We start from the raw sequence: 288,358 nt of genomic DNA on the forward strand, positions 1-288,358 counted from the left end.
TTCTGAGCCATGTGGATGAAAGGCTCTTGGTGCTGCAGCCAGGAGTCAGTGCTGTGGCTCTGAGGTGGGAGAGCCAACTTCAGGACACTGGTCCACAACAGACCTCCCAGCTCCACATAATATCAAACGGTGAAAATCTCCCAGAGATCTCCATCTCAACACCAGCACCCAGCTTCACTCAACGACCAGCAAGCCAGAGTGCTGGACACCCTATGCCAAACAACTAGCAAGGCAGGAACACAACCCCACCTATTAGCAGAGAGGCTGCCTAAAATCACAATAAGTCCACAGACACCCCAAAACACACCACCATATATGGACCTGCCCACCAGAAAGACAAGATCCAGCCTCATCCACCAAAACACAGGCACTAGTCCCCTCCACCAGGAGGCCTACACAAACCACTGAACCAACTTTAGCCACTGGAGACAGACACCAAAAACCATGGGAACTACGAACCTGCAGCCTTCAAAATGCAGACCCCATACACAGTAAGATAAGCAAAATGAGAAGACAGAAAAACACACAGCAGATGAAGGAGCAAGATAAAAACCCACCAGACCTAACAAATAAACAGGAAATAGGCAGTCTACCTGAAAAAGAATTCAGAATAATGATAGTAAATATGATCCAAAATCTTGGAAATAGAATAGACAAAATGCAAGAAACATTTAACAAGGACCTAGAAGAACTTCAGATGAAACAAGCAATGATGAACAACAGAATAGATGAAATAATAATACTCTGGATGGGATCAATAGCAGAATAACTGAGGCAGAAGAACGGATAAGTGACCTGGAAGATAAAATAGCGGAAATAACTACTGCAGAGCAGAATAAAGAAAAAAGAATGAAAAGAACTGAGGACAGTCTCAGAGACCTCTGGGACAACATTAAACGCACCAACATTCGAATTATAAGGGTTCCAAAAGAAGAAGAGAAAAAGAGAGGGACTGAGAAAATATTTGAAGAGATTATAGTTGAAAACTTCCCTAATATGGGAAACGATATAGTTAATCAAGTCCGGGAAGCACAGAGAGTCCCAAACAGGATAAATTCAAGGAGAAACATGCCAAGACACATATTAATCAAACTGTCAAAAATTAAATACAAAGAAAACATACTAAAAGCAGCAAGGGAAAAATAACACACAAGGAAAACCCCATAAGGATAACACCTGATCTTTCAGCAGAAACTCTGCAAGCCAGAAGGGACTGACAGGACATATTTAAAATGATGAAGGAGAAAAACCTGCAACCAAGATTACTCTACCCAGCAAGGATCTCATTCAGATTTGATGGAGAAATTAAAACCTTTACAGACAACAAAAGCTGAGAGAGTTCAGCACCACCAAACCAGCTTTACAACAAATGCTAAAGGAACTTCTCCAGGCAAGAAACACAAGAGAAGGAAAAAACCTACAATAGCAAACCCAAAAAAATGAGAATAGGAACATACATATTGATAATTACCTTAACTGTAAACGGAATAAATGCTCCCACCAAAAGACACAGATTGGCTGAATGGATACAAACACAAGACCCATATATATGCTGTCTACAAGAGACCCGCTTCATACCTAGAGACACATACAGACTGAAAGTAAGGGGATGGAAAAAGATATTCCATGCAAATAGAAACCAAAAGAAAGTTGGAGTAGCAATTCTCATATCAGACAAAATAGACTTTAAAATAAAGACTATTAGAAGAGACAAAGAAGGACACTACATAATGATCAAGGGATCGATCCAAGAAGAAGATATAACAATTGTAAATATTTATGCACCCAACATAGGAGCACCTCAATACATAAGGCAAATACTAACAGCCATAAAAGGGGAAATTGACAGTAACACATTCATAGTAGGGGACATTTACACCCCACTTTCACCAATGGACAGATCATCCAAAATGAAAATAAATAAGGAAACACAAGCTTTAAATGATACATTAAACAAGATGAACTTAATTGATATTTCTAGGACATTCCATCCAAAAACAACAGAATACACATTTTTCTCAAGTGCTCATGGAACATTCTCCAGGATAGATCATATCTTGGGTCACAAAGCAAGCCTCGGTAAATTTAAGAAAACTGAAATTGTATCAAGTATCTTTTCCGACCACAACACCATGAGACTAGATGTCAATTACAGGAAAAGATCTGTAAAGAGTACAAAGACATGGAGGCTAAACAATACACTACTTAATAACGAAGTGATCACTGAAGAAATCAAAGAGGAAATAAAAAAATACCTAGAAACAAATGACAATGGAGACACATGACCCAAAACCTATGGGATGCAGCAAAAGCAGTTTTTTTTTTTTTTTTTTTTCGGTACGCGGGCCTCCCACTGCTGTGGCCTCACCCGCTGTGGAGCACAGGCTCCGGACGCGCAGGCTCAGCGGCCATGGTTCACGGGCCCAGCCGCTCCGCGGCATGTGGGATCCTCCCAGACTGGGGCACGAACCAGCGTCCCCTGCATCGGCAGGCGGACTCTCAACCACTGCGCCACTAGGGAAGCCCGCAAAAGCAGTTTTAAGAGGGAAGTTTAAAGGAATACAAGCCCACCTTAAGAAGTAGGAAACATCTCGAATAAACAAGCTAACATTGCACCTAAACCAATTAGAGAAAGAAGAACAAAAAAAAAACCAAAGTTAGCAGAAGGAAAGAAATCCTAAAAATCATATCAGAAATAAATGAAAAAGAAATGAAGGAAACGATAGCAAAGATCAATAAAACTAAAAGCTGGTTCTTTGAGAAGATAAACAAGATAGATAAAGCATTAGCCAGACTCATCAAGAAAAAAGGGAGAAGACTCATATCAATAGAATTAGAAATAAAAAAGGAGCGGTAACAACTGACACTGCAGAAATACAAAAGATCATGAGAGATTACTACAAGCAACTCTATGCCAATAAAATGGACAACCTGGAAGAAATGGACAAATTCTTAGAAATGCACAACCTGCCAAGACTGAATCAGGAAGAAATAGAAAATATGAACAGACCAATCACAAGCACTGAAATTGAAACTGTGATTAAAAATCTTCCAACAAACAAAAGCCCAGGACCAGATGGCTTCACAGGCGAATTCTATCAAACATTTAGAGAAGAGCTAACACCTATCCTTCTCAAACTCTTCCAAAATATAGCAGAGGGAGGAAGACTCCCAAATTCCTTCTACGAGGCCACCATCACCTTGACACCCACACCAAACAAGGATGTCACAAAGAAAGAAAACTGCAGGCCAATATCAGTGATGAACATAGATGCAAAAATCCTCAACAAAATACTACCAAACAGAATCCAACAGTACATTAAAAGGATCATACACCATGATCAAGTGGGTTTTATTCCAGGAATGCAAGGATTCTTCAATATACGCAAATCTATCAATGCAATAAACCATATTAACAAATTGAAGGAGAAAAACCATATGATCATCTCAATAGATGCAGAGAAAGCTTTTGACAAAATTCAACACCCATTTATGATAAAAACCCTCCAGAGAGTAGGCATAGAGGGAACTTTCCTCAACATAATGAAGGCCATATATGACAAACCCACAGCCAACATCATCCTCAGTGGTGAAAAACTGAAAGCATTTCCACTAAGATCAGGAACAAGACAAGGTTGCCCACACTCACCACTCCTATTCAACATAGTTTTGGAAGTTTTAGCCACAAAAATCAGAAGAAGAGGAAATAAAGGGAATCCAAATCGGAAAAGAAGAAGTAAAGCTGTCACTGTTTGCAGATGACATGATACTATACATAGAGAATCCTAAAGATGCTACCAGAAAACTACTAGAGCTAATCAATGAATTTGGTAAAGTAACAGGATACAAAATTAATGCACAGAAATCTCTGGCTTTCCTATACACTAATGATGAAAAATCTGAAAGTGAAATCAACAAAACACTCCCATTTACCACTGCAACAAGAAGAATAAAATATCTAGGAATAAACGTACCGAAGGAGACAAAAGACCTGTATGCAGAAAATTATAAGCCACTGATGAAAGAAATTAAAGATGATGCAAATAGATGGAGAGATATACCATGTTCTTGGATTGGAAGAATCAACATTGTGAAAATGACTCTACTATCGAAAGCAATCTACAGATTCAATGCAATCCCTATCAAACTACCACTGGCATTTTTCACAGAACTAGAACAAAAAATTTCACAATTTGTATGGAAACACAAAAGACCCCTAATAGCCAAAGCAATCTTGAGAACGAAAAACAGAGCTGGAGGAGTCAGGCTCCCTGACTTCAGACTATACTACAAAGCTACAGTGATCAAGACAGTATGGTATTGGCACAAAACCAGAAATAGAGATCAATGGAACATGATAGAAAGCCCAGAGATAAATCCACGCACATATGGTCACCTTATCTTTGATAAAGGAGGCAGGAATGTACAGTGGAGAAAGGAAAGCCTCTTCAATAAGTGGTGCTGGGAAAACTGGACAGGTACATGTAAAAGTATAAGATTAGATCACTCCCTAACACCATACACAAAAATAAGCTCAAAATGGATTAAAGACCTAAATGTAAGGCTAGAAACTATCAAACTCTTAGAGGGAAACATAGGCATAACACTCTATGACATAAATCACAGCAAGATCCTTTTTGACCCACCTCCTACAGAAATGGAAATAAAAACAAAAATAAACAAATGGGACCTAATGAAACTTCAAAGCTTTGCACAGCAAACGAAACCATAAACAAGACCAAAAGACAACCCTCAGAATGGGAGAAAATATTTGCAAATGAAGCAACTGACAAAGGATTAATCTCCAAAATTTACAAGCAGCTCAATATCAAAAAAACAAACAACCCAATCCAAAAATGGGCAGAGGACCTAAATAGACATTTCTCCAAAGAAGATATACAGACTGCCAACAAACACATGAAAGAATGCTCAACATCATTAATCATTAGAGAAATGCAAATCAAAACTACAATGAGATATCATCTCACACCAGTCAGAATGGCCATCATCAAAAAATCTAGAAACAATAAATGCTGGAGAAGGTGTGGAGAAAAGGGAACACTCTTGCACTGCTGGTGGGAATGTGAGTTGGTTCAGCCACTATGGAGAACAGTATGGAGGTTCCTTAAAAAACTACAAATAGAACTACTGTATGACCCAGCAATCCCACTACTGGGCATATACCCTGAGAAAACCATAATTCAAAAAGAGTCATGTACCAAAATGTTCATTACAGCTCTATTTACAATAGCCTGGAGATGGAGACAACCTAAGTGTCCATCATCGGATGAATGGATAAAGAAGATGTGGCACATATATACAATGGAATATTACTCAGCCATAAAAAAGCCAAGTTGAGCTATTTGTAATGAGGTGGATAGACCTAGAGTCTGTCATACAGAGTGAAGTAAGTTAGAAAGAGAAGACAAATACCATATGCTAACACATATATATGGAATTTAAGAAAAAAATGTCATGAAGAACCTATGGGTAAGACAGGAATAAAGACCCAGACCTACTAGAGAATGGACTTGAGGATATGGGGAGGGGGAAGGGTAAGCTGTGACAAAGCGAGAGAGAGGCATGGACATATATACACTACCAAACGTAAGGTAGATAGCTAGTGGGAAGCAGCCGCATAGCACAGGGAGATCAACTCGGTGCTTTGTGACCACCTAGAGGGGTGGGATAGGGAGGGTGCGAGTGAGGGAGACGCAGGAGGGAAGAGATATCGGAACATATTTATATGTATAACTAATTCACTTTGTTATAAAGCAGAAACTAACACACCATTGTAAAACAATTATACCTCAATAAAAATGTAAATAAAAAAATACAAAAACAATCCATCCCTTGAGAAACAAAATGAATGAAAATGTATTGGCCTCTTTCATTACCCCAACAATAACAGGACTTCCTATTGCTATCTTCATTGCTCTAGTCCCAAGCATTGTATTCCTCACTCCTAACCCACGAATCCACAACCGCATCATTTCTTTTTTTTTTAAATACAAATTTATTTATTTAATTTAGTTTTTTAGGCTGCGTTGGGTCTTGATTGCTGCACATGGGCTTTCTCTAGTTGCAGTAAGCAGGGGCTACTCTTCATTGCGGTGTGCGGGCTTCTCATTGTGGTGGCTTCTCTTGTTGCAGAGCACGGTCTCTAGGCACACAGGCTCTAGAGCGCAGCCTCAGTAGTTGTGGTGCACAGGCTTAGTTGCTCCACGGCATGTGGGATCTTCCCGGGCCAGGGCTCGAACCCATGTCCCCTGCATTGGCAGGCAGATTCTTAACTACTGTACCACCAGGGAAGCCCAACCGCATAATTTTTTTTTTTTTTTTAACATCTTTATTGGGGTATAATTGCTTTACAATAGTGTGTTAGTTTCTGCTTTACAACAAAGTGAATCAGCTATACATATACATATGCTCCCATGTGTCTTCCCTCCTGCGTCTCCCTCCCTCCCACTCTCCCCATCCCACCCCTCCAGGCCGTCCCAAAGCCCCGAGCTAATATCCCTGTGTCCTGCGGCTGCTTCCCCCTAGCTATCTACCTTACTACGTTTGTTAGTGTGTATATGTCCATGACTCTCCCTCGCCCTGTCAAAACTCACCCTTCCCCCTCCCCATATCCTCAAGTCCGTTCTCCAGTAGGTCTGCGCCTCTATTCCTGTCTTATCCCTAGGTTCTTCATGACATTTTTTTCCTTAAATTCCATATATATGTGTTAGCATACGGTATTTGTCTTTTTCTTTCTGACTTACTTCACTCTGTATGACAGACTCTAGGTCTATCCATCTCATTACAAATAACTCAATTTCATTTCTTTTTAAGGCTGAGTAATATTCCATTGTGTATATGTGCCACATCTTCTTTATCCATTCGTCCGATGATGGGCGCTTAGGTTCTTTCCATCTCCGGGCTATTGTAAATAGAGCTGCGATGAACATTTTGGTACACCAACCGCATAATTTCTACTCAACAGTGACGAGTCCAATGAACATCGAAACAAATAACAGACATTCATAATCACAGAGGACAGACCTGAACACAAATACTTCGATCACTTATTCTATTTATTGGGTCAACAAATTCACTAAGACCCCTACCACCTTCAATTATATCCACAACACAATTCTCAATGCATTCAGGTCTAGCAATCCCTCTATGAGCAGGAAATGTAATGACTGGTTTTCCCCACAAAACAAAAGCATCCTTGGCCTATTTTCTTTTCTTTTTTAAAAATTAAATTAATTTATTTATTTATGCATGTATGTATGGCTGCGTTGGGTCTTCGTTGTGGCGCGGGCTTCTCATTGCGGTGGCTTCTCTTGTTGCAGGGCACGGACTCTAGGCACGCGGGCTTCAGTAGTTGTGGCACCCAGGCTCAGTAGTTGTGGCTCACGGGCTCTAGAGCGCAGGCTCAGTAGTTGTGGCACATTGGCTTAGCTGCTCTGCAGCATGTGGGATCTTCCCGGACCAGGGATCCAACCCATGTCCCCTGCTTCGGCAGGCAGATTCTTAACCACTGAGCCACCAGGGAAGTCCCCTTCCCTATTTTCTACCACAAGGAATCCCCAGTGCCTCTTATCCCTGTGCTAGTCATCATCAAAACTATAAGCCTATTTAGGCAACCAGTAGCCTTAGCCATACGTAACAGCCAATATTAAAGCAGGTCACTTACTAATTCACTGAATCAGAGGGGCAACTCTAGCAGTATTTCATATTAGGACCACCACAGCCCTTGTGACAGTCATTATTCTTATCTCACGATCCTCGAATTTGCTCTCCCCGCAATTCAAGCTTACATAGTCACCCTAATAGTACAATTAGTCCCTACATACGAACAAGTTCTGATCCAGGAGCACGTTCGTAAGTTCAATTTGTTCATAAGTCCAACGTTAGCCTTGGTACCCAACTAACACAATCGGCTATACAGTACTGTAATATGTTTGTAATACTTTTCACACAAATAATACATAAAAAACAAACACAGAAAATAAAGAAAACATTTTTAATCTTACAGTCCAGTACCTTGAAAAGTACAGTAGTGCAGTACAACAGCTGGTATACAGGGGCTGGCGTCGAGTGAACAGGCAGGAAGAGTTACTGACTGGAGGAGGGAGAGGAGGTGGGAGATGGTAGAGCTGAAGGATCGTCAGCAATAGGAGATGGAGGGCAAGCTGCAATTTCACTCACGCCTGACACTGATGGCATAGGTTCTGGTTCCTTGCTGGATTCAATTCTACCCACCCTCTTGCTTCCAGACATCCTGGGCTTGAAGTAAAGATACTGTACTACTGTACTCTATACACTACTGTACAGTAAAGTACACAAAAACACAACTGTAGAGGATGCAGGCATGTGACAGCGTACGCCAGACACGTGAACTAACTTACGTGATTGGACATGCAAATGCAAATGCACGTTCGCATCTTTGAAAGTTCGCAACTTGGAGGTCCGTATGTAGGGGACTTACTTTAAGTAAGTACTTACTTTAAGGACTTACTTTAAGTCTCCACTTAAATGACAACACACAGACCCACCAAACCCCTGCATGTCATAGAGTAAATCCTAGTCCCTGACCCCTTACAGGAGCTCTTCCAGCCCTCCTAATAACATCTGGCCTCATCACAGGATTTCAGTTTAATTCAATATTATTGATAGCACAAAGCTTACTAATACTCTAATAATATATCAGTGATGATGAAACATCATCTGAGAAAGCACCTTCCAAGGTCATCCTGTTACCAGTTGTTCAAAAAAGACTCCAATATGGACTCATTCTCTTCATGATTTCAGAAGCCCTCTTTCTTACCAGCTTTTTCTGAGCCTTCCATCACTCGAGCCTCACCCCACCCCTGAACTAGGCGGATGCTGACCATCCCAGGCCTCTGCCCTCTAAACCCACTAGAAGGACCACTTCTCAACACCTCAGTCCTATTAGCCTCCGGGGTACCCATCACCTGAGCCTGCCACAACCTCATAGAAGGAAACCAAACACATACGCTCCAAGCCCTTTCTATGACAGTTGCGTTGCATGTTTACTTCACACTTCTACAAGCCTCAGAATAGTACGAAACGTCTTTTACAATTTAGATGGTGTATATGGATCAACTTTCTTCATGGCTACAGGATTCCACGGCCGACATGGAATGATTGATTCTACTTTCCTAATCGTCTGCTTCTTACACCAATTAAAATTTCACTTTACATCCACTCACCACTTGGACTTTGCGGCCTGACATTTTGTAGATACAGTATGACTATTCCTTTGCGTATCTATCTATTATTGAGGATCTTACTCTTTTAGTATTAAATTGTACAACTGACTTCCAATCAGTGTCAGTATAATCCAAAAAAGAAGAAATCTTATACTGACATGAATCACAAATAGAGCACTAGCCTCACTACTTATATATATCGCATTCTGACCCCCTCCATTAAATATTTACACAGAAAAAACAAGTGTCTATCACTGCGGATTTGACCCCACAGGATTGGCACGCTTACCGTGTTCCATAAAATTGCTTAGTGGCTATGATATTTCTTCTCTTCAACTTAGAGATTGCTCTCCTTTTATTGTACCTTTACCCTGAGCATCCCGAACAAATAACCTAAAGACAATGCTCCATGAAAAGATGCTCAACATCACTAATCATCAGAGAGATGCAAATCAAAGCTACAATGCGGTATCGCCTGACACCAGTCAGAATGGCCATCATCAAAAAGTCTACAAACAGTGGGCTTCCCTGGTGGCGCAGTGGTTAAGAATCTGCCTGCCAATGCAGGCAACACGGGTTCGAGCCCTGGTCCGGGAAGATCCCACATGCTGTGGAGCAACTAAGCCCATGCGCCACAACTACTGAGGCTGCGCTCTAGAGTCCACGAGCCACAGCTACTGAAGCCTGTGCACCTAGAGCCCGTGCTCCGCAACAAGAGAAGCCACCGCATTGAGAAGCCCGCTCGCCACAACTAGAGAAAGCCCGCTCACAGCAACAAAGACCCAACACAGTCAAAAATAAATAATTTTTTTTAAAAAGTCTACAAACAATAAGGTGTGGAGAAAAGGGAACTCTCCTACACAGTTGGTGGGAATGTAAATTGGTACAACCATTATGGAGAAGAGTACGGAGGTTCCTTAAAAAACTATAAACAGAGTTACCATATGATCCAGCAATCCCATTCCTGGGTATATACCTGGAGAAAACCATAATTCGAAAAGATACATGCACCCCAATGTTCACTGCAGCACTATTTACAATAGCGAGGACATGGAAGCAACCTAAATGTCCATCAACGGTGGAATGGATAAAGAAGATGTAGTACATACATACAATGGAATATTAGCCATAAAAAAGAATGAAATAATGCCATGTGCAGCAACATGGATGGACCTAGAGATGATCATACTAAGCGAAGTCAGACAAAGACAAATATCATATATCACTCATACGTGGAATCTAATTTTTTAAAAAACGGACACAAATGAACTTATTTACAAAACAGAAACAGATTTACAGAAAGCAAACTTTTAGTTACCAAAGGAGAAATGTTCGGGGAGGGACAAATCAGGAGCTTGGGATTAATATATACATGCTGCTATATATAAGATAGATAACCAACAACGACCTACTGTATAGCAAAGGGAACTCTACTCAATATTCTGTGATAACCTATATGATAAAAAAATCTGGAAAAGAATGAATATATGCATATGAATAACTGGAATCACTTTCCTGTACACCTGAAACAACATTGTAAATCAACTCCACTCCAATAAATTTTTTTTTTTTTTTTTTGGTGGTATGCGGGCCTCTCACTGTTGTGGCCTCTCCCGTTGTGGAACACAGGCTCCGGACGCGCAGGCTCAGCGGCCATGGCTCACGGGCACAGCCGCTCCGCGGCATGTGGGATCTTCCCGGACCGGGGCACGAACCCGTGTCCCCTGCATCGGCAGGCGGACTCTCCACCACTGCGCCACCAGGGAAGCCCCCCCAATTTTTTTTTTAATGCTCATTTTAGCTCTGTTTCTAATCATACTACTAGCGACAAGCCTGGCCTATGAATGAATCTAAAAAGGGCTAGAATGAACTGAATATGATCATTAGTTTAAGCTAAAATGAATGCTTTTAACTCACTAGATTATGATTAAGTTCATAATTAGCAAGTGCCTTTAGTATGTATAAATATTATTTTAGCATGTACAGTATCTCTTGTAGGATTATTAATATACTAATCTCACCTAATATCCTCACTAGATATTATGCTGAGAAGGAATAATATTATTACAATTCATGATAGCAACCCTAATAATTCTAAACACACATTTCACTCTAGCCAGCAGAATACCCATTTTCCTACTAGTATTTGCAGCTTACAAAGCTGCACTTGGATTATCCCTGTTAGTAATAATAGGGATATAATAATAAGAGTAATAATAATAATCAAACATGGATGGCACCAACTAGGTACAAAATCTTAACCTTCTCCAATGTCAAAAATCATTATCCCTACAATTATATTAATACCACTAACAGGATTATCAAAGAATAATAGAATCTGAATTAACCCTATAGCCCACAGCTTACTGATTAGTTGAATAAGCCTCCTTCTTCTCAGCCAATTTAATGATAATAGCCTCAACTCTTCACTAGTTTGTTTCTCTGACTCCATATCAGCACCACTATTAGTTTTAACAACACGACTTTTGCCACTCATACTTCTAGCCAGCCAATCCCACCTGTCCAAGAATCCCTAATCTGAAAAAAAAACCCTCTACATCACCATACTAGCAATACTACAAATATTTCTACATAACATTGCCTGCTGTAGAACGAATCCTAGTTTATATTTTATTTGAAGCAACACTAGTTCCAACACTCACTGTCATTACCCGATGAAATAATGAAACAGAACGACTTCACACAGGACTTTCTCATTCTGCATGCTAGCAGGATCCCACTCACTCTGAGCAGCACTAGGACACATCCACAGTACTACAGGCTCATTAAACTTCTTAATAATTCACGGACACAGAGAACAGACTGGTGGTTGCCAAGGGGGAGGGCGGTGGGGGAGGGATGGAGAGGGAGGCTGGGATTAGCAGATGTAAGCTTTTATATACAGAATGGATAAGCAACAAGGTCCTACTGTATAATACAGAGAACTATATTCAATATCCTGTGACAAACCATAATGGAAAAGAATAAAAAAAGAATGTATATATATGCATAACTGAGTCACTTTGCTGTACAGCAGAAGGTAACACAACACGGTAAATCAGCTATATTTCAATTAAAAAATTTTTTTAACTTCTTAATAATTCAACATCAAACACAAATAATACCCGACTCCTGATCTAACATTTTCATGGGACTAGCAGGCATAAAACCTTCAGTGTAAAAATACTTCTCGACAGCCTTCACCTCTGATCGCCCAAAGTGCAGGATCCACAGTAGAAGGTAGAAGCCCCCAGTGCAGGATCCATAGTCCTTGCAGCCGTACTACCAACACGTGGAGGCTACAGCGTGCTATGGTCACAGCAATGCTAAATCCACTCACAGATTTCAGAGCATATCCCTTTCTCATCCTTTCCTGACGAGGACTAGTTCTCACTCGCTCCATTTCTTCACACAAACAGACTGACGGTCACTCACCACATACTCATCAGTCAGCTGCACAGCACTAGTCGTAGCCATTCTCATCCAAACACTTTGAAGCTAGAGGACCTGCCGCCCTAACAATTACCACCGCCTCACATCACGTATACTTCTCTCCCAGCAAACTCACACCACCAACGCATTCACAGCCAAACAATCATCCCAGCACAGAGGCCCACCAACACTCCTCCCATTCACAGCTACACGACGATGACCAGCAAGCCTTACAGATTTAGCCCTACCCCCAACTCTCATTCTCATTGGAGAATTTTTTTAATTGGACTATAGTTGATTTACAATGTTGTGTTACTTTCTGCTGTACAGCCAAGTGAATCAGTTATACATATACATATGTCCACTCTTTTTAGGTTCTTTTCCCATATAGGTCATTACAGAGTATTGAGTAGAGTTCCCTGTGCTATACAGTACGTCCTTATTAGTTATCTATTTTATATGTAGTAGTGTGTATATGTCAATCCCAATCTCCCAATTTATCCTCCGGTAACCATAAGTTTATTTTCTACATCTGTGACTCTATTTCTGTTTTGTAAATAAGTTCATGTGTACCTTTTTTAGATTCCACATATAAGTGATATTATATGATGTTTGTCTTTGTCTGACTTACTTCACTTAGTATGATCATCTCTAGGTCCATCCATGTTGCTGCAGATGGCATTATTTTATTCTTTTTTATGGCTGAGTAATATTCCATAATATATATTATTATGTGTATATATATAATGTATATATAATTATATATTATATAATATATATAATTATGTATATATAATATATTATAATATATAATACATTATAATATAATATATTATATATATTATATAATATATAATATATATAATTGTGTATATATAATTATATAATATATATAATAATATATATTATTATATATATTCCATAATATATATATAATATTCCATTATATATATTGGTATATATAATGGTACATAAATATATATCTTTATCCATTCCACTGTTGATGGACATTTTGGTTGCTTCCATGTCTTAGCTATTGTAAATAGTGCTGCACTGAACACTGGGGTGCATGTATCCTTTTGGATTATGGTTTTCTCCAGATACATGACCAGGAGTGGGATTGCTGGATCATATGGTAATTCTATTTTTAGTTTTTTAAGGAACCTCCATACTGTTCTCCATAGTGCTTGTACCAATTTACATTCCTACCAACAGTGTAGGAGGGTTCCTAGAGTACTACTTGTAGTAATGTCATCTTTCTCATGATCAAACATTACCATTATCCTCATAGGAATTAAAATAGTAATGACTGCTTTAGACTCCCTATAAATGCTAATCATAACACAACGAGGTAAATATATACATTACATTAATAACATCAAACCATCACCGACATGAGAAAATGCCCTTATAACTCTCCACCTCTTACCTCTTTTACTCCTGTCACTTAATCCCAAAATTATTTGGGGGCCCCTCTACCATAAATATAGTTTAAAAAAAACCCACTAGACTGTGCATCTAGTAACAGAAGCTCAAACCTTCTTATTTACCAAAAAAGCATGCAAGAACTGCTAATTCACTCCTCCATACCTAACAAGATGGCTTTTTCAGACTTTTAAAGGATAGTAGTCATCCCTTGATCTTAGGAGCCAGAACACTTGTGCAACTCCAAATAAATGTAATAAACTCATTTGCCTCTTTCACACAGTTACATGATTTATTTTAACACCACCAATTATAACAACAAACTCTAACATCTATGAAAGTAACATATATCCATCCTACATAAAAACCACTATCTCAGAGGCTTTATTACCAGTCTAATCCCCACAATATTATTCATTCACTCAAGCCAAGAAATAGTGATTTCAAACGGACATTGAGTCACCTTCCAAACCTTCAAATGATCACTTAGCTTCAAAATAGATGACTTCTCAGTAATATTTGTACCAGTAGCACTATCTGTTACATGATCTATTATAGAATTCTCAATGTGATATATGTATACGCAGACCTGAATATTAACTGATTTTTCAAATACTTACTCCTCTTTCTAATTACGATACTAATTCTTGGTACTGCCAACAATCTTTTCCAACTTTTCATCAGAGGAGGAGTTGGAATTATATCTTTTTTTACTGATTGGATGATGACACGGCCGAGCAGCTGCAAATCCAGCTGCCCTTCAAGCAATCTTTTTTTTTTTTCCTGCGGCCATGCCGTGGAGCTCGTGGGATCTTAGTTCCCCACCAAGGGATCCAAGCAGCCCTGTCAGTGAAAGCATGGAATCCTAACCACTAGGCCACCAGGGAACTCCCCCCGCCAAGCAATCTTTTATAACCGCATGGGAGATACTGGATTTCTTATATCGATAGCATGATTCTTATTCAACTTAAATGCATGGGATTTACAACCAATTTTTTTTTTTTTTTTTGCGGTACGCGGGCCTCTCACTGTTGTGGCCTCTCCCGTTGCGGAGCACAGGCTCCGGACGCTCAGGCTCAGCGGCCATGGCTCACGGGCCCAGCCGCTCCGCGGCATGTGGGATCTTCCCGGACCAGGGCACGAACCCGTGTCCCCTGCAGCGGCAGGCAGACTCTCAACCACTGCGCCACCAGGGAAGCCCTACAACAAATTTTTATACATAACCTAGACTACCCAAGCTTACCTTTCATAGGACTTATTTTCCAGCTGCAACTGAAAAACCCGCCCCATTTGGCCTCCCCCCTTGAATTCCCACAGCAAGCAAAGGCCCTACCCCTCCCATCCCCTCCCCCGCCCCCAGCCCTACTCCACTCAAGTACAAAAACGCAAGGCTGGTAACAGCATTTTTCTACTTATTCTCATTTACCCCCTAGTAGAAAATAACAAGTTCCTTCAAACAACAGCATTACGCTTAGGAGCAATCACCACACCCTTTACAGCAACGGGTGCTCTCACCCAAAACGACATCCAAAAAATGGTTGTTTTCTCCACTTCCAGCCAAGTAGGCCTCATCATAGTAACAATGGCATGAATCAACTTCATTGAGCCTTCCTGCACATTTGTACACGCGCCTTCTTCAAAGCCATATTGTTTCTATGCTCCGGATCCGTGATCCACGATTCAAACGATGAACAAGACATTCGAACAATAGGAAGTTTATGGAAAGCCGTATCTTTTACCGCAACATCTCTGGTCATTGGAAGCCTCGCGGGAACAGGAAGACCCTGCCTCACAGGTTTTCATTCCAAAGACCTAATGATGGAAACTCCTGACGCGTCATATACGAACGCCTGAGCCCTGTTAGTCACTCTCATCACCGCATCGCTCCCAGCTGTCTACAGCACTGGAATTCTTTTCTTCCTGCTCCCAGGGCAACCTCGCTTCTCTACATTAATTATCATCAGTGAAAACACCCGCTCTTAATCAATTCCATCAAATATCTATTAGCCAGAAGCAACTTCACTGGATTCGTTCTCTCCAACAATATTCCCCCACCAACAATTCCACAAATAACTATGCCTCATTATTGGAAATGAACTGCCCCGGCTGTGACTGTGTCAGGTTTTATTCTGGCCCTTGAAATCAACCTGACTACACAAAATCTAAAATCGAATTATCCTTCAAACCTCTTCAAATTCTCTCACCTCTTAGGATATTTTCCAACTCTCATGCACTGCCTCTCGCCATACTTAAATTTATCAGTGAGCCAAAAATCAGCCTCATAGTTTTTAAAAAAAAATTTATTGAAGTATAGTTGATTTACAATGTTGCGTTACTTTCTACTGTACAGCAAAGTGAATCAGTTATACATATATCTACTCTTTTTTAGATTCTTTTCCCATATACGTTATTACAGCATACTGAATAGAGTTCCAGTAGGCCCTTATTAGTTACCTACTTTATATATAGCAGTGTTCCTTTGCCTTTTTTAAAATATTGAGTATTTTCTTCATTTGAGAGTTCTTAACATATTATAGATATTACCCTTTGTAACATGCCTTGGAAATATCTTCTCATATTCTATGAATCATATTTTAACTTTGCTTCTGTAGTTACCCCAAGGTCAGAGATGTTCTCTACTTTCTAAAATGTTTAAGGATTTGCATCTTATATTTAGTACTTGCTTCTGCCTTGATTTTTGTGTGTGGTGTGAGTCTCTCATCCCCTCTGATTTATTATTTCAGTGAGCGACTCTGCTCCTCTAATAGACAATATTGCCCTTGTCATTTACCAGGTTTATGTATATGCCTGGGTCTCATGCTAACTTTCTTGGGCTATTTTTCCCCTTGCTCATACCACAGTCTTGATAAAAATCTTAATATCTGATATGGCAAGTTCTAAATTGTTTTATTCTTGGCACTTTTTTTAATTTTAAAGACTTTTTAGAGAAGTTTTGGTTTACAATAAAATGGAGAGGAAGATTACAGAGGCACTTTAGTTTTTATTATGAATTCTTAAGACGGATTTGGCAAGTTTCATTAAAAAATGAAAAACCTTTTTGATTTTTTTCTTGGAATTGCATTAATAGATTCATTTGTGGAAAAATGATTTATTATTGAACCTCACAGTCACGAACATAGGATCTTCACTGATTTAGGTCCTGTATTGATTTTCAGTACAGTTTCATGGTTTTCTTCATAAAAGTCTTGCCCATATTCCGTCAGGTTCATCCTAATTTTTGTAGCTACCCAGAATGGGATCTTTTTCTTTTTTTGGCCGCGCAATGCGGCTTGTGGGATCTTAGTTCCCTGACCGGGGATTGAACCTGGGCCCTCGGCAGTGAGAGTACGGAATCCTAACCACTGGACCACCAGGAAATTCCCCAGAATGGGATCTTTATTTAAAAATTACATACTCTGATTAGAATTGTGGAACAAGGATGGGGCTAATTTTGATTACTTTGTATTCAGCAATGTTGCTGGCATCTTTTTTTCCCTCTAATAATTTGGATTCCTGTAAGACATCTCACATTCTGGATTTATCTGTTTGTGTTCTTGTGTTATTTATCTTGTTCCTCTATTCCTAGTATTTCCTCAAAACAGAAAGCAAGCTCTAAAGTCTTGCTTAAATTCAGGTTAGGCTTCTTCTTATTTTAAGCGTTTCTTGTAGGTGATGCTGTGTACTTCATCAGGCAGTGTGTACCCTGACGTAGTGCCACTCTTAATGCACACTTAATCAGTGGGTTCAGGTGCTGACAGCCTGACTCCTCCCACTGTAAAGTTTCCCATCACCTTTTTAGCTGAAAAGTTTCATCCATTGACCTTTGTCTAAATCTGTTATTTTAGTAAGAGTTGCAAAATGGTGACTTTATAATTCTGTAATTCCTACCACTTTTATTAACTAAAATTCTTCAGTAATACTGTTACATTTTTAGAATGCATATTTGATTTTATACAAACATATAAATTTAATCAGTGTTCCTACCCATCTCCCAAACAAATCTGACCTTAGAATGAATGCCCATCAGTTCTTCCCATCTACTGCATTGTTGTTGCCTAGTCGTTTAAACTTATCTTGTTTTAACATCTCCCTCAAGTTAGCTATTATCGTTGTTTTATGCAATCATTGCTTTTTTAGACTTGCCAATGTATTTTATTTTTTCCTCACCGTTGCCTCTTTACATTCTACTTATTTTTGGATTCCATTTTCTTCTCACTCAAGGGTTAGTTGTCCTTTCAGCAAGAGTGCCCTTACACTTAAAAAATAGCTAAGCTGGATGGTGAATTCTAGATTGACAGTTTTTGTTTTTTTTTAAATCTCAATCCTTCAGAGATATTATTCCATTGTCACCTGGGCTCTAACATTGCAAAACAAAAATCTGCTGTGAGCCTACATTCATAGTAGGTCATCTTTGGTTCTTCTAAGATTTCATCTTTGCATTTGGTATTGAGTTTCACTGGAAGACATCCAGGTGGATTTATTTTCATGTAACTTGAGAGGGATGTGGTATGCTTCCTTAGTCTGAGGATTGATGTTCTTCATTTCTAGGAAATTCTCATTTGTTTTCCACTTTGAAAGAAGCTCTCCTTATTCTCCCTCTGGATTAGATTCTGCATCAGACATGCGTGGGACCTTCTCATTCCATCCTCTGTAAATTTTTTTTTTTTTATGAGAAATGTGTGTGTTTTTTTAAAACTATATTTATTTTTTGGCTGCATCACGTCTTAGTTGCAGCACATGGGCTCTTCGTTGCAGTGTGTGGGCTTCTCTCTAGTTGTAGCGTGCAGGCTCCAGAGTGCATGGGCTCTGTAGTTGTGGCACACAGGCTCCACAGCATGTGGGCTCTGTAGTTGCGGCACACGGGCCCTCTAGTTGTGGCGTGTGGGCTTAGTTGCCCCGTGGCATGTGGGATCTTAGTGCCCCAACCAGGGATTGAACCAGCGTCCCCTGCATTGCAAGATGGATTCTTAACCACTGGACCACCAGGGAAGTCCCATCCTCTGTAACAATGAACTCTTTACTATTTTCTAATTCTTTATCTCTCTGTGCTACATTCTGGATGGTAGCCTCAAACACTAATATTTTTCTTAAGCTGTACTTCACGTATTCATTGTATTTTTTTTTTTTTTTTTTTTTTTTTTTTTTTTTTTTTTAATGCGTTACGCGGGCCTCTCACTGTTGTAGCCTCTCCCGTTGCGGAGGACAGGCTCCGGACGCGCAGGCTCAGCGGCCATGGCTCACGGGCCCAGCCGCTCCGCGGCACGTGGGATCCTCCCAGACCGGGGCACGAACCCGTGTCCCCTGCATCGGCAGGCGGACTCTCAACCACTGCGCCACCAGGGAAGCCCAATATTCATTGTATTTTAACTCTAATTTACAGTATAGCAGCTCCATTGAGTTTTTAACTTCATTTACTTTATTTTCTTTAAGATTATTCTACGAAGATCCTAAGTTCTTTTGATGCTAATTCTCCTATTTGTTGGACTTACTGAATCTTCCTCACATTGGTTCCACTGTATCCTTTGGAAGTGAAAACTCCAGGTTTCCAATGGCTCAGCCCTTTTTATTTGATCCTCAAGTTCGACTCAACCACCTGTACACTTGGCCTAGCTTCTGAATACCTTTCCCAGCCACCAGTTACCCCCCTTCCCTCACAGTCAGAATATTTAACAGCTACAAAAAGATTGTTCCACCAGAAGCCAGTAGCCAGTTGGAACCTAATCCTGGCTCTGGACAAACCAATGTCAACCCATTGCTTCTGCCTTTGAAATCCTCTCAAGTTAGGGTTTAACCTAAAATCTACATGGGCAACAGAGAAGAAGCCAGATCTTTGTTTTTTGGCCACACTGCAAGGCATGTGAGATATTAGTTCCCTGATCAGGGATCGAACCCATGTCCCCTGCAGTGGAAGCCCGGAGCCCTAACCACTGGACCAACAGGGAATTCCCAGAAGCCAGCTCTTAATAAAACCAGCCTCTATGGAGCAGGAGGTATAGTTGGAGACCCTGAAGTTCTAAACCCCGCCTTGGTGCCTTCTGTAACTATCTCCACAAATAATGATGCATACTAAGTAACTCCCAAATTCAGTGACTTAACACTATGTATTTAGCTCATGAGTCTGTGGGTCATAGTTTAGGTTGCGTGGCTTTTCTTTCCTTGGCAGGGCTGACTTGAAGTCTGGGCATAGGCTTGCTCTTGGCTGGAAGCTCATGCTTCTGGATCATCTCTCTGTGAACAGGGGAAACCGGTCCTCCTCCATGTGCCTCTCACATCCTGCCAGCAGGCTGGCCCAAACATGTTCTCATGGCAGTGGGAGAAGCAAGAGGGACAAGCCCCAAAGAGAGAGTGCTTTTCAGGTCCCTGTTTTATCCTGTTTTAACATCCCACCCATGTCTCTACTTCCTTGGGCACATGCCCTCACAATGAAGGATGGTAGCTGCCACCCTGATGGGCATCCTCTGATTAAAGGCTATTTTCCCTCAAATGTGAATCTATAGGGGAATACGTTCAACTGAATGGAATACAGAAATTCTCTACTGATATGGAAAGATATCCAATTTAATATGACACTGTGCCTCTTGGTACAGATATAAGTAAGGCATATTGGGGGGGATCAAGCAGGTTAGAAGTTGAGTGTGTGCAGTTCCCTAAGCTTTCATTAGCCTATAGTTTGTTCGGGACATGAACAGACTACAGGCAGAGGGGGACCCCACCCCACAGTGCTCCCATGTGTATGTACAGAAGGTACAGGGGGCACTCGAGTAGTCATTCAACTCTCAAAGAATGGAAGCTCTCTGGAAGAGCAGCCTTATTGGAAAAGGAGACCCTCAAGAGCCCAGGGGCTGGACAATCCCACTCCTGGGCATATATCCAGAGAAAACCATAATTCAAAAGGATGCATGCACCCCTATGTTCATTGCAGCTATTTACAATAGCCAGGATATGGAAGCAACCTAAATGTCCATTGACAGAGGAATGGATAAAGAAGGTGTGGTATATACAATGGAATATTACTCAGCCATAAAAAAGAACAAAATAATGCCATTTGCAGTGACATGGATGGACCTAGAGATTGTCATACAAAGTAAGTCAGAAAGAGAAAGACAAACATTGTATAATATCACTTATATGTGGAATCTAGAAAAATGGTACAAATGAACTTATTTGCAAAGCAGAAAGAATCACAGATGTAGAAAACAAACTTATGGTTACCAAGTGGGGAAGGGGAGGTGGGATGAACTGGGAGATTGGGCTTGACATATATACACTACTATGTATAAAGTAGATAACTAATAAGAAACTACTGTATAGCACAGGTAACTCAGTGCTCTGTGGTGACCTAAATGGGAAGGAAATCTAAAAGAGAGTGGATATATGTAAATGCATAACTGATTCACTTTGCTGCCCAGCAGAAACTAACACAACATTGTAAAACAACTATACTCCAATAAAAATTTAAAAAAACAAAAACAAAAACTCAAAGGCTGGAATCAGTATGTTTTTCCATTGGGCTAACTCAGACCTTTAGAGTCATCTCTCCAATAAGCTACCAAAATGAGGGAGGAAATGAACCTCCAGGGCCATCCAAATTTGTCTTAATCCACCCCTGGCCCTGGGGCCCTGCAGCTGGGTTAGATGAGGGTGACATATTCAACATCACGAGAACTAGAAGATTAGGGGAAGGACATTTGAAACTGTTGGTCCATACTTGTAAAAGGGGGCAAAAAAAAAGTTACTCATGTCCCCTTGACCTCCGTGTATTTCTGGGGTCAGACATGTTCACACCTGATCAGTTGAGATCTGTCATCCCCCGCCAGGGATGAGCCATATCATCCTCCTTTCTGGACTCAGGAGTTGCCATTTTCCAATGTAAGTAGACAGTGGGCAGAGGAGGGTGGCCATAGAATACCTGGGACAAAGTGTCCAAGTTTGTCTACATAGATTTGAATGAAATGAAACATCCACCCAGTCATCTGTTGAGGTCAAAGCAGGTGCAAGAGTCCTTGAGTACCTAGGAGCTCAGGTAGATAGAGGCGGTAATCTCCTTGTGCAAGTTGTAAATAGGTGGAGACAGACCAACTGGCCCTGGGGAAGTCATCACTGAGGACTCTGGTATAGTTGGCAAATAATACAAGTCTTTGCAGTGAAGAGTTGCTTGTGTGATTTCTCACCAGGCATCTCAAGCTTTATGGTGGTTGCTTACCCATGGTGGACTTGAGCACAGTCCACTGGTCTGTGGTAGAGGTGATGGCCACACATGTTGGCTTTTTCCACGTATGTTTGACTCAACACTTTTCTCTAGATGTGGTTGCTTCATCTAAACATACATATAATGTAAATATTGAGTCTGTAATTAGTTATGTTTCCAAGGGGGATGCACCCAATATGTGGTATGTCTTTACAAGTCCAGTCCTGGGTGGCCCAAAGACCTGACCATTACAGCTAGGCCATTAGTGACAGCCCATGAGCTTATATACAGATATCGTTCATTAAGTCCTGGGGGGGGTGCACTCTGGCTAGAAGTCCCACCTTAAGTTCAGCTCATCACAAGGGGCATCCATTGCTGTGAGCCATCGGCCGTTTGCTCTCACTGAAAGGCTCTAGCATCATAGAGGACCTGCTCACCTTTGAGGCCAGTGGGCTCCTTTGTCACTGATTCTTGGCAGCTGGCCTTCATGAAACCAGCAGCCCAGTAGGGAAGACACCTGTTTGTAAAGTTAGTTAAAGGCTTAGGGGCTGGCCTTAATTGGAAGATCCATGATATTTTCATGATAGAACTTTCCTACTTATGGAATTTAGTTCAGAATTGCAGGATGTCAAGTTGGAGGCTGTTTTGATTAGAGCTCAGTCATTCTCACAGTCACTTCTCAGCGGCAGGAGAAAATTCTCAAGTTCAAAAGCTCAGAGTCCCAGGAGAACTGGAGGAGTGGGCATTACCAAAGGCCCCCTTCAGCTGTGCGGTTTGTCACAGACACCTGTACTTCCTCTAGGTCTGAAGGAGACAGAGGTGCTAGGGTAAGGCGTCTTTCATTGCTGCCCAAACGGCTTCCAAGATTATTGGTTATTTGGGGCCCTCATTCAAAGGTGGCCACATGTCTGATGACTTGGGGTGGAGGCTGTGGGAATATTTCCAGGTTTGGGATGTACTACTGTCTCCAACAGCCAATATGCAAAGTGGCCAGTTTGGGAGTGGGGCCCCTTTTTTGGTAAGCAGTGGCTACGACAAAGTTTGTCCTTAACTGATTGTGAAATGTCTCTTTGGCTGTGACGCAGCTCCCAAGATGGTTAGTTGGAAGGCAGGTCACTTGGATTTTGTCCTCATTGAGAGGCCCATCTGTCTTTCATCAGCTGTGCTTGGGTGATGCAGCAAAGTAGTTTTCTCTGTGGAGCCATTACAATGCCTGCATACCCAACCAACAGTTCACATGACACCAGGTGTGTCCAAACCACTGATGCTCTCTCACTGGAGAATTCAGGGCAATAAGTGTGCTGTGTGCTGTGCCAGGTGAAGGCAAACTGATTCCATCTGTCCCTCACCCCCCCACGCCCCCATTTAAAAAATAAAGTGTTAGCAGTACCCCAGGCTGCAAACTAAGGGCCAGGTATGATGGCAGCAGCACCTCCATCCACTTTGGAGACGTCGGGCACTGTGGAAATGAAATTGGCCACCTTCTTATTTAAGCGCCCAGAGTCCACAGTAAAACTCCCAGCTTCCATCGGCCAGACAGCGGGGTGCAACTTCTAAGGAAGCTTGGAAGCTATGCGAAGCACCCCTGGCCTTCCGAAACCTTGGGTGAAAAGACCTTGTACCTTTTCTTCCCCCAGGAAAAGGCACTGTTTCAAATGCTCGGCGAGCTTTATGGGGAAACCCTGTCCTCGGCTCTGCCTCTGACCCCCTTCCATGAGCCACCAACAGTGGACGCAATGAACGGATCCCGTGAGCAGGTTCTTACAAAAGAGCAGCAAGCACAGTCCAGACCCAAACCAACCAACCAAAACCCCACGAAACTACAGGCAGTATCTATAACAGAGTTTAGGAATATGTAGGGCTTCCCCTTGGGTGGGGATGCATCCCACCCCCCGATCCTATACCTGAGTCTTGTCCCTGCTTGTCTCGTGGCTGTAGTTTATCCGGCCTGAGTGGTATCAGCTCACGCTGAGTAGTTCTTTGCTGCATAGAAGCCGTGGACTCGCTCCAGGTTTCTGCCTCTGCTGGTCCGCTCCGCCCGCCCCTTTAAGGCTGTCAATCACCTGACTTGGCTTTTAGTCGTAAAATAGATGCATCTGTGCAGGAGTTTTCCTGGGCTGCCTTCTTCCTGGCATTCAGTAGCCTCATTACCCAGGACTTTTATTTGGTAGCTGACTCACCTCTTGTTCAAACGACTCGATCATCTGAGAATCTTAGTGGCTTTCTGTCCACCCACTTCTTGGGGTCCCTGGCCGTTCACTGCCCCCTTGAGGCTGTGTATTTTCTCTCCTTCGATGAGTCAGATGCTCAGAGCTCTGGCCACTGGGGCCGCCAATCTCCACTATCGCCTTCTGAGGCTGCCCCTGAGTAAGGCTGTTGGTGCAGCCGCCGCATATTGTCGGCTTGTAACCACAGATCCAGATGAACCATCTACGTGGGCAGTGAAGCCGGGAAGGAGAGAGAACCAGCCAGTAGGAGGATGCGCTGCCGAGTGGACCACCCTGTGTGATCATTTGCATGGTCCCACGGGACTGTCCTTGGAGACACTGTATAAAACCTGCCTCAGGACAGTCTGTCCCGGGAGAGAAGCAAGACAAATGTATCCACTGACTCCTATGTCCCATTAGCCAGCATCACCCCACGGGGCAGGAACTCCTGCACCTGCGGGCTGGACACCCCTGGCGGCGACCACAGTAAAGCTCTGGTGTGACAGTCGAGACCTGTCAGTGAAGCGTGCAGCCCAGCTCCGTGGTTGCGCTGGAGTGAAACTGGTCATAGCCCTTGCAGGGCAGGCACGCGGTGCCGGGGGGATTAAGAGATGGGGGGGGGGGTGGTGGCAAGAGGATGTCCAGTGCTTCCTAAAAGGCGGTGTCTGTTACAGCAACACTGCGTAAGGATGACATACAGCTTGGGGTTTAATAAATAACTGCCATACTTAGCTGCACTTTTTAGGCAATACATCAAGCGACGCTAGAATTATGTAATAAGAAAAGCAAAGGTGTGGTGGATGGTAGATTCGGAAGAGAAGAGGACCAGGGTGGGGGAATGGGAAGCGTGTAGTTACAGTTAAATGGAGGCTGCGGTCACGAACGAGAGGATTATGATTCATCTGAGCGCCTGAAGTCCAAATAAAGCGTGCAAGTTGTGCTTCTGTTCCCGAACCCTGGAGTCGGACGAACTGGGCTCCCCGCGGCCACCAAAAGGCGGCGCTGCGGGCGCGGGCGGCCACCTGCGGGGCCCGGTGAGTTTCCCGTTGAAAGGCAGGCCGAGCCCCCGGGGAGCCGCGGCGGCGCCGGGCAGTGCGCCTCGGGCTGGGGACCCCGCTCCCGCCCCCCGGGGAGAACCCGCCCCGGCCCATTGGTCTGGAGGAAGCAGCTGACTTCCTGCGTCTCCCCCCCCGCCCCGCCCCCCGCGCCCACCCGCCCCAGCACCGCCGCCCCGGGGGCGGGGTAGTAAACCTGGGGCCCGCAGGCCGCAGCCAGCCCCACGCAAGTTTTGTTTGGCCTAAAAATCCGGATTTTCACTTCGTTCAGTCACTTGGGGCATGAGGGTTTCTTTTTCCTTTTTACAGTTTTGGTCAGATCAATAGTCAGAGTGCCCATTTTCCTGGCGGCTATCACTCTTCAGAACTGAGCCCTGCGCGCTTCATACCATAGCATTTCCTCTTTTGCACAATTTTATATATTAATCATGGTCTTTTTTGGGCATAATTACTTATCTATACAGAAAATTACAGTAAATCCTCAACAAGCCACCAGTGGCCTCAGTCTCCTTACAAGGTCCAGAGGCACCAGATATTCTCACCGCGGTCTCCTGAGGAAGTTTCTCCCGGTGTCCGCCCCCTCCAACCTGGGCCGGTCGCTGTGTCCATTTGTCTGGTGCCCCGTGGGCAGCCTGGCAGCTCCCTTCAGTGCAGGGGGTGCCTGACTTTTTTTTCTTTTTTAAAGCAGAGAAATCCCCTTTCTCAATCAAAATCCCCCATGAAATTCCATTATATAAAACAGAAAATATAGTATTCATATAAATTACTCATTTACATTTATAACACTGACTTATTATGAAGTGAGTCTAGAAGAGTAATGGGATTAATTTGAAAAGCGTATGATTTGGAGGAAGGAGCTAACTGGGGCTGTAGCCTCATTTTCCATTCATTCCACTGCTTGGTGCTGGTGGCAGGAGTTGGAGGAAGCCTGGCTCGCCCAGGACGTCGTGGAAGGTTCTCAGCCACTCACCTCCCACTCCTGGTGTCTCCCTGGACCAGCCCAGGTGCAAGGCCAGCCTTCCCCAAGGGCTGCAAGAGGCCAGGAAGCCTGTGCTGGAACACGGCCGGCCCAGGGGTTCCCACCGTTCAGTGTTTGCCACTGATAGCAGAAGAGTGTGCGTTTTAAGATGTTAACATTATTTTGCACATAAAATCGACATCTGTGAGCTCCTCGGAGCACCTGTGAGAGTTCACAGGCTGCACTTCAGAAACCACTACAGTGGGGAAAAGATGGGGCTGAGAAGGGGCCCCAAGGTCTGCAGTGTTTCCATGGCAACAGAAGTTAGCTATCCTTGCTAAGGAAGAGGCCTGGGAGGTGGTGGCACAGGGAGTGGGACAGCTCTGGGTCACCTGAGCATCCTGGCTGGAGGCCCAGGCTGAGGGCCGAGCAGGTCACCATGTCTGGAAGAGAAGCTGCCAGGCCCACTGCAGCACAAGGGCTGTGTCAGGCCAGGGCCTCTGTCAAGAACACACTTGTGGGGCTTCCCCGGTGGCGCAGTGGTTGAGAGTCTGCCTGCCAATGCAGGGGACACGGGTTCGAGCCCTGGTTCTGGGAAGATCCCACATGCCACGGAGCAACTGGGCCCGTGAGCCACAACTACTGAGCCTGCGCGTCTGGAGCCTGTGCTCCGCGACGAGAGGCCACGATAGTGAGAGGCCCACGCACCGCGATGAAGAGTGGCCCCCGCTCGCCGCAACTAGAGAAAGCCCTCGCACAGAAACAAAGACCCAACACAGCCAAAAATAAATAAATAAATTTATTTTAAAAAAAAAAGAACACACTTGTTTCCTTCTCTGGGCCTCCTGCAGACACCAGGGCTACCCGCCTGTGGAGGAAACCAGCTGGCACAGGCTGGCTCTGGCCCCGCCCGGCCTGCCCCCCCAGAGGACCTGGACTCAAATCCCAGCTCTAGCCCTAACCTCACTTCCCCTCGGCTGTCTCCTTGGGTCTCCCTACTCCACGGCCCGACCTTCAGGATAGATGTGCTTCCTAGCAGGGCCCTCAGAGAAAGAGGCGGTACGATGGCTGCACGCCACCTCCTGCAGAGAGAAGCACAGCTAAGCTGTTTTCCAGAGCCTCTCAGTCTTTCTTGTGGGTAGTGAGAAAACGCCTGTGCAGAGGCCTGCCAGACAAAGGGCACCAGGTCTCTGCTGGCCAGGAGCTGCCTGCTCGTGGGAGATGATGTGGGCAGACCCACTCTGGTCTCATCTCCCAGTGTCCCTAGTGCCCCAGGTGCCAACACCCTATCCCGGGCCTACGGTGGCCACAATGAGCCAAGGCTGGCTCTTGGTCCTTGGGGCAGGTACCTGACTCCCATCCTTCCCCCATGGGTCCAGTCTTCCCTCCTGTCACACCGTGGCTTGGTCCCGCCCAGCTGTCTGTTCAGTGGGTCACTTCCCCGTGCTGCGACAGAGTTTGGCTTACGCCTGGGCACTCCCCCTGGGTGAGCAGCCCCAGAGAGCACCTGGTGTAGAGAAGACACACACGTCCTGCAGCCTGTATCCTTTAGACCTGCGACGCTTAGCTGTTAGAACACGGCGCTGGCCTCTGCTGGACTGTGGTGCCTGCTGTGGGGTGTGCGTAATTGGACCTCTGCCTTCCTCCATTTCCCAAGTAGCTTTGCAGCTACTTAGGTGCCTTAGACAGAAGGTCCTGCATTGCTTTAAAAAAAGAAAAAATTGTGGTAAAATATACATAACATAGAAGTTAACTGTTTTAACAAGTTTTAGTTACACAGCGCAGTGGCATTAATTACATTTAGATTATTGTGCAGCCATCACCACCGTCCATCTCCAGGATGCTTTTTTTTTTTTTTTTTTTTGCGTCACGGCATGTGGGATCTTAGTTCCCCGACCAGGGGTCAAACCTGTATCCCCTGAAGTGGAAGCACGGAGTCCTAACCACTGGACCACCATGGAAGTCCCAACCAGAATGTTTTCATCTTCCCAAATGGAAACTGTACGCATTAAACATTCACACCAGGGCCCCTCCCTCCAGACCCTGGCAACCAACCACCACTTTACTTCCTGTCTCTCTAAATTCTGCCTACGCTATGCACCTCATGTAACTAAAATCATACAATATTTGTCCTTTTGTGTCTGGCTTATTTCACTTAACACAATATCTTCAAGGTTCATCCATGGGGTAGCATGTGTCAGAATTGCCCTCTTTTTAAAGGCTGCCTGTGTTGCTTTTGAGTCTTGTGTAAACAGTACTGGCTTCCACCCTTTATATCAATTTACTTTGAAAATACACAAGGACTTCCCTGGTGGCGCAGTGGTTAGGAATCCGCGTGCCAAATGCAGGGGACACGGGTTCGACCCCTGGTGCGGGAAGATCCCACATGCCACGGAGCAATTAAGCCCGTGCGCCACAACTACCGAAGCCCGCGCGCCTAGAGCCAGTGCTCCACAAGAGAAGCCACCGCAATGAGAAGCCCGCGCATCCCATGGAAGAGTAGCCCCCGCTCTCCGCAACTAGAGGAAGCCCACGCCCAGCAACGAAGACCCAACACAGCCAAAATTAAATAAATAATTTATAAAAAAGAAAGAAAATACTCAAATCTTGAGGCCAGGACCATCTGCACCCTCCGCTCCTCTTACCTCCAGTGGGCCTCCAGGTAGCGCTCACTTCACAGCCTTCTTCTAACTTAATAAGAAATCCTTCTGCAATTGGCCAAGTCAACATTTTATTGAAAAACACACAAACAAGTACACAATGGTAACAACAAGAAAGGAGCCAAGACCTCCTATTTGGGGACAGGCTGACCGCATGGTGCTCCCGTAAGCCTCACTTTAAGAAAGAGGGTACCTTCAAGACCAGATTTCCAAGCGAGATAAATTAGGAGGTGGCTGTGTTTTCATAAGAGGATTTAAGGCAGCGCCCCTTCGAGGTCTGGGGAGAGGGGAAGGGTTCGGCAAAGTATTCAAAAACCACCCCTTCACCTTAACGAGGGGAGGGGGGCATCAGTCCCTGAGGCGGTTCTAAAGCAGGAGGGAGAGATCAGATTTCCCTGGAGGCTGCTTTTCTTTCCCGGACGGGGAGGAATATTCTCTGAGGAAGTGAAGAAAGTTGGCGAGAGAGGCTGGACCCGCTCAGGAGCCGGAGGAAGGGCCCGTCCCGCACCCACCGGCCCGGGAACCCAGACCCCGGTCTCTCCTGCGGCCGCCGGCTCAAGCTCCTCCATCAGCGTGGGTCACACGTCCTGCAGCGCCTCCTACAGGGCTGGCGGGCTGTTAGGGCATCAGACGGCGGCATCTGCGGAAGGAAACGGCAGAGTTGGGAGAGCTCGGCCGGCAGGGCCGCCCCACGGCTGCGCATGCGCTGCCTCCCCCCGCCCGCACCACCTCCCGTGGGAACGATGATTCCTCTCCCTGCTCCTCTCCACCCCAGGCCTCTTCCTCAGAGGGGCTGTAACTTCTTCAGCTGTTTGTTTTGGCTCTTCCTCCGTAATTTTACCTAGTATATGTATACTTACAGATTACTTTTAGACATTACCTATTAACTTTTTCGCATTCTTTTTTCATCATTCAATTTTTCTTAAACAGCTTCACAGACATATCATTCATATACCATACAGTTCACCCATTTAAAGTGTTCAATTCCGCCGTTTGCACTATATTCACAGAATTGTGCAGCTACCCCGATTTTAGAACATTCTCATCACTTCCAAAAGAAGCAACCCCTACCCTACTCTCTGTCTCTGTGGATTTGTCTATTTTGGATATTTTTCCTAAATGGAATCCTACAATATGTGGTCCTTGGTGACTGGCTCCTTTCACCTAGCCTTCTGTTAGCTTTTTGCCAGTGGGACCATTAAGATCGAAGCGCTGCTGTTGGCAACCTCTCTGCTGGGCAAGGTAAGGTGCTTCGATATTTTTAATGTATTTTTAAAAAACAAACAAAAAGAAGAAAGAAAGGAAGTGCTGGATCAAAGAAAGAAGTAAATTAACCGAAATAGCTGGTTTGATTTTCAGCAATTCTATTTTTAGAAATTTATTCTAAAGATAAAATATATTAAGTGTGTGTATAGGGATATATTTACAAGGATATTCATTACAGCACTGTTTAGTAGGAAAGAATTAAAAAAAAACAAACAAACGTAATGCCCCCAAATAAGAGACAAGTAAACTACGGCACCGACATGCAATGGAGCCAGTGCAACACCGTGGAGCCACGAAGGATGCCAGAGAAGGACACCTAATGATGTGGGGAAAGTGCCTGACAGGAGGCTAGGTAGGAGCAGAAGAGAAGGTTACAAAATAATACATGAACTCTGATCCTTTAATAAATGCACATGTGTTGGGACCTCCCTGGCGGTCCAGTGGTTTAGACTCTGTGCTTCCACTGCAGGGAGCATGGTTTCGCTCCCTGGTCGGGGAACTAAGATCCTGCCAGCCGCACGGGGCAGCCAAACAAACAAAACAAGCACATCTCTCTCTCTCTATATATACTCAGAGAGGAAATGCAGGAGGGAGAGACACCCAGCAGGTGCTATTTCTGGGTACTGTGATAATGGTTTTTATTTTTTTAAATTTCTTTTTCTTATTTCGATTTTCTAAATGTACTACATTTTATTTTTGTCATTAGGAAACTCATTTAAAGAAAACGCTTGGCCATCAGAGACGCAGAGAGACGGAGCAGAGGGTCCTCTGCAGCAGGGTGGCTCCCTACTGCCGAGCTCCAGAGCCTGTGTACCCCCGTGCCTGAGCAGAGGGAACCTTCTTGGTCATGTTTTCAGACCAGAACTCACCTGTTGACTGGGTCACGCACGAGATCTTGTAGGACAGCCACACGCTCGCCAGGCAGAGGAAGGTGGCCAGGAAGCCGAAGATCTGCACGGGAGAAAGGGGGCAGCAGACGCCCAGGCCAAGGGCAGTCACTCGGGCAGCCCCTTCTGCTGCTCATCCCTGGGCCTGTTTCCTATACCAGCTGTGGCTGGGAGGGAGCTCAGGGACTCAAGTGACCCGGCCACCTGTCCTCGCTCAGGTGTGGAGGTGATGCCCGGGCCCTGGCCGGGCCTGCAGCTGGGACACAGTCAGGCCTCCGGTCGCCACCCCTCGCCTCTTCTCTAGGCAGCTACCTGCCCACGCTCGGGTTTATGTTTACAACAGAGCTAGGGCCAAGCCACCGGACTTTAATTATCCTGGGCTAATAAGACAGAAGAAGGAGGAACGGTACCTTTTAATTTGGGTTTTTAACACATTAACGTTCAAGTGGATTTTCTTGGTGTGGTGGCACCATCTGCACTTCACCCATAAAGGCTTTCTGTCTGTCTGGCTTTACAGCTGTGTCGGAGCCAGAAGCTGAGGCCCCAATACCTAGTCTTAGGTTTGCATGTATTTCAGTAACATTAGGCTGAAGTAAGTTCAGGCAGTGCTCCTTTCCTTTCTGTGCTCAGCTGTGAGCACCTAGCCCAGAGCGGCTGCCTCATCTGTGATAAGGAAAGGGCCTCACGGTGGCGCATTAAATGATGGAGCAAGAAACAGGCAGGGACTCAGGTGTCTCTGCCTGGAACTTGGAAGCCTGCAGCCTCTCCTGACTTGTCAACAACACTGGCAGCTGCAGCAGCTAACACTGACTGAGCACTTACTTCGTACCAGGCAGTGTTCTAAGCCCTTTAAAGGAACCCGCACAGCTCTGCCAGGTGGGCACGGCTGTTACGTCTCCCCCCATTTTTCAGCTCAAGAAACCAGGGACAGGAGGTCAACTCTTCAGCCCAGGAATGTGGAGCCAGCAAGGGCCAGACCAGAGATCTGAGCCCAGAGTCCACCTCTGCTTGCCTGTTGCCCAGGTGTCCTCGGGCCCTCCAAGTGCACGGCTGGGAGCTCCCTGAGGTCCAGCCCAGGAGCAGCCAGACCAAGCGCGGGATCATCCAACCTAGCTGCTGGTTTCCACACGTGGCTGCCCGTCACCCCACCCCCGACCCCGTCCACTGCCGTGCCTCCTTTTGTACCAAGTGTCTGCACCACATAATCAGCCTGTTAGAGCCTGTCCTGGCCTCTCATTGTCTGTTCCGCACAATTAGCACATTATACACCATCCCAGTCTCCAACTGTCCACACTGCATAACTGAACAGTTTAATATCGGGCTACACAACGCTCCTCTGGATGACAGTGCCTTGTGTGCTCATTGTTTCATGTGCCCCGGCCTAAGCTAGATCGCCACTTTCTCATCAGCACGGACCATGTCTTTTCATTTCTCCTGGCCCCTTGCCTGGCCCATGCTTGGTCCTAGGCACAGAGATCGTGTACGACAAATGGGGTTTACTGGGATTCCAGGGCTAACATTGTCATGTGCCACCTCAATGAGGAAACCCAGTGGGAATCTCCCCGCGTGGTCCTGAAACACAGCGGGCGCCAAGCTCTTCTGTCCCCCCCTCCGCCAGCCTGCCTGCAGCTGGGCAGGGGGCAACCATTCCTCTTCTTGGAAACTGCCTGGGGAGGGGGGGAAGGTGCTTAGGGGGCAAGAGTGCTCAGGGGTTTGGCTGCCCCTCCGCGGTGACCTTCTGCCCCATGCAGACTCCACCCCTCCGTGGAATTCCAGGCACTCATCCACTCTTGGCCCAAAGTCCAGAGAATTTTGGTACCGTGCGGAAGTGAGTGACTATCACACAGAGAGCTTTTCTTCAAACTCATTTGAAAAGTGAGGCAAATCAGTTCTGGCCTACAGACTTCCAAACTGTAAACAATTAGCTAAATCAGAAATCAGATGACAGCAATCTATAGATCTTTTTACAATAATGTATATACACATATGTGTATCTGTGTGATAAACATATATCGCTCCCATAGCACTATGTTCTGTCCACTTCCATGCTACTTCTATTCATGTTAGCAGATGGGTCATAGATAAATATATATAGCTCCCATAGCACTATGTTCTGTCCACTTCCATGCTACTTCTATTCATGTTAGCAGATGGGTCAATTTTCACCTATGAAAGGTATAGGAGTGTTATTTCCTGGCCTGAATACTGTTAAAAGTCAGGAAGGGCAAAGCTAGGAAATCACGGCAGATTATCACTAGCTGATCACAAAAATGTTCCCCTGGGCTGGAAAAAGGCCTCAGAACCTTTCCCTGAACGGGGCTGAGACAGCCATGAGCAAATGACCAGAGTGAACATGAGAATTAAAACCTACTTGCCCTGTGATTTAAGGAGTGGCTGTAAGAGAAAGAGGCCTGGGCCGCTGGGGCCATTTGAGTTCGTAACAGCCCTGCCCATCCACCTTCTGACACCCTCCACCGTGGGCCCAAGTTTAAGGCTATTTGGAAACCACTGCTGGTGGATCATAGGTCCAGACTGATTCTGAGAAAGAAAGGCCCCAGAGAACAACCCCTTTGCTGCCCTGAGAGGAAGAAAATGAGCATTCGGAACAGGAATTCACTCCTGCCGCTTCCCGGAGAATGTCCTCACCGCTCCAGCCACCAGTCGGCTCTGGTTGTAACTCTTGGAAGCTGCCACGATGGACGCGATTAGGAGAAGCAGGGTACCGATTAAATAGTGCAGGAGTTCCTGGGGGCAAAAACAAAGCAGAGCAGTGGGTAGGGAGCTCCATTCCTGGTTCTCAGAGGCACCTGGGCATTAGGAGAGATGAATGGAGGGGAGGGAGTGACACTTCCTCTTCTCCCTGTAACACCCTGGCAGGAGCAGCGAAGCTCACTGGCAATGAGAAAGGAAGGCCAGCCAGAATGAGGCCACACAAGAGAGAAAAGACGCCAGGCAGGCAGGAGGAGAGGCGACAAAGAGAAAGGATGCTTCTCGGGTGAGGAGAGATGTCCCCTAAGGACCACTCCCCTCCTGAGGTCAATCTGTCCACGGTACCTTGACCTCCGGCCAAAGCTACTAACAAGCAAATGAGCTGCTTCTAACTCCAAGGATGGAGAGTTTAAATGAAGCTCCAGCTCTGAGAAGCAAAGCCCCTTAAAAAGATGTGTGCCTTTGCTTCTGCTTCAGAGAAAGTTCTGGGCTAGCAATGTGCTGGTTTTGGTGGCTGCCTGGAGGGTCTCCCCATTCCGTGAACAAAAGTCCTCCCAGTTCTGTCCTCATTTTGTCTTCCCTCTTCTTTTCTGTTGGAAGTGTGCCCTCAGGCCAGACTGCTGAGGGGTCTGCAGGAAGGGCTGACTCTGCCTTTGCTTCCCTTGGGTCCACAGGGGCATCCATTTCTGCCCCATTCACTCTCCATGATAAAATGGGGTCTTTGCAGGCCCTGGATGAGGCGGGGCCTCTATCATTCGACAACAAAGGAATGCTTCGCCTCATCCTTTCCCCTCCCCACAAACGCCAGATCAGAGGAGAACTGGGGCTTAGGGCCACTGACAGTGGGGTGTGCTCCCGAGAGAAATTTATAGCTGTCAAGGCTTATATTAAACATGAAGAAAGGTTTCAAATTAATAACCTAACCTTTACCTTAAGACACTGGAAAAAGGAAAGCAAACTAAACCTAAAGCAAGAAGAAAGAAGGAAATAAAGATTGGAGCAGAAATGAATGATACAGAGAACAGAAGAAAAATAGAGGAAATGAATGAAATCAATAGCTGGTTCGTTGAAAAGGTCAACAGAATAGCGAAACCTTTAGCTAGACTGATCAAGAAAAAAAAAAGAAAACATTCAAATGACCAGAATCAGAAATGAAAGACAGATGGGAATCCCCTGGTGATCCAGTGGTTAGAACTCAGTGCTTTCACTGCTGGGGCCTGGGTTCAATCCCTGGTCTCGAAACTAAGGTCCCACAAGCAAAGAGGTGTGGCCATAAATAAATAAATAAAAGCGGGGACATCACTACTGGTGTTACAGAGATAAAAAGGATTTTAAAAGAATACTATGATCAATCATATGCCAATAAGTTAGATAACTTAGATGAAATGGAGATATTCCTAGAAAGACATGCTACTGAAAATGACTCAAGTAGGAATAATCTGAATAAAATTTATAGCAAGTAGAATTTGAATTAATAATAAAAACACTACCCACAAGAAAAGCTCAGGACCAGGTGGCTTCACGGCAGAATTCTACCAAACATTTAGAGAAGAATCAATTCCAACTCTTCCCAAACTCTTCTAAAGAACACAAGAGGAGGGAACACTTCCCAGATCATTCTATGAGGGCAATATTACCCTACTAACAAAACCAAAGACATCACAGGAAAACTAAAGACCAATAATATATCTTATGAATACAAACGCAAAAATCCTAGCAAACCAAATCCAGCTCCACATAAACTGAATTATATACCACAGCCAATCAGAATTTGTCCCAGGAATGCAAAGTTAGTTACACATGTGAATATCAATGTAATATGCCATATTAATAGAATCCTGGGGGGAAAACCTACATGACTATCTCAATAGACAAAGAAAAAGCATTTGACAGATTCTAACACCCTTTCATGATGGAAGCAACAAAGCAGGACTAGAAGGTAAGTTCTTCTATTTGATAAACCTCCTACAAAACCCCCACCTAACATCATATTTAACGATAAAAGATGAGTGCTTTCCTCCTAAAATAAGGAACAAGATAATGATATCTGCTCTTGCCACTTTAATGCAACATTCAACTAATTTCTTGCAATGAGCCAAGAAAATGAAGCAAAAAGCATCTAGATTGGAAAGGAATGTAAAACTGTCTCTATTCACAGATGATATGCTCTTATAGATAGATTTGAAAATCCTAAGGAATCCACTAACAATCTATTAGAGCTAATAAATGATTTCAACAAGATTGAGGCTACAAGATCAATATACAGAAATCAATTGTATTTCTATCCACTTGCAATGAACACTCCAAAAATGAAATTAATAATTACAGTTGAAATAGTATAAAAAGGATAAGATACTTAGGAACACACTAAACAAAAATAGTATAAAACTCATACTCTGAAAACTACAAAACATTGTTGAAAGAATTTTTTTTTTTTTGCGGTACGCGGGCCTCTTACCGTTGCGGCCTCTCCCGTTGCGGAGCACAGGCTCCGGACGCACAGGCTCAGCGGCCATGGCTCACGGGCCCAGCCGCTCCGCAGCATGTGGGATCTTCCCGGACCGGGGCACGAACTCGCTTCCCCTGCATCGGCAGGCGGACTCTCAACCACTGCGCCACCAGGGAAGCCCAAGAAATTTTAAAAGATCTAAATAAATGGGAAAACCTCCCATGTTCATGGATCATGACTTAATATTGTTAAAATGGTAATACTCTCCAAACTTATCTACCGATTCAATGCAATTCGTATTAGAATCCCGGGTGACTTCTTTGTAGAAACTGAAAAGCTGACTCTAAAGTTCATATGGAATGGCAAAAATCCAAAACAATCCTGAAAAAAGAGGACAAATGGGAAGACTCACACTTCCTAATTTCAAAACTTACTGCAAATCCATAGTGATCAAGGTAGTATAGTAAGATCAGTGCAACAGAGTTGAGAGTCCAGAAATAAATCCATGCATTTATGGCCAACTAATTTTCAACAAGCTGCCAAGACCACTCAATGGGAGAAAGAACAGCCTTCCCAACAGATAACTGGGACAACAGGATATTCACATGCAAAAGAATGAAGCTGAATCCTTCCTTCATACTATATGCAAAAATTAACTCAAAATGGATCAAACACCTAAATGTAAGAGCTAAAAGTATGGAAGGCTTAAAAGAAAACACAGAGGTGAATCTTCATGATCTTGAATTGGCAATGGCTTTTTAGATATTATACCAAAACCATAAACAACGAAAGAAAAATATAAATTAGATTTCATCAAAATAAAAAACTTGTCCTTTAACAGATACTATCAAGAAAGTAAAGACAAAAAGAAAAGAAAAAGAAAAAATTATGGGAGAAAATATCTGATAAAGGACATTTAACTAGAATATACAAAGAACTCTTACAACTCAATAATAAAAAGACAACTTAATCAAAAAATTGGCAAAGGATCTGAAAAGACATTTCTCTAAAGAAAATATACAAATGGCCAAAAAGCACATGAAAAGATGACTAACACCGTTAGTCATCAGAGAAATGCAAATCAAAACCACAAGCTGTAACTTCACACTCACTGGAATAAAATCTCAGTCAGAAATAACAAGTGTTGACAAGGATGTGGAAAAATTCGAACCTTTATACACCGCTGCTAGGAATGTAAAGTGGTACATCCACTTTGGAAAACAGTCTGGCAGTTCCTCAAACAATTAAACATAGTTACCATGTGACCCAGCAATTCCACTCTTAGGTATATTCCCAAGCAAAATGAAAATATGTCCACACACAAAATTTGTACACAAAATGTTCATAGCAACATGATTCATAATTGACAAAAGGTGGAAATTCATAATTGCCACATGTCCATCAATGATGAATCAATAAACAAAATGTGGTATATCCTTTCCATGGAATATCAGCTATAAAAAGAAATGAAGTACTGATATATGCTACAACATAGATCAACCATGAAAACCCTCTACTAAATGAAAGAAGCTAGTCACAGAAGACCAAATATATGAGTCCATTTACATGGTATGTCCAGAACAGGAAAAGTTACAGAGGCAGGAAGCCAATTAGTAGTTGCTCAGGGCTGGAGGTGATGAGGGATAGGAGGTAACAGCTAAAGGGTACAGAGTTTCTTTTTGAGGTGATGAAAACATTCTAAAAATAACTGAGGTAATGGTTACACAAGTCTGGAAATACACTAAAATTCATTGAATTGTACACTTCAATGGGTAATTGTATGACATGTGAACTATATATCAATAAAGCTGTTTTTAAAAAGAACATAGTGGGAAGAAAAAACCCTAGCAATTTCTGACATGTTTCCTCAGACTCTGCCAGTCCACTTTAGCTGACAAATCTTATCAATACTCACACAGTGTAAATACCCATTACCCCTATCAGCTTCTTCCTTCTATGTTCCTCCTCCAAGTCACACACACACACACAGCCCATTTTCTGTCACTTGAGAAAACAAGCACTGAGGTGAGAGGCACAGCCTTCTTGTAGCTGGAAGGTGAGTTTTAGAAACCAGTGGGACATGAGGCATAGACGTGCACCCAACAGTGGGAAATTCAGAGCTGAAGCAGCCAAGGATGGTGCAGGAGGCGGGGTAGGCAGACAAGAAGGACTCCGTCAGGTCTCAGTGCCCAGCCTGCATCCTGGCCCGGCCACTCCCTTACCGACAGGGGCCAGCTGATACAGGTGAGCACACGGTACAGGCGGAAGAGGTGGACCAGGTAAAAGGCGAGAATCATGATCAAGTTGCAGATGGTGACCACTTCAAAGTAGCTGTAGGCACTGTAGCTGGTCCACACAGAGTTCCTCACGCAGATGAAGGCAATCAGCAGCGAGACCTGGGACGTGAACACAGAGACATCAGAGAAATGCCCACCCAAGATAGGCACCCAGGGAACGAACAACACCACAACAGAAACACAGACAACCACAGGGGACCGAGGAGCTGCCACAATCCAGGTTTACCCCATCACAAACTGGCTGGAACAGTGTAATTTCCCACAGTACAAGCTTTTGAAACACAAGCCATCGTGAACGCCAAGGGCGGCAGGGAGTGGTCTGTTCTCTCTGTTCTCTGAGGTCCATGTGCTGGCAGGATGCATCCTCAGGGAGAGGGCAGGAATTCTGGAAATAACCAGGCAGGACCACCTCCCTTATTTGCTGGACCTCCACCGAGTCAGCGTGATATTGAACCCCAGGTTTCCATGTTAGGTTGAACTGAAGGAAGTTGCCAATATTTGACTGTTTTTGACCCACCAAGATGTCAGTTCATACGTATAACCTACCAGCTGGCAGACAGTAAGCTACTGTCAACGAAAAATCAAATAACCAGCAAGCTAAGAAGAAAAGAGAATTGTATTCGAGCCAAACTGAGTACTATAACCTGGGAAACAAATCATCAGAAGCTCTGAGAACTGCTCCATTGATCAGGCATTAGAAATGCAGTTTTTTATATATTTTTAATACATTTATTTATTTCTTTTTGGCTGCATTGGGTCTTTGTTGCTGCCCATGGGCTTTCTCTAGTTGTGGCGAGCGGCGGCTACTCTTCGTTGCAGTGCGTGGGCTTCTCACTGCGGTGGCTTCTCTTGTCGCGGAGCATGGGCTCTAGGCGTGCAGGCTCAGTAGTTGTGGCGCACGGGCTTAGTTGCTCCACAGCATGTGGGATCTTCCCGGACCAGGGGTCGAACCTGTGTCCCCTGCATTGGCAGGCGGATTCTTAACCACTGTGCCACCAGGGAAGTCCCACCGTTTTATATATTTTTGAGACAAAGAAATTACGTATCATATTGACAGGTTAGCATTGTGTACACAGTTCCTCAAGTGTTTGGTTTTTTTTCAATTATGCATGTAGAGACAAACTTTTTAGTTAATGCAACCCCTTATAGAAGATGAAAAAGAAATATATTAATCATAGAATTCCAATGCTGGCATGTGAAGAAAGGGGCCAGCTTTTTCTCAAAGGCTGACCTCACCCTCCTGCTTTGAGGAGGTCTGGTTAATGTGTAATGCAGAAGCATACTGCCCGTGGGGTAAGGCCTACCACAAAGGGGGCATGTTATTTGTCGTTGCTGTTTTTGTTTTTTTCTGTTTGTTTGTCCTGCCATAGAAAATTTACGATTTTCCTCGTCGTTACCACTTACTGATGCTTGATGTACATGATCTCCTTGGGACTCCCCACAACTCTGCCAGGTCAACAAGATCACCCCCATGCTCATAAGGGGAAATGGAGGCACACAAGCCTCCATGATTAGCTTAAGGCTACGTCCACTGTAAGCTGCGGAGGCACGATTTGAACCTTAGTCTATCTGATTCCAGGGATCGTGTTCCTCCATGTCAGATGCAGCTTTGCCTTCCCAAAACTATGAGCCCTCACCACAAACGACCTGAGGAAGGCAGATGTGCCATCAAATGTGTGGGAATCCTGGCTACAAGGTGGTGCTTGCTCCCCCCTGGGCCTGCGCTGAGAGCTTGCTAAGTATATTGTTACATGAATGAATGAGCGTGCGGAATAAATAATGACCTAGTAATGAATGAACGACCAGGTCAATTATTAGCAACATAAGACGACCATGGAAGGGCAGACGGGAAGAGGGGAGAGAAGATGCTGAGTTTCTGGGAAGGCCACTCACAGAGAACAAAGTCTTGTTCACCCCACACAGGGGATAAACCAATAACACACAGGTGTTCAACGTATGTAAAGTCTCAGGGTCTATTTTAAAAGCACAACTAATTTAGGACAAAGGTTAAATATTTCACACTGCCTCTTTCCTACAGAACAGTGACTCTCCAAGGGTGTGTGTGTGTGATTTCGTGTCCTATGGGACATTTGGCAATGTCTGGAGACACTCCTGGTTGTCACAGTTGCAGGGGGGATGCTACCCACCCTCCACAATGCACAGGACAGGCCCCGTGATACAGAACTATCTGGCCTCAAGTGTAGCCTTCAAACTACTGTCCTACCGTGGAGAAACCCCGCTGTAGAAAATTGAGTCTACAATGAGAATTAGATCACGAAATGGATCTAATGCTGGTTAAAGAGGCTAACGCTGAAAACTCTATTTTCCAAAGCCCCTCATTGCTAGCATTCTACCAAGGTCCTCGGGTACAGGGACACCAGCTAGCGAAGAACACTCAGCTTAAGCCTAAAGTGGGCGTGCAGAGTGTTCTGCTTAACAGGTCAAAGCAGAAGAGTGTGGCCCTGACACACAGGGACCCTCAACATTTGCGTATTTCCCTTTGCTAATGAGCAGCGTGAGGATTTTCATTTTCTCAGTTCCTCTCCAGCCAGCCCGCCACAGTGATACAATGATTCACACCTTGAGGTTGTTTTAAAGCCTCAAAGGGAGGCTTTGCTTCACTCAGGAGTGTGCATGATGGTCAGAGCTCTGCTGCCCTATAAGCCCCCATTGCCAGGCCTCGTCTCTCTGGGGAGTCTGGGGGGTCTCCCCAGCCTTTCACTGACCCTCTCACACACACTGGGGCATTTTAATTCAAGGCCTGCCTTAAAATGCAAATAACCCAGGATTATGCAGTGGATTTCTAGGTGGAGAAGCTGTTTTGCACCTAATTCAAAGACTAGAATAATTTTTATAAGTCTTCATCTGTGACAAAGTCTGCAGACACGTGGGTGGTAGTTTCCCCAACCAACGAAAGGGGCCCGGGCAGGTCTTCCCCTCTAAGCCCCGGGGCTGAGCGCCGTGCAGCAGGAAGTACATTATTGCTCTACCCCAAACTGTCTCAGACCTCTCTGGGAAATCTGACTGTTAAATAAGACTTCCTGAATTCTGACCCCTGGGTCTCAGGCCGCCTACCACGTGCTCTTCTCCAGCAGAGCCCAATTTTGGACAATCTCGTTTAGACAGCGGATGGTGTGTACTTGTGTACATTACCAGAAGTGTCCTTTTTGCCGAAGCAGTCATTTATTACTACTTTAGCTAGCCAGCATCTTAGCTAGTGCACTTAAGAAAAAAAGAGAGACTTGATTGACTCTAAACTTTCCAAGAACTCCTCCAGGGCCAGTGGGTAACCTCTGCAAGTGCCCTGAATCCTCTAGACCAATACTCAGGGGGCAGCCAGGAAGGTGAAGCAGAAGAAAGAACAGACAATGGAGAGAAAAGGCCTGGGATGTGGACGACTGCCCCGCCCCCTGCAACCAGCCCTCTCATGACCTCTTCTTCCCCCACCCTTTTTAAAAATTTGAAGTAGAGTTGATTTACAATGCTGTGTTAGTTTCAGGTGTACAGCAAAATAATTCAGTTATATGTGTGTGTGTGTATATATGTGTGTGTACATATATATATATCAGTTATACATATATGTTCTTTTTCAGATTCTTTTTCTATTATTCAATATTACAAGACATTGAATATAGTTCCCTGTGCTGTACAGTAGGACACTGTTGTTTATCTATTAGGACCTTTTCTTGTTCTCAGTGAGAAAAGCCTGAATTCAGAGAAACTGAAGTGAAGAAGGCTGGGAGGCTTTTGGAAGACACATACGGTTCCGTTTATTCATTTATTTTTTCTTAAAAATTTATTATTAGTTTTTGGCTGTGCTGGGTCTTCGTTGAGGCACTCGGGATCCTCGTTGCGGCACGTGGGATATTTTAGTTGCGGCATGCAGATTTCTTAGTTGCAGCATGCATGCGGGATCGAAGCCGAGCCCCCTGCATTTGGGAGCATGGAGTCTTACCCACTGGACCACCAAGGAAGTTCTGGCTCTGTTTAGAGTAACGTCAATGTGATACCACCTAAAAGGACTCAATTGTTTCTCTGGGTGCTTCCTAGCTCCTCTCATAAAGGTCTGTTCTTTTTTTATTATTATTATTATCTTTTTTGGCCTCACTGTAGGAGCTTAGTGCCCCATGCCCCCTGCAGTGGAAGTGAAGAGTCTTAACCACTGGACCATCAGGGAAGCCCCAGGTCTGTTCTTTTATAATGAACTGTCATGAAAGTTGAAAATAAGGTATCTAACATAAATGTCCAGGGGTTTAAAAGTCATGTTGCAAGAACCCTCAACCCAAAGCCGGGTCTCAGACGCCCCGCGGCGCTGTCTGCAGACACTGGCTTTCCCTCAGACTAGAAACCACTTCCTCTCCCTCAAACTGTGTCCTTTCTGACCCCATGCTATCAGAATTCTTACCAGAAGGAAGAGATAATTTTTGTGAAAGCAGCAGTGTTTCAATTTCACAGGAGACGAAGCACACTGAACGTTACCTGAAAGAGACGATCGACCCCTGAGAGTTTTGGAACTAAAACAGGCTGGTCCCTAAGTCCACGGCCAGGTGCTAGGCAGCAGGCCCAGGCCTGGGTGGGTCTCCCTCAAGGAGGAAATGGAATTTTGAAGTCTAAGATGGACAAGTTCTGGAGAAGCCTCCAGAGGCAGTACTCAGGAGATGACCTCTGGTGGTCTCAGGGTCCCGGCTGCCTGTGCCCCGGGACATTCCCTCGGCAGGCCTGTCCCCCCACGCCCTGCCACGTCTGGGGCACTGAGTGTGCCTGTGTCTGGCTGCAGATGGCACCAGACACCTTTGTTTGAGAGCCCGGGGCTGGATGCCAGCAGGTCACCCACCCCACCCTCTCACAGGGTTTTTATTCTGACCTTGGGATAATGTCTCAGTGAGAGAGACAGGCAGGAGGAGAGAAAGTAACTGATAAAAGGCAACATCAAAAGGCCTCAGACCAACTCTAAGAGGCTTTTCTGGAAAAGCCCAGGAGATGAAAGCCAAGCTTGTTCAAAAAGTCAGAGATGTGGACGATGATGCAGGGATGGGAAACAGCCATTTGTAGATTCAAGCAGGCCCCTAGTGACTCTGCTTGGCAGCAGGCAGGCAGGCAGGAGACTCTGCAGTGTTCCAGCTGAGCTCTGCCCTGGGGCACGGGGAGACGCACCTGTCTGCTGGTGAAGCCCCCTCTAGGGACCAGGAAATGGCCCCGTGCAATCTCATGAACAGCCACGTGTCACAGGATTATTCATTGGTTATTAAAATCCACTTATTTTGCTTTCTTGTATTACAAAGATCACACGTCAAGTTGTAAAAAGCACCTTATGACACGTCTTGGAGCTCTTTAATGGCACATATATAGATCTACCCTTTCCTTTTCATCAGCTGCGGCTTCACTGGACTCAGGGTCTCTCAACCTTGGCACCACTGACGCTGACCAGGAGGATGTACTGTCGTGGGGGGCTGCCCTGCAAAATGCCTAGCTGCCACCCGGTCTCTTGTTTCACACGTGGATTTCCTTTCTGTCACACTGGCCCTCCTTGACTTGATGCTCCACAAAGGACAGCCCTTCGTGAGCACTTACTATACCCAAGCCCAGGGCTAAGCGCTCTACAATTTTTAACCAAGTTCATCCTCACACAGCAGTCCTGGAAGGTAAAAACTACTGTCATCATTTTACAAGGAAAATGAGGCACAGAAAGGTTAAGTGACTTGCTGAGAGTCACACAGCAGGGGAGTAGAGCCCGCTGGGCCCCGGCATGCGACGGCATGTCCTTGCTCCCCGCCGTGATGCTGCCCTGCCTACAGGACCTGTTTGTTTCTCTCCAGGACCGTTTCCTGGCTCTTGCCTCTGTTTTCAGCCAAGGGCTTGAACTCTCTGTCCAGTTCCCACTACGGGCGAGCACGGAACAGCCTGTGGGACCCCGGATAAAAGAAGGGAATCCTACCCTGATTCAGATTCCCACACACTCGGAGGCAGGGCTCTGGGGCTCCAACTCAGAAAGGTGGGCCCGTTAAAAATGGTGGTCATGTCAATAGGGTTACTCTAATTACATAATCAATACTTATTCAGTATAGAAAATTAATTCATACAGGTGTCTATTTAACAAAAATCACCAATAATCCCACTTCTCAGAGATAACCACCACCCCTGGTATTTTGGGGTATTTCTTTCCACATATGGATGTTATGAGCACATATGTATTATTTTTCCTTTTTGAAGATTGGATTACATGCTATATACAGTTTTATACTCTGCTTTGTAAAAAGATTAAGTATTTTACCATTTGTAGTCTCTCCTCACTCGGTTATTCTGCTTTAGAGCCCCAGCAAGCTGTGTATTTCACCTGCTTATTTCTGTTGTCACCCCCCGAACATAAGCCCCCTGATGATGGGGGCTTTGCTCTGTTTTGCTCACTGTTGTTGCCCCAGAGCCAGGAACCCTGAGCGGTGCGTGGGTTCTCCATAGTTATTTGTGGCTGGAATGAATGAATATAGTTTACGGTGCACCCCTGAGGCCTTCCACGTGCCAGGCACTGGGCAAGGCCACGCTCCTGCTGCCTCGTGCTGAGAGGGGGACAGAGAAAGGAAAAAGCATCGCCCTGGACAGGCCCTACCGTTTACGCGCGGGAGGAGACCAGCACGTTTGCGGTTCTCCTGTGCATCTGAAACAACTGCGAGCTTTAACCCCAGAAGCAAGGGGTCACCAGGGGAGCTGTGCAAAATACACACGCAGACCTTCAGGTGTGGATCAGGCCAGAGTGACGCCTTGACAAGCTGGCCACCCCAGCCGAGGCCACCGCGTTCCTCACTGGAGATGGGTCAGCTGTGGGCACACGGGCAGGGCCCAGAGCGAATTCCCTGCTGTACTCCCAGGGCCCAGCACAGAGGAGGCCTTCAGTGACGTGTGCAGAACTGCATTTGGGGTGAAACTGGATTCTCACCGGGACCCCGTAGTAAACATGGCCTGTGGGCGGACTGCAGCCTCTGCTCCGCAATCACGTCCCCTTGGCTCTCAGGTTACAGGAGGCAGCGCACTGGACGCAGGGGTTTGCTTTGGGGGCACAAGCAGGAGGGGGGCTGCCTTAGCAGGGCCACCACAACAAGCAGATGGAGTGCCCAGCAAGTGAGACACACCCTGAAACATTTATGGATGAGCCAGAACATAATATAGGAGCTGCTTCACAGTAATATGGGAGCAAGTGGGCATGAGGGGTCTTTGGGGGGTGATGGAAATGTTCTAAAATTGGATTACGGTGATGGCTGCACAACCCTGTCAGTTTACTCAAAATCACTTAATAGTATGCTTAAAGCGAGTAGCTTTTACAGTATGTACATTATGCCTCAATAAAGCTGTTAAAAATAACATGGGAAGAGTAAGGGGATGAGGCTGTATTTCAAGGAGGACTGGGCATGAATTGGTGACTGTTACAGCGGGTGATGAAGGTGACAGTGCACCCTCTAAGGATGCAATGAGGATTAACTTCAGTTAACACATGGAAAGTCCTGGTGCTTCACCCCAAATAAGTATGCAATGAACCGTGAAATAATATTAACAGTGAACTAACATGTGAGGGTTAATATTGAGCATGGGGGACTTCCCTGGTGGCGCAGTGGTTAAGAATCTGCCTGCCAATGCAGGGGACACGGGTTCGAGCCCTGGTCCGGGAAGATCCCACATGCCACAGAGCAACTAAGCCCGTGCATCACGATTACTGAGCCTGTGAGCCACAACCACTGAGCCCGCGTGCCACAACTACTGAAGTCTGTGCACCTAGAGCCCGTGCTCCGCAACAAGAGAAGCCACCGCAATGAGAAGCCCATGCACCACAACGAAGACCCAACGTAGCCAAAAATAAATAAATTAATTAAAAAAAAAAAAACTGAGCATGGGCTTGGGAGGCACTGCTGGGCTCAACACCAAATTGTCAAATATCTTTTAAAAATGCGTATTCTTTGACCCAGTAATGCCATCTCTAGTAAATTATCCTATTGAAACAGTGGTGGGTTTTTTTTCGTTTGGCTTCTAGTCTTGCAGAATCTTAGTTCCCCAACCAGGGACTGAACCCGGGCCTCGGCAGTGAAAGCGCTGAGTCCTAACCATTGCACCGCCAGGGAATTCCCCAGTGGTGGGTTTTCAATTGAGGAAACATAATATTAATTTAGGACAGGGGGAAACATAGAAAATACATTAAATGCTCTTTTTTAAGATTCTAAGATCAGGATAAAATCAGATGATGAGACCCCTGTGTGCAGCCAGAGTCCGACTCAGTAGGAGCTAGTGTTTCCCAGAGGTTCCCTGATGAATAACAAAAATTAAATAAAAGAGGGTGACTGCCAAGAATCTTCTCCAGGACAGGGGGAGCAGGGCAGGGTCCACAGCCCTTGCTGGGACGTGAGCTTTTTACAAAGTGCTGAAATAATGATGATTATTCTCACGAATGGCTACTACTCATTAGGTACCTCCCACGTGCCCGGGACAGGGTTGTGCTATTATGACTCCCCTTCTACAGATGAGGAAACAGATGTGGAGAGGTGCCTGCCCCAGGCCATAGAGCTATTTGCACAGAGATGGGATTCAGTCTTTTCCATCTGGCTCCCAAATGCAGTTCTTAACCACAGTACCCTGCTTCCTGCCTCTTTTATGTGTTTTTTTTCCCCCAAGCTGTGGGACTGGGCAGATGACTTCATCAGCAAAGCTTTAACTGTAAAGCTTTCCCTGAAGACTCAATGGCCTGTGGTAGGAGACGGGACGGGACCGGACCGGGCTGCACAAGAAGCTTAAACTCTCTGCAACCAGATATTCTGATTCCTTTGGCCTCAGCAGTGCAGGGTAAAGGGAACATCCGACCCCCCGTTAGCACACTGACTATGGCTGACTATGTTTTCCAAAAACGGCCACAGCAACATTTCCAGGCTCCTGTGCTCTTCCAGAACCTTGCTGCTCCCCACCAAGAAGCAGAATCCATCCGCTCCCCTTGAATCTGGGCAGCCTTGGCACCGCCTGGAATGTGGTGGGATTGACAGGGCAGGCCTCCCACGGCTGGGTTAGGGGCCCTGACATAGCTTCCCTGTGGCCCCCCCATCTGCAGATGCACCCCTGGAACTCTCCCACCAGAGGTCACTTGGTGAGGCCACGGGTGGGCATCTGGCCAAAACCCCAGCTAAGGGCTGGTCACCAGCCAGTATCAACCACCACAAGAGAGAAAGCTAGTCTTCAGTCATTCCAGCCCCAGCTCTCGAGGTCTCCCAGATGCAGCCCAGTCATCCTGGAGCAAAGACAAGCCCTGTTCACTGCATCCTGCCCAAGCTCCTGACCCACAGACTCTGTGAGCGTAGTAAGTGGCTGTTTTACAGCTACTAACCTTGGGCGTGATTTGCTGTGCAAGCACAGCAGCTGGAGCAGGCGCTTAAACAAAAAAAAAGGTCCCGCTTGGTCTGTTTTGAAAGTTGCATATGCATTGTTCTGGGTTTCGTGTTTTGATTCTTTGCAAGGGGAAGTTGAGGTCCGCTCAGAGGGCAGTGGTGTGCCCAGGTGAGAGATCACATCTGCGTCTCGCACCTGGCACTCTGGCTTAGACACGTCCCCTCTGCGGAGACGCTCTTGGGGCAGCTCAGCTGGAAGGCAGCTGTCGCCTCCGAGAACCTTGTCGCTGACTATTACATAACGAAGCGGCTGTAAAGGGGACGGCGGAGGATGGCTCGATAGATCCCCACCTCCGTCCCATATCGCATCTGAGAGGATGCTTGTCCTGGATCGTCCTCGACGAGAGGCTCTGATGGGGCAAAAACTGCTGGGCCTGGAGGCTCCGGGTTCGATTGAGAAAAATGAAAAATGCCAGTGACAGTCAGAGGCTACATCCTCGAGCTCTCGGTCTGGGCTTCCCTGCAGCCGTGGCATCTAAGAGGGAAAAGCAGGAGCCCAGGACAGCTGCCTTAGCATCCTCTCAGCCCACCCCGAGTGGCTCAGCTGGTGAGAACCACCTATTTATGCTTCCTGTTAAGATTTCACTTGAAAAGAAGATCCTCCTACCAAATACATCTATGTATTGATTTTCTTTACATTCAGGGCGGCAACTGTCTACACAGGGCTGAACACAGGCAGCTCCTTAAGTCTGGGGAGCGGGTACTGCCCACCATGAGCTCTGTGACCACACCACCTCCCACCACGTCACAAGACTCAAGCTGCTAGACTCCCAGAAGGTGACAGACACGTGGATAGTGCTGAACCCAGTTACTCCAGCTGAACCCAGCTCAGATCAGACTAGAAACTAACCTCGAGACATGGAAGCCAGCCCGGGTCATGATTAGCAGGGTCAACCCCAGCTGACCTCCGTCATGTGAGCAACAAACACTCATTGTTGATGCCACCAAGATTTTATGACTGTTTGTCATGCAGCAAAAGCTAACCGATGCATCTGTTTTCAGAATTTCCCTGGTTTCCCATTCAGGCAACCCCAGTTTTTAAAGTGGAAAGAAGAATAAATTATTTATTCAGTGATTATTTATTGAGTCCTAACCATGTTCCCAGCCCTGCTGAGGGACACACGGCTACACTGGTTTCCACTTTGCCAAAGACAATCCTACAGAAACCTTGATGCAGAAGAAAGGGTTATGCCACTCAGTACTTTGGCCAGATCCTGGGGAAGTAAATATTTGAAGAAGCTGTGCGGCCGGCCCCAGCAGGAGGCCTGGTATCCAGCCCTGGGCACGTGCCAGAAGTAAGCGCCTGCTGAATTTGAGAATGTGGGTGTGGGACACCTTGATTAAAAACCCAGGCAGCATGATGCCAAATCAGTGCCAGCCTGGGGGAAAAAGAAATCAGTCTGGGCTAAAAAAATGACAAAGCAAGTACCTAAGAACCATTAAAGGATTGTAAGCATGTGTCACTGATGGAAAACCACAGTGGTTAAGGATGCATGATTGTCATCTGGTATCCTGTGAGGAGTGGAGAAGGACGCCTGAGTGTTGGCCAAAGGCTACCTCCAATCAGAACGAGTGAGGCTGAAGGGGAACAGTAAAGCACGGCCAGCAACCATGATAGGTCAAATAGTCACTTAACAAACACAATTACTAATGGGCCAGTTAAGCTCGCTGGGCCTCAGTTTCCTCATCTTTAAAACGGGGATAGGGTTTCCCTGGTGGTGCAGTGGTTAAGAATCTGCCTGCCAATGCAGGGGACATGGGTTCGAGCCCCGGTCTGGGAAGATCCCACATGCCGCAGAGCGATTAAGCCTGTGCGCCGTGACTACTGAGCCTGCACTCTAGAGCCCGCAAGCCACAACTACTGAGTCTGCGTGCCACAACTACTGAAGCTTGTGCGCCTAGAGCCCTGCTCTGCAACAAGCCACTGTGATGAGAAGCCCGCGCACCGCAACAACGAGTAGCCCCTGCTCACCCAACCAGAGAAAGCCTGCGTGCAGCAACGAAGTCCCAACGCAGCCCAAAATAAATTAATTAATTAATTTTTAAAAAGTCCTTGCAGAGGTATTTTGGGAAGAATAAACAGGATGATGTTTGAGAAGCTCTTAGCACAGAGCAGCACTTAAATGGTGGTTCATCTAAGTGCAGCCAGTTGTCACCAGGAGATGAGCACAACGTAAGGACCGTTTAGACACCCATGCTGTCCAAAGGGCGAGGAGCCTCAGACCCAGACACAGGTACCTAAAAAGAAAACAGGGGACGAATGCCATCAGGGAGGTATCATCTGTGAGGAAGGATGCTGGAGGAGAGGAAGGCCAGGGCCGTCCTCTGTGAAGAGCGGGTGTGGCCCAGCGTGGACCCACGGGAGGCAGGATCTGAACACGCAGGGAAGGAAAAGGAGGCTTCCAGCTGAGGGAACCTGGTGGGAAGGCGTGGGGTTGGAAAAGCACAGGGCGTATTTGGGGACAGGTGAGTTGTTCTCCATTGTAAGCAAACCGCACAAGTGCATGACGGGAGCAGAGCTGGCAGGGGCGGGGGTCGTCTGATTCCAAGCTGAGGAAGTAGATATTCCGGGCAGGCAATGGGGAGCCAGTGAAGGTTACTGAGCAGGGAAGAACCACAACAGAACTGCAGGCTTGGAAAACGAATCTAGTGGATCTGGGGGAGAAGGGGTGCGGGGTCAGTTAGGAGGAGGCTGTCCATCCTTGCAGGGGACAAGGAGCGGAAGCAGACATTCAGCCAGAGGAGAGGGCAGGGGAAGGTGGGTGGCAGGGGACGGCAGGCGGCACAGATGTTCCGGGGACCCTTGGGGGTGGCGTGGGGAGCAGCCCCCACATCACAGCAGGCGGAAGCCAACAAGAAACTCCCCCTGCGAGCCCATTCGGGAGGGGGCTGCCTCGGATTCCTGACTGCTGACCACAGGCTCCAAATGAGCCGGCAGTCCCATCTGTCCAGACCTTGGCACAAAGCCACTCATGAAAGAAAAATGTGCCAGGCCTCCCCCTCCTGCGGGCCGCCAGCGCCCCCCTCTCTTGCTCTCTGGCCCAATTCTAGAGAACAACTCCCCAGAGAGGACAAGACCATGGGGCTGGCATGGACACCTCACCCCTGTCTTCTTCCCTCTCCAGCCACCATGTCCTCGGTTCAAGGGCACAGTTACTGTGACCTGCGCCCCTAGCTTCAGTGACATCACTCCCAAAAGCAGGCCCTTCTCTGATGCCTCGCTCTCCTTTGCTCTCTCACTTTCGAGTCACCTGTGTGCCCGGTGAAAACAAAGACTTTCCTTCAGAAAGTTCCCCACCCCCTTGACCTTCACTTACAAAATAATGGGTAAGGCTAGAACGTGGCCCCTCCCTACACTTCCCCTCACCAGGCCTGCAGGGTCACCCTGAGCCTCCTGGCTGCTGTAAAACCTGCCTGGTGGTAAGACACAGGGCCTTTCGGTCCCCACGGAGCAGCCCTGCCTCTGCCCTGGTCTAGATGCCTGTGGAGGAAGCAGGAAGGACAGAGACACGAACATAAAGTTCATCCTAAACCAAAGCCCCCTCTCGTGCACCTGCTAAGAGGGAACCAGACCACTCAGATAATGCAGCACAAATACACTGTCCCCAGGGCTGCACTGGGGCCGGGCCACAGAGCAGGACCTCAGTAAGGTGAGACAAGTGTCACCTTGGATCTGGAATCAAATGCTTCTTTTTACATCCTGTTTTGAATTGAGTTTCACTACGTTATGCTGTTCTAACACATGGGCAGAAGTGAGACACAGCTAAAGCCCAAAAGAGCAGCAAACCACAGGAAGAGGAATGAGAGACAAGGATTCAGGAACAACCCGCACTGGCTTATCAGTATGTGAATGTCTCAAAGAGAAGGTTCTGGAAGTGGGCTGGGTCATTAGTAAGCTGCTGGATCAACTCTTTCCAGGCTATCAAAACCCTCAACAAAATATTGGCATATTGAATCCAACAATCTATAAAAAAACATAAATGCTCAAGAATTAACTAAAGTTTGTCCCCAGGAATGCACGGCTGGTTCAACATTTGAAAATCAATGTATGTACCGTATTAACAGACAGAAGACGAAAACCCAAATACTCATATCAACTGATACAGAAAAAGCATTTGACAAAATTTCAATATCCATTTATGATAAAAGCTTTCAGCAAAACTAGGATAGCAGGGAACTTCCTTAACCTGATAAAAGGCATCTACAAAATAATCTAAAGCTAACAATGTACTTAGTATATGAGAGACTGCATGTTTCCCCCTAAAATAGGGAACAAGGATGTCCTCTCTCACCACGCTTATTCAACGTATTTCCCAAGGTTGCAGTAAGAAAAGGAAATAAAAGGCATGTAGATTGAAAAGGAAGAAACAAAACTTCTTTATTTGTAAACAACATGATTATTTATGTGGAAAATGCCAACAGAATCTACAGAAAAAGATTTCTAGAACTAATAAATGGGTTTAGCAATGTCACGGTTTCAAGATCAATACCCACCAATCAACTGAACCTGCAGATCTAACTGCCAACTGGTAGGAAATACTGGGGACTGAAGAACTTGTTAAGGACACTGCAGGGATGCGCTCAGACGCATCTACTCAATGGGATGTGAACCAGGAATGAATGAACAGCTTTATTCAAGAAATAAATTGTAATGAAAAAGAAGGAAGAGGAGGAAGCCGTAGATTAAAAGAGACTTGAGAGACACATGAACAAAATACAGTGTGTGGTTTTTATCTGGATCCTGATTTGAACAAACCAACTGTTTAGACACATACACACATAACTGCGGAAACATGAACAGACCTGGATATTTGATATTGCTTGTCTTTTAAGCTATGACAACAGTAATATAACAATATAATATAATATAGTAATAGTGGTCACTATTAAAAAGTATACATACTGAAATATGGAATCTAGGATTCGCTTCAAAACAATCCGTGGGGTAGATGGGAGACAGACATAAAACAAGATTGACGGTGTGCTGATAATTGTTTTAGTTGGGTGATGGATGCAGGGTCATTAGAATATTCTCAATATTTTTCTATTGAAAATTCCCCATTATAAAAACTTTAAAAAGCAACGTACAGAGAACTGTGAGTAGACCCGAACCATGGAATAATGCTGCGACCAGGGAAGGGTGGCAGCTGAACAGATGGTGTCAAGAAACTTTTTCCCAGTTTATCCTGTTTAGACTTTCAATGAAAGATCCAGATGATACAGGTAAATTAACACCCTCACTGCTTGATTAATTCCCCCAGCAATTTTGATGAGGCAGTCGACAACGATGGGGAAGCTGTCAAAGCCTAACAGAACCATGACGAACTGATTTCTATGGCTGACAGCGCTTCCATAACTCACCACTACCAAAACGCCCATTCTGTGAAGCAAGCAAGAATTTTTCCAAACTCTACGCCTTTGCACAGGCCATTCCCTCCTCCGGAACGCTCTTCCCGCCTTTACCTCCTGCCTCGCCATCATCCCATGCTCAGGTCTCAGCCTGGAGGCGCCTTTGCCGGGAAGGTCTGAGCACAGGCTGGGAGGACCCAGAGCACCCTCTGCCCCCTCCTGCAAAACCTTGGGTCCCTATACGAATCACACTTCAAGGATTCAAAGATACCCCGTCTTTTCACACCATCCCTTCCCTCCAGCCGGAGGCGGAGCTACACCTGCTGCTGGCCAGACCAGACAGCACCTGTGGAGCAGTTACCATTGCCTGCCATGTGCCAGCATCAAAACTTGCGAATGGATGTCAGCACATGAGAAAATCCCAGAGGCCAGAGCGGAGCACTCTTCGAAGCCCTGGGAACCAGAGGTTGTGGGGCTGAGATGGTGAAACAGGCACATTTAGCATCATTTCCAGAAGCAGGAGTCAAAAGCCAGCTTCCGAGCCCAGCACCAGTAGCTTTTAGTTCTTTTCATGGATTCTTCTAAAGAATGCTGCACTGCTCACACTTTGGATGGCACAGAGGACCAGAGTATGCCAAAGATATTTAAAAGGATTTCTTTAAAAGAGTCCTTAAAAAAAAAAAAGAAATTTAGAAGAGGGCCACTTTAGGAATATCTTAACAATTTATTTTCCTTCATCGTTTCCTTTTTATGTATTCACAAGAATATATAAAATCTCCATTTAGTTAAGTCTAAAGGAACTCTTTCAAGGAGCATAAAATAAAATTTCTAGGGACCTCCCTGGTGGCGCAGTGGTTGGGAGTCCGCCTGCCGATGCAGGGGATGCGGGTTCGTGCCCCGGTCTGGGAAGATCCCACATGCGCGGAGCGGTTGGGCCCGTGCAGCCATGGCCACTGGGCCTGCGTGTCCTGAGCCTGTGCTCCGCAGCAGGAGAGGCCGCAGCAGTGAGAGGCCTGAGTACCGCAAAAATAAAAAAAAAAAAATTAAAAAAAAAAATAAATAAAAATAAAATAAATAAAATTTCTAAATGATAAGAGGTTTGCATCCTCATATAGTTAACATTGGCTTCCTTTCCTAGCAGTGCCTAAAACAATGCGGCCTTGGAGGTGATGAAACACAACACCTGTATAGTGTCCAGATCTTCTGCCCAAGGGGAAAGGTTCTGATCAGCCTTGTTCACCGCTGTCCCCTCAACATCTGGCACAGGGCTGGGACAGAGGAAGTATCAAATAAATATCTGATGCAGTGACATGAAGCAGAGCCTCTGCCAGACAAAGAGCCACGACTAGGACCACACGAAGGATTATCACTCGAGCCAGAACTAGAAATCCGAAAGTGAGCTGGCTGCGTCAGGTCTTCTATTCTCTCAGCCTTTAATCCACTACAGCGATGCCATTGTTCAGTGTTTGCTGGTGTTGCTTTAAATTAGGAGCCCCGTCCTGACAGCTTGACAAACCAGCAGACACTTCTCTCATCCCTCAGCTCAGCTCTGCTTGCTTTGGCGTCGGAACCCCGTTTTGCGTGTGTAAGTCAGTGGAAAGCTGTTGACCCAACAACTAAATAAAACTGAGCATCCAGCTTCTCCCCGCAGGCTCCTGCCTCCTGGCCTGCAGGCCTGAAGCGACTGCCCCGGGCCCTTCCACAGCTGGGCCACTCCCCTCTCCCTCATTATCCCTATTAATGACCATGATTAATAATTATCATTACTGGGTCTTCTGAGGAGGTCCACGTCTCTCAAGCACTTCACCCAAGCTGACTTTTCTGAAAGGAGTGCTGTTACCAGAGGCTTTGGCAAAGAAAATCTTTCATTTCATTCAAAAAAAAAAAGATTCTGCACGGAATAGAGAACAGACTGGTCGTTGCCAAGGGGGAGGGGGTCGGGGGAAGGATGGAGAGGGAGGCTGGGGTTAGCAGATGCAAACTATTATACACAGAATGGATAAACAACAAGGTCCTACTGTATAGCACAGGGAACTACATTCAGTATCCTGTGATAAACCATAATGGAAAAGAATAATTTTTAAAAAGAACGTATATATATATATATATTATATATATATAATTGAATCATTCTGCTGTACAGCAGTAATTAACACAACACTGTAAATCAACCATATTCAATAAAAAATAATTTTAAAAAAAACCAAAAACAAACAAACAAACACGACAACAAGAAAAAAGATCCTCAGTGCTTTCTAAATTCCAGGCACCCTGTGGTGAACCCAGATAGGACGGTCACTGCCCCTACGCAGGTTCAAGGTCCTGGTAGAGAAGACCCACCACCAACAGGTAATGAAGATGTGAGCAAGGGGGTTTCAGCCAAAGAGGTTGCTGGGAAGAAAGCAGAACTGGGCAGCAGAACAGGGTGATGGGGGGGTGGCTGGGTGGAGTTGTGGGGACTACTTTAGATGCGGGGGTCCTTCAGAGGCAGAACGGGGAAGCAGGCCGTCTCTAGACCTGGGATTGTTTCTGTTTCCTTATCTTTAAATAGGAAAAAAAGGGGAAACCCACACGATCCAGTGGTTAGGACCCAGCGCTTTCACTGCCGAGGGCCCAGGTTTGATCTCTGGTCGGGGAACAAAGATCCTGTAAGCCGTGTGGCGTGGCCCAAAAAAACAAAACAAAACAAAGCCATAAATATGAAAAATACGGCCTTGGAGTCCTCTGCACACAGCTGACAGAAAAAGAGTAGAGAATCCTGCCTCTTAAAAGCCTCAAAAAGGAAGCGACAAATAACACTTCTACGCTCATTCCATGGGTGGGAGCTAGCTGCATGGCTGCACAGCTGTCGACCAGAAACAAGCCTGCACCCTGGGAGAGGGAGCACGGGTTTTTGGTCAACAGCTAAATACTTCAGCTGAACTCTGTATATGATGGCATAAATTACTGTGAACTAGGGTGCATGGCAAAAAAAAAAAAAAAAAAAAGGAAAATAACAGTAACTAAATGATAGAGGCTGTTGTGAGGAATCCCCCAAGCAATTTTAGCCGTTGTCCCAAGGATATTACATTTTTTTTTGGCCGAGCCATGAGGCATGCAGGATCTTAGTTCCCCGACCAGGGATCGAACCTGTGCCCCCTGCAGTGGAAGTGTGGAGTCTTAACCACTAGACCGCCAGGGAAGTCCCTTAAGGATGTTACCTTTGAGCTAAGCCATTTTGTTTTTTCCTTTTATTAACAGGACATGCAGTTAAGCTCAACTTGAACTATTACCTCCAGATAGGAAGTCTGCTAAAGGGACTTTTGTGAAAACAAAAGCACTAAAAGGGGGATAAGTCACCATGATCCAAACACTTTTCTTTCCTTTCTTTCTCTTTTGTCTCTGTTGTAGCCACAAAACACGGAGAATCAGAGGGTCCCTCCAAACCAACTTCAATATCCAATGATGGGGCTGCTCTGTCCTGGACTCTTCACAAATGTCAAAGTCACAAAAGATAAGAGAGACCGTTCCAGGTTGAAGAGATTACAGAGACACAACCACTGAAGGCAACACTAGACCAGAAAAGGACGTTAGTGGGTCAACTGGTGAAACCCGAATAAGGCTGATACATTGGGCCACGACAGCACTGGTGTCACTGATCTCCTGATGGAGGGAGCCACACTGCAGTTTGTAAGAGAAGGTCCTTCTTAGGAAATGCTCACTGAAGCACTGGGGACAAAAGGGCATCATGTCTGCAACTTACTCTCAAATGGTCCAGAGAAAAGTAATAACATGTATATAAATTAAAAATGATTAAACAAATGTGGCAAAATGTTAACGACCGGAGAACCTGAGGGAAGGGTATGTGCGGAGGTCCTTGTGCTGTTCCTGCAAAGTTTCTGTATATCTGGAATTGTTTATAAATAAAAAGTTACAAAAGTATATAGAGTTTAGAGACAAATCATTGGGCACTTCAACAAACATTTAAAACAGCAACTATTTCACAAGCAGTAAATTAAGCAGGGTTCACTCGACCATTTTAAGATGTATTTGAGCTGCAGTCTCTTATCTGTGAAGATCCTACTAGAACGCGGTAAAATTTATTTGGCATTCTAACAGTTTGCGGGAATTGGGGACACTTCATTCACTGTCTGTGGAAGGCCAGACAGCACATCTCTGGAACCCACTTTTCATCTTTTGCCTCCACCCTGCCATCTGAGAATGACTCTGATGCTCTCTCCCTTCAAGTTTGCTCTGTCTTTACGGTTCTGCTTTTCTCAGCCAAAATTCAAGGACCGCTTCTCTCTCTGAAGAAGCTATTAAGGAAAAAAATGTGCTAAAATAAAGAAGATGGAGGCGTAACTGCCAGCCAGAGTGGCAGAGGGTGGCCATCACCTCTGGCCATCACCTCTCCAAAACTTCATGCTTCTGAAAGGACAAACTAGGGACTTCCCTGGTGGTTCAGCGGCTAAGGCATCCACACTCCCAATGCAGGGGGCCTGGGTTCGATCCCTGGTCGGGGAACTAGATCCCACATGCATGCCGCAACTAAAGATCCTATGTGCTGTAACTAAGACCCGGCACAGCCAAATAAATAAATATTAAAATAAATAATCAATTAAAAGGACAAACTATGAAAAGTCTGCCCACAACGGACAGTCTTTAATTGGTTTATTAGTGTCCTGTGGCTGCTGTTACAAGTACCACAAAATTGGTGGCTTAGAACAACAGAAATTTATTTTTTCACAGCTCTGGAGACCAGAAGTCCAAAATCAATATAACTGGGCTGCAATCAAGGAGTTGGCGGAGCTGAGCTCTCTCTGGAGGCTTCAGGAGGGTGTGTTCCTTACTTCTCCCAGCTTCCATGGCTACTCTGGCCATCCTGGCTCATGGCTGCATCACTCAAGCTCTGCCCCATCTTCACATCACCATCGCCTTCCCCATAACCCTGCTGTTGAGTCTCTTATAAAAACACTTGTCGTGGGATGTAGGGCCCACCCAGAAAATCTAGATAATCATTTAAAGACCCTTAACGTGATTAAATCTGGAAAGACCCTTGTTCCAAATAAGGTAACATTCACAGGTCCCTGGGTTTAGGACGGGGATATAAATTTGAGGGGAGGGGGACCAGATGACCCACTACATCTGGAAATCAATTTTTTATCCCTAAATGACACTAAGACAATTATATGTTGAAATGGTGATCATAGCGCTAAATATAGGCATATCTTGTTTTACTGCATTTTGCTTTATTGCATTTTTTTTTTTTTTTGCGGCACGCGAGCCTCTCATCATTGCGGCCTCTCCTGTTGTGGAGCACAGGCTCCGGACGCGCAGGCTCAGCGGCCATGGCTCACGGGCCCAGCCGCTCCGCGGCATGTGGGATCTTCCCGGACTGGGGCACGAACCCGCGTCCCCTGCATCGGCAGGCGGACTCTCAACCACTGCGCCACCAGGGAGGCCCCTTATTGCATTTTTTACAATAGCACTGGCGTCACTGACTTCCTGGAGTATCTATTGGTGCCTGTTTTCCAACAGCATTTGCTCACGTCATGTCTGTGTCACACTTTGGTAATCCTTGAAGTATTTCAAACTTTTTCATTATTATTATATTTGTTATAGTGATCTGTGATCAGTGATCAGTGATGTTACTATTGTAATTCTTTCGGGGCACCACAAACCATGCCCGTGAAAGATGGTGAGCTTGGGACTTCCCTGGTGGCGCAGAGGTTAAGAATCCGCCTGCCAATGCAGGGGACATAGATTCAAGTCCCGGTCCGGGAAGATCCCACATGCCGTGGAGCAACTGAGCCCGTGCGCCACAACTACTGAGCCTGTGTGCCACAACTACCGAAGCCCGTACACCTAGAGCCTGTGCTCCTCAACAAGAGAAGCCGCCACAATAAGAAGCCCGCGCACCGCAACTAAGAGTAGCCCCCGCTCGCCACACCAGAGAAAGCCCGCACGCAGCAACAAAGACCCAACACAGCCAAAAATAGATAAATAATAATAATAAAGAAGATGGTGAGCGGGCTCCCTGGTGGTGCAGTGGTTGAGAGTCTGCCTGCTGATGCAGGGGACACGGGTTCGTTGCACCCGGTCTGGGAAGATCCCACATGCCGTGGAGTGGCTGGGCCCGTGAGCCATGGCCGCTGAGCCTGCGCATCCAGAGCCTGTGCCTCCGCAGTGGGAGAGGCCACAACAGTGAGAGGCCCGCGTACCGCAAAAAAGAAAAAAAAAAAAAAGATGGTGAGCTTAACCAGTAAGTGTTGTGGGGTTTTGTTTGTTTGCTGGGGGTTTTTTTTGGCCGCACCCCACGGCATGTGGGATTTTAGTTTCCCAACCAGGACTGACCCCATGCCCCCTGCAGCAGAAACGTGGAGACTTAACCACTGGACCACCAGGGAAGTCCCTGTTGTGTGTGTTCTGACGCTCCACTGACCAGCTGTTCCCCATCTCTCTCTCTCTTCTCTAGTGTCCCCCTATTCTCTGAGACACAACAATATTAAAATTAGGCCAATTAATAACCCTACAACGACCTCTAAGTGTTCAAGTGAAAGGAAGACTCACGTGTCTCTCAGTTTAATCAAAGCTAGAAATGATTAAACTTAGTGAGGAAGGCATGTCGAAAGCCCAACAGGCTGAAAGCTCGGCTTCTTGTGCCAAACAGCCAAGCTGTGAATGCAAAGGAAAAGTTCTTGGAGGAAAATTAAAAGTGCTCCTCCAGGGAATACACGAATGATAAGAAAGCAAAGAGACTTAATGCTGATATACAGAAAGTTTTAGGGGCCTGGTTAGAGGATCAAACCAGCCTCAACATTCCCTTAAGTCAAAACCTAATCCAGATCCAGGTCCTAACTCTCTTCAACTCTATGAAGCTGAGTGAGATGAGGAAGCTGCAGAAGAAAAGTCTGAAACGAGCAGAGGTTGGTTCATGAGGTTTAAGGAAAGAAGCTGTGTCCATAACATCAAGTGCAAGAGGAAGCAGCAAGTGCTGATGTAGAAGCGGCAGCAAGTTATGTAAAAGATCTAACTAAGATAATTCACGAGGTGGCTACGCTAAACCACAGATTTTCAATGTAGACAAAACAACCTTCTATTGGAAGAAGATGCCATCCAGGACTTTCATAGCTAGAGAGGTCAATTGCCTGGCTTTAGAGCCTCAAAGGACAGGCTGATTTTCTTGTTTGAGCCTACTGCAACGTTAAGTTGAAGCCAATACTCACTTACATTCCGAAAATCCTGGGCCCTTAAGAATTATGCTAAATCTCCCCTGCCTATGCTCTCTAAATGGAACAACAAAGCCTGGATGACAGCACGTCTGTTTACAACATGGTTTACTTAACATGTTAAGCCCACTGGTAAGACCTATTGCTCAGAAAAAAAGATTCCTTTCAAAATATGACCACGCGTTGACAAGGCACGTGGTCGCCCAACACCTCTGACGGAGATGTACAAAGTGAACGTTGTTTTTAAGCCTGCTAACAAAACATTCTGCAGCCCGTGGATCAAGGAGTCATGTTGACTTCAAGTCTTATTATTTAAGAAATACATTTTGTTAAGACTATATAGCTGCCATAGATAGGAATTCCTCTGATGGATCTGGGCAAAGTCAACTGAAAACCTCTGCAAAGGATTCACCATTCTAGCTGCCATGAAGAACATTCATGATTCATGGGAGGAGGTCAAAATAGCAACATTAACAGGAGTTAGAAAGAAGTTGATTCCAGCCCTCATGGATGACCTTGAGGGGTTCAAGACTTCAGTGGAGGAAGTCACTGCAGATGTGGTGGAAACAGCAAGAGAAACTAGAATCAGACGTGAAGCCTGAAGATGGGACTGAATTACTGCATCTCCTGATAAAACTAGAACAGAACAGAGGTCACTTCTTATGGATGAGTAAAAAAGTTGTTTCTTAAGGTGGAAGCTGCTCCTGGTGAAGATGCTATAAAGCGTGCTGAAATGACAACAAAGGATTTAGAATATTACAAAAACTTGGTTGATAAAGCAGCAGCAGGGTTTGAGAGGATTGACTCCAATTTTGAAAGAAGTTCTCCACTGGGTCAAATGCTATCAAACAGCACTGCAGGCCGCAGAGAAATCATTTGTGAAAGGGAGAGTCAATCTATGCGGCAAACTTCAGTTGTCCTATTTTAAGAAATTGCCACAGCGGCCCCGATCTCCAGCATTCACCACCCTGATCAGTCAGCAGCCATCAAACACCAAGGCCAGACCCTCCACCAGCCAAAAGATTATGACTCGCTAACGGCTAGAGGAGCATCTCTGTGGTGCACCTCACTCTCCAGAGCTCCCCGCAAGATCAGGTTGAGGCGAGACTTCTCAAACCCATCTGTCTAGTCCTCCTCTTGCCCTTGACTGCTGCCCTCACTCAAGGACCAGATGCACAAGAACGCCCATCTCTAGCTCTGCTTTTAGGGAAGTTGACTTCAACACTCCCTGTGATGGATGTTGGGAAATTCTAAGAAAAATGCTGGTCACGCAGGTCTTCTTGTTCCCTGGACTTTTCTGGTTCTTAACATCTTAAATAAAGTTCAGTGGGAGTCTAGAGCAGTGGAACTCTGAACCCTGAACACGAAGTAGAGTCTCTCAATGGCAATGAATGTGGAAGACCCCTGAAACCCTCTGGGAGATCACAGGAGATGTGTGAGACTAAATTACAGGACAGATGAAAAAATTTCCAAGAGCAGGCAACATCTGGTCCAGGAATTCTACTTTTAGGAGTTTCTCCTTCTGATTACCTTGTACACACACAGAACTATGATATGTACAAGGGTATCCACAACAGCACTATGACATAACAAAAGATGGGAAATAACCTAAATGCCTGTTGAGAGGGGACTGGTTAAATAAATTATGGTACATCTGTTCTCTGGAACACAACGCAGCTGTTAAGGAAAATGAGGAGAATGAGAATATACTGAACACATACAGAATTATCCCCAAGATGGAAAGAAGATGGACAAACACACAAACACACACACACACACACACACACACATCGAAACATAAAATAACTCCTGAAGGATATACAAGAAACCAGTATCACTGGTAGCCTCCAGGAAGGGAAAGCAAGAATTGGAGGACTTTTTGAACTTTAAAAATCTTGATCATGTGAATGTCATCTGTTCAAAAAAACCAAATACAATTTTAACAATTGTACAACCATAATTAGTTTGCATCAGGATTTTTATTTTTTAGAGTGGCTCTGGGAAGTGACCCTGGAGGACAGTGGGACTACTGGGCGGTAGAGGCCGTTCTTACATGTCTAGTAGCTGGACAGAAGGTATTTAAATTCCCCACACGGTTTCCTCATCTGTAAAGTGGAAGTACTGACACCCCTGAGGGATGCTGTAATGACGAGTGAGTTCTTGCATTTAAAGCATTCGGCATAGTGCCAAGAGCAAGAACTCAGCCAACAGATTTACTCCACAGGAATTCAATGACATGTGACCACAGCCCAGATAAAAACTTGTGTAACTGTTATTGTAAAAATGGCCACTGTACCTCCTGTCTCCTGCACAGCTGTTGCCCCATGTTTTTTTGCTAAGGAGCAGCCGTGAGAGCACCGGATTTGATGCAGGAGGCCCGGGCTTCTGTGGGTGTGTGAGACGTCTACTGCTGCATAACAAATTATCCCAAGTTGGTAGCTTAAAACAGTATTCACTTATCATCTCACAGTTCCCACCAGTCAGGAGCCCTGGCAAGAGACTTCTGCTCAAGGCTGCAGTGTAGGTGGTGGCCAGACTGGGGTTTCATCTGAGGCTTGGGGTCCTAACACAAGCTCACATGCTACTGCAGCTATAGGAATGAGGTCCCTGTTTTCTGGCCGGCTGTCAGCAGAGGGTTGCTCTCAGCTTCTAGACAGAACCTACAGACGCTCGTCACGCGCTCCTCTGCCAGGCCCTCTCCCAGCAACAGTACAGCAGGTCCCCTATGTACGAACCTCCAAACATGCGAACGTGTGTTCGCAAGTCCAATCACGTAAGTTAGCTCACGTCTGGCGTACACATGCGTGCATCCTCTACAAGTGGTTGTGCTTTTGTGTACTTTACTGTACAGTACTGTAGAGAGTACAGTAGTACAGTATCTTTAATTCAAGCCCAGGATATCCACAGAGATTCACAATGCAGGAAATGGCATGGGGATTTTCTTTATTTGAGGAGGCACTGTTAGTTTTTGAAGCACAGGACCTGAACATAGAATGGTACATAAAGGTTGCAGCAGCCATTCAAAATGCAACCCAGTGCTACCGTGTCATCCATGATGAGAAAAAAGGAGCTACTAGCAGTGATAGCTACTACTATCACTGGATCATTTTTCAAGAGGGTAGACAGAATTGAATCCAGCAAGGAACCAGAACCTGTGCCATCAATGTCGGGCGTGAGTGAAATTGCAGCTTGCCCTCCGTCTCCTATAGCTGACGATCCCTCAGCTCTACCATCTCCCACCTCCTCTCCCTCCTCCAGTCAGTAACTCTTCCTGCCTGTTCACTCGATGCCAGCCCCTGTGTGCCAGCTCTTGTACTGTACTACTGTACTTTTCAAGGTACTGGACTGTAAGATTAAAAATGTTTTATTTTTTGTGTTTGTTTTTTATGTATTATTTGTGTGAAAAGTATTATAAACCTATTACATTATAGTACTATATAGCCGACTGTGTTAGTTGGGTACCTAGGCTAACTTTGTTGGACTTACGAACAAACTGGACTTACGAACGCACTCTTGGAACGGAATTCGTTCATATGTGGGGGACTTAATTGTACCTCTTTTGAGGGCTGTCACCTGATTAGATCAGGCCTACCTGGAGATAATGTCCTTTTGATCAACTCAGAATCATGTGATTTAGAACCTTAATTACATCTGCAGCATCCCTTCACCTTGGCATATGACAGAACCATGGGAATGACATCCCATCATCGTTGCTATTTCTTATTGGTTAGAACAAGTCACAGGTCCTGCCCACTCTCAAGAGGATGGAATTACATAAGGTTGTGACTCATTGGGGGTCCCCCTAGGGTGTGTCTGCCACAGTGGGCTAGCCTGGGAGCCTGTCTGCCATACACAGACAGACAGACAGACAGCACACCATTGGGGGAAGGGTTGGGGCTTGGCCACACCTAGGCTCAAATGCTGGCTCCAGAATTTAATGGAATTTTTGAAACTTGGGCAAGTTACAAACCCTCTCAGCCTTCATTCAACCAACAGAAAGGGAGAATAAATAACAGTTATTAAGGGTTAAACAAAGGGAAACTGCATGTAAAATTGCCTGACATAATAAAGCAGACACCCGAACCTTAGTTCTCCTCTCAGGAGGAACTTAGGACTTAAACACAAAGATGATACTAATGGTTTCCTCTTAAGCCTTCCAGCAGCCCAGAGAGTAACATGTGAAACGCTTTATAAAATACGACGCCCACTGTCTGGCCTATACCCCAGTGAGGGGTTTTCCCCACTCTGGCTGAGTTCATCTCTGGCAAAAGGTGAAACTGTCATTAGTACCCGCTGTCACATCTCAGAGCACCTCCTTTTAGCTCTGCTACCGCCTGCCCACCAATGAGGAGACAAGTGGATAAGTTATGGTCCAACCAACTACCATGTGTAGTTATCACAGCATCCTTTTCAAATAAGGTTTAATCACATGGAAAAATTCTCATGGCATACTGATAATGAAAAAAAATAACTCCAAACTGTCCTTTTATGAGCTCAAGATTTGGACTCAAACTGCTTCGCTATTTATGGCTTTGTGACTTTGGGCAAGTTACCTAATTTCTCTGTGTCTCCTCATCTGTAAGGTGCAGATAATGATCGGACCTACCTATCGTGAGGATTAAATGAGGTCACACATGTAAAACACCTAGCCCAGTGGCTGCCACCTAACAGGAACTCAATGTGTGATAGATGCTATTATAATTAGTTAAGTATCACTTTCATCATTTGAGAGGAAAAGTTTAAAAAAGACTTCTTTATAAACAATATTAGCGTCGCTGCCACCTCCTTAGGGGAATAAAGAAAACCTAAGAGGAAGAAGTGAGTAAAGAGATATGGAGGGTCATGCTATACTTAATCGCTCCCTCTGCCTTCCAGAAGGTCCAATTTACTCTGTACCCGAAAGCCTTTAATTTCTCCCCCCTCCTTCTCATTCCCTTCTGAATTCCCTTCACTTTCTCCATCTCTAAAAAATGAAAATGACACCCTCTTTACTCTTAAATTTCACAGCAACCCCTTCCGTGAGTCATCTGTGGCAACCATTTTATAGACAATTTCTCTTTCTCTATCAATCAATCTATCCTTCTATTTATGTAAAGTAAAAGGCTGTTCAAGGGAAAGGAAGAGCCTTGTCACTGCCGCCGCTGCGAAGTAAAACACAAACCAGGTGAAAGGCTTTCTCAGCAGGACGCTGAGAAGCCTCACGGTGCTGATTTCCGCCAGGGAGCAGGACAGGGCTGCGCTGGGGAGAGGCCCCGTTCTCCTTGCCAGCCCTCATCTCTCAGGAAGACCCGGGGCTGGAGGACCAGCCGCCAGCACCAGGCCCTGAGCCAGGCCACGGATGCCAGGAGTTGCTAAGGACCCCAGAGAGGAATGCCCGGGAGTGAGCAGTGGGCAAAGGAACTGCTGAGCCAAACTGGTGACAAAGAAGGAGAGCATCTGGCAGGCGGCAGCGGGTCAGAGGGAGGCTCCCAGGCAGCAGGCCTGGGGCAGCACCTCGGGCAGATGGCAGGGGGAGGAAACAGATGGACAGCCAGGGGCCCGGGCAGGAAGCGCCAGCACTGAGAGTGGGGGATGAGGGATGGGAGGAAGGGAGCAGAGAGAACGCCTTCCCTGGTACAGAACTGAAATCAATGCACTGACCCACACAGGGAGGCCTCGGAATGTCCTGGAGGGTCTCCAGGACCCACTGTAATACCAGAAACCCTGTGCAACTCTGTCCAGACTCATGCGGGACCATGCACCAGCCCCATCCCCACCCTGGTCCCCCAGCCTCATGGACCCTCAGCTGCTGCTTGCAGCTGGACCATCTTCTCTGGCCAGTGGTTCCCAATCGGGGGTGGAGGGGACAGGCAGTTATTTGGGGTGCCCTGGAGGGGAATTCTTGCCCGCAGTTAGGAAATCCACATGCTCTGCAGCCTGAATAAATAATGCCTCATACCCGCGTGGTGCTATCATCCTTCCAGTGCACGCGGCTATTGCCGTAGCTTAAATACGAGTGCCTTTAAAAGTGTTTGATGATGGGCCGTGGTGCTATCATCCTTCCAGTGCACGCGGCTATTGCCGTAGCTTAAATACGAGTGCCTTTAAAAGTGTTTGATGATGGGCCGTGGTGCTATCATCCTTCCAGTGCACGCGGCTATTGCCGTAGCTTAAATACGAGTGCCTTTAAAAGTGTTTGATGATGGGCCGTGGTGCTATCATCCTTCCAGTGCACGCGGCTATTGCCGTAGCTTAAATACGAGTGCCTTTAAAAGTGTTTGACGATGGGCTTCCCTGGTGGCGCAGTGGTTGAGAGTCTGCCTGCCGATGCAGGGGACACGGGTTCGTGCCCGGGTCCGGGAAGATCCCACCTGCCGCGGAGCGGCTGGGCCCGTGAGCCATGGCCGCTGAGCCTGCGCGTCTGGAGCCTGTGCTCCGCAACGGGAGAGGTCACAGCAGTGAGAGGCCCGCGTACCGCAAAAAAAAAAAAAAAGTATTTGATGAAAAGAAACGCTGCAGTAGACGTTATACAGTTCTCATTTCATACTGGACATACAGAAGATGATTTCTCCAAGACCCCTTGCTTTTGGAAAGGACATGCGGCTGCTTCTGACCAATGGTATCACCTTTGAGCCAAAGAATAAAAGAGAACCTGTAAGATCCTTATGTGCTTATTATCTTCTTTGATTTCAGTTGAAGAAAGCATGTGTCATAGAAGGTGTCCCAAAGTCACAGTGGTGACTCCATTAGCCTTGCACCGTGTGACTTGTGAAAAAGATATATTTTCACACCAGCAACCAATGACTGATATAAACTCTGAAGAAATAATAAATCTTTTCTTATTCACCTCTAAAAAAATAAAATAAAAGCATTAAGAAATTCCCCAGTCCACCCATGTCACTGTTCCTTTTCCAAACCAGCAGACACCAAAAATACTACTATGACTTAAAATATTACTACTATCACATTTGGCTATAAAGGGACAACCATTGGTTTCTAGATGTTAACAAGTCTAGACAGTTATTTAATGCCAGCATGCCCAGCAGGGCAAGAGGCGCTCCATTCCTCTCTCTGTGAAAGGTGAGGGCCCTTTATCCCCGGGAAGTATTTACGGCTTTGCACACCAAAACTTCTCTACAGGGGAGTTCATCACTGTCTTGTTCGTGAATGGGCAGAACTGGAAGCTTCTTGAGCCACAAAAAGGGGGAGGGGGCTGGTCACACAGACTAAGGGACATTTGTGACTGGCTATAAAAACGCTACTGAAAACCTAATTGCAAACAAGTCTTAAGTGACACGAGAAATCATTCATCACATATTAAGCAAAAAAAGCATTTTACAACCTGTAGAGTATCACCCTTCTTTTGTAAAACCAAAACAAAACCAACAACCACAAATTATCTCTCTCCTATGAAATAGTAGAAAATCTTACTTTAAATATCAATCTTGGGGGAGAGGGAGTGGGAGACTCTAGTTTCTTCCCTGTTTCTCAAAGTTTCTACAATGAGCAAGTATTACTTCTGTTATTGGGAATAAAGCCCATAACTTATGTCTCATCATTTTTATTTGTTTGACCATTGATGGACAGCAGTTTCTTGTTCTTGGATCGGGATTGGGCTGGGGTCAAAGACTCTTGACAGTGAGGCTCTTTGCTGCCCTTAACTCTGCAGCTTCCAGGAAACAGGGCATGGGGGTGCAGGTTGCATTTGGGAACCAAATGATCTGAAACAGAACACGGAGGGGTGGGCCATTCTGGGCTATGCTAGCTCATTCTCCACTCACAGGTCTATTCACGGTTATATCGGAGGCTGCGATCCCCCAAAGTCTAACTCCATTTGGAATCCCGGCTGTGAATGTCCAAGGGAAGACCATACTTGCTCCGACCTCCTAGAAAGTCTTTAGGATGCTCTCTCTGGCCAGAAAACTCAGGCACTCTCCCCCGACTCACACACCCACTTCGGCTCCTTCAATCGTATTTCTGACAACTCACCTCTTTAGAATCGCAAATAAGTACTTGCAGTGCCTTCCTTCTATACTGAAATGAATAAGATGCATCCTGAATATGAGCCTAATCCCTGTGACAACCAAACAAAGCTTCCACAAAGTTCCAAAATGACCCCTAGGGGGCTGTACAGCCCCAGGTTGAGAACCATCACTTCAATGGTGGGTTGATATCGACATGATTACTTCTGGGCTAGTCTCAGAATAAGGACCATATCCTCAGCACTATCTGGCAGACCCTAGATGGGCTAGTCTTGGAATACTTCTCCAGACTCACCCACATCACTCCCAGCCTTGTTCCTTCCCTCCAACCATTATCACTACTCCTTCCTCCAGCCTCAGAGCCATTGTCTGTGCTCTTCCTTCTTTCGGTAACACTGTTCCCTCATCCTTCAAATATCCTTTCCTCAGAGAAGCCCATCCTTACCTCCCAGACAGGGCAGACCCCCTAGTTAATTCTCTATGACACTGAGGACCTCTCTTTCATAGCTTTTGTCCCAGTTTATAATTTTATATTTAAAATCATTTGATTAATACTTTCCCTATTACAGCATAAAGAGAACAGGAGCTGACCTGTCTGGTTTACTCTGCTTTCCACACTGCCCTAGCATATAGTAGGTGCTCAATATTTACTAAGTAAAGGAACCTTCTTGGAATTCCCCGGTGGTCCAGTGGTTAGGACTCCATGCTCTCACTGCAAGGGCCTGGATTCAATACCTGGTCGAGGAACTAAGATCCCACAAGCCCCGTGGTGCAGCCAAAAAATAAAAATAAAATAAAGGAACCTCCTGGAAGACACTTAAATTTCCATCTTTACTGCTTATGAAACTACACACTGATTCTCCTTCCCTATTATGGTTCTGCAAATGTCCCAGTCACTGCCGAAAGGATCTATCTTGTTAACGGCTGTATTCCACACGCCTTGCTTGCACAGAGGTAAGAAGAGAGCAGATGCTCAAGAAGTGAGAGAAGCCTCTTTCTATGTGTCAGGGTGGGAAGGGGAAGAACTGCCCAACACTGGCCCATGTCTCGCCCTACCTCCTTCCTTTCCACCACCCCAGCATCACCCAGCTCTGACTTACGCACACTGAATAAGGACGTGGAGAGGCCAACGGGGCACGCCCAGCCCGACACACCCAATTCATCTCTCAAGATTCAACTCAAATGTCACCTTCGTCTTCCCTCCATCCTTCCTCCCTTATGTGGGCAACCACAGAGCTTTCATCTCCCCAACCTGGGAGTTTGGGGACTTGTGCGTCTCCTCAGAACCAAAGATTCCTTGAGGGCAAGGGCTTTGTCAAATCCATCTGTTTCTGCAGAAATGGAGATGAACACGGCACTCACAAATGTCTGCTGAACAAACAAACTGATGAGGAGTGCTGGTGGAGCCCTGAGCAAGGCCCTCTGGATCCCTGCAGCTCAGGCCCCTCAGGGATCCAGGTGATGCCAGGAGACCCGGCTCCAGCTTACACTTTGTGAAGTTCCAGATGGACATTCCTTCCTCGAGTAGTGGACTTAGGGAGACTCCCAGAAAAGAGAAGAAGGAGGAGAATGGGGAAGAGATGGACAAGGGGCTCAGGCAGAGAGTCCTAAGTGGTCTCGCTGTTGTAATATGACCATCCAGCAAGGGCAACTTCATTCCCAGGGGCTCTGCTCAAACCAGCCTGCAGCCACACGGCAGTCCCCAGGGAAGGAAGATGTGAGAGTCTCTGGGCACAAAGAGAAGCAATCCTCCCAGTCTTTGTTCTCTTTGGAACAAGCGGCCCATCACTGTCACCTGCAACTTGGCACAAGAGCCTGATGTAAGAGGCTAGCTTAGGAGCTTAGAGTGAAACGGAGGTTTCTCTTCTCCATAATCTTTGTCCATTAAACTCATGGACCGAAACGGAGGATCTGACCGTGATTTTTCTCCACCAAACTCATCATTCAGCTCCTGATAACATTTTCCAATGCTCAGTTAAGGCCTGACCCACTCCCACCCATTTTTTTTTAAGGATGGGGAGGTAGGCTGGTCCCCTCTATTTGGCTGATCAGATCTCTTAGCCTGAACCCCAAAAATGCCTTGCTCAAAACCAACACAGCTCAGCATAATTCTTTTTGTTAGTAACTAAAATGCCTCTACTTCCTAATTTTTAGTCCATCTAGAAGCTCTTCTTTGAGAAAAGGGAACTAAGTCCCTCTTTCCTTCAGGTCTGGCCCAAGCAAGAAACCAGAGCCCCCTCTACACACACTCAGCACCCAGAGTAACAGAGCTGTGGATGCCTGGGCAGCCCTCACCCCGTGTCCAGGCCTGGGGCTGGCCCACCTTGGTAGGCCCTGCCTCTGGATCTGTGACCTTGCGTCTAACCCACATCCCTTCCTTGACCCCCCCCCCCCTTTCAAAACTACCACTTCCCCCTCACCATTCTGGCTGCAAACATGACAAGGAGTGGAGTCACAAAGAGCCCAGCCCAGTTTCAAAACTTACCGAACAAACGGGAAAGGTGTCTAAAATTTTTAAATTGTAAGGAAGAAAAACATGGGAAGGAGAACAGGCCGGGAAAGGTCTGCGCTGCTGGAGGTCCCTGCAGCGCCGGTGGCACTCGGCGCCCAGGCCTTCCTCCTGCCCGCTCCACAGTGACCCCCATTCCGGCGACTCCCGCTCTCCCCAGATAAGTACCGGCTCCCCAAAAGGCCTTCCCCATTGACCGCTGCCGTCCAACGGCCCCGAGAACCGGCCCGCCCTTGGAACTTGAGGGGCAGGGCCCGGGACGGCTGCCCCAAGGGTCCCAGGGCTTTCTACCCCAGTGAACGCCTGGCCTTCGGACCCCGCGCTCGGGCGAGGGTGAGCCCCGAGCAGGAAGCCCTGCGGCGCGGGGTCCGGGGAAAAAGGCGGCGGGAGAAGGTCGGCTTCCGCGGCCTGAGCGCCGCCGCCCGGCCGCTCTCCACCCCCGGCCCGGGTCCGAAGCGGCGCTGCCCGAGAAGAGGAAGGAAGACACACAGGAACTTTGGCCGTGGTTTCGGTCACCAGCTCGCAGGCTCCGCAGAGTGGCTGGAAAAACTTGGGACCTCCGAGAGGGGGCGGCGCGAACAGGCCTGCCGGGTGCGCCGAGTTCCAGCGCGGGGACTGCACGCGCAACTCGCCCGAGGAAGCCCCCTCCAACTTGACTTGGGCGGCAAGACCCCCGCCCGGGGAGCGATGCTCCCGCCGCGGGAGCGGCCCCTCCGCGGCCACCCCGTGTGACCCCGGCTCGCGCCCGGGCCTCTCTTACCATCTGCGCCACTTTCAGCAGCGCTGCGTGGGTGCGGGGGTAGACGGGGTCCAGCAGCCCCTCCGAAGAGCTCGCGCCCAGCTGCCCCGCGCCGGCCCCGGCTCCCGGGGCGCTGCCGCTGCTGCACGTGGTGCGGACGAGCCCGGGTCCGTGCGACATCGCGCGGCCCTCGCCGGCCGGCAGCCTCCAGCTGCCGAGGCCGAAGGCCAGAAGGGGAGAGGCTGGGTGGGGCCTCGGGGGCGTGGCTCAGGGGCGGGGTCCTGGAGTGGGGCGGGGCCCGCGCCCCCGGCCCGCGCTGAGGACGCCCACCCAGCCTCCGCCGGACGCGCGGGGGAGGGCCTGGCCCGCGTTCTCCGGAAAGGTGGCGGCAACCCCCGCCCTCTGGGAGGCGCGAAAGTTGGGCTGGAGGGAGGAGGGAAACGGACGCCCTGGGCCGTGGCCTTTCCGAGATGGGCGAGGCCAGGGCACAGCTGGGTCTCAGCCTCCTGGGATCTGGTTTGGGTGCGGCTGCGGGTATGTGCTAAGTGTACTTGATTGAAGTATAACTCACATACACTGAAATGCCCAAACCTTCCGTGTTCAGCTCCGTTAATTGTTCTGTATGTGTATGTACACCTGTGTAACCACCGCCCACAGCAACAAATACCGGGCCGATACCCCCAAAAAAGTTCCCTCGTGCTCCTTCCCTCTTTCTGTCACTATAGATTCGTTCTGCCTCTTCTCAGACTTGATGTACTTGAAATAATACAGAATATTCTCATTTGTGTCTGGCTTCTTTCACTCAACAAGATGCATCGAGATTAATCCCAATAAAGCTATGGTGAACATTCTGGTGAGATTTTTTTGGTGGACAGAAGCTCTCATTTCTCCTGGCAAAATACTTAATGAGTGGGTTTGCTGGGTCACAAGGTGAACATAGGTTTACTTCTAGTAGAAGCTGTCAAACAGTTAGAGATGCTACATTGCACTCCTTCCGGGTTACTTTTAAAATGAGCAAGCAGGACTACAGAAATGAAATGTTATCAGTGTTCTCTCTGAGCAGAGTGTCCCTGTGGCCAAACTTGATATATCTCCAAATGTTTCGAAATAACACAAAAAATCTACCTCATGACATCACTGGATGCCTGTGCTGTCCTGTCATCAGAAGACTGTCAATGTGGCAAAGTCTTGATAATTCTAGAATGTGGAGATAATCATGCAATCTCTGTTTTGACAAGTCTCCCAGGTGATTCTGATGACCACTCAAGTTGAGCACCATCATTGCCAACGTTGAGGCATTTCAGGAATTGTAATACCATGTTCTCTACTTGTGTGTACATTTGAAAGTTTTCATGACCAAAAAAAATTGCCTCTAATATCTGTTTTCTGTTTAGATAATAGTCACGGTGCCTTCCATTTCGTTCTCTATAAAACAAAGATAATTGCATCTCGGGGCTCCTGTGACAATGTGATAGCCGTGCAGGCGCTCTGTGACAGCTCCAGATGCATGTCGTTTTCCATACAGATTTACATCTTCACTTCTGTACTTTTCCAAGGCTTCGGAACCCATCATGGAGATGACAGGGGGTCTTTGTTGAAGTGAAGGCTTCAGGGAAGCAGAAAAACCCAGCAGTGGATAATTTCCCCTCCTTCCAGGGGCCTTCATCCAATTCTCCAGCAATCTTCTAAATCAGTGATTTTCAATGTATGGTCCCCAGCCCAGCAGCACCAGCATCACCCCGGAACTGGTAAGAAATGCAAATTCTTAGCCCCACCCACCCCCATCCACCCCAGACCTGCTGAATCAGAACCTCTGGGGGTGAGGCTCAGCAATCTGTGTTTTGGCAAGGTCGGCCCTCCACCTCCCACGTGATTCAGATGCATGACGGAGTTTGAGAACCACTGGCATTTCCGGAGTCCACTGGAGCTGAGACTTGGCTGGGTTTCTCGGACTGCTGTTGGCCCACGTGCCACCCAGCTTAGATCGGAAATAATCACTGCTGGTGGCCACTCTGTGTTAATCATTTTATCATGATCACTTAAAAGCCCGAGCGAGAGGCTTGGCAGCACAAGAGCTGCGTGCTGGCCCGGAGTGCAAGAAGAGGTTCCACAGACCAGACCTGCGGCCAAGTACACGGAGGTGTCTACACGGGGTGATGACTTCTTGGTGGGAAGGGCTGCCCCCTGGGGAGGAAGGGCTTTGGTGGGTGCAGGGCTGGGTGCACTCAAAAGAGTGAGGGGGCCCACCCACCTTTGCCATCTTGTCTTGCCACCTCTCCAGCCACATCTAGCAGCTTCCACTCCTTTGGACCCCATGCTCAAGCCTGAATGAACGTCACGCCCTCTGCTATATCACCCTTCTGAGTGTTTGTCTGAACTCCCTTCTCCACTCACTGATGGCTGGTTAACAGCTCTTTATCCTTCAGTGTGTGTGGTTGAGATGGCCCCTCCTCCTCCAGGTAGCCTTCCCTGACTTCCCACCACTTTCCAGTAAGGGTAAGGTGACCCTGGTGGTCTCCCATCATTTGATTAGGAAGTTGCATGGTGATACTGTCAAGTCATCTTTGGAAAATACCACCTGCCACGACTCCTATGAGGATTAGATAAATTAAGGCCTGGAAAGTCCTCAGCACAGTGCCTGGCATATAGCAAGTCCTCAACAGTGTGCAGGCTCTTCTGGGCCTTTATTCTGACATCCATGGCACCAATCACAATGCCTGGAACACAACGGTGCATCTTTATTACTTTTCAATTTGATAGTGGAAGAACCATTTATTTATGCTTAATTGCCATGAAGCCCAAGAATAATCGTGACTATCAGGTGTGACTAACAGGTCACATCAATTTCACTGGTCTATTAAATTAAAACTAAGTCTGAACATGAATGCTCACTTTGCATTATTTGTTGTGCATAAAGAATAATCTTCTACTTGAAAATGGGGGGAAACCTATCTGGAGATTCAAGAAAAGAGTAGCGTGGAAAGAGCACTGGATTCAGAGTTAGAAGACCTGGCTGGGAATCCAGGTGCCTTGGAGCAGGAATCTCCAGATCTGCAAAGCAGGGGGCGGCGCTGCTTACTCACAGGGCTGCTGTGAGGAGTGGATGAGATTACACGTGTTCAGGCATTTGGTACACGTTAGTGAACCCTGAAATAGGCTGGGATGGAGGACGGCTGTGTCTGGCAGTTTGGGGCACTGGCAGACGGGCAAACAGCATTCTGAGCCAGGGCCTAGCAAAAACCAAGCAAGCAAACAAAGCAAAAACCTCTGGGCTGCCCTTGGTTCAGACCTGCCCTTTTTGTTCATAAACCTTGACCAGCTTACATGCCTTGTACCATGTCCCTCCGATACCCCCAAGAAACGTCTGTAAACAACTGAGGGACACGAAACATTGCTAACGCTTGCTGCCCTGCTCAGGATGTTTGTACTTGGTTCCTGCCTACACGTGAGAATATGGCGCTGACTCACACAGGTGGTCCCCGAATGACCCCCACCCCCGCCCAATGTGTCTCTGGAAAGCCCACCCTGTATGGTGGATGTCACGTTGCAGACTGATGTCTGGCAGTGGTTGATGAGAGCATGGTGACACTGGATGGATCAGCAGCGGAGCTGACCTTGGACAATTTTCTCTCATTTTCTGATAATTTCCTGTGTGTTGCCGTGACTCCTCAAGTAGACTGTAGGCTCCCTGTAGACCATCTGCTTTGTGAATGCTCTCCACTGGCTGTGACTTGCTATGCTTTGGGGCTGTACATTTGCAAGAGTGGGGCAATGGAGGACCCCTAACTCCTTTAGCAGTGGGACAATCTGCATAAAGGTCCTGGTTTTATTTGCTTGACCTTTGGAATGAGGAGATGGGACTTTGGTTGCTGGTCTGCCCATAAGTGAAGTTATCTGGACCTCAGTGTTCTTATTCGTGAAATGGGCTGATAGCGCTCATTTTTGAGGTTCAAACAGAAATGGATCTGAAAATGTTAAGAAAGGTAACAAAGCAACATACAAATGTAAGGAATAATTAGCTTTTTGTGCTAACGTTTTCTATCAGCATCAGTATTCCTATGAAGTTATCAGGACAGGGGAGGGAAGGAAGGGGAGAGGGAGGAGAGGAGAGGAGGCTCTTTTTCCTTCTTTATCCATGAAATCTTTCATAAATGAAATAAATGATGACCAAAGATGACTACACTTCCCTTCAAAAGGAGACCAAGGAATGGGCATAGTCCTCTGAATGGTTTTTATGCAATGGCTCTGGTCACCTGCCCATAAGAGAACTTGAAGATGTTATTTTTTCCACAAATAATAAGGATCATTTTTTTTTTGACCTACTGAAACCACTGCCTTCTCTTGTCTTTTAAAAATATTTATTTCCTGATGATGAAGGTATTTCCTGCTCATTGTAGAAAATTGGGGGAAATTCAGAAAAAACAAAGAAAACTGAAATCACCCCACGATCCCACCACCTTTTACAGTTTGGTTTGTTCTGCCTTTTGTAAACTCCAAGGTATACCGCAAACATTTCCTGTTAAAAATTACTCACAAAGGGTTTTTAGTGGCAGCATTGGTTTTTTGTGTGTGCACAACTTATTTTTCTCCATTATATATTTTTAGGAAGACAGCACTTTAACAACTGCTCTTCGTTTTTTTTTTTTTTTTTTTTTTGTGTGTGCGGTGCGCGGGCCTCTCACCGCCGCGGCCTCTCCCGCCGCGGAGCACAGGCTCCGGACGCACAGGCCCAGCGGCCATGGCCCACGGGCCCAGCCGCTCCACGGCATATGGGATCCTCCCGGGCCGGGGCACGAACCCGCGCCCCCCGCACCGGCAGGCAGACCCCCAACAACCGCGCCACCAGGGAAACCCTGCTCTTCGTTTTAATAACCAATCTAGCAACCACAGTTCAAGCACAGCTTGAAAAATGTGTTAAAAATACAAAGTTAAATCATTAATGATGGTGACTCTGAATAAACTTGGGTTGTAGTGCATTCATTTCTAAAGTCTCATTCAATGGATTTAATTAATTATTGAATCATTCTCCTACTGTTAGGGTTTTAGGCTAATTTAGTTCTTTTCCCCCCCCATTATACATAAGACTAGGATTAGCATCTTTGTGCGTGAATCTTAGACTCCTAAGAGAAACATCCCCGAGTTCAAGGGAATGGATAACTTTTAAGGCTCTTCATATGTATAGTGAAATAGATTTCTGGAAATGTACCACTTCATCCCTACAGCCTATGTAGTTTTCACCTGGTTCCTTTCCTCACAGTACAGATGTTCTCTATCCACTACGCTGGAGGAGCTGGAAGCTCAGTGATGTCATCATTAAGAAGTTTCTTTCCCCCTCCATCTCTCTTCCAGTCACCTTCATCCCGCGACTGGCTTCTCCTTGTGGTCGCAAGATATTTGCCAACAACTTCCTGCCTACGCATTTCCTCAGAACTCCTTTCCCAGAACTCCCCAGCAAGCCTGGTCACGTGCCCCTGCCTGAACCAGTCGCTGTGGCTGAGGTGGGACTGGCTTAGGCCATCCCTAGAGCACAGTGGAGCTGGCTTTCCCTGAAGTTGCTGGGGTATAAGTGGGTGGTATGGATGTGCAATAAAAACTAGGGTAGTCGGATAACAAGAGGCGGGGAGAAGGGATGCTGAGGCAGCAACAAGGTCGGCTACGTCCTGGATGAGTTATTCTGAATATTCTAGAAAAAAGTCTGCCATTGACACAGGTTTTCTCAAAACACACCTTCCAAATGGAATGTCTCTTCAACTTTCTTGCCACTCACCCTCCTAAGTTTCTGAAAATCATCACCTCTAGATTGCCAAGCACTTTCCCCCAAACCTGAACCTCTTTTATATACACCGAACACCTAAGTTTACTTATAACAACACATATTCTAATCTTCCCCATTATCCTAGGTCATCAGCACTGGAACAGTTACCTCACCTTCCTTTACAGCTGTCTGCTTACAACTGGCAGCAAGAACATAGCCAGAACATTTATGTAAGGCCAAGTTAGGAAATACTTCTCAGGTTGCCCTGTTTCAGCGAAAGTGTGCACACGTCTGCCCCAGGCTTATATGGGCTTTCCTTGGAAATACGGCAGCTCTGGTCCCAGACCACCACGATAAGGCAAGTCACAAAAATCTTTTGGTTTCCTGGTGCATATAAAAGTTCTGTTTAGGGCTTCCCTGGTGGCGCAGTGGTTGAGAGTCCGCCTGCCAATGCAGGGGACACGGGTTCGTGCCCCGGTCCGGGAAGATCCCACATGCCGCGGAGCGGCTGGGCCCGTGAGCCGTGGCCGCTGAACCTGCGCGTCCGGAGCCTGTGCTCCGCAACGGGAGAGGCCACAACAGTGAGAGGCCCGCGTACCGCAAAAAATAAAAATCCTACCCATCACCTGAGCCTTCAGTGAGTCCTAATCTTTTTGCTGGTGGAGGGTCTTGCCTGGATGTTGATGCTGCTGATCAGGCGGTTGCTGAAGGCCAGGGCGTCTGTGGCAGTTTCTTAAAATAGGACAACAGTGAAGTCGGCTTCATCAATTGACTCTGCCTTTCACAAATGCCTTCTCCGCAGCCTGCAGTGCTGTTTGATAACATCTGACCCATAGATCTTCTTTCCAAACTGGAGTCAATCCTCTCAAACCCTGCCACTGTTTTATCAACTAACAGTCTGAACCCTCGGCTGTCATTTCAACAAGCTTCACAGCACCTTCACCAGGAGCAGACTCCATCTCAAGAGACCACTGTCTTTGCTCATCTGTAAGAAGCAAACTCTCTTCTGTTCAAGTTTTATCAGGAGATGCAGCAATTCAGTCCCATCTTCAGGCTCCACATTTAATTCTAGTTCTTTTGCTGTTTCCACCACATCTGCAGTGACCTCCTCCACTAAAGTCTGAGGGCTGGAATCAACTTCTTGCAAACTCCTGTCAATGTTGATATTTTTTACCTCTTCTCATAAATCAAGAATGTTCTTAATGGTATCTACAACAGTCAATCCTTTCCAGAAGATTTTCAATTGACTTTGCCCAGATCTGTCAGAGTAGTCACTATCTATGGCAGTCAAAGTCTTATGAAAAATGTTATTTCTTAAATAATAAGCTGAAATGTCTCCTTTATCCATGGGCTGCAGAATGGATGTCGTGTTAGCAGGCATGACAACAACATTATCTCATTGTACGTCTCCATCAGCGCTCTTGGGTGATCTGGTGCCTTGTCAATGAGCAGCCATATTTGGAAAGGAATCTTCTTCTGGGCAGTAGGTCTCAACAGTGGGCTTAAATAGTCAGTAAACCATGTTGTCAACAGATGTGCTGCCATCCAGGCTTTGTTGTTCCACTTACAGAGCACAGGCAGGGTGGACTTATTAGCCTAACCCTTAAGGTCCCTAGGATTTTCAGAATGGTAAATGAGCACTAGATTCAACTTAAAATCACCAGCTGCATTAGCCCATAACAACAGAGTCAGCCTGTCCCTTGAAACTTTGAAGCCAGGCACTGACTTCTCCTCTCTAGCTATGAAAGTCCTAGATGGCATCTTCTTCCAGAAGCCTGTTTTGTCTACACTGAAAATCTATTGTTTAGTGCAGCCACCTTCATGAATTATCTGATCTTCTGCACAACTTGCTGAAGCTTCTACATCAGCACTTGCTGCTTCACTTGCACTTTTATGTTGAGACGTCTTTTTTCTTTAAACCTCATGAACCAACCTCTGCTAGCTTTAAACTTCTCTTCTGCACCCTCCTCATCTCCCTTAGCCATCACAGAATTGAGATTTGGCTTAAGGGAATGTTGAAGCTGGTTTGATCTTCTTTTTATCCAGACCCCTAAAACTTTCTACATATCAGCAGTGAGTCTGTTCTGCTTTCTTATCATTCGTGTATTCGCTGAAGGAGCACTTTTAATTTCCTCCAAGAACTTTTCCTTTGCATTCACAGCTTGGCTGTTTGGCACAAGAGGCTGAGCTTTGAGCCTGTCTGGGCTTTTGACATGCCTTCTTCATTAAGTTTAATCATTTCTAGCTTTTGATTTAAACTGAGAGACATGTGAGTCTTCCTTTCACTTGAACACTTCGAGGTCATTGTAGGGTTATTAATTGGCCCAATTTCAATATTGTTACATCTCAGGGAATAGGGAGGCCTGAGGAGAGGGAGAGAGACGGGGAATGGCTGGTTGGTGGAGCAGTCAGAGCACACACATTTACCGATTAAGTTTGTCATCTTGTATGGGCATGGCTTGTGGTGCCCCCAAACAATGAACAATAGTAACATCAAAGATCACTGATCACAGATCACCATAAGAAACAAGAGAAAGTTTGAAATATTGGGAGAATTACAAAAATGTGACACAGAGACATGACGTGTGAAAATGCTGCTGGAAAAATGGCTCCTTGCTCCACATAGGGTTGCCACAAACCTTCAAATTGTATAAAAACACAGTATCTGGAAGTGCGGGTAAGGTGAAGCGCAATAAAATGAGGTCTGCCTGTATGCCTGGATTATTTTTTTCTGTGAAAATTCTCTCTTTTCAATTTAATAATTGTCTAGGGAACAGAAATACAGACTTTTAAATTGATTTTCTACCCAGGGCTGCATCTTCAGTTAGTGGTTTTAAATGTCTGTCCTCTACGCAGAGGTATTTTATGTATTTAAAATCTTTTGTGTGCTGATACCCTGAAGGGATTTTCCTATGAAGGGAGCAATTTAAAAATGTACAAAAGCAACTGACACTGAACATTCTTGTCTCTAGATTTGCTTATAGTTTTAAAATATTGGCTAAATATTTACCTTTGGGGGCTATGAGTTGGAAATAGCAATGGAGAGAGATTAAATGCCTAAAGCATTTCATTGATTTGCCATGAGTGTGGAAATACATCAAATTAAAACCCACCCGGCTCTATCAAAGAGAACGTGATGGTTCTGGAAGGGCTGAGAGGTGAATGCAGACAGCAGAGTGTAAGCACACCCTATACTATCCCTGTAACAACATTTTTCAACCCCAGAAACCTATTCTTCTTGTTATGCTGGCTGTGTTGCATGTGGCTTTGCTTTTGTTTTTTTCTTCTTTCTCGAGAGAAAAACTAAACCCAGTTCAAAACTTACAGCTTTAGCTGAATAACAGAGAATCATTTTGTTGTCTAAAAACCCACACTTAAAAATTATTCATGAACAAAGTCTCTCAGCATTCAAAAGAAGAGATAATTTCCTTTCAGCCAAAAACAAATGTTTTTTGGTTTTTTAGTGGTTTTTTGGGGTGAAATTTTAAGGCAACACAAAGGGTCATGCTCTTGAAAAGCCATATATAAAAACATGACAGCAAGTCCCCTCCGCATGGATGCAAATGAATCACTATCTCTTGAAATAGATCTCTTTGGCGCTACCGGTTCAGGAAAGGCCTGTGGCTGGTTGTGGTCTATTTGGAAGACATTTCAAAGTGGCTTATGAAATCTTTTACTCCAGAAGTTACTTGCTATATATGTGTCCATGATTACAGAAATCACACTCACACACCTCCACACAATCAATAAAAGCAGGCTTCTTTCTTTATGACTGTTTCCAGAAACAGACCTCTTAGGTTACAGTTTTTCTGCCTCTTATGGAGACTTGATTGCAATATAAAGTACTTTAAAAATCTACCAGGTAATGAAAGAGAATGTAAAAAAGAACATATGTGTACATATATATATATAACTAAATCACTTTGCTGTACACCTGAAACTAACACAACATTGTAAATCAACTATATTTCAATTAAAAAAAAAAATCCACCAGGTGCATGCAAGGTGAACATGCTTCTGGGAGTGTGAAAGGGAGAGATAGAGAGGCAGCACACACAAACCCTGACTAGTTATTTCAGCTCTTCTTGCAAAATCAGCGAGTCGGAGGCTGTCCGGGTGATGACTGGGAACACTGCTCCAGAAAGATCGCAGCCCCGGTCACCTGCAGGTCTGCGTCACTGAAGCTGAAGCTTCATGGCTACATGTGGGACCCAAAGAGGCCTCTCGTGTTCCCCACGCCCACCCACTCCCACCGTCCACCCCACCTCTCCCTCTTGGTGTCCCCTCCCCCCTACCTTTTTGGACACACAACCCAAGAACATTCTTCATTGTTCCTTTCAAAGGTCTGGGGTGGGTGTCATTACACACTGAAGAAATCCCAACTCTCCTTTATAGGGGGAAACAGAGCTTGTTGGCTAAGGAATTAGATGAACAGGAAAACCAACGCAAACAACACAACAGAAAGAAAACAGCACTGCCACAAGAGCAGAAAAGAGGCGGCCATGGGGCCATGTCCACAGAGTGCACGGCTGAACCCTCTCCCTATCATCAACTATACTAACGTTTCAGTGGTTTTTTGTTTTCAGTTTGAAAAATCACCCAAGATACACTGCCATTCCAGCAAGAACCATCTTGCCTAAAAAACACTTCCTCTAAGTGCACATCTGCCTTCAGAACACAGTTCTTCCCATGGTCTCATAATATCTAATAACAATGTTACAAAATATTAGGGCTTGGAGATTTGGAGCCTTTTGGTCCAATATGTTCCACCTAATATGGTACCTGTGTCTCTATGATCAGCAAGATGGTTTTTAAGGTACATGCAAGTATTTATCCTTTTAATGGTTATGAGCTTATTTTAATCTGTATTAGAAAAAATACCACCAGCACATCAGCCACTGTGCTCAGAGCACCACTTAAGGCGAGCTCATTACTAAGTTCTAAGGCTAGTGTCTCATTAGATGCTTTCTGTGCCAACCCATTGGCATGTGAGACTCATGCCGCCAGTGATCCCCAGACTTGGGGAGATGGGTCTCCCTGACCACGCTGGCCTGGGGGCTGTGGACAGTGTCTCCTGGCAATATCACCCCAGGCAACCCCATGAGGATGAAGAATTCCCCACAGCCCCCAGCTTCAGGCTTCAGCAATAAGTCTCCTTTCTTGAGTCAGACGCCACCATTACCCTGGATTGCGAAACATTTAATGAAAAAAGAATCTGGCATTTTTAAAAGTTAGGTTTACAAACTTGATGCATTCTTAATATTAGCAATTTATCTATTTCTAATACATTGCCTAAGAAAATAAGGTCTATGAAGACATCAACAAGATATTTAAGATTCATTATAAGCTACAGCACTTTGCAAATAAGTATCCAGTTTAATTATAACAAACCACTGTGAGCAAATTTAACTAAGTATATAAAAACATTAGTTAAATACAATTCTCTGGAAATATACATTATACCTACAGCTGTTTTTACAGGGAGAGTCTTGCTTTTTTTTTCCCTTTTAATTCTCAAAATGGCGAATCACTGTATGGTCCTGGATCTCCAAGCTATAAAACTGAAATATGTGTTTCCAGCATAGCAGATGGTGACCAGGAAGGCGAAGAACTGGAGAAAACAAAGCATAATAGAAAAACAAAGCATAATCAGCAAAAGTTGTCATTTCACCTCTACTGAATAATGCACTTATTGCATCCCTTGACTCCAAGCTTTCTCATCTAAACCTGCTTTATTGGTTCAATTACCTTCCTTCTGAAACAATTTCAGGCTAGGCTGTTTTTCTCTTTTGGAACCTATCTGGAAAGCCTGTAGTCTTATTCCAATACGCCCAGGGTGTTCACGTGGGGGTGAATATGGTGGTGTGCAACTGAGAAAAGCCCGTGTATTTCTAATTTAGTATCCGTGATTTTAGACCAAAGCTTAACCTCACACTGTCACAGGCTCAGTTTACACAAACAAGCTGAGTGGGCGGAAGGAAGCCAGGGGCCCACATGGGGTGTGAGTGCAGAGGCGGGAAAACGCCGGGCCCTCTCCTGGGGCAACTGCAGCACAGTTCCACCTGATTCTTCATTTTTAAAAAAATTTTATTGACGTCCAGTTGATTTACAGTGTTGTGCTAATTCCTGCTGTATAGCAAAGTGACTCAGTTATACATATATGTACATTCCTTCTCATATTCTTTTCCATGATGGTTTATCACAGGATATTGAATATAGTTCCCAGTGCTATACAGTAGGACCTTGTTTATCCATCCTATATATACTAGTTTGCATCTGCCCAGCTGATTCTTGCTGTGTGCTAACTTGAGCCCTGTGACTTTTAATCTCACATGGACCCACGCTCTTTACCTTTAAATAGAGATTTTGAGATATAGGTCAAGAATACGATGAACACCCATGGATCACCCACCAGCTTTAACATCATACTGTTGGTCTTCCTGTCTGTCTGCCTCCCGCCCCCATCACTTCTACTGCGGATGGAATATTATAAGGCCCACCTCAGAGAAGCTTTTAAAATTAGTTTTTTAGATTTGAAAAATACACACTTATGGTTTAAAAATGCAAACAGTACATAAATTAAAAAGTAGAAGCCCCTCATCCCACACTCCTCATGGTCCATCACAGTCCCTGGAAGGAGCCTCTGCTGGTGTCTATCTTCCTAGGCATCCTTAGAGCATGAACAAACATTTCTACTTCAACAAACAGAATCCCAGTGTGCTCATTTTCTGCCTCTCTCTCCCACTGACACTGTAGGCAGCAGAATTATTCTTAGAATCCCTCAAACGTTTTTTCTCCCTCAAACACTTATTTTGTTCTAGCATTTGGCCTTCACTCGAGCGGACTCTTTCAGCCTCTTTGTGCTCCAGGCCATCGGGAGGCCCCATGAGGCTCAAACCAGGAAATTCGCTGCCAAGGTGTCCCTCCCACAGGTGATGCTTTTCCCTGCAGATAACTTTGTCCTCCTCGCCCAGATCCTCAGCCGGCCTTGGGGAGGGAGGAGGAGACCGTGGGGATGAAATGCTCACTCACCGACGAGGCTGCCCAGCTGTTGAAGTTGTGACTGTCCCTCTCCGGGGAGACAGAAGACGCATCCACAATAGCGGCTGAGAGGTATAAGACGAAGGCACTGCCATTAAAGCACAGACCCTGGGAGACAGAGGCGCAGAGTGTTTAGGGAGCCTGGGAAGGTCCGGGCATACCCGGACCTCAGAAGCGGCCAGAAGCGCACCCCGGCTGTGGCAAGGGGCCCACCTGGACTCGTGAGCAGGGCAGGGGACAAGGGCGATGAGAAGGCAGCTCCTCGGCGCCTTGGGGGTACTCAGTGCACGCTGCTTCCTCGCTTACCAACGCTTTGAGGGGTTGCCAAGGGGCTCCTCAGTTGGAGCAGCAAATAAAATATCCCAACCAGAAGGCAGACGCGTCTGACGTTTAGCATCTGCCAGCAGCAAGCAAAATTTTCAAAATTTGTCTGTAAACATCTTAAAACTGGGGGAGTTTACACAGAAACCCAGATGTCTGGATTCCCTTAGGAAGGGAAAAAAACAACAACAACAGAAGATCTAGAGATCCTGGGAGCACATTTCCAGCTTACTTCTCTGTGAAGAATATCCTGCCGTTGTTTAAGTCAGTGCATATGGGTGGCAAGGATTCAACAGTTTACGCTCACTTGCATGACTTTCTGGTCTCTTCACATGCGTGAGTGTGGAACCCCAACGTGGAGGGGTCTCCTGACTGCTGGCCAGGGCTCTACTCACTACTCAAGCAGAGCACCCAGAGCAGGATGACATCAGAAAAAACTGCTGGATGGAAGTCGAGAGACATGGGCCCCATTGTGCGTGAACCTGTGCAAAGTCAGGAGGCTCCAAACCTCAGTTTCCTTAGCTATGAAATGGGGACACACCTCATGATGATAAATTCTGAAAATGCAAATCAGAGCATTTTAAAGCCAGGGAGTTTCGGAAGGGAGCAGTGTTAAACAAGAAAAAAAAAAAAAAGTAACATGAAAGGCGATATTTTAAGTTCTTAATGTAATAAATCAATGAAGGAGGCTTAGGTTTGGAGGAGAGACAGACTAATAGATGCTCTAGGCCAGAGGTCAGCAAAATAAGAACCCCGACCAGCAGTCAGGAGACCAAGACTTCGAGTCCCTTCAGAACTGTCACAAAATAGCTAAAAATACGGAAGTGGCTTTGGCACTGGCTAATGAAGAGCGGCTGGAGAGTTCTGAGGCATATGCTAGAAATATGGATGTTTAAGGAGATTCTGGTGAGGTCTCAGGTGGAAATGAGGAATATACGTTATTAGAAACTGGAGGAAAGGTGATCTTGTCTGAAAGGTATTCTAGTGTTTTGTGGAAGGGAGAACTTTAAGCAATGACACTGAACATTTAGCTGAGGAGATTTTTTTAGCAAAGTGCCGAAGGAGTGGGCTGGTTCCCCCGACAGCTTGGAGGAAAATGCAAAAGGAGAGAGATGAATTGAAGAAGGAATTGTTAAGCAAAAAAGAACCAGAACTGGGACTTCCCTGGCAGTCCAGTGGTTAAAACTCTGCACTTCCAATGCAGGGGGTATGGGTTCCATCCCTGCTCAGGGAACTAAGATCCCACACGCCGTGCGGCGCAGCCAAAAAAATAAAAATAACAAAACCAAAAAGAACCAGAACTTGAAGATTTGAAAAATTCTCAGCTCAGCCATATTGTGAAAAATGAGAAAGCTCTTTCAGAAGAGAACACTCAGGGTGTGGCCGAACAGCCTTTTGAGAAAGAGATTACAGGTACAAACCACAGATCTCATTGACCATCTCAGCAGAAGCCAGGAATAGGTAAGGGATTATACCAGTAGAAACATTACAAGTTTGAACTGAAGGGGATGCAGATGGGCCAAAATGAAGGAGGCCTCTGGAACTTCTTGGATTCTATGGGACAGAATGAACCACAGAACTATTTGACTGCGAAATAGCTTTATCTTTCACGAAAAGAATGAATCACCCGAAGGTGATTCAGAGATCATCAGGGCTGCCACTCTCATCGCGGGCCCAGTGGGCAGGCTGGTTCCTGCTCAGTTTCAAAGGGTGGGTTTTCTGTGAGGCAGGATGTCCCTACCCAGTGCCCCAGGGGCAGGGCCGCCCTGCAGAGACACCAGGGTGACAATGCTGCCCCAATGCACCAGGAAGGCTGAGCACTGAACCAAAAAAAAGGATTGTTCTGGACCTTAAGATCAGATGGAATTTGCCTCGTAACTTTTGGGCTTGCTGGGGACCTGTCACCCCTTCCTTCTTTCCTATTTCTCCCTTTTGAAATGGGAATGTCTATCTGTATCCGTCTCACCTCTGTATTTTGGAAGCACTCAACTTGTCTGGTTTCACAGGTTCATAGCTGGAGAGGAATTCTGCCTCGGGATGAACTGTACCTCAAGCCCCACCCGTATCTGACATAGATGATACTTAAAGGAGACTTTGGATCAAGACTTTAGTTGATGCTGGAATGAGTTTGGGGGATGTTGAGATGGAACGAATGTATTTGCATGTGAGATGGTCAAGACTGGGGGGGGGGCAGAATTTTTAAAAATATATTATTTTTATTGATATTAGTATAGTATTTTTTATACATTTATTTATTTTTATTTACTTATTATTTTTGACTGTGTTGGGTCTTCGTTGCTGCACACAGGCTTTCTCTAGTTGAGTCAAGTGGGGGCTACTCTTCGTTGTGGTGTGCGGGCTTCTCATTGCGGTGGCTTCTCTTGTTGAGGAGCACAGGCTCTAGAGTGCGTGGGCTTCAGTAGATGCGGCGCGTGGGCTCGGTAGTTGTGGCTCGTGGGCTCTAGAGTGCAGGCTCAGTAGTTGTGGTGCACGGGCTTAGTTGCTCCGTGGCACGTGGGATCTTCCCGGACCAGGGCTCGAACCCGTGTCCCCGCCATTGACAGGCGGATTCTTAACCACTGCACCACCAGGGAGGCCCGGGGCAGAATATTATGGACTGAATGTGTCCCCCCAAATTCATATGTTGAAGCCTTAACCCTCAACGTGATAGTATTTGGATATGGGGCCTTTGAGGTAATTAGGGTTAGAGGAGCTCATGAGAGTGGGGTCCCCCTGAGGGGGTTAGTATCCTTCTAAGAAGAGATGAAAGGGAGCTCACATCCTCTCTTTCTCTCTCTGCCATATGAGGACACAGCAAGATCAGCAGGCATCTGCAAGCCAGGAGGAGAGCTTTCACCAGAAACCAACTATACTGACACCTGATCTTAGACTTCTGGCCTCTAGAACTGAGAGAAATTTCAGTCATTGAAGCTTCCCATCTAGAGTATTCTGTTTTGGCACCCAAGCAGACAAAGACAGGTTCTGTAATCTACACATTTTCTTATCTATTCCCCCTGCCCCACCCCCAGGCTGTGACTCCCTTTGTAATCATGCACCCAGCATGGAGTCAGGACAAGAATCCAGTCACTGTTTTTTGTTTTTTGCGGTACGCGGGCCTCTCACTGTTGTGGCCTCTCCTGTTGCGGAGCACAGGCTCCGGACGCGCAGGCTCAGCGGCCATGGCTCACGGGCCCAGCCGCTCCGCGGCACGTGGGATCCTCCCGGACCGGGGCACGAACCCGTGTCCCCTGCATCGGCAGGCGGACTCTCAACCACTGCGCCACCAGGGAAGCCCAAGAATCCAGTCGCTCTTGACCACTCCTGCTCCCCCAAGTGAGGTCACCTAGTTGCTCTAACAGTGACTTTCATTTTTCGTTCTAACTCTTCACCTCTCAACATCAAAGAACTCTGGTACAAAAAGGGTTAAAGCCACGGCCCCAGGAGGGGTTTGGAGGACAGAAGATCTGCAGGGGCTATGCCCTGACACACCTGTTCCTAGATGACACTGTTTATAGGGAATTAATAAAACAAGAGTGTACGCAGTGTATCTCTTGATTCAGTCTTCTGAGGACCGGTTTGCTACTTTGCCTAAAAGGAATTCCTGGACCTTCCAACAATGCTGTTTCACACTCAGGTTTAAAACACCTGTGCTGGGTTCTCCCTGGCTTTGCCCTCTGCTTTGTTGGCAGAGACAATCCCGAATTGTCTGGAGAAGGACTAAGTTCCGTCCTACCTAATGGGCAGTGGACAGAAAGAACACCCATGGTTTCCTTACCACCGTGGTCCAAGGCACCTGGGGAATCCTGGTGTAGGTCATCGTTATGTAGATGATGAGGAAGAAGACAGTGAGGACCCAGTAAAACACAGCTACAAACATGACCCAGCCAAACGCAGGGACCCGGAAGTACTCAGTTCCAGCGATCAGTGTCCATACCAGCAGTCCCAGAACCTGTAAAAGAGAAAAGAAAAGGGAGGCGGAAGAGAAAATGAAGAAGGAGGAGGAAGTGGGGACAGAGAAAAAAGTAATTACAATTTTTACTCATATATATGGGTACATGTACCAAATGTGATCTGGCCGCAAGCTCACATTCTTGCAAATGCTAGGAAGGTAAAATGAATGAACGGAACAGGCAGGGCAGAGACCAGGACAAACAAGAAACCCACGCCTTGTTTCCGGGGTAAGTCTCTGCCCAGATCCGGCCAGTTGTGGGCTGGTTTTCTCGATATTTCTCCCACCCCCACCCCCAGGAGAACACAGAAACTCAAGTTTGTACATGATGATCTCGATTTTTAAATGTCAGCACTAATAAAGAGGGGCAAAACAACACACATCTGTGGCTGGAATCTGCTCCCGATACCTGCGAAGGGAACAAGATATAAGTCATGCATTTATTCCAACAACGGTCACCCAACTTCACTGCTGCTACAGAGCAAGACAAGCCCAAAGCCCCATCACATCACCACTGAGTGAAGGAAGGATGCTGGTCTACGCTGTGTGAATCTCTGGTCCTCAAGGAGAGAGGCCACGGCGAGGTGTGCCTTCCAGGGCCCAGGAGGACTTTATTCCTAACTCAGGAAAGTTGGCATCTAAACTCTATTCCCAGGAGGCAGCATCAGGCGTGTGGGACGGACTCTGGCAGCAGATCTGGCTGCTGTGTAACTCGGGGCAAGTGATTTCCTTCCTGTCTCAGCTCTCTCCATGGGATGTGGGACAAGACGTGAAAGTGACTCTGATCACAAAGCTGGTCATTCGGCATTGACACCTGAGCACCTGCCCTGAGCACATGCCACAGGCCGGGCTTCCTGCTCCGTGGGCCCCAAGGATAGAGCAGGGCAGAAACCAAACAGACCTGCTCACGCATGACTTAGAGTCTCATGGGGGGAAATATCTGAATAGTTACAGTTGTGAAAATGCTCTGAAGGAAATAAAGGGTGTGACAAGGGTCTGTGACGGGGGCTGTGACCTTTTAGGCAGGGACAACAGATGTCCGAGGGGGCTGTGCTGAGGAAGAGCGTGAAGACCCTGTGGGAGCTAGTAAGACAGGCAGAAGACACCGTCCCAGGCAGAGAGCATGGCATGGGCAGAGGGCTGCAGGGGAGGGGCCTTCTAGAACCTGTAGGAGAGTGGAGGACGTTAGGACATGGGTACAAGACGTTAGAGGGCTTGGGGAGGGTCAGATTACGTGGGCCCAGGACACCTAAGGATTTTGTACTTTATCCTAAGAGCTACAGGAGGATTCTGAGCCAGACAATGATAAGATCAGGTTAAGTTTTTGCAAGATCACTCTGACTGCATGGCGAGAACAGGCAAGCAGAGTCGGGGGTAGGGGTAGGGAAACAGTTCGGAGACTGCTGTAATAATCCAAGTGGAAGAAGAGGATGCGTCCAACACCAAGATGCTGGTGAATACTGGGAAGTGAGTGATTCAAGGGAAATTTCAGAAGGAGACAGAACCTTCACAGATTTGACAGATTCGATTAGGATAAAGTGGAATTACCCCCAGGTTTCTGGAAAGACTCCCCAGTGGATTAGGGTGTCACTTCCTCAGCTGGAAAGATGAAAGAGGAACAGGTTAAAGGGCTGACCTGGGCTCAGTTTACAACCTATCCAGTCTAGGGGAGCCAGAGACCTCAGGATGGGGTTAGAAGTGGACAGTCCAGGAGGAAGAGTTCAGGCCCCTCTTTAGGAAAGACTTCGTGTTAGGATCACTTAGCCCTCAGACAGGCTTCCAGGGGACCTTTTAAACTGTTCACTGAGTCAAGCCCACCTCCCTGGCAAGGTCTGGATGTCTGTGCTGGGGAACAGGGAACAGACTCTAAGTGCTGTTGCTTCCCCTCCTTAGAGCCGAAAGTTGATGTTCTTTTATCTGCTTGATGTCGTATATGAATTCCGAAGAAACATTTAATGGAGATGTATTTTTGTGTTTACATCTGTGGCAACGGAATTAATTGAAAGTGAAGCAGCACAAAACAGGATAAAATCCCAGGAAGTGCCAAGCCTCAACACCCATGGGGTTTTGGTCCGGAATTCATCACAACTGACAGGTGTGCTATTCCATTGGATCAGTAAGACAGGTAACACACCTCATCCAGCATGGCAGGGTCTGAAACAACAAGAAGGACTTCCTGATTCAAACTGAAGAGGTCAGAAGGGCCCTCTGTTGATTCACACAGGAAATAACCACAGGAAGAGCCACGGCAACGTGGCAGCTGTCTCTCCAGGAGGGTGCAAGAGTTTAAGAGCTGCCGGCGTAAGCTTGTGCCAGCTAAACAGGCTCAGCTAACAGCTCTCGGCTCTGAATGCGAAAAGGGTTTTCATTATTAAAGCAAGTGCAGTCCACTATCCAGAGACGCTGTCTAATGTGCTAGCGGTGGTCATCTTTTACACACAGAGATAATATCGCTAACTGAGCTGTCTCTCAAAAAACAGGAATCCTTGACCCAAGATCTTATCAGCAAACACAGGAAAAGAACTGTCAAGAAAACAATTACTCTACCCAAGTGAATTTCCTAGGCAAGTGAAATATATCCAGAAGCACACTTTTTGTCGCTCACTATAACCAATACTGATGAAAAGCACTCCACAAAAATGTTACTCAGCCCTGTGTGTGTGTGTGTGTGTGTAAGTAGATCTTTGTTTAGACTACAAAAATTGTTTTTTCACTGATAAACATTATTTTAAGCCAACCCTTTTTTTTGAATGGTAAATCTAAGACTTAAAGTTTAAGAAAGTGATAAGTGCAGGTAAAAATAAGCACAGCAGTATAAAAACTATATATAAAACACACAAAGAAGTTACAAACACCAGTTGTAAATTCTCGAGAAACCAATATAAAAATTTTACATTGAGCCTTCCTAACTTCTTTCGCTTGCATTTATAACTACCACCTGCAAATCCTTTTCTTTCTCCTTTAAAAATACGGATCACTCAGTATATGGTGCCTATAACTTGTTTCTTTCAGTCAGCCATGCCACCGAGGACCTCTTTCCAGATCTATGTCGATTTTAACAGCTGCCCAGTTTTCCATAATTCATGTAACCAGTTTCCTATGGAGAAAAATTTAAGTTGTCTCCTTTATGTTTGTACAAAAAATACCCAGGGAACATTCTTATATAATGTATACCTCTGCAAACGTGAATTCCAGGATAGATTCCTAGAAGTGGAATTTCTAGAATATTTTAAGCTTTAGAGGTATGTCAAATTACTCATCAAAAAACTTGTGCTAACTCATCCTCTCATCTGAGTATGTCTGCTCTTCCCTTCCAACCTCATTAAATGCCCAGGTTTTAAATGATTAAAAACCTGACTAAAGGGCTTCCCTGGTGGCACAGTGGTTGAGAGTCTGCCTGCCGATGCAGGGGACATGGGTTCGTGCCCGGCTCCCACATCCAGCGGAGCGGCTAGGCCCGTGAGCCATGGCCGCTGAGCCTGCGCGTTCGGAGTCTGTGCTCCGCAACGGGAGAGGCCACAACAGTGAGAGGTCCGCGTACCGCAAAAGAACCCCCCCAAAAAAAAAAAAAAAACCTGACTAAAAAACAAAACAAAAGAGACCTCATGTTTTGCCCTTCACTGCTTGACTGAAGTACAGCACAGAGAAAAGTGTACCAATCCTAAGTGAACAGCTCAATGAATTTTCACAAACTGGACCAACTTGTGTCACCAGCATCCACTCAAGAAAGAGAACATGACTAGCACTGCTGTGGCAGAGCGGGGGGTTCCATCACGTCTAGTTACTCCTTCCCTCCTCCGAGGGTCCCAACCCCCCTGGTTTCTGTCATCCTGTTTTGGAACTTCAGAGACATGGAATCCTATCGTCCATGCTCCCATGTTTGATTTCTCTCACTCAACATCATGAGTTTCATCCACGACACTGAACGTCATTTGTTCACTCTCTCAGCTGCCCAGCAATGGTTCTCAAACATCAGAATCAACTGAAGGGCTTGTTAACCTACAGGCGGATGGGCTTCCCCCCAGAGTTTGTGATTAGCAGTAGGTCTAGGAAGGGATCTGAGAATCTGCATTTCTAAGTTCCCAGGGGATGCCACTGGTTCAGGGACCACACACTAAGAACAGATGTACTGTATCCTTCTTGCTTATTTTAGTTTGCATTTTCCTGATCAGTCCTGAGGATGGAAGAGCATCTTTTCAAATACTTATTAGCCACTTCTAGTTCCGATTTATTGACGTTTAAAAAAAATCACTTTCTCACTGATCTGTAGAAATCTTTACATAACAGAGATGGTAACAAACTACATATGAGGCAATATTTTCCCATCCAGCTTTTTTAAATTCAGTCTTTAGTCACGTGGGAGTTTAACATTTTTACACAGTTAACTGGTAGCTCTTTGAGCCTTCTTCTATTCCTATGTACTTAGGAAGGGCTTCCTCAGCACAAGATTATAAAAATATTCTCCTATATTTTCTGATAGTTTTGTGTGTACGCTTAAATCTTTAAACAAACTAGAACTGAATTCTATATATGGGGTGAAGAAAGTCCAACTTTATTTTTTTCCAGCAGATGGTCAGGTGATCTGTTATCACTTACTGATGACTTCTCACATTTTGGGTCAGTTTCTGGAACCTTTATTCCACTCATCTATGTTGACTGCTGTGCCAGCACCAATTCCTGTAGCTTCAGCATGTATTTTAGGCTTTTAGGTAAAGATGTCAAAATGGACACATGAATCTAACTTTGTTCCTTTCCCAAACCCTTCTAAAATTATCATCAGAATGAGATGAATAGGAAAGGAGACAAAAGTGACACATTTTTGGAAGGGGCTCCCCTGAGTACCCAGCATAATGGATGAAAACGGACCCAACCGAGGTTCAGAAATCTCAGAGCCTCAGGTGCAAAGAGAAGATGTTTTGAACAATCAAAGAACCACCAAGGATCAGAAAACAGAAAGGCTTTTAACCTTTTCCAGAAGCAGACAGAATGTTAGAAAATAATGGCAAATGCTTTCAAATTGGAAAGTGGTTTCTAACCCAGAAGTTACCCAGGAAAATAATCAGTGAAGAGCAAGAGGCAGACTTTTTTTTTTTTTTTTTCAGATATGCAACATCTAAAAAGAATCCACCTTCCACACATTCTCTCTCAGTAATCTACTGAAGGATATGACCCAACAAAATGAGGGTATAAACTCTAAAAGAGGAACTATTGAGTAAACCAACAGAACGCTGTGGGAGAAAGGTGAGGGTAATCCCCAGAAGGAGGGGAAATCCAGGCATGACAAACGACCCAGGCACAGAAGGTATAACCCAGTCAGATCGGAGCCGAGTGACTCAAAAGACAGGGACTTCCCTGGTGGTCCAGTGGTTAAGACTTCACACTCCCAATGCAGGGGGCCCCGGTTCCATCCCTGGTCTGGGAAGATCCCCCCCATGTCGCAACTAAAAGATCCTGCGTGCCGCAACTAAGACCCAGCGCAGCCAAATATATAATAATTTTAAAAACCCAAAAACAAAAGACAGGCATGGTGAAGGCCATCACCACCGTGCCTTTTGTCACTTTACCTTCTTAACCTGGTGAGTCGATTAGGGAATCTGCTCCACCCCAAGTGAGGGAGGAAGCCAAGAAAGGGGAAGACAAGGGATCCAGGAAACCAGAAAGTCAGCCCAACAGAAAGGTAAAGGGAATTCCAAGGTGAAGGGAGATCCCCAGGAGAAATGCATCCAAGATAAAAACGAGAACTCTGATTATCTGATGGGAATGGCTTGTGGGAAACTTTACTGAAAGGCTATTAGAAAAACGCGAGGTGAATTAGCTACAAAGAAAAGTGAGCAAATTCTTAAAAAATATGTACGTTATTAACGTCACTAAATACCAGAAGAAACTATTAGCAGCTGTTTGTAGTTAAGTGTTCACTGTAACACTTGACTCTAATATTTACACAGAGATAACAAATACTGAATATTGACCTGAACAAATGATAACAAGGAGGGGAAAGCAATAGGGATGATGCAATGGACTGAATATTTCAATTAACTGCCTTGTGGAATGAGATTGATTGCCCCACCCACCCCGCTTCCTCAATGGTACCAGATATGTGTTTTTACTCTGAAGAAAGTTTTTTAAAACGGAAAACCTTCAACGTCATGACCTCTTGAGACCGTCAGTGAGCTGATTCCAACAGCCCTGCTGGACCCTCCGCATGCACATGCCCCCACGCAGCTTCCTTATTCTAGGGTCCTGTGAACCAAGGAAACAGATGCCTTAGACTTTTAAAAATCACACTGAAAGACACACTGAGTTTGTCTGTGAGTTCTCTCCTGACTCTGAACTTTGTGACAGCTGTTCTGCTGCTCAGAGGAGTTTAAAGGGTCTCATTTATTCAAATGTACACTGAGCATCTCTTATGAGCCAGGGCTTTTTCGAGGCACTACGGGTTGGCTGACTTCTTTCTGACTTTAGCCTGGAACTGGGATGGACGCCATCTGTCCTTCAGCCTTGAAAACAGGTGACTACTGACAATGAACTAGGCTACCCTGGGAGCAACGCACCAGCTGTTTCCAGCTGGCTTTGCCCTGGGGAGTTGTGTTGATCCAGGTGTGAGCTCAGCACACCTCCAAAATACCTCATTGGGCTTTAGATCATTGACCATATTAATTCCTTGCAATAAAGTGGCGTTGAAAACTGGCTACTGTAGACTTACTCTTATGTGTCCTGCAAGGAGAGAACCAAACAATATGACCATGCCAGGCTGTCTCCTCCTGTCATGTTTAATACCACACACACGTGACAACATTCAAACATTAAAAAACCTCACTGAGGGCTTCCCTGGTGGCACAGTGGTTAAGAATCCTCCTGCCAACTCAGGGGACAAAGGGTTCAAGCCCTAGTCCAGGAAGATCTCACATGCCGCGGAGCAACTAAGCCCGTGCGCCACAACTACTGAACCTGCGTTCTAAAGCCCGCAAGCCACAACTACTAAGCCCATGTGCCACAACTACTGAAGCCCACGCACCTAGAGCCTGTGCTCCGCAACGAGAGAAGCCACCGCAACGAGAAGCCCGCACACCGCAACGAAGACCCAATTTATTTAAAAAAAGACTCACTGAGTGTGCACTGGTGGTGCAATGATGTGGGAAAACAGGCATGGTTTCTGCCTCTGGAAAAGGTCCGTCAATGGATATTCGACTATGAACTGTGGTTAAGTCCTATGAAAAGAAACTAGGCTGATACAATAATGTAAAGCACAAGGACCCAACCAGGTCTGGATGGTCAGAGGCAGTTTAAGATTAAGTAGGTGAATGGGAGTTAGCCAGGCAACATTTGGGTGATGGAGGGAAAGCCAAGACTCTGAGATCTCAAAGACATCCCATCTGATGACATGAGTCTCCCACAGGCTCCGACCCAATACACGAAGGGCACATGGAAGTTCAGTTCCAGAGGAGACTGGCCCATGGCTTGGCATCGGATGTCAGTCTCCAGACAGCACCTTTTCTCAAAGTCAAGACTCATTCCATAGTGGTTTGAGGGCCAAAGAATGTGAATGCTGGAAGAGAAGTTCAGGAGATGTTTGGGATCAACAAGCTTAGAGCTAGTTAGTGGTCAGAGCAGAACCAAACATCTAGTCTGATGTTATTTTAATTTGTAGCATCGGGTCTTGATGCCTTCCTCCCCTTCTCCACTTCCCCATTCTCTGGCTGGGGTGATGCTAGCACTCGCGGTAACATCAGACTGAGAAGCAGAGCTGGCTCAGTGGGGAAATCAGGTACTCCAGATTCCGCCTGTCCTTGGCCAAGTTACCAACCTGAGCCTGTTTCCTTATCTGTAAAATGGGGATACAGAAACTTTCCTCATAGGGTTGTTGGAAGACAAAGGGAGTTAATATATGCACAGCAGTGCCTGGGATCAGCTGGGTGCTAGGTCAGTTATTACTATTATGCTAGTATTATTAACAGGGTTGACAGTGACTCCCGGGAAGCCGTCCCCTCCTCCTTTCCCAGTATCCTCTTCTCTATCTTTCAAGATTTTTACACCTGTATGGAGCCAAGGAGTCTTACCTATGTCCAGCTCCCGGACATATGGACTGAACTTGAGGCCTCTCCTATGGGCAAGATGCCCAACAAGATGCCAGGCTAAGTGAACCAGGAGCGTTTGACCCTTCAGCTCTGTCCTCTCTGCCTGTGTGGACACCCTCAATATCATGGTTACCATGTCCTCCATTCCTATTTGGTTAAATGGTACAATGCCAAGGCCATGTGGCCTGGTAGAAAGATTCAGGCTTTGAATTCGTACCAGCTGTGTGACTGGGCAAATAACATTTATCTCTTTAACCAATATTTTTTGAGCACTTACTATGTGCCCAGGCCCCAGGTAACAGTAATAGCATATTATGTCTTAGAGAGTAAGGAAGAGCTTTACATGCCTCGCTTCACTTTAACCCACACAGCTGCCCCCTGAATAACTTTCATCAGGACCGTTTTACAAATGGAGAAACAGGCACTACATGTTACATAACTTAGCCCAGACTTTTAACTATGCTGCCACATAATATCAATAACATGCCCCAAATCAGTTAATTTCTCTGTGCCTCAGTTTCTTCATCTGTACCCAGGGATAAAATGTATCTTCTAGAATTCACATGAGACAAGATGCTCTATAAATGATAACTACTATTGTGATTAATAATGTCAAAAACAGAGCATTTGGCAGACCACAAACCTGCCCTGAGGGCCAGCCACATGCAAGGCTGAAGAGGCCAGCACCTGCTCTGTTTTCTTGCTGTGCTGGTTCGGAGCGTCACCTAGAATGCCACCAGCCAACCCCTCCCAAGCTCAAGTCTCTGGGCAGAAATAAGCTCTGGTAAAATGAGCAGATGCCTTGATGCAAACCCATGCCTGGTTATGCAAAACAAAACTCCTCAGAGCTGCCCACTGATGCTGGGCCACCAGGCAGTGCTCGAGCTCATCGTTACAAAGCCTACTATCTGCTGGCCTCTCATGTGGCACCCTGGTTCATTTAAAATAGAGACAAATAGAAAGAAAACAGGGATGGCTGCAAATCCTATCTGCTCTGATGCTTTAAACATCCGGTTCAGAGAGTTGCTGTTTTTAACTCAATGAAGACCAAGAAACCCTGGAAGAAAGCTGATATATTACAGAGGTTGACATCAGAGCCGCCTCAGGTCAGCAACCACGCCGTGAGCACCTGCTACAAGCCAGACACAGTGCTGGGTGCTCAGGGTCCAAAGGTGAGCAGGGCACGAGTCCCCACCCCTGAGGACTCTACCACCTCGTGTGAGAGATGAACACAATCCACTTCCTTCTTTTTCATGGGGGTTGACAACTGTGGGCCATGGTCACCCGCAGCCCCGCTGCCTGTTATGTACAATCCACAAACATGGCCAATGCTCATCCATTTAAGCGTTATCTAAGGCTGTTTTCATGCTACAACAGCAGAGTGCATGGCCTTTGGCTGCAAAGCCTAAAATATCTACTATCTGGACCTTTACAGAAAAAATTTAGCCAATCCTGTTAACCGTCACACTTACTCTCTGCATCAGGAAATATACACACGTGCACATATAGTTGTTACATTTTTGTTTCCTGCATTGTTTCAAATAAACCAGATTATTAACACATTGAGCCAGAGGAGATGATAGGGAAAAAGCGTGCACCCTTTCCCTGCACCACCGAGGAACTGTATCATACTCAAGATGACAGCTCCCTACACCTGCTGAGTGCTGTCGAGTCACCTCCACGCCCCTTCCAGATCAGTAGTGCTTCTGTTCAGCAAGCATGGCGAACTTTTCCATTTACCCACTAGAGGGTGACCAAACACTGCTTACGAAAGATTTAGGAGCTACGGTCCCCCTAAGGTGGGATGAGACCAGAGTTTACCCATCTGTCTGGATAAGTTCCTACACTTGAAGCACATTCCACAGAGGTGGCAGGATGTGGAAGAATAAACTCGGTCTGGGACCCACCCATTAGACCCAGATGTTGCCTGGAAACAGATCTGACAAGAATGTACTCGGCTGGCTTGCGATAAGGATTAATTAATACAAAGACTTGGAAAGGCAAATTTAATCCATGCGCCCCGACTAAGCTTTACTGAAGTATGCTTAATACCTGCTGCTTTCTTCAACAAGAAACTGTGCCTCTTCAGGCCTCTGCTTCCCAATCTGGGAAATGGGGAAGACAGAGCTAGGAAAGTAGTTTTCAAATGGGAGTGGGGGGACCAGCACCTGGGAGATGCATATGTGAATCACCCGGGGGTATTTCAAACCACTTTCTTCTTGGTCGTCTTCCCACTTTCACACACCATGAGGGTGGGTGTCTCCCTCTGGCCCTGCTTGACCGCTCCTCAAGTACCATTACAGGAGGCCCTTGTGTGCTGCAAAGCAGAACAAAGCTTGAGGCCTACGTGATGCTAGTAGTTTGTGACTTAACCTTGCTCTCGCTTGGAACTTTAGTGTGACATCTATGATCAATTAAAGGCCTGCTCTCAGGGAAACCACAGAACCCCAATAGTCCCAGCAGGCGACTGAATGGAAATCTGCATACTGGGCTGGTTTTCAAATATATTTACAAGTTCTTTGACACACCTCTTGAGTACAGGCTCCTCTCAAATATTTCTGTTGAATGGAGTGTGGCAGAAATGATGCTACGTGATTTGGGAGGCTAGGTCATAAAAAGGATCCAGCTTCTCCTGGGCTCTGGGGAAGCTGGCAGCCACTTTGTGAGGACACTCAAGCAGTCTTGCGGGGAGGCCCACACAGAGAGGAACAGAGCCCTCCCACCAACTTGCCAGCCAGGCGAGTGACTGCCTTGGTGAAATGGATCTCCAGGCTCAGTCAAGCCTTAACTGACTGCAGCCCCAGAAGACACCTGACTGAGCCCTAGGAAAATGCCTGACCCAGAAATGCCCAGTTAAGTTGATCTTGAATTCCTTATCCACAGACACTGCAAGTAATAATACATATTTACTGCTGTTTAAAACTGTTACGTTTGGGGGTAATCTGTTAGGCAGTTATAGATGACTAATACACGAAGTTCATCCAATGTGGGCTTGTGTCCAAGAGGCAGGGTGGTAGGGAGGGAGGACCGAAGACCTAAGTTCGTCACTAACTTTCTGGCCCCTCTAAGCCTCAGTCTGTGCCTCCATGAGATGGGCATGGCACCATCTAGGTTGCTGCAGGGTCTGAAGGTGTTTTGTGACCTGCAAAGAGCTACATAAACAGCAGTGATTACTGGTCTCATACTTTTCTCCTCTAGGAAACATGATGCAATGCTTAGCAGAGCTGGCATCTTGGCAGTAAGGGTCCTAGAAATAAAGTGGGGTCTATTCCTGTAGTTAGAACTATGGGGCTCAGGGCATTAAGGATGTGCTAGAGGACACGCTGGTGCACTTTTCCTGTGAAGGGCCACATAGTAAGTATTTCGGGCTTTCTGGGCCATATGATCTCCATCACAACTATTCAGTTCTGCCCCTGTGGCATGAAAACAGCCACAGACAATATGCAAAAGGATGGGAGTAACCGTGTTCCACGAAAACTATTTACAAACACAAGTGGCAGGCTGGATTGGCTGGCAGGCTATCATCTGCCAACCTCTGCCCTCGAGCCTTGCTTCTCCAAGTGTGTGGTCCCCAGAGCAACAGTCACACCTCCAAGGAGCTTGTTAGAAATGCAGACTCTGGGACTTCCCTGGTGGCCCAGTGGCTTAGACTCCACGCTCCCAATGCAGGGGGTCCAGGCTCAATCCCTGGTCAGGGAACTAGATCCCACATGCCGCAACTAAGAGTTCGCATGCTGCAACTAAAGATCCCGCATGCCGCAACTATGAGCCAGTGCAGCCAAATAAATAAATATTTTTTAAAAGAAGAAATGCAGATTCTCAGGCCACCCAGCACTGAATCGACATCCCTGGGGGAGGGGTCCAGCCATGTGTTCTGAAAGCCTCCAGCAGCTCAGCTCTGAGAAGGCCCACCTTCCTTCCCTCCTTTCCCCCGAACCCCATACACCAGGGGCTTACGAGGGATCTTGGGTGACAATGACCTGATCAAAGATTTCAGGCCTCACAAAGGACACACATCGTCTCAATATTCTCCATGAATCAGTGAACAACACTGGATTCATGGTCCTGGGTCACCAGTAAGCAAAGGAGCAGTCAGTCCTGGTCAAATAGCTTAAGAGTCTTCAAGAAAACAGAACAAACTGTGTGGTAGCAGCACTCTCGGGGTGAAAGGATTGGGTTCAGTGATACCCAAAGGCCTCCTCAGTCCCTGAGGCTGAGGGAGCCCTTTGTGGCCAGACGCCAGCCCGGCTCCCAGCCCTGTTTGCTCCTTTCAGCAAAGTTCTTTGAATGCTGGCTTCCTTCCCTTTTGGTGAAGCGCTGGGGTATAAAAGGCAAAGGGCGGAAGGAAAAGGGATACTTTTTAAGGAACAGAAGAGAGATGAAAGGCTTATAGGGAAGAAGCAATAGGAAGGAGGAGAAAAAAGGAATTATGGGGAGTGGGGATCACTACAAAGCAGCACCTTCCTCTTTGACCTGGGGGGACCCTCCATCCCATCACAACGTAACTGTCTTACTCTCTCATCAGCATCAGTGTCTGCCTATGGTATTGCCAGTTACATCACTCATCTCATTCAGCCACACACAGCCGCATGGTGTAGAGAGTCATGCTCCCCAGTGTAAGGTCAGGTCCAAATCCACAGTCTACAAAGCCGGGTCTGAGGACTCCTTTCTGCTATAGAACCTCCCAGCACCGCCCACAGGAGCACAGCTCTGCTTGAGGTCAAGGAAGCATCTCACACGAACGAGCCTTCCTGTGTACTGACTCTACTGCATCTCAGGCCCCCTGTGGGCACATCCCCCCAGGGGTGGGGCTCCACCTCTGTCCTCCGCCCTTGAGGCACCAGGAGAAGGAGGAGGTCAGACAAAGCAGTTCAGACACTGTAAACGGTACAGTATCAGAAGTCACACGGCCGCTCTTTAATGTCAACCTTAAAAGCACAGTAATAAAAACCAAGCTAGGAGGATTATGAACCGCTTTCCTCCACCAAAGATGCTGAGCGCTCGACCCACAGCTGCGGTGTGAAAAGCCTAACCCTCACATTGAGGAAGCCGGATCAATGTGCTGGACGCTGGGGGCTCTGCAGCTCTCTGTACAGGCTGCTGTTCTATGCAGTCTGTCCTTCCCTCGGTCCACACGCCCTTTGGGTGTCTAAGTGACTCTAAGTGCAGGAAATAAGGTTGCGCATCTTTAGCTGAGGGCTCGGATCCCTCAGCAGTCAGGTCTTGCTTCCATGGAGCTGGAAAGGCACCAGTGACGTGCTCCCCTACTGGTCCAGCGGTTAAGAATCCGTCTTGCAGGGACTTCCTTGGTAGTGCAGTGGTTGAGAATCTGCCTGCTAATACAGGGTACATGGGTTCAAGCCCTGGTCCAGGAAGATCTCACGTGCCGCAGAGCAACTAAACCTGTGCGCCACAACTACGGAGCCTGCGCTCTAGAGCCCGCGAGCCACAACTACTGAGCCCTCGCGCCACAACTGCTGAAGCCCATGTGCCTAGAGCCCATGCTCCGCAACAAGAGAAGCCACTGCAATGAGAAGCCCACGCACCGCAATGAAGAGTAGCCCCCACTCACCACAACTAAAGAAAGCCCGCACAGCAATGAAGACCCAACACAGCCATAAATAAATAAATAAAAATAAAGTTCCCTTAAAGAAAAGAATGGGCCTCGGGCCTGGAACACAGCATTACCAAGAGATAAGGAACCCAGAGAGCCTGTGCAGGGCTTATCACCTTGTGTGGGAATATCTTTCCCTGTTTCAATCGCAACCACTGTTCCTTTGTTCTGCTTTAGTATGTACACAATGGCCCTCAGGCATGTCCCCAGCTTTCAGACTCCAAAGGGGAAGCGTTGGGGGCTTTCTGCTGTGGCTTAAGAAGGGCGTTCACAGGCCAACTGCCCTATGTTGGCCACCAGGGGGGACGGCCTAGGAGGAGGGACTGATGTCTACTATTGAAACTGATGTCTCTTCTCTACTTAGGTAAAGCGATGTCCCATCCAGTTGTGTTTTTCTTGGTAACTCCAATTCCAAGGTGCAGTGGCAGAAGTGTTTGAAGTGCTGCCTGAGATTGGTGATCAGTTCAAGATGTTCGCCTCCCTTGGGATTGAAAACTAGTGATGGTACTCAGCTTGACATCTGTCTTTATGTCATTTCCATACTGCTTTGATTACTGCAACTTTATAACAAGTTTTGAAATCAGGAAGTGTGAGGCCTCTAGCTTTACTTTTCTTTCTCAAGATTTTTTGGATGTTCATGATCCTTTGAAATTCTATATGAATTTAAAAATTTTTCTGTGCTTTGGTGCTGGGAAAACTGGGCAGCTACATGTAAAAGAATGAAATTAGAACACTCCCTAACACCATACACAAAAATAAACTCAAAATGGATTAAAGACCTAAATGTAAGGCCAGACACTATAAAACTCTTAGAGGAAAACATAGGCAGAACACTCTATGACATAAATCACAGCAAGATCCTTTTTGACCCACCTCCTAGAGAAATGGAAATAAAAACAAAAATAAACAAATGGGACCTAATGAAACTTCAAAGCTTTTGCACAGCAAAGGCAACCATAAACAAGACGAAAAGACAGCCCTCAGAATGAGAGAAAATATTTGCAAATGAAGCAACGGACAAAGGATTAATCTCCAAAATTTATAAGCAGCTCATGCAGCTCAATACCAAAAAAACAAACAACCCAATCCAAAAATGGGCAGAAGACCTAAATAGACATTTCTCCAAAGATATACAGATTGCCAACAAACACATGAAAGAATGCTTAACATCATTAATCATTAGAGAAATGCAAATCAAAACTACAATGAGGTTATCACCTCACACCAGTCAGAATGGCCATCAACAAAAAACCTACAAATAATAAATGCTGGAGAGGGTGTGGAGAAAAGGGAACCCTTTTGCACTGTTGGTGGGAATGTAAATTGATACAGCCACTGTGGAGAACAGTATGGAGGTTCCTTAAAATACTAAAAAAAAAGAACTACCATATGACCCAGCAATCCCACTACTGGGCATATACCCTGAGAAAACCATAATTCAAAAAGAGTCATGTACCACAATGTTCACTGCAGCTCTATTTACAATAGCCAGGTCATGGAAGCAACCTAAGTGTCCATCGACAGATGAATGGATAAAGAAGATGTGGCACATATATACAATGGAATATTACTCAGCCATAAAAAGAAATGAAACTGAGTTATTTGTAGTGACGTGGATGGACCCAGAGTCTGTCATACAGAGTGAAGTAAGTCAGAAAGAGAAAAACAAATACCATATGGTAACACATATATATGGAATCTAAAAAAAAAAAAATGGTTCTGAAGAACGTAGGGGCAGGACAGGAATAAAGATGCAGACGTAGAGAATGGACTTGAGGGAAGGGTAAGCTGGGACGAAGTCAGAGTGGCATGGACTTACATATACTACCAAATGTAAAATAGATAGCTAGTGGGAAGCAGCCTCATGGCACAGGGAGATCAGCTCGGTGCTTTGTGACCACCTAGAGGGGTGGGATAGGGTGGGGGGGAGGGAGGGAGACGCAAGAGGGAGGAGATATGGGGATATATGTATATGTATAGCTGATTCACTTTGTTATAAAGCAGAAACTAACACAGCATTTTAAAGCAGTTATACTCCAATAAAGATGTTATTAAAAAAATTTTTTTTCTGTGCTTTTGCAAAAAATGCCATTGGAATTTTGATAGCATTGCGTTGAAGCTGTAGACTGCTCTGTGTAGTATGGACATTTTAACAACACTAAGTCTTCCAATCCACAAACACAGACGTCTTTCCATTTATTTGTCTTCTTTAATTTCTTTCAGAAGTGCTTTGTAGTTTTCATTGTACAAGTCTTTTGCCTCCTTAAGTTTATTCCAAAGTATTTTATTCTTTTTGATGCTATTGTAAATGGGATTGTTTCTTAATTTCCTTTTCAGATTATTCACTGCCAGTGTATAGAAATGCAACTAATTTTTGTGTGTGGATTTTGTATCCTGCAACTTTGTTAAATTCATTTACTTGTTCTAACAGGAGCTTTGTTTGGTGAAATATTTAGGGTTTTCTACATACAAGATCATATCATCTGGGAAGAGAGCGAATTTTACTTCTTCATTTCCTATCTGCATGATAGGATCTGCATGATATCTCGCCTTTTATTTCTTTTTCTTGCCTACTTAGTTTGGTTAGGACTTCCAGTACTATGTTGAAAGAAGTGGTAAGAATTGCCTTTTTCCTCATCTCAGAGGGAAAGCTTTCAGTTTTTCACCATTGAGAACATTGTTAACTATGGGCTTTCATATATAGCCTTACTTATGTTGAGTTTGTTCCTAGTTTGTTGAGTATTTTTATCTTGAAAGGGTGTAGAATCTTGTCACATGCTTTTTCTGCATCAATTGAAATGATCATGCAGCTTTAGTCCTTCATGTGTTAATGTGGTGTGTTATACATTAACCTTCATATGGTGAACCATCCTTGCATTCCAGTAATAAATTCCACCTGATCATGATGTATAATCTTTTTAATGTGTTGTTGAATTGGGTTTCTTAGTATTTTGTTGAGGATTTTTTCATCTACGTTCATTAGGGATATTGGTCTGCAGGTTTCTTATAGTATCTTTGTCTCATTTTGGTATCAGCTCACCTCATAGAATAAGTCTGGTAGTGCTCCCTCCTCTTCAATTTCTGGGAAGTCTGAGAGGACTGGTGTTAATTCTCTTTTAAATGTTTGGTAGAATTCTCCAGTGAAGCCATCTTGTCCTTGGTTCTTCTTTTTTTGGGAGGTTTTTGATTACTGATTTAATCTCAGTCTAAGTTATATGTCTGTTCAAGTTTCTAATTTCTTCACAATTCAGTCTTAGAAGATTATATGTTCCTAGAAATTTATCTGTTTCTTCTGGATTGCCCAATCTGTTGACGTATAATTGTTTACAACAGTCTCTTGTGAGTATTTTAATTTCTGTGGCGTCAGATGTAATGTTTCCTCTTTCATTTCTTATTTTGTTTCAGTCTTTTTTCTCTTTTCTTAGTTAGCCTACCTAAGGATTTGTCAATTTTGTTGAATCTTTTCAAAAAACCAATTAAGTGTTTCTTTCTTGATGGTGAGGATCACATACCTCTCTAGCACACATATAGGTATATATTCACGGGTTTTAATATTCACTGATTGAAGGTTCACCTATTACTGCAACAGAAAAGAATCCACGGAGAAGGAGGCTAATTTGCCATATTACTGAAGACTGTCCAGGCAGTTTCTGTTATCAGTATATTCTACACTTCAGTCTTTTTGACCTGTCATATAAAAAATGAAAGTTCTCTCTACATTAAGGACAAGGAGAGGCCGCAGCACAGCTTATACAGTTTGGTAGTTTGGAATGGACCCTTCCAATTGCCTTCCAAAAAGCCCTCATGTGCTGAATCTGATATTTTGTAATTAAGAAAAATGCAATGGGATTATTTTGGCAATCTTGTTTGGGAGTCTCAAATTCAAACTTCACTCTAGCTTTTCTCCTAAAAGATGTTACCAAGTTGCTGTAAATCAAAATTTATTTTAAGAGCCTTAGAGAAGTGCCATTCACAAGAGGATGCATAAAATTCTGTTTGGGAGGATAATTGCCTTCTAACTCCATGTAAACTTGAGTTTTCTTAGACTGCATCTATTTATAGCACATCTGTGTGAAACTCCATTTTTTCCTCCTTCCACCAGCTGAATAAGGGGCACTAATATTACCGTACACCAGGACAACCAAAGAGATGGGCTTGCACGAGGCCAGTGCATGCAAGAGAAAAGGCACAGCTCTTTCCCTTGAAGGATGCTCAGTGTGGCCAGGGAGAGGAAACAAACAGAAAAAAACACTGCAGCACAGCCCAGGGTAAGGGCCTAGGAAGTGCAATCAGGTCAAGAAATGCTGAGAGGTTCATTCAGAAGGAGCAAAAAATGACTCTGGGTGCTCGGAGAGGACTAACAGCCTCAGGAAGGCCAGGATGGCAGGCAGTGGTGAGGTGGGGGCTTGGCACCCACCTGCTTTATTAAAGGATGTGGGCAAAAACAGAGGGTTGGCAGCGAGAGACGGGGAGGGACAGAGTGGTTGGGGCCACACTGTGGAGAGTTCAGGATGGCAGGTTAAGGAGTTCAGATTTTATTCACCAGGAGGGCATGACAGGACCAGAGGCACTTTTGGATACAGATATTTCTGGCATCGGCATTTCTGAGTTGGCACACCTTCAAAATCTCCTTTGGCAATGGCTGCATGGGGTGAACCAGTCATGTAATCGAGCACGGCTCGTCATTGGGAGGATCTGTTTCAATGTAATGTTGCCTGGACGGCCAGCAGGTCGGGGGAGTGCCGGGGCCCCTGCCGGGCTGCCCTCTGCACCACCTGGCTGCGTCTGCTTCATCTTAGGAGCAGACCTGCGTTCCTGAGGGAAGGTTCTAAGCCAGCTGTCCTGAGCCGGCTTATTCACGGCTCCCATTAAGTGTCTGCATCCTAGGTGATGACATCACCTACCACTGCTCCTGGGAGGGTAATGTCCCTCCACTCAGTGGGTTCAGATGCTCAACCCGGCATTTTACAGTCAGCCACTGGCCCCTGGGGACTTCCTTTGTGACTGTCCAGGAATACTGTACACGTGACTAATCTTGGGGAGGACGTGGCACTTTGCCACATTCCTTCTTCCACCAGCTGAATGAGGGGCACTAAGGTTACCGCACACCAGGACAACCAGAGAGATGGGCTTACACGAGGCCAGCGCATGCAAGAGAAAAGACACAGCTCTTTCCCTTGAAGAATGCTCAGTGTGGCCAGGGAGATGAAACAAACAGAAAACAACACTGCAGCACAGTTGTATGGGAAGCCACATTATCTTAGCATCAATTTTATCCAAAGATTTGGGGGTAAGTTAGGGCAAAAGTGCTATCACAGATAAATAACTTAATACCTGCTATAGACTGAAAGTTTGTGTCCCCTCCAAATTCATATGCTGAAACCTAACCCCCAATGTGATGGTATTTGGAGGTGGGGCCTTTGGCAGATGATTAGGTCATGAGGGTGGAGCTTGCACGAGGCCAGTGCATGAATGGGGTTAGGCCCCTTCTAAAAAAGTCATCAGGGGGCTTCCCTGGTGGCGCAGTGGTTGAGAGTCCGCCTGCCGATGCAGGGGACGTGGGCTCGTGCCCCGGTCCGGGAAGATCCCACATGCCGCGGAGCGGCTGGGCCCGTGAGCCATGGCCGCTGAGCCTGCGCGTCCGGAGCCTGTGCTCTGCAACGGGAGAGGCCACAGCAGTGAGGGGCCCGCGTACCGCAAAAAATAAATAAATAAATAAATAAAAATAAAAAAGTCATCAGGAAGCTCCCTCTTCCCTTCTGCCATCGAGGACACAGTGAGAAATCAGTCAATTATGAACTAGGAAATAGGCTCTCACCAGACACCAAATCTGCCAGCACCTTGACCTTGGACCTCCCGCCTCCAGAACTGTGACAGAGAAATCTCTGAGGTTACAAGCCACCCAGTCTACGGTATGCTGTTAAAGCAGCCGAACGGACGAAGACAGTACCTTTTCACTGAAAATCAAAACCAGAAATATCACAGAGGAGCAGGCTCACAGGAATTTTAAAAATAAAATATAAAACTCCCAAAAAAAAGAAAAATCCACCTGGGCAGCATCAAGCCTCACCCTCAGATCCCTGAGTTCACTCTCAGAGGTTGGGGAGATTTTTGGTTGAAAAATTTGATAAGCCCAGGCTTATAGAAACAAGACTTGTTAATTTGCATACTTACTGTCACATTTTCCTTCCACTGAGCATCTGAAAATGACAAGTCCCCTCCCCTTCCCTCCCCTGGGAGAAGCTAATTATCCGTGGCTCAGCTTGGACTTTTCTCTGAAGAACAGGCAACCATGGAGGTTTTTTTAAGGCTGCCAATAACAATGCATCTCTATTACTGGAACTTCTTCCCTGCAGCTGAGTTACACCTAGAAACCCCTTAGTTTATTTCACAATTTAAATAGGCAGGCGATGCTCCACCGGGCATGGTCACAAACCAGTGCTCCCATTAAAGCTGGAATAAGATGCTGCTGCCAAAGGAGCTGAAATTTTAAACAGTTCACCAAGCTCCTTCCTGGGCAAGATGATGTGACAGACCCCAGCCTCCTTTTCCCTTAGACAAGCTTAACAGTAATAATTCCTTAAATGAGAAAAAAAGGTCCACCCGCTATTTCCTGTGCTCTCGCAGAGAGGCCTGGCAGAGCTTCACATTAAGGGGAGGACACACAGGCCAATAAACCTGAGATGATTACACTAAATTGGCAGCAGCCCACTGGGGGCAGAACATTTTAACAAATAGGCATTTACAATATTTTTAAGAAGTCCATGTTGTCTTTGGAAAGGAGAGCCCAGAGAACATCTTTCACAGGGGATAACTAGAAGGTATTTGTGGATGGAAGAAGGTTTCCACCACTCACAAGGTAGGGCTCCTAGACGGGAGAAATGTTTTCACGTTACAAGCAAACAGCTTCACGACCAGGCCCCCGACACCACACTTTACTGTTCTTAAGTAAATGGTCCAATAGATCGAGTTGCAAGCCACCAGTGAAAAGTCTCATCATAGTGAACACAAAGAAATGAAGGGAAGGGCCCTGATGGCAAAATAAAGCCCAGCCAACTGAGTTGTAGAAACAGGGGGCTGGCATCCGAGTCAAAGTTCACCAGATATACCCCAAATTCACTTGGCCAGTTTCAAAGCCATTCATTGCTGCGTCTACCCAAATGTGTTGGCAACTAGCAGAACTGATCAGCCTTGGGCTGGGTCTGCATCATTTTACACGGGGGGGGGGGGGGGGGGGGGGGGGAAAGAAACAACTAGCATTCCTTGAGTCCATATTATGGGCTAGGGGATTCCTAAGTATCACCACCTATCAAGGCAACAACTTGACAATGTTGGTAATTTTGTCCACATTTTAAAATGCAGAAACAGAAGTGAGGATGGCAATTTGCCCAAAGCCAGCAGCAGGTGTAGGATCTGCACATGCTTTTCTGATTCTAGAGGCTGTGGTCTCTTAGAAGATCTTGGGCCGCCTCTTTGGAGTTATGCTCAAAAAGCCGGAAAGGGATGTAGCAGGTCAGACTCCTTGGATGACAGACACCGCTCTGTGACAGAGCCTCAGAGCTCTTGGGAGTCTCCCGGATACTAGGAAAAGCTTGTGATGACTCGGCCTCCGGTTCAGGAGCTACGGGGAACTATTTATGTGGGAGGATTATTAGGGGTAGAAACCACAGAGCTACATTATGGGTGAAAGTTACCAAGTTTGAGAGTCAAAGTCTGGCCCTGCTGGTGTAAATTTTAAAACACACTTTTTATACATAGAGCTTGTGTGTGTAAACGACTTAAGACGAAGATGGAGAGTCAGGGGAAGAAGCAGAAATGGCTGTTTTACCGCTGATGCTCGCTCCCAGAAACCCATGAATGCATCCCGAGGAAGCAAACTGGGGACAGGAAGCCTGGCAGATGAGTAGCAAGTGGAAAGCTACCAGGGCAGGTCCGCAACATCCACCCCGCAGCCCCGTCTCTGCCCCCAGCCCTGCCGGCCTCGGGAGCTTAGCAGCTGTCAGAGTGCAGTCGGGAGGACCAAACCTCTTCCAACCAAACCGCCTGAATCTGCTCCAGCAACCTCAGGCTGTTTGACAACCACTATGCTGGACCTCACTGCCTCCCTGCTGATGCGAAAGGTCAGGCCCCAGGGCTGGCACCTGGGCCAGCATTTATGGTGAGAGCTCATACGGTTCTCCAGGAGGTCCAACCCCACCCGCCCCTAAAACACCCACTTGGCACAAACAGGAACCAAGATTGACCAAGATGCCGTGGGGAAGGCAAGAAGCTCCCTCTGCTGTCTCCACCTCTGGATTTCTCTGTAACCCAGCCACAAAGAAGAAAAAGGCCACCCATGTTGCCAGTGTCAGTGCTCTGGCCACTTAGGGAGAGATGACAGCAACTCAAGTCTCAAGTCTAACTTCCTGGGGAAGGTCCAGGGGGTAAGACTCCCCGCTCCCAATGCAGGGGGCCAGGGTTCGATCCCTGGTTGGGGAACTAGATCCCTCATGCATGCCACAACTAAGAGTTTGCATGCCGCAGTGAAGATCCTGCACGCCGCAACTAATACCCGGCGCAACCAAAATAAATAAATATTTTTTTAAAAAAAACTTCCCGGCGACACCATTGATGGGCCGACTTGGGTCAGCTGCCCATCCCCAGACCACCCAACTGTAGCCATGGCTGGGTTTGGGGAGAGGTGGCTGCCACCATTGCCTCTTCCACTGCCACCATTTGTAGAGAGAAGGAAATTCCTAGAAACCCTGTAAGCAAAGAACTCAACAGGTGTCTGGGACCAGGACAGCATTAAAAGTGGCCCGGCAAGCAAGCTACCTGGGTTACCAATCCACGAGGACATTAAAACCCTCATGGATAAAATATTAAACTTGATGTCATGCAAAATGCAAATTAGCTTCATGCCAGCTCCTCAATGACTTTAAATGCTCCTAATAAGTTATAAACCCACCACTAAAGAACACTTGCAAGATGACCAAAAATAATGACCTACCTGATAACTCCAAGGGAAAAAAAAAAAGAGCCATCTGATTAATACAGAGCTAACATGCCGTGCAGAATACTCTGGATTGAACTGCCTGCTAACTTGGGTTCTGTAGTTTAGCTCTGGGACCTGTGGTTTTTCCTCTCAAACACACATAGTGCTCAAGTTCCAAGTACCATGGATATAGGCCTGTTTCCGGACTCCCATGGGAAGGGAATTCATCACTGAGCACTGAAGTCAGCAAACTTTTTCTGTAAAGGGCCAGAGAGTAAATATTTTAGGCTTTGCAGGACAGACAGTTGCAGTAGCTCATCTCTGTGGCTGAGGCCTGGGAGCAGCAGATACGCAAACAAATAGGCATGGCTGTGTTTGAACCAAGATTCCTGAAAACTGGCAGCAGCACAGATTTGGCCCCCAGGCTGTAGTCTGCCAACTCCTGATCTAGCAGATTACAGACACAATTTCCCTGCACCTAAAAAGCGGTTTGGGATACTATGGTGGGGCTCCCCTACCTGTGGGGCACGCTGCTGCTCACCAGAACATCTCCCTGAAGATGTCAGGACAGGATGTGCCTCTCCCTCTTGTGTCCCAGGAGGAAGGCCCGAGGAGTCAGTCCACACACCCGCACACGCAGGCCCACAGGCACACTTTCACCAATTGTGTGGTCCTCCCCCTCTCCCCATACAACCTTCTATTTTCAGCAGATTGCCAAGTGAACAAGCTGGTGCAAGACCCAAGCCTCACTTAGGTCCCCAATACCGTTTAAATAGCGCCACGTTTCCCTGGGAAGCATGCTGGCACGGCTTTTACACCAGCAGGAAAATACACCTCTGACTTGGGTGTTGCTTTTATTTATATTTATTTTTTTAATTTTTTGGCCTCACCACTTGGCTTTCGGGATCTTAGTTTCCCGACCAGGGAATGAACCCAGGCCCCTAGCAGGGGAAATGCAGAGTCCTAACCACTGGACCACCAGGGAATCCCCTTGGGTGTTGTATTTAAACCCTGTCTCCTTGTGGGTCATATAAATAAAACAGCTGGTCCTTAGCCGATACCAGCACTGATTTCTCAAGACCAAAGTAACTGCCGACATAGGAAAACTCCAGAAAAGGAAAGTCACCGACTATTGCCCAAGAAGTACAACAATGCTTTAAAATAAGTTTGGGGGGGGGGTCTTGGGTAGAGAAGGAAGGAAGCCATTAGCTGCTAAAGGAACCACTGTCCTAACCCCGAATGAAGGATGGGAAGAAAAATAAGATCACAGGGTCAAATAAAGTCACTTCTGTTTCCCAGTGATTTTGCGGGGAGAGAAACTAAGTTTACATGGAGTTTCAGAGATGAAAGGAAACCACACTGCCTTCCTCTCTCATCTCACCTACCACACCCCAAGTCCAGGACAAAAAGCAAAAACAGATGCCAAGGAAGAGGTTCAGGTACATCTCGAGGCATTGTAAATTAATCCAATGCTATTTAATAACAGCTTTATTGAGATGTAATTTACACACTATAAACCCCACCCATTTAAAGTGTACAATGCAATGAATGCATTTTAGTGTATTCACAGAACTGTACACCTGTCACCATCATTTTCGAACATTTTCATCACCCTAAAGAAACCCCCTCCCCATCAGCAATCCCTCCCCCTTTCCTCCCACCATCACCACCCTCGGCCCTGAGCAAGCACTGATGTACCGTCTCTACACACCTGCTTACTCTGGACATTTCATATAAATGGAATCATGCGATACCCAGCCCTTGTGCCTGGCTTCCTTGTTGCAGCATGTATTTTTTTCAATGGCTGAATAACATTCCATTGTATACCACACCACATGGTGTTTGTCTGTTTATCAGCTGATGGAAATTTGGGTTCTTTCCACTTTTTGGCTTTTATGATTCACTATCATAATGTTTGTGTGGACATACATTTTCATTTCTTTGAAGTCTGATTTGATTTCAGATGTACGAGGGAAACCGACTAAGGATCTGAGGGAGTGGCACCGTTTGGGGTCAGTTTAGGTTTTCAACAACAGACTCACAGATCTCGGGCGAGAAGCAGAAGTTTCTCGGGGCGCTCCCTCTCTGACACAGCTGCTCCAGCGGAGCTCGCCTGCAGGAGGACGTCCACAGGGGCCTCGACTTTCAAGTCCGCTCCGCACAGACTGCAGCTTCCAAAGCCTTTTATGTCAAGTATCCCAGTGTGAACTGACAAACCACTATTTCCACCAAGCGTTGTTTTTTTTGAGGATGGTTTTGACAGCTCTGCCATGCCTCCCTTCTCAGCAGAGCTAGTTTGCACCGATATCTGAATATTTTGTGGCGTTTTCCCCTTCTTAGCTCATTAGAGCGAGTGTTAAATGGAACAGTGGAACCACCGATGCAGGCGACAGCATCGTTAACTATGTGTTCACAGGATGGAAGTCAGTAGACCATCCAACTGAGAAGAACAAACTTCACACATAGAAAATGCTGGAAGTAGCTCTCTGGAGAGCACCTAAAAAGCAAGGTGAAGTGATGAGTGAAGTGGTAAAACCTTTTAAAGTATGGACTGAGAATTAACATTGCAAAAAAACCCCACCATGGTCAATTTTCAAATGAGACAGTATTGTGATGGCGGGTGGGGTAGTAGAGAGAAGCTGACTTAAGTTTTTTTTCTATTTTAAAATATAATATTTTCAAAAAATATTGAGTTAATTCCTATCTTTTAGAGCTACTCACCACAATGTTTATGGATGAAATGACATTTCCTTCAACATCTTCCTGGAGGAAGAATGGGTAGGAATACGGAGGAAACAATACTGACCATAAATTAATAATGAGTGGGATTGGTTCAAGTTGGTGGAGTAGAAGGACGTGCTCTCACTCCCTCTTGCGAGAACACCAGAATCACAACTAACTGCTGAACAATCATCGACAGGAAGACGCTAGAACTCACCAAAAAAGATACTCCACGTCCAAAGACAAAGGAGAAGCCACAATGAGATGGTAGGAGGGGCACAATCACAGTACAATCAAATCCCGTAACTGCTGGGTGGGTGACTCACAGACTAGAGAACACTTACACCACAGAAGTCCACCTACTGGAGTGAAGGTTCTGAGCCCCACGTCAGGCTTCCCAACCTGGGGGTCTGGCAACAGGAGGAGGAAATCCTAGAGAATCAGACTTTGAAGGCTGGCGGGATTTGATTGCAGGACTTCGACAGGACTGGGGGAAACAGAGACTCCACTCTTGGAGGGCACACACAGAGTAGTGTGTGCATCGGGACCCAGGGGAAGGAGTGGTGACCCCATGGGAGAATAAGCCAGACCTACCTGCTAGTGTTGGAGGGTCAGCTGTAGAGGCAAGGGGTGGCTTTGTCTCACCATAAGGACAAGGACACTGGCAGCAGACGTTCTGGGAAGTATTCCTTGGCATGCCCTCCCAGAGTCTGCCATTAGCCCCAACAAAGAGCCCGAGTAGGCTCCAGCATTGGGTCGCCTCAGGCAAAACAACCAACAGGGAGGGAACCCAGCCCCACCCATCAGCAGACAAGAGGATTAAAGTTTTACTGAGCTCTGCCCACCAGAGCAACAGCCAGCTCTACCCACCACCAGTCCCTCCCATCAGGAAACTTGCACAAGCTTCTTAGATAGCCTAATCCACCAGAGGGCAGACAGCAGAAGCAAGAAGAACTACAATCCTTCAGCCTGTGGAACAAAAACCACATTCACAGAAAGACAGACAAGACGAAAAGGCAGAGGGCTATGTACCAGATGAAGGAACAAGATAAAACCCCAGAAAAACAACTAAATGAAGTGGAGATAGGCAACCTTCCAGAAAAATAATTCAGAATAATGACAGTGAAGATGATCCAGGACCTCGGAAAAAGAACGGAGTCAAAGACTGACAAGAAGCAACAAATGTTTAACAAAGACCTAGAAGAATTAAAGAACAAACAAACAGAAGGAATCAATAGCAGAATAACTGAGGCAGAAGAATGGATAAGACACCTGGAAGACAGAATAGTGGAATTCACTGCTGCAGAACAGAATAAAGAAAAAAGAATGAAAACAAATGAAGACAACCTAAGAGACCTCTGGGACAACATTAAAAACAACAACATTTGCATTATAGCAGTCCCAGAAGGAGAAGAGAGAGAGAGAAAGGACCAGAGAAAATATATGAAGAGATTATACTCGAAAACTTCCCTAACACGGGAAAGGAAATAGCCACCCAAGTCCAGGAAGCGTAGTGAGTCCCATACAGGATGAACCCAAGGAGAAACACGACGAGACACACAGTAATCAAGTTGGCAAAAATTAAAGACAAAGAAAAATTACTGAAAGCAGCAAGGGAAAAATGACAAAAAACATACAAGGGAACTCCCATAAGGTTAATAGCTGAATTCTCGGCAGAAACTCTACAACCCAGAAGGGAATGGCATGATATACTTAAAGTAATGAAAGGGAAGAACCTACAACCAAGATTACTCTACCCAGCAAGGATCTCATTCAGAATCGATGGAGAAATCAAAAGTTTTACAGACAAGCACAAGCTAAGAGAATCAACATCACCAAACCAGCTCTACAACAAATGCTAACTTCTCTAAGTGGGAAACACAAGAGAAGAAAAGGATCTACAAAAACAAACCCAAAACAATTAAGAAAATTGTAATAGGAACATACATATTGATAACCTTAAACGTGAATGGGTTAAATGCTCCAACCAAAAGACACAGGCTTGCTGAATGGATACAAAAACAAGACCCATATATATGCTGTCTACAAGAGACCCACTTCAGACCTAGGGACACATGCAGACTGAAAGTGAAAAAGATATCCCATGCAAACGGATAGCAAAAGAAAGCTGGAGTAGCAATACTCATAGCAGATAAAATAGACTTTAAAATAAAGAATGTTAAAAGAGACAAGGAAGGACACTACATAATGATCAAGGGATCAATCCAAGAAGAACATATAACAATTCTAAATATATATGCACACAATATAGGAGCACCTCAATACATAAGGCAACTGCTAACAGCTATAAAAGAGGAAATCGACAGTAACACGATAATACTGGGGGATTTTAACACCTCACTTACACCAATGGACAGATCATCCAGAGAGAAAATTAACAAGGAAACACAGCTTTAAATGACATAACAGGCCAGATAGATTTAATTGATATTTATAGGACATTCCATCCAAAAACAGCAGATTACACTTTCTTCTTAAGTGTGCACAGAGCATTCTCCAGGATAGTTCACATCTTGGGTCACAAATCAAGCCTCAGTAAATTTAAGAAAATTGAAATCATATCAGGCATCTTTTCTGACGACAATGCTATGAGATTAGAAATCAATTACAAGGAAAAAAACATAAAAAACACAAACACATGGAGGCTAAACACTACATTACTAAATAACCAAGAGATCACTGAAGAAATCAAAGAGGAAATCAAAAAATACCTAGCGACAAATGACAATGAAAACATGATGATCCAAAGCCTATGGGATGCAGCAAAAGCAGTTCTAAGAGGGAAGTTTATAGCTATACAGGCCTAACTCAAAAACAAGAAAAATCTCAAATAAACAATCTAACCTTACACCTAAAGGAACTAGAGAAAGAAGAACAAACAAAACCCAATGTTAGCAGAAGGAAAGAAATCATAAAGACCAGAGCAGAAATAAATGAAATAGAAACAATAAAACAATAGCAAAGATCAATAAAACTAAAAGATGGTTCTTTGAGGAAATAAACAAAATTGATACACCATTAGCCAGACTCATCAAGAAAAGAGGGAGAGGACTCAAATCAATAAAATTAGAAATGAAAAAGAAGTTACAACAGACACCGCAGAAATACAAAAGCATCCTAAGAGACTACTACAAGCAACTCTATGCCAAAAAAATTGACAACCTGGAAGAAATGGACAAATTCGTAGAGAGGTATAACCTTCCAAGACTGAACCAGGAAGAAATAGAAAATATGAACAGACCAATCACAAGTAATGAAATTGAAACTGTGACTGAAAATCTTCCAACAAACAAAAGTCCAGGACCAGATGGCCTCACAGGTGAATTCTATCAAACATTTAGAGAAGAGCTAACACCCATCCTTCTCAAACTCTTCCAAAAAATTGCAGAGGAAGGAACACTCCCAAACTCATTCTATAAGGCCACCATCACCCTGATACCAAAACCAGACACAGATACTACAAAGAAAGAAAATTACAGACCAATATCACTCATGAATATAGATGCAAAAATCCTCAACAAAATACTAGCAAACAGAATCCAACAGCACATTAAAAGGATCATACACCATGATCAAGCGGGATTTATCCCAGGGATGCAAGGATTCTTCAGTATATGCAAATCAATCAATGTGATACACCATATTAACAAATTAGAGAAGCAAAACCATATGATCATCTCAATAGATGCAGAAAAAGCTTTTAACAAAATTCAACACCCATTAATGATAAAAACTCTCCAGAAAGTGGGCATAGAGGGAAACTACCTCAACATAATAAAGGCTGTATATGACTAACCCACAGCAAACATCATTCTCAGTGGTGAAAAACTGAAAGCATTTCCTCTAAGATCAGGAACAAGACAAGGACGTCCACTCTCACCACTGTTATTCAACATAGTGTTGGAAGTCCTAGCCACGGCAATCAGAGAAGAAAAAGAAATAAAAGGAATCCAAATCGGAAAAGAAGAAGTAAAACTGTCACTGTTTGAAGATGACATGATACTATACATAGAGAATCCTAAAGATGCCAGCAGAAAACCACTAGAGCTAATCAATGAATCTGGTAAAGTTGCAGGATACAAAATTAATGCACAGAAATCTCTGGCATTCCTATACTCTAATGATGAAAAATCTGAAAGAGAAATTAAGGAAACACTCCCATTTACCACTGCAACAAAAAGAATAAAATACCTAGGAATAAACTTACTTAGGGAGACAAAAGACCTGTATGCAGAAAACTGTAAGACAGTGATGAAAGAAATTAAAGATACCAACAGATGGAGACATATACCATGTTCTTGGATTGGAAGAATCAACATTGTGAAAATGACTACACTACCCAAAGCAATCTACAGATTCAATGCAATCCCTATCAAATTACCAATGGCATTTTTTACAGAACTAGAACAAAAAATCTTAAAATTTGTATGCAGACACAAAAGACCCCAAATAGCCAAAGCAGTCTTGAGCGAAAAAAACGGAGCTTGAGGAATCTGACTCCCTGACTTCAGACTATACTACAAAGCTACAGTAATCAAGACAATATGGTACTGGCACAAAAACAGAAAGGTAGATCAATGGAACAAGATAGAAAGCCCAGAGATAAACCCACGCACCTATGGTCAACTAATCTATGACAAAGGAGGCAAGGATATACAACGGAGAAAAGACAGTCTCTTCAATAAGTGGTGTTGGGAAAACTGGACAGCTACATGTAAAAGAATGAAATTAGAACACTCTCTAACACCATACACACAAAAAAACCCTCAAAGTGGATTAGAGAACTAAATGTAAGACCGGACACTATAAAACTCTTAGAGGAAAACATAGGAAGAACACTCTATGACATAAATCACAGAAAGACATTTTTTGATCTACCTCCTAGAGAAATGGAAATAAAAACAAAAATAAACAAATGGGACCTAATGAAACTTAAATTCTTTTGCACAGCAAAGGAAACCATAAACAAGACAAAAAGACAACCCTCAGAATGGGAGAAAATATTTGCAAATGAATCAATGGACAAAGGATTAATCTCGAAAATCTATAAACAGTTCATGCAGCTCAATATTAAAAAAACAAACAACCCAATCCAAAAATGGGCAGAAGACCTAAATAGACATTTCTCCAAAGAAGATATACAGATGGCCAAGAGGCACATGAAAAGCTGCTCAACATCACTAATCATTAGATAAAATGCAAATCAAAAGTACAATGAGGTATCACCTCACACCAGTTAGAATGGACATCATCAGAAAATCTACAAACAACAAATGCTGGAGAGGGTGTGGAGAAAAAGGGAACCCTCTTGCACTGTTGGTGGGAATGTAGATTGATACAGCCACTATGGAGAATAGTATGGAGGTTCCTTAAAAAACTAAAAATAGAATTACCATATGACCCAACAATCCCATTACTGGGCATATACCCAGAGGAAACCATAATTCAAAAAGACACATGCACCCCAGTGTTCACTGCAGCACTATTTACAATAGCCAGGTCATGGAAGCAACCTAAATGCCTATCGACAGACGAATGGGTAAAGATGTGGTACATATATACAATGTAATATTACTCAGCCATAAAAAGGAACGAAATTGGGTCACTTGTAGAGACGTGGATGGATCCAGAGACTGTCATACAGAGTGAAGTAAGTCAGAAAAAGAGAAACAAATATCGTATATTAACGCATATATGTGGAACCTAGAAAAATCGTACAGATGAACCGGTTTGCAGGGCAGAAACTGAGACACAGGTGTAGAGAACAAACGTATGGACATCAAGTGGGGAAAGCGGCGGGCACTGGGGGTGGCGGTGGGATGAACTGGGAGATTGGGATTGACATGTATACACTGATGTGTATAAAATGGATGACTAATAAGAACCTGCTGTATAAAAAAATAAAATAAATAAATAAATAGCAAGGAAAAAAAAAGGACTGAAGCTGTGCGGTGGGTAGATGGGAGTTTATTACCCTTAGTTTGAAATTTCCCATAATAAAATTAAAATAAAACTACACATTCCCGAGACCTAAATACGGAGAGAAATTCCCAGGGTCTCAGCACTGTTCGGCAACAGTTTGCTGTCACCTTTATCAAAAGCGCAAGGTTGTGGTGGAAATTCCTTCTGATTATTTTAATTCATCAAACAGGTAATATACTGACATGGCTCGGAAATGGAAAAGTATAAAGAGCCAGAGAGCGAGGTGTCTCCAGGTCACCGGATCCCTCTTGGGTCTCTCCTACCACAGCTTCACCCACTCCTTCCCTCCGCCCAGAGGCAAACGTTGTTATTAGTTTCTTGCGCATCTTTCCGAAATTACACTTAACCCTCCCCCTCCGCCTCCCCCTGACTTAATATGTTTTGGAGCTCTTTTCCAAGAACTTAGAAAGCATCCTTACGTCTCATTAAACTGCTACATAATGTTCCCGAGTGTAGAGTCTCTGCTAGTTCCGTATTGGTGGACATTTCGGTTTGTTTCCAGTCTCCTGCTCTGCAAACAGTGCTGCAAAGGCTCACCTTGTACAAATACCATTTTGTATGCGTTAGGGTTCGCTGTGGGGTAGATTTATACAGCAGTGTAACTCTTGAGTCAAAGAGTACCTGTGCCTGTCCTTACAATACCTGCTGTTAAACTGCCCTTCATAAAGGTTAGACTTCCATTTACTTTTATTTACTTTCCCACCAACAATATGTGAATTTCAAAATAAAACCCAGACAAAGTTCCGAGCATCTCTTTCCTCCTTCCCTTTAGCATTGTCTTTCCTCCGACATGAATGCTTGTTTTCCTACTAAATGTCATTTCAGTTGAGATGGACCAGGCCAGACGTGAAGAGTTTACTTTAAAGAAGTAATCACAATTGTCCACGCTTACTGTTTAATCTATGTTTTAAGTCCTTACATAAAAAATAAGCTAACATTTACTGAGCAGCCCCTAAGAGCCAGGAGGTGCTTCGAGCCCTTTCCGTGGACCCACACACTTAGACCCTGTATAGTTTTCAGGTCGATTCTATCACCAGTCTCAGTTCAGATGAGGAGAGAAGCCCGGACTGAGTGACCATCCCAGGTCACACAGCTTGGGAGTGACAGGTGATGTCAGGGGTCCCCCACCTCTCCCTCCACCACTCTGATGGTTAGAAAAACTTATAAATTCAGATTCCAGGCCACTTCCCAATATCCAGGTCTCTAACAGTAACATGTAAGTCTGGGGTTCTGTTTTCAAACAGTGGCTTGTCCTGCATTTTTAGGAATAAATTATACACAAAAGCATTTTCTTATCAGAGGAAAATGTCCACCATATTGGCAAACAGACTTCCAAATCTGTGCTCACAACCAGTCGGATGTGAGCTGAGCGTGGAGCCCTGAAATATTTATAAATGGAAAATGTTTGACATTAAAAAAAAAAACAAACCACAGCAGTCCATATATTCTATGACTTAGGGGAAAAAAAAAAAAGAGAGAGAGAGAGAATTGGGACTTCCCTGGTGGCGCAGTGGTTAAGAATCCGCCTGTCAATGTAGGGGACATGGGTTTGAGCCCTGATCCAGGAAGATCCCACATGCCGCGGAGCCAACTAAGCCCGTGCACCACAACTACTGAGCCTGCGCTCTGGAGCCCACGAGCCACAACTACTGAAGCCCGTGCTCCCCAACAAGAGAAGCCACCACAGCGAGAAGCCTGAGCACCACAACGAAGAGTAGCTCCCACTCGCCGCAACTAGAGAAAGCCCGCGTGCAGCAATGAAGACCCAACGCAGCCAAATAAATAAATAAATAAGAATTGAACTTAGGGGACTTCCCTGGTGGCACAGCGGATAAGCCTCCACACTCCCAATGCAGGGGGCCCGGGCTCTGCAGACGGAAGAACCAAGGCACAGACAGGTTAAGTAACGCCAAGGTCGTGAACCAAGACAGAGCCCAATCTCCTTGTGTCCTACATCAGTGTCCTTCCCACTGTCCCACCCAACACTCCAAGGCTCTGGAGAAGGACCTGGGCAGTGGAGGGGCCCAGGTGTGTGCTAAGGGGCATTCCTGCCAATCGTCTGTTTTCTTCCGAGCACATATACACATAGAGATGGGCAGGCAACTTTATACGTTTGTTTCTCCCCTTATAGAAAACTCAACAGATTACTCTGCAGCTTGCTTGTTTTTTTCTTCACATCACTAAGGTCCCTAACAGTCTGTAGACATGAACCTGCTTCTGTGTTGTCTGATGCTGCCGAGAGCAGGACCCTTTAGCCTGAAGGCATCCTCCTACCCAGGCCAAATTAGAGACAAGTGGTGGGTGGAGCCTGAGGGAGCCATGGCTCCTCTTCTATTTTTCTGAAAAGGAAGCTTATGTCTCTTCCATCCTGAAATAGTAACATTAGGAATAATAATAATAGTAATAATACTAGTGTTAATAATAGTACTACTAATAATAATAAAAGAAAAAAAATATGCTTCTCTCCATCTCCCTTTTTTCTCTTTTCTTTCTGAATTGTGCTCCTAACGGGAATGGCCTTAACTTGCACCTCGGTTTCTTCTTAAAGCAGTATCCTCTTGTCTTCTAAGAGCTTACACTCTGCCAGATTCTTGTGCTGCTTTGTTTTCCTTTGCACATTCCCTGAACATGGTCCTCCAGGGCCTTCTCCACTTGTCCTCTTGTCCTACACTGGCGGTCCCCAGACCAGGAGCAGCATCACCTGGAAGCTCCACCCCAGACATACTGAGTCAGAAACCCTGCGGGGGGATCAGTGAGTTGAGATTTAGCGATCTTCCTGGTGGTCCTAAGGTTTGAGAGCCGCTGCCCCCAACAATTCCAGCCCACAGTCACCTCCCCTCATCGTGTGTGCCCAGATCCTCACCTTTAACCTCAACTTCTTTCCAGCTGCACATCCACACATGCAGGTGTGCTAACACTGACCCCAAGGACTTCTTCTCTCCCCCAGGGTCCCTTCTTCCCATACCCCAATGCCACATCCCCACCTGCCTGGATGAGCCTGGCAGGTGACACCACAGACTCCTGCTGTTCCCTCACCTTCCCCATCCAATCGGCTACCAGGCCAGGTCAATTCTACCTCTTCTCTCCATTTCTAGGGCCTTACGTCTGGTCCTATCATGTCTCAGCTGGCCTAACCTGGGTGCTTCCAAAGAGTTGGCGGCAGCGTGGGACTACAAGAACACTGAGCACGGCTGGTCTGAGTGAGGCCTAAAGCAAGCGTCTTGAAGAATGTCTGCGTGTAGTCAAACTAAGTGTAGGCATATGCTATGTCACAGCAATCTTATTCCTGGGACTGTGTCCCCCATATTCTCACATAGGTCCACGGGTGACATATACACGGATGGTTATCACAGCATCCGGGGTTGGAAGCAACTTGGCCAAGCATCCCTGGGAGACAGGATAGGTAAAAGGTAATGGACGCACACTCTGGTTGACTAATCGCATTGATGGCCCCAATTAACCTATTACCATGCCCTTTGCAATATGACTTTTCCGCTCCTTCCTTCAAGAGGTAGAGCATTTCCCCACACTTTGAATATGGGTTGAACTTGCGACTTGGTTTCGCCAACAGAATATGATGGCAATGAGGGTGTGCAAGTTCCAAGTCTAGGCCTTATGCATTTCCCTCTCTTGGACTCCTGTCCTGCCACCACGTGACCAAGCTTGGGCTAGCCCCACGGAGGACGACCACAATATACCCAAGACCTCTGAAACTACCCAGTCCCCAGCAGACCCCAGATGAATGAGTGATCCCAGCTGAGAGGGGCAGGGCCAGGCACAGATCAGCCAAACCACTCAACCAATCACTCAGACTCAGGAAAACTCAACGACTGTTGTTTCAAGTCACTAGGTTTGTGGTGGATTGTCGCTAAGCATAAAACACACACTCCAAGCAGTACTACGCAGCAACTAGAAGCAACAGAACAGATGGGTGTGTAGCAAAATGAATTGATTCCAACAGCATAGAGCTAACTGGAAAAAAAGGTGAGATGATTTATGCAAACGCAATTGTGTTAAGATATCCACACAGTCAATAAAACGCATTTTATGCAAAAAAAGAAAACATGCAAAATCAAAGACTTATATTTAAACCCTAAGTATGGTTGCCATGGTAGAGAGGAAAAGGAGGATAAAGGGGAAACAATAAGAGGCCTCGCAGAGGTCAATGCTAATGTAGGAACAGAAGAGTGATTTCGCAACCCTCCACGCTGACTCATCCTGTAAACTCCAGCTCGGAGGAAGCGCCTGTTCTCAGCCTAATGCACCAGTTCCTCTCCAACAGTTAAGGTGGCCTGTAAACTAAGAACGTGCATTTACCAGAGTTTGGTGGTTGTCTACTGGTCTGTTTTCCTAATGAGATGATCAGCTTTGAGCGCAGTGTCTTAATTTTCTTGGAACACCCAGTGCCTCATATACTGCAAACATTTGTTGATAACAGAACTCTTCTATCCTGTAAAAAGGAGCTTTTCCACCTTGGTACTACTGACATTTTGGACCTGATATTTCTTTGTTGTTGGTAGTACGTATGTGTGGTGGTGGACGGTGTCCTGTTTACTGTAGGATATTTTAGCAGCACCCCTGCCTCTACTTAGTAGATGCCAAATAGCACCCTCCTGGTTGTGACAATCAAAAATGTCTCCAGGGACCTCCCTGGTGGTCCAGTGGTTAAGACTCCATGCTCCCAATGCAGGGGGCACAGGTTCCATCCCTGGTTGGGGAACTAAGATCCCTCAAACCATGAGGTGCAGCCAAAAAAAGAAAGTCTCCAGATTTTGCCATACGTTCCTTACGGGTCAAAACCACTCCTTGGTTGAGGACCACTGCCATAAAGGATTGGGCTACATGATGCTACGATTCTGAGACGGCACTTTACAAACAGTGAACATGTTTGAAATAAGTAACGTCTAAGATGACTAAATTATACCACACTCTACAGAATACTTCTCCAGGAGGATTCAGATTGCCAATGTTTTTCCTTCTTAGATGGTTCTCATCCAGTAGCCCAAAACTAGTGTCTTCGCTTACTACCCTAAGGGGAGAGATGAAATATTCAATACAAAATCCACTTGAGTTTTCACGTCCATGCAGAAATATTTCTAAGTTTTTAGTCAAACCTTTTCTTTTCTTTTTAATTAAAGTATAGTTGATTTATAGTATCATGTTAGTTTTAGGTGTACAGCACACTGATTCAGTTATACGTATTTTTTTCAGATTCTTTTCCCTTATAGGTTATTACAAAATATTGAGTATAGTTCCCTGTGCTATACAGTAGGTCCTTGTTGGTTATCCATTTTACAGTCAAACTTTTTATTTACAAAGTTTAAATGTCCCTTTAAGCCAGCGGTAGATGCTGCAGATTTTTCTCATGACACTGCAGAGGCTGTTTATCCAGCCAGCGCTGCTGAAGCAGACATCCCTGTTCTGTCCTATTAACTAAACATGAAAAACAATGCGTAACCACGCTCACATAATTCTGCCTCATTTGTCTTGTGTGCGCCACCAGGGCAAACACCAGGCATTTCAATAACCTCACCCAGACCTTCAGAAATCACTGCAGGCTACTGACTCCAGACAAATATTTGCCTTGGAGGCCTCTCTATGGGGAGACGGAGCTCAACTAAGCGTCTTTTGTTCATATAGACTGAGTGAAACAATCTGGAAGCTACAGAGCACTCACATCATTCATTTCTTGCAATTATACAAATAAAGGAGCAACAGGGATGGTTCTACAAAGATCTGACTGGACGCCCTTCCTTTTACTTCTTTTTCCCTTGCAGCCTCCAACAACAAATCAAACAGGGCTAAGAAGAACATCAGTGGGTGAAAGTCTTTTGGGGAGGAGTACACTCACATGGTCTCAGAAGAGGCCCCCACAGACTTATGACAAGAGTTCCCCATTTTACAAGATCTGGCAGATACCCCTGTAACCCAGAGACCACACTCAGCAATGCTGCTGTGGAAACAAGCCATGATCATGTGCCTCCTGATGTGACCTGGTCAGAAACATACAGCACCACCTACCTTGTATTCTTGCCCACACTGTTTAACCTGAACCTTATCATGAGGAAGCAGACAAACCAGGCTGTGGAACATTCCAGAAGAAAATGGCCTGGACTCCTAAAATGTCAGTGTCCTAAGACAACAAAAGGCTGAGGACGTTCCTAGATTAAAAGTGACTAAAGAAACATGGCCACCAAATGCAATTTGCGATCCTGATTGAATCCTTGAACAGAAAAGATGGAGGGAAAGGACATTAGAGGGACATACTGGGACATTAAAGAACATCTTGGGAATGCGAATATGGGCTGCATTAACTATATAGTACTGAACTGATGCTAAATTCCTTCAGTGTGATAAAGGGATTGCAATTATAGAAAAGAGCATCTTTGTTCTTGGGAGATACACTGGAGTATTTAGGGACTGTCGTATCTGCAACTTCAGGGTGACTGAACAAAAAATAAAATACACAAGCAGAAACTAACACATCATTGTAAAGCAATTATACGCCAATAAAGATGTATTTTTTTAAAAAAACACACACACAAGGAGATACAGCAAGTGTGGCAAAATGTTAAATGGGAAATTTAAATGAAGGAGTCTAGGGACTTCCCTGGTGGTGCAGTGGTTAAGAATCCGCCTGCCAATGCAGGGGACACGGGTCTGATCCCTGGTCTAGAAAGATCCCACATGCCACAGAGCAACTAAGCCCATGTGCCACAGCTACTGAGCCTGCACTCTAGAGCCCCGTGAGCCACAACTACTGAGCATGCGTGCCACAACTACAGCGTGCCTGGAGCCTGTGCTCCACAACAAGAGAAGCCACCACAACGAGAAGTACACGCACCACAATAAAGAGTAGCCCCTGCTCACCGCAACTAGAGAAAGCCCGCGCGCAGCAACGAAAACCCAATGCAGAAATCAATCAATCAATAAAAAGAATGATCTGGGGTTTCCCTGCTGGCGCAGTGGTTGAGAGTCTGCCTGCCGATGCAGGGGACACGGGTTCATGCCCCAGTCTGGGAAGATCCCACATGCCGCGGAGCGGCTGGGCCCGTGAGCCATGGCCGCTGAGCCTGTGCGTCCGGAGCCTGTGCTCTGCAACGGGAGAGGCCACAACAGTGAGAAGCCCGCGTACCGCAAAAAAAAAAAAAGAATGATCTGAAATCAGTAGTTCTGATGCATCAGAGTTCTCAAAAATCCTAGAAATTTCTCATGGATACAATAATGGGCTTCAAGATTGTGAATCCCAAGCAAAGATTAAAGTAATCTTTGTAACATGTTAACAAACTGAATATACAGAAATCTTGCCAGGAAAGGCCTCCACTTCCCAGCAAGCAGTGCACTCTCAGCAACTTAGAATAAGACAATGAAGATTTTCTTTAAAAAACCTTACTTATTTACAACCCAAATTTATTTACTTTGGACTCTGAGACCTGTACAGTTTGGACAGTCAGTAGAGAGTTCATATAATGGTGACCAAGAACAATTTGCTGAGAAAAGGAGGAGGCTGCCCAGTTGGGCACATGGTTGTTTGTAAGGGTTGGGAGTTAGAGAGAGAAAATTAATAGTTTTTTTTTTTTGGTCGCGCCCCTGCACACGGGATACGGGATCTTAGTTCCCCAACCAGGGATCGAACCCACGCCCCCTGCAGTGGAAGCGCAGAGTCTTAACCCCTGGACCACCAGGGAAGTCCCTACTTTAAATCGTTTAATAGGGCCGCTTGGATATTAAGACCAAGTCCTTCTTCAAAGATGACAAATTTCTGCACCAAATGCCCTGGTTCCTTTGTTCAAACTTAGCGAGTCAATCTCTTCCTGTCTGGGATCTCAAAAGACCCTGAAGCTACAGGCAAAACTTGGTGTGTGTGTGCACACATTTATGAGGAAAGGAAGCTTAGATTTCCCTGGTTCTCCACAGACCCCTGACGTCCACAAAAGGTTAAGGGCCAACGCCTTCTGAGATCTGCTATAATCCCTTCTCTGGACTTGAAATACCCAAGGAGCTTCAAGCACCCCACAAGAGTACTTTTTAATTCAAAAGAGCCTCTGATTCCTTATTTTCTGTTTCCATCTCTCTCCCCAAGGTTCTGGCTTGTCAGGATGCCAAACTGCCTTTTTGAAGCTTTGTTTCATCTTTTCCTCCCTTGGCCCAGGAAATCTTTGCTCTCAGACTTAAAAACTGACTTTGAACACAGAAGTGGCCCTAAGGTATAGGGAACAGAAAGATCCTGTTAAAGGCACTTGGCACCATAAACTGAACAGCAAACAAAGGCAACACAATTCCACTTTGTACTTTTCCACCATTATTTGTTCCAAGGAGAGAATTAACTTGAAAGTGGTTATCTTTATCTTTTATAGGTTATTTTATTATAAGTGATTATTTTATGCTTTATATAAGAAGTCTAAACTAGAAGTCTAGATTCTAAATAGACTATGCTATTCTTTTTTTAATTGATTTTTAAATTGAAGTATAGTTAATTTACAATGGTGTGTTAGTTTCAAGTGTTCAGAGCAAAGTGATTCATTTTATATATGTGTGTGTGTGTGTGTGTATACACACACACACATATATATTCTTTTTCAGATTCTTTTCCATTATACGTTATTATAAGATATTGAGTATAGTTTCCTGTGCTATACAGTAGGTCCTTGTCGTTTACAGAGTATGTTATTCTTATTTAGGAAAAAAATTAGAAATTAGTGACTACTCTTAATTCCACCAAAGCAATGAGTCTATTTTTGTGACAAAATTTTCAGCACCAGAAGGAATATTAATGACTAGAGAGTCCCAGGTTTCCATTTTACATATGATATGCAAAAACAAAAGTACCCTGATTTATCCAATGTCACACAGCTAGCTGGCTACAAACTCAAAACTCAGAACCTCTAAAGCCAGTCCAATGTTCTCTGGAATACCACCCGGCATCTCCACATTAATGCCTTCTGAAAAAAATATTTTTCCTCCTTCTTTGCTTTAGACTATCAATAATAAGAACCTCTGGCTGGAGCCAAAAAGCATTCTTGGAAAACTGTGTGAGCTGTCAGGAATCTCCAGTACAATGTCACCACTGTGCCTGGAGAAGCAATGCTACAGCTCCCCTGAGCCCAAGTGGGCACAAGAGATTCCCCCCCAGCTGTGTCTCCCCTCTGCCCCTCTTCACCCACCTCCACCCTACCTTGACCATTTCCTGCACTCAGCTGGCAGGTTGGAAGATAAGGCATAAATCTTTTACTCTTATATTGAATGATTTATTGAATTGCCTTGTTCTTAGTTTTAAACAGAAATGAACAGAAATTTCTACATTGTTATTTAAAAGGTACCATGTTGCTTTTTATCCATGTGGCTGTCAAAGTATACTTTTTGAAAAGTTAAACACTTGCCTCTCATGTAAATATAGAGGAGACATGCCAAAGATTTTAACTCACTGATGAAGGAGTCAGTAGGATGACAAAGCTGGCTCAAAGGAGGGCACAAAAAACGAAGTGGAGGAAAAAAATCTATGGAAAAAACGAACTCTGGAATAGACTAGAAATTCTGATATAAACTAGTTAGGAAATTCCCTGGCTGTCCAGTGGTTAGGACTCCGTACTTTCACTATTGATGTCCCAGTTTCGATCCCTGGTCAGGGAACTAACAGCCCACAAGTCGCGAGGCGTGGCCAAACAAAACAAAACAAGACAAAACAAAACAAAAAACCCAAAAACTGATTAATGTCCTACAGGGCATAAAGCTTTAGCCTCGATGGGCCTTTCCTACCTGGGAGAAATCATTCACATCTTAATTGGACAAAAATCATTTGCAACTTATTAACATCAGCCTGTTTTCATAGGGCTTGTGAGTGAAAAATGATTTTTATATTTTCAAATGATTGAAAAAAATCAAAAGAAAAATATCTTATGACACATGAAAATGACATGAAATTCAAATATCAACACTCATAAATAAAGGTTTATTGGAACACAGTTGAATGCATTGTTTATGGCTGTGTTCACAATACAACGAGTTCAGTAGTTACCACAGAGATCAAACAGCCTGTAAAGCCTAAACTATTTACTATGTGGCACTTTACAGAAAAAAATTGCTGACTTCTGCCCTAGAACATCAGATGATCTTCAGGAGGCTCGTTAGACAACATTCTAGTAGGATACAGAAAGGGCACTTGGTCACCTCTTTTCGCCGTATTTTTAAGTTCTGGATAAATTTTTCTTAAATCTTTCCACCAGTTTTTGATGTTTCTCCCCTTGAGTTAATGACTCCTGTAGAAGAAAAACCTATGTCTAGTGTAGGAACAGCCAAGCTAGATAGAATCCTGGCATTCTTATGGTTAAACCGAAGTACTCCAACGTGTTTACAAAATACAGGGTAACCTAAGCCAAGGTTTTCATTGATTTAAACCAATGCTCCCTTTTGAACACACCTCCAAAAGGAGGAGTAGAAGGAAGAGACACTCACGTTTGAAAATGGTGCCGCAACATCCTCTGACCTCAGGCTGTTCTCCGGGGAAATACACCAGACTCTTTGAAAAATGAACCCAACCACGATGGGTTTAAACTAGCCATGTGATGAGGGGCTGGCTGATAGGGGACAGCAAATGAAATATAAAATCAGGACTGTTTTCATTTTATAAGCAAAGCTGGATGTAAAGAAAAATTCCCGCTCAGGTTTCTCTGGAAAGAGACTAAGAATTCTGAAAAAAAATTTTAAGGAAAGATTTCAAAAAGCAATGAGTCACATGCCAATTGCATGTCTCATATTTTAGATCTTCCAATACTCAAAGTTTTTAGTTAGGAGATTATCGAGAGTGTGTGGGGATTCTATGAACAAGGAACACGGCCAATGACCATGAAATGTGCTGGGGAACACAAACCAGGCCTCCTTGCCTTCGCCCTGGGGTTCCTTGGCATCTCTGACTTCTCCCTGGCTATTCTCATCCCGGGCTCCCTCATAAGCAAACACTCCAAGTCCTTAAATTAGTACCCAAACTATTCCCCCAAATTCTTCCCACATACAGATCTTCTTTTCCTATCTTGAACTGCCAAGGCCCCCTGAGTTTAAGAACTTTATTTTCTTTAACTACCACAAGCTGGTAATGAAATATTCCTCCAGATAAGGCCGGTGAACAATAGAAGAAATGACCTTTAACCACCATTTTGTTCAAGATGCTGTAATGACACTACTGGGACTTCAGGTAGACAAAGCAACCTGGAGCATCCACTCCAGCAGTGACAGGGCTGAGCCCAGCTATGGGGTTGTCTGGGTGAGGCAACCATTTATTCCACAAGGGGAGTTTGAGTCACAAATGTCGCTTCATAGAAGAGAAGAGCCTGGTTAAAAGTTCAAGCTCAGACTGTGTCCATTCAAGGCAAGGAAATGGTGTGATCCCTCTTCCAAAGTAGAGGGCAATTTCCCTAAAATCATCTTTTTACACTAACACATAACATGGGGATTGATTCTTTGTCCAGTGGCTAGAACACCAATCTCCCAGAAAAACAACCATCTTTTGAGAGCAACCACATAGGGAATGAACTGAAAAGGTAACCTCCTGAGGCTTATTAAAATGATAAAAACGTGGACATTAGGTGGGCTGCTCTGCTGCCCTGTACCGGCAGGGCCAAGGATCAACAACACACAAAGGCACCCACGCAAATGTGGGCACACACACCCCCCTCCTGTGCCTCTGGGGTCGAACGAGGCACTGCTCTTCCCAAGAAAAACCTGGGTAAGCAAGGCGGAGGCTGCAACCCATGGAATCTCAAATCCGGTAGGAACATCTGAAGCAACACAGCACATTATGCAACCCTACGGGCGCCATTCCCATGGAATAACGTCGACAGAGCCCTCAGTGAAGCAACACTGCAGCCCCAGCAGGTCATTTAATAAATGCTCTAGAACAAGTGATCTCCCCAGGGTCATCGGGCCAGTAATGGGGCCAGAAGCAGAACACGAGGCTTGTCTCAAGGGAGTGGCAAAGGGAAACCAGATTCCTACAAAGGAAAACAGGTTCCAACTGGGCCAGGTTGAATAAAGCCACACAAGAACGAACATCCACAGTCTGTCCTAGGCTTCAACCATCTCAGAGGAGATGGCGTTTGGAAGCCTCAAAGGACAGTGAAAATTTTGAAAGCAAGGAGGAATAGCATTCTTGGGGAAGGAGCGGCAAGAGCAAAGACCCAGAAATGGACAAGTGCAGGACACTTGCCACTCGGGAAAGCAGATGAGGCTGCATTTCACTGAGCGCCTTGTTCAGCTTGAATAAGGTTATTAAAATAGATGTTGGGACTTCCCTGGCGGTCCAGTGGTTAACACTCCGAGCTTCCACTGCAGGGGGCACGGGTGCCATCCCTGGTCGGGGAACTAAGATCTCACGTGCTATGCGGCGCAGCCAAAAAAATAGAAAATTAAAAAAAAAAAAATTTTTAAACAGATGTAATGCTGGCTGATGAGGAAACACGTGGCATTGCTCACCTAACAGAGCCAGCAAGAATCCGAAGTTTCTACAACACCGATGGTGTGGCAGTGGGGAAACAGCTGACGGGACTGCCAAAGGGCACGGCCCTCGTGGAAGGGAAAGCTGGCAAGAGCCACCAAAATGAGAGGAGTTTACCCCTGATCCAGGAGCCCCACTTCTGGGGACCTATCCCACAGATACACCTGCACAAGGGGACGGACCATGGCCATGAACAAGCGGCTGACCAGCTGCAGCCTACAAGCCAGGGCCCAACGACAGGGGACTCGCCGACTCCACCACGGTGTCGCCACCAAGGATGCGAGCAGCTGCCCAGGTGTGCGGACCCGGGGGGGTGGCTGGGATGTCTGTACACGGAAAAGTAAAAATAGGCAGACAGACAGAAAGACAGGCAGACAGATATCACAGGAAGAGGAGCTGTGTATAGAGCTTGTTAAGGTAAAAAGGGGTGGGAAATAAAGATACTTGCTTGTATTTGCCTGAAGAAGCAGTTCTCAACTTTGAAACAGTTTTGCCCCCGGAGGCATTTGATGACATCTGGAGACATTCTTGATTGTCATGAGGCAGGTGGGTGCTTCTGGCATCTAGTGCCTATGCACAGGACAGCCCCCTGCCCCCCAACAAAGAACTACCCAGCCCCAGACGTCAACGGTGCTGAGGCTGAGGAACCCCAGCCTAAAGAAATGACAGAAGGATAAATAAGAAGCCTAAGGCTGTCCTGTGTAAGAGGCGGGGTTAATGACAGGGGTGGGGGGCAATATTTCTGTGCACAGCTTTTCATAATTTTGCCTTTTGAACCATGTAGACAAATTATTACCTAGTATATGCCTGTTTGGAAACTAAGTGCAATTAAGAAAACAGAAACACAAAGTCGTGATGTGTGTGAAACAAGAGAGGCTCCACACTGGGACTCGGGGCCCAGCTCTGCCACACCCCAGTCTCCTCATCTGTGAAACGAGGCACCTCTGTAAGAGGAGCTCCACGTCCCTTGGGAATCTCCTCCAATTCCAAGCTGCCCTGCACCACAAGGAGGTCACGACCCAAGGTGATGTGGGTTGAATGAGGGGGCAGACATTTCTCCCACACGCAAACTCAAACTCAGGAATGCTCAGATCTCTTTTTCTGAATGTTTTCTCCAATAATCGCCTTGAAAAACACGAAACATTCTCTGTTTCCACAGCATGTTGTTAAAAATCAAGCCACGAGGGCTTCCCTGGTGGCGCAGTGGTTGAGAGTCCGCCTGCCGATGCAGGGGACACAGGTTCGTGCCCCGGTCCGGGAAGATCCCACATGCCGTGAAGCGGCTGGGCCCGTGGGCCATGGCCGCTGAGCCTACGCGTCCGGAGCCTGAGCTCCGCGGGGGGGAGAGGCCACAACAGTGAGAGGCCCGCGTACGGCAAAAAAAAAAAAAAAAAAATCAAGCCACGAGGTAAGCCTGGACAGAAGAAAATGAGATCTACAGATCATGGGAGGGATTTAGGGAGATATAATCTCACCTAATTCATAGCCTATATGTTCAATTACCAAGTCATACAGGCTGGGAAAATTAATCCTACTAGCCATCCACAGAGTGGCGGCAAAGGCCACCTCCTCCTCTAAAAAATAAATTCACATGGGAGGAACTAGGTGTAAGGGGGCAGGATGTAGGGCCCAGGACTTGTGCCCAGGTCACTGGCTTAACTCACCACAAACCAGGTGGGTGCCGGGTACCTCAGACCTTTAGGTGGGAAAAGGAAAATTCAAGAAATAAGGTTTCCAGATTCCTTCCTTTCCTGGATCCAACTGTGACCATCCCAGTGAGGCCACCACTCATCCCTGCATGACAGCTTGGTAGAAGGGGATGCGGGCTGAACTGGTGTCCTCCCTGTTTCACTTCCAGCTACGTGGCTTTCGATAAGTCACTTAACTTTTCTCCATTTCTTCATGTGATTAAGTGAAACGCCTAAAGACTTGTCAACAGTTGACCTACAACAAATACGCTTCTCCACCCAAACTCATCTTTGCCTCTCATCTCCCATGAGATTGCCAGCAGAGAAAGAAAAATAAAATCTACATCATATTCCAGCCCTACTCAGCCTGTTTTAATATTTCTCAATCTTCAATAGTACATGGGCCTCTTTAAAGTGAACATAATTCTTACAACAACCCTCAGTGACGGCTAAGCCATGTAATGTCAGTATAAATGAGAACTAATCGTACATCCTTTCTTTCTTCTTTTTGGCCACACCTCGCGGCTTGTAGGATTTTAGTTCCCTGACCAGGGATTGAACCCGGGCCCCAGCAGTGACAGCATGGAGTCCTAACCACTGGACTGCCAGGGAATTCCCAAACACGCATCTTTTACTTATAGGTTCCTCCACACTGATAAACCAAACCAAACTTGCAATTAAGTAGAACACAAAACCATAAATCCAATAAACTTCTAATCAACAACACTAGTTATTTTTCAGTAGCAACATTTTATGAAACCAGACACTTTTTGCAACTGAGATACGGTACTGAAAGTGTGTCAGTTGTTTTGTGTTTACTAGCCATGTCATATCCTGTGTGGAAATACAATTCTCCAGTCACTTTACTCCAGCTGCTGCAAGCCCCTTCATGAACTGTGGCATTACTTGGCCTCACTTGGTCTAACGAGACCCCTATATAATCAGTCTGTTCTTTTGTCATTAGCCCATGATGGATGACTACAGCTCAGCATCAAGGTGATGCAAACACAAACACAAGTGTCTGCCCTGAAGATGCCTGGCAACCCTTGGGCAAACTCAGAATGTCCAGAATTTGCTTGTAACACTACAGTTACTCAAACATTTTTTTAATTTCTGAAAACACAAACACTGACTCCAGCCTAAGAAACACTGCCATATTAGATCACATCTAAACTCCATAATCTAGCACCAAAGTACTCGAAATTTGGCCCCAGACTATCTTGCTTCACATAGGAACACATTTTAAAAGCAGCTTAAGTTACACATACTTACCCACACAAAGGTTTTGTGATTTGGACTGTAATTATTTTGAATGAATTTATTTGGGAAAGAGTTGACATCTGTACAATATTGATGCTTCCCCATTCATGAACACGGTATAGCTTTCCATTTTTTTAGATCTTCATCTTTCAGTGCTCTGTTCTATAAAGGTCATATATAGTAAGTTTTAAAAATTATATTTGCAAACTGTTTATTGCTTGTGTACAGAAATGGAATTGACTTGGCCATCTCTATACAGTTGGAGGATACATGAAATAATGAGGATTTTTTTTTTTTTTTTTTTTGCGGTACGTGGGCCTCTCACTGTTATGGCCTCTCCTGTTGCAGAGCACAGGCTCCAGATGCGCAGGCTCAGCGGCCATGGCTCACGGGCCCAGCCACTCCGCGGCATGTGGGATCCTCCCGGACCAGGGCACGAACCTGTGTCCCCCGCATCGGCAGGCGGACTCCCAACCACTGCGCCACCAGGGAAGCCCAATGAGGATTTTTATACAAAGATTAATTTTCTAAAGTATTTATTCATATTCTATCAATCTAATCAACCTTTAAAAGCCTCCCAAGATGTACTATATATTCTACTAAACTTACATCACACTAAATCCAATGTTCTAATTTAAATGTATTCTGATTTGGTAGAATAACTGTAGTTCCTGTCATACACAATGACAAAATATAAAACTTTACTGGCACCCAATAAATCTAACACTAAAATTTATTTGAACATTAAGAAAATAATTCACCTAGTAATAGTTTAATAGTATTAGCAGCTGAAGTATTTCGTGATTTTAAGAGTAAAAGTAATGATCACATTGGCCCCCAACCTGGTTAGGAACAAAGTATCTGGAAGGTTTAAGTAAAACTTTGAAAAAAAAAATTCATGACTATGTGTCATGCTAATTCTGACAAAGATAAAATATTGAAGAAAAACTTCAAATTGAGAGAACTGAGCAGGTGTGTGTATGTGTGTGTGTGTCTAAGAAAATCGTGGCAATCTTACTGTATTCCTTTCTAGCTGGGAACTTCCTTATCTCATGTGGGTTCAAATATCACAGAAGGTACCCAATAAAAACGGTAGTTACGTGCAAGGGCTTAATTTCTAAAATATGCAAACAGCTCATACAACTCAAGGACAAAAAAAACCAAACAACCCAATCAAAAAATGGGCAGAAGACCTAAACAGACATCTCCTCAAAGAAGAAAAACAGATGGCCAGTAGGCACATGAAAAGATGCTCAACATCGCTAATTATTGGAGAAATGCAAATCAAAACTACAATGAGGTACCGCCTCACACTGGTCAGAATGGCCATCATTAAAAAGTCTACAAATAACAAATGCTAGAGAGGGTATGGAGAAAAGGGAACCCTCTTATGTTGTTGGTGGGAATGTAAATTGGTGCAGCCACTATGGAAAACAGTATGGAGGTTCCTCAGAAAACTAAAAATAGAGCTACCATATGATCCAGCAATCTCAATCCTGGGCATATACCTTGAGAAAACCATAACTCAAAAGGACACATGCACCCCAATGTTCACTGCAGCACTATTTACAATAGCCAGGTCATGGAAGCAACCCAAATGTCCATCAACAGAGGAGTGGATAAAGAAGATATGGTACATATATACAATGGAATAGTACTCAGCCATAAAAAATAATGAAATAATGCCATTTGTAGCAATGTGGATAGAACTAGAGATTATGACACTAAATGAAGAAAGTCAGACAAAGACAAATATCACAATATCACTTTCTAAAAATCTATTCAAATGAACTAATTTACAAAACAGAAACAGACTTAGAATTATGGTTACTAAAGGGGAAAGGTGCAGGGGGAAGGATAAATTAGGAGGTTGAGATTAACACATACCACTAATATATATAAAATAATAAACAAGAAGGTTGGGACTTCCCTGGTGGTGCAGTGGTTAAGAACCCGCCTGCAAATGCAGGGGACACAGGTTCGAGCCCTGGTCCGTGAACATCCCACATGCCACGGAGCAACTAAGCCCGTGTGCCACAACTACTGAGCCTGTCCTCTAGAGCCTGCATGCCACAACTACTGAGCCCACATGCCACAACTACTGAAGCCCGCATGCCTAGAGCTCATGCTCCGCAACAAGAGAAGTCAATGAGAAGCTCGCACACCGCATCGAAGAGTAGCCCCTGCTTGCCGCAACTAAAGAAAGCCCATGCACAGCAACAAAGACCCAATGCAGCCCAAAATAAATAAATAATAAAATAAAATAACAGGCAAAGATAAATATTTTTAAAATGCACTGATATAATAGAAAAAAGACCCAATTCCAAATTAAAAAAAAAAAAAGAATGTAGGTATATATGTATAACTGAAATCACTTTGCTGGACAACAGAAATTAACACAACATTGTAAATCAATTATACTTCAATAAAAAAATATTAAAACTGAAAAAAAATACAGTGGTTATGTGCTAGGGACCTTACATATTGTTGTGTGTCAGTTCTCAAAGCAACATGTTGACGTTATTTATTGGGTGAGTGTAACTACTTAAGCAGAAAAGGGGATTCAGTGGATGTTAGCCAGCTCAAAATAAAAGATGGGAAGTACCACAAACCTGACTCCACGGCACATCACAACTCCAATTCTAACGTGGAGGCAACTGGGTTTCAGAGGGACTGAGGGACCTGCCGCCCTCCCGGAGCTGAGAGGCTCTTCAGGCAGGCTGAGCCCAAATCTATCTGACCTTCCATGAGACAAGTTCACCTGGAGAACAGTCCACAGCGAGGTGCCTGGAGCTGAGGGGATTTTTGTGGACAATGCAGGCTTCCTGGACAACGCAGGCTGAGGCCCCAGGAGTGGCCTTCCTCCCAGCCCAGAGAGGGACAGTTACACTTGACCCCTTGTGTGGGGGAACACTGACTCTGCCCCAAAGGCTCGAGTTTCCAGAGTTTCTGTGTGTGCCTGTAGCCACTGACATGGAGAATGAGCTTGGGAAAAAGGCAGGGCCCACAGGCCCATGAGCTAAGGGTGATTTCTATATTTTTAAATGGTTGGGGGAAAAAAAGAAGACAAATACTTCATAAAGTGAAAACTACATGAAATTCAAGTTTCAGGGCTTCCCTGGTGGCACACTGGTTAAGAATCCGTCTGCCAATGCAGGGGATATAGGTTCGAGCCCTGGTCTGGGAAGATCCCACATGCCGCAGAGCAGCTAAGCCCGTGCACCACAACTACTGAGCCTGCGCTCTAGAGCCCACGAGCCACAACTACTGAGCCCACGTGCCACAACTACTGAAGCCCGTGCGCCTAGAGCCTGTGCTCCACAGCTAGAGAAGCCACCGCAATGAGAAGCCCACGCACCACAATGAAGAGTAGCCCCTGCCCGCCAAAACTAGAGAAAGCCTGTGCACAGTACCAAAGACTAACACAGCCAAAAAATAAAAATAAATAAAATTTAAAAAAAAAAAAAAAAAAAGAAAGAAATTCAAGTTTCACGGTCTGCAAATAAAATTGCACTGGAGTACACGCAGGCTCACTCAGCTACAGGCTGCCCATGGCTGCCTCACTGCAGTACAGAGCTGCATGGCCTGCAAAGCCCTAAACATTTTCTCTGGCTCTTTATGGAAAGTGTGCCAAGCCCTGAGTCAAGTGTTTGCTCTCAGGCAGGCCCTGAGTCCCACCCACATTATAGACATTTAATTCTCCCAATGCCCGAAGGAGGTGGCATTGTTCTCCTTGTCAGAAAACCAGAACAGCCTCAACTTCAAAGTCACCTGTGCTACCTTTATTCAAACATTTGAGTACAAAAAACAGGTGCCAGGCACTGTGCTAAGTAGGGGGGAATTTAGCAGTGAACAAAACGGATACAGCTTCTGCTTTCAAGGACTTTACATTCGCAAGGGGAGAAAGGCAAAGAGCAGTATGTAGTTATCAGTCGGGATAAGGGATATGGGAAAGTCACCGATCAGCACAGGGTAGTGTGAGGCGGAAGCCAATTCTTTTGCCAGTCCCTGCTATAAAAACCAAAAAAAAAAAAACCCTAAAAAACACAAACTTTTTATTTTAAATTACAGATTCATAAAACAGTACAGAAAGGTCTTGGGTACCCATCACCCAGCTTCTCCCAATAGTGGCATCTTACGTTAACTGTAGTACTTTATTAAAACCAGGACACTGATACATTGAGACAGCCACAATACACTTAACTAGTCTACAGATATTATGTGGATTTCATCCATTTCTGCAAATACTTTTTTGGGGTATACGCTTATGTATAATTCTGTGCAAAGTCCCTGCTTTTTACTACTATATTACCTAACTTCCAACCGATCTGCCTCCAGCATGTACCCGCTGCTCCCCTGGAAGCAGTAACATTTAGGGGCTGCTCTCCATGTGCCCTGAGGGTCCTAAGCTTCCCTTCTTGGGTCAGGTCAGATGTGCCTAGACTGCATCGCTGGAGACTCTGAAACGCTCCCTCATTCAACTGCCTTGTGATGCCAGGCCTGCAACTTCCCTCTACAAGGAAAGGCCGCATGGACCCTGTGTCTGAAGTTTCTCCCAAGCTTCTCTGAGGACAAGATCCAGGACACCACTCAACATTCCTGATATAACTGCCCACATGAGAGAACTCTCAAAACGAGCCAGGAAGGCGGGCAGGGATAAATTAGGAGTTTGGGATTAACATATACACACTAGTATACATAAAGTAGATAACCAACAAGAACCTATTGTACAGCACAGGGAGCTATATTCAATGCTTTGTAATAATTCATAAGGGGAAAGAATCTGAAAAAAAGAATATATATATGTATAACTGAATCACTGTGCTGTATACCTGAAACTAACACGACACTGTAAATCAAGTATACTTCAATTAAAAAAAGAAAAGAAGGGCTTCCCTGGTGGCGCAGGGGTTGAGAGTCCGCCTGCCGATGCAGGGGCCGCGGGATCGTGCCCCGGTTCGGGAAGATCCCACATGCCGCGGAGTGGCTGGGCCCGTGAGCCACGGCCGCTGAGCCTGCACGTCCGGAGCCTGTGCTCCGCAACGGGAGAGGCCACAACAGTGAGAGGCTCGTGTATCGCAAAAAAAAAAAAAAAAAAAAAAAAAAAGACAAAAAAGAAAAGAAAAGAAAATTCACACACACACAAAACAAAACAGGTGCTTTCCTGGTGGCGCAGTGGTTAAGAATCCGCCTGCCAATGCAGGGGACACAGGTTCAAGCCCTGGTCCTGGAAGATCCCACATGCCACGGAGCAACTAAGCCCGTGTGCCACAACTACTGAGCCTGTGCTCTAGAGCCCCTGAGCCACAACTACTGAGCCTGCGTGCCACAACTACTGAGCCTGCACTCTAGAGCCCGTGCTCTGCAACAAGAGAAGTCACCGCAATGAGTAGCCCGCACACCGCAAGCAAGAGTAGCCCCCGCTCGCCACAACTAGAGAAAGCCTGCGCATAGCAACAAAGACCCAATGCAGCCAAAAATTAATTAATTAATTAATTTTTTAAAAAGAGAGAAACAAAACAAAATGAGCCAGGAAGAAAACCAAGCAACCAAACAAACTCTCCCTCAAACAACTGACTGGCTTCTTCTGTTCCAGTAAGGAGAACTGTAGTACCATTCATTTACTCAATAAAATATTTATCAAGTTCCTCCTGTCTTCCAGGTACCAGAGTACCAAGATGAATAGGCACAGTTCACGGCCTCTCTGAGCTGTGATCTTGGCCAGAGGTGGAGGCACACACGAATCATCTAGAATGTCTACTCTAAGTCCTAAATAAAAAAAGTCCTCTAAGTCCTTTTTTCGATGATGCTATAGAATCAGTTACTTAGATTTTTCAGTAAAAGACATAACATGATGACTAAAAGGAATAAAAAATTATGAGTGACAAAGCAGAGTGAGGCAGTCGTGGGGGGCAGCGCACCTCCCCAGTTCCTGGTCGGTGGGCAGCAGAGAGCACGCGGCGCAGGTGACCCCCCCCATAGTGGGTCCCTCCTACCCGCCACCACCACGGTGCTCACTCATCTGCTTCCTCCTGCTCTCCCGGGCTAGAGTTTTTCCCATTTTCTTTTGTTAAATTTAAGTGTATATTTGCGTGAGGGTTTATATATACTCCTAAAGCTACTTGAAATCCTTTTTAGAAACAAGTGGGCTACAAATAAAATACCCAGTGGATAATTATAAACGGAGTTTCAGAGAAGACACCAAAGGCATTCTGAATATCCAGAGCGTGATTTTCTGGCCAGAAACTAACAGCGCACTGGAGTCTCTGCGTGGATTGCCTCATTTCTTTGTTATTCCTCCTCAAAGGCTCTCTGTACCCCAGTTCTCAAATGGGGGTATGTGCACGTGTGTGAAACGTACTGAAGATGGTTTTGGTGTCAAGATCAATCCTGGGAGCCAGAGGCGGTAAACATCTTATCATGGGGGAAGAGTCCTAAGCAATGGTCAACATTAGCCACATAGGATGAGCTCAAGAGACTGTGGTTCAGTCCAGAAAGAAGAAATTCAAGTGGGCTTTCCCCTGTTAGAGTCAATTAGCCAAGTTCTGCTCCATGACATCTAGCTGTCACGGATAAAATGACACAGATTGTCCCACGTGGGAAAAGAGCAAAGAACAAGACAGTAAGGAGGGTAATGGCAGCTCCTAGGTCATCACGAGCTTTCCCACGACCTGGGCTAAGGCCCATTTCTCAACCTCTTTTCATGATTGGCCCTCATTCCCAAGGAACCTTTGTAAACGTTTTTTCCCTAATGTCCTCCACTTCTCCCCTCCATGAAACATGTTTTTCTTTTAACAAACATTTATTTAGTGCCTATGATGTGTAATGAGATATTTCAAGCCCTGGGGGTATAGCAGTGAGCAATATAAACAGTCCCTACTCTCACATCGTTCTCATTCTAGTGGGAGTATCAGCCCCACAAAAGTACGTACGTCAGATCGTCAGATGGTGATACATGTTACGGAGAAAAATAAGGCAGGTACAAGGAAGTCGAGTAGCTGGAGAGGCTGGCCCGGGAGTAGAGTGGGACGTGGGGTCTTGTAGACTGAACAGATTTTGGCTCTTACTCCAACTGAAATGGACGGGGCATAACATGACACATCTTAGCAGGATCTCCGTGGCTGCTTTGCTGAAAATAGACTGGGGCTGGGGTGGCAGAAGCAAGGGGATCAGTTAAGAGGCAACTGTAAAAATAAGACAAGAAAGGATGCTGAGGGTGGTAATACTGGAGGTGGGGAGAACTGGTAACATTCTGGGTAGATTTTAACTTTCTTTTCTAGTATAACCAAATCACCATCATCACAGCTAAAAAAATTAACAGTGATTATTTAATACCAATACTCAGTCAATATTCAAATATCCCTGATTTTCTCATAATTGTTTTTACCATTGGCTTGTTTAATCAATATCCAAATAAGGTCCCTATAATGTAACTCACGGACATTTCTCTCTTAAGTCTCTCTTAATCTATAAGGTTTCTCTCCCATTACTCACTTTATTTTTTTCTTTAAAATTTGTTTTTTGGAGAAATTGGGTAATTTGTCCTATAAACACAGTCTGGATTTTGCTAACTGCATTCTTTCTTTTTTTTAGATGTTGGGGGTAGGAGTTTATTAATTAATTAATTAATTTTTATTTTTGCTGTGTTGCGTCTTCGTTTCTGTGCGAGGGCTTTCTCTAGTTGTGGCAAGCGGGGGCCACTCTTCATCGCGGTGCGCGGGCCTCTCACTATCGCGGGCTCTCTTGTCGCGGAGCACAGGATCCAGACGCACAGGCTCAGTAGTTGTGGTTCATGGGCCTCGTTGCTCCGCGGCATGTGGGATCCTCCCAGACCAGGGCTCGAACCCGTGTCCCCTGCATTAGCAGGCAGATTCTCAACCACTGCGCCACCAGGGAAGCCCCTTTTGTTTAAAAATTAATTTATTTATTTGTATATTTTTGGCTGCGTTGGGTCTTTGTGGCTGCACATGGGCTTTCTCTAATTGTGGTTAGCAGGGGCTACTCTTCGTTGCGGTGCACAGGCTTCTCATTGCGGTGGCTTCTCTTGTTGCGGAGCATGGTCTCTAGGCACGCGGGCTTCAGTAGTTGTGGCTCGCGGGCTCTAGAGCACAGGCTCAGTAGTTGCGGCGGACGGGCTTAGTTGCTCCACGGCATATGGGATCTTCCCAGACCAAGGATCGAACCCGTGTCCCCTGCACTGGCAGGCAGATTCTTAACCACTGCGCCACCAGGGAAGCCCCCACTAACTGCATTCTTGTGAGTTCTTTTAACATGTTTCTCTGACCCCCATATTTCCCGAAAATTGGTACTTAGCACTGAGTTGCCAATGAAACATACAAGAAGAGACCTATACAAATCTGGGAAGATTCAGAGGAGAGGTCCAAGCTGGAGATCGAAATTGGGAATCATAGGGACTTCCCTGGCAGTACAGTGGTTAAGAATCTGCGCTTCCACTGCAGGGGGCCCGGGGTTTGATCCCTGGTCAGGGAACTAAGATCCTGCATGCCGCGTGGTGCGGCCAAAAAAGAAAAAAAGGAAGTGGGAGTCACAGACATTGAGAGAGAGCGTTTAAAGCATGATTCTGGAGATCAATAAGTGCAGACAGACAAGAAAAATGTTGTTAAGGCCTGAGTCCCCGCACTCCCATGTTTACAGCTGGGGAGATGAGGAGCACATCCAAGGAGATAAAAGAGAATAAATTTAGGACAATGACCCAAAATCCAAGAAAAGAAAGTATTTAAAGAAAAAAGGGGTGGTCAACTGTGTCAATGTATTACACAGCTTCAGTAAGATGAGGACTGAAAGTTTACTGTTGGGTTTGGCAAAGTGGATGCCAGTGGTGACCAGAGCTGGCTGGGTGGGGTAGTGACAGGCTGACTGGAGTGGGTTCAAGAGTGAATGGGATGAGAAAAGTACAGGCCAAGATCCCTGATGAACACAGATGCAAAAAATCCTCAATAAAATATTAGCAAACCAAATTCAAGAATACACAAAAGGGATCATACACCATGATCTAGTAGGATTCATTTCAGGGATGCAAGGATGGTTTAACATCTGCAAATCAATCAACATGATATACCACATTATAATGAAGGATAAAAATCATGTCAGTAGATGCAGAAGAAGCATTTGACAAAATTCAACATCCATTTATGATAACTCTCAATAAAGCTCTTTGACATCAGTCTTAGCAATATCTTTTTGGATATGTCTCCTCAGGCAAGGACAACAAAAGCAAAAATACAAAAAAAAAAGGGGGGAGAGCTCTAAACTGAACTAAAAAGCTTTTGCACAGCACAGGAAACCACCAACAAAATGGAAAGGCAATCTACTGAATGGGAGAAGGTATTTACAAATGATGTATCCAGTAAGGGGTTGATACCCAAAATACACAAAGAACTCATACAACTGAACATCAAAAAAACAAACAACCAATTTAAAAAATGAGCTAAGGGCTTCCCTGGTGGCACAGTGGTTGAGAGTCTGCCTGCCGATGCAGGGGACACGGGTTTGAGCCCTGGTCTGGGAGGATCCCACGTGCCACGGAGCAACTGGGCCCGTGAGCCACAAATACTGAGCTCTGCGCATCTGGAGCCTGTGCTCCGCAGCAAGAGAGGCCGCGACAGTGAGGGGCCCGCGCACCGCGATGAAGAGTGGCCCCCGCTTGCCACAACTAGAAAAAGCCCTCGCACAGAAACGAGGACCCAACACAGCCAGAAATAAATAAATGAATAAATAAATTTATAAAAAAAAAATGAGCTAAGACCTGAATAGACATTTTTGCAAAGAGGACATATGGAATACCAATAGGCACATGAAAAGATGCTCAACACCACTAACCATCAGGGAAATGCAAATCAAAACCACAATGAGATATCACCTCACTCCTGTCAGAATGGCCATCATCAAAAGGACAAGCAATAACAAGTGTTGGCCAGGATATGGAGAAAAAGGAACCCTTGTGCACTGTTGGTGGGAATGTAAATTGGTGCAGCTACTGTGGAAAACAGTATGGAGGTTTCCCAAAAAATTAAAAATAGAGTTACCACATGGTCCAGCATTCAAATTATGGGTATTTAAGCAAAGAAAAATAAAAACACTAATTAGAAAAGATATATGTACCCCTACGTTCATTGCAGCATTATTTACAATAGCCAACATATAGGGACTTCACTGGTGCAGTGGTTAAGAATCTGCCTGCCAATGCAGAGGACATGGGTTCGATCCCTGGCCTGGGAAGATCCCACATGCTGCAGAGCAGCTAAGCCCATGCGCCACAACTACTGAGCCTGCACTCTAGAGCCTGCGCACCACAACTACTGAGCCTGCACGCCACAACTACTGAAGCCTGCGCGCCTAGAGCCCATGCTCTGCAACAAGAGAAGCCACTGCAATAAGAAGCCCGTGCACTGCAATGAAGAGTATCTCCCACTTTCTGCAACTAGAGAAAGCCCGTGAGCAGCAACAAAGACCCAACACAGCCATAAATAAATAGATTTTTTAAAAAATAGCCAACATATGGAAGCAACCTAAGTGTCCACCAACAGATGAATGGATAAAGAAAATGTGGTGTCTATATACATATATACACACACATATACAGTGGAGTATTAGCCATACAAAGAATGAAATCTTGGGAGTTCCCCAGTGGCTTAGTGGTTAGGATTCGGCGCTTTCACTGCCATGGCCCAGGTTCAACCTCTGGTCTGGGAACTGAGATCCCACAAGCCACGTAGCACGGCAATAAATTAAATTGAATTTAAAATAAAATAAAATAGGGCTTCCGTGGTGACACAATGGTTAAGAATCTGCCTGCCAATGCAGGGGACACAGGTTTGAGCCCTGGTCCGGGAAGATCCCACATGCTGTGTAGCAACTAAGCCCGTGAGCCACAACTACTGAGCCTGTGCTCTAGAGCCTGCGAGCCACAACTACTGAGCCCACATGCCACAACTACTGAAGCCTGCGCACCTAGAGCCCAGGATCCACAACAGAAGCCACCACAATGAGAAGCCCGTGCACTGCAACGAAGAGTAGCCCCTACTCGCCGCAAGAAAGCCCGTGCGCAGCAACGAAGACCCAATGCGGCCAAATATAAATAATACAAATAAATAAATTTATAAAAAATAAAATAAATAAAATAAAATAATGAAATCTTGCCCTTTGTGACAGTATGGATGGATCTAGATAGCGTTATGCTAAGTGAAATAAGTCGGACAGAGAAATACAAATGCCATATGACTTCACTCATATGTGGAATAACAAACAAAACAAATGAACGTACAAAACAAAACAGAAAAAGACTCACAGAGAACAAACTGGCGGTTGCCAGAGGTGACGGGCAAAATAGGCAAAGGGGACTAGGAAGTATAAACTTCCAGTTATAAAATAAATAAGTCACAGGGATGTAATGTACAGCACAGGGAATACAGTCAATAATAATGTAATAACTTTGTACGGTGACAGATGGTTACTAGACTTACAGTGGTGATCACTATGCATACACCTGAAGCTAATATAATACTGCGTATCAATTATAATTCAGTTTTCATAAAGAGCAAATGGGATGAGAGGAATTAGGAAATAAAGACAAGTCTTTCAAGAAGTTTTGCTGCAGAGTTCCCTGGTGGTCTAGTGGTTAGTATTCAGCGCTGTCACTGCCGTGGCCTGGGTTTGATCCCTGGTCGGGGAACTGAGATCTGCAAGAAAGTTTTACTGCAAAGAGGAACAGAGAAAAGAGTGATAACTCGAGGTGCATACGATCTTGAAGAAATTTGCTGTTGTTTTCGAGAGGGGTCCCATGAGAGCACAGTCTCCTCATGCAATATTAATACCACAGACAAATCACTCCCAGACATAGAAAACAAACTTATGGTAAGCAAAGGGGAAATGGGGGGCAGGGAGAAATTAGGAGTTTGGGACTAACATATACACATATGTATATACTATACACAAAACAGATAACCCACAAGGACCTACTGTACAGCATAGGGGGCCATATTTAAAAACTTATAATAATCTATAATGGAAAAGAATCTAATATATATGTATGTGTATATATATACACACATATACGAATCACATTACTGTATACCTGAAACTAACACAATAATGCAAATTAACTATATTTAATTTTTAAAAAACTGTAAATTTACTAAAAAACAATGAACTGTACACTTAAAAACAGGTGAATTTTTTTTTTTTTTTTTGGCGGTACGCGGGCCTCTCACTGTTGTGGCCTCTCCCGTTGCGGAGCACAGGCTCCAGACGCGCAGGCTCAGCGGCCATGGCTCACGGGCCCAGCCGCTCTGCGGCATGTGGGATCTTTCCGGACCGGGGCACGAACCCGTGTCCCCTGCATCGGCAGGCGGACTCTCAACCACTGTGCCACCAGGGAAGCCCAAAACAGGTGAATTTTATGGTATGTAAATTATACCTAAATAAAACTATTTTTTAAAATACCACAGATAAACCATATATCTATTTGTGTACTATACGTATATATGCACTTATACATGAAAAGAGTAAGATTTTTTTTTTGTTCCCCCACACTGGGAACCAGTTTTCGCTCCCTTGCAGATAATATTGCCTCCGTTGGGAATGCATGTGCTAAAGTAACCAAAATGTTCCAAGAGAAGAATCCAGCTACCTGACTCCTCCTACTTCCATTAATGTAAAATGAGTTATTTGCTAGCCAAGGAAAGTGTTTTCAGGTATAGCCACCAGATGTATTCCAGGGAAAGCAGAGCTTATAGCTACATGTGTACTTCTACACAAAATCCTCCCATGGTGGGGATACTAGATAATTCCATATTCTGACAGTCATACATAAAGGCATCAAACCTCAGTTTTCCCCAAACAAAGACAGGAGTTCCAGGGTCATTCACTCTCCAAACAGTTGGGTGCAGTGAACTAAGCACCCACCATTTGGAGTCAGAAAGACCTGGTTTGAATCCCACTTCTGCCACTTCCTGGTTGTGATCTCAGATCCCCATAACTTCTTTTAGCCTCAACTGTGAAATGGGATAAGGGTAGTTCCAGATATAGTGGGCTCATGCTTTTGCCTGTTTTCTCTCTCCTTGGAGAGCTACCTTTTCTGCAATGTAATTTGAGAGGGGATGACTCCATCTTCTGGTACCAGAAGTAGACAGATGACCCAGGTGTGGCCAGTGTGTTCTATCTCCTTGTCCATACTGACTGGACCAGGAATGGCCATACGACTTAAGGTAGGCCAATGCAAGACCTCCTCCAGCACTTGGTTACCACTATGAAGAAAAAGATTCATGTTCTTTTTTTTTCCCTGGAATCCGTAACTATAAAAATAATACTGAACTGTGGGTGGCATCTTTGTCATCATGTAGAGAAAGCCTTCCTGAGGACAAATTCTACACAGAGAAAAGCACGGCCAAGAGATGGAGCAAGACTGAGTTCTGCTATCATTTGTGCTCCTAGGTCCAGCCATACCTGAAGCTAAACCCATACCTCCATTTCTCAGATACATGAACCAATAAGCGCTTCTCCTTTCTGCTGTTGTTCAAGTCGGTTTGGGTCAAGTTTCCATCATCTCCAACTAGAAAGGCCACGATTAACATGCTATTTCATTGTGGTACATTAAAAATGTTTATACAAGTTCTACGAAGTGTCTTTCTCTGAGTAAACACTCAATAAATGGTACAGATCATTACCCTGTTATGCACTAGGTGCTTTGCCAGGCATCGAGGATATAAAGGTAAGTAACAGGTATCGTGTAGAATTAGCAGTTTGTGTATTAGGATGGGACAAAGCAGAGAGAACTCAACTTGGGAAAGGAAGAAGGGGCTGAGTTATCCTGAGAAGGAGTTTGCCAGGCCTGAAAGGGAGGGAAGGGAACTCTAAACAGAGGTAACGGAAGTATAAAAGCCTGAAGGTGTGTTGAAAGATATGATCAGGGTACAGCTGAGCAAGCAACCTCAAATGTCTACTGGGACCAAGCAGGTAACAAAATGAGTGAAACCCATGATGTATAAGGCAATGAACAGCTATGACTCTTGGGCTCAGTTGTGAGCAATCTGGATGGGGTGGAGGGCTGCATCGAGGTGAACACAGGGCCTGCAGTGGCATAAAACAGGACCCACTCTCACCTTCTCTCTTTATGAAGAAATGGGTTTTAGTTATTCACACGGCCATAGAGACAGAAACCACATTTCCCCAGCCTTAGCTGCAGCCAGATGTGGCTAAACCAACAGGACATGCCAACAGAGAAGAAATGACACATGCAACTTCCAGGTTGGGTCTTGAAGGGGTGCAGCCTCCACTTTGCCCTCCTACTGAAGCCTGGTGCAGACGTGACGGTGGGAAACAAAGTAGGATCTGGGACCACAGATGAACCCACTGTTCAGGGCAGAGAGAAAACAAGACAGAAGCAGCTGGATCCCTGGCACCTTGGAGCCATCCTATCTGCTCTGGGAAACTAGCCTTTTGGCTGCTGAATGCAAGAATAACACATTCCTGCCTGGTTTAAGCTCCGTATCTTGGTCTTTGTCACAACAGTCAAACATGCATTTAACCAGTACTCTTAGAGGCCAGCCACCTTTTGGTTCCAGAGGATGACTGCCATGAGGGACTGTAGGCCCCAGGTTGTGCCTTGATCCAATTTTCCAAGAGAACAGGGAAATCTAGATTTTCTTTTCCTTTTTTCTTTCTTTTTTTTTTTGGCCATGCTGCTGTGTGGCATGCGGGATCTTAGTGCCCCGACCAGGGATCAAACCCGTGCCCCCTGCAGTGGAAGCGCAGAGTCCTAACCACTGGATCACCAGAGAAATCCTGGGAAATCTAAATTTTCTTAAGATAGTTGATTTTTACATATTGGCAATGAATTCTGATTTTCAACACTATACAGGCTCATTTCTGTTCCACGGGCTTCTCTGAAACAAAGACTTGTCATTAGAATAAATAACAATTTAGGGTGACAACAGTGACAAGACATTCAGAGTCCTGAATGTTTGGGCCACACAAGAGAGTTCGTACAAGCTCTTATCACTCAGTACAGGCCTCAGGGCAACTCCGCCTCCAGAGCACCAGCTGTCCAAGCCCCAGAGCAGCAGCAGCAGCCATGGGGTCTGACCCGCCTGCAGCCCACCATGCAGGGCCTCCCTGGATACCAGTGGCCTCTGCCAGGGTGAACGCTTCCCTTTCTTTCTCTCCCTTCCCCCTTCTTTTCAAGATTAAATAATTTCTCACGAGACAGGGATTGACAGCAGTGTCTGGAGATGTCACCCATTTGTGCAAAAAAAATAGGTGGTGAGAAAGGCAACCCTCAGTTTCTTATGGAAGGGCTGGGAGCCTCACCAAACAGGTTCACCCAGACAGACAGCTCCCTGGAGAAGGAGTAGGAGGTGGCAGAAGACCTAGAAGGTATGACATCCACTGCTCATCCACCAACTGAGTGGTATCGGCGCCAGGCAAGGCCCCAAGTGATCCTTCTAAAAAGTAATCTGGTGACGCAACTTCAGTTGAGCCCTCCTTCTGCCCAGGAATGCAGGGGAATCACCCACGCAAAGGTCCACGGTTAACCAGAGGCAACTCCTCTCACTGTCCAGAGGCGATGACGCCCAGCAAGGTGCTCAGACAGGTGCAGACCACGTGACATCCTTGCGAGCCGATGTAACGACAGGAGAAATACCAGGGCATTACTGTTGCTCAGGGAGCGCAATGAACAAAACAAAACCAATCATGTTATAGAAGAAGTAGTTCCTATTTATAGGGCCATCTGCCCTCTAGGGAGCTGGTTCCTAGCTTGCTGCAGAACCCTTGTTCTGTGGCGCCCTCACCGGATTAAGATGCATGACAGAGGCAGACGGATTTGGAGTCGAGGAGGGCAACTAAGCCAGGAGGGAAGGGTGACACAAGAACACTAGAATGGAGGCAGAGGTCAGTTTGCACTGGCCAAGCTCCAGCCCCCATCACTGGTCAGTGCCCAAAACTAACCCAGCACTTGGGCGGGTGGGCTTCTTACGGACATGGGAGACGGGCAACAACGAAGGGCAGGGGAGATGGGGGAGGAGGCAGGAGACCAAGAGAACACTGGCAGGGGGCCTTTAGGCTCCACCTACAGGGATACTGAGGTTCTGAGCCATTTCACCAATACCCTTGGCAATGGTAGAGGGGGAAAATCTGCCTTTCAAGTTAGAGCCGTATGCAGTCTCTCCTTTGGGTTGGGTCTGAGTCTGTGAAGAGTGTGATAGGCATAGTAGATAGGAAAAAGGTAAAGAATTTCTAGAAACGTAAGAGAATTGAAATTAAAATTTGAGTATATGAATTAAACTAAAGAAAGAATTATTAAAATGGAAGATATAGCAATAACATTGATACATATGTATATCAGAACACAGAGTTGGAAATTATTAATTTAAAAGACATGGCAAGGAATTCCCTGGTGGTCCTGGGTTAGGACTCAGCACTCTCACTGCCGAGGGCCTGAATTCAATCCCTGGTCAGGGAACTGAAATCCCACAAGCCTCGCAGTGTGGCCAGAAAAAATAAATAAATAAATAAAAGACATGGCAGATAGAGTCTGAGGATCTAACACATATTTAGTTAGAGTTTCAGAAGGAGATGAAATAAAATGAGAAAGGTAATACTTTCAACATTTCAAGAGATAATGGCTGAGGGTTTTCCAATATTGTTGAAAGATCAATCACTGGATTCACGAATCCCAATTAAACCCAAAGATATGTAAAAAGAAATCCTCAGCTTGACCTATTATAATGAGATTGCTGTACATACAAAGACAATTTTAAAAGCAAAAGCAGTTCAGTTAAAAAGGAATAATGGGAACTTCCCTGGTGGCGCAGTGGTTAAGAATCCGCCTGCCAATGCAGGGAACACGGGTTCGAGCCCTGGTCCGGGAAGATCCCACATGCCACGGAGCAACTAAGTGCGTGCGCCACAGCTACTGAGCCTGTGCTCTAGAGCCCATGAGCCACAACTACTGAGGCCACGTGCCACAAGTACTGAAGCCCGCATGCCTAGATCCCATGCTCCGCAACAAAAGAAGCCACCGCAATGAGAAGCTTGCACACCACAACAAAGAGTAGCCCCTGCTCGCCGCAACTAGAGAAAAGCCCACACGCAGCAACGAAGACCCAACGCAGCCAAAAATAAATAAATAAATAAATTCATTTAAAAAAAAAGGAATGATGAATTACGCTTTGACTGCCAACTCTGACAGCAACCATGGAAACCAATAAGACAAAATAACAATACCTTCAATGGACTGAGACAAAAATAACCGTCATTTTGGAATTTGGCCTAATAATCTTTCAAGAATGAGGAAGAAAAAGATTTTCAGAAAAACAAAAACAGATGGGAGGTCTGAGATGGAAGAAGGAACAGTGAGCAAAGATGTCAGGCAACCACGTGGGTTGTGGATAAAACTAAATTGTTGATTATATACAACAAGTGTCATGCCTATCTTGCAGGTAGAAAAGAGGACAGAACTAAATGGCTAGACCATATTTTAAATTGTGAGGGACGTCCTCTGAGTTAGAGTTCCAAGGTCTCTGTTTCTGTGTAAGAACAAGGGAAAAATACGGATTCATTTTAACCTGGATGACAGACTAAGCCTGCTTGCTGCAATAGGTAGAGAATCTACCTAACTAACAGACAGAGCATGACTTCCAAACAAACAGGAGAAAGGAAAAGAAAAAGAGAAACACAAAAAAGAGGATTTAATCCATCTAAAACATGGCAGTCCAGGCGGCCACCAACACAGAAGAGGCAGATGACAGTACATTGATATAATGGAATACAACTTGGAAAGCGAGTGAATACACATGTAGCAATGTGGAAGACGCTGAGTGATGAATGAAAGTAGCAAGTCGTAGAAGAAAATATCACGTGATACTATATTCTGTTAATGGTCAAAATAAGTCAAGGCTAAAGAATGGCCGGACCATGAACTTTACAGAATACAAAGCCAGGACGGTGGGTTACCTCTGGGGAAGTGGGCAGGGCACACCAGGAGCCTCTAAGATAAGGTCATGTTCTATTTCTTACACTGAGTGGATAGCATATGATTACTTGTTTTATTATTCTTTAAATTATATATGGGTTTAGTGATGTATGTTATTTCACACAAAAAAGTTTGAAGGAATCTTAGTTCTGGGGGCATGATAAAGTCTGCAAAGGACACACCTCCCCACTTCTCAATTATATGTCAGCCATGAAAAGACTGTGGCTCCACCTTTTTTAAGTGCCTCGGGAGCTGGAAAATGCGAGCGCCAACTCCCACCCTAGCTTCGTTCCACAGCTGGCATTTAAGCCAGCCTGATCTTAACGAGTGGCCTAGTTAACCTGAGCGCTGGTCTTGCACCTGTCGCTAAATCAACCTAATCACATAAAGGGAAGTTAAAAAATCCAACATTTGCCTCCCAGGGCAGTGTGAACATCAGCTCATGATTTGAAATGCGAATGAAAAAGAAAACCGCTCAAGATTCATGTCACAGTTAAAGGAACCTTAGCCATGACTTCCAAACTATAAGCTAGGAGAATATTAAATACAGCTATTTTAGATCTCCTCAAACATCCATCTCTAAAGAAACTTCTGGTCCTGTGAAATCCGAAGAAAGGCAGGGCCTTAAAGCACGCAGACTTTGTTCCCCCTAAAGTAAACCTAAAGCTGAAGGAAGATTGGCTGACAAATCTTCCATACTTTCTCCCCTCGACGGCCGCACGCGGTGTCGGGCAACACAGTGGCTTTGTGCCTCCAAGAATCTTATTCAAGAATGTCCCTTCGAGTCTGTTCAAAGTTTAGTGCTTCAGATAAAGTGTTTCTTTTTCTAAAGTGATCTTTGATGCCTACCAATCCATGACTGATATAGATTTCTTGTTGCATCCTTTAAAAACTTCAATTCAAAGATTTTTGTCCTGCCTCAAGTCCTTTCTGGAAACAAGGCAGGTTATAAATCAACGGTAAACATGTCTTTCTCCTCTGAATTATTTTTCCCCCAGAAAGTGGCACTTCTGATAATTAGATGTGGGATAGATGAAGGAAAGGGGGAGGCAAGAGAAGAAGCAAGGTCAACGCCTTGCAGGTTTTCCAAAACACCGCATTAAACTCAGACCTTTGGAAAACGGACCCGCCCCGTGGCTTTTTAGACCTTCTCTGAGTAAAGTCTACACAGGAACACAAATAGATGAAATCTTTCCACTGCACCTACAAACCTGGCATCACTCATAATTGTGGCTAGATCACTCTACTAATCTTTCACAGTCTAAATGAACTAATTGTGTTGAAAGTTAAAATAAGCAGGTCTTTGTGGTTCTCAATGTAACTTTTAAGCTTTCTTTAGTTAAAATTCTAATCCTAACCCTAACCCCACTACACACCAGAGAGGCTAAATTCTATATTTGTGCTCATTGCTGGGTGCATTGAGAACTCACAAGAAACTAAGATCTGGCCACTCATTCCAAACGCAGCCCTGTTCAAGGAGGATTAATCTACAGAGTCTGGACCTACTGAGGGAAGAAATGAACCTCCATTTACCCAAGAAATAAACTAATATTTCCATCTGAGACAGGGCTTACGTATATTTTAGCTCACTTCATCTGCTAACCTGTGAAGTCATCATCACCCTTCTCATTATTATAAATGGAAGTTTAAGAAATCTTAGGTTGGTCATGCAAGGTCACAGAGCTAGAAATCAAACGCACATCTAGAGGGAATTCTCTGGCGGAACTGACAGGTTCAATCCCTGGTCGGGGAACAAAGACCCCGCAAGCCGCATGTCCAAAAAAAGAAAAAAAAAAAGAAAAGAAAATGCTCATCTAAATGGAAAAAGGGCAAGTCCTTAGAATGTTCTAGAAGTGTGATAAATCACAGGAGGTCTTCCACCTCCAACACAGTGACCCGGGTAGAATCCAATGAAGGTGGCCGTAGCAAGCACTGCACGTGGAGCCACTCAGCTCCCCTCCCCTCGCAGCGCTGCTTACTCTCACGAGATGCTGGAAAGCCAGACCGCTGCAGCTCAGGTCCCACACAAGATCGAGCTCTGGCAGACACACCCATGCAGGATTTAGAAGCCAAAGACCACATCGCGGGGCCAGAAGACAGGATTCAGCAGCTTCTGCATTCCCACTGGCAGACTCAGCCGAGGCAGCGTTTGTTTTTTGGTGGCAGCCATAACTGAAATCCCAGTGTCCCATCCCTAGCTTCAGAGTGTTGACAGATAAGTCAGGGGGCACGTGGGGCCGTGTGTCACAATGGAGGTCCAAGATCCAGCAGCAATGAGGAGATCCTGCTTCCTTGTCTTCCTAGGATAGGCCAGTTCTGTGGTGTTATACTGGGAGGTGTTGCTGGAAGCTCAGCCTAGAGCCTGCTCCCCAAGCTCTACCAAAAATCTTGGAAGCCATCTAGTGATTTATAATAAGTCTCCTGATGCTCCACTAGCTAAAGTGGATGCTGTCGTCTGCAACTGAACCTTGACCGAGACAGTGCATATAGTACGTTCCCGTAGAAGGGAGATTCCACTGGGCTGGTTACCATGAATCTCATGGGTAGGTATGGAAGACGGAGAAGCAACCAATGGAACTGTTTCACCTTGTACCCCACAAAGGTGTGGTTGACTCATTCACATATAATTTGAGAACTGTTTCCTCAAATCATGGCTCAACTAGAAATGGGAATGAAAGAAGGGATTCCCCAAAACCTGGGGCTGGCTTCATATCAAGTGAGATAATAAACATGGAAATTCATTTACTTTTAAATGAAAATGAATGGTAAAATGCTCATCTAAGGAAAAGTACTACTACCTTCCTGGGAATAACTCTAGCTATAAATCTTAGCAAAAAAAGGAAACAAATTGTATTCTGCATGTGTTAAATTTCAGATTTAAGTCCTTGAGATGAATAAAAGACGAAAGGCCAGCAAGGAATAAATGCCCCTAGAGTTTCTGCTCAAATTTGAAAATTTGAGGATTTTTAAAACACTACCCTTCGGTATCATCCTAAGCATATTTTTCTTTTCATGTCTTACATCCTATTATTGATCATTCCTTTAAATAAAAATAGAAAGGTGTGGGCTTCCCTGGTGGCACAATGGTTGAGAGTCCGCCTGCCGATGCAGGGGACACAGGTTCGTGCCCCGGTCCGGGAAGATCCCACATGCCGCGGAGCGGCTGGGCCTGTGAGCCATGGCCGCTAAGCCTGCGCGTCCAGAGCCTGTGCTCCGCGACGGGAGAGGCCACAACAGTGAGAGGCCCGCGTACCGCAAAAAAAAAAAAAAAAAAAAAAGGTGCTATACCACTATATTTTAAATGCTAGACAAAGCTTCTGGAACACAATAACTATTCAACACATATTTGATGACTGAATAAATAAGATAAGCATTATTAATTTACACTGTAAAACTCACAGCATTATAAACTGGAAAAGACCTTGAAGAGCTTAAGAATCAATAAGAAGATGTAACAGAAGACAAGGGAACAGCTGAGGAGTCTTCTTCTTAGGAACTATAAAGTAGTATAAATCCCTTTTCCAAAAATTAATCTATGTATTACATAATAGCCCAATCAAAAGCCAAGATAATTTGACAGAGGAGAGGGGACACAGCAGTGAATGACTTTTTAAAAAATTCTAAAACTTATGGCTGGGGTGGTTTACGTTACCAGATGGTAAAATGTATCCTAGAATGACAGATTTTAAAACTTGGGAACAAAGACTGGAATAGACTAGAAAGTACAGAATTGAGCCCAAGTCGATACAAGAACCAAATAAATGAAATAAAGAGAGCAACCCAGATGACTGAATGAAAAATAGATTTATAGATTATCATTATATCATATTGGGACGACCGAGAAGATATCTAAAAGCAAAGTTAGAGCCCAACTTTCTACCTTCAGCTAAAATTATTAAGGTTAAACATTAAAAAGTACTATAAGAAAAACACAGGTTAAAAATTAATGTATAATTAATTATATTTAGTTTTGTTAGAGAAGTAGAATTTTCTAATGAACCAGACATGAGGAAAAAACATGACTGATAAAGATAAGCTTTACATTGTGTAAATAAAGTCAAGGCATGAAAAGCTAGAAAAAATGTCTGCAACACAGAAAGGAGGTCAATATTCTATACACATAAAAAATGCCTTCATATGAATAACAAAATAGCAGAACTTCTCTCTCAAGGCAGCTGACTAGACCTGTATGTTTATCTCTCCATCCTTCCCAAATTCCACTGAAATGACCAAAAACAAAAAACACCACACACATGCAAATAATATTAAAATACACAGTAGTGCTGAGAAGCTGCAAAGAGCAGCAGCAACAATCTATAGCCTTGAGGGATTCCTGGGAGGCATGTGGGAACAAACTAAGGGTAAGCAATGGGGTTTCCAGTCTTCAGCCCTGGAGAGGAAAAGAGAGGACCATCAAAAAGGGGAATTTCCAAGCAGACGCTCAGAAAAATTCAAAGATTAAAGGTAACAGCAGACGTGGGAAAAGGAATGAGCCAAGGGTAATCTGATAAGGACTAAATTTAAATACTTAGAGAGCTGTCATTCTCTCCACATCCCCTCTAGCAATTACTTCTGGAAACAGTCTCCAAGATAAAGCTTCAAGACTTCCAGATGCTTCAACAAGCTATGTGCACACCTCATAACAAAGCCCGAGCAGCCACACTGCCCCCAGTGCCCCTTCTACCCCATTAATAATTCCTTTCCTCCGAGAAAAAGACACTAGATGCAGGTCATGTGGTGAGAACCTGCATTCGCTGCTGGAGGCACAGGGATTCTCACTTAAGCTAAGCAAACAGTCTCCAACCATCTCATCTACAATTACAAATCAACAATCATGAATCACCAAATGACTGAGGAAAACATCCGTATAGAAGCAACAGACTCAACAAGCAGAAGTGGTCTCTTTATAAACTAAGAGAAGCTTAAATACGATTGACCTCTGAACAACACAGGGGTTAGGACCACCTCTGACCCTCTGCGGTTGAAAATCCGAGTATAACTTATAGTCAGCCAACCTCGGATCATGTGATACTGCAGTATTTGCTATTGAAAATAACCCACCTGTAAATGGAACCAGGCAATTCAAACCTGTGTTGTTCAAGGGTCAACTGTATACCCAAGAGTCTTAAAGTGGTTCAGTAAAAAAGCAATCAGACTACAAAGTAAAAGAATGACAAAATGTTGGGAATTAAAACTATCAAAGCTGGGCTTCCCTGGTGGAGCAGTGGTTGAGAGTCCGCCTGCCGATGCAGGGTACACGGGTTCATGCCCCGGTCCGGGAAGATCCCACATGCCGCGGAGCGGCTGGGCCCGTGAGCCATGGCCGCTGAGCCTGCGCGTCCGGAGCCTGTGCTCCTCAACGGGGGAGACCACAACAGTAAGAAGCCCGCGTACCGAAGGAAAAAAAAAAAAAAATTATCAAAGCCAAAATAAAAATTCAGCAGTTGGGCTGAAGAGCAGAACATACTCAACTGAAAACCACCTGAATTTGGGCTGGAAGTGTTATTGTCCTGGAACTCTGCAAAAGAACAAAGAAACGGAAAGTATAAAAGAAAAGTTAGGAGATATTGAAGACAGTTTAATCTCTTCTGGAACTTCTTTTGAATGAAGATTATTTTTTGAAAGAAAAAACAGAAAAAAAAAAGATGCAGGAAATACAAGGAATTTCCCTGCACTGAAGACAGATTTGAATATTAGTTATAAAGGGCCCAATGAGTACTGGGAAAGATGAATTTTAAAATGCCCTTCTGGATTCATAGTGGTAAAGCATATGATTTCTAAAGAAGGGGAGAAAATTCCAAAAGCATTCAGGGAGATTTTTTTTTTTAATTTGGTTACTTAAAAGGAAATTTAAAAAAAAAAGGAAGTGAGAACCTAATTCCCCCAGAAGAGTGGGTTTGAAGCCTAGTAAAAACAAGCCTTTGACTTAAATACTATAAAGCTCACAGTTTACTGCAACTGATGCAAAGGACATGTTCTCAGCCGGGAACATCTGGCTAGAGCTGTCCTGAGAGAGGGGTTTCAAGGTCTTCCTGATTTCTCCCAGGCTGGAATGAGGGCGTTCAGCCTGCCCAGGCACAGATCCCACCAGGACTCAGGAAACTCCAGGTGGAAGCTTAACAATCTTTTACTCCCAACCACATCAACCTGATGCTCCAGTATAATTACCTCATATGGTTGCAAAACTGCCTTTCATGAGCCATTTCACCCTGATATAGTAACAACATTCCACCTACAATTTCTTGCTACACCAGCTTTCTACATTCTCATAGGTAATTTAATGTGCAAGGCATCATTCATGTAAGGTTGTACTGCAACTAAATCTGTGGGAATGGCAATCATGAGACCAAGGCGGGTGGTGGGGACTGAACCTTACAGGCCTGTCCAGGGACTACCAGACCATCAGGGCTCTTATTAACACCACCGGATGCTAGAAGACAATGAAGCAACATCTTCAAAGAATTAATGAAAAGAAATTTTAAGACCTACAATTTTATACCAACCAAATTATTTAAGTATAAAGGTAAAAGAAAGATGTTATTAGATGTGCAAGGATTCAAAAAATTCAACACCTTCAAACCCTTGCTAAAAGAATTACTCAAGGAGGCACTTCAAAAGTGAAAAATAAACCAAGAAAGCAAATAACACAAAAAACGGCATGAAAAAAATTAAACCTGTAGTCGTCAAAATAGTTGTTTGGTAATATGGGTGGAAAGCTTCAGACAACTGGCAAGTAATTATTCCTAAGAAATCATTTTTTAAAAAAGTAGCCCAGGGATTGTAAAATGGTGCATTCACTTTGGAAACCAGTCTGGTAGTTCCTTGTACAGTTAAATATAAAGTTATCACACAATCCAGCAATTCCACTCCTAGGAATACATCCAAGAGAAACGAAAATATACGTCTACATAAAAACTTGTACATAAATGTTCTTAACAGCATTACCAATAGCTAAAAGGTGAAAACAACCCAAATGCCCATGCACTCATGAATGGATAGATAAAATGTAGCCATACAATGAAATAATATTTGGCAATAAAAAGAAATGAAGTACTGATTCATGCTTCAACATGGATGAACCTTGAAAATATTAGGCTAAGTGAAAGAAGAGAGTCACAAGAGATCACATATTGTGGGATTCCATTTATATGAGATGTCCAAAATAGGCAAATTTTATAGAGACAGAATGCAGAATTAGTGATAGCATAGGGAAAGTTGTGGGGAAATGGAGAATGCCTGCTAATGGGTATGGGGTTTCTTTCTGGGACAATGAAAATATTCTAAAATTGATTATGGTGATGGTTGCACAACTCTGTAAATATTCCAAAAGCCACTGAGTTGTACACTTTAAGTGGGTAAACTGTATGGTGTATGAATTATATCTCAATAAAGGTTATTAAAAAAACAAAAAATTGGCTAACACAAAGTGCATGGTGAGGAATAGGTTAAGTGTTATCTCTTGAATGGAATGTGGTTATACATCTTAATTCTCTGGGTAGTTAGAAAAATATGTATAAATATCTTGGGTAGATTTTTTTTTTTTTTTTTTTGCGGTACGCGGGCCTCTCACTGTTGTGGCCTTTCCCGTTGCGGAGCACAGGCTCCGGACGTGCAGGCTCAGCAGCCATGGCCCACGGGCCCAGCCGCTCCGCGGCATGTGGGATCTTCCCGGACCAGGGCATGAACCCGTGTCCCCTGCATCGGCAGGCGGACTCTCAACCACTGCGCCACCAGGGAAGCCCTTGGGTAGATTTTTAAAAGTAACTCCAAACAAAATAGAAATGGAATTTATAACTTTCAATCACTAGAGGAAAAAATAAGGAAAACCAAAAATTCTAAATAAGTTATCACAATAAATATGTGTTAAAAATTTCCACATTGAAAGACAAATTCTCAGACTCAGTACAGAACTAAAATCTAGTTATATGGTCAATACAGAAGATATAACCAGATGACAAAAAGGAAGAAAATTAAAGGTAGGGTTTCCTTTGAGGAGATAAAAATGTTCCAGAACTAGATAGAAGTGATCACACAACATTGTGAATGTACTAAATGCCATTCAATTGTTCATTTTAAAATAGTTAATTTTATAGACATACCTCATTTCATTGCACTCTGATTTAATGCACTTCAAAGATATTGTGTTCTTTACAAATTGAAGGCTTGGGGCAACCCTGCATCAAACAAGTCTTATTGGCACCATTTTTCTAATAGCATTTGCTCACTTTGTGTCTGTCACATTTGTTAATTCTCACAATGTTTCAAACTTTTTCATTATGTTAAGTAGGGTTTTTTCTGTGTTTTTTTTTTTTATTAATTAATTAATTTTATTTTTTTGGCTGCATTGGATCTTTGTTGCTGCGCGAGGGCTTTTTTCTAGTTGTGGTGAGCAGGGGATACTCTTCATTGCAGTGCGCGGACTTCTCATTGTGGTGGCTTCTCTTGTCGTGGAGCATGGGCTGTAGGTACGCAAGCTTCAGTAGTTGCAGCATGTGGGCTCAGTAGTTGTGCCTCGCGGGCTCTAGAGCGCAGGCTCAGTAGTTGTGGCACACGGGCTTAGTTGCTCCATGGCAGGTGGGATCTTCCCGGACCAGGGCTCGAACCCGTGTCCCCTGCATTGGCAGGCATATTCTTAACCACTGCACCACCAGGGAAGTCCCAATCTTTTTCATTATTATTACATTTGTTATGGTCATCTGTGATCAGTGATCTCTGACGATACTATTTTAATTGTTTTGGGGCGCCATGAACCTGGTCCATGTAAGATGGTGAACTTAATCGACTGCTGAAATGACAACAGAGGATTTAGAATATTACATAAACTTAGTTGATAAAGCAGTGGCGGTGTTTGTGAGGATTGACTCCAATTTTGAAAGAAGTTCTACTGTGGGTCAAATGCTATCAAACAGCACTGCATGCTATAGAGAAATCATTCATGAAAGGAAGAGTCAATTGATGTGGCAGACTTCACTGCTGTCTTGTTTTCAGAAACTGCCGCAGCCTCCCCAACCTTCAGCAGCCACCGCCCTGATCAGTCAGCAGCATCAACATCCAGGCAAGACTCTCCACCAGCGAAAAGATTAGGACTCACTGAAGGCTCAGGTGATGGGTAGCATTTTTTACCAACAAGGTATTTTTAGTTAAGGTATGTACATTTGTTTTTTGAGATGTAATGTTATTATACACATAATAGCGTACAGTATAGTGTAAACATAACATTTATATGCACTTGGAAACCCAAGAATTCATGTGAGTAGCTTTATTTTGATATTTGCTTTATTGTGGTGGTCTGGAACCACAATATCTCTGAGGTATGTTATGTGAATCTCACTTCAATTAAAAAGGGACAAGAACATATCAGATAAATGCTAGCCAAAAAAAGCTGGGGTGAGTGGCAGTATTAAAATCAGACAAAATAGAACACAGCAAAGTGATCTACAAGGTTGGTCTTATATATGAACATAGACACAAAACCCTGAGATATGATACTAACAAATCAAATCCAAGAGTTAAAAAAAAGTCTTAAAATCCACTAGTTTATTAAAAGAATACCTTGTAACTAAATAAGAGATTATCCTAGGAGTACAAGAATGATTCAACATTAGATTTCCTAATACAATTCACTCCATTAGCAAATAGAAAAAAACAAAAACCTATATGATCACCTAATAAAAAGGCACCCCCCCCAGCCAAATCCTATCTTCCCAATTCAACAACCATTCCTGATTTAAATAGTTACACAGGGGCTTCCCTGGTGGCGCAGTGGTTGAGAGTCCGCCTGCTGATGCAGGGGACACGGGTTCGTGCCCCGGTCCGGGAAGATCCCACATGCTGCAGAGCGGCTGGGCCCGTGAGCCATGGCCACTGAGCCTGTGCATCCAGAGCCTGTGCTCCGCAACGGGAGAGGCCACAACAGTGAGAGGCCCGCATACCGCAAAAAAAAAAAAAAAAAAAAAAAAAAAAAAAAATAGTTACACAGTTAAACCTACCTTCCTTAATTCAATAAAGAATATCTATCAGAACCTACAGTAAAACCTGTATTATCATTAAAGCATTAGAAACACCGCAATTAAAGTTATGAGTCCGCCAAGGGTACCCATCTCATCCCAATCATTCAACATTACACTGGCAGTCCTAACCTATGTAATAATGGGAAAAAAAAGTATAAATATAAAAAGGAAAAGAAAACCATCACTGTTTCACAGATATTACTATAATTTACTTATAAAATAATAAAACTATTAGAACTAATTACTCAAATAAAATGGCTACACACAAGAGTAAAACAAGATAATCAACAGCTTTCTTACAAACCATAAATAGTCAGAAATTGCCAAATCCAATTCATTTTTTATAAATCCTATTTATCAAATATAGTAAGAAGTACATACGACTCATCTGGAAAAAACTTACGACTTCAAGAGCATAAAATGACCTTAAGTAAATAGAGAGATACAATATCCCTAGGTGATAAGATTCAATATTATAAGGACATCTCTTCAAATTAATTTATAAATTTAATGCAATCTCAATCAAAGTTGTAGTGGAATGTAAGGAACACTGATTTTAAAAATCACCTCTGGGTGGGAGGGAGGGAGATGCAAGAGGGAAGAGATATGGGAACATATGTATATGTATAACTGATTCACTTTGTTATAAAGCAGAAACTAACACACCATTGTAAAGCAATTATACCCCGATAAAGATGTTAAAAAAAAAAAAAAATCACCTCTAAGTGTTAGTGTAAGTATACAAGAACAGCAAGAAAGAGAAAAATTTGTATGATTTACCCTACTGAATATTAAAATGCATGATAAAGCTATAGTCAATTTGGAAATGACTCAGAAATAGAACAGGGTCAAGAAATAGTTACACGTATGTGGGAATATAATATGATTAACGGTGAGACAACTAGCTATGCATTTGGGGAAAAAAAGTGAGATTACATTCTTATCCACACAGAAAGAACTTACAGCTTTAGATGGCAATTTTTTTAAAAAAAATATTTTTTTAATTTATGTATTTATTGTATAATTTGTATTTATCAATAAATAAATACACCCTGTGCGGCGTGCGGGATCTCAGTTCCCCAACCAGGGATTGAACCCAGGCCATGGCAGTGAAAGCACTGAATCCTAACCACTGGAGCACCAGAGAACTCCCACTGGTAAATATTTTTAGCATTTAAAGAAACTATATTTTCTTCAAATATCTGTATAATCCTGGGGATAAGGAAGCCGTGTTTAAGCAAACTAAACCCCGCAAGGCTAAATAAAGGTAACACTCTAGATTTCATGCAAATTAGAAACTTATTTTGATGAAAAATGTCATGAATGATACTAATAACAAATGACTAAAGAAAATTAATACTCATAATACACAGGAAACATAAATCAACAAAAAGCGATATGGAAAAATATCAAGATATTATTAAATGAAAAATAAATTGCAGACTATGTAATACACTCATTCGTGTGTATTTGTTTTATACTACATGTGTATTTGCAAGTGTACAGAACAAGTGTACAGAAAAATGTGAATGGTAGGGACTTCCCTGGCAGTCCAGTGGTTAGGACTCCGTGCTTCCACTGCAGGGGGCCCGGATTCCATCCCTGGTCAGGGAACTAAGATCCTGAACGCCGCAGGGCGCAGCCAAAAAAAAGAAAAAGAAAGAAATGTGGAGTGAAGGAGGTAGGTTAGCGGAGACCAGAGACATTCAGTTTTCACTCTATAGATACATGATTTTAAATTTATTTGTACAACGAACACACTGCTTTAAGCTTCTGTAATTACATTAATGTATAAATATATTCATTATAAAAAATTTAAACCATACAAAAGATAAGGAGTTAAAAAGCAAAACTCCCTATTCAAACACATCCCCCAAACCAATCTTATTTCCCTCCTGGAAGTAATTTTCATTAACGTCTTTGCTCCCTTTTATATCTCTAAAACATTTTTTAAAGAAAGAAAGAGCCCTGGGATTTCCCTGGTGGTCCAGCAGTTAGGACTCCAGGCTTTCACTGCCAAGGGGCCAGGTTCAATCCCTGGTCAGGAAACTAAGATCCCAGAAGCCATGCAGCCGGCCAAAAAAAAAAAAAGTCCTATTTTTTTAAATGGGTGAAGGAAAAAAAAAAAAACAACAGGTAGTTACTAAAAGAAAAAATAAATGGCTAATAAGCATATTTAAAATGTTCAATTTTAATAATCACAGGAACACAAACAAAAACCATTTGCTTTCTGTGTGAAATAAGACAAAGACAAATATATGATATCACTTATATGTGGAATCTAAAAAAATAGTACAAATGAACTTATTTACAAAACAGAAATAGAGTCACAGATGTAGAAAACAAACTTATGGTTGGGGTGGGGTATATATTGGGAGTTTGGGATTGACATATACGCACTACTATATATAAAATAGGTAACTAATAAGGACCTACTGTATAGCACAGCCAACTCTACTCAATACTCTCTAATGACCTATATGGGAAAAGAATCTAAAAAAGAGTGGAGATATGTATAACTGATTCACTTGGTTGTACACCTGAAATTAACACAACATTGTAAATCAACTCTACTCCAATAAAATTTTTTTTTAAAGTTTGCTTTTTTACACATGTGCAGGGCTCCCCTGAATATTAGCTGATGGTCTGCCTGGTGGGTGTTTATGCCAAGTCAGTTTTTATTAATCTGAACATCTCCCACCCCAAGAAAATGGGCAAATATTAAAAGTTTGAGCATTTGCAGAAACAAACCCTGTCAAACACTGAAACACCACTAGAGGGAATGCAAATCAGTTTAAACCTTTCTGTACAACTTGGCAGTAATAACAAAAGCCTTAAAAACACATAGGCCAACCCCACCCCACCCCCTACACACACACAAACACACATAAAACTATTAGAACTAATAAATGAGGTCAGCAAAGTTGCAAAGTTGTAGGATACAAGGTCAAGGATACAGAACTCAGTTGGATTTCTATGATCTAGCAATGAACAATTTGAAAATGAAATTAAGAAAATAATTCCATCTTCAATAGCATCAAAAAGAATAAAATACTTAGGAATAAATTTAACAAAAGAAATGCAAGACATGTATGCAGAAGACTATAAAACATTGGTAAAGAAATTAGAGAAGATCTAAATAAATGGAAAGACATCCCATGTTCATGAATTGGAAAACAATTTTTTTAAGGCGGCAATACTCCCCAAATTGATCTACAGGTTGAACACAATCCGTATTAAAATCCCAGCTGCCAGGGCTTCCCTGGTGGTGCAGTGGTTAAGAATCTGCCTGCCAATGCAGGGGACACGGGTTTGAGCCCTGGTCTGGGATGATCCCACATGCCGCGGAGCAACTAAGCCCGTGCACCACAACTACTGAGCCTGTGCTCTAAAGCCTGCGAGCCACAACTACTGAGCCTGTGTGCCACAACTACTGAGCCTGTGCTCTAGAGCCTGCGAGCCACAACTACTGAGCCTGTGTGCCACAACTACTGAAGCCCGCACGCCTAGAGTCCACGCTCCGCAAAAAGAGAAGCCACCGCAATAAGAAGCCTACGCACCTCAACAAAGAGTAGCCCTCACTCACCACAACTAGAGAAAGCCCGTGCGCAGCAACAAAGACCCAATGCAGCCAAAAATAAATAAATAAAATAAATTTATATATATAAAAAAAGAAAAATTTGTTAAAATAAAATCCCAGCTGCCCTTTTTGCAGAAATTGGCAACGTGATACTAAAATTCAAGGGCTTGTATTTGGAAATACAAACCAAAACCACTATGAGATACCACTTCATACCTTGTAGGATGATTAGAATCAAAAAGAAAATAAATCTTGGTGAGGATGTGGAGAAACTGGAACACTCATATTGCTGTTGGGATTGTAAATCAGTGCAGCCACTTTGGAAGCAGTCTAGCAGTGCCTCGAAATATTAAACAAAGAGTTACCATATGATCCAGCCATCCCTTCCTAGGTAAACGCCCAAGAGAACTGAAAACTATGTCCACAGAAAAACTTATACATGAAGGTTCACAGTAGCATATTCATAATAGTCAAAATGCGGAAACAACCCAAATGTCCATCAACTGACAAATGAATAAACAAAATGTTATATATATATATATATATATATAATACAATGAAATATTATTTGGCAACTAAAGGAATGAAGTACCGAGACATACTACAGCCTGGATGACCCTTGAAAACATTATGCTAAGTAAAAGAAGCCAGACAGAAAGGGCCACATATTGTAGGATTCCATTTATAAAGAAATGACCAGGATAGACAAATCCATAGAGGTAGAAAGTAGATTAGTGGTTACCAAGGGCTGAGGCCAGGGGAGACCAAGGAGTGACTGCTAACAGGTAGAGGTTTCTTTTTGCAGTGAAAGAAATGTTCTAAAATCAGAAGTGAAAGCTGTACAAATGTGAATATCCTAAAATTCCCTAAACTGTACACTTTTAAAAGATCAACTTTTCGTGAATGATATCTCAATAAAGCTGCTTTTTAGGGCTTCCCTGGTGGTGCAGTGGTTGAGAATCTGCCTGCTGATGCAGGGGACACGGGTTCGAGCCCTGGTCTGGGAAGATCCCACATGCCGCGGAGCAACTAGGCCCGTGAGCCACAACTACTGAGCCTGCGCGTCTGGTGCCTGGGCTCCGCAACAAGAGAGGCCGCGATAGTGAGAGGCCCGCGCATGGCGATGAAGAGTGGCCCCCGTTTGCCACAACTACAGAAAGCCCTCGCACAGAAACGAAGACCCAACACAGCAATAATTAATTAATTAATTAATTAACTCCTACCCCCAACATCGTCAAAAAAACAGAAAAAAAAAAGCTGCTTTTTAAACACAGCTATGCCCAAACTCATAGAACTCTACACTAAAAAAGGTAAATTTTACTGTATACCTCTATAAATTTGACTTTAAAGAAGATTCATATACCCTGTTACTCAATTCTAAGTACTCATCTGTAGAAAATATTAAAGACCACCCAGAAAGATGTAGCTTAAAGAATGTTTGTCACAACACTATCACAGAAAAGAAAGAAACCTAAGCTGAGCAGCAGGAACCTGGATATTTATGGAATACTAGGTGGCCTTTAAGAATGCCAGAAGAGAGCTTCCCTGGTGGCGCAGTGGTTAAGAATTCACCTGCCAATGCAGGGGACACAGGTTTGAGCCCTGGTCCAGGAAGATCCCACATGCTGCAGAGAAACTAAGTCCGTGCACCACAACTACTGAGCCCGCATGCCACAACTACTGAAGCCTGCGTGCCTACAACCCATGTTCCACAACAAGAGAAGCCCGTGCACCGCAATGAAGAGCAGCCCCCACTCACCGCAACTAGAAGAAAGCCCGCGGTGCAGCAACAAAGACCCAATCAGCCAAAAATAAATTAAAAAAAAAAAAAAAAAAAAAGAATGCCAGAAGAAATTAATCACTGATGGGGAAAGGTAACTTATCAGGTCTCCCGAGAAACTGGCACATTTAGACTGGGTAATCTGAGCAGAGTTTAATAAAGGTCTTATTTAGAAAGCAGGGTGCAGAAGACCACAAGCCATAGTGCAGTGCCTGGCAAGAGGAAGCGGCTGGGAGTGACCAGTCAGCAGAGCCAGGGAAAACAGTCGAGTGCAGAGGGCTGCCAGACGGCCCGCCCAGCACGGAGGGACACAGCCAGGCTGCTGAGCCCCAGCAGGGAGGAATCCCAGGAACCTGCTCCCCTCCCACCTTACAGCCTCCTGCGGGTGCCGGGAGGACATCGGAATCCAGTGGGACATCAGAGGGGACCCTGGACACGATCCGTGCAAGTCAGCCTGCAGGGTGGAGAGCCGGGTGGAGAGTGCATCCAAGTGACAAATGGAAGATGTCCAGCACAGATGGTCACAGCAGTAAACAAGGAGTAGTTTACAAGTGACTACATTTAAAAAAAAATAAAGATAAGTAACATACAACCACTTAAGAAACTCTAGAATGGTTTACTGCAAGGGGTAAACAGTGGTTCACCCAGAGTTCCTCAACGGTGGTGCTGTTGGCAGCTGGCAAAGCAATTCTTCATGGTTGGGTACTGCCCCAGGCACTTTAGGACATTAGCCTCCCTGGCCCCCAGGGCACTAAACACCAACAGAAACCTCAGGCATTACAATAACCAAAAATGTTTGAAAAGCCTCCCCACTCCCAGACATGGGTTGGCACCATGCCTGATAGTAACCACCATGAGGGTGAGAATTAAAGGGTGTTTTTTCTTTCTTACCTGCATTTTTATAATTTTTCTACCAAGACTAGGTATTGTTTTTGTGAAGCAGAAAAAATATGTTCACTATTCTTTAAAAAGAACTCAACAGGATAGAATAATTTAGATTCCAGCTTTCGGGAAACCCTATTTTGTCCTTCCCCTAACTTTGCTCATGACAGTAAGTAAATGAAAGGCGATCTGACATTATTACATGGATGACATAACTCATTTTGAAGTCACCAATAACAGGAAGGGTGAGATTAACTCACCTTCTGACAAATCACTTTTATTCTTCATATACTCATAACTGTTATGAGATCACAGCATCCTACGAGTCACAGGTCAAGTACTAGATTGCTTCCAGCTTGTTATAAAACTTTAAAAGGAAGGAAACCATTACAATTTGGTTTCTACACGATGCTACATTGGCACAGCCTAGAGTATTTTAGCAGGTTTACCTATTACCACTCTCCCCTGTGAGAAAGCCAGGGCAAGGGATTTTGACAACAGATTTGGGGAAACATTGTGTTTTGTTCTCTATTACTTCTCCCAGGCTCAAGCAGGGAGTCAGGTTCTTAGCAATTCTTTGTCTCAGTATTTTGTATTTTCAAGGCAGAAAGTAGCATTCTTCTGGGGGCAGGTCTAACTTAATCTCAGGACTGGAAGAGTAATAGTTTGAAACCGCCCTGCCGCCATCCTGGGATAAAGAAGCAGTGGTACAATTTTTCACTAAGTTCAAGAAACCATCCATTGTAAGCTGCATCCTGACCCAGATATTAAAACATGAACAAAAGACGATCTTGGGTCAATAAAACATAGTATATACCATTTAGGGTGATCCTTAGCATTTTTAATTTTAAAAGTTCTTCTAACGTAAAAAAATATTTTTAGTTTAATAGGCTCACATTACTGATGACAGTTTAAATTAATACAGCTTTGGGGAAAGATAACTTCAGGATATATATCAAAACAGAATATGTAAATTTGTATACCCTTTGACACATCAATATATACTTTAAGGAACTTTCCCTCAATAAAGTCAACTGGAGGGTTTCCCTGGTGGCACAGTGGTTAAGAATCCGCCTGCCAATGCAGGGGACAAGGGTTTGAGCCCTGGTCTGGGAAGATCCCACATGCCGCGGAGCAGCTAACCTGTGCGTCACAACTACTGAGCCTGAACTCTAGAGCCCGCGAGCCACAACTACTGAGCCCATGTGCCACAACTACTGAAGCCTGCGTGCCTAGAGCCCGTGCTCTGCAACGAGAAGCCACCGCAATGAGAAGCCCACACACCGCAATGAAGAGTAGCAACCGCTCGCTGCAGCTAGAGAAAGCCCGCGCGCAGCAACGAAGATCCAACACAGCCAAAAATAAATACATAAATAAAATTAATTAATTAAAAAAAAAGAAAAGAAAGTCACTGGAAAAGTGTGGAAAGAGAGGGAAAAACAGGAAGATTGCTACACCACTCACTGGCTATACTAGTAAAACCTAGAACATGTTAGTTTTAAAACAGAAAGCTGAGGAAATCAAATATAGTACTTCTATATGACAGAAAACTGTAATAATGCAAGAGATCCAAGACCCTGAAAAACGTTCATGGTAAGTAAACACAGCAGTTAACAAATCCATGAGAAAAATTATAAGAAAATACATGCGTAGGGGAAAAAAAGTAAAAAAGGAATTTCAGGAAAAAAACTAAGAAAATGGAAAGATAAAAAATCAATTTAAAAAAAATCTCCTTAAACGTCCATGAGTTTTCCTGATTGAGAGAAAACACCAGGTCCTCAGTGCCTCCTATGAAGGCACATCATTATGATGTTACAGATCTCTGGGGAGAAAGAAGATTCTACAAGCTTCCAGAAAGGGTGGGGGGGTGGGGATCAAGAATTGGAATTTTTTTAAAGAATTATAAGAGCTAGAAGATAACAGAGGAATACTTTCAAAATTCTGAGGGAAAACAATTTCCAATCTACCATTCTTTACATAGTCAACCTATTAATCATGTGTAACAGTGGAATCAAGATATTTTGAAAGATGCAAATCTCGATTTACACATGCATCCTTTCTCAGGAGACTACCAGAGGCTGTGCATTCCCCCAGCGGCAGTGAGTCAAGACAGAGAAGGGCACAGGTCATGGGAAGGAGGGGGTCCAACCCAGGAGAGAGGGGAAGAGAATCTCCAGGGTGACACGCAGGAGATCCCAGGCCATTAGCTGTGCCCAGGCGAGCAGGCTGGGTGGGAGGAGGTGAGGAGCTCCCAGAGAGGACTGGTCAGAAGGATGACCCTGACTGAGTACCTGCTGTGTCTCAGTTTCCTGAGAGGGGATTCAAACAACTAAGGTAAAGTTAGTGTCTAAATATCTAGAGAACTGAAACACGGAAATAGAATTACAAACTGCAGGGAAAACAAGAAATTGGGCAGAAAAGGAAAAGCACTCATAGACCACTCAGTGGCTCCTCTGTGAACAGTGTTTCCTGTATCCTAAGGTAGCACTGGTTAGTGATGTAACCCAAAGACAGGAAAGGTATATGTATAATGGGGGTGGGGAAGAGGTGGTCCAAGAGAGCTAAAGCCTCATCTTTCAGAATGGGAAGCCACTGAATAACATCTACAATTTGGGGGGGGCGGGGGGAATCAAGAACCAGCGATGGTGGGGGAAACTTACATTTTTACCCGTAGAACCATGACTCTTTAAAACTTCTGCATATATAGACGTGTTAAAAATAAAAACCCAACTCTAGAAGTAATAAGGACAATTTTTCTTACATATTTTTCCATTTTTTTCAAAAAACATATTGAGGGGCTTCCCTGGTGGCGCAGTGGTTGAGAGTCCGCCTGCCGATGCAGGGGACACGGGTTCGTGCCCCGGTCCGGGAAGATCCCACATGCCGCGGAGCGGCTGGGCCCGTGAGCCATGGCCACTGGGCCTGCGTGTCCGGAGCCTGTGCTCCGCAACGGGAGAGGCCACAACAGTGAGAGGCCCGCGTACCGCAAAACACAAACAAACAAATTTAAAAAAAAGTATTGAAATCGTAAAGTATACATGCCAACATATCAACAGTGGTTATTTCTAGTAACGCGATTGTGGACCATTTACATTTTTTCTTTCACTTTCCAACTTTCGGAAAAAGTATGTAACATGGAGTTTATTGACCATAAATCAGAAAACAAGAGGTGTTTTACTTTAAGCCTGGTCCACATCCACCACAGGGTAGAAGCCCCATCTCTGTCATTTTAGCTTCTGCTCTTTCTGCTGGAGCAGGGGAGCCTGCCAACTCCTTCATTCACACAGCAAATATTTGTTGAATTCCTATAAGCCAAGCCCTGCACAGTGATTCCAATACCCCAGCTTTTTTTTGGATCTCCTGAAGGCCTCAATGCCAGCTGGGGGAACCAGCTGGGGCAACCAGCTGAGAGAACCAGCTGGGGCATGGGCTAAGCCAACACTTCAAACTCCTCGTACACTGGATACACCTGGGATTGGTTCAGTTAGTCTGGGTTGGGCTCTGAGGCTCTGGAGGAGCAAGCAAGCTACTTGATGTGCACAGGTTTTGCTGAAGGTTTCTCAGAGGAATCACTGGGGTCCTCAGTCACTTCGGCACCATCATGGCCCCACATAGGCTAGATTTCAATCCCACAGATGTTTAAGTGAAAGTATACGAGATACAGCAAAAGGGGCGCTGCTTAGACAGCTGCAAGGGATGCCCCTTGGCAGTTAAGAGCAGGACTCTGGAGTAAGGCAGGCCTGGGTTTGAATCCCACCTCCACCACCCCCAGGTGCGACCTACTTCCTCTCTCTGCGCCTCAGTCTCTTCACATGTAAAATGAGATAATAATTAAAGCTACATTCACAGGATAGGGTTGTTGTGTGGTACATGAGGGCACGAAGGCATCTAAAGCGCTTGACGAGACCCTGGCACAGGATGAAGACAATAAATAGTGGCAACCACTAGCTGTTAACACGGCCGGCGACCTTTCTCAGCCACGATGGGACCTAAGGGGCGATCACTTGACCTCTCAGCCTCCATGTCTTCCTATGGAGAGGAGAAGGCACATGCCCGGCCTCCTCCCCAGGAACGTTCTGAGTCTTAAACCAGGATGTGCACAGCACCAAACGGGAGACCCTTTGGTCTTCAAAGAGCACCAGACAGGAGACCCTCAGATTTTATTCAGTAAATGTCTCCTGATTCACCTCGATTTTACTACCAGGGAGATAAATTTTAAAAAAGAAAAAGTCTTCTCCTCTCCTCTGATCTTCGTAAAGTTTTTCTTTTAGGGAAAAGGCCACCCAGGTAGAGAGCAGATAAGGGAGGCGCCAGGTGTCCCTGACACTCATTAACACAAACTCAATGCCCACCAAGCATCCTGCTCTCAGAACACACCACGACCAGAGAGGACCCAGCAAGTCGAGTTTCTCTCCAACGGACCTCCCAAGGGTCATGACCGTCTCCCCCAAAAGAGCCCAAGGTGATGAGACCTCGTTCAGAGAGGGGGTCTCTGAGTTCGGCACCTGGGGATGAAGAAGAGGCTGAGCAAAAAGGATTCTTTCGAAGCCCTCCCGAGCATGTGAACAAGCTCCCAGGCGAGGAGCACGGCGCGGGGCCCACCTGCGCCCCTGCCCCCAGCCCCGCCCGCCCGGAGGCACTCACGATCTCCGCCACGATGAGGAGTCCGGGCAGGGTGCGGAGGAACTCGCGGTCGTAGGCGAAGCTGCTGCTGGTGGTGGAGAAGTTCTCCGCGAAGGAGCTGGCGGTGGTGGTGACGGTGTGCGAGCGGGCGCGCTGCGGCTCCTCCATCGTCGCGCCCCGGCCGGGCCGGCCCCGCCTCGGGGACCCCCGGCGCGTCGGGGCTGGCCGCGCGGCCCTGAGCCCGGGGACACCGGCGGGGGGGGGGAAGGGGAGCGCGGCGGCGCGGGGCCCAGGGCGCGCGGCGGGCACCGCCTGGATCCGTCCGGCCGCAGTGCGTGTCCGTAGAGTGCGCGGCCTCCCCTGCTCCTAGGCGCCGGGGCTCTCGGCCTGCGCGGGGGCCCCGGAGCAGGAGACCGGGCGAGGGGAGGCCGCCAGCAGCCAAGGGAGGCGGCGAAGGCCGGGCGGAGGGGAGGGGGCGTGGAGAGGGGCGGGCGCGCGGCTGGCGGGGAGAGACCGCCCCGCGGTGGCGCCGAGGAGCGGCGGCCGCTTCACCTGTTGCGGGGCTCACGGACGGAGGGCGCGCTAGCGCGCGCGGGGCAGCAAGCTGCACAGAGAGTTGGGGCAGGAGGGCGGGGGGAGTGGGAGGAGGGAGGGCGGGGGTCGCGGCCGCTCCGCCAGGCCCCGCCTCCCGGGGGCGGGCCGCCGTTAACCTGTCTCCTTCCACCTGGCGGCGGCCAGCCCTGGGTCCTTGGACCCCGGGGAGAGCCAGGCCTCCGGGCCCTGCGGCTCCGGGAATGGAGGGTGTGGGGAGGGGCGGTGACTCTAGGGGCGTAAGAGCGGCTGGAATTACGATCCGGCCGGACCTTAGACCCGAGATCGATGCGAGGCCGCCGGGACGGTCCAACCAGAGCTTCTCCCCCTGCCGCCGCTTCCGCTGCTGAAGCCCGGCGTGATTTCTTGCCCCCTCCTGCCAGGAACAAATTTGAGGAACCAACTTTTTCGCCGGGTTTGGAAAGCGAGATGCTTCTTGGCGCTCGCAGTGGCTCGATCGCCGGAATCCGTGGAGCCTCGGGGCGGAGATAAGAGCGGGGAGATATTTGGGATCCCTGGTCATGATGAATCAGTGTCCCATAACCCTCGGGAGGAAATGTTGGAGGAAAGCTTGAACGGTGTGTGTGTTGTGCAAACTGAAGTTTCTGACTAACGGGCTGTATTTTCCTGGGGTGTGGGAGAGGATGAGGGAGCCCCACACAGTGAGGCAGCTTGTTAGAGGGTCGGGCTGACCCGAGCTCCAACACCGGCACTTGCATTTCTCAGCTGTGTGACCAGGAGCAAGGGCCTCCACCTCTCTGTGCCTCAGTGGTGCCATCTGTAAAATGCGTAGATGGGCGCCTTGCCAACAAAAGCATGTTCATGGCGCTCTCTCCTTTTGTATTGTGAAAGGATGGCAAGAAACTTTCTATTTTATTCAGAAACCCCCAAAAGGAAAGGAAATAATCCTTGTTCACAAATAAAGCGTTGCTCTGGAGTCACCGCATCCCTCTTATCCGTCCCAAGACACGTTTAAAAAAGATCAGAAGGGACATTTTTTGCCACAATGTCCTATCAGCTGAGCAGAGAAAGCAAAAACTATTGCATACAATCTAATAAAACAAAACAAGGAATTCATTTCTTTTAGTCTAGGGCCTACTCAGGAGGACCTCAGGGAGTAAAAGTTAAGGCTTCAAAAGCATTGCAAAGACGACGATTTAGAGAAATTCCATCTATGAGCATTTGCTAAGCATCTTGGGCTGGTGGGTAAAGAGAATAAGAAATATAGCCCTTTCCCCGAGAGCAGCGGTTCCCAACGTGTGGTACCCGGACCAGCAGCATCAGTATCAACCAGGAACTCTCAGAAATGCAAGTTCTCAAGCCCCTAGACCCACTGAATCAGAAACTCTGAGGGCAGACGCCAGGAAGATGTTTTTGAACCAGCCTTCCAGGAGACTCTGATACATACTGAAGTTTGAGATCTACTGGTTTAGAGAAGTTTGAGAGCTACTGGTTTAGAGAAACCAATTTTGCAGCTGTGGAAATAAGAGATACACACATGGAATGGCTGGAGAAGCTGTCTGTGGCATCATGCAGGACATTTAACGAAGGCAGGAAGGAAGTCGTAACAGCTCTATTTCTGGATTACAAAGGGCAAGCCCTTCTCAGAGGCCAAATGGATTTCAAAACTCAGATCTTTAATTTAGAAAGGTAAAAATGTACATATACCATACACCATATAACACCTTCAGTGAGGTCTGGAGTGGTACTTTCATCAAATACACTAGTTTTTGGCAATGAAAATACATGAATGAATTAAGCGTGTGTTTGGCTTATCTACTGCAGTGTGGTAAATGCTCTCAAACATCAGTGGTTTAAACTAACAACCATCTAGGGCTTCCCTGGTGGCGCAGTGGTTGAGAGTCCACCTGCCGATGCAGGGGACACGGGTTCGTGCCCCGGTCCGGGAGGATCCCACATGCCACGGAGCAGCTGGGCCCGTGAGCCATGGCCACTGAGCCTGCGCTCCGCAACGGGAGAGGCCACAGCAGTGAGAGGCCCGTGTACCGCAAAAAAAATAAAAATAATAAATAAAATAACAACCATCTTACTCATGAATCTGTGGGTCAGGAATTCGGGCAGGGCTTGGCTGGCAGAGTCTTCTGCTCCACAGGGTGTTGGCTGGAGTCATTAACTCAGCTGTTTTTGGCCGGTGGCAGGGCAGGTGTGGAAAGGCTGAAAAGCCTTCACTCACATTCTGTTCACTCCCTTTCTGGCACTTCAGTGCTTCTCTACCTGGCCTCTCTCTCTCTCCATGAAGCTTATTAGGCTTCCTCATAGCATGGTGGGTTCAGAGTAGTTGGACTTCTACACAGTAGTTGGCTTCCAAGAGGGGAAAAGATAAGCAGAAGCTGCAGATCTCTTAAGATCCAGCCTTGAAATCTACAGAGCATCATTTCTGCCACATTCTATTGGTCAAAGCCAGTGATAAGGGCAGCCTGATTCAAAGAGAGGGGAAATAGACACCATGTCTAGATGAGAGAAGCAGCAAAGGACTGTGGCCTTTGCTTTTAATCCATGGCCTTTCATTTTTTAATCCATTAAGTGGGATAAAAAAAGACAGTGAATAACTTCACATCGTAACTTCACACCAGGTTAAGTCATATGTTTCTACCAAATACATTTTCTGCAAACTTGAAACTTTTGGTTTTCAGCTTCTTAGATTTCAGAATTACAAAGAAGCAATTATACACTGGTTGTTGACAAATGGGCTGCTCCTTTCCAACTGCTGCCTAACTTCAGGTGCTCATCTTCTGCCTGGAAGCCTCCTGATGGGATGTCCATTCCTCCAATGACATGTTTATACAATCCACCCTTCATCTACCTGCAAGAATTATTGTCCTGAAACCCCAGGCTCAGATCTGGGTTAACGGTTGTCCCACTGTGCACACTATAAAAGCCACTAGGAGGTGGCACACCTCATGCTTCCAGCCCTTTTCCCAAACTGCTCTAGAACGTTCCCACTCCAACTCCAAATACATTTTCACATGTCTCTGTAGGTGTGACCACTTTATGTCCCTAACCAGCTCTTCTCAGCCTAGAAAGCCTCCTACCTTCACCCACAGCTCAAATCTATATCCTTTGGGCACATTTCAAAAGCCACCTTTTCTGTGATTTCCATTAGATTTCCATAAAGCTTATTCTTTTCTTCTTTGCTTTAGAATTCATTCATTTTACGCACCTCTCTTTACCACTTCTTGAGGGACTATGAACTACCCTTCTTTATCTCCCTCCCCACCAGAGGAGGTATTGAATGAATGCTGAAACCCAAACTTTATTCTTTTTATTTAATGTTGATGAAGCCTAGCTTATTTTCTTTTGTGGCTCATGCTTTGGATTTTATATCTAAGACTCCATTGCCAAATCCAAAGTCATGAAAATTCACACCTGTGTTTTTTTAGTTGATTGATTAATTAATTAATTTTTGGCTGCATTGGGTCTTCGTTGCTACGTGTGGGCCCTCTCTAGTTGTGAGCAGGGCCACTCTTCGTTGCAGTGCGCAGGCTTCTCATTGTGGTGGCTTCTCCTGTTGCTGAGCACAGGCTTTAGGCGCACTGGCTTCAGTAGTTGTGGTGCACGGGCTCAGTTGCTCCGTGGCATGTGGGATCTTCCCGGACCAGGGCTCGAACCCATGTCCCCTGCATTGGCAGGTGGATTCTTAACCACTGCCCTACCAGGGAAGTCCCCCAAACTTTATTCTTAAATGCAGAAAAATATCAGAGGAAGAAAAGGTAGGCCCTGCCCTCCTATAAAAGACTTCATGCAGAACAGAGCTTTGAGCTTAGACTTGTAGGAGGTATCTAATTCATTAAAAGGGAGGAGAAGGTGGACAGGTAAGAAAGACATCACCCAGCCTATAGGAACAGGCGAAGCGACACCACAAGTGCCAGCATGAGTAGGCCAGGTACAAACAGATACAGAGAAATCTAAGGAGATCTGTTTGCATGGAAGAAGGTTCTCGTGTGGGTTGTTGAGGGTTTATACAGAGTCTGAAATATGGTTTCCACTAGGCCATATTACCCAAGAAGCAAGCTATGAGATGTAGCATTGCCAAGAACCCGTGGAGCCCAGGCCATTCCATAGGGACCCAAGGCTCATCAATAATTCAGTGAAAAAGTGGACACCTTGCGACTTTTACCTACTATCTGAAAGAGGACCAAGGGACATTCTCATTTATAAGAAATTTTTATAGATTCATCTAACACTCGTTTCTCTTCATTATTACTCTAGTTTAAAATTAATTAATTTCACACAAGAATCATCAATGGATGTTAGAATTAGTGAGTGGAAGTATGATGAGAAAAAAGGATATTTACATCATCTCTAAGTATCTCCCCAGAAGATACAGTTTTCCCTTTGAATACTTATGAATTCATAAGTAACTCTGCAGTAGGGAGACCTGTGAGACACCACCAGATGTCAAAGTCAGTATTATCAGATAGCGCGTACCTCCTGATCTGACGCATCGAGGAGAAGGCAACATCACTTCTGTGGTCTTCTTATCAAAATGAATAACCTGACTTCAGTCGTGAGGAAAGAACAGACAGACCAAAATCAAAGCACATTTTGTTAAGTATCAAGGTCGTAAAAGACAAAGAAACACTGAGGAATGGTTCCACACTTGAGAGCCAAGTGCAAGGTAAAATGCTAGATGAGTTGGAAAAAGAACCTCAGGGGACTTCCCTGGCGTCCGGTGGTTAAGACTCTATGCTTCCAATGCAGAGGGTTCGGGTTCGATTCCTGGTTGGGGAACTAAGATCCCACATGCCACTCGGCCAAAAAATTAAAAAATAGAATAAAATACATGTGAATTCAAAAATATACAATTAAAAAAAAAAACACCTCAGTGAGACAGTGGGGGAAATCTGAATAAATTTTGTAGATTAGATAACAGCATTGTATCAGTGTTAATCCCATGATTTCAATCTTGATACTCTTGTTATGTAAAATGTTAATATTTGTGGCATCTGGGTGAAAGTTTACAGAAAATCTTTTTTTCTTTTTTTGCAATTTTTTTGGTTAGTCTGAAATTATTTTCAAAAGTTCAGAAAATAAAAATAATTATTTATGGTTGATCACAAATAGGGTTCTCTAGTTCCAACTGTAGTTCAGATTCTCCAAGCACATTTGATTCTGTAGTATATCCATTCCAGAACTTCCTGTCTCCCCTCCTCTTGTTATTAGTGTGTCTTGTAGGGAAAGCAGGAGTTTGGCTTAGAAGTGAGAATGTTCTTTCACTCAGTCCTGAAAGCTACCAGTCAGTCTGGTCTGTCCTCAACTTGAAAACAGGCAGACATGGGGCCTAAATCCATTCACCAATGAAGCTGTAGGTCTGTTTGTTTGTGTTCCAAGATGCTCTCTCAATTTGACCAGAGGCCTTAAGTCCTCTGGGGTTAGCAGATAAGGTCAAACAAGTAAATGTATCAGCCAGTTTTGTTTCAGAATGGTTTCTTGAATTGTGGTCTTCTAACCAGATACACTTGGGCTTAAAATATTAACTTTGTAGAAGGTTCTTACCTCACACAAAGGAGTCCATTCACTCCCATTTTCTTGAACCATATGATCACCTGGGTCACACTTTATTTTTGTGTTTTAGTTTTAGAAACAAGGACCAGAAATATTTCACTTTCCTCTTACCATAAATCCACATTTGGGAACCTGGAAATGCAGTGAAATCAGCCCAACATTCAAAGTCAGTTGAGGGACATGTAATAGAGAATGGTGGGGTCTGTGGTGAACAAGAGCACGAATGCTCTAAAATGGCCACCTGGGTTTCTACCCCACCTGATTGCTACCTTGCAAAACTTTGGGCCTAGTATTGCTAGAAATCCCAGTTTATTTATTTATTTATTTTCAGCCACACAGCGCGGCTTGTGGGATCTTAGTTCCCCGACCAGAGATCGAACCTAGGCCCTCAGCAGTGAAAGCTTGGAGTCCTAACCACTAAAATACCAGTTTTTAAATATTGCCAGTTAACGTCCATTATTTTAAAAGACTGTATGTGTCACCTTTGTGGGCTGAACAACGAATCTGAGAAACCATCGGTTGGCATCACCTGATTCAGGCAAAGGGGGAAGGCTATCTTCTCCCTTCCCAGCCCCCTCTCCCTCTCCCTCCCCCTGGGAGGCCCTCTAGAAATCTGAGAGGGTGACTCTGAGGGTGGAGGGGCTGGAGGAACTACTGAGGAGAGAGAGGTGAGTGAACTGTGAAATCAGTGGAGGGATACTTAGGGTTGACCAGGGTTCTCTGGAGCCGAGGAAGGTTAAGAGTGGGAAATTATAGAGGGGTTAAGAGTCAGCTGATTTAGAACTAGGTGTTTAGAAGGTGTAATAATAATAACTAAGTAGTAATTAATTTATTATTGGCTTATTTTGGGTCAAGCACTGCCTTAAGTTGAATTCTATTCGATTTTTAAAAAATCTTCTTGGGACTTCCCTGACAGTCCAGTGGTCAGGACTTGGCGCTTTCACTGCTGAGGGCCCGGGTTCGATCCCTGGTCAGGGAACTAAGATCCCACAGGCTGGGCAGAGCCAAAATAAAATAAAAACTAAAATCTTAAGGGTCTTGATCTCAATGAAAAAGATGGGCTCCCCAGAATTCTTAGCTGCAGCCATTGGCTCAAAAAACATTGATCTAATATCTACAATGTGCTGTGCTCTATTGGACTACACAGCTCTGTACGACTGTCCCTTCCTTTACTGAATATGTCATCAGAAACGGGGAGAGAGCAGTAAATGAGTGATGGGTGGGATCCCTGCCAGGCCAGGGGTGGGCCCAAGGTCAGCCTGCACAGTGGGAAGGCAGCATGGTCAGCCTGGGGACCAGGGACTGTTTCTTCCAGCAGCAGACATTTAACTGTTTTCAAGGGCCATTCGAAGTTAACTAAGCAAAGAATCGGGATAGAGAAGGAAATTCCAGAGGAAGGACACAATTCCCCCATCAGGAAGCACTGGATCGGTGTGTTCGCTGAGATATATGGTGAGTTGGGTTTTCAGCCCGCCTGGCTGTCCAGGGTAAAAAGCAATGGGCCTGCTCCCTCTCCATTTGGTCCATAAACATTAATTACACTGTGCTTGGCAAAGGGGGAGATGGGGAGAAATTCTATCAATGAGCATTTATGAAACTCGTTATTATACCATACCCGCTCCTGTTCGAGCCACTGAGAGCTGCAGGGGTGCATGTGTGTGTGTATGTTATCATCTTCCTAGAGGAGTGAATAAAGTCAAGGTCAGGTACTTGAGGCTCTCGTGATCGTCAAGCTTTTTACTTTTTCTGCAAGTACTTTACAAGCAAGTAGAAAATTAAATTGACGATACATATAACATTTCCACCAAACCAAAGCTCAAGAAGAGGACTGGGGGCTTCCCTGGTGGTGCAGTGGTTGAGAGTCCGCCTGCCGATGCAGGGGACACGGGTTCGTGCCCCGGTCCGGGAAGATCCCACATGCCGCGGAGCGGCTGGGCCCGTGAGCCATGGCCGCTGAGCCTGCGCGTCCGGAGCCTGTGCTCCGCAACGGGAGAGGCCACAACAGTGAGAGGCCCAAGTACCGCACAAAAAAAAAAAGAAGAGGACTGGGAGGTGGGGGGGTGGGTACCGTTCACTCCCTCCCGAGGGGCAGCTTAGTTGACCCCTCACACCAGGTCCTAGAGTGGAAAATGACTGAGGTTTGTGGAAGGAAGGGCAAGTTTTCCTGCAGCACCTTGCAGGGGCCCATTTATCACATTCAAACAATAAAACAGCATCAATCACAAGCAAATGGAAACCCTGGAACGTGTCAGAATGAGGCCCACGCGGCTGGGCACTGGATTCAGAAAGGAGACCCAGTGCGTTTGGAGGAGCCACCCTAGAAGTTCCAAAAGTGGTGGGAAATCGGAAGCAGCCGCTGTTAAAAATGCCCTGTGCTTGTGAATATCTCTTTGCGGAGGCTCCATGGGCCTAACCTACAGACTTTGCTTTGTAGAACTGAAAAAAATTCTAGGCTCTTATAACAATCGGAAACAGGTGAATTTGAGGGTCCTGTTGCCAACACCTTTTAATGAATAAAAGTTAATTAATGCTAATGAATAGCGTTAATTAGGTGCCCACGAGCAAATTCCTCTGACCCAGGTACTGGATGAGCAAAGACCTGTCCCCACAGAGCTGACCACACCCAAAGAAGCGCCAGGAGCCTTCCCAAATGAAATCAGAAGCACACCCAAAAAGTGGATGGCAGACATAAAGATCAGAGTAATTATACCCACAAGTGTCTCTCCAGAAGACTCTGGAGGGGTACGCATTAAGCAAGCTATTTAGGGAGTGGGTGTTTGCTTACCAACTACCTTTGCTTTAGAAAGAATTAATTGGAGGGTTTGTTTATAGATGATTAACTGTTTGACTGAAGAGAGAGGATGCTGAGAAATTTAAAGGCAGCTAGGATCTTTAGCCAAAGAGTCCGAGAAGCACCAATGAAACACCCCATTTGTACAAAGAGATACATTTAAATGCATTCTTGAAGAGTTGCTGGCAAATAAAAGGTAAAATGTATTATGGGGTTGCCTGTTTATAATGCCAAGACTTACCCCCTTGTGTATCTGTCTTGGAATTCCCACGTCAAATCCACTTTGTTCACAGGTAAGTTGCTATTTCTTTGCCCGCAGCATGTACTTGCCTTGGATGGTGGGGGAGAGGCTCCAAGCCTGGGTAGCACGTCCGCATTTGCACAAGCCCAAGTCATATTAGCATCAGGCTTATTAACGGATGGATGACAAACTGTACTTGGGTTTCTCCCCTCCCTCGACCTGGTGAATCTGTAACCAGAAAAGCCAGTTAGGTCTCCTGGCACAGTCAGGGGTGGGGGCTGACTGTGGGATCTGTGCTTTTCAGAGGGGAGTGTCCTGTGAGAGCTTCGGAATGTATTATAAACCCACTGCCCGCGAGAATGGAATTCACCACGGACTCCTAGCCTCGTGCGTGGAAGCTGATAGCATGCAACAAGATCTGAGGGGGGAATAGAGTAAAAAGAAGTACTTTTCATAAAACCACAGTACTGTGGGACCTCTAAACAGGTTGTCACAGACAGTTGAGACAGCGCTCGGCACAGAGCCTCGTACGTTATTCTTATTTTTAATTCTTATTATTATTTTGGCCTCGCCACACAGCTTGCAGGATCTCAGTTCCCTGACCAGGGACTGAACCCAGACCAGGGCAGTGAAAGCGCCAAGTCCTAACCACTGGACCACCAGGGAATTCTCACGTTCTTACCGTTATGATGATCGTCTCCATCTCTAGGAATGGATCATGTCCACCCCATCACACAAGGAAGAGTTGACATAGGGTTTCTAGGCCCAAATTGGAGATTACAATCGCTTCTCATCAGAAGTCTTTTTACAGGACTGATTTTAGCAACTCTGACATGACAGAGATTCTAGCTGTCTTCAGATGTCCCCTCCTTCCTTTAATCATAGAACTCTAGAGTTTTAGCAGGGCACACAGTCACCTAGTTAAGGACATTTCCCAGCCTCCCTCATAGTTAGGTGTGGCCATGTAGCTAAACAAATAATAATAATAACAACTTACAGTCTCATATGTTTCAGGTAACTATTCTAAGTGCTTTAGATGTACCAACCCATTTAATTTTCACAATAACCCCATGAAGGATTAGGAAACAGAGGTGCAAAGAAATTAACTGGCTTGGCCAAGACCACAGATGGTAAGTGGTAGAACTGGGATTTCAACCCCAAAATCTAGCTCACATTCAGCCCAGTGGAATGTGAATAGAACTTCCAGGCCCTGCCTTCAAAGGGGAGAGGCTCACTCCCCATCGCCCTGTCTCTCCTTCCTGCCAGCGGGAAATTGCCATCTTAAGCCACAAGATGGAAGCCGCCTGTTGACGATGGCGGGACAAGATAAAAGGATGGGTACCCAACACCACAGAACCCATCAGCCTGATGCCTTATGCTCAGCGTGTTACAGGAGAGAGAAAGAAATCTTTATCTGATTTTAACCATTGCTATTTGGGGAGAGAAGGGTTAGGGTTAGGTAGTCTTTGTTACAGTAACACTGTAAGAACATAACCTAACGAATCCACCTTAGGTCAGAGTGAAGTCATGGAGGGAAGGGAAACATGTCTTGGAGCACCTACTGTCTTCACACATTGTCTCATTCATTCCCCACAGAAGTTCTGCAAATAGGCATTGTTAGCCCATATTTGGAACGAAGAATCTGAGGCTCAGAGTAGGTAAGAAACTTGCCTAAGACCACACAGCTTGTAGATGGATGGGCTGAGATTTCAAGAAACCTTCTCCAAAGGCCTCTTTTCCACTGTTCCACAATGATGCGCTGGGAAAAGTTGACTCATTTATAAGATGCATTTCTACAACATCTGTAATGTGATCAATACCCTTTTATGAGTTACTCCTCAAAGCAATCTGATCAGATTGGTGCTCTTAGTTCCGTGCTGAGATGAGAAAACAGGCAAGACAAGCAATTATACCCCCAACATCCACAGAGGGCTAGATTTAGAAGCCACAGCTGCAGAAATTCAAGGCTGATGATTCCTCTATAAAGAGAACAAATTTGAGAAGCTAGCAGTCCTTATTTTTAAACTTGTGTCTTCTCATTTTTCAGGAATTTTAACGGTGGAGGATAGAAGGGGAAGAGGTCAGTTGCTGATGATACAGAAGTGCTGTGTTTAGTATGAGTTTTACAGATTTTTCCTATTTGACTATTCAAGGTTTGTTGGTCACATCAGACCTTCTGAGTTGCGGGGGACAATTACATAAAGACCCCCCAACCCAGAAGCTGGCCCTCTTCTAGAGACAAAGGAGGTGGTCACCGAGGGTCTCTCTCATTCTGGTCATAGACAGCCTCAAGATGGGAGACCTGGGGACCCCTGGGCCCTCAGTACCACTTTGCCTCTTCTCCTGTTTCATGCAGGAAACCAGCTTTCTCTGTTCCTGGTCTGTCTGTGGGGATATGGTAGCCAAAACTTCTCTACTCCATTTCTCCTGGGTTAACAAGGGCAGCCAGACCATGCTGGAATCTGCATCTCCCACCCAAATTCCCAGGGAAGGGGTCCAAGAGTGTAGTTTAAGCCCACTGCCTGCCCCCTCATACAATCAACGATGGCCGATGCACCACAACCCTGTGGATTTGGGGGGGGGGGTGCATTCCCATGGAAACAGCAGTGGCCAGATGACTTAGTACAAGGGGTCCTCAAATCTAGCTGCACATCAGTCATCTGAGGAACTTAAAAAACTGTCCAAGTCCAATCCCCACCTCCAGAAACTTTGATTTAATTGGTCTGAATGAGATGGAGTATGGAATCCTGACATCAGTGTTTTGGGGAAAGTTCCCCAGGTGATTCTTTGTAGCCATAGTAGGGCATTTGCAATGTATCTTAACAGCAAAGAGGAACATTTTCAGGAAGATTTTTAAGCAGGAAGCTGTGTGTTCTGAAAAGCTGTTTGCTTTGCTGTGATTTGTCAGTGGCTCCATTCCTCTCTTACGTTAAAGAAACGTCTGAAGATCTTGCTACGTGAAGAGTGGTCCCTAGACCAGCCGCTGCAGCAGTGGCACTGCAGAACCTCGGGCCCTGCTCAGACCTGCTGGACTAGACTCTGTATTTTAACAAAATCCTGGGTGCTTCCGTGCATATTAGAAGCACTGCTTTAAGCCCCAGATTCTCAAACCTGGCTGCACATTGGAGTCACCTGGGGAATATTAAAAACTACTGAGGCCAGGCCCTACCCCTAGGGATTCTGATTTAACTGGGCTGAAGAACAGCCTGGGTATTGGGATTTTGAAGAACTCCCCAGATGACGGTAATAGGCAGCAAAATTTGAGAACTATGGCCTTAAGAGTCTTCCCTTCCCACATTCCCCACCCCACTTCTCGCCCTGTTTCCCACCCCCCGCACCCGCCCCACCAAAAAACAAGTAGGGGAGTCAGTACTGAAGATCCTACACTGTTAGGATGGTGAATTCCAAGAAAGCAGTTTTCCTGCTTTGTACAATTTGCTGTAGGCTTAAGGATGGTAAACAGCTCCAGGCAAAAATACAGCCCTAAAGATTCGACTTGAATTGGAGAATTGATTTGGAGACCGTATGCCTGTCCAACTCTCTACCCTTTCCCTCTCCAGAGCCCTACCCCTAGGTGTCAGCCTGGCGTTCTCTCCAAGCCACTACTTGAGGGCAGGGGAAGGGGGAATAAATATTAGGCTTCCAAACACCTCGGTGTCCACAACACAGGAGAGAGTTTTTTTCTTTCTTTCTTTCTTTCTTTTTTTTTAAGTGGGCTGCTCAGTTTATGCTTTGCCCTGCTCTGAGCAGCTGAACTGAAAAGCACTCCAGAGTCCATCAAGCGGGGCAGACAGCATGGGAGGGAAACAATGGAAAACCATAGCAGAACAATTGTCCTTTTATACAAGGTCACCTTCGCTGGGGGAGGGGACTCTTTTGTTTTATTATTCTCCAAATTAGCCTCACAGGAAAGGGTCTGTGCTCTCCCCCGAATGCCCATCTCCCCAATCCTGGGCTTTTCTTTGTCACCTTTCAATCTCCCCAACTCCGTAGTTTTTCTTTTCTTGGGAAAGAATCACGTTTCCTAAAAAGGGTTGAGGCAGATGTTGAAACTCAAAACCAAAGAACTTAAATCTGTAGGATTTCAGGAGCACCAGTGACCGATGAAATACAGCAGAGTAGAGACAAAACTGAACGAACAGGGAACTGGGTCATCTCCCCAATACCTCTCCAAGAAGCAGCCACCTGGAACTATGAAAATATGCCACGGTTCCTTAGATCTTCCTGAACCAGGTCTTGAAGTCGAAGGGTAACTTCCAGTGTGACAGGATGGGTTTGTTGGACTTTGAGGTTGCCTCTCTAACATCAACCATACCCCTCCATCATTGTGGGGTTGCCAAGGTGGGAGAATGAGCCTGACCCCACCCCCAGCCCCTTGGCTGGCCCCTGATTGGTTCAAGGCAGTCGGGATACTCCTACCCCTGCATCCTGATTGGTTGAAAGAGAAGCCTTTCTCAATACTGTGAGGGCAAGCTGGACTGAGGACCAAGCCTACACAAGGGAGGAACACTTGAGCTAAAAAGCAGAGATGCGCCCCTCAACGTGGCCCTGAGGAGTCAGCGCATATGCAGCCCAGCGTCCTCATCTCTGGGTCGGGAGAAATCTGCGGCGTGTGTTCCACCCCACTTCTGAGAGCTTCCCGAGGGATTAAGCTTAGGGGCCCAGAGTCTGTAAATGACTTAACAATGCTCCCTTTATTGGCCGCCTTCCCTTCCCCTTATCACTTCCCAGCGCTTTTCTCGTGTTCCCTTCAGATCCCAGAATAAACTACTTGTATGCAAATCCTCATCTCATGTCTGCTTCTGGGGGAAATCTAAGCTAAGACAGTTTTGTTCAAGTCGAACTTTTAGAACAAATAGGTAGCTTTCTCTTTGTGGATGCTGTGGTGCTTTTTGATCCTCTGCCTGGATTGATTGCCCCTTCTCCCTGGTCTCTGCTAGACAAACTCCTACTCACGCTTCAAGACCCAATTCAGGGCTTCCCTGGTGGTGCAGTGGTTGAAAATCTGCCTGCTAATGCAGGGGACACGGGTTCGAACCCTGGTCTGGGAGGATCCCACATGCCGCGGAGCAGCTAGGCCCATGAGCCACAGCTACTGAGACTGCGCATCTGGAGCCTGTGCTCCGCAACAAGAGAGCCCGCGATAGTGAGAGGTCCGTGCACCGCGATGAAGAGTGGCCCCCACTTGCCACAACTAGAGGAAGCCCTCGCACAGAAACGAAGACCCAACACAGCAAAAATAAATTAATTAATTAATAAAACTCCTACTCCCAACATCTAAAAAAAAATTAAAAATTTTAAAAAAGACCCAATTCAGACTTGTCCTTCTCTGTGGGTTCTTCCTAGAAGACTTAGTTATGGCCTCCCTCGTGCCATCACTGGACTGTGAACAACCCTCCACTGTTGGAATGACCTTATTGGAGATGGGCATTTACCTGGCAGTCTTTCTTCCAAACCGAGTCAAGCTCCTCTTCCCCATGGACTTGCACAGAAGGTGGCACAGAGCTGTCATTCAATAAATATTTGTTGAGTCCATGTGTGAATCCCTGACATGATAACATGGTGGTGGTTTTACATCACTAAGTTTTGGGACGGTTTGCTACATAGTAGTAGCTAACCAGAACAGCCATGATTAACTTTTTTACCTTGTGCATGCTACTTGAACTTTCAGATCGCTTACCTGAAAAATGGGGATGATAATAGTCGTACACGCTGTCTAGCTGGGTTTTTGTGAGTGTAAGTTAAGGGATTTGTGCCTGCCACGTAGTAATTGCCCAAGGAATACTTTCACTAGAGTTCTTACTGGCAGGGCCAAGCACTGAACTTGTGATCTTAGAGATGTTTAATAACCAACACAGCTGGCTTTCCAAGAGGGTCCTTTTAAGCAGTTTCAGTTCTGAGACTAATTCCTCTCCCAGAGGTTTAGTTCTTCACCTGCCACAGGGGGTGTTTTTTTGGGCTTTGGGAGGCAGGGGCTTGTGGCAGATGGGTACCCATTTCCCAACCCTTTCCCTGGCCTCACCCAAGGCCCAGAGGGCTCACTTTAACTGCCAGTAGGGGAAACAGGCTTCCCAATTCCCTTAATCCCTGATTCTCACAACATTCTGCTGCCATCGTACAGAAGACGAAGCAGTCAGCCTGTGCTAGCTTTGCAAGGGCCTCCCCTCCCCTCCCTCCAATCTCCTGCTGAGGATCCGGAGTGGTGAAAGAGAGCAGCCTCCAGAGCAGTTTGGTACCAGAGCAGGATGGGAAAGGGTAGAGAGGAGACTACAGGGTCAAACGGAAGTCCTCCAGCTCAGCATCGGTGTCTTGATTGAATTTTCAGGGGAAAAACCATAAAGGCTCAAAAAATATTAAATCACTTTCCCAAGGATACAAGGAAATGGATGGTGCTCCCTGGAGGGATGGCCTAGTTATTCTCCTTATAAATATGTCTTTGAATGCAAGTTCCTTGATAATATCAGAGCAAGATTTTTTAAATTGTTTTGGTGGTGGAGGGAATGGGATGCAACCTAAATATATTTGAATCTTCTTTTAAATCATATTTATGTCAATTAGGCTGGTTTTTTGCTTTGTTTTTATATTTTGCCGCACAGCAAGGCTTGTGGGATCCTAGTTCCCCAACCAGGGATTGAACCTGTGGCCTTGCAGTGAAAGCGTGCAGCGCTAACCACTGGCCTGCCAGGGAATTCCCCAATATCAGGTAGTCTCCTTGGGAAAATGTTTCTCTCACTGGGCTGGGTCTAGGACTGGGCTGAGAGCAGGGTGACAATGATTAAGGTAACTCCCTCGAACCTTGGAAATCACTGGTTTTGAATGGAAAGGCACCCAACATTTTTCCCATTTTTCCAAGTAGGTTTACAGTGTGACTTAACTCCGTTCTTCCTCTTCTCATATGTTTCAACTAAGTCTGGGTTCTAATAAAGACTAAACTGAGACATGTTGGTCTCCCTCGCTAGTGAGCAGTCATTATTTGTGGTATCTAAGGACTGCATACCGTAGGCAAATGCCAGAGGCTTGGAACTACTTCAGGCATGAATAAAAGCCGGCCTGTTTTTAACTATTGCTGGTCCCTGGATCTCCCTGAGCCTTATCTGGGAGGCAGGAGTGTAGCCAGAAGCACAGATCCTGAAGCCAGAACACACAGGTCTGCCATTTCTTGCTGTGTGACCGTTGGCAACTAACTTAACCTCTCTGTGCCTTGGATTACTTATATATATATAAGGAATATATTCAGTCATATATATATATATATATATATATATATATATATATATATATATATGACTGAATCACTTTGCTGTTCACTTGAAATACTGTAAATCAACTATATGTCAATAAAGAAAAAAAATCCCTGACCCTCTGGAGCTGACATTCTAACACTGTTGGTCGTAGACATCAAAGGTAGACTTACCATGAAGATCAAGGCTACAGGCCCCTCAATTGCACAGGCCCTTCCAAAGGCTCTATGGGGGCCCCTACCAATGCCTTTTCATTTCTTGCCTAATTTTGTGCTCATAATTGTGTATTCTTTCTTCAAGAGGGCCCTCAGAATTGCAGAAGCCTGAGTCTGAAAACCCCACAGAACCTGAGTCTGCCTTCTTTTTCTTCTTTTTTAAAAAATATTTATTTGGCTGCACTGGCTCTGAGCACACGCGATATTCATTGCTGCGTGTGAGATCTTCGTTGCGGCACGTGGGATCTTTAGGTGCGGCATGAAGGATCTTTTAGTTGAGGCATGCGGGATCTTTAGTTGTGGCATGTGGGATCTACTTCCCTGACCAGGGATCGAACCCGGGCCCCTGCATTGGGAGCACGGAGTCTTAGCCACTGGACCACCAGGGAAGTCCCAAGTCTGCCTTCTTACTGTTTATTACTAGTAATAATTATTATTTGGGTGATAATAATCATTATCATTTGTTGGGAAATGAGGCAATGTTGTAGGTGACTTCTGAGGTCTTATGTTATTACTCTGAATATCTATCTATTCCTTTAAGTATCCCAAAGAAGGCCATCACTGGTGGACTCACAGGCCAGGGGCAGAACCTTGTGGATCCAAACAGGAATTAGAGCATCTCTTCCTTTGTCACCTCCCCCATCCGCTTTGGCACACTGTGCCATCTAGTTAAGCCTAAAAGCTGTCAAAAAAGAAAATTGTTTGCGTCAGCTGCTCCACCTGATTCATTCCCTTAAGGCTGTGGACTGGGCTTGGACTGTTTTGGTGAGAAGGGGGCTTGGAGACCATAGGGCTCCAAACCCTCATTTCACACACACAAGAGCAACCCAGGGTGCTCAAAACTAGGACCTGAATTCAATACTCTTCCCTATAGCAGCCTGGATCCAGCCTCCAGAGAGGGGACAACCCATATTTGTCAAAATATCATGTAACAAGTATTCAGGTGTTTTTTTCACAATGTACCTACTGCTCAGGTATCTGCAATTCACATGCAAATATAATTTCTAACCTGCCCCCATGGAGTGGCCTCTTTGGATGGCAAACAAGACTTTGCTCCCTTTAAATGCCTCTGTACACAGAGTGTGTGCAGCCCACCTCACCCCACGCAGCTAACTTGGGAAAACAAACATATTTATCAATAGGCACAGCCATTAAAGACCCATGCAGGAATTTTATTTTACAGGTTCTAAGTCCCTCTAGAAAAACTTTTGCTTTTTGGACTGGGAATATCTAAGGAAGTAGATTTTAAATAGTTGGTTTCATATCAATTATCTTGTGCTATTTATTGCCATTCTGAAAAAAAACGTATAAAATAGAATTGCCTGTCATGTAGATTCTGGGGAGAATTACATGCAAAATTATTTTACTCTTTAAGCCAGACAGCATATATAATTATCTGCTGTGTCTAGGATTGCAGTTTGAAAGAGTGCTGGGAATAGCAATGGGTGAAAAAGGAAAGATTTGGATAGGAGCTTTCAAATAATTATTCCATTAGAGCTGGTTTATTAACTTTGGTATTAAATTAATATATCGATGGCATACTCGTTCCAGGAACAAATTTTCTTTAACCTTCTCCATGTATCCAAATGCCCACAGAACTTTCAAAAATTACGCTGGGCAATTTTGCTTTTAAAAATGCCTTGAAGGGGGCTTCCCTGGTGGCGCAATGGTTGAGAGTCCGCCTGCCGATGCAGGGGACACGGGTTCGTGCCCCGGTCTGGGAAGATCCCACGTGCCGCGGAGCGGCTAGGCCCGTGAGCCATGGCCGCTGAGCCTGTGCATCCGGAGCCTGTGCTCCACAACGGGAGAGGCCACAACAGTGAGAGGCCCGTGTACCGCAAAAAAACAAAAACAAAAACAAAACGCCTTGAGGGACTTCCTGGTGGCGCAATGGTTAAGAATCCGCCTGCCGATGCAGGAGACACGGTTTGAGCCCTGGTCCAGGAAGATCCCACATGCCATGGAACAACAAAGCACGTGCGCCACAACTACTGGGCCTGTGCTCTAGAGCCCATGAGCCACAACTAACGAGCCCATGTGCTGGTAGTCCAGTGGTTAGGAATCCTCGCTTCCACTGCAGGGGGCATGGGTTCCATTCCTGGTCGGGGAGCTAAGATCCCACATGCCCTGTGGTGAGGCAAAAAAACCCACTGCCTTTTATACAATAGTCTTTTGGATAAAAATTCGGGGCTTCCCTGGTGGCACAGAGGTTAAGAATCCACCTGCCAATGCAGGGGACATAGGTTCGAGCCCTGGTCTGGGAAGATTCCACATGGTGTGGAGCAACTAAGCCCGTGCACCACAACTACTGAGCCTGTGCTCTAGAGCCCGAGAGCCACAACTACTGACCCTGCATGCTGCAACTACTGAAGCTCACGTGCCTAGAGCCCACGCTTCTCCACAAGAGGAGCCACCGCAATGAGAAACCCGCACACCACAACGAAGAATAGCCTCTGCTCGCCACAACTAGAGAAAGCTCACGGGCAGCAACGAAGACCGAATGCAGCCAAGGATAAATAAGTAAATTTATAAAAAAAAAAAAAAAAAAAAAAAGTTCTTCACAAGTTAAATAACTTAATTGCACATGATTTTTCAAAGCATAACCTTAAAGTACTAAGGGATCTGAAATGGATGGTAATTTTTATTTCAGTTGTTTTGTTTTTTCAGCCCGTGTGAGTTTACGTATCTTGTCTAGGTCTCATGGTAATATTGGTTGGCCAAAAAGTTCGTTCGTTTTTTCCCCTGCAATGGCTCTAGTAGCACTTAGTTGTCTTTAACTTCATTCGAAACAATTTTGTTAGATTGTATTGTGACAGCTGTCATATTAGCGTGCATTTAGAAAAAGACTTATCAAAATTGGTGAATTTTTGTGTAGCCATTTTAATATTGAGGACAGAAGATAAAAAGCAACATTTTTGGCATATTATGCTTTATTATTTCAAGAAAGGTAAAAACGCAAGTGAAACGCAAAAAAAGATTTGTGCAGTGTATGGAGAAGGTGCTATGACTGATCGAACATGTCAAAAGTGGTTTGCGAAGTTTCGTGCTGGAGATTTCTCGCTGGACGATGCTCCAGGGTCAGGTAGACCAGTTGAAATTGATCAAATCAGTTGGATTTGATCAATCCACTTCGATAGCGATCAAATCGAGACATTCACTGAGACCAATCAACGTTATACCACACGACCGACATACTCAAAATATCCAAATCAATCGCTGAAAACCATTTGCACCAGCTCGGTTATGTGAATCGCTTTGATGTTTGGGTTCCACATAAGTTAAGTGAATACAGCCTCCTTGACTGTATTTCTGCATGCGATTCTCTACTGAAGCATAACAAACACGTTCTGGTTTTTTTTGTTTTTGTTTTTTTTTGTGGCACGCGGGCCTCTCACTGTTGTGGCCTCTCCCGTTGCGGAGCACAGGCTCCGGACGCGCAGGCTCAGCGGCCATGGCTCACGCGCCTAGCCACTCCGCGTCATGTGGGATCTTCCCGGACCGGGGCACGAACCCGTGTCCCCTGCATCGGCAGGCGGACTCTCAACCACTGCACCACCAGGGAAGCCCAAACGTTCTGTTTTTAAAACAAATTGTGACGGGTGATGAAAGTGGATATGTACAACAATGTCAAACCGAAGAGATCATGGGGCAAGCGAAAGGAACCACCACCGACCACACCAAAGGCCAGTCTTCATCCAAAGAAGGTGATGTTGTGTATATGGTGGGATTGGAAGGTAGCCGTCTAGTATGAGCTCCTTCCGAAAACCAAATGATTAATTCCAACAAGTACTGCTCCAAATTAGACCCACTGAAAGCAGCACTCGACAAAAAGCGACAACAGAAAACGCATAATCTTCCATCAGGATAACGCAAGACCACATGTTTCTTTGCCTTTGTAACAGGCAAAAACTGTTACAGCTTGGCTGGGAAGTTCTGATTCATACACCTTAGGCACCAGACATTGCACCTTCGGATTTCCATTTATTTCAGTCTTTACAAAATTCTCTTACTGGAAAAAATTTCAATTCCCTGGAAGACTGTAAAAGGCAACTGGAAGAGTTCTTTGCTCAAAAAGATAAAAAGTTTTGGGAAGATGGAGCTATGAAGTTGCCTGAAAAATGGCAGAAGGTAGTGGAACAAAACAATGAATACGTTGTTCAATAAAGTTCTTGGAGAAAATGAAAAATGTGTCTTTTATTTTTACTTAAAAACCGAAGGGGGACTTCCCTGGTGGTGTAGTGTCTAAGACTCTGTGCCCCCAATGCAGGGGGCCTGGGTTCGATCCCTGGTTGGGGAACTAGATCCCAAATACATGCTGCAACTAAGAGTTCGCATGCTGCAACTAAGAAGTCCGCATGCCACAACTAAAGATCCCACGTGCTACAACAAAGACCCAGCGCAGCCAAAATAAATATTTTTTTAAAAAACCGAAGGAACTTTCTGGCCAACCCAATAGTATCTTCTCTGGGAGTTCCCCAGTGGCCTAGTGGTTAGGATTCTGGGCTTTCACTCCTTTGGCCCGGGTTCAATCCCTGGTCGGGGAACTGAAATCTCACAAGCTGCGCAGCCAAAAAAAAAGTGTCTCCTCTGACTCTCAGAACTGTCCCACCTTGAGGATATCTTACCTGGTCACCCTAATTCTACTGCAGGTCATGTTTGGTAAAGGTGTCTCCCTACAAAGACTATCAGTTGTTTACTGAATGATTAACTGCCAGTCACCAAAGGACTGATATTTCCTACTGAGGTAGATGGACTAAGTCCAGTGTTAATGATTTCATTCTATTTACTGAATTGTGCTGGAGCCCATTAGCTAACCAGCAACTGGCCATTAGCATGCTAGGAAAAGAAAAAAATAAATGATAGAGTTACAACAGTATACCAAGCAGAGGAAAACAAAGGAGATGAACATGAGCAAAAGCCAGGGAGTGTTCCAAATATAGAAATGACCCCAGAATCTGTTTTTCCTTTTAATTGAAGTATAGTTGATTTACAATGTTGTGGTAGTTTCTGGTGTACAGCAAAGTGATTCATATGTGTGTGTATATATATATGTATGTATGTATGTGTATATATGTATATATAGATATATAGATATACAGATATATTCTTTTCCATTATGGTCTATTACAGAATACTGAATGTCGTTCCCTGTGCTATACAGTAGGAGCTTGTTATCTCAGAATCTTTTTATTTAACAAGATCTGCTACTGAAAAACCAAAGTTTATAATAACCTATCTGGGAAGAGAATCTGAAAAAGAATGAATATATGTATAACTGAATCACTTTGCTGTACACCTGAAATTAACACAACATTGTAAATCAACTATACTGCAATATAAAATAAAAGTTGAATAAAAAGGAAAAAGAAAAAAAATTAAAAGTATATCTGGATGTATAAAAACAACAACAACAAAAACCAATGTTTGGAAAAAATGGAATCTACCATGCAGTCAAAAATTATTAAGGGGACTTCCCTGGCGGTCCAGGGGTTGGGACTCTGTGCTTCCAATGCAGAGGGTGCGGGTTCGATCCCTGGTCTGGGAACTAAGATCCCACATGCAGCAAGGCCAAAAAAAAAAAAAAAAATTATTAATATCTTTCAATATTTATAGTAATATCACAGCTGGAAAGATAAAATTATTTATAGTGTATGACTTAGCTGTGACTGGAGAATGATATATTTTGCTCCTGAAAAAATAAAAATGATGTTTTATGAAATTTTAATAACTAATCCTTTGTGAAAAAATCTAGAACGTTTGGGGAAATGCATGCAAACAGTCAGTTTTAATTCAGTAGTTCATATTTATTTATCAGAGTAGTAGAAATAGTTTTGATGTATAAATTTATTCCCATGCTGAAATTATTCCTAAAACATAAATTTCAGAACCACGAAAAATGGAAAAAGGTTTCCCTCTGACAATGAGGAATATTCAGGAACATTTTCACTGGATGATTTGAGTCTTGTAGTTGTTTAAGGAAAAGTCTACTCTGAGCATGTTTCCTTCCCCAAATTATTAAAGCAATAAAAATTCATTGTATAATATTCCATCAGTAAAGAAATGCCAGAAATGAAAATTACTTCCTCCCTATTCCACTCTCCAGAAGTAACTATCATTTTTGCTTTCAACTGAAGTGGGATTTTATTTTAAAGAAATCTTTTTTTTTTTTTTTTGGCTGTGTTGGGTCTTCGTTGCTGAGCACGGGCTTTCTCTAGTTGTAGCAAACCGGGGCTACTCTTCGTTTCTGTGCGTGGGCTTCTCGTGGCGGTGGCTTCTCTTGTTGCTGAGCACATGCTCTAGGCACGCGGCCTTCAGTAGTTGTGGCACATGGGCTCAGTAATTGTGCCTCACAGGCTCTAGAGCACAGGCTCAGTAGTTGTGGCGCACGGGCTTAGCTGCATGTGGGATCTTCCCAGACCAGGGATCGAACCCGTGTCCCTTGCATTGGCAGGCTGATTCTTAACCACTGTGCCACCAGGGAAGTCCCTAAAAAGAAATCTTTAAAGCTTAGAATAAATATGCTTTGTGAACAAAAAAAGTGAAAAAAATTAATAATATCAATGCAAAGATACTTTTTCCAGGGGGCAATTTCTTTTTACTTGTTAATGGTGTAAAAATCAATTTCCAATCATAAAGCCAAGACATAATGATCCAAAAGATCACTTTTTTTTTGGAAATTTTTATTTTGAAATGATTATAGTCTTGTTATGGACTGAATATTTTTCTCCCTAAAATTCAAATGTCGAAGCCCTAACCCCAGTGTGATGGTATTAGGAGGTAAGTTAGGTCATGAGAGTGGAAACTTCATAAATGGGATTACTGGCCTTAAAAGAATAGGCCAGACAGCTGGCTTCCTGTCTTTCTGCTACGTGAGGATACAACCCAGAGGCCTCTGACCAGACCCCGACCCACACCAGCACCCTGATCTCAGACTTCCAGCCTCCAGAACTGTAAGAAATAAATTTCTGCTGTTTATAAGCCACCCAAGTCTCTGGTACTCTGTTATTGTAGCCCGAACTGACTAAGTCTCAAAAGAAGTTGCAAAAATAGTACAGAGGTCCGAGGTATCCTTCACCCAGCTTCCCCTAATGGTTACTTCTGACATGACTATGGTATACTATCCAAACCAGGAAACTAACAAGATCATTTCTTTTTGAAACACCAAGTGTTTGGGGGAAAATCCTGCCATAAATATGATAAGAAACCAGTTGGATTCTTTATAGTCAAATAAGATTATTCTCCAAGGTATCTATATAGTAGAAGGACATAGTAACAACTATTATTATTATATGCAGCCTGACATCAAGTCACAGGCCTGAATAGATGTCAACACAGAATATTTAATGGGTTTTGATGGACTACATATTGGTTTAAATGCTATGCCATCCTGGTTTAAATAAGCTGAATTTAAAGTAACAAAGGATATTGATGGAATGAATACATTTATACTTAATGGTAATGAGATTAGAAATACATTTCTCTTTTTTTCTTTTTCTTTATTGGAGTATAGTTGCTTTACAATGTTGTGTTAGTTTCTGCTGTACAGCAAAGCGAATCAGCCACAGGCATATATATGTCCCCTCTTCCTTGGATTTCCTTCCCATTTACCTCACCACAGAGCACTGAGTAGAGTTCCCTATGCTATACAGTAGGTTCTCATTAGTTATCTATTTTACGCATAATAGTGTATATGTGTCAATCTCAATCTCCCACTTCAGCTCCCCCCTTCCCCGCCTTGGTATCCATATGTTTGTTCTCTACATCTGTGTCTCTATTTCTGCTCCACAAATAAGTTCATCTGTACCATTTTTCTTGATTCCACATATATGTATTAATATACGATATTTGTTTTTCTCTTGCTGACTTACTTCACTTTGTATGATAGTCTCTAGGTCCATCCACATCTCTGCAAATGGCATAATTTAGTTCTTTTTTATGGCTGAGTAATATTCCATTGTATATATGTACCAGTACCACATCTTCTCTATCCATTCCTCTGTTGATGGACATTTAGGTTGCTTCCATGTTCTGGCTATTGTAAATAGTACTTCAGTGAACACTGGGGTGCATGTATCTTTTTGAATTATGGTTTTCTCTGGGTATATGCCTGGGAGTGGGATTGTTGGATCATATGGCTCTGTTCTTAGTTTTTTAAGGAACCTCCATACTGTTCTCCATAATGGTTGTACCAATTTACACTCCCACCAACAGTGCAAGAGGGTTCCCTTTTCTCCACACCCTCTCCAGCATTTATTGTTTGTAGATTTTTTGATGATGGGAAATAGTTTTTCTTTAAAGTACTATTTATTTAATTTTTTAAAATATTTATTTATTTATTTGTTTGTTTGGCTGCACCAGGTCTTAGTTGTGGCATGCAGGATCTTCATTGCCATGTGCGGGGTTTTTATATTTTAATTGTAACAGAACTGATATTTTAGTTGTAACAGAAAAGCCTGTCTCCCAGGCCACACTTAACATTAGTTCCTCAAAAGCACGGTTTTAATTTATTTTGGAAACACCTACATTTGGTGGATCCTTCACTCTTGAGATTGCATTTAGCAAAATCCAAGAAAACAAATAATAAAGTAATGTGGGTACTACCACTATAGTTTTAAAGTTATTAAGCAGGTGGTTTGGGACTTGGAAAACGTAATGACAGTATATTTTTATAGGCCAGAACTACTGAACAGAGGAATATAGAAGGTCAAATGACTTTTCAAGATAAAAAAAAAAATCTATTTATTCAAGAAATACTTGTTGAAGATCACCTGGTAGGCAGGCACAGGCCCGGGCACTGGGTACACAATGCTGGAATAGCCTTTTTTTTTCTTTTTCACATTTTGACACCTCAGAAATAGAGGGGTCATTAATGGTGTCCTAAAATCACTGTTGGCCGTAAGGCAATTGTGGTGTAGTCATCTCTGCCTACAAATTTGTGAATTTAGCTATAATTCCTGTTTGTGATACTGGTTAACTGCTACCCTTCAATGGTTTGGTCAACAAATCATTTAAGAAGCATTTGAAGAAGGAATATGAGTCCTAGTTGTTGTATGAAAATCTTCCATTGACCCTTCCAGTAGCATCTTGAAAGCACAAAATCAAAACTTGCAAAATGGGCATCAGGTCATTGGAAAAAAAATCTAGAGACAACAGTGGAGTACTTTCTAAAGAGATCCTGAATATATGACATTCTTGATGTCTTAGAGGATAATATCATGTTGGAAAACATTTACACAAAGACTCTGGATTGAAAAGTGGTTCAGAAGAATAAGATTACAAATGTGAATTTTATTACTCATGTATATATTATATCTACATACAGGGTATATATGTGTGTAATATGTAGCATATCATACACATGATATATAAGATACATATATATGAATCAACAAATATATTTCCTTCTACATAAATGCAAGAGGGATATATGATCAAATATATGTTTAAATAAGCTTATTAAAAAGGTCAAAGAGGGCTTCCCTGGTGGCGCGGTGGTTGGGAGTCCGCCTGCCAATGCAGTGGACAGGGGTTCGTGCCCCGGTCCGGGAAGATCCCACATGCCGCGGAGCGGCTGGGCCGCTGAGCCTGCGCGTCCGGAGCCTGTGCTCCGTAGCGGGAGAGGCCACAACAGTGAGAGGCCCACGTACCTCAAAAAAAAAAAAAAGGTCAAAGAAATCTAACAGGAAAGGACATTTTTTCAACAAATGGTGCTGGAACAATGGCTAGCTATTAAAAAAAATAAAAAATAAGGGCTTCCCTGGTGGCACAGTGGTTGAGAGTCTGCCTGCCAATGCAGGGGACACGGGTTCGTGCCCTGGTCTGGGAGGATCCCACATGTCGCAGAGCGGCTGGGCCCGTGAGCCATGGCCGCTGAGCCTGCGCGTCCGGAGCCTGTGCTCCGCAACGGGAGAGGCCACAACGGTGAGAGGCCCGCGTACCGCAAAAATAAATAAATAAATAAATAAATAAAATAAAGAATACTGACCCCAACTTACACCATATACAAAAGTTATTTTGACAGCTTAAGGCTGTGGATATATGGCGTAAAATTGTTTCAACTTTTTTGTATGGTTGAAAATTTTCAAAATAAAATAAGTCTAAAAGAGCTCTATCAATCAATATAAAATAAAAATTCTAAGTGGTAAGGAGTCATTTTCTCCTAGTTTAATTGATAGGGTGTTTTCTTTTTTCTTTCTTAATTGTACACAAGATAATGATGTACCTTAAAGTTGACAGAATTTCAGATTTGAAGAAATACAGTGGTTCCTAGGATGGAGGAAAATACAGTCCTCTTTCACCCTTTGAGACATGAATCTGAGATTGGGAGGTGTTAAGTGCTATAACAGGGTGGTGTGAATGCAGCCCTAAAGTAACCCTTACATTTTAGAGCTTTGCAGTTTGTATTGGGCATCCACATTATAATTGCAATGAATTATAATTCACTGTACTTTCTTAACCATCTTGCAGGTAGGTCACACGATTAGCCCAATGTTCATTGGTCAACAAACGAATGAATGAACACATAAAGAAACTAGGGCCCACATCATTAAAAAGGCTACAAAAAACAAATGCTGGAGAGGGTGTGGAGAAAAGGGAACCCTCCTATACTGTTGGTGGGAATGTAAATTGGTGCAGCCACTATGGAGAACAGTATGGAGTTTCTTAAAAAAACTGAAAATAGAATTACCGTATGATCCAGCAATCCCACTCCTGAACATATACCCAGACAAAACTCTAATTCAAAAAGATACATGCACTCCTATGTTCATAGCAGCACTATTTACAATAGCCAAAACATGGAAGCAACCTAAATGTTCCTCAACAGATGAATGGATAAAGATGTGGTACATATACACAATGGAATATTATTCAGCCATAAAACAGAATAAAATAATGCTATTTGCAGCAGCATGGATGGACCTAGAGATTATCATATTCAATGAAGTAAGTCAGATAAAGACAAATATCATATGATATCACTTATATGTGGAATCTAAAATTCAATACAAATCAACATATCTACAAAACAGAAACAGAATCACAGACATAGAAATCAGACTTATGGTTGCCAAGGGGGAGGAGGGAGGGAGAGGGATGGAGTGGGAGTTTGGAGTTAGCAGATGCAAACTATTATACATAGGATGGATAAACAACAAGGTCCTACTGTATAGCACAGGGAACTATATTCAATAACCTGTGACAAACCATAATGGAAAAGAATACGAAAAAGAATAGATATATTTGTATAACTGAGTCACTTTGCTGTACAAAAGAAACCAAACACAACATTGCAAATCAACTATACTTCAATAAAATTTAAAAAAAGAAAAAAAATTTAAAAAGAAAGAAAAGAAAGAAACCAGAGGGTGCAGAAAAATTAAGTATCTTAACCTAAGATCATCCAAGTAAGAGTTCCAAGACTTGGTTCTTCTGAGACCTCTTCCTGCTAAACCATTTATCTTTGATTGGGTTCCCTAAAAGCAGAGCCTGAGCTGAGGATGTCCTGTGCATGATTTGTTGAGGTTGTTATCTCAGGAAAAACCTGTAAGGGATGAAGGGAGGCAGGATAGGGCCAGGGATTGAAGCTCCGTGGAGATGAGAGTTCAGCCAAAGTCCAGCCTCAGCCTGCTCACAGGAACCCTGGAGAGGGAGTGTCCCACCTTGGGGCAGGGGGCTGGGCTTGTTTACTCCTACATCAGCCTGTTCACCGCTTGGGAGGCCCCACCTTCTCATGAAGGGGGTAGGCATCTTTGAGCAAAGTGGCTCTGAGCCAAAACTCAATTGCAGCTCTAGAATGGGGGCACCAGCCAGGGAAAGGGGGCCTGGGCAGAGCAACACAGCCTCCCCTCTACCAGTGGGAAGAATGTTCTCTTTAAGACTCAAGAGAATATACAATGGAATACTACTCAGCCATAAAAAAGAACGAGATTTTGCTATTTGCAGCAACATAAATGGACTTGAAGGGCATTATGCTAAGTGAAATAAGTCAGATGGAGAAAGACAAATACTGTATGATATCACTTATATGTGGAAACTAAGAAATACAACAAACTAGGGACTTCCCTGGTGGCGCAGTGGTTAAGAATCCGCCTTGCAGGGGACACGGGTTCGAGCCCTGGTCCAGGAAGATCCCACATGCCGCGGAGCAACTAAGCCCATGTGCCACAACTACTGAGCCTGAGCTCTAGAGCCCACGAGCCACAACTACTGAGCCCGCATGCCACAACTACTGAAGCCCGCATGCCTAGAGCCAGTGCTCTGCAACAAGAGAAGCCACCACAATGAGAAGCCTGTGCCGCAACAAAGAGTAGCCCCCGCTTGCCACAACTAGAGAAAGCCTGCGTGCAGCAACGAAGACCCAGCACGCCATAAGTAAATAAATAAATAAATAAAAAGAACTACAACAAACTAGTGAATATAACAAAAGAGAAGCAGACTCACAGATACAGAGAACAAACTAGTGGTTACCAGTGGGGGGGGCAGTATAGGGCTGGGGGAGTGGAAGGTAGAAACTATTGGGTGTAAGATGGGCTCAAGGATGTATTGTACAACACAGGGAATACAGTCAATATTTTGTAATAACTGTAAATGGAATGTAACCTTTAAAAATTGTATTTAAAAAAAAGACTCAAGGGCTCCCCTGGTGGCGCAGTGGTTGAGAGTCTGCCTGCCGATGCAGGGGACACGGGTTCGTGCCCCGGTCCGGGAAGATCCCACATGCTGCAGAGCAGCTGGGCCCATAAGCCATGGCCGCTGAGCCTGTGCGTCCGGAGCCTGTGCTCCGCAAAGGGAGAGGCCACAGCAGTGAGAGGCCCGCGTACCGCAAAAAAAAAAAAAAAGACTCAAGAGGAGAGGAGGCCTGATTTAGCTCACATTGTTTACCGTCAGCTTCATGCTTTGGTCATGAGGAGTAAGGAAATGAGGCTGAGCCTGCCAGTTCTGCTTTATGAGCGACAGCTCCACAGGGCGCCAGTTCTCCTCACGCTGCCTCCTCCCCCTCCTCCCTCCCCTTCTCCCCTCTTTCCCCCCCTTCTCTCTTCCCCCTCTTTCCCCTCTTCCCCCCCTCCTCCCCCTCCTTCTCTTCTTCTTCCTCTTCTCTTCCTTCTCCTTCTTCTTTTTAAATTATGGAGTGACCAAGAGCCAAGCACAACTAAATGAGGTGCTCAGTATGCATATTATCCCCTAGTTGGTGTGCCAGCATTCCACATCCCTTTGGATTTCTTTACCATTTCCCTTCACACAAACTCCCTAGCTGAGTCTCTTTGGTGTCTTTTGTCCTAACACAGCCCTCAGGCTGCCGGGCGCCGGCTTACAAATGCCTGGCAGTTTACAGACCTTCCCCAGGAGCCCTTAATCCCTGTGGCCCTGAGTCAAAGGGACCATCCCACCATCTAGTTCCGCTGTGGGTTTCTTCAGGGAACACTTCCCGATACATAACTTTCACATGAATATATTTGCTGTCATACAAAATTTACCACATTGACATTTTTCCCTCCTTTTCATTATGGCAGTCTCACATGAGACTCTAGTCTCAGAGTCTGTTTCTGGGAAATTCAACCTAAGACATTCCTTTTTATCACTCAGGGAAAATGAGATGTAAGTTGCCCAAGTGGGAAAAAAAAAAAAAAAAGTGATTAACACTGAGATGGCTCTCTTCTGGTTCTCAAATCCACATACCAACTATTCTATTCAATACGGCTTTGTGAATCAAGGTCCTCATTAACGTCCAGGTCTCTCTGCAGGACAGCTCTGCACAAAATGCTGCTAGGAAGGGCCAGCCATGCCAATCCGGCCACCTCTTTATCCACCATCCCAGGGTTCATTAAAGTTAGTTCTTAGAGAGTAGACTCTGCTGTCCTCAGCTTTGCTCCCCTCCTCCTGTAGAACCCAGCAAATTTTCCAGTATCCAGATATCAAGGACCAATGCCTGGCAACGATAAACTTTTCATTGTACCATAATGAAAAGGAGGGAAAAATGTCAATGTGGTAAATTTTGTATGACAGCAAATATATTCAATTTAAAGGACTCTTCTTTACTCTGAGATGGTGTCCTTCCAACATTTTTAGTATTGAAATATCCTTTCTTATATAAGATAATAGTAAAAGTAGATAGCAGTTGACTTTTTTAAAGTGGTCTAATGTAACAATATTAAAGTTGGCAACTCTGTTATAATAGATTTTTTTAAGGTAACGGTGGGTGGGTTGGGGGGCAATTTTATTCCTCTTGACATCCAGTAGTCCAGAAGTTACAGTCTTGGGGTTGTACCAGGCCCTGCGGGTGTCAGGAAATTTTCTTAGTTCAGTAGAACCCTTCCTTAATCATGACTACCAGTGTTAACCAGTATACTCTTGATAGCAAGTGAGAGAAATCCAATGATCTTAGATTAAAGAGGATTTTGCAAGGCTCTCATTACTTCAAGAAGGTGTTGGTAGGCCTCACAGACAATGGAACTAAGCACTCAAAAACCACTGTGACTAGGAGTTTGGGATTAATATATACACACTACTATATATAAAATAGGTAAACAACAAAGACCTACTGTATAGCACAGGGAACTCTACTCAGTATCTTGCAATAACCTATGATGGAAAAGAATCTGAAAAAATACGTATACATATGTATAACCGAATCACTTTGCTGTACACCTGAAACTAACACAACATTGCAAATTAACTATACTTCAATAAAAATTTTAAAAAACCTCACTGACTCTCCATGTTCCCAAGTATAACAATTGTGTATTTTTAAAATTAATTTATTTATTTGTTTATTTTTGGCTGTGTTGGGACTCTGTTGCTGCACGTGGGTTTTCTCTAGTTGTGGCGAGCGGGGACTACTCTTCGTTGCGGTGTGTGGGCTTCTCATTGTGGTGGCTTCTCCTGTTGCGGAGCACAGGCTCTAGGTGCACAGGCTTCAGTAGTTGTGGCACGCGGGCTCAGTAGTTGTGGCTCGTAGGCTCTAGAGCGCAGGCTCAGTAGTTTTGGCGCACGGGCTTAGTTGCTCTGCGGCCTGTGGGATCTTCCCAGACCAGGGCTCAAACCCGTGTCCTCTGCATTGGCAGGTGGATTCTTAACCACTGAGCCACCAGGGAAGCCCAACAATTGTGTATTGTTACATAACAAACAACTTCAAAAATCAGTAGATTAAAACAACAACAGTCACTTATTACACTCATGAATCTGCATTAGACAGGGTTTGGCAGAGAAGGGAAGGCTCGTCTCTGCTCCATGCGGTGTCAGCTGGAGGCCTCGCTTAAGGGCTGCTTCTAAGGTAGCGCGATCATTTTGGCAGATTGGTGCTGTTAACTGGGTGATCATCTGTGCTGAGGGCTCCAGGTGCAGGTCTCTCCATGTGACTACTGCTAGCATGAGAGCTGGATTCTAAGGGCCAGAGCCAGAGGGCCAGCCAGGGGGGAAGCTGTATTGCCTCCTATGAGCTGGCCTCTTAGTCAGAGGGTACCACTCTGCCCTCCCTACTAGGGGAGGGCAGTCACAAAGCCCCACCCTTCTTCAAGGGTTGGGGATAAACTTCTCCTCTTGACAGGGAGTGGCCAGGTTCTGGAAAAGCGTGCGGCATGAGAAATATGACTGTGGCCACCTTCTGGAACACCATTGGCCACATCTAGCATTGTCTTCCTTCTCTCCAGTGGATTTCTCCCAGGCATGGAGGGCATGGCCATCTGTGATTCTCAGGCCCCTATCTTCAGCTCCTTCATCTGAGAGGGATGTCCTCTTGCCTTTGGCCCAGCTTGGGGTAGATCTTCATACCAGTTACAGCAGGAAGAGATTGAATAATGTGATTGGCTTATTTGGGGTTAGGGGTTTACCAATCACTGTGGCCTACAGGGTGAGATCTGAAAGAAGATGGCCCTAAGCATGGGACCAGGGGCAGGATAGGGGCAAAACACAGAGCCAGCAGAGGGGGGAGTACTATCATGAGCAGATCGGTCAATAGCTGTCTATGACAGGGCTTGCTCATAAAGGCTGCTCTTCCCCTCCCCCACGGGATGACAAGGAATGCGGCCAGGGCCCTGATAAATGGGATCTCTGCTTATAACCCCAAGAGAGGAATTGTATTACTTTATAGACCCAATTCTGACAATATAACTACAGGTTTGGGTGGAAGCTGTGGAGATTTACGTTTAAAGCAAACCCGGCAGGCTTAGCAATAAATGGAATTCATTTCTTTCTGGAAGTTTCTGCCCCCAAGGAGGTGTGACATTTCAACCTATATGCTCCTGATGGCTGCAAGCACCTCGCATACGTTTCTCAAAACAACTTCTTTGGTTGAACACTTCAGCTTTTGAACGCCAACTCTGGCCCCCAAAATGCAAGAAGCCACTTGAGATCATCTGAATAAAATCGAGATTTTGGAATAGTCAAGACCCTCTACCATCTGGCTCCAGCTAAAAAAAAACAAGCCTCGGGGCTTCCCTGGTGGCGCAGTGGTTGAGAGTCTGCTTGCTGATGCAGGGGACACGGGTTCGTGCCCCGGTCCGGGAAGATCCCACATCCCGCGGAGTGGCTGGGCCCGTGAGTCATGGCCGCTGAGCCTGTGCTCCGCAACGGGAGAGGCCACAGCGGTGAGAGGCCCACGTACAGCAAAAAAAAAACCCAAAACAAAACAAAACAAAAAACAAGCCTCCATTTCCACTACCAGTGTAAACTGTAACAGAATTTAAAATAACGTTTTAGGGGGACTTCCCTGGAGGTCCAGTGCTTAAAACTTCGCCTTCCAATGCAGGGGGTGCCGGTAATATCCCTGGTCAGGGAGCTAAGATCCCACATGCCTCGCGGCCAAAACACCAAAAACATAAAACAGAAGCAATATTGTAACAAATTCAATAAAGACTTAAAAAATGGTCCACATCAAAAAAAACTTTAAAAATAAGATAACGTTTTAGGGAATTCCCTGGCAGTCTAGCGGTTAGGACTCCATGCTTTCAGTGCCGAGGGCCTGGGTTTGATCCCTAATTGGGGAACTAAGATCCCATAAGCCATGTGGTGTGGCCAGAAAAAACAAAACATGTTTTAAACAATTTTCAGTATTTTTATTTGTCACCTTTGCTAGTTTCCTAGGTGGTGGATTATGGACCCTTTTTGTTTTCTTCTTCATCTTTTTCTGAATTTGAGGAAACCTAATAAACATTATTTTGGGGGAAACAAAATTCTTCCCTCAGTAGAGGGGTCCTCTCAAACCTGTCAGGTGCTGCTGGAGCTCTTCCGTGGGGGAGAGCACACTGCGTGAAAGGCTGTGCATCTTCCATCATCCGACTGTTATCCCTGTGAGATGATCACAGTAGCCCCCAACCTGCCTCTCTCATGCTCAGGAATGCAGTTCTGGGCTCTGGACCAAGAGGCACAATCCTCAACCACCTTCCCACCACTGCCCCCTGGGTATGTTAAGATCCTTATCCAGGTCATCCCACACCTCAGCCTAAGCTCTGTCACCAAGTTAACCAGATTCAGGATGGTAGACAGGAAACGCCACCTGTCATTCTAGTCAACAACGAATGTTGCCCACCATCAAGCCATCAACCATTGCAGCACCCCCGACGGTATAACGTCCAATTTACCTTCATTTACAAGTGTCAAAAAGGATAACTTTCAAAAATGTGTAAGGTCGGGCTTCCCTGGTGGCGCAGTGGTTGAGAGTCCGCCTGCCAATGCAGGGGACACGGGTTCATGCCCTGGTCCAGGAAGATCCCACATGCCGCGGAGCGGCTGGGCCCGTGAGCCATGGCCGCTGAGCCTGCGCGTCCGGAGCCTGCGCGTCTGGAGCCTGTGCTCCTTAACGGGAGAGGCCACAACAGTGAGAGGCCCGCGTACCAGCTTAAAAAAAAAAAAAAAGTGTAAGGTCAACTAAGGCATCTTCTAAACCATTTTGCTGGTCATTTTGAAGCCTGGACGACTCAGGAAGAGTCTATTTTTGTGCTTATTGTTGAGAGCGGCAGGAATCAACAGGAAAGCAAACCCCATGAATGACATCAGATCATCTCGGACAATGGGTTGTGGAGCCACTGTCCCAAAGCTGCTGGGTGAGTCTGAGAGTTAGGGTCTCCCCCACCCGCCACTGGAGCAGCCCAGGTGCTTCTAGGAGCTTCACAGAGCAGAGGTCAGAGGCAGATCAGGGGGGCTGGGAACCTGCCAGCCTCTGATTTGTGTGGGTTAACGGTCAATGAGGTAAGACAAGGAAATAGAAATGCATTCTGCTTGTGCTGACACAGGCCAGGCCCTTGGGCTGGAGTGTGTGTGCCTCTGTGTGTGTGTGTGTTTCTGTGTATGTCTGTTTGTGTGTGTGTGTGTGTGTGTGAGCATGTGTGTGTGTAAGCATATGTTTTCCTGACCAGCACAGACATCTCTGCTCAGTGTTGGATTGTTAAAACTTCTGAAACCAAATATTGCTTCTCATCTTGCTGTTTATAGAGACTGATAGATTTCTTTTATTATGTAAGTTTAAAACCCTTTATGCTTCCTAAGAAGTTTATGGACCCCTAACCCACTGCTGTGTGAGGGAGCCGGTCTGGTTTAGACACCTGGGAAAGCAAGCAGTCCGGAAATACTTAGAGAAATTAGATTTGCCAATATGTACCCATAGCCCAGCCTTCCTCACTCCTGGGGATATGCCCAGATAAACTCATTCCTGAGTTCGTGAGGACACATATAGAAGAACATTCATTGCAGCATCCTATGTGTGACAGAGGGCTATGTCTGCCCATCACTGGGGAGTAGAAAAGTAAACTGTTGAAGAGAGGAAGACCATGGAATTCCTGGATCAGCCAGCATCAATGAACTAACGATACACACAATAATATGGACAGATCTTTCAAATACGATGTTGAATGATAAAACTTTAAAAATAGAGGGAGAGGGGACTTCCCTCGTGGTCCAGTGGCTAAGACTCTGCGCTCCCAATGCAAGGGGCCTGGGTTTGATCCCTGGTCAGGGAACTAGATCCCACATGCTGCAACTAAGACTTTGCACGCTGCAGCTAAAGATCCCACATGCTGCAACTAAAGATGCTGCAACTAAAAGATCCCGCATGCTGCAACGAAGATCCCACGTGCTGCAACCTGATGCAGCCAAATAAATAAATAAATAAAGACATTTTAGAAAATAGGGACGTCCCTGGTGGTCCAGTGGTTAAGAATCAGCCTTCCAGCTCAGGGGATATGGGTTCAATCTCTGGTCGGGGAACTAAGATCCCACATGTCATGGGGCAACTAAGCCCATGTGCCACAACTAGAGAGCCCGCGCACCGCAACTACTTAGCCTGCACTCTCTGGAGCTCGCGTGCCACAACTAGAGAGAAGCCTGCACTCCACAACTAGAGAAGCCCGTGTGCCACAATGAACAATGAAGATCCCGTGTGCGGCAACTAAGACCCGACACAGCCAAATAAATAAATTTTAAAAATAAATAAATATATATATATATATATATAATAGAGAGAGATCTAAAACAGTACTTCTCAACGTACAGATGACCAACAAGCACATGAAAAGACGCTCATCACCGCTAATTACTGGAGAAACACAAATCAAAACTACAATGAGGTACCGCCTCACACTGGTCAGAATGCCCATCATTAAAAAGCCTACAAATAACAAATGCTGGAGAGGGTGTGGAGAAAAGGGAACCCTCTTATGTTGGTGGGAATGTAAATTGGTGCAGCCACTATGGAAAACAGTATGGAGGTTTCTCAAAAAACTAAAAACAGAGCTACCATATGATCTGGCAATCCCACTCCCGGGCATATATCCAGACAAAATTATAATTCGAAAAGTTAATGCACCCTAGTGTTCATAACAGCACTATTTATAATAGCCAAAACGTGGAAGCAACCTGAATGTCCATCAACAGATGAATGGATAAAGAAGATGTGGTACAGGGACTTCCTTGGTGGTCCAGTGGTTAAGACTTCACGCTTCCAATGCATGGGGCAGGGTTGAACCCCTGGTCAGGGAACTAAGAGCCCACATGCCATGCAGCGCGGACAAAATAAAAAAAAAAAAAAAAAAAAAGATGTGGAATCTCAGCCCCACACAGACCCACAGAATCAGTGTCTGGGGTGGGGCCCAGGAATCTGTGTTTTCTCCAGGTGATTCTTATGCAGCTGAAATTGAATTACCATTTACACGCATTTCAAATACATACATACATTACACAATCCTCTGTATTTTCCCAAAGTAGGTTCATATCCAAAGAAATCTACACATTACAGTAAGTACTCATGGGGAGAAGCATGGAACTGAGGTGAAGGGGGAAATCCAATGAAATAAATATAAAAGTGAGGCCCGGCCTGCTCTTGATGATAGTAAGTGATAAACTGAATGAGTAACTTAATTCTGCAAAATCCTATAAGTAAACTGGAGAGAGAGGCACTGCAGACACAGAGAAATCTTTTTTTTTTCCTTTGCCCTGTGTGTTAAGTGCACTGACTGCTCCAGCCAGCAGAGGTATATGCTGTGAAGTGTTCACACCTGTGCATGAATAGAAGCTCGGTTCCTCCTACTCCCATTACGCAATTTTTTTTTTTTTTGGTTGCATTGGATCTTCATTGCTGTGCATGGGCTCTCTCTAGTTGTGGCGAGCGGGGGCTACTCTTCCTTGTGGTGTGTGGGCTTCTCATTGTGGTGGTTTCTCTTGTGGAGCATGGGCTCTAGGTGTGCAGGCTTCAGTAGTTGCAACATGCAGGCCCTAGAGCGTTCAGGCTTCAGTAGTTGCCGTGCATAGGTTCAGTAGTTGTGGCTCGGGGGCTCAAGAGCGCAGGCTCAGTAGTTGTGGCACACGAGTTTAGTTGCTCTGCAGCATGTGGGATCTTCCTGGGCCAGGGAACGAACCTGTGTCCCCTGCATTGGCAGGCGAATTCTCAACCACTGTGCCACCGGGGAAGTCCCTAAGCAAATATTTAAATATATCAGTTTGAAGGAATGCCAAAGTATTAGCCTGCCCATAACGTCCACATATTTTATTCCAGCCCTGAGAGGATTATCTTATTTTAAGAGGCCTGTCAAACAGGTGAGAGGCTATAGTTGGAAGAAAAAACACACCTTCTCCAGGAACAAGTTAGCCTGCAGATCCCATAGGACGTGGCCAGAAAATCAGGTCCAAGGAGCCCTTGGCCCACCCAACAGGGAAGCTGAATGACCACAAAGAAACAAACTTCTCTCCTGTTATTTTTTTTTTTCCTCTTTTGTTTGAGAATCTTACTTCTGACTGTTGGGAAAAGCAGAGCAGTGGTTTCCTTGGCTGAGCCCTTAAGCATTAGGTTATTTAGGTGCCAGAGGACCTGATAGATGTAGTGGTGAACAGGTTGGCACCGTGCAGACCAGGAGCCCTGTTTATCTGGATGCCCCCTCAGTGGTGGAGGGGCTGAGTGGCCGGCTGGGATGGTTTATGGTAACAGGTCCCCAGGCTGGGAGTGGAGAAGGCTGGGTTTATCCTAGGAATGCAAGGTTGGCAACAATTGAAAATCCATCAATGTAATATACCACAAAAATAGAATCAAGGGGAAAAAGCCACTCCTACTGTATAGCACAGGGAACTATATTCAATATCCTGTGATAAACCATAATGGAAAGAATATGAAAAAGAATGTATATATATGTATAACTGAGTCACTTTGATGTACAGCAGAAATTAACACAACATTGTGATTCAAGTCTACTTCAATAAAAAATAAATTTTAAAAAAGTGAAAAAAGCCACATGATCATCTCAACAGACACAGAAAATGCATTTGACAAACTTCAACACTTTTTCATGATAAAAACACTCAACACACTAGGACTAGAACCTCCTAAACTTGAAAAAAACAAAACAAAACAAACCTAAACTAAACTAAGCTCACATCAACTAAACTAACATAATACTCAATGACAGAAGACAGAATGTTTTCTTCCTAAGACCAGGAACAAAATAAGAATGTCTGCCCTCACCATTTCTATTCAACATTCAACAATTTGACAAGTCTACTAGGCTTGTTATATTAGAAATAAAAGGCATCCAGATTGGAAAGGAAGACATAAACTGTGTGTCATCTATTTGCAGATGACATGATCTTATATATAGATAATCATAAAGGACCCACTAAAAATTATTAGAACTAATAAACAAGTTCACCAAGGTTGCAGGATACAAAGTCAGTATACAGACCTTGTTTCATTGCACTTTACTACACTTTGCAGATACTGAGTTTTTTATAAATTGAAGGTTCGTGGCAACCCTGCATCAAGCAAGTCTAGTTTACCTTCCTCCAACAGCATTTGCTTACTTCGTGTCTCTGTGTCACATTTTGGTAATTCTCGCAATATTTCAAACCCTCCACCTACAAAAAGATTACGACTCACTAAAGGCTCAGAAGATGGCTAGCATTTTTTAGCAATAAAGTATTTTTTAATTAAGGTATGTATATTTTTAAAGACATAATGCTATTGCACATTTAGTACAGTATAGTGTAAACATAACTCTTATATGCCCTGGGAAACCAAAAAATGCATGTGACTCAATACTGTGATATTCGCTTTACTGTGGTGTCTGGAACTGAACCCACAATATCTCTAACGTATACCTGTACAAAAATCAATTATATTTATATACACTAGCAATGAACAATATGAAAATGAGATTAAGAAAAATTCAATTTATAATAGTATCAAAAAGCATAAAATACTTAGGAATAATTTAACATGAGAAGCATAAGACTAGTACACTCAAATTATAAAACACTAAAAGAAATTAATGAAGACCTAAGTAGATGGAAAGATATCCCATGACTATGGATTGGAGGATATATTGTTAAAATGGCATACTCCCCAAACTGATCTACAGATTCAATGCAGTCTCTATCAAAATCCCAGCTGACTTTTTTGAAGAAATTGACAAGCTTATCTTTAAAATAATATGGAAATTCAAGGGACCCAGAATAACCAAAACAATCTTGAAAAGGAGGAACTAAGCTGGAGGACTCACACTTTCCTATTTCAAAACTTAATATAAAGCTACAGTCTTCAAGTCAGTGTGGTACTGGTGTAAGAATAGACATATAGGCCAATGGAATAGAATTGAGAGTCCAGAAAGAAACCCATACATCTATGATAAATTCATTTTTGACAAGAGTGCCAACACCATTTAATGGGGCAAGAAGTCTCTTTCGTAAATGGTGCTGGGATAACTGGATAGCCACGTGCAAAAGAATGAAGTTGGCCCCTACCTCACGCCATATATAAAAGTTAACTCAAGGGCTTCCCTGGTGGCGCAGTGGTTGGGAGTCCGCCTGCCGATGCAGGGGACACGGGTTCGTGCCCCGGTCCGGGAAGATCCCACATGCCGTGGAGCGGCTGGGCCCGTGAGCCATGGCCGCTGAGCCTGCGCGTCCGGAGCCTGGGCTCCGCAACGGGAGAGGCCACAACAGTGAGAGGCCCGCATACAGAAAAAAAAAAAAAAAGTTAACTCAAAATGGATCAGAAACCAAATATAAGAGCTAAAACTATAAAACTCTTAAATGAACACATAGGTTTAAATCTTCACACATATACACACTACTATATATAAAAGAGATAATCAACAAGGACCTACTGTATAGCACAGGGAACTCTATTCAATATTCTGTAATAACCTATATGGGAAAAGAATCTGAAAAAGAATGGATAGATGTATATGTATAACTGAATCACTTAGCTATACACCTGAAACTAACACAATATTGTTAATCAACTATACTCCAATATAAAATAAAAATTAAATTTAAAAATAGAATAAAATAAAAGTACTCTGCTCAATACTGTAAAAAAAAATCTTCAAGACCTTGGATTAGGCCATAGTTTCTTAGGACACGCAAAAGCGACCAAAGAAAAAGTAAATAGGACTTCATCAAAATTAAAAACCTTTGTGCTTTAAGGACACAGTCAAGAAAATGAAAAGAAAACCCACTGAATGGGAGAAAATATTTGCAAATCATGTATTTGACAAGAGACTTGTATCTAGAATATATAAGGGACTCTTACAACTCAATAATAAAAAGACAGTCCAATTTAAAGATAAGCAAAGGATGTGAATATCAGTTTCTCTAGGAAGATATACAAATGGGCAATAAGCACATGAAAAGATGCTCAACATCATTAGTCATCAGGGAAATGTAAATCAAAATCACAATGAGAGGGCTTCCCTGGTGGCGCAGTGGTTGAGAGTCTGCCTGCCGATGCAGGGGACACGGGTTCGTGCCCCGGTCCGGGAAGATCCCACATGCCGCGGAGCGGCTGGGCCCGTGAGCCATGGCTGCTGAGCCTGCGCATCCGGAGCCTGTGCTCTGCAACGGGAGAGGCCACAACAGTGAGAGGCCCGCGTACCATAAAAAAAAACCCAAAAAAACCCACAATGAGATACCACTTCACACCCACAAGGATGGCTATAATCAAAAAAGCAGAAAATAACAGGTGTTGGCAAGGATGTGTAAGATTTGGAACTTTTGCACACTATTGGTGGGCACTTAAAATGGTACAGCTACTGTAAAAAATAGTATGGCAGTTTCTCAAAATGTTAAACGTAAAGTTACCAGATGACCCAGCAACTCCACTCTGAGGTGTATATGCAAGAAAATTAAAAACATATGTCCACACAAAAACCATACATGAATATTCATAGCAGCATAATTCATCATAGCCAAAAAATAGAAACAGGGGCTTCCCTGGTGGTCCAGTGGGTAAGACTCCATGTTCCTAATGCAGGGGACCCGGGTTCAATCCCTGGTCAGAGAGCTAGATCTCTCATGCATGCCGAAACTAAGAGCTCACGTGCCACAACCAGGAGCCCGCAGGCTGCAACTAAAAAGTCCGCATGCCGCAACTAAGAAGTCCGCATGCCGCAGCTAAGGCCTGGAGCAGCCTAAATAAATAAATATTTTTTTTAAAAAGTGGAAACAACCCAAATGTCCATCAGCTGATGAATGCGGTATATCCATACAATGGAATATTATCTAGCCACAAAAAGAAATGAAGTATTGATACCTGCTACAACATGAATGAACCTTAAAAACAATTATGCTAAATGAAATAAACCAGACACAAAAGACCACATAGTGTAGCATTCCATTTATATGAAATGTCCAGAACAGGCAAATCCATAGAGATGGAGAGTAGATACAAGTGGTTGCCAGAAGCTGGGAGAAGGGGAGAGTGGGGAGGGATTGCTAATGAGTCTCCATACAGTGTGGCCAGCCTTCTTGGTTTGTCTGGGACTGAGGGATTTGCATGGTGGGTCTCTCAGTGCTAAAGCTGGGACAGCTCCAGGCAAACCCGGAAAAAGTGGTTGCCCTATTCCGTATCTGTAAACTAAAGTGTTATATTAGGTTGTCTCTAAGGTCCCTCCTAGCTTACAAATTCTTTGAGATTTTATTTGTGAAAAAAACAAACAAGCAACAACACACGATCAAAGCCCAGAACAAGAAAAGCCTGTTTTTCTTTCCCTGTCTGGTAAATGATACGCCCCGGGCAAGCTTGCTGTCCAGACCTCTTGGTCATTCCCAGGGTATCCATAGCCTTCCCTGAGTGTGGGAGAAGCATGGGTACCATGTATCTACAAAATACCCCTTTTCAGTCTCTAACCCCAAACCAAAGAAATCAGAACATCTGGATGTGGGACACAGGCCAAGAGGATTTTTTAAAAAATCTGCCAGGTAATTCCAATATGCAGCCAGGTGTGAAAACCAGAGGCAGTGGGATCTGACACCCACCCTGCTCCTCTTTCCCAGCCCCTCCCATGACTGGGCTAAGGGCTGCTGCGAAATATCAGAGGAGCCGATCAGAGTCTGTCTCAGGAATCTGAACTAAGACATTTTGGGGGAAGCTTGAGAAAGGCAGGAGAGGCCATAGTAGGTCACAGGTGAGAGGTTGTGGAGGCGGTTGGGTTGAGAGCAGAGGTCAATGGAAATTGAGGAAGATCAAGAAAAACAAAGCAAAAAAAAAAAAAAAAAAATGAAAGAAAAACTATGCAGACAGGGACCCAAGCACAGATTTCGAAGGAGACCACAGACTAGTGACTGCTGGTCCCACTCTGCTTCCATTCCAGGGTTTGCCTAATTCTGTTGAGTTTTATAATAAATCCTCTTTCCCTTAGCAGGAGGAGATATTGCATTTTCTAAAGATGGCTACAACAATATTTCCAGCCCGCATGCTCCCCTCAGTGTGACCTCACCACTTCCCCATTGGAAGGTGGCAGGTAATTTCTCTCTCCTTGAATCTAGGGGGTGACTTTATGTTGTAGCCAACAGAATGCAGCAGAAGTAACTCTATGTGACTCCCAAGGCTGAGTCAGAAAAGCCATGCAGCTTCCATCTGGTTCTCTGGGGACCTTCTCTCAGGGAGCCCTGAGCCACCAGGTAGGAAATCTGACTTCCCTGAGACCGCCATCTGAATAAGTCATGTAGGCTCTCCAACTGACAGTCCCAGCTGAGCCCAGCCCTCCAGGCATCCCCACCAAGGCGCCATATTGGATTCTCTGGACAAACCCACCCACTAGCTAGTACCACTGAGCGACCTCAATCAACATCATGAGAAGAATTGCTCAGCCTGAGCCCTGCCCACATTCCTGACCCACACAATTTATGGGATGTAATAAAAAGGTTGTTCTCAATCTACAAAGTTTGGAGTAGTTTGTTACACAACAAAATAGAAACAGGTAGTCTAAGAAAATCTGTATTCCTTGTCATCAAAGAGCCTGATGGGCACACCAGCTCTCTCCCAAGGTTTGTCCCCATTCTTAACTCACCTTTGGTTTAGTTTGTTTTTTGTGTTTTGTTTTTGGCCGTGCAGCATGAGGGATCTTGGTTCCCTGGCCAGGGACAAAACACACGCCCCCTGCAGTGGAAGCACGGAATCTTAACCACTGGACCACCAGGGAAGCCCCACCTTTGGTTTACTTTTCATCAGGCCCCCAACAACCAACCTCCCACCACCGACGGGTGAAACTTGCACTGTGGATAGGAATTGCCGACACTTTTCACAATCAGAATTTTTCCTAAAAAAACCCACAGCACAATTATAAAGAATTAAAAGAAAATATAAGCAATATATTGTTTAAAGTTGTAAAATATACATAAAGCCGTTTTAACCATTTTTAAGTGGCATTAAGTACATTCACATCATTGTGTAACCATGACCACCATGCATCTCTAGAATTTTTCATCTTGCAAACCTGAACCTCTACATCCATTAAACAACAGCTTCCCATTTCCTTCTCCCCTCAGCCCCTGGTGACCACCATTCTACTTTCTGTCTCTGTATTGGACCACTCTAGGTACCTCATGTAAGTGGAATTATACAGTATTTGTCCTTTGGGGTCTGGCTTCTTTCACTTAACGTAATGTCTTCAGGGTTCATCCATGTTGTTGCAAATGGCAGAATTTCCTTCCTTTTTAAGGAACAGTATTCCGCTGCATGTATACACTGAATTTTGTTTATCCATGCATCCATTGATGGACACTTGAGTTGCTTCCACCTTTTGGCTATTGTGCATAATGTTGCTATGAACATGGGTGTGCACATACCTGCTTTCAGTTCCTTGAAGGAGAATTGCAGGATCATATGGTAATTCTAATTTTAGTTTTTTGAGGAACCCCTGTATTATTTTACATAGAAATTGCACCATTTTTCATTCCCACCAGCAGAGCACAAGGGTTCCAACTTCTACACGTTCTCACTAACTTTTTTTTTTCTCCTGACGGCGTTGGGTATTTGTTGCTGCACGCGGGCTTTCTCCAGTTGTGGCGAGCGGGGGCTACTCTCTGTTGCGGTGCGCGGGCTTCTCACTGTGGTAGCTTCTCTTGTTGCAGAGCACGGGCTCTAGGCGCACAGGCTCTCTGCACACGAGCTTCAGTAGTTGCAGCACGCAGGCTCAGTAGTTGTGGCTCACGGGCTCTAGAGCGCAGGCTCAGTAGTTGTGGCACACAGGGCTTAGTTGCTCCGTGGCATGTGGGATTTTCCCAGACCAGGGATCGAACCCGTGTCCCCTGAATTGGCAGGCAGATTCTCAACCACTGCGCCATGAGGGAAGCCCTCTCACTAACTCTTGTTATTATTATTATAGATATCCATCCTAATGGATGGAAAGTGGTATCTCATTGTGATTTTGATTTGCATTTCTTTAATAACTAGTGATGTTGAGCATCTATTCATGTGCTTTTCATGTACTTCTCTTCTTTGGAGAAGTGTCTATTCAAGTCCTTTGCCCGCTTTTTCACCCGTTGTTTGGTTTTTCATTGTCGAGTCGTAGGAGTTTTTTGTAAATTCTGTATATTAACTTATTATTATTATTATTTGGCCGCACTGCGCAGCTTGTGGGATCTTGGTTCCCCAACCAGGGAATACGGGCCACTGCAGTGAAAGCATGGAGTCCTCACCACTGGACCACCAGGAAAATCCCTTGACCCCTTATTAGATTAATGATTTGCAAATATTTTCTCCCATTTTGTGGACTGCCTGTAAGCGATATTGAAAGAGCTGGGACTAATGCAACATTGTAAGTCAACTGTACTTCGATTAAAAAAAAAAGAGGGACTTCCCTGGCAGTGCAGTTGTTAGGACTCCACGCTTCCACTGCAGGGGACAGGGGTTCGATCCCTGGTTGGGGAACTGAGATCCCACAAGCTGCGTGAACCAGCCAAAAAAAAAACAAAAAGAAAAAAAAAGAGAGAGAGAGAGAGCTGAGAAACAGCTGGGTACTTTCTGAGCACGGTACCAAAACAGAAATAATAAAGGAAACAGTCAGTGGATTTGACTACATAAAAATATGTGTTAGCTATGATTAAAAAACCGGGACTTCCCTGGTTGCACAGTGGTTAAGAGTCCGCCTGCCAATGTAGGGGACACGGGTTTGAGCCCTGGTCCGGGAAGATCCCACATGCTGCGGAGCAACTAAGCCCGAGCGCCACAACTACTAAGCCTGCGCTCTAGAGCCCACAAGCCACAACTACTGAGCCTGCGTGCCACAACTACTGAAGCCCGCGCAGCTAGAGCCTGTGCTCCGCAACAAGAGAAGCCACTGCAATGAGAGGCCTATGCACCACAACACTGGCCGCAACTAGAGAAAGCCCACGCGCAGCAACAAAGACCCAATGCAACCAAAAATATAATTAATTTAAAAAAATTAAATAAAAAACAAAGCCACAAACCATATCAAAAGTCAAATGACGCAGGAAAAATGTTTTTTGCAATATACAGCAATGGATTTTTAATATGTAGCAAGTAAAATACAAGTAGTCTAGTAAACAAAAGCTAAACCCCAATAAAATTAAACAGGGCAAAAGACACAAATATATAGTTACAAAAGAAGAAATACATGATCCTTGCTACACATAAAAAGTCTTGCGGAAGCAAAACTGACATCTTGCTTCTATGAAGTCCCAGGTTTGGGGGAAAATACACTTTCAGGCCTGTCAAATTCTAGCCCCTCGAATAAATGGACTCCTGAGCATGGCCTGTAAGGTGCTGACAACTTAATGCAAACAACTTTATCCCTGACTTTTGCAATGCTGCTGTCTGAAGTCTGGCCACAACCTCATAGAAATGATAACCCTGTAAGGAAATTGCTGGTTTTCAGTCCTGAACATACCAACTGTAAAGTCAGTCACCTTGGTAATTCTGCAGTGTTTGGCTTTAATGACCTGCTGTGTTTTTTTATTTGAATAGCAGATCCTTCTGGCTGTCTCATATTTCTTGCAAGTAAACTTCTTTCCTTTTCTTACTGCTGTTATCTGAGTCTTCAATTCACTGGGAATCAATGAAATGCACATTAAAATATCAAGGTACCATTTTCACCTATTCAGTGGGCAAAGGTGTATTTTGCCAAGATACTGCTCAATGCCAGCTGGGTGGGCAGTAAGTTGGCCCCACCTACGTGGCTACTAACTTTTAAAATACACACTTTAAATCCTGTAATTCTAGTGCCTGCAATTCAACAATGGTTATTTAGGTATATCCTAAAATTAAAAAGAAACAAACACTAAAATGTCATCAACTTACAAACAGTCAAATACATTTTTTAAGAATATGTAATACTCTGGGGAAATGCTCTTGATTTAATGTAAAATGAAAAAAGTGGGATCATACAGGATGATGGAAAATTTGCTAATAAAACCATATATATGGCATTTTCAAAACGGATAAGAAAAAGAAAGCATTTAAATCACCACCCTTTCCTTTTCTTTAAGGAAAAAATAATTTATATGACTGCTGTCATTTAATAACAGAGCACACTAGAACTTATTAAGTTCAATTAAGGTGGAATTACATATAATGTTGTATATTAAGGTCAGTTAAGGTGGGTGGGACTGGATGTGGTGGTTGGGAATGAGCAAAAGAAACAAGAGCGAGGAAGAAAGAGCTGGGATGGGGTGGGGGACTGAGAGAGACAGACGGACAAACCTAGAAACTTAGGCAGAACGATCAAATGAAACCAATTCCTAGAGCATTGTTTCATGTCCTCTCTCTCTCCTTCCCCCCCCTCCCGCGCCCCCCCACACTCTCCCGGCTATTGTTTCAGAAGGTTCTCTAACAGAAACCAACAAAGAAGACAGCTCTCTGAACCAACAAGAACACAGACTCTCCTGCAGTTACAAGTGAAAGGAAACGATGTTCACATCGAATCCTTGTCAGAACAGCAGGACATCAGAGACGGCTCAGAAGTTGTGGTGGGCTGTACTGGAGACAAAATAAATCTTATGGCAAACGGCTCTACACCCTTCCCTGGAATCACCAATAAATGTCAGGCAGGGGCTCCCACCTCCGGGAGGCGGGGACTTGGGCTCAGGCTACTGAATTATTTATTAGAGCCCTAATTTACAACAATGAAACCAGTTTAAACAAATTAAAAGGGCAGGTAAGGGTAAGCAAGCACTGGCTGAAAGAAAAGAACAAGCTGTTATTTACAAAGGACGCACAGGCACAGGCGCAGACATGTCATGTGATCAGAGAGGCAGCATACCAGCAAATTAGCAAACATCTTTTGCAAAGATCAAAAACAGGAGTAATTGCCCACAGCCGGCCCAGGTACCAGCTGCTGAGCAAGCGATCCTGGCTTCTGTCAGATACAGAACTGGCTCTGTGTAAAGAGCTTTGAAATGCTGGGTCAGATGAGGTCTGTCCTATCTCAAACTGAGACTGACACCTTGAATTGCCCAGGTTTGAGAAGGCTTGACTGGAAGAAAACCCTCCAAGGAGCCTGCTTTAAGTAACAGGGAATGTCCCAGAGCCGGAATTAGGAAAGTGTCACCAACACAGGAGATTTAACACTCGGTGCCTGGAAAATAAAGCAGGGTTCCTTGGCACAGTGTGAGAGAAGCAGGTCGAGTTAGCAGCTTAGCATTTCAGCTACCCCTGGAGAGAACCCAAGAAGCCATCCAACACCCGTGAGTGCCCTGCTGGGTGTGCATTTCAGGAACCTCAGGGTCTTTGATTCTTGTGTAGTCACTCCTTCCAATAAGTCAAATTGGCCCAAGCTCTGAGGTGGCTGCATATAATGTAACAGAAAGTTCAAGAGGCCCTCACACAAGATGTGGTACACATATACAATGGAATACTACTCAGCCATAAGAAAGAGTGAAATAATGCCATTTGCAGCAACGTGGATGGACGTAGGCATGATCATAAATACTAAGTGAAGTAAGTCACAAAGTGAAAGACAAATATCATACGATATCACTTATATGTGGAATCCAAAATAGGACACAAATGAACTTATCTATGAAACAGATACAGACTCACGGACATAGAAAACAGACTGGTGGCTGCCAAGGGGGAGGGGGTTGCAGGAGGGATGGAGTGGGAGGTTGGGATTAGCAGATGTAAGCTATTACATATAGAATGGATAAACAACAAGGTCCTACCGTATAGGACAGGGAACTATATTCAATATCCTGGGATAAACCATAATGGAAAAGAATATTAAAAAAAAGAATGTATGTACATGTATAACTGAACCACTTTGCTGTACAGCAGAAATTAACACAACATTGTAAATCAACTGTACTTCAATTAAAAAAAAAGAGGACCTCGCACACGTATCTGTGAGTTAGATAATGGCAGGATGCACAGAACAGACAGATCTTCCTGCCCCCCTCCCTCCTGTTTCCTTTAACTCGGAAAAGTGGCCTCAGCCTCAGCGCTGGGGCATGGCTGTGACACTGAGACAGATGTAGGGCAGGACTGTGGCAGGGAGATGTTGACAACACCCGGTAAAGGGGTGAAACTTTCTCCCAACATGCAAAGTGGAGTTGTACTGCCCACCTGGAACCGTGAGCTGGTCATTGTAGCCATGAGATCATAACAACATGACAGGGCACATAATCAGGGCACAGAGGAAGCCAGCACATGGAAGGAAATCCTCGGAGAGATGAGAAGACGGCAGGGAAATAGATTTGACAGCTTGTTGCTGCCAGAGCTTCCTTAGCAAAGATAAGATCAGGATTGGGTTTATTTAAAAAGAGACAAATCCTGGTGTCTACCCAAGATGTTTGTTCCTATTGTATTTAATCTGTTGGCAGAAGCAGGAAAGAAGTCAGTTTGGGGTAAACACTGCTTCAAGCAGCAGCCGTTCCTCGCAGAGCAAGTTCGGACACTGGATGCTGAAAATGGACCAAGAAAAAACAGCACATCCTGGCAGCATGCCCTGCACAGGGGCTTCAGCTGTGTTTTTTGAGAAACACAGACCATCTTCGTCAGCAGAACTTTGAACGCCCACTAAGATGGGAGGTCAGAGAGCGGAGGTGAAACTGGCCATCACACTCCAATTCCTTAGAAAAGGGACATACGGGTCCCTTCCTGAGAGCCATCCAGTCAGTTTTGCTAAACAGAACTGCAAACCCTTAGACATGTAGAATAAATATTCCTACATTAAAGTGGTTTACAGGAAAAAGTTGAGATTGCTCCTAAAAGACATCTTTATCAGAGCTTCTCAGGCCAGCAGGTCAGCGGAGTCACCCAGGGAATCTGGGACCCGCTCAAGACCAGTGAATCCGAATCTCTGAAAATCGTTGTTTGCAGAGCCTTCCAGGTGGTTTCAATATGGACGCAGGGTAAGAAATAGCAGTGTAGAGCAGAGCTTTTCTAACTTTAATGGGCATACATCTCAGCTGGGGATCTCCTTAAACCGGAGTTTAATCCCAACAGGTCTGGGGAAGGCTGAGAGCCTGCACTTCTAACGAGCTCAGGGGATGGGGATGCTTGATCCAGGGCTACACTGAGGATGCCAAGGGCCTCTAGAGCTACCTCTTTAATTATGGGCATTGGATTAAGGTTTTGTATCAATAAAGTACAATTCAAAGCCAGGGATAAACCTTTGTATCATTTTGGTCAAAACAACTTTTCTTATGTGTGGGAGGAAGACAGGGGTAAGCAATCAGATCAGATGGGCAGAAATCAGAACAATTTTTAATTTTGGTCACATTTTTTTTTTTTTTTTGTGGTATGCGGGCCTCTCACTGTTGTGGCCTCTCCCATTGCGGAGCACAGGCTCCGGACGCGCAGGCTCAGCGGCCATGGCTCACGGACCCAGCCGCTACGCGGCATGTGGGATCTTCCTGGACCGGGGCATGAACCCGTGTCCCCTGCATTGGCAGGCAGACTCTCAACCACTGCACCACCAGGGAAGCCCTTTGGTCACATTTTTCAGTAAACATTACTTCAACTGATGAATCAGTAAACTAAATGTGGTACATCCCTACACTGGAATATTATTTGGCTATAAAAAGGAATGAAATCTTGTTACATACTACATGGATAAACCTTGAAAATATTACGCTGGGAATTCCCTGGTGGTCCAGTAGTTAGGACTCCATGCTTCCACTCCAAGGGGCCTGGGTTTGATTCCAGTTTGGGGAACTAGGATCCCACAAGCCTGCGGTGTGGCAAAAAAAACCCCCAAAAATCCCAAAACAAACAACTATGCTAACTGAAAGAAGTCAGTCACAAAAGACCACATATTGAATATTGCATTTACACGAAATGTCCAGAATTAGCATATTTATAGAGATAGAAAGCAAATTAGTTGTTGCTTAGGGCTGGAGGGATGGGGGGAAAGGAGAGCTAGCTAAAGGGCAGGGGGCTTCTTTACGAGGTCATGAAAATATTCTAAATATTCATGAAATATTCTATAATTGACTGTACTAAAAAACCATTGAATTTTACACTTTAAATGGGTGAGTTGTATGACATGTGAATTATCTTTCAATAAAGCTGTTAAAAATTTACTGAAAGGGCTTCCCTGGTGGCACAGTGGTTAAGAATCCGCCTGCAATGCAGGGGACACGGGTTCGAGCCCTGGTCTGGGAAGATCCCACTTGCCGCAGAGCAACTAAGCCCATGTGCCACAACTACTGAGCCTGCGCTCTAGAGCCCGTGAGCCACAACTACTGAGCCTGCGGGCGCACCTAGAGCTGGTGCTCCGCAACAAGAGAAGCCACCGCAATGAGAAGGAGCCCACACACCACAAGGAAGAGTAGCCCCCACTCGCCGCAACTAGAGAAAGCCTGCACGCAGCAACGAAAACCCAATGTGGCCAAAAATAAATAAATTTATTCAAAAAAAAATAGTGAAAGATCTTTGCAGTGCATATAAGCAACAAAACATATAAAGAATGTATAATATTTTTATGTATTATATATGATATACATTATGTTCTTTATATACTATCTTTAATATTATATAGAATATATAATATAAAATACAAAGATTATGTAAAGCCTTGTAGGAGTAAGTCTATTTAAAAAAAAAAGGCAAACAACCCAACAGGAAAAGAGACAGAGGATGTGCACAGACAATTCACAAAAGAGAAAACCAGAAGGGTCAATATACACATGGAAAGAGGCTCCACTTCTTTGGAACTCAGGGAAATAAACATTAGTATATCAACCAGATATCAGTTCAGACCCATCAGATTGGAAAAAGAAGTGCAAAAATTAGGATGATGACACTAAGCTATGCTAAATGTATTCTCATGTATTGCTGGTGGGAAGAGTAGACTGGTCCAAAATCTTTGGAAAGCAATTTAGCACTATTTGAGTACATCTAAAGTGCGCCTATTCCATGACTTGCTAGTATACACACATGAGAAAGTCTCACCCATGTATACAGGAGGCATGCACAGGAATATTCTTCCATTATCTTCTGTATTAGTAAAAACCTTCAACAACTTATATGTCATCCATAGGGAAAGGGATAACTATATTGGGATTTATTCACATAATGAAAAGTTAGCATTTAAGAATAAATGAATTTGAGCTGCTGTATGTAGTAAAATATTTAAAATATGATTCATATTACCTCCTAGAAGTAGTCTAAAGAGAGCAAAGGTACAGGAGAAAGTCAAGTTGGCAAATACGTATGTGACTTGAACCTGACACTCCATCACCTCCACCCCGTTGCCTTGGCCAAGCCAGTCACACGCCAAGCCCTATCTGCAAGGGCTGGGAGATAGACTCTGTCTTGTAAAGTCTCATGGCCAAGGTGGATTCAGGGAGGGCCCAGGAATTGGGGCCATGATTGAAATGAAACAAAATGAAACGTGGACTCTGTCCAGGCCTTGCCCTGGGCACCTCAGTCTTATTTAGTGGTTCCTGGGCTCTAGACCCCCTCCCCTCCACACCTCATAGACCTCCCTCAGGGCAATCCGACTTCATAACGGCCTGACCCAACACCTCTGACGCTCATCCGCTTTTGATCTGTGGTTCACAATGTTCTCTTGTCTCCTAGACGTCTCCCTGCAGAAGGCCCCAAGCAATTCAAACCAAGTATGGATTTATCTTTTTCTCCCTAGGTTCTTTCCATCTTGAACTTCCCTAATGTGTTCAGGGAACTGCAAGAAGCAACTTATACATGTTCTGACTCTTCAAGAAACCTGACACTATCTACAGACAAGGAAACTGAAGCCCAGAGAGGTTAAGTAATTTGCCCAAAGTCCCACCAGGCCAGAACTTGAATCCCGACTTGACTCCAAAGTCTTGAAACTAGATGTGGACTCCATGTAAGGGGCCAGAAGCTTTTAGAACTTGGTGATTTCTTTTTAAGAAAAAGAATACAGGTAATTCCCAGGCAATCCAGTGATTAGGACTCTGCTTTTTTTTTTTTTTGGTATGCCGGCCTCTCACCATCGTGACCCCTCCCGCTGCGGAGCACAGGCTCCGGACGCGCAGGCCCAGCGGCCATGGCTCACGGGCCCAGCCTCTCCACGGTATGCGGGATCCTCCCGGACCGGGGCACGAACCCATGTCCCCTGCATCGGCATGTGGACTCTCAACCACTGCGCCACCAGGGAAGCCCCAGGACTCTGTGCTTTTGATGCCGAGGACCTGGGTTCGATTCCTGGTTGGGGAACTAATATCCCACAAGCCACGCAGTGCAGCAAAAAAAAAAAAAAAAAAATGTAAGAAAACAAAGTTAGGTACAAGGCTGTGTAGAAGGGATAAGTACGAGTAAGAGTATTGAAGCTTAAATTTCATTCACTTCCTGATAAAATAGCCTCTAAATGGAAATCACACTATCTCCAAAGACAATGAATAGGCAAACCAGGGAGAAGATTCAGATGCGAAGAGGTTTTTTTCTTCACTGCATACCACCCTCCTGGCTGAAACTTCTTTAATGGAAGGAAGGTCCATCCTTTAGAAGCATTTCCCCAAATATGTTCCTGGAGTCTTTCCTGAGAATAAAAAGGAAGCAGATATTTTTGCTTTTGCCAGAATGTCAGTGTCAGAATAAGAGGGAGAAGAAGACAGACATTTAACAAAGACAGACATGAGTGGGAGTCCAAAATCAAGGAAGGGAAAGAAATCCAGAAGCAACAAAATCCAGTCCGATGTTTAAGTGGATACAGAACAGAGTCAAAGCAAAACATCAAAACTTACGGTTCTGGGTTACAAAGTCAAAACGAAACCTAGATACTGGACAATTGCCCAGCACAAGCTCCACTCAGCTCATAAGAAACGCGTGGCCTTCTCGCCACTTGACCAAAAAACCACAGGAACAATGATGCTACTTTTTGCAGGCTGCCGACTGCCTGAGGCAAAGTCATTTCCAAAGAGCGACCTCTAGTGGATAGGAGGGTCATCGTTCACTGGAAGCGGGAATTTCCTGACAATCATCTTAACCCATTTCAGCTTGCTTTTTATTGATACAAGAAAGAGCTTTCTGGGGTTTTGCTTAAACAACGAATTTATGATGTTTTAAATTTTAAATTAACGTTTCTTATTTCAACATTCCTCGTGAACAGCTCACTTACATGACATATTCTGTGCCTATATAAACCTTCAGCACCACCAACTCTTACAGCTGTTAGTAAGACGGCTTTTTAAACAAAATTGTAGGTTTTTTTTGTCAAATTGTATTTATTTATTTATTTATTTTTGGCTGTGTTGGGTCTTTGTTTCTGTGCGAGGGCTTTCTCTAGTTGTGGCGAGCAGTGGCCACTCTTCATCGCGGTGCGCGGGCCTCTCACTGTCACGGCCTCTCTTGTTGTGGAGCACTAGCTCCAGACGTGCAGGCTCAGTAGTTGTGGCTTACCGGTCCAGTTGCTCCGCGGCATGTGGGACCCTCCCAGACCAGGGCTCGAACCCGTGTCCCCTGCATTGGCAGGCAGATTCTCAACCACTGTGCCACCAGGGAAGCCCAAAATTGCAGTTCTGAATAACAGAATTTTACTTTTTATGGTAAAACTGGTAGGAGAGACTTCTAAATTCTTTTTTTTTTTTTTTTCTTTTTTGGCCACACCTTGCAGCTTGCGGGATCTTAATTCCTGACTAGGGATTGAACCTGAGCCCCCGGCAATAGAAGCACCGAGTCCTAACAACCGGACTGCCAGGTAATTCCCCTGAATTCTTGATAAATATAAAATTGTGTATTTCTCGGATTTATTGGTTCGATTTAGATCTCTGTTATAAAGGTATCCCTCGTAGAGGTTATAGAAGTAATCAGGAAAAGAAAATGAGGTCAGAAGCGTAAATTGCAGCCATCCTTCTGAAGGTTAATTTGGCAGTGTTTGTTAAAATATAAAACACATAACTTTGTGCCAGCCATTCCACTTCTAGTACTTTATCCTCTAGATTTACTTACCTAAGTGAACAGAGATACATGTGTAAGGATGTTTACTGAAGCAATTACCATAATTAGAGAAAACAATCTAAGTATTCATCTGTAATAAATTATGGAAGAGTCATATAATTAAACATATGCAGATATTTAAAGGATGTGGGAGGTCCATATTTTCCAATATTAAGACTATAAAAGAAAGTGTTAGAACAGTATTGTTTTATTTATTTTTTATTAATTTTAATTGGAGTATAGTTGCTTTACAAGGTTGTGTTAGTTTCTGCTGTACAGCAAAGGGAATCAGCTATACATATACACATATCCCCTTTTTTGGATTTCCTTCCCATTTAGGTCATGACAGAGCACTGAGTAGAGTTCCCTGTGCTATACAGTAGGTCCTCATTAGTTATCTGTTTTATACATAGTAGTGTATATATGTCAATCCCAATCTCCCAATTCATCCCACCCTCCCTTACCTGCCTTGGTATCCATACGTTTGTTCTCTACATCTGTGTCTCTATTTCTGCTTTGCAAATAAGTTCATCTGTACCATTTTTCTAGATTCCACATATAAGTGATATGATATTTGTTTTTCTCTGACTTACTTCCCTCTGTATGACAGTCTCTAGGTCCATCCACGTCTCTACATGTGGCACAGTTCTGTTCCTTTCTATGGCTGAGTAATATTCCATTGTATATATGTACCACAGCTTCTTTATCCATTCCTGTTTTTTTTTTAAATAAATTTATTTATTTTTGGCTACATTGGGTCTCTGTTGCTGTGCGTGGGCTTTCTCGAGTTGTGACGAGTGGGGGCTACTCTTCGTTGCCGTGCTCAGGCTTCTCATTGCGGTGGCTTCTCTTGTTGTAGAACATGGGCTCTGGGTACGCGGGCTTCAGTAGTTGTGGCTTGCAGGCTCTATAGCGCAGGCTCAGTAGTTGTGGTGCAAGGGCTTAGCTGCTCTGTGTCACGTGGGATCTTCCCAGACCAGGCCTCAAACCCGTGTCCCCTGCATTGGCAGGCGGATTCTTAGCCACTGTGCCACAGTCCTGTCTGTAGATTTTTTGAAGAACAGTATCATGTTTTAATATCTAATACATGCATGAACACTGTGTATGTATACAAGTTTTCAGGAAGAATTGAGTGATTGCACCTTTGACCTTTCCAGTCACTGTCTGACTTTGTTTCACCATGAACGGCCATTACTCAAAGGAGGTGACATAACCTAAAATTGAAGAACCCAAACTCTGAAGGCAACCTGCTTGAGTTCAAATCCTGGCTTTATCAATTACTATCTCTGTTAGGTAAGTTCTTTAGCCTCTTTGTGCCTTAGCTTTCCCATCTGTATATGGGATGATAAATTTTGAGGATTAAATAAATTCATATATATGAAGAACCAGAGTAGTAAAGCTAAAAGTGCTTTACCACTATTATTTTAACTTACAATTTTTTTTTTTTTTTTTTTTTTTTTTATGCGTTACGCGGGCCTCTCACTGCTGTGGCCTCTCCCGTTGCGGAGGACAGGCTCCGGACGCGCAGGCTCAGCGGCCATGGCTCACGGGCCCAGCCGCTCCGCGGCACGCGGGATCCTCCCAGACCGGGGCACGAACCCGTGTCCCCTGCATCGGCAGGCGGACTCTCAACCACTGCGCCACCAGGGAAGCCCCTAACTTACAATTTTTAAAACTAGGTGTTGATATATTCAGGGAAACTGGGTGGCCCTGAGAGTTTTCTGTACTACCTTTGCAACTTCCTGTGAATCTATAATTATTTCAAAATAAACAGTTCTTAAAAAGTTGTTTAAAACAAACCACTGATATAAAAGATGGTCAAGGTATAATGTTAATTGAAAAAAAAAAGCAAGGTGTATATTAAGCTCTATTTTGTGTAGGAAAATGGGAAAGGGATTAAGTATATATTTGCTTATGTAAAATGAAATTCTAGAAGAGCACATTAGAAACTAGTAACAGTGGCTACTTGGGCAGTGGGCAAATGGGCTTTATTTTGGAATCAAGTGACTGTTTCCCAAAGATTATTTTAAATAAGAGGTATAACAAAAAAGAATCACAAATGACACTTCTATCAAAGCATAAAAGCACTGCATTTCCATTTGCAACAAGTTGAATAACACCAACTTGACAAATTACGAGTTCAATGATGAAGGTACTTTTCCAATGGCTCAATTTTACTCAATGTGTAAAATTCAGAGATGTTTCATTCCTTAGTTTTTGAAGCGGAGCTGAAGAGTCACTCCTTTTGGCTTTTATTTTTTAAAAATTTATTTATTTTTGGCTGCACTGGGTCTTTGTTGCTGCGTGTGAGCTTTCCCTAGTTGCAGTGAGCAGGGGCTACTATTGGTTGCAGTACGTAGGCTTCTCATTGCCGTGGCTTCTCTTGTTGCGGAGCCCGGGCTCTAGGCACGTGGGCTTCAGTAGTTGTGGCTCTAGGCACGTGGGCTTCAGTAGTTGTGGCTTGCGGGCTCTAGAGCGCAGGCTCAGTAGTTGTGGCGCATGGGCTTAGTTGCTCCACGGCATGTGGGATCTTCCCGGACCAGGGCTCGGACCCGTGACTCCTGCATTGGCAGGCAGATTCTTAACCACTTCGCCACCTGGGAAGCCCTAGACGAGGTTTTTAGAGTTGACAGCAGGAATGTAGGCTTATCGAAAATCTAATGACATTGCTAATTAGAAGCTTTTGAAATGAGGAAGACAACTTAAGGACACTCCAGTGTTAAAGAAGCACATGTTAGGGAGGTCCCTGGCAGTCCAGTGGTTAGGACTCGGAACTTTCACTGCCAGGGCCTGGGTTCAATCCCTGGTCGGGAACTAAGATCCCACCAAGCCACGTGGCATGACCCCCCCCGCAAAATATATATATATGCACACGTTATAAATCCTGGACCTTGACGGCATTAATCCTGGAGAAGGGACAATTACATATACAAAGCCTGGACTTAGCTAGTTAGTCCTGGGAGGAGAGGAACAGACATAACCACAGTGTACCCACCCACATTCCAATACAGCCTCCTATGTCCAAACAAGCGATGCCAGAATAGATACTAGGATGCTATAGTATTGTATAATGTATAAATTCTCTGAAATCTCTTGATATTTCTGTAAGTTCCATTTCGTCTTAACTCCTCAAATGTCTTTTTAGCAACATCTTAGGGTAAGTTATGCCAGCTGCTGTAATAAATAACACTTAACTGTCAGTGGCATAATGATGATTTTTGTAACTATCACAGTCCAACGTGGACCGAGGGTGGGGGGACTTTCTCCACCCAGTCATATAGGAATCCAGGCTTTAAGAGCCAACATACGGCTTCCAGGTCATCCTGGAAATTGATATCTAGTCAGCACGCAGGAAAAGAGTAAAGACAAACAGAATCGTAACTCTAGGAAGTGGCATTTTTTTCTTCCCTATGTCATTGGACAGAATTCAATCACCTAACTGCAGGGGAGGCTGGGAAATGTAGTTTGTGCATCTCAGAAAAAATTTTATAATTTAGTTAATATATATCCTTGTCTCTGCCATAAGCAGCTATAAATCTTTCTCCTTTAATATGTTAAGATTTCCTGGGGTGGGATAGGGAGGGTGGGAGGGAGGGAGACGCAAGAGGGAAGAAATATGGGAACATATGTATATAACTGATTCACTGTTATAAAGCAGAAACTAACACACCATTGTAAAGCAATTATACTCCAATAAAGATGTAAAAAAAAAAAGATTTCCTGCTTTTCAGTGACCTTCACAAAATCCTTTGAGCTAGACTGCACGGATATTATTCCCACTTAAACAATGAGAGGAAAATGCACTTCAAAGAGGACTTGGCTGCCTTGACCAAATGTATACTAAGACAATGAAGCATGATCTCGAACCCAAGCCTTGCCACAGTGCTACACCTCCCACCCAAACGAAAGGGGGTGCAGCTTGCTTCAGTACTCATCCAAACCAAAGGGGATGCAGCTCGCTTCAGTACTCAAATCAATCACACCTTCAGTAAAGTAGTAGATTATGCTTATAGCTTTCTCATACAACTTATTTCCTCAAAATAAAAAAGAAAGAAAAGGTTCACCATCAACTTAAGTTTACAAGTAGTCATGAAAAGTTATAAAGATTATGTGGTAAAATTTTAATGGAAATATATTTGGGAGAATAACAAAACTGGTCACATACAATAAATTCTGGACAAATTTCAGACTTTATTTTTTTCAAAAATTGCCTCTCCCTCTTCTTTCTTCTGGAACTTCTCTCAGATGTATGTTGAATCTTATCCTATCCTCTACTTACTTCTTGAATTCTCATTTTCTCTGCTACTTTCGGTTAATATCTCCATACCTATTTTCCAGTTTGGTAATTCCCTCTACAGCTCCTGTCAAATCTACTCTTTAATCTGTCCAAAGACATAATGTAAATTATATTCATCTCAAGATGTTCTAATAGGTTTGTTTTCAAGTCTCTTTGGTTGTTCCTCCACCCCCAACAGTAATTTGACCTTAATACTTTAATCCTCCTTTTATGTCTCTATTTTTAAAATTACCCCTCAAAGTATCTCTCATTTTGCTCAATTAAATATCTGGGCATCTAATTCTTCTGTTTTCAAAAAGCTGTTGACTTTCACTCACAATGAACTATTTTGCAATTATTTTATAATTTTAAAAGTGCATATTCAGCGGGAATATTTGTAGGAAGTGCATACTTATGGGAAGCCTGTGCAGCCTGGATCCAGAGTGATTTCTGCAGGTGTTTTTGTTTTTGCTTCCGTCAGTTACCTACTGGCATTACTGGCCCAAGTTCCGACGCTTATGCTAACTTTGGCTTGTGGTTCCTGGATATAAAAATTCAAACCCAAAGCCTGTTTGTGGTGCTGGCATGATCACAGGTTTTCAGCAGAGACCTTTTTCTCTACCCGGAGTCCAACTTTCTTGCTTCTTCCCATACATGTGTTTTCTTAGCCCATTTTCTTCCCAACAGTGTAGCCCTTGGAGGTTCTAGCATAAGTTTTACAGCCCAAACCCCTAGGTGATAATGGAGAGCACTCCCACACCCTCCCCTGAAGCCACAGAGCCACCTCAAAGCCTTACTGCTCTGGCCATCAGCCCCCATTTGTTTCAGGCTCCTGGGGATTTCCCTCACAGTCCACTGGATGGCTGCAACTGGAAGGCCTCCATCCTACACTTACAATTATATAAAAAGATCAGCAAGCAATAGAAAGGAACACAGACAAATGGAAGCAGATGTGTTTGAGGAGTGCATTAGAGATAAAGCCTTTCTTTTAAAATTTGCCTTTTTATTGTTGTCAGTGCAACACAATTCAGGGAGAAAAAAAAAGAGCTTCTTAAATAAAACTATTAAATAAGCTGATTTAAAAAAACAGGATCAGTAGCACAGGTTTGGGGGATTAAATGTTTATTAAATCAAGCTTTTAAATTATATCCACCTACAGTCTGTAAACAAACATAGTACATGTGTAGGTAAAAGGCTCAGATTAGAGCTAGTGGAAAAACTGAAGATTCCTTTGTACAGTGGCACCTCACTACTCCCTGGGCCGATACCATGGGGCCAATGTTATAGCTAAGAGTTAAATGAAAAACCAGAAGGAGTTTAGCTCAATTCTACCTGCCAGGATGGGTTTCAAGACAGATATTTGTTCCACATTATAGTAGGTTGGATTATACAAGGCAACAGTGTAGTTTTTACATTCACAGATTTGGCTGAAACAGTATAAATTAAGCTTCTCTTCTAGATGTCTCCCTCCCCTATCACCATAATTAGTAAGAAAGGTGAATTAAAATAAATGATGGACCACAGGTGGTTATAAAAATAGATAACTCGCAGAGTAATAAATATCTACAGTTAGCAAAGCACAAACTTATATAAAATTTACCTTTTTCCATATGTGCAGAATATTATAATTATGTTCAAGAGGTACAGTCAGAAGACCTCAGAGTGGTAAGAGGGCATTTATAAAGAAAAAACACTCAAGTACAAAACCCAGAGTAGGAAGCTGAATGCAGATGAGAATATACAAAAGACAAAATCCGAATTCCTCACATCTGACGATCCTACCTGACAGACACCACAATTAGCTTACAGCCCTTTATGTATCTTAAAAAGCAACACTTTGTTACCTATGTACAAACTTTTCAAAAGATTAATTATGAGACAAGCAAAAATGGATTGACTTAACAGTGGCCCTAAAATCAATGAAACTTGTAGCATTTTGTGTGCTTTCATATACTTCCGTGTAGAGGAGTTTTTAAAATTCCCACAAAACCCGTTCTATAATCATTTTGGGTATAGAAGGGAGAAAGTCCCAAGCTGGAAAATAAAAAAGGTCAAAATCTCAGGCTTCCCTGGTGGTGCAGTGGTTGAGGGTCCGCCTGCCGATGTGGGGGACGTGGGTTCGTGCCCTGGTCTGGGAGGATCCCAGGTGCCGCGGAGCGGCTGGGCCTGTGGGCCATGGCCGCTGGGCCTGCGCATCCGGAGCCTGTGCTCCGCGGCGGGAGAGGCCGCAGCGGTGAGAGGCCCACGTACCGCAAAACAAAACAAAACGAAACAAAAAAGTCAAAATCTCAAAGTGACTGAAAATCCATGAATATGTAAGACATTCATAACATTCCCTTAAACACTTATCAAGTACTATGTAAGGTAACTGCAATGTTATCCTGAAACCAATCACATTTACGAAGATACAGTAATTCCCATTCTAATTCTAGAATTAAAAGCACTTAGTCCACACAATGTGCGTTTCAGCGAGGTTGACACCCACTTGGCTGTACCTCATAGTGTCACCTTAAAGCTGCATCAAAGATCCATGGCAGACCTGAACTGTAAAGGTTCAGAATGAACAACACCACAGGTAGTCATTCATCCTTATTTTTTGCAGAGTGAAGGGTATACTTGAGCTGTCCTAAGGTCACCTCAGCCTGGAAACTTCGGCAAATTTCCTTGCCAAAAAAAAAAAAAAAAAAATCTCCACAATCTGTCTGGGACTTGCTGGGCTAAATAAACAGGTTCCACTAACACACATTCTACCCCTTCAGGAGGGGTGTACAGATGCAGCTTTTCCCAAACTCACTGGACCTTGCCAGGGAACACTGGAACCACCACTAGATCCTGGGACACTCGTTTCCTATGGAACATGATTTGAGAAATGCCAATCTAAAATAAATTTTCTACAGTAGTGGTTCTCAAACAGTAGTGAGCACTGAAACACATGGAAGGCATGTCAAAGCAGAGACACAATATCCCCACTTCAGAGGTCTGGGGTGGGACCCGTGAACCTGCATTTCTAAGAGACTCCAAGTGAAGCTGCTGGAGTGAGGTCCACACTGAGTGATATCCTTCTAGACAAGGACGCACGCAAGCCTCAGCTGCAGGAAGCCCGCTGACGGCCTCAAGAAAGGCTGCAAATGGCATTTGCTACAACCAATTAGCTTGAGTTCAAACCAGCTCTCAAGCCTGAGAGCCTCTGGCTGTGCCCCTACTCACTGGGCGACAAGGCACAGTGACTGCACCTTAATAGAGGAATAACAGCAGCCCCCTTTCAGGGGATCTGTGAGGCTTAAAGGAAATAGTTGCACACAAGTACGACCTGACAAAAAGCATCATACAAGTGTCATTAATCAGAAGAATGTGTCAGTCACAGCAGAAAAATCCCAGATGAGTTTTCTGTCTTCTGCCACTGCTGAGCCTTTATGAAAGCACATTCTGGTAGCTAATGAAGAGAAAAGAGGCTAAAAATGCAGAAAACTGCAGTGAGAGGAAAACAGATGAGTGGATTACCTAATTAAAAATAAGTAATTGTTAAAAAAAAAAAAGACCAACCCACAATCAAAGTAGTTAATTATGTTGGCTTTGAGATAGTGTTTAAAAGTTACAGTATGTTGATCTTTGAACTCACTCACTTGTCCACTTTACCATATTAATGTTGGTTAAATTTTAACCTCAAGAGAATGAGAAAAAAAAAATTCCTTCACTGGAATACATAGGAATTAGATCCAAAACTTTTCGCTGCGATAGTTCCAATCTGATAAGCTACCACAGTGGGAAAATTTCAACAGTGATTTTTAAAAAGGGCCTTTAATTTTGGTTCATAGAAATATCCACAGAATGAAAAAGGAACACACACTCACACGTTCATATATGTGCGTCTAGATGTTGCCCAGTAACATCTTAGCCAATGAACTTCATCTCGCAATTCAAAAATGAACCTGTAAAAATTCATACACATCCATGATGGGATTACGGTCAAGCAAACGTCTTGTTGCCAAGTCCCGGTTTCCATCTGAATCCAAATGACTGATTGGAAAGGCAGGCCTTTCCCTGACAGGTTTCAAGATTCACTTTATATATGCTCTGGATGGCTCTGGAGACAAGACAACATCTCTTGAACGGGCCTGCCTTCGTAGCAGATCTGGTACACCGCAGTGAACAACGGAAACCTGGTCGAGGGGACAGGAAAAGACAAGTTAAGCCATCTGGCCTACCTCACAGAACCAACTAGTCTTTCTCTCCTGCCTAACGGACTACGGACTAGCATATGCTAGTATTGGAAAACAAAGCGACCGCCTTCACACCCCTCCATTATTTGGTCTGCAGAGAGCCTCTGCACGGTGGCTGTAAGAACTTGGTACAACCTAAACCACCCCCGGCCTCGCTGTTTGGAGTGCGCCGTCTACACTCGCGTCCCACGGTAGTCTTTATAGGGTGATCTGTGGTCAATGACATCAAGAGTTGTGGCTCAGGCTCTTGGCCAAATCTAGAATGAATCCAAGTTTTTGTCACTATTTTAAAAGGTTGGAGAATAAATTTTAAATCGCAGGGAGGTACTGCTCTTGCTTCTCCAAGAAGAATCATCCAAGAATGAAGATGAGGCAGCCCACACAGCACCATAAATAATGCAGGCCTGGAACATTCTCAAAAGAATCAACGTGGGGACACACAATTAGCGAAGTGCTGATCTCATGTTGGAAGTGGGGTTTATTTTGCCTTTTCTTCCAAGATGTGAACACAGGTATAAATGAAAGTTTGAAATGGATGAGGTCACGAAGGAGTGAGCTAATAATCCACTGTAAGAAAAGATAACATTATGCCAGGGTACTGCTGGCTCGGCAAGTTATTATTATTTTTTAATGGCAAAAATCACTAAGGAAATAACTTTATAATTTCAATCAGGCTTTTAAACACACACACATACACACACAGCCTAAATGAGCTTGAAGGAATCACAGGAATCTTAAAAGCCATTCTGAAAATTATCCAGTTAAGCATCCTATAAGGACGATGTAATGTAAGAACAGCAAACAGTGCTGATCAGTCATACGTCTTTATGACAGTCTGTCACTGTGGGGTTTTTGTTTTTTTTTTTTTTTTTGCGGTACGCAGGCCTCTCACTGTTGTGGCCTCTCCCGTTGCGGAGCACAGGCTCCGGACGCGCAGGCTCACGCGTGAGCCATGGCTCACGGGCCCAGCCGCTCCGCGGCATGTGGGATCTTCCCGGACCGGGGCACGGACCCGTGTCCCCTGCATCGGCGGGCGGACTCTCAACCACTGCACAACCAGGGAAGCCCCACTGTGGGTTTTTTAAGGTTCAGAATGTTCTGGGGGTTTTTTGGAGTCAGGTAGAGAATGAAATCTGACTCCACAGCCTATTACCTTTGGGCAAGTTTCACAAACCCTCTGACCCTGTTGCTTATCTGCAGAATGGGGCTGGACACTCAGGATTATTGTAGTAACTGACTTACGTGTAAGGTGGACAGTACGACACTTGACATATGGTGGACATATGGTAGCTTATAAATGCAGCCACAGGGCGGCCACTGGGTCCCAGACTGTTCGAGAGGACAGGGCCCAAGCCTAGTTTGTTCACCTCCGCATCAGCACAGCCTGGCCCAGTGCAGGCAAGGGGCAGATGCTCAGTGAGTATTTGTTGAATGAATTCTTGTGAATGGGAGTTAGAGCCTGGAGATTTCAACCCCTTCCATGGCTGAGTTTTCCTCTTCCTAAGATGAGAACAACTTGTATGTCCCTCATGCAGGGTGGCAGGTGGTTAAGTGGCCACCCGAAACCATTCCCAACCCCTTTCTCTCCTTATCGAGATTGGAAATAGCCTAAGGCTCACTTTCGCAGCCTTTCTTTCACCTAGAATTGGCCCAGTAATTTCTAGCCAGCAAGACACAATACAACTGGGAGAGTTTCTGGGGAAGATCTTTCTCTCCTTGAGAGGCACTGGAGGAAAAATCTGCTACCCAGACTGCCCTCGCTCCCTGCCCCTGAGTGCAGTTGTGTATGTGATGCTTGGAGCTGCTGAAGCCATCTTGAAGCTTTGAGGGAAGGTTAACAAGATCATTAAGCTTCTAATCCAGAGGCACTGAGCCAGTACTAATAATGTCCACCTCCAGATTCTTTGTTACGTGGGAAAAATAACCCTACTGTTCAAGGCATTTTAACTGGGCGTTGCTCTTGAAGCCAAGAGCAATTTTCATGACCAGCCATTTCCAAAATGTGTTCTGTAGGTGAGATGTTAACAAGTGATACAGAGGTAGGGAGAGGAGGGATTTCTATCAATAAGTAATTTATTTAACCCTCACAACTGCCCTATGAGGTAGATAATATTATCTCCACTCTATAGATGAGGAAACTGAGGCACAGTTTCTGACTTTGTAGCCAACACTCAACCACTAGGTTATAATGCCCGTCTCAATGCTATTTTCTAAATTTTAAAATGCTACGAAGCCAATTAGATCAGTTTGGGGAACTCTCTAAAGAAGGTTAGAAGTGAAAGGAGGACAAGGAAACCATAAACAGAATGAAAAGACAACCTAGTGGATGGGAGAAGATATTTGCAAATGGTATGACCAATAAGGGGTTAATATCCAACATGTATAAACAGCTCATACAACTCAACAACAAGAAAACAAACAACCCAATTAAAAAATGAGAAGAAGTGAATATACATTTTTCCAAACAGGAGTTGCAGATGGCCAACAGGCACATGAAAAGATGCTCAATTATCAGGGAAATGCAAATCAAAACCACTATGAGATATCACTTCACACCTGTCAGAATGGCTATCATCAAAAGGAACACGAATAACAAATGTTGGCCAGGATGTGGAAAAAATTTACAGTCCTATTGGTGGGAATGTAAATTGGTAGAGCCACTGTGGAAAACAGCATGGAGGTTTCTCAAAACACTAAAAATAGAACTACCATATGACCCAGCAATCCCACTACTGGCCACATATCTGAAAAAAACAAAAGCAATAATTTGAAAAGATACATGCACCCCAATATTCAGAGCAGCATTATTTACAATTGCCAAGATATGGGAGCAACCTTAATGGTCATCAACAGATGAATGGATAAAGAAGATGTGGTATATATAAACAATGGACTACTATTCAACCATAAAAAAGAACAAAATTTGGCCATTTGCAGCAAATGGACTTGGAGGGTATTACGCTAAGTGAAATAAGTCAGAGAAAGACAAATACTGTACCATATCACTTATATGTGGAATCTGAAAAATACAACAAACAAGTGAATATAACAAAGAAAGAAGCAGACCCACAGATATAGAGAACAAACTAGTGGTTACCAGCAAGGATGAGAGGGAAGCGGGGAGGGGCAATACAGGAGTGGGAGAACAGGAGGTACAAACTATTATGTATAAAATAAGCTACATGCATATACTTTGTAACATGAGGAATATAGCCAATATTTTATAATAACTAAACGGAGTATAACCTTTAAAAATTGTGATTCACGGGGCTTCCCTGGTGGCGCAGTGGTTGGGAGTCTGCCTGCCGGTACAGGGGACACGGGTTCGTGCCCTGGTCCGGGAGGATCCCGCATGCCGCGGAGCGGCTGGGCCCGTGAGCCGTGGCCGCTGGGCCTGTGCGTCCGGAGCCTGTGCTTGCAACAGGAGAGGCCACAACAGTGAGAGGCCCACGTACCGCAAAAAAAAAAAAAAAAAAAAAAAAAAAAAAATTGTGATTCACTATATTGTACACCTGTAGCATATAATATTACACAGCAACAATACTTCCCAAAAAATAAATATTTTTTTCAAAAAGTGAAAGGAAGACAAAAGATAATATTTTATTAAAAAATGGGTGTAAACCAAATAAATCAGCTATCCTACTAATGGATACTGAGGGCTTAGATGTGTCAGGCCTCAATCATGAGCAGGGATGTGCAGTATTATAAATGAGGCCCCAGGCCTCAAGGAGCTTACAACACTGTTATGGGCTGATTGTACCCCTTCCCCAAACTCACCCAATGCCCCAGCCCCTCAGAATGACTATATTTGGAGACAGGGCACTGAAGGAGGTAATTAAGTGAAAAGGGTTCATTTAGATGGACCGTGGGACTTTCCCAGCAGTCCAGAGATTAAGACTCTGCCTTCCAATGCAGGAGGCTCGGGTTCGATCCCTGGTCAGGGAACTAAGATACCACACGCCGGGTGGTGTGGCCAAAAAAAAAAAGATGGGCCCTAAACCAATACGGCTGCAGTCCTCATAAGAAAAGGAGACTAGGACTCAGACGTACACAGAGGGGGGACCACGAGAAGACGCGGGAAGAAGAGGCTTCAGAGAGGTCAACCCTGCTGACACCTTCGATTTCTGTCCTCTGTAACTGTGAGAAACAAATTTCTGTTGTGTGAGCCACTCTGTCTGTGGCATTTTGCTGTGGCAGCCCAAGCAGACTAATACAAACACCTGATACTCACACATGGTCATAAAGACACAGGCACAAGGATGTTAAATAAAGCAAATTTCACAACAACAGAAAAAGCCCAACAATGTTTATTAATGTCTTAATGTCTATCAAGAGAAGGTTGGTTAATAAATAAACTGAGGTTCTCCCACACCATGGAATGTTCTGCAGCCATTAAATGAGACCTCTAGGTGCGGACGTGGAATGATTTTCAAAGTATATCCTAGGGGGGCTTCCCTGGTGGCGCAGTGGTTGAGAGTCCGCCTGCCGATGCAGGGGACACGGGTTTGTGCCCTGGTGCGGGAAGATCCCACATGCCGTGGAGCGGCTGGGCCCGTGAGCCATGGCTGCTGAGCCTGTGCGTCTGGAGCCTGTGCTCCACAACGGGAGAGGCCACAACAGTAACAGGCCCGTGTACCGCAAAAAACAAACAAACAAACAAAAAGACTCAAGAGGAGAGGAGGCCTGATTTAGCCCACATTGTTTACTGTCAGCTTCATGCTTTGGTCATGAGGAGTAAGGAAATGAGGCTGAGCCTGCCAGTTCTGCTTTATGAGTGACAGCTCCACAGGGCGCCAGCTCTCCCCATGCTGCCTCCTCCCCCCACTTCTCCCCTCTTTCCCCCCTTCTCTCCTCCCTTTTATATATATATATTTATATATATATAAATATATATATATTCATATATATAAAAAATATATATATATATTTTTATATATATATATATATCCTAGGGGACTTCCCTGGCGGTCCAGTGGTTAAGACGCCACACTTCCAATGTAGGGGGCACAGGTTCGATCCCAGGTTGGGGAACTAAGATCCCACATGCTGCATGGCACAGCCAAAAAAAAAAAAGAAAAAAAAATCTGAAGTGATGAAAAGGGACAAAGCAGACTGTGGAGTTCGTTACCCATCACACAAACAAAAGGGCCATGTGGAAAGTTCACTGAACCCTGAGAAATCCACCTCCATCTGGCGTAGGGATCAGGACCCACTTTAACCTGTGTGCCTTTTTCTTTTCTTTTCTTTTCTTTTTTCTGTACGCGGGCCTCTCACTGTTGTGGCCTCTCCCACTGCGGAGCACAGGCTCCGGACGTGCAGGCTCAGCAGCCATGGCTCACGGGCCCAGCTGCTCCGCAGCATGTGGGATCTTCCCGGACCGGGGCACGAACCCATGTCCCCTGCATTGGCAGGCGGACTCCCAAGTGCTGCGCCACCAGGGAAGCCCCTGTGTGCCTTTTTGTATGACTTTAATTTCTTTTTCTTTTGTGTGACTTTAATTTTTTAAGTCCATAGCACCTTAGCAGCAATAGTGTCTAAACCAGGGGTTGGCAAACTATGGCCTGAGAAGCAAGTCTGGCCTGTGACTTGTTTTTGTTCCGCCTGTAGGCTAAGAATCATTTTTACCTTTTTAAAGAACTATGAACAGAAACAAAGACTGTAGGGCAGAGTCCTGTATGTGGTCTACAAAGATGAAGTCTTTGTTATGTGATTCTTTGCAGAGAAAGTTTGCCGACTGCTGCTCTAAACAGTAAGTTCAAAGCAGGGAAAATGATTTGTATCTGGAGGATATGAAAGAGGTTCTCTGAGGACAGACCTGGCTTGCCTTGTGGGCGATGATGGCTGAGATGCTCATAAGGGGGTGTCCAGGCAGGCCAAACCGCAGGACAGATGCACACAGGAGTCTGAGAAGGAGGCGGTTGGGGCCAAGGGAGGTCCGCTTCCACTAAAGCAGGGGTCACAGGACACGCTGTTAGAAACAAAGTTGGTACTCAACTGAGATGCCAACCTAAGGCCTGTGGACCTCCTTCTCTAAGAGCAGGAGGCCTCTGAGTTAGAGGTGACCACAGCAGTCATCTGGTCTACCCCTTTGACTTTGTGGATAAACGGCACAGAACAGCTAAAAACATGACCTGCCCAAGACCACACAGCTAATGAGACACAAGGCCACTGTCCTTCTGCTCAGCGCTCTTTCTATAGCAGGCAAGGGAGAAGGAAATGGAGGAAGACCAGCATGGTGATGGCTGGAATGGAAAAGAAAGAAATCCAGGTAAGCGGTGGTGCAAAGGGAGAATAGCAGGACTTGGCTCTACCTGTGCCACTGGGGGCAGGCGCAGTGGGGGATGGACCCATGGGACTCAACACTAGGCCTGGGAGAGAAGGGCAGGTGCCCCTCAATCCAGCAGCGACCTCACTAAGCACAGGGATGGCTGGGTCGATTTCTAATCAGAAGAAAATGGGACATGACTGTGGAGAGGCAGGTTTCTCCTGCTTGGTTACACTTGCTTTAAAACAGGCAGGTACTGATCCCAGAACACCTGTTCCAGCCTGTATCCTCCAGTAGTTAGACAACACACACAGACTCACACCGGCCAGTGTGTCAACTCATAGAATCCTATCAAAGGACAGGACCCTATCCTATCTGTATACTACTGTGAGATCCTAGGACTCTACCTTGGTTGCACACAGATGCCACTTTAAAACTGTGATTGGGAGAGACTCACCATCATCAAACACCCAGGTATTTTTTTAAAGACTTAAAACAAAAATTCCTGATAAAGACTTAACGGTCATTAAAGTAGCCCCAATCACACACAAACCCATCAGTGTCTGCTGTTAAATAGGTAAGGAAAACCATGCATGTTAAATAGGTAAGGAAAAAACATGCATGCATGTATTTTCCTTTTAATCATGATTAAAAGGTAGTTCTCCTCTTCCGAGGCTTGTTTATGACTCCCCCCTCTGCCCGGCTGGCATTGAAAGCCGTTTCAAAAAAATCAAATGCAAATTAAGGAAGGAAGACAAATGCTCTGCTGCCCCTCATTTCTAACTTCCAATAGGGAACTGGACGGCTGAACAAGGGGGAGAGCTGGATGCAGGTGGTGGGGTTAAGTTGCAGGTGCTTGGGACCAGCAGCATCTAGACTGACCTGTAGAGGGTAAGGGAGCTGATGGCAGACCCGTGACCCACCTCCCGGTGCAGAGAAGTGCACGCTGGGGACCAGCTCCCCACTCTCCCAGGCACTCACCTCTCCAGACTATTACAGGAGCGTTAAGGACGCCCAGGATGTGCCACACAAGCATTTACTGGGTGGTGTGGTAGCATCGTGATTACAAAGACAGGCTTAGCAAATCAACAAGAGGAAGGGCTGGGGCAGCCTCAGACGCTGGGCAGCTTCTGCGGGACTACCAGGCTTCCTCCCTCCATCCCGCAGCAGAGCAAGCTGATCCAAGCCACCTCTAACACGCGACCCGCCTGGACACGTAGCAGAGGATGGGTGGGGAGACTACAAGGCTGCCCATCACACCTTAAACAGGGCATCTCTAGTGCTGAAGTCCTGGGGGGAACTTGTCCTTCCTTCTTTTCTGAATTGTTTGACATTTCATTAACAAGGCTGTTTATCTTTTTATTAAAAGGACAAAGTAATCTTTTTTTAAAATTTAAAATGTATGTCATGTAGCTCTTACCAAACATCCTGCAGGACAAGCCAGAATCTCAAACTTCCTATTTTGTACTATGCCCTACAGCGCTGAGCCTTCCTCCCTCGTTTCGTGTTTTGTGCAACTGCTCATTTTCAGGGTAGGCAGATGTTTCCTGCCATAGACCCTCACATCACACAAAGGACGGAACTAATGCAGTAACTTTCTGCACACACTCATCAAGTGCCTGTGCTCATGTACTGACCAGACTGGGGGTCGTGAGCAAGGCGGGGGGATGATGGCCGCTCCCCTGGCCTCATGGACAATGGGACACTTACTTGTTGAGCAGCCCCTTCTGTTTGAGTATGCGGTACACCTCGGCTGAAGTCTGAGGTCCTTGCAGCTTCTGCCCATTCAGCATCTCCTTCTCCAATTCTTCGATGGTCTTAAAAACAAAGGATGAAAACAATCTGTAAAATCTAGAGCATCACTTATTTTAAGAGCAGAGTGGGGGAGGAGAGCTGCAAGCCAAGAAAAGATAACGACATACAAGGCAGAGGGTGTAGGACTGAAGCGCTTTTAAGCAAAGGCAGATGGGGGTTATCAGGACAAGCCCAGCACACACAGCCTCCACCCACAGGTCAGCGGCTCTCCCCAGACTGGGATCCCACACCGGGGGCTACCTTTCCGGTCCTGGCAAAGGCCTCGGCCACCCTGCGGTTCCGGCCCCCATAGCAGGTGGTGATCAGATCAGCCACGCCGCAGCTCTCCAGGAAGGTGGCCGTGGACACCTGGCCCTTGCAGAAGATCCTGGCAAAGGCGATCATTTCCATGAGCCCCAGGCGGATGACAGCGGCTTTGGTGTTGTCGCCACAGCGGAGGCCGTCGCAGAACCCGGCTCCCACGGCCACGATGTTCTACAAAGGAGACAAGAAGCCCGGGGATGCCATCACACGCCCGCTGGGGGAGAGAATGCAGGGAAGGCAGGGACACTGGCTCCCCTGGGTCCCACACGACCCAGGGTTCTTTTTTTTTTTTTTTTTTAACATTTATTTATTTATTTGGCTGTGCCGGGTCTTAGTTGCAGCATGCGGGATCTTCATTGCTGCGTGCGGGATCTTTTAGTTCCAGCATGCGGGATCTAGTTCCCCGACCAGGGATAGAACCCAGGCCCCCTGCATTGGGAGCTCGGAGTCTTAACCACTGGACCACTAGGGAAGTCCCACGACCCAGGGTTCTGCTTTTGTACCCGTGAGAGAGAGTAGAAAGAAGGGACCAGGCTCCCATATTCCCATTCACAGGGCAAAGAGCCCACACCTGTGCTCAGAGCGGGGCATCAGCCAGAATGGGAACGGTGGATGGTAGTCTCTGGTCAAATACTGTTTGAACAAACGGTTTGTTTTTTTTTCTTTGCAATAGGTGCTTTTATTTATTTTTTTCCCTCCCTCTTTTTTTTTCTTTTATAGTTCAATAAATCAAATGCTTTATTCAACTATAACATTCACAGAAAAGTAGTCAAATCATAAGTGCACAGCTTGATGAATTTTCACAAACCGGACACACCTGTGTAACCAGCTCCCTGATCGAGGAGTAGAACGTAACCACTGCCCCAGGAAGGCCCCTCTGACTTTCTCCTGGTCACCCCTGCACCAAAGGTAACCTCTCTCCTGACTTCTAATGGCACAGGTTTACTTTCCTTGTCCTTAAACTTTATATGAATAGAATCATACAGGGTGTGATCCTTCGTGTCTATCTTCTCTGTCTCAATTTGACATCACGTTTGTGAGCTTCAGCCATATTTTTACACATAACGCATTTATTTTCATTGCTACGTTATATTCCATTGTGCAAATATACTGCAATTTATCTGTTCTGTTGATTGGCATAGGGGTAGTTTCCAGTTTGGAGCCATTACAAATGGCTCTGCTATGACACCTGGTACATGACCTCTGGTGGCCGTGAGCAGGCACTTCTGTTGGGAGCGTACCTGGGTCAGAACTGCTGCGTGATGATGAATGCATACGTGCAGATCAAGTTTCTGCCTTTTGTTTCATTTAATAATCCCTGGGATTTCCCTGGTGGCACAGTGGTTAAGAATCCACCTGCCAATGCAGGGGACACGGGTTTGATCTCTGGTCTGGGAAGATCCCACATGCTGTGGAGCAACTAAACCCGTGCACCACAACTATTGAGCCTGTGCTCTAGAGCCCATGACCCCGCAACAAGAGAAGCCACCGCAATGAGAAGCCCGCGCACTGCAACGAAGACCCAACTCAGCCAAAAATAAGTAAGTAAATAAATAAATAAATTTAATAATCCCTAAATGAGCATTTCTGAAACGCTGGGTTGTTGCGTGGCTCTTTGCTGCACACCAGGCAGATCAGACACAGACTTGCCTCTTCAGAAGCTGATAACCTAGTTCGGGGGTCAGCAAATCAGGGCCAAGTGTTATAAGTAACGTTGTACTGGAAACCAGGAACTCCCGTTCAGTTACATACTGTCTGTGGTTGCCTGTGTGCTGTCAACAGATCTGAGTAGTTGTGCAGAGACCTTTAAGGTCTGCAAAGCCCACATTTTCTAACGAGCTCTTCTGGAAAAAGTTCGTCATCCCCAACTTAGCAGGAAAATAAAACCTGTGCACAAATCACAATGATGCTCAGCAGAAAGCGATATTCTGTAAGAGGTACTGAAGGTTGGGTCTCATTTCAACCCATGTGTACTGAGCGTGCACTGTGGGAAGCCCCGCTGGACCCTGGAGGGGCTGAGGGTGCCCTCAGGGGGCAGGGGGCTGCAAAGATAGAATTAGACACAGGGTGTCCTCAAGGAGTTGACAATATCACTGGGAAAAGACACAGAAAAGCACATCAGGAGACAGAAGGACAAGATTGTGCAGAGAAGCTTCATTTCAAAGCAGGGAAGCCTGCATGGAGGAAGTGGCATCTGAACTGGGTCTCAAATCCTATGTAAAACCAGACAATCACATATGCCAAGTAGTGCCTGAGTGGAGGTGACAGGGGGTGGCGGTGGGGGGGGGTGGACTTGTTTGGGACACCAGTCAACCCTCAGGTTGCCAGCTCTTTCCATGTTACCAGCTCCCTCTCCAAGAACACTCAATGCAGGAAAAAATGCAGGTATTCTGCCTCTGTCTAACCACACAAGCATTTTGCCATAATACCTGATGCCTATATATGGATTTGTGCCTTAAGACCTTAAACTATGAAGCCAGTTAGTAACAATGAGAAATAAGCTAAAATAAGTGCATTTCTTCCTCACTCCCCCTAATTTTTAAAAATTAATTAAAGACAGAACATTTTTAAAAACATTCAGGCCTATAAAATCTGAGGGATAAGATAGAAAATGGAATGACCCGGGGAGGAAAAATGTCTTCTCTGATTGATATGCAGTTTTTTATAAGACAGATCAAACACAGCACTGATGTGGCCAGGCTCTCCCTGACAGGACGCGGCCACTTCAGATGAAAAAGTTCCCGTGAGCCCTCTAGAAGCTTCGGTGGGCTTCCGACAGAGCAGGACCCTCTCCTGGCTCCCTGGGTGGCAGCAGATGAAGACAGCTGAATGAGGGAGCAGAGGGCAGGGGCCCTATATGAACCTTCCCTTCCTCAGCCATCACACCAGGCCTTACTCTGGTTCTGGCTATTCCTCTGCAAAGGCCAGGATCCATGCAGACCCCGGCTCCTACAGCTGCAGGCGGAGCTGAGGAATCCAGCCTCCTGACCCGGGAGCATGTTTTCATAAGGTACCACCTCTGCCTGTACCTGTGAGCTTCTCCAGTCCTTCCCACCACACAGGCAATGCAGACTGTAGGTCTCAGCAGCTACCTGACGGCAACCACCAGCCCCAAGCACCTGCTGCGTGTGCACAGGGATGGGGGGAGGGCGATTCCTGGCTGGGCGCGCTTGGCGTCTAGCAGCATCACGTGCAGAGGAGAGGGGACAGGCAGAGTGAAGGAGCTGGAGAGACGCTGACGGGCGAACTGGGATCCATTCTACGGCTCTGCCCCAGAGCTGCTGAGTTGGGATGGAACAGCCGGACCTTTTAGATGGGACACTGTGCCGAGACCAGGAGCGAGAGAACACCCAAGGCTGGGCCCAAACAGGCCCAGTCACCCCTCCTGGCATAGCAGCCAAACTGAGGAAGCGCATAGGGAGATACGAGGGGCACACGCATGACATCCAGAGGGCTTCTGGTTCTCAGTCTGCCTTGTCGCTGTGTGACCTTGGGATAATCACTCCACCTGTCTGAGCCTTCTTGGCCTTGGTTGTTAAATTCAGGGCTTGGACGAGATCTCTCAAGGCTCTTCTGCTGGTGACATTCCTCCAGGGAATCTGGATCAGTTGTGGCCTGCCCTGGGACTGCAGACAGTGGGACAGCCCTGGGGCAACAGAGAGACACCTAAGGATGTGCAGAGGGACTGACCACAGAGACCACAAAGCCAACTGCTGGTGAGCCCACCAAATGGTTTTATCGAAGTTACCATGGCAACATGCCAAGGCCTAGCTTCCAAATGGTCAGATTGTGGAAATGGCTCTCTGATGCCTCCTGGGCTGTGTCCCTGTGCACCCCCCCTTCCTCACAACGTGACCCACTCTGGAGGTCACTTGAGAAACCAACCCCAGCCAATGTCTACAGACTGGATGGGACATAACACGGACTTCCTTTCAACAAGGGGCTCCTGCAGATTATTTACGAAGCACCTACAGTGAGCCCACCAGGCCACTGCACACACGGTCTCATCCAAATTCTCATGGCAACGCCGGCAACTGTGTGCCTGTCCCCCTGGCTGGCTCAACAAGGGTCAACGGCTTGCCAAGAACGCCCGGCTGGTAAGTGATGCACATGGGACACGCCCCCGGTGCCTGGCTCCACGGGCCCACTGTTCCCTGTCCCCTGCTGCTTCCATGGTATGGCAAATGTGGCCTGGCCACTCCCACCCCTCTCCGGGTCCAAGAGACCTTCCTGAGACCTCTGCAACCAGATATCAAAGAGGACTGCCTCTTGGGCCTGCATGGAGGCTCAGGAGGCAAAAGCAGGAGGCCTAGGAGGAGAAAAGATTTATGGGAAAGAATAATAAAAATAACAACAAAAGTTAACCTTATTGATACGGGGAGGGGGAAGGGTAAGCTGGGATGAAGTGAGAGAGTGGCATGGACATATATACACTACCAAATATAAAACAGATAGCTAGTGGGAAGCAGCTGCGTAGCAGAGGGAGATCAGCTCAGTGCTTTGTGACCACATAGAGGGGTGGGATAGGCAGGGTGGGAGAGAGACGCAACAGGGAGGGGATATGGGAACATATGTATATGTATAGCTGATTCACTTTGTTATACAGCAGAAACTAACACACCGTTGTAAAGCAATTATACTCCAGTAAAGATGTTAAAAAAAAAAGTTAACCTTATCGAACTGTTTCTAAGTGCGTCATATATTATTAACTGATTTACTCTTCACAACGTTCCTACAGGGAAGGTCCTGTTACTACACACAGTGAGAGGCAAGGAAACTCAGGCACCTGGGTAAGTAGCCCACCCAAGGTTGTACAGTCAGGATCAGGAGAGCTGGGTTTCGAGTCCTGGCAGCCCAGCTTCCTAGTTCTCTCCAGGGAGCAGATCACACAAGGCTGCTCCAGGCCGGTGAGTGGAAGGCACAGAGGGGCCAGCTCAGCAAGACAAGAATTTTCTAACAAGAAGAGTTGACCCCACGCAACGGAAAAGACAGAAGCAAAGGGAGTGTGCTCTCAGTCACTAGAAGCATCCAAGCAGGAGCTGTAATGCACGAGCCCTGAGCTCCAACGCGTGCTTCTAACCTTCTACGTCACTGCGCTCAGAGAAAAGGCAGAGGAGGGTGCCCGTGGCCCAGGGGCACACAGGTTGGGACCACCTCCCAGTTTCCCCTGGATGTCTGGCCTCCCCACCACGGGGAGGAGGGGCCACTGCAGAGTCAACCCCTCCCTTCTAAGGGGACCCTGGGCCCTGTTTAATCACCGTATGATGCATCCTGAAATCCTCACTCTCTCACCTACCACTTATCACTGTCAAAAGAAAAATAAACACACTGAGCTGGTCAGATCATGCCCGAATAGCACCCGAACAGATGTCCTCTGAGGTCGCTCAGCTGTGAAATTTATCACTATCCGCTGGGCATTTAAATCTGCTTTAAACTATTCATGTGAATAGTGAAAATTTATTCACTATTTTAAACACAGAGCTAAAAATACCATGATTTTCAGAAGACAGGCGTCCTTAAGCCCCTGCCCATTTCCCGGGTGATAGCAATACTCAGAGGCAATCATCCTCCGCGAAGTGCGGTCTCTGCAATCCTGAATCGGGGCGGGTTGGATAGGGCTCAGTTTCTTTCGCTCCCACCCACCCACAAAAAGACTACAAAACTGGAGGAGCAGCCCATGTGACCCGCAGTTTATGCAAACACTCTCACCACCTAGGGAGAATGGCCCTGCTGAAAACCAAGTCAGTATTTTCTGTAAGTCCAACAACCTGCCTGACTCTTCTTGAGGCCACCTCCGAGTGCATCTGACCTCGCCTCGCGGAAACCTGAAAAGTGTAGGCTAACTACGTCGAGGTACCATGTATGGTTTGCAGGTTGGGTACTGTGTAAGGCCACCTTGGCTGAGATGTCTAGGAGGCCCAAAGTCAAGCCCACGCTCAGCCCACCAGGCTGCACACCCTGATGAGAAGCTGCCTTAGCGAGAGCAGTGTTGTCCGGCAGAAGTTTCTGCGATGACGTAAATGTTTGCTATCTGCTCGTCCAACAGAGTAGCCACTAGCTGCTGAGACTTCCTTAAGACTAATGTGGCTACTGAGTCTCTGAAATGGGGCTACTGTGACTCAGAAACTGAATTTTGAATTTTTAAAAAAAGTTTTAATTAATTTGCATGTAAATGCACACAGCCGCATGTGGCCCTGGCTGAGACTGGGCACCAGGCTGTGGCCCACAGTACATTCATCACAGCCAAAGCCCTGGAGGAAACCTACACGCCCAGCAATGAGGGTGGTGAGCCTCACCACAGACAACCCTACAAAGAATGCCGAGCCTCTGTGGCACAGGTAATGGGTGTATCTCCCAATCTACTCTCCTCCTCTTCCTTGAGTCCTAGAGTTCCTGATTTTCATGCAAGTATATGGCTACCCAGAGAGAGGGGGAAATGTCCCAACCTCCCCTGCAGCAGGTATAGTCACACAATTAAGTACTAACTGCCCATTAAGATGAAGCCAAAGTGTTACACTGTGACTCCCCAGAACCTGCCTTAAAAGACAGCTGCCATATGCCCTTTATCCTTTTTTTCACCCTGCTGCCTGGAAGGCAGATGTGATGGTTGGAGCTCTGGTCACCATCTTGGAATACAAGTACAAGAGCCATACCTCGTGAACTGGAAGGAGCCTGGGTCCCTGAGAATTCGGTGGAATGGAGTTGTCATATGGATTCAGGATTTTTACACAAGAAAGAGATAAACTTCTACCTTGCTTAGCCACTAATTTTTTAAAAAATTCTTTGTGAAACTAAATCTGGTTTTAGTGCACAGGTTTTATTATTTATATAAATTTATTTATTTTTTATTTTTGGCTGTGTTGGGTCTTTGTTGCTGCACATAGGCTTTCTCTAGTTGCGGTGAGTGGGGGCTACTCCTCGTTGCGGTGTGCGGACTAATTGCGGTGGCTTGTCTTGTTGTGGAGCATGGGCTCTAGGCGTGGGCTTCAGTAATTGTGGCACGCAGGCTCAGTAGTGGCGCAAGGGCTTAGTTGCTCTGCGGCACGTGGGATCTTCCGGACCAGGGCTCGAACCTGTGTTCCTTGCATTGGCAGGTGGATTCCTAACCACTATACCACCAGAGAAGTCCCAGCCACTATTATTTTGGGTCTCTGTTAATGAAACTTAATCCTGATAAAGTATTTATTAAAAATAACATAGGTTGAGGACTTCCCTGGTGACGCAGTGGTTAAGAATCTGTCTGCCAATGCAGGGGACAGGGGTTCGAGCCCTGGTCCGGGAAGATCCCACATGCCACGGAGCAACTAAGCCCGTGTGCCACTACTTAGCCCGCGCACCACAATTACTGAGCCTGCGTGCCACAACTACTGAAGCTCGCGTGCCTAGAGCCCGTGCTCCACAACAAGAGAAGCCACCGCAATAAGCCTGCACACCACAATGAAGAGTAGCCTCCACGCTCCACAACTAGAGAAAGCCCTCATGCAGCAACGAAGACCCAATGCAGCCAAAAATAAATAAATTAATTAAATTAAAAAAATAACATAGGTTGAGCTGTACACTTATGGTTTCTGTACTTTTCTATATGAAGTACCTCTTAAACTTTACATTAAAACAAAAATTCACTGCTAGTGAAAGAAGCCAGACACAGAAGAGTACATATTGCACAACTCCATTATAAAAATTCTATAGTGTACAAAAGCAGATCAGTGGCTGCTGGCTTGGGAGAGAGGGGTGAGCTACAAAAAGACATATACGTGGGCTTCCCTGGTGGCGCTGTGGTTAAGAATCTGCCTGCCAACGCAGGGGACACAGGTAAGCCCTTATCTGGGAAGATAGCACGTGCCGTGGAGCAACTAATCCCGTGTGCCACAACTACTGAGCCTGCGCTCTAAAGCTCGCGAGCCACAACTACTGAGCCTGCGTGCCACAACTACTGAAGCCCATGTGCCTAGAGCCCATGCTCTGCAACAAGAGAAGCCACTGCAATGAGAAGCCCCCGTTCGCGGCAACTAGAGAAAGCCCACGTGTAGTAACAAAGACCCAACGTAGCCAAAAATAAATAAATAAATTTACCAAAAAAAGACATACAGAATTGTTTGGGGTGATGGAAATGTTCTGTATTGTGGTGATGATTTTCAGGGTATATACACCCAACTGCATTATATATTTAACTGGGTGCAGTTTAATATACACGAATTATGCCTAAATAAAGTTGATATTTAACAAGGAATACTCCCGTAGTGATTAAGAGATTAATTTAGCTAAGAGGTGAAGGACATTCTGAAGCAGTAAGATGCACTGGTACAACATGATTTTGCATTTTGAATTTTCTTTTTCTTTTATCCTTGTAAGGAGCTGTTATCTTTCTTCCTCCTTTTTTTCCCCTTTTTTTGGTAAGTCAAATGCCCTCATGTTTTTGAGCACAAAAAAAAGTGTACTTCAAAAATTTTTTTAGTGTGGAGAAGATTACTAAAGGTTGTTAATGTGGAAAAAAACAAAAAAGAATGCATATACGTGTGTAACTGAATCACTTTGTCGTACAGCAGAAATTAACACAACACTGTAAATCAACTATACTTCAATAAAATAATTTTTTTTAAAAGTAAAACATAAACTGCTTGAACAGTAAGATCCAGTTTTTGTTTTAAAAAGAGGACCTAACAAATGTGTGCTTGCTAAAAAGACTGGCAGAGGAGACAACAAACATTAATAGTGATTATCTCAGGATGCAGGGACTATCAGTCATTTTCACTTTCTTCTCTACACCTCTCTGTTGTGTGAAACTACCTTTTATAATCAGGAAGAAAACAACAAAATCATTAATTACATAATCAAAGAAACACACGCCCATTTGCCCTGGTTGGGCAGGCTCTAGCAAGGGAGGGCTTCATTTCATTCAACTTGCCTGGACACCAACCAGAAAAGTCAGGTCGTCCAGAGTAACAAAAGACACCGGACTGAATCTTAAAATCCATGATCACATTCTGACCGTGCTAATATCTGCTAAGTTTGAGTCATTTACTCTTTATTTTTTTTAATTTAATTTAATTTTCTTATACAGCCGGTTGAGTCATTTACTCTTTGGCTCTCTTATCTCCTTATCTGTCCAATGGGATGGTTAGACTCAATTACTGCCAAAGCACCTGTTTCTCAGTTTTCAGAACTCCCAGCTCTGATGCAAGCCAGCAGCAATGATGGTAACTGATCCTGTTTTAAAGGAAAGCCAGGGGAAGGATGCTAAATGGTCCTCAACCCCCATCTGCCTCTGCCCCTCACGAACCACTCTATCATGGGTAGCGGGAGGCTTCCTGCCAACAGACATGAAAAGCCACGCTCAGTTCAGACACAGGACCAGCATGTGGTCCCATCAGCAGAAACTTCTCCAGAGCCCTCAATCTAGAATCTTTCTTCTCCCCCTGTTCCTTTGTTCTGGGCGGGTTCTCACAGCTTCCCCATCCACCACCGAAAATAACCCAGTCACTTCAAGAGAGCTCTGGAGCACACAGACCATGCTGAGCAATTAGGCCTTCATGGTGCCACTGCTGGTGAGTTGTCATTAGTTTAATGAAGGACTATTAAAAACACATAAAAATCTCAACCAACAGAAATAAACAACACAGCCAAAGCCAGCATCTTAAATGTATAGCAGGCGGTGTGCAATGTGAGAATCCCCACCAGCATTCAAAAAGACGGACTGGGGCTTCCCTGGTGGCGCAGTAGTTGAGAGTCCGCCTGCCAATGCAGGGGACATGGGTTCGTGCCCCAGTCCGGGAAGATCCCACATGCCACGAAGCGGCTGGGCCCGTGAGCCATGGCCGCTGAGCCTGCGCGTCCGGAGCCTGGGCTCCGCAACGGGAGAGGCCACAACAGTGAGAGGCCCAAAAGATGGACTGCCTGGGAGCCCAAGTCTTTCGTTGGCTTCAATTTTTAAAATTCTCATTGTATGGAGACATGACCACACATACACACACGATATTAATTCTACAAAGTGGTTTTCAATTCTGACCAGGAAAAAAGGTGTACACTTTGGAGAAAGCATGGGAAGGCACTCTTTGGACTGGTCTCCCCTGCATTCTTTTGATCTTTGCAATTTTCACCTGACAAAGTGAGGCGAATGCCAGATTACTTAATTTCCTACCCTAGGTGCTCAAATTCCTGAAAGGCCGCTTCTGCTACAAAAGAAATTACTCAAAAGTGACTCAAAGGGGTTATCCATTCACATGGAAGCTCTTTACTTTCCCTTTTTTTTTTTTTTTTTTTTTGAGATGGCAGCGAAGGCAGCTCTGATTCCAAGGGGAGAAGGATGAGAAGATGCAGCCCAGCTTCCCGTGGGCTGTTCCCCATAGTCAGGATAGAGGGACCCCGACCACAACTTTTTTTTTTTTTTTTTTTTTTTTGTGGTACACGGGCCTCTCACTGTTGTGGCCTCTCCTGTTGCGGAGTGCAGGCTCCGGATGCACAGGCTCAGCGGCCATGGCTCACAGGCCCAGCCGCTCCACAGCATTTGGGATCTTCCCAGACCGGGGCACGAACCTGTGTCCCCTGCATCGCCAGGCAGACTCTCAACCACTGCGCCATCAGGGAAGCCCCCCGACCACAACTTTTAAAGGCAGAGGGGAACAAGCCAGGAGCCCAAGACCAAGTGCGGAAACTTCCCTTGACCCTCCCAAGCCACTAGCCAATAGAAGCTGGTTCTTTAATCTGATCTTTTCCCTTTACAGGCAAAGATAAAGCTGATCTTAGAAAGACCTGTCAGCAGCAGATTGTTTTTTTTCCTTTAAAAACAACAACCGACCACACCATCAAACCAGTAGAGTAGCATCATTCAGAGGGGCCAAGTTCCTCTTCCTGCTCAAGACAGTAAGTAGGAGAAATGTATAAATTAATAGAATACTTCACTCCTAGGTAAGACTCCACAATCAAAGTAGTTCCTGGCTTTCCAAATGTTAGTGCTGTCAACTTCCCAAAGAACAAACACCCACCCTTCTCCCAGATTTACAAATAAAAGCCAACCATGAGTGAGAGAGGAAATCTAACCGCCAAGGAAAGGCTGGGGCAAAGCAGGAAGTGATAAACAAGGCTGCCAATTCACTATTCTCCCCAGAAGTATGTGCACAGAACACAGAGGCCATTCTTCAGGACTGGCTGCAATGATGCTAGCAGTGGCCCTGTGTGATCACTCCTCCTGTGAGCATAAATATCAAGGCTGCTTTACCTTCAGAGCACCACACAGTTCAACCGTGTCTGCATCATCCACCACCGTAATTCGAAAATTTGGAGTCTGCAGAAGTTCTTTGAAGAGAAGGCCGTTCTCTATTACCTTGCTGCCTATTGAAAGGTTAGAAAAATGGAAATTAATAACAGCCTCTCATCTTAATTTTTGCATCTAACACAGTTTAAAATGACGTTTTTCTTATTACAAAAATAACATATTTTCCTGATAGGAAATTTTGAAAAGTCATAGGACTAGAAATAGAAAATTAAAATATTCCACAATCCCACCACAGGATCATTAACAATTTGGCATACATCTTTAACTTACTGAAACAGGAATATACACAGTTTTTCTCAACATTGAGAACAACATATGTGATTTCATAATCTGTTTTCCCCCGTTTATGGCAGGAATAATTTTCAGTGACATCATACACTTTCTACTTTACTTTAAATGGCTGCTTTGTAGTTTACTGCATACATGCATTATATTTTATCTAAGCATCTTTCTATTATTTGATATCTAAAACTGTTGCAACTTTTTGCTACCATACACACTTACTTATAAGCTCCTTCCAGGGGAGGAAAGTACATCCCTTTCTACCAGCATTTGGCTTGACCAGAGGATGTGCCTGGACTCACAGAGGGTGGGACAGATTTCCCCACCCCTTGACCTTGGGCTTAGTCATGTGACTGGCTTTGGTCAGTGGGACATTAATAGACCTGACACAGTGGAGGCCTGAAGCCTATTTGTGCAACAGTAGGGCTGGTTCCCTTGTCCCTCTGCCTTCACTGTGAGAATACATCCTGGCTGGCCCACTGGACTCTACAGGAAGATGAGACAAAGGAGCAGAATGACCCCAGCTTTGATCCGCCAGCCTCCAGCGGACCCACAGCTAACCCACGTGTTAGCTGTGCTTATTTTGGATGCCACTGAGAATCTGGGATTGTTTGTTACTTAGCATCACTATGGCAACAAGAGAACTGATACAACATCAACAAACATGTTCCTGACAATTGTGGAAGACGGAAATGCATTCAAAGGGTCCTCATTTTTGTTCCCGTTGTATCCCCTCCCTTGGGACCGTGCTTAGAATGACACAGAGGATCAGTACTTTTCACCTTATTTTTTTGGTTAGCGACTTTCAGTTCAAAACAAAAATAAAACTCTACACATAGAGCCTGATGTGAGATCTGCTCTGGTTGGTGGGATGCAGGGTGGCGCTCTGCTCTGGGAGGGCTCCAGAAATCAGGATGATAAAATTCACCAGCCAAGACCTAGCTCCCACGTGATGATCTCCACACAGAGCCTGGGGACTATGGCACTTTGGCTCTTCCTGCCTCGAGGTTCTCAAGCCTATTCCCAAGCTTGTTTTCACATTACAATCACCCAGGATCTTTAAAAACACCAAAGTCTGGCCAAACCCCAGACCCATTAAATTACAAGCTCTGGGGTGGAGCAGGCAGGCATCACTAATTTCTGAAGCTCCCCAGGTGACTCCAATGGGCAGACAAGTTGGCAAACCTCTGATTTAACCTCCTCTAGCCTCATGAGTAAAACACTATGGCACTCAGGACTGTCTGAGGTTAAATAGGAATCAGGTGTGAAAACAGCCTAGGCTCACAAGGATCACACAAAGGTCTATATAATAATAATAATAAGATAGCTGATACTTACATGCCTATGACTGATTTGCCCCATTGACAGACAGGAAGCCCAGAGAGGTTTACCAAGTTGCCCTAGGTCACACAGCTAGTAGGAGGCAGAGCCCCAATTCTAACCTAGGTGCTCTGGCTCCAGGGCCTGCACTCCCTCTCTACGCTATGCTCCTCTCAGGAGTGGGAAAAGAGAAGATAAACAAGCAACAAACATCGCAATCAGAACTATGGTCTTCCAACGCAGGAAAAAAAGAGGATGGTCAACAATCAAAATTACACCCAGAAGTAATATAATGTCAAAATGATCCAGGGGAGAGTGGAAAGAGGGTGGGAAACAGGTGAAATAAGGCCAGCCAGCAGTTAATCATTACTAAAGATGGGCAGTGGTGTCATGATACTGTTCTCCCTACTTCTGTTTGGTTTAAGGAAATTTGCCATCATATAATAAAATATTTAAGATACTTACACCCGATACTTAGAAACACATTTTCAGGACCTCCCTGGTGATCCAGTGGTTAAGAATCCGTGCTTCCAATGCAGGGGTTACGGGTTCGATCCCTAGTCGGGGAACTAAGATCCCGCGTGCCGTGCTGTGCGGCCCCAAAATAAACAACAACAAAAAAAGAAACACATTTTCTATTCTACAGGCATTGCTATGATGTCATTTAGCTGAGTTCTCCTCTCTCCAAATATCAGAAGTATGTCCGCTTGAGCAAACTGTCCTCTTCCTTTTTTAAACAGTCTTCCAGACCAGCAGCACCGTTTCTTCACCTGGGTTGGGCAAACCAGCCCCGGTCTCACATTGTGATGTTATTCCTGTCTTTTTCCTCTGTCCTCACCGCCATGGCCACTGCCTGGTGCCTCCGACAGGAGGGAGGCTCACAAGCGTTACAGACAGGCCCTCACTCCTCCCACTCGAGCCACTTTAATCCAACCATCAGCAGCTGTGAGTAACCTGACACATGGCAGGGAGAAGACTGTTCTCCATTTGCCACTGACACAAGGTGGCATTTGCTGGTACCTCTGTGGCTGCAAATTACGCATGGTGTCCATTAGATAGGTGAGCTTGATTCAAATTCACCTTTTATTCATTTTTATTCTTTTCCATTATGGTTTATTATAGGATATGGAATATATTATATATTGAATATAGTTTCCTGTGCTATACAGTAGGACCTTGTTGCTTATCTATTTTATATATAGTAGTTTGTATCTGCTAATCCCAACCCCACCCCCTTTCCTCTTTGGTAATCACTGTTTTCTATGTCTGTGAGTCTGGTTCTGTTTTGTAAATAAGTTCATTTGTATCATATTTTAGACTCCACATATAAGTGATATCAAACGATATTTGTCTTTGTCCGACTCACTTCACTTAGTATGATAATCTCTAGGTCCATTCATGTTGCTGCAAATGGCATTATCAAATGTACCTTTTAAATTTTTAGATCTTTTATTGTTTTAAATCATGGATAAGAAAGCACTGATCGTATTATTATTACCAGTCATGAGCAGTGATGCAGCAAGCAGGGACCCATGGCATCTGGTCCAGAACAGGGAAGGCCCATCAGCCACGTGGAAGGGCTCCCCAAACTCAATATGAACCAAAAGACAGGAAAATCCCACTTCTCTTCCACACCAAGTTTTGGAGATAATCAACCTATTTAATAAGACTCCTTCAAAACACTCATCTCAGTCTGTAATTCCCTATTGTTTGTGTACCTAGAAGCTCCTTCTGCATAGAAGGGGCTTATGAATCCTTGACATTTCGCATCATGACTGATACATAACAGACTTTGAACAATATTTGTGGGTTGAGTGGAAGTCTCGGACTCTGTGAAGTCAGTCCCAAGGAGGAAAGGATTTCTCACCACAAGGGGGTGCCGCAGTTCCCCATGCTCGTTAGTATTTTTACCAGACACTGAAAACAATGCCATCTTCCTCCTCCTCCACAGGAGACTCAAGTGGACTAAGATTCCTGAATCTGTCATAATTAAAAATGAGTTGGCTGCTAATGCCATCAAGAAAGGAGACCTGGATAACCACAGCACAACGATCAAATCCGGAAAATTTAACCTTGACACAATTATCTAACTACAACCCATATTCAAATCTCCCCCATTACCCCAGTGTCGCCTTTATGGCAACCAGGATCCAGCCCAGGATCCTGCACTGCACTTAGTGGTCAGGTCTCTCTAGACTTCTCCTTTAGCCTTTCAATATCTTCTATGACACTGACATTTTTCAGGAGTGCGGACCAGTTGTTTTGTACCAATGTCCCTTTCTTTGGGCTTATCTGATATTTCCTCACAATTAAATTCAGATAAAATAAGAAAATTTTTTAAATATCACTTTCCTGTTCTATCTTACTTTCAACAGTTAATTTAATTTAATTCAGGTCACTCTTACCAGCCATGGACCAACCCACAGAGAAGGCAGTAGAAGCACTGGGTAAACAGAAGCCAGAGGAAGAGATGTAACTTCTGTGCATGTGTCTGTGTTACGCACCAAAAAAGTCTAATGCACCCAACTGGGAGAAACAAGGCCAAGAGGCATGTAAAAATCCTAGCTAAAATCTACAGGTTTTTTTTTTTTTGGCTGCTTCAGGTCTTAGTTGTGGCATGTGGGATCTTTCATTGCAGCATGGGCTCTTCGTTGTGGCTCACAGGCTTCTTTCTAGCTATGGTGTGCAGGTTTTCTCTCTCTAGCTGTGGTGCGTGGGCTCCAGGGAACATGGGCTCTGTAGTTTGTGGCACACAGGCTCTCTCATTGAGGCGTGAGCTCAGTAGCTGTGGCACATGGGCTTAGTTGCCCCCGGCATGTGGGATCTTAGTTCCCCAACCAGGGATCGAACCCGCATCCCCTGCATTGGAAGGCGGATTCTTCACCACTGGACCACGAGGGAAGTCCCTCAAATCTACAGTTTTGAATCAAAGATTGGAGAAGTCTCAACCCTATAGAATGACTGGTGTAACCAGTCAATCCTAACCAACTGATTAGCAAATCGATTACTGGCAAATAGGACTGAGCTGGAACAACTCGTTAACAATTATTTTTGAAAACTAAAAGTAATTACAGAACAATTTGACAGGCTACATTAAAAGCATAGATGAATAAAAGAACTACGAAAGAATAAAACCTATATACAGACTAGCATACATATGAAAATTTTTTTTCTGGAAGGATACATAGGAACTGCTAACAGTGATTCTCTTTGGGAAGAGGGAATAGGTGGGAAATTACAATCTTAATTCTAATTTATACCTCCTTGTACTATTTGAATTTTCTTACCTGTGACTACATTGCTCTTGTAAATATCAACGTGGGTAATGTTATTACAGGTCATTTTGTTTTCCTCCTTTTACTATTTGTGATATCTCTCCTCTCCAAAATTACTGTTTCTCCCCCTCCAAAAAAATTTTTAAGTGCCCAGATAAATGGATTGTCAACAGAATGCTACGCAACTATGAAGATGTATGCTGACAGAAGTAAATGAAACAATTATAAAAGAGTATATAACAACTACAGCCGTAAATAGTTTGCCACAAATAGACAAAAATAATGAAATTTAAATGAAATTAAAAATGGTTTTTGTAAGTCAGAGAAAGACAAATATCATATGATACTGCTTATATGTAGAACCTAAAAAAAGTGGTATGAATGAACTTATTTACAAAACAGAAACAGTCACAGACATAGAAAACAAACTTATGGTTACCATGGGGAAAAGCAGGGGGAGGGATAAATTAGGAGTTTGGGATTGACATATGCACACTAATATATACAAAATAGATAACTAATAAGGGCCTACATGTAGAGCACTGGGAACTCTACTCAATACTCTACGTATATGGGAAAAGAATCTAAAAAAGAGTAGATATATGGGTACGTATAACTGAATCACTTTGCTGTACAGCAGACACTAACACAACACTGTAAATCAACTATACTCCAATAAAAATTTTAAAGAAACTTTTAAAAAATGGTTTTCTTTTGATTATCTCTATTTTCCCCTGTAATCAGATAATGTCTGTACAACAGAGCTTCCTTTAACAAAGCTGCCAAGGAGAAATGATTCACATTGCTGGTGTGTTTGACAAGGGTGGAAGTAAGTTCTGGAGTGGTAGATAAACTTAAATACACTTTTGCAAAGCACCTGCAAACCCAACAGTATTACTCTTCTGAAGAGTCCTATAATATGGGCACTTAGGAATTCCAAAGCCCTTTTTAAAAGAAACAAAAAATTTCACAACACCAATGTGTAAGAGTAGAAAGAGCTTTCTGTTTCAAGAAACAGGAGACCCAAGTTCACGCCTGGGTTCTATATTAGCTGTGTGACCTTGGGGCTGGTAACTTACTCTCCGGGCCTTGGGCTTATTCACCTGAAAGTGGGGATCATTCCCATTAATTTCTAGATCTCCTTGGAATCTAATGAGGATCCAGATCCTGGCATTTGTGAGTAAAGAAAAGCTGGGTTTCCCTTATAAGAAGACGTACCAGAGAACTTGCTTTCCGTGATCCCACCCCTCCCACCCCCATATAAGAAGGCAGCTGTCTGCAAGCCAGAAAGAGAGCCCTCATCATAGAAAAGTGTTGGTTAAACCTTAATCTTAGACTTTCTAGCCTTCAGAACTGTAAGAAATAAATTCCTGTGTCTAAAAAAAAAAAAAGAAAAGCTGGGTTTCTAAGGCCCCACCATGGATGTAACCACCTGCTTCTTGGTACAAGTACCCTTGTGTTTTTGTGTTTAACCTCGATAATGCATTACTGGATCACAGCAGGTCAACATGGTCTCCTTGGCTTTACTTTCACTCCAGAGGTTACTGAAATGCTTCAGTCCCACAGAATGGCCTCCTACATAAAATTCCCACCCCACTGAATGTCCACCCCAAGAATGTTAAGGGCAGGAGGGAAGAGTCCACTATAGAAAATTCCAGAAACGGAAAGTGTGCCTGTTAAGACACCCAATGTCCCTTCCCCAGGTGGCCCTCACCGATGGTGGTCTCGCAGAACTTCCCAGCGGCCACCTCATTGGCAATGTTGGCTCCCATCAACACGCTGATGTCAATGCCCATCTTCTCTCGGATGATGTCGGAAATGAGCTTCAGCCCCTCAGGACCCTCGTCTATGCCCTGCAAGGATGTCAGCAAGTTAGGGGAAAACGAACCACCAAGGACAAGAGGCAGGAGATCATTGCTTTATAGGTCACCTAGATTCAGACTTCCAATGGCATACGCAACTTGAAAAACCTCTCTTATTTACAACAGTAAACAGACATACTGTGTATGTACCATTTAAAGAGTAAAATTAAATGAAAATGTAACCACCCAGGTTAAGAAAGAGAACATGAAGGACACCACTGAAGTGCCCTGTGTCTCTCCCCAAATGCATCCTCCTTATTAGTGTTTCCTGGTCCCCACCAGGGTGAAGCCCTATCCTGAATGCTTTATGCCCTCCCTGTTCCTTTGCTTTTCTTGATCATTTTGCCGCATAAAACTACACCTAAACAGTAAGTTATATCAGTATATTTTTGAAAACCTATAAATGAAACTGTACTGCTCACCTGTGTGCTGTTCTGTGCTATATTATTACTTTGGAGATTCACCCACACGGCTGCATGAATGCTCTGGTTCATTCCCATTTACTACTGTGTAGTATTCCACCATTCATCTGTCCAGTCTATTGATGACTGACATTGAACTGTTTGCTTTCATAAACATTCACCTATGAACACTATGGAACACACTCTCTCACAGAGGGTTCTTCCCCTGGCAGCCTGGGGAAGTTTATGGACTCATTCTCAGACTTCATATGCATAAAGCAAAATACATAAGATTACCCAGGAAGACAATTATACTGAAATATAGTTATCAAATGTTAAAAAAAAAATTTGTGACAAAGTAGTATATGTATGTTATCAATGTAATTATAAAAAGATGTCATGGCAGGTATAATAATTATCATAATTTCCAAGTAGTGATGAGCATAAATGATACTTTGAGATATCTAAAGCCACTGTAAAGTGATACGAAAATACCTGTAATTTCTATAGATCACAGGGTCAAGGTCCTACTACTGTCATTGAAACTCTGGCCTGTGGCCTTCACTCATAAGCGAAGGAAACGCTTGTTTCAGTTAGCGGTTAAAATGAATAAAAATGCAATTCCGCCCCCACATTTAGGTCCATGAACTCTTGAATTCTATCTGTGGACCACTGTGGGTGGTTTGTGGACTTCTGATTAAAAACCCTCTCTTTCGGGAATAAACCCAGGAGTGGGAAGTAAAGATGATTAATTTCCCAGCGAATGCAAACCATGCAAGATTTCCAGAGCTGGTGGTTCTTTCTTTGGGGGACCCCACTCTTGCGCCCCCCGCCCCTGCCCCTGCGAACCCTCTCTACATAGAAAGCAGCCCCTCCTAAATGTGAGAGGAGCAAGGCTCGTGGATGGCGTGGTTTTGATTCTCTTCCAGGCATCTTTAAAAAAACAAATCCAAACCAGCCATAACTTCCCTTCAGCTCCTTATCTCCAAGAGGTGAAAGAGGAAAGGAAGTTCCCAGTAACTGGCGCGCAGCGAGGGCCCGTCACCTTGATGAGGGTGATGCCCAGTGCGTCCTTGGGCACCCTCCCCGTGATCTCTTCGCAGATCCGGTGGATGAACTGGTGGGGGATGACAAACACCAGCAGGTCTGCGTCCTGCACGGCCTCGCTGAGGTTCGCAACAGCAACCTGCGAGGGCGAGGGGGACACGGTCACTCCCAGTCAGAAACACATCTCTCCACGCGCTCACCAGGCATCAGATGCCTCCGCTGTGCAGACTGACAGTCAAATCAGAGCTGTGTTTGCGCTGCCTTCCCCACTCGGGACGTGCAGACGTGCATCTGAGGCCAGCAGTGTCCTGCCTCTGCTGCTTACCAGCTGGGCGAGTGCCCTACCCTCTCCCCACCTCGGTCCCCTTCCCTGTAAAAGGCGGTCATAACCATCCTGTGCGGGTGGTTCTCTGTTGCTCTCCCACCCACCCCCACCCCACTCCCCCGCATCCATTTCTACCATTCTTTGCCCCACTGTCTCCCCAGGAGGCTGCACTCTGTGGGCTGTTTCCCCAGGTGCCCTTGCTCTCTGGCTTCCAGGTGGCTTCAGCCCAAGGCGGGTACTGTCGGGGGCTCCAAGGTGGGAGGAGAGACAGGCAGGGTGTTGACTTGCTCCTGGGGCCACTCCTACCTGGCTCCCAGGGCTGCTGGCCTGGCTTCCTTCTACAGCTCCACCTCCTGACCTGGTCTGAGGCAGCCCCTCTACCACGTCTCTAAGCTCTGGTGGGGCCGGTGGAGTGACACTGGTCTGTCCCCTTGCCCTTTCAGGGGTGGCCATGGCTTCCTGCTGCTGCTAATCTCCGGACATTTCACCGAGCCCTTCTGGTTCCCTTGACTCCGCCCACGCCTCTGTCAACAGTCCTACGCTAAGCTCTCCTATGTAAGCACTTTAAGAGCGCTGTTGTGAAGAATAAATGACATAGAACAGAGTCTGGCACCGGGTAGGCACTCAATAAATGTCAGCTATTATGATGATTTCTTCCCTTCAGATAAGTACAAAGATGGGTTTTAAAATTTAACATGGGCACATACACACACACACACCCTCCTCCAGAGGCAGAGGTGAGGCCACCAAGTGAGGACACAGGGGCATGTGGTCTCTATCAGAGACTGCCTGTTGTTGCCCAATGTCTGTTTTCCCCCTTCTTCCTCAGCAAGAGAACCCCCAGTTTAGGGTGAGACTCATAACTGCCAGGAAAGAAGGCTACATCTCTAACCTCCCTTGCAGCTAGGTGCCCTGTGTGACTAAGTTCTGACCAATAAGGTGTAAATGGAAGTGTTGCGTGACTTCCAGGAAATGCCTTTGAAGGCCTTTCTTCCTCCTTTTGCCAGAGGGAATGTGAAGAGATGGCTGGAATTCAGGCAGCCATCTTGGACCATGAGGAGGAAAGCAAATGCTGAGATGGCAAAACAGAGTCCCTGACATCATGATGCATCATTACGACAAACGTGGTTTTTTTTTTTTTTTTGAAAAGTATATAACAGATTTCTTTTTTATTTACAATCAAGTTCTGTTGGGCAACAAAATTAAATAAATAAAATGTGATGAACGTCTTTTATCTAAGAGAAAAAAAGCACAAACGTTTACTTTGCTTAGGTCACTGTTATTTTAGGTTTTCTTTTCTTTTTTTCCTTTATTTATTTTTAATTTTTTTTATTTTTTGGCTGTGCCGCATGGCACATGGGATCTTAGTTCCCCAACCACGGATCGAACCCACGCTCCGTGCAGTGGAAGTGTGGGGTCTTAACCACTGGACCGCCAGGGAAGTCCCTATTTTAGGTTTTCTGTCGTATGTACCTGAACCTAACTGAAACTGACATAGTTCCCATTAAGCACTCCTGGTTCCCAGCACTTCCCTGAGGAAGTGCTATCTGCCACAAGAACATCATTCAGAATGGATAAGCCTCCTAGGAAATCTAGTTTGGGAGTTGTGATGGACATGCCAACTGCTTGACAAAATTTCTTCTCCCCTTTCTCCATAAACACAGAGCTGCAAGCTGGTCACTGGTCACCTAACTCAGGACTGCATTTCTCAGCAGCCATTGCAGTTACACAAGGTCAAGGACCAAGTTCTCATCAACAGAATGTGAGACGGAGCAGTGCACACCACTTCAGGCCCAGAGCCCTTAAAAACATTGGCTGCTTCCTCCACACTTTCCCTTCCTACTTTTGTGCTAGTTGACAACCTAGATCTAGGAGATGGCACAGAAATGATGAAGAAAGATGGGACCAAGAACAATGGTGTGAAGCAAAGCTGCTAGACCACTATTACGTGAGAGGGAAATAAAATCCCTTTGTCCTTTAAAAGTCACATCATTGTCTCTCCTTACAGCTTAGTCTAGCCTATTAACTAACGTGTGCAAGAGTTACTCCCTCACTGAAAAAATTCCCCAAGGGAATCTACCTGGCACTATTTCACTCCCTCCTCCCTTTGGCTGGTATGCAAGACCTGTCATTTACCACCCAGCCTTCATTCCCCTTCTTTCTAGCAAAAGTGCCTCTAAATTTCATTTCAAAAGCTACTGCTTTCCCATTCTACCATGCAATTTGGGTGGAATGGGCCCCTCCCCTGCTCCATGGATGGTCCTTAAGTTGTTCAAGCCAATGAGCACATAAAACAATAGGAGTCAATGTTTGCTGGAGCTTCTGAGGAACAGTTGCTTCCTTATACTTCTGCAACAGCTATTGGGTCTTTCTTTGAAAAGTATGGGATGACAGTGTAAGGTCTGGAACAGCTACACCCATTTTACAAATGTGAGGGGCAGAACCTAGACCTGCCAAGGGGCTCCCATGTGAATGAAGGCAGAGCAGAGAAACAGAGGAAAACAGGGTCTCACTGACATCATTTAAGCCACTGTGTCAGGCCGCACCTGAAACTGGCCCTACCCGAATTTTTAGTCGTATAACCCAAAACATCAGCTTAAACTGATCTGAATGGCAACAAAGTCGTTCCCCATAGAGCAGAACACAACCCGGAGCTTACCACTTCTCCCTCCTTATTCATACCCCCAAAGGCCGGGGAAACCTGCCTTCCTCTTCAAAGGGGCTTCTTCAGGTTGGTAATCCAGGCTGGATAGCAAGGACTCATCACCAAAACTCTACCTGCCTATTAGTTCCCTGGCATCTGGAGATTTTACCTCCTCCAAAAAAGCAGTTACTTATTCTATTTCATTAGTCCCGATGCCAACATAAAATGGCTCTGTTTGTCCCTGATTGGCAAGGCTCATTACGTTCATACACATACACACATTATGTTCTTCTCCCTGTGGTCCCAGCCAGAAGCACCAGCCTTTGTAAGACCTCTGACCCCCCAACTCCCCCTTGGGTTACTAGCCTTACTTAGGTAGGGATTTCTGCTCTCGACCCCCTTCTCATACAGAGCCTGGTCACCTAAATTTTAATGAAAACCCTTCTTCTCTGGACCTGTTGTTTCTCCTCTTCCCCATCCACCTCAGCACACACACAAACACACACACACACACACACACACACACACACACACACACACACACCCTTGTACTTCCCTGACATGGTGAGATAAAAAGGACACCAGAACCAGAGAAAAGATGGAAAAGATGTACGTTTGTGTCCCATGTTTGCAACTGACCAGCTGTGGGACCTGGACAGATGACTCCTGTTCACTGACCAGTCACCCCGCCTACAGAATGGGGATAAAAATCACCTTTCCTAACAGCTATTTCACAGAGCACTTTCAAATTAATATAAGTAACAGCACTCTGCAGTGATATGAAACAAGTGAAAGAGATTACTCATCAGAAAAATCTACCTGCCTCCTATAAATTCTTAACCTTTAAGGCATCAGCCCATCCCTATGTCCCCCGCTACAAAATATTCCCATGGAAGCTGCCAGAGGGCCCAGGATTTCTTCCTGTCTCTTACATTTCCTTTCTCAACAAATCAAAGGACTTGTGGTTGGTTGGGAGTGACGGGTCTCTGGGACAATATGCCTGGGGGCTCACTCAGCATGGACTGATGTCCTTCCATTGTCCTTGACCTTGCCCAAGTGCGTAGGGTTTAACCCACAGAAGCAACCTGTAACCCGAGCTGCATTTGTGTGGTGCACACGGCCCGTGATTCCTGTTACACAGGATCAAAATGAGCTCTCCTCAACGAACACAGTAAATCAAATACCCTCTTTCAGAATTAAAGCTTTAGCTAAGCCTCTATCTTATCTTTTACCCTGAACCAAATCGGGACACTGCTTTGGAAACGCTGACCTATTTCATGGGTCACCTGCCAAAATCTTCCGGGAGAGTATCCACCATTAAAGATCCTGAAATGTGTTGGGAAAGACAGCTCAGAAGAAAAGCGCTTGCCTTTCACTGGCAAGGAGGACAGGTAATCAAATCAGAACAAAGGCATCATGGCTGGTCCGCTTGATGCCAGGAATCCAGGGCTCTTGGTCCAAGTTAATAAAGAAACTAATAATAATTAAAATCATTTAAAACAGAGCCAGTAAAGTCTGTGGGCCAAGTCTGAAGGTTCTTTTGTTTCCCCCTGGATTAGCTATCACTGTGCAGTGTGTGGGCATCTTGCCCCACCTCTACCACGAGTTAGCTAACTGGACACCACAGGCAACTCGCCTATATACTTCAGGGAATAAGCATTTAGGTTAAACACAACAGCATGAGTAATACACTGAGCGAAGTACAGCTGGCACACAGCAGGGGTTCAAAAATATTGTGGTTTCCTCCTGTTCTCCAAACCTCAACATAGGCCAGGATTGCAGGTGAAATTCACATCCTTGGCTCTACACTCAGAAAAATGATTCTCAGGTACAGACAACCTTACCTGATGATTCTTATATAAATATACCAGCGTGGTAAGTGAGGTTGCTTCTGGGGGGAAAAAAGAAAGCTGCTAACCCCCTGAATTCCACAATACTATACGAGTAATATAAACTTATTACGTAGACCACTGGTGCCCAAACTGTGGTTCCTCAACCAACAGCATCACCATCACTCGGGAGATCCTTAGAAATGCAAATGCCTGGGCCTCCCCTGAGACCCAGTGAATCAGAAACTCCAGGGGTGGATCCAGTGATCCCTGTTAAGCTCTCCAAGTGGTTCTGAGGAACACTTAGGTTTGAGAAGCACCAGTGAAGATGAATCCTCCAATGAAAATTAAAAAGCTAAACTCAGGCAGGAAAGAGTTAACACTGAAGCTCCTACTGAACTGATATTCTAATTTCCAGAAGCCTTTAAGCCAAAATTAATAGATATACTCGCAACCCTACTACCCAAGTCAGTGGTCATTTTTTTTTTTTTTTTTTAATTATCTTGGCCTAACCCTCCATCCCACAGGACACCACCAAAAGCACTGAAACAGAACTCTCCAGCCTGGTTAGTTCTCCCTCAACCACGTCTGCTGTCCCTGGCACTAAGCCAAACCACAAATAATGCTCGGCACTATTCCAGGCACTGAAGACACATCAGTGAATGCAGGCCTATGCAAGGAACCAAATCCAGAGAGTTAGTAGCAAAGAAAAATATCTAAATTGGACTTCAAAACTTAAAATTTTTTGTACTTCCCTGGTGGCGCAGTAGTTAAGAATCCGCTTGCCAATGCAGGGGACATGGGTTTGAGCCCTGGTCCGGGAAGATCCCACATACCACGGAGCAACTAAGCCCATGTGCCACAACTACTGAGCCTGCGCTCTAGAGCCCACAAGCTACAATTACTGAAGCCCATGCACCTAGAGCCCGTGCTCTGCAACAAGAGAAGCCACTGCAATGAGAGGCCCGTGCACCGCAACGAAGGGTAGCCCCTGTTCGCCGCAACTAGAGAAAGCCCACACGCAGCAATGAAGACCCAATGCAGCCACAAATTAATTAAAGTTTAAAAATGATATCAAAACTTAAAATTTTTACACTTTAAAGGATACCATCAAGAAAGTGAAAACTCACAGAATGGGAGAATATACTTCCAAACTATGTAGCTGAAAATGGATTTGTATCTAATAAAGAATCCTTACAACTCAGTAATAAAAAGACAACCCAGGGCTTCCCTGGTGGCACAGTGGTTGAAAGTCCGCCTGCGGATGCAGGGGACGAGGGTTCGTGCCCTGGACCGGGAAGATCCCACATGCCGTGGAGCGGCTGGGCCCATGAGCCATGGCCGCTGAGCCTGTGCGTCGGGAGCCTGTGTTCCGCAACGGGAGAGGCCACAACAGTGAGAGTCCTGCGTACCACACACACACAAAAAAAGACAACCCAATTTTTTAAAATGGACAAAAGATCTGAATACACATTTCAGATATATAAGATATACAAATGGTATATTGTTTTATATTTTTCAGATATAAAAGATATACAAATGTCCAATAAGCACATGAAAAGACGATCAACATCATTAACCATCAGGCAAATGAAAATCAAAACCACAATGAGATACCATTTCATACCCACTAGGATGGCTGGGATCAAAAAGTTAGATAATAACAAGTGTTCATGAGGATGTGGAGAAATTGAAACCCTCACACACAGCTGGTGGGAATATGTATAATTGTGTGGCCACTTTGGAAAACAGTCTGGCCGGTTGCTCAAAAAGTTAAACAGTTGCCATAAGACCCAGCAACTGTACTCCTAGGTATATACTCAAAAAGAACTGAAAACATATTCACACGGAACACTTTACACAAATGTTCCCAGCAATATCATTCATAATAGCCAAAAAGTGGGAACAACCAAAATGTCCACCAACCGATGAATGGATAAACAAAATATGGTACACCCATAAAATAGAGTATTAGTCAGCCATAAAAAGGAATGAAGTACTGACGCAGGGTACAATGTGGATAACCTCGAAAACATTATGCTAAGTGAAAGAAGCCAGTCACAGAAGATGACGTATGGTATGGTGCCATTTACATGAAATGTCCACAACAGACAAATCTAGAGACAGAAAGTAGATTAGTGGTTGTTTAGTGCTGGGGACAGGAGGAAATAAGAGGTGACTGCTAAAGGGCATGAGGTTTCTTTTTAAGGTGATGAAATATTCTATAATTGATTGCAGTGATGGTTGCCCAACTTTGTGAATATACTAAAATCCACTGAATTGTACACTTTAATGGTAAATTGTATGTCTGTGAATTCTATCTCAATAAAGCTGTTTTTAAAAACAGAGCTGGCAAGGCTTAGGAGGCAAAGATGTGGGCTTCCCTGGTGGTGCAGGGGTTGAGAATCTATCTGCCTGCCAATGCAGGGGACATGGGTTAGAGCCCTGGTCCAGGAAGATCCCACATGCTGTGGAGCAACTAAACCCGTGCGCCGTAGCTACCTGAGCCTGCGCTCTAGAGCCCGCAAGCCCCAACTACTGAAGCCCACGCACCGCAACGAGGAGTAGCCCCCATTCCCCGCAACTAAAGAAAGCCTGTGCCCAGCAATGAAGACCCAACGCAGCCAAAAATAAATAAATAAATAAACTTGGGGAAAAATAAAAAGAAGACGACAAAGATGAGATGCCATGACAACTATAATTCACAGAAGATGCTGCAATTGTCAATACTGGTGTCACACTGAGGTTGGTTAAAGCTGGACTGAGGCAGAAGAGCTCTCTACCTGGGTGACCTCCTCTAAACAAAGGCCCTGGACAGACAGCCATAACACAGGACCAACAATTTTTATCCTGCAGTGACAGGAAATAAGAAATGTTCTTCCATTCAGTTCTAAGGGGAAATCAGAAACCCAGACTGCCCCAGTTTTTAGTGAGAAGTTGATGACATGGTCATGTCATTGTTACAGAAGGTTCCCCTGTGGAGGGGTCACATATGAGCACGTGATGACCTGGAGAAGGGTCAGGCGGGCAGCAGTCTGGGGGCACCAAGCAAGGATGACTCAGAGTCTCAATCAGCAGGAGTGGCAGACGTCATAAAAAACAATCGGACGTGGATGAAATGCAGCACATCTCTTCTGCTTGAATCCGCAAGACAGAAATGAGTAAAGCCAGCTTTTTGCTCTAGATCCACATTCACTCTGAGTCAATTAATCTTATGTCTGGCTTTTCACCTTAAAAAATGGTAACAATAATCGGTCTTGGTCTAACACTAGTTGACTTTTTAAATGACTGAATGAGGTATTTGAAAAACTCTGAAATAAACATAAAAGTTTTTAAAAAAACCAACAAAAACAAAGCCCTAGCTTTGTAACAGATTCTTAACACTAAACAATTTATGTGAATCATCTCATTTACTCCTCACAGCACCGCTAAGGAAACTACTCACAGGGGCCCATCTTACCAAGAGGAGGAGGGCTGCCCAGGCTCACTCAGAGCAGGCCCTCGACTCCAAGGTGTGCCCATCACCACCATGCTTCACCACTGTTCAACTTTTAAAATTACTTATTATGAGATATTTCATACATACAAATTCTAGAACCTAGAAAGCACAAAGAAAAAACAATCAAGCACCTGTGTACCTTCTGCCCGCTTAAGAAATAAAACTTCCCAACACCCTGGGTGTCCTCTACCAAGTGCCAGCAAGGATGTGGAAGGATGTGAGTTCTCAAACCCCACTAGGTGTGTGGAGATGGGCACAACTGAAACAGGAGGGAAAGGGGCAGGGCACAACCTTTAAAAGAAGGACAGCCATTGAGGATACAACATAAACTGGTTAGAACCAATTAGGCCCAAGACGGCAGAAGTCGACTTCCGGTAGACCTTGAGCCTCATTAAGCTCTCATTATAATACATTAGCATATGCTAAACAACACACCCACAGGCACCATGACTGAAGGCCCCCCATAAATGGCCCAGAAGTGGGTGGGGTCCAATTGCTGGAAATTCTCACCCCCTCTCCAAGACTGTTAGAATACTCCTCCCACTCATTAGCCTATGAAATTAGCCAGCCTGTGAACACTAACAACCGCGTAACCCCGAGGCCTCTGGCCTTCTGAGATGACCCACACTCTGTCCGTGGAGTGTGTTTCTCCCTGGGTGCTCTTGCCTTTTGAGACGGACTGCATTCTGTCTATGGAATGTGTATCTCTAAATAAATCCACTTCTTACCTATTACTTTGTCTCTCACTGAATTCCTTCTGAGCTGAGACATAAAGAACCTGAATTTCAGTAGGTCCTGACACCAGGTGTATGATTTTAATTAAAAGACAGTGGGTTCAAGTCCCAATCTGGGTTGTGCAGTTTCACTATCACGCTGGAAACCAGTGATGCCATCTGGCAGATTACAGGCTGCATCCCTGTGACCCAGCGATGCCATCCCTGGGACAGAGACAAGGCCTTTCCCGGGGGCACTGTCTATAACAGCAAACGACCGGAAACCATGCAAATGTCCAGTCCAGGGAACGGATACACTAATTGTCATGAGCGTACAAGGCTTCGGATATCAACCATCTGGGAGCAGAGAGTTCCTCCCTCATCCACACCTGGGCACCCGGGGAGGTGGGGGGTGGAGTCAGTCATGGGCCAGGCTCTGAGGGACATGGCTCTTGACTCCCTCCTTCCCCCCTGCTCCCCTGTTCTCTGTGCAGGCAGAGAACCATCTGGCAGATTCACCTCCCCCCACGTTCCCTGAGCACTACGCTAGGAACCTTGGGAGAACGAAACCCCAGAAAGTCAAGCCCACATGCCTGGGGCAGGTGGGGGTACAGAGTGGTCCACACAGAGTGGAAGGAACTCTCTACAGAAGGGAAGGAGTAATTGATCCCGACAGGTATGAGAAGGGAAGCTGGGAGGAATGGTCTGCACCAAGCATGGTTAGAGATGACCTCAGAGGCCTTCCAGAGCCGTGGGAACAGCGGCACCTTTACTCTTTCCATCAGATACTTGGGTAACTTAACTGCCCAGCTCAGAACCCTAGGGAACCTTCCTCTCCCCACTTACTGCACCAGGAGAAACTGCAGGGAAACGCTGCCCGGCCCTAGTGCAGTGACACAGGGAAGTCATCAAGTCATCACTGTCTAAAAGGCCATGACTCAGCAGGCTCAGGAACAGGTGTGCCAGCCACCAGCTCTGTGACCTGGGGCAAGTTCATTAACCTCTCTGAGCCCTGGTTTCTTCCCCTATAAAATCAGAATCACCATCACAGTAAGAAAGCTAACAGCACCAACCTAAGAGGGTCACTGAGAACATTAAATGAGACTGTAACAAGACAGGATGGGGTTCCCCGGAGAAAGAGAACAAGGCATGGCTTTCTTGACAGAAGAGAAGCCATCTTTGGCCTAAGCCATTTTGTGATCTAAGCCACAGTGCTTGCCTTTGAACAGGTCTCAGTAATTAATGATCAAAAGGACAAACTTATCAGGCAAGAGAAGTAACAATAGCAAAGATAACACATCAGTTGTAAAGACTCCCAGTTAGACTGGCCTAAAGCACTATCTTAAGTGGTTTGCAGGATTTAAACCGGCCTCAGGTTTAAACACCACCAGATCAACTGGAACCTAAGGAATGATGATGTTGACCATTTCTGACCCTTGTAACTTTCAATCCACTTTAGCTTGGACTCACTCAGTCCACCACCCAAGCCCCTTCATGAGTATGCATGTTCCCTTAGCTTAAAACTTCCCCAATTTTTCCCCTCCCCCTTTCCTTTGACTATAAAATTGTAGCCCACTTAAACCTCAGGGCAGAGCTCCCTCGCCTGACTGCTTGTATCTCATACAAGCGTCCTATATTAATAAATCTACTTCTTGCCAAAAAAAACTACCCCAATTTTGTTGCTGGGGAGACACTGCTTTAGGAAAGATCCTTGGTGTTCTCCTTACTTGCTCCAAGTAATAAATCCAAGAGGTAAACCCAGTTTCCGGGTAACATGATGATATATGTAAACTGCTTTGCACAGGGCTTGACACCAATGAACACTGTAGCCAAAGGCAATTGGAAATCCTCAGTGAGCAAGGTCTTCGCAATCTCCAAACTTGCTGGCATTCATCAGCCAACAAATCTGTCTCCCCAGCTAGGAGTCAGGCAGCCACCTGGGCTGGTTTTCAAACAGACTCTTACAGAAAGCCATCAGGGTGAATCTGGAACAGGAGTTTGCGAATTCCACTCACACAAGCAGCCGGGTCACCATTTTCATTCTCAGGCTCACCTTCTCCTTCCTCTGCAAGTCACTGGAATGAGGCAATAACCTAGATTTTTCCTGCTCAGGCCTAATAAGCTGGAATTGTAAACTGTCAGTCTTCCCATTTTCTATTTCCTCCAATCTTATTTGGTAATTTAGGTCTTAACCTTGATTTTAATTACAGACCAATAAAACAGGAGGGAAGGGGGCAGGGCACAACCTTTGAAAGAACGACATAGCCCAAGGACATGACATAAACAGATTAGAACCAAATGGGTCCAAGATGGTGGACAAGTCAACTTCCACCAGACCTTGAGCCTCAGTATATGCTCACTGTAACATAAGGATCAAAAAGTGGGCGGTGGCCCAATTCCTGGAAATCCCCGCCCCTTCCCAAAATAGCTGGAATACTCCTCCCACTCATTAGCCTATAAAATTACCCACCACTATAAAAACTGACAACCTCATACCCTGGTGCCTTTCTCACCTTCTGAGATGGCCCACACTCTGTGGAGTGTGTTTCTCTCTAAATAAATCCATTTCTTACCTTTCACTTTGTCTCTCACTGAATTCTTTCTGCGATAAGACATCAAGAACCTGAGCTTTGTTAAGTCCTGAAACCAGGTGTGTGACCTCAGTTGGAAGACTGTGGGTTTTGGCTGGATTTGAGTCCCAGCACGTGGGTTCAAGTCCCAATCTGAGGTGCACGGTTTCACCAGTGCATTAGCTGACCTAGGGATGGACCAAAGTCCACGTGCTTAGAAAGGGTATGTGAAATAAAATTCATATTTTGTGGCAAGACAAGAAAAAATTAAACAAAAAAAATTTTCTTTGCCCTTTGGCCTCCTCTCTCTCTTCTACTGTGCATTGTGTATCTGCATTACACATGGACCAAACCTTCCCCATCGGCGGAAATACCTGCTCAACCATGAAGAGCAACATTCTCTTAGCATCAAGGAGACAACTCCTTAAACATAACATTCCTTCTTTATCTTGTACAGATTTGGATTGTATGAACTGTCAGTAATTCATTTAACATAAAGCCCTCTGTCTCAAAAAACATATGTAACTATGCCTTGACTTCTAATGGGCAGAACAGTTCTCAACACTGAGATGCTATTCCCAAGTTATAATCCTCAATTTGGCTCGAATAAAATTTCTACTTTTTTCTTAGACCGACTGATTAATTTTTCATCAACAGGTATCTTGGGAGTTACCAAGAGACACAATACAAAGGCAAAATTATTAGTTCTAGCTTTGATGTGACCACCACTCTGAATGCCAAGAAAGTAGCCTGTGATGAGCTGCAATGTGTTTCCCCAAAATTCATATGTTGAAGTCCTAACTCTCGTACCACAGAATGCAATTGTATTTGGAGACAGGGTCTTTGTAAAGGTTATTATGTTAAAATGAGGTCACTGGGGTAAGCCCCATTGCAACATGGCTGGTGTCTGTCTTAGGACACAGATACACAGAGGGAGGATCACGTGGAGACACGGGAAGAAGAAAAGTCCAGGAGAGGCCTAAGAAGAACCAACCCTACCAACACCTCGATCTTGGGCTTTGTAGGGGAGCAGATTTTGCCACCTCAAAATATGCCTCTTTGGCACATTAATTATCATTATTTTTTGCGGTATGCGGGCCTCTCACTGTTGTGGCCTCTCCCGTTGCGGAGCACAGGCTCTGGACGCGCAGGCTCAGCGGCCATGGCTCACGGGCCCAGCCACTCCGCGGCATGTGGGATCTTCCCGGACTGGGGCACGAACCCGTGTCCCTTGCATCGGCAGGCGGACTCTCAACCACTGAGCCACCAGGGAAGCCCTGGCACATTAATTATTTTAAGGTGGTTGTTTTTTAAGAAACAGCAGACAAGGAGGAAATTGAAAACCACGTAGGAGTTGTCCTTTTGTAAGAAATATTTACATTCATGAGGGAAACCTCCATTTGTAAGGGGGTCTCCCTCCAAGTACCTGGAAGAGTTGGGAGGACCAAATCTCTAGAAACTCTCAGGAAAGGGGAAGGCACTGACTTAAATCTGCGTAACCACCTTACCCTTGTTTACTGTGCTTTCCCCATCACCTCCCAGAACTGACTATCCCCACCCTCAACATCCTCTTTTGTCTTTAGCTGAGGATAATATTTAAGGTGAGGGCTTCAGCCATTTTGGTGAATGACGTAGTTTTCCTGGGTCTCTCCTATGCATACATGTTATTAAACTTTTGTTTGATTTTCTCCTGTTAATCTGTCTCATGTCAACTTAATTCTCAGACCAGACAGAAGAACCTAGAAGGGTAGAGGAAAATTTCTTCCTCCAGACAACGTGAAGCCTCCAGATCTGTGAGAAAATTAATTTCTGTTGTTTAAGCCACCCAGTCTATCGTACTTTGTTATGGCAGCTCCAGCAAACTAACACAAGGCCCACGTTCAGAGTCAGGAAAACCAAAACGGACCAAGCAATGAACCTGGTGGTAGAGAGGAACAGGAGACCGGGGAAGCAGGTTTCCCATCTCCCCACGTCCCAAGTGCTAACTCAGCTGAATGTAACTTTTAGAATTAACCAAAGTCTTACCACGTTTTCTGGCAGCTTGTGTCCAGGGAGGTATTTTACATTTTCATGGTCATTATTTATGATGTCTGTCAGTTTTCTCCCATTAACCGTTTCTTCAAAGACCCACATCTTGACCGTGGAGGCAAACTTCTGAAGTTTCTTGACATTATCACCAATTATTTTTGCAACAGCTGAACCCCTGCAAAAGAAACAGTGGAAAAGAAAACAAACTCACTCGGGCAGAAGAGAAAAAGCACTAGATTGTATTTCAGGAGACTTGTGTTCTGATTCAAGCACTGAGCTTAGAACTCAGATGTGATGTCGTCTCAGCCGCAAGCTGTTTGTTTGTTTGGTTTTTTAATAAATTTATTTATTTGTTTGTTTTTGGCTGCATTGGGTCTTCGTTGCTGCGTGCAGGCTTTCTCCAGTTGTGGCGAGCAGGGGCTACTCTTCGTTGCAGTGCGTGGGCTTCTCATTGCGGTGGCTTCTCTTGTTGCAGAGCACGGGCTCTAGGCATGTGGGCTTCAGCAGTTGTGGCTCGTTGGCTCTAGAGCACAGACTCAGTAGTTGTGGCACATGGGCTTAGTTGCTCCGTGGCATGTGGAATCTTCCCAGACCAGGGCTCAAACCCGTGTCCCCTGCATTGGCAGGCGGATTCTTAACCACTGCGCCACGAGGGAAGTCCAAGCTGTTTGAAACTTAGTTGTTTTCACTTGGAAATACCACCCCATGATCAGGAAAGCCCCAGAACTTGCTACAAGGTCAGAAAGCACCACCCCTTGAAACTAGTAAGCACCAACCTATCTTGGAAGAGAGTATCACAGAAGGAAGAGAAATCCACCTGAAAGATGGCATAAAAATAACACTTCAAAACTCACCCTTCCCCCTCCCCATATCCTCACAGGGCGAGAGGGAGTCATGGACATATACACACTAACAAACGTAGTAAGGTAGATAGCTAGGGGGAAGCAGCCGCAAGGCACAGGGATATAAGCTCGGGGCTTTGGGACAGCCTGGAGGGGTGGGAGGGGGAGAGTGGGAGGGAGGGAGACGCAAGAGGGAAGACACATGGGAGCACATGTATATGTATAGCTGATTCACTTTGTTATAAATCAGAAACTAACACACCATTGTAAAGCAATTATACCCCAATAAAGATGTTAAAAAAAAAAAACAAAAAAACAAACAAACAAACAAAAAAAAATAACACTTCAAGCGTTCATGAAGTCTCCGAAGCAACTAGGCTATATTTCAAATCCATCAAGGAGATTAATATGCAGCTACCGTAGAATAAGCTGTGTTCTGGTGAACTGCAACAGGCTCCATGTGCAGTCATAAAGGAAAGACAAGCCCCAAGTGGATTCCAGAAAAGGAGCAGAGCAAGGGCATGGGTACCCCCAGAAGACACCCAGAGGCCTCTAAAAGCTCCCTTTTTTCAGCATCTCTATTCACCAAACCTTTTCTGGTAATGAAACAGTCTCCAACAGGCTTTCCCACAGGGGAAGAGAAGATGCTAGTTAACGCCAGTCCTCTGCACAAGAGCCGCAGGTGTGCGGCTGGTCCCCGTGGCAGAGGTGATCATGGTCAGCGGGCACCTGTGCCCATCTCACAGGTGTGTTGAGTGCACACTGATTGGGCCGTGGGTGGTACCTAATCCTGGCTGAACCAATCAAGTTCTTTTACAGGAATCTGAACAGAGAAATAGTTTCTTAGATAACTTTCCTGGTGTGAGGAGCAAAGGAAAGAGTGGTAAGGAGCACGTTGAGAATTCACGTGTCAGGGCATTCATTATTTTTTCTAATGATTTTTCCTAACGATTCAGACAATTTGTGAAATGGAGTAAGGGGTGATGACAGAAAGGGGGTGGGACCAAGCTGATGCAGAAGAACAGATTGGAGACAGTTATCCTTATGTTTATCTTTGGCTGCACAATAGAATTACCTGGGAGACTTGGCATTATCACCAATTATTTTTGCCCATAATGCCTTGGGCTAGATGCTGGTGATATAAAAGGCACAGCTCTCAAAAGCTTCCCATCCACTTGAGAGATGAACAAGGTAAAAGGAATTCACAATCCTGTGCGTGATAAGAGGTGAAAGGGAATGAGGGACGCGTGATTAGAAGGGTAAACTGCGAGGGACTTTTAACATAAAGGACTCAGATGCAACCCAGGTAATCCACGGGAAGGCTCGCCTGCCCAGCGTTCAGCTGAGGGAACCACGGTGGACAGACCTGGCTGGGGTCCAGGGAGAAGACATGGGAACGGTGCTGAGGAAGACCATACCTCTGCAGAGAAGCAAAAAGGGCTTCATGCATCAGGGATGGGAAAAGCAGGCAAAGCAGAGCTTCCAGCCAACACTCAGCTAATCACAGACACGTGAGGGAGCCGGGCTAAGCCAAGAACTAACCAGCTGATCCAGAGATGCACAAGCAACAACATGTGCTTGTTATTTTCAGCACCGAGTTGGCAGAGGGTGGGCTGTTTTGCAGCGGTAACTAAGGGATGCATCAGACTCAGCAACACTGAGGTAACTCCAGGTAATTCTGGGCCAAGCTATTGGATCTGCCACTCATGGATGGGGGAGGGGAGGGAAGGGAGGAGATGGACAACGGGAAGAAGCATGAAATTCAATTCAAGAATGAATCCAGGGAGGGACTTCTCTGGTGGCACAGTGGTTAAGAATCCTCCTGCTAATGCAGGGGATACGGGTTTGAGCCCTGGTCCAGGAAGATCCCACATGCCGCGGAGCAACTAATCCCGTGCACCACAACTATTGAGCCTGTGCTCTAGAGCCCGTGAGCCACAACTAGTGGAGCCCGCGTGCCTAGAGCCCATGTTCTGCAACAAGAGAAGCCACTGCAATGAGAAGCCCGTGCACCACAACGAAGAGTAGCCCCTGCTCACCGCAACTAGAGAAAGCCCCCACGCAGCAACGAAGACCCAACTCAGCCAAAAATAAAAAAAAAATAAAAAGAATCCAGGGAGATGAACAAAAAGATTCTAATGCCTATAAGGCCTAGTCTTGTTCTTTCTATATAACTTATACAATAATATATTTTTTGGGATATCAGAAATGAAAACACTTTAATTTGTTCTGCTTTAATCTCTTTCAGTACTATCTCCATTTGAACCAAGTATTTTCTTTGCTGTCCACCTTTTCTGTGTTGTTTATAAAACCTCAAAAGTATATAATTCACCTCAACGTAATAAAGGCTATATATTCTATACGACAAGCCCATAGCTAACATAGTACTGAATACTCTTACCACCAAAAATGGGGAGATGGGGGCAGGAGGAAACTCTTGGAGATGATGGATGTTTATTACCTTGATTGTGGTGATGGTTTCATGGGTGTATCCCTATCTCCAAACCCATCAAATATTAAGTATGTCTGAGTTTTCTGTGTTTCAATTACACCTGAATAAAGTTGTTTTTTGTTTTTAAGTATAATCCATACCCAAAACTCCTTTGTGGCTCTGAAATGGTACTAAATGTGTTTGTCACATACGTGTAAGGAACAGGATCAAATAGCAAAGGGAGTGTGTTTTGGAAGAACCCGTGTGTTTGAAGGCAACTACATAAAATCCACATATAAGTGAAAACCCTGTCCTAAAAAGATGCCTGGCCTACAGAGGACCAGTCTAAAAACATGCACAGATATATTAGAACTGAGTCTAAAATAAAATAAAAATACTGCGTCCAGTCCAGTCCATGGAGGCAGTTTGTGTGTGGCTCAGCCATGGTCGGGGCTGGGGTCCCATGGCCACGGTGGTGGCGACTCCTTGTTTCAGGGGCTGTCCTGTAACTGTTCCAGCCTGGTCAGGCACAGATCGTTAACACGGCTGGGTCAAGGGCACAAGCAGCCATTGCTCCACCTGCCAGCTCGTCCATCCACTAAAGGCCAGGTCTGCGATGAGTCCGGTTTTCCCCCAAGTGAGGAGTGGGGGCCAGAGGTAGCCCCAATGGCTGAGCGCTTGCCCCCCCCCACACACACACAGCACCAAGTGACAATGATGCATGTGTGCCCTTTTCAACTCTCCTGGCCTCCCTGAGAGAGCGCCGAATGTCTCATGTGAGTGTTGCGGTGTTTCCCAGCTCCCCAGCCTGTGTGAATTTCCCTTCTTCCCAAAGTACGAGGCGGCCTCCACTCAGAGCCTTGGCAGGGGACCAGTATCTGGCAAGGGTTTTATAATACTGTTTTGTTTCCATTCTATTGGTGGCTGCTGTTACCTTCTACTTCCGGTCTTTGGAGTGGTGATATAAAGTTTTCTTTTAAAGTCAACTTTTAAAGAAAGTCTAAGTGAATAAGCAAAACAAAAGCGACCAGGGCAGTTTAAAGAAGGTTTAATTCCATCTAAACCTCCACCTGGCAGATTAAGACACGACACAGGAGGCTCGGTCACTCTGACCTTGGGTTACTCAACCAGGTAGTGGCAGAACTGGGAGGGGGACTCAGGACGGCTGATGGCCAGTCCTGGGTCTTTACTCCGGGGTATAATATCACATTTCCCATGGAATCATGAATTACTTATCAACAAGTCTTGGGCCTCAAAATACAGACTAGTTTGCAACCTCAGCAATATTATGCCAACAAAATTTAAAAGGGACTTAGGGTGGGAAATCACGACCCAGTGCCAGCTGGGTATACACTGGGTATTTGACACAAGAGCTCATTTCATCTTTCCAGCAGCCACGTTATCCCCACTTTACAGATGAAGAAGTAGAGGCTCAGAGAGAATGAATAAGTCATCCGCTCACGCTGTCCATGTAGAGCCAGCAGTTCTGGCCCAGATCTGTTTCCAGAGCCCACACTTTCTACTAATTCCTGTTTGCTGAGGGGTAGAGTAGAATCATTTTGTTGAGAATACACATTAAGCACCTATGCCATGCAGACACTGTGCCGGGCACAGAGGACACAGGGGATAAAGCTGGTAAGTCTAAGGTTGGGGTGGGGGAGAATTCGAGCCAGAGGGAAGGGCCTGTGGAGCAAAGGTGCAGGAACAGTCGGGGCATGGAGACTGTCCTCTGCTTTTACCCAGAGTCCACACCTGGTGGGAGGTGGAGGAAGGGGGAGGGGAGAGGTTATGAGCAGCGACAGGAGACAGGGAGAGGAGGCTGAGAAAGGAGCAGAAGAAGGGGAGAGGGAAGGATGGGGCAAGAGGCAGAGGGTAGGGGTTTGCTGACTACCAGGTGTCAGGCACTGTTTGTTTGCTTTTTGTTTTTTGATTGACATGTAATTGACAAATAACATTGTATAAACTGAAGGGGTATAACCCCTTCATCTGATACATTTAGGTATCGCAATCTGATTACCACCGGAGTACTGTTTTCAATGCTTTACCCACATTATCTGTTTTAAGCCTTAGCAACCCTCTGAGACAGGGGCTATCACGATCCCCATTTTTCAAGTGAAGACACTGAACTCCCGGGATCACATTGGTGGTCAGTGGAAGAGGAGAGATCCGCAGCCCAGGCCATGTCTTCACCACTCTGCTCTCCCTCCTTGGGTCCCAGCTGGACAGACACTCACCTGCTGGAGGTCCTAACCTCCACTGGCAACACCCCCCTTCCCCCAACCCCTTGGCATTCACTCACCTCTTCCTCTCTAAAAAGATGTGACATTTTAATCAGCCAAGGAACAGGATGCCTATCAAGTCAGGTTGACAATTCCCAGAACTGCATGGGGTGCAGAAGCTTACTGGCACAGAAAGGACGCCACAGACCATCCCTCTTTTACCAAGGAGGAAACTCTCTAGGGAGAACAAACAAGGGTTCAGCTAGATTCTCCCCATCCCGTGCCCAGAGCTCATCCTACGTGTGGATCCAAGGGAAGAGGGTGATCAGTTTTGGTTTAAATAACATCTACTTTCTTATTCATAAAAGCAATACATGAAAGACCAAAAAAAATTATCATCTTACCACCCAGGGAGAACCACTGTTAACATTTTGTGTAATTCTTTGCAGTTAAAGGGCTTTTAAAGTACAATCAAATGCCAGAGTATTAGATGCAAATGTGAAAAATAAAGTATTTTAAAAATAGATTCAACTTGGTGAATGTTTATTTGATCTCTGGATAGGGAAGCTTTAGAAGTTAAAAATCAAAGATAGCAACCACAGAGGAAAAAAGATCAATGTGAACAACGTCACATAGAGAAAAAAAGGAGGGGGAGAAGCAGATGAAAAAAGTCTTTCTGTCTATCAAAATCCAAACTGCAGAGGAAAAGCCTCAAATAGAATGCTACATTTAACAAAAAACAGGATGCAAAATTGTATATGCCATATGATCATATGCATCACATGCAATTAACAAAATACATACCACCTCACACCTGTTAGCGTGGCTACTATATTAAAACAAAAGAAAAACAAGTGTTAGAATGTGCAGAAATTGGAACCCTTGTGCTCTGCTGGTGGGAATATAAAATGGTGTAACTCCTATGGAAAACAATACAGTGGTTCCTCAGAAACCTAAAAATAGAATTACCATATGATCCAGCAATTCCCCTTCTGGGCATATACCCAAAAGATTTGAAAGCAGAATCTTAAAGGGATATTTGTACACCAATGTTCATAGCAGAATTATTCACAACAGCCAAAAGGTGGAAGCAACCCAAGTGTCCACTGATGGACTGAACAAATAAACAAAAGCTGGTATATTCATACCGTGGACTATCATTCAGCCTTAAAAAGGAAAGAAATTTTGGCACATGCTACAAAAAGAAGTGAACCTTGAGGACATTATACTAAGTGAAATAAGCCAGTTACAAAAAGGACAATTACTGTATGATTCCACTTATGTGAGGAATTTACATGAACTCTCTCTTGAAGTTAAAATCCAGCCACGACATGGAGAAGCCCAAGCTTGCCTGCTGCAGAAAGATAGACACGTGGCCGGTCGCCCCCATTAGCCTGGCCAAAGCCTGCCCACTGTGAAAGGGGGCATCGAGGACCAAGAGCCCCAGTCCACTAAACACCTGACCGCTGCCTTATGAGTGAGCCCAGGTGAGACCAGCAGAAGACTCTCCCTGCTTAGCCCAAATTGCTGACCCCCAGAATCAGGAGCTAATCAATGATTGCTGTTTGAAGCCATTAAGTTTCAGGGGAGATATTGGGGCAGCAACAGATAATCAATGAAGTTCCTAGCACCCAACTGTGGAAGGAACTGAGCCCCAAAGTAGAATGATGGCAAAGTGCCACTAGAATAACCTTAAAAGAGTCGGGGGACTTCTGGCTTAGTTCCTGACATCATCAAGCCTGGGAGTTAGGGATGAGGGGAAGGAGAAAGACCTGGATGGTTGACGACCCCAGACACAACTTCCCACCAGCAAGGATTGAGAGGCTTGGAGATACTACTTGGCCTGCCACAGGGAAGATTTAGGGGACATGTGACTCTTCTATCCAATGGGACATGTTTTAGAAAAGAGTGGGCTTGGCCTCCTCTGGTGGTGCAGTGGTTAAGAATCCACCTGCCAACGCAGGGGACACGGGTTCGAGCCCTGGTCTGGGAAGATCCCACATGCCATGGAGGGACTGAGCCCATGCGCCACAACTACTGAGCCTGCACTCTAGAGCCCGCAAGCCACAGCTACTGAAGCCCACGTGCCTGGAGCCTGTGCTCCGCAACAAGAGAAGCCACCGCAATGAGAGGCCTGCCAGCGCAGCAAAGAGTGGTCCCCACTTGCCGCAACTGGAGAAAGCCCCCCCACAGCAACAAAGACCCAACGCAGCCAGAAAAAAAAAAAAAAAAAAAAAGAGTAGGCTCGCCTCAGCACTGCTCACAGACTAATGGGTAGAAGCTGGAGGTGACAGATTCTCCTCTCAAATATAAGACTTTTCTAATAATTAATTTACTAGATTAATTTTAAGATCAGGTGCCTTAAAAACAGTAAACTATGATCATGTCATGTCTACAAGAAATGGGATGCCTCCTTTGGAGGGAAACTGAACAGGATGATTGTTTTTTTTTGGCCACACTGCAAGGCACGCAGGATCTTAGTTTCCCAACCAGGGATCGAACCTGTGCCGCAAGCAGTGAAAGCACAGAGTCCTACACACTGGACTGCCAGGGAAGTCTCTCCAGGATGATTTTTAAGACCTCATTTCAATTTGATTTTTCTTAAGTGGAATATTGTTATACTAGACATTTTGGGGAGGGTAAGCTACTCAATATTTTTGTGATGATGGGATTTGTTCTCAGGTAAAAGTATGCTTCCCATTAAAAATGATAAGAATTTATAGAAACACGGACATTGGAGTTAGAAAGATCTGGGTTTCAACTCCACCTTATTAACCACTGACCTTGAAAAGGTCTGTTTTGTGATGGCTCTGGTCAAGGATGATGGAACTAACAGCATTTTTTCATTAGCTGACAACTGCTGGGTGCTAGTCACTTTGCACTCTCTCAGATCATCTCATTTCATCCTCACCATGATCCTAGACAGCAGGTACCCATGTCAGGAGCAATGATTCTTGGAGAGAAGCAGTTTGCTCAAGGACCTAGAACTTGATGGGGCCAGAAACCCAGGGGGTAGGAATCCCGAGTGCCTCCTTCCACCGCTGCCTGACCCGGCCTCCCAAGGAGGTGTGGGGTGTTTCTGGACTTAGACTGCAAATACAACCCTGAGGTTTTAGTTCTAGAGCTGCATCTTGCACTGTGTCTGGGTGCCCTTCCCAAGATTCTGGTGAAGGAACTTTGTTTCATCTTTGGAGGAACCTAAGAAGCTTGTTTTTTCCTTTCTGTTACTATTGTGAGTCACCAGGACCAAGAAAAGCCATGCCGCTTAGGAAGCACCTCCCTGCATCCTCACAGGGGGCAGCACAACAGGGCTCAGCTGGATGCAAGAGGCCCCCTTGGCCTCCTCTCTCCCACCATCTAGAGGAAAAGAGGTGAGGGAGGGCGGGACAGGCCCCTCAGTCTTCAGGTATCTGCATAGCAACTGATGATTATTTACATTGGAGGACGCACCAATGTGAGCTTTAGAGCCACCTTTTAGCTATAGATGTAACATCATTATTTCCATAAGCATTCTGAGCTGCTTCAAAGTCCCAAATGTAGGGAC

General features: G+C 44.9%; 3 protein-coding genes and 1 pseudogene across 11 annotated transcripts in view; 1 reads left to right on the top strand and 3 right to left on the bottom strand.

Moving 5' to 3' along the window:
- The first annotated feature begins 5,865 nt into the window (after positions 1-5,865).
- LOC116762140 lies at positions 5,866-24,128 on the top strand (annotated as a pseudogene).
- A 5,075-nt stretch (positions 24,129-29,203) lies between these two features.
- CMTM7 (CKLF like MARVEL transmembrane domain containing 7) lies at positions 29,204-72,185 on the bottom strand. Its single transcript, XM_032647632.1, has 5 exons — positions 71,958-72,185; positions 38,683-38,856; positions 33,949-34,047; positions 31,285-31,366; positions 29,204-29,789 (listed from the first exon to the last, which is right to left on the bottom strand). Exons 1-5 carry the CDS (start codon positions 72,114-72,116, stop codon positions 29,776-29,778), a joined length of 528 nt encoding a protein of 175 aa, XP_032503523.1. The 5' UTR covers positions 72,117-72,185; the 3' UTR covers positions 29,204-29,775.
- A 10,684-nt stretch (positions 72,186-82,869) lies between these two features.
- CMTM8 (CKLF like MARVEL transmembrane domain containing 8) lies at positions 82,870-175,315 on the bottom strand. 2 transcript variants are annotated; one of them, XM_032650203.1, is made up of 4 exons: positions 174,713-175,315; positions 88,829-89,002; positions 84,724-84,840; positions 82,870-83,302 (listed from the first exon to the last, which is right to left on the bottom strand). In XM_032650203.1, exons 1-4 carry the CDS (start codon positions 174,857-174,859, stop codon positions 83,219-83,221), a joined length of 522 nt encoding a protein of 173 aa, XP_032506094.1. In that variant the 5' UTR covers positions 174,860-175,315; the 3' UTR covers positions 82,870-83,218. The 2 variants fall into 2 exon arrangements, with proteins under 2 accessions (XP_032506094.1, XP_032506095.1); XM_032650204.1 differs by having other exon boundaries at positions 88,847-89,002; positions 174,713-174,953.
- Positions 175,316-235,019: 59,704 nt separating this feature from the next.
- GPD1L (glycerol-3-phosphate dehydrogenase 1 like) overlaps positions 235,020-288,358 on the bottom strand; it is a 57,364-nt gene continuing 4,025 nt past the window's right edge. For 2 of the 8 annotated variants that reach the window (XM_032647867.1, XM_032647869.1), the window contains exons 2-8: positions 279,320-279,497; positions 265,713-265,853; positions 264,119-264,257; positions 257,471-257,583; positions 246,193-246,426; positions 245,848-245,954; positions 235,020-237,812 (exon numbers count right to left, since the gene is read on the bottom strand). In XM_032647867.1, coding sequence (XP_032503758.1) covers positions 237,716-237,812; positions 245,848-245,954; positions 246,193-246,426; positions 257,471-257,583; positions 264,119-264,257; positions 265,713-265,853; positions 279,320-279,497 — 1,009 coding nt within the window. In that variant the 3' untranslated portion in view covers positions 235,020-237,715. Of the gene's footprint in view, positions 237,813-241,118; positions 241,282-243,687; positions 243,841-245,847; positions 245,955-246,192; positions 246,427-257,470; positions 257,584-264,118; positions 264,258-265,712; positions 265,854-279,319; positions 279,498-284,894; positions 285,052-288,358 lie in introns of all 8 variants that reach the window. The other 6 variants (XM_032647874.1, XM_032647872.1, XM_032647868.1 and 3 more) reach the window with 6 other exon arrangements.

Source organism: Phocoena sinus, chromosome 11, assembly GCF_008692025.1.
Source record: "Phocoena sinus isolate mPhoSin1 chromosome 11, mPhoSin1.pri, whole genome shotgun sequence".
NCBI classification, from domain to species: Eukaryota; Metazoa; Chordata; class Mammalia; order Artiodactyla; family Phocoenidae; genus Phocoena; species Phocoena sinus.

Excerpts from the sequence above, each read along its gene's own strand:
- CMTM7 (XM_032647632.1), bottom strand. The coding sequence starts at position 72,116 with ATGTCGCACGGACCCGGGCTCGTCCGCACCACGTGCAGCAGCGGCAGC. Across the intron at positions 38,857-71,957 it reads TGCTGAAAGTGGCGCAGATG|GTCTCGCTGCTGATTGCCTT; the intron begins GTAAGAGAGGCC and ends TTCACGTCCCAG. Across the intron at positions 31,367-33,948 it reads GCCGACTGGTGGCTGGAGCG|ATCTTCGGCTTCCTGGCCAC; the intron begins GTGAGGACATTC and ends TCTCCCGTGCAG.
- CMTM8 (XM_032650203.1), bottom strand. The coding sequence starts at position 174,859 with ATGGAGGAGCCGCAGCGCGCCCGCTCGCACACCGTCACCACCACCGCC. Across the intron at positions 89,003-174,712 it reads TCCTCATCGTGGCGGAGATC|GTTCTGGGACTGCTGGTATG; the intron begins GTGAGTGCCTCC and ends TCTCTTTTACAG. Across the intron at positions 84,841-88,828 it reads AGGTGCCTTGGACCACGGTG|GGTCTGTGCTTTAATGGCAG; the intron begins GTAAGGAAACCA and ends TCTGTCTCCCAG.